The sequence below is a fragment of the Rosa chinensis genome, chromosome 1 (assembly GCF_002994745.2).
Source record: "Rosa chinensis cultivar Old Blush chromosome 1, RchiOBHm-V2, whole genome shotgun sequence".
NCBI classification, from domain to species: domain Eukaryota; kingdom Viridiplantae; phylum Streptophyta; class Magnoliopsida; order Rosales; family Rosaceae; genus Rosa; species Rosa chinensis.
In genome coordinates, this window is record NC_037088.1 from 2,554,291 (window position 1) to 2,840,439 (window position 286,149).

The window sequence follows — 286,149 nt, forward strand, 5'->3', positions numbered from 1 at the left end:
CAGGTGCAAATGCCAAGGAATCCTCCCATGCAAAATTATCAAGGGCCGGTTGAACAAAAGAAACCATCCCTTGAAGAAACCATGCAGCAACTTGCACAAAATCAGATGGAATTTCAAAAGGCTAATGCTCAAATGCTTCAAGCTATTCAAGAGACCAAGAAAGAGCAGCAAGTTCAATCTCAAGCTATTTCTAAGCTAGAAGTTCAAGTTGGTCAGATTGCCACTGCTTTGAATGAGAAAGAACAAGGGCGTTTACCTAGCCAAACTCTTGCTAATCCAAGGGGTCAATTTGAGAAACATGAGCCTATGAAAGCTGTGATCACATTGAGGAGTGGAAAAGAAGTTGATATAAAAGTTCGTAGTCCAAGAGATAAAGAAGAAGTCAAACGGGGAAACCCAGAAATTAATGAATCAGCAGAGAAGGAATCTGCAGAAGGATTGAGGCTGCAACAGCAATCCCGAAAACGAACTGATTCGAACCCAGCGACTTCTAGCACCCCAGAAACGACTTTAAGGTCTACTCCAGAGTCTCACTTTGTTCCTAAACCTCCCTAAACCCAAAGAAAGATAGGCACTTGACTGAGATTATGGAACTATTTCGCAAGGTGCAAATTAATATTCCTTTGCTTGATGCCATTAAACAAATCCCAGCTTATGCGAAGTTTTTGAAGGAGTTATGCACTAATAAGAGAAAATTTGAAGATCATGAGAAGGTGTTGTTGTCAGAAGAGGTCAGTGCCGTAATTCAAAGAAGACTCCCTCCAAAGTTGAAGGATCCAAGCAGCTTCACAATCCCTTGCACAATTGGTGATCATTATTTTGAGCGTGCTTTGATAGACTTGGGTGCAAGTGTGAACCTAATGCCGTACTCTCTATATTTGAAATTGAAGCTTGTTGACCTGCAACCAACATCAATCACCTTGCAATTTGCAGACCGATCAGTCAAGAGGCCAAAGGGAATTGTTGAAGATGTGTTAGTGAAGGTTGATAAGTTCATATTACCTGCAGATTTTTTCATTCTTGAAACTGAACCAGATGCTTATTCAAGCGAGGATGTACCAATCATTTTGGGTCGTGCATTCATGGCTACCGCTGACACCATAATTAAAGTAAAAGATGGACTTCTATCTATGACAGTTGGTGACATGTCCGTGGAGTACAAGATTTTTGAAGCTGGTCGACGTCCCTCTGAAGATGGTAAATGTTTTATGGTTGATTCAATTTCTCCTATTACTCATGAATCTTTTGTTTTGAATTCATCTCAAGATCCACTTGAAGTATGTTTGACACAATCTGGAATGGATTTTGATGCCAAGAAAGAGGTTGATGAGTTAGAGAAGCTTCTTAATGCTGCACCGGTTTTTGAATCAAGAAAGTGGAACCAATTTGAGTCTTTACCTCTGTCCACAAATAAAGTTGTGCCTTCCATTCAGCAAGCACCGAAGTTAGAGCTCAAGCCACTGCCACAACACTTGAAATATGTATTTTTGGGTGAATTTGAGACACTTCCAGTGATTATTGCTTCGGACCTTTGTGAAGAAGATGAAAAGAAGTTGCTGCAAGTTCTTCAAGCTCACAAAACAGCAATTGGATGGACAATTGCAGATATTAAAGGTATAAGTCCTACAATGTGTATGCACCGAATCCATCTTGAAGACAATATGAAGCCAACACGTGATGCACAAAGGCGTTTGAATCCACCAATGAAAGAAGTTGTGCGTGCTGAAATTTTGAAGCTCCTAGATGTTGGAGTTATATATCCAATTTCAGCTAGTCAATGGGTCCAGTTCAAGTGGTGCCTAAAAAGTCAGGAATAATTGTTGTGAAGAATGAAAAAGATGAATTAGTGCCTACAAGGATGACTACGGGTTGGAGGGTATGTATTGATTACCGAAAGCTCAACACTGCCACACGCAAAGACCACTTTCCATTACCTTTTATTGATCAGATGCTTGCGCGATTGGCGGGTCATAGTTATTATTGTTTCCTTGACGGATATTCAGGGTATAATCAAATTCCTATTGCACCGGAGGACCAAGAAAAGACTACATTTACTTGCCCTTTTGGTACTTTCGCATACTGGAGAATGCCTTTTGGATTGTGTAACGCACCGGCTACTTTTCAACGATGTATGATGAGTATTTTCTCCGACATGGTGGAGCGATTTATTGAGGTATTTATGGACGACTTTTCTGTTTTTGGTTCTTCTTTTGATGATTGTTTGCTTCATTTAGCTCTAGTGCTCAAAAGATGTCAAGAAACCAATCTTGTGCTAAATTGGGAGAAGTGCCATTTTATGGTCAAGCAAGGTATTGTGTTGGGACATATTGTTTCAAGCAAAGGCATTGAAGTTGACAAGGGAAAAGTGGATTTAATTACCAATCTTCCTCCACCAACAATAGTAAAGGGAGTGCGTTCTTTCCTTGGCCACGCCGGATTTTATCGGCGTTTCATGAAGGATTTTAGTAAGATTGCAGGACCATTGAGCAATTTATTAGCAAAAGATGCAGAATTTGTGTTTGATGAAGCATGTCTAGAGGCGTTTGACAAGCTTAAGGTCCTCCTAACTTCAGCTCCTATCATAAAGCCTCCGGATTGGAACTTGCCATTTGAATTAATGTGTGATGCGTCGGATTATGCGGTGGGTGCAGTTTTGGGGCAGCATATAGAAAGGCTTCCTCATGCTATTTATTATGCTTCAAAGACTCTAAATGATGCTCAGCTTAACTATTCTACCACCGAAAAAGAGTTGCTTGCGGTTGTATTTGTTCTAGACAAGTTCAGGTCTTATTTGATTGGTTCCAAAGTAATTGTCTACACTGATCATGCTGCCCTTAAATATTTACTTGCCAAGAAAGATGCCAAGCCTCGACTGATCCATTGGGTTCTCTTACTTCAAGAATTTGATTTGGAGATAAAAGATAAAAAAGGAAGTGAGAATGTGGTTGCAGACCACTTGAGTGGATTGGTGCATGAAGATGATGAAGTGGACTGCCTTCCTTTGAATGAAAATTTCCCTGATGAACAATTGTTTATGGTACGTGATTCTCCTCCTTGGTTTGCTCATATTGTGAACTTTATTGTTACTAAAAAAATTCCAGATCATTGGAGCAAGCAAGAGAGGGAGAAATTTCTTTCTAAAGTGAAGCATTATATTTGGGATGAACCATATTTATTCAAATATTGCCCAGATCAATTGGTTAGAAGATGTGTCCCAGAAAGTGAGTTTCAAAGCATTCTTCGTTTCTGCCATAGTTATGCTTGTGGTGGGCATTTTGGAGCCAAGAAAACAGCGGCTAAAGTTCTTCAAAGTGGTTTTTATTGGCCAACATTATTCAAGGATGCCTTTGAATTTTGTTCTTCATGTGATCGCTGCCAACGAATGGGTAATATCTCTAAACGTGACATGATGCCTTTGAGTAATATTTTGGTGGTTGAATTATTTGATGTTTGGGGAATAGACTTCATGGGACCTTTCCCTCAATCCTTTGGCAATCTCTACATATTGGTGGCAGTGGATTATGTATCAAAGTGGGTTGAAGCAATTGCTTGCAAAACTAATGATCACAAGGTGGTACTTTCTTTTCTCAAAGACAATATTTTTGCTCGTTTTGGCACTCCTAGAGCTATTATAAGAGATAGAGGACTACACTTTTGCAACAAGCCATTCGCATCACTTATGAAGAAATATTCCATCACTCACAAAGTGGCTACACCTTACCACCCTCAAACTAGTGGTCAAGTTGAGATTTCCAACCGGGAAATTAAAAATATTTTGGAGAAAACAGTTCGCCCGGATAGGAAAGATTGGTCTCAACGTTTGAATGATGCTCTCTGGGAGTATAGGACAGCCTATAAAACTCCAATCGGCATGTCACCATATCGCTTAGTTTTTGGGAAGGCTTGTCATCTTCCGGTAGAGTTGGAGCATCGAGCTTATTGGGTAATCAAGCACTACAATTTTGACATGAATGCAGCCGGTGAACATAGAGCATTGCAGCTGAATGAGATGGAGGAAATTCGTAATGAGTCTTATGAGAATGCAAAAATTTACAAGGAGCGCACCAAGAGGTTTCATGATAAAGTCATTCGTCAAAAGACATTCGAACCAAACCAAAAGGTGTTGCTATATAACTCTCGACTGAGACTCTTCCCAGGGAAGTTGAAATCTCGGTGGATGGGTCCTTTTCTGGTCACAAAGGTGTTTCCCCATGGAGCAATTGAGATCAAGAACTTGAGGAACAACTCAATCTTCAAAGTGAATGGTCAACGTCTCAAACCTTACTTGGAGACATCTTTTGACACCAATGAGCAGCATGTTTCCTTCACTGATCCTTTAACTGAATGAGCTTAAACTTGGTCTGGCTGAAGACATAAAACTTAGCGCTTGTTGGGAGGCAACCCAATGATTCTTGGAAGAAGAGGAGTGCGTGTTCAGCAAGAATGAGCCTTCATACCAGGGACGTTTCCTAACTCTTTTCTTCTATTTTCGTAGTTCTTTTTCATCCATTAGTTGTTTTGGTCGTGTTCTGTCCCCTTACTGTTATTGCTGCACTGCTGTTTTATATTCTGGGATTGCAGTATGCACTTCAATCCTGCGACTGATTTGTTCTTCACATTGCGGACAATGCTCAATTTAAGTTTGGGGGTGGGATTTCGTATTTTATTTTATTTTAGGTCTGTGTTCGGTGTTTTGTTTTATGTTAAAAAAAAATATATATATAATAATAAAAAAAAATTGTGTTTTTCATTGAGTTTTTAGTTTTGTTTGTTAGTCTAAGTCTTAGGGTTCTTCCAAACACTATGATGAGCATGAACTTCTTACGGATTGATATTATGGTCTCAAGATGATTGCAAGCATGTATTGATTCATGATTTTCAGTAATTGTTAATAGATTTTTATGACCATTGTGCTCAGCTTGTCTTGCATTGATGATTGGATTGGTGTTATGATTGAAATTTGATTAATGCATGCTAGGATGAGTTAAACTTGATTTTAACCCTTGTGAGAATTTGAGCCTATATATGTGCTTTTCTTTTCTGAGTGAATTAGAATAGATCATCCTATTTTCTTGACGTGGATTTTTCATGATCTCATCTTTTATTCATCTTGGTTGAGACTCGGATTCGACTTGCATATTTTATACAAGGACAAATGCTAGAACTTGCCCCAAAGCCTCTTGAAGCGTATGGTTGAATTGCATGATGGATGGGAAAGGATAAAGGCCCTAGGATTAACCACCATAGCCAAATTAAACCTGTGTCCCTTTAATGCACACAAGTTGTGCAACCCCCTAGATAAACCCCCTTGAGCCTACATTAAGCCTTTTCTTTTGTCAACCACAAATTCCTTACCTTTTAACCTAGTATAGCAATATCTTGACCCTATTCTAAGGAGTTAGTGGAGCAAAATTTTCAGAGATTCATTATTGTTCAAGGTATTTTTGTAAGCAAATATGGAGGAGTGTTATTGTAAATGTCGATCCAAGGAAGAAGAAAAAAATATTGATGGCTATCGAGAAAAAAAAACAAAAAGAATAGCCGAGAAAAAAAAATCAAATAATAGAAAAAAAAGTAGAAGAATTTCCTTGGATTCGATAAGTTGGTTTATTGTATTATGGTGATTAGAATGAAGCAAAGGCCCAAAAAGATGACATCCGACTTTAAGAAAAAGTTTCTTGCTTCATGTGTTTCGAATTTTATTGCCTTGAGGAAATTCATTGAAGTTCTTATCTCTCTACATTATCATCTTAGTGCTCTACTAAATTTCCTTAGAATTTTTGTGATTTCCCGATCCTTTCTTTCTTGAAACCTACACCCATAGCCCCATTACAACCCTAAATAAAGACCTCTTTGATCTTTGAAGTTGTGCATTCGATTTGTGGAGACTTGTGCAGAGGGGTGAGCATATGGTGTCACTGGCCTTTCATCCGAGTTTTGGCATTCCTTTCATGAGATCATAATTAAAAATATTGTCAGAAAAAGCTTTTCGTTCTTGTTTTCATATGTGAGCTATTTGTTGCCTTTATACATCATTCCTCTCACATATAACTTGAGTGAAAATGGAAGCTTATGCCATAGTCAGAAAATCATGAGTGGAAACAAATTGAGTGCATCCTTGTGAGAAATTGAGTTGACACTTGTTTGAAACATGAGGAAGTTGAGTTTCTTTTGTTGCATTGGTTTGATTGTCCTTGCACTAAATTTTGAGCATGATGGTCATCGAAATAGATTAGCTTTTAAGTGAAGTTGTGAATTTGATATTGTGCTTGCTTGAATCTTGACTGACCATACTTGTGGGCAATATAAGTTCTCTGAGTTGTTTGGAAGACATTAGGTCCGTGCCTTGAGTCATATTTATTTTTCTTTCCTTGTTTGCTCGAGGACTAGCAAAATCTAAGTTTGGGGGTATTTAATAACTAGTAATTTCATATATTTTTATACCCTTAAATATTGGATTCTAGGCTTAGTTCTTGTCATTTTTGAGTCTTTTACTTTGTGTTCGTGTTTTGTAGGTTAAATTGGAGAAAAGAAAGATTTGGAGCTTAGAGTCATGCAGGATTGAAAGGATGCTGGCCATCCTGGTTTTCCAGAATTGTCTCTGCTTTGTGTCAACTTCACAGATTAAACTGTACCTTCTCACAAGAAACTAGCAGGCAAGCCTTATACCATTGGAAAGATACAGATTTTAGCTTTCTGAGGAATTTTACGGAAGTGGATTCGCATTCTTGTGGAGCAAGTTATGATGATTTTAGCGAACCTAGTTCGGGAAGGCAGATTCTGACGGATTTTCAGAATCTGACTTGTGAGGCCCAAGTCCGTTGTTCTTAGCACTTGAATGGAACAAGGCTGAACGTGTTTGACATATTTGGAGTAATTTCTTGCATTGACTTTAATAACACTGCGTTCCTTTGGAGAGAAGAAAGCTCTTCCAATTTGGACTAGAAAACCTAAGAAGCCCAAGTCAAGTAGGATTGGAAGAGACATATTCGGCAAAAAAACCTAGCACGTTGAGACAGAGAATACACAGCATATTCGGCAGAGAACAAGGAGAAGAGAAGCTCTCACCATCGCTGGACCCGAATTCCTCAATTCTTCCATTGTTTGTTTCATGTTTTCTTTGATTCTAGTCATGTTTTTCATAGTTATGGATTGCTAAACTTCTAGGCTAGGGCTGAGATGAAGCCCCTAGTATGACTATTCTACTTATTTAGTTGGTTTGCTATTGAATTTCTGGATTTCTATGTTAAACTCTTAATCACCGTTTCAATAGAACTTTTATTCAAAATCTTTGCTCGGGATCAATAAGACTTAGGTTTTGTTTATGAGTTATTTGGTTGGAGAACATGATGCTTGATCAATGAGTAGATGTTTTCTAGGGTGCCAAAAGATAATTTAATCTTGTGATTTAAGAGTTGTGAATTAAGAATACAAGTGCTTGATCATAGTCGATATTCTTGTTTGCATGATTTTCTAGTTCTTTTGTGCTTAATGGAGTTGAACATGTTTGCTTGAACCTGATCATTAAGTGAAGTAAATTATAGTTTGGCTACTTGAGTTCTATACATGATCAATAGGTTGGAATTCATAGGTTAGAAGAACTTTGGCATATGTCTGGGATCAATAAAGCTTATGTACGGAAATCTTTAGCATGATATCTAGGGAATTCAATGGTTATCAACTAGAGAATCGGATAGAAGTATTAGGTGGTGGATTCAATGCTTTAGCATCTTCATAATCTGCTTTCTTTAGAGTTTAAATCTCATTGCTCATTCTTGTTTTTAATTTCAGTTTCCCTTTCTTTAATTAAACCTCAATCACATCATAAAAATCAGTTTGTTTCACTTAAGTAAAGCACACCTGTCATTGCAAATTTGTTTCAATCAGTCCTTGAGGGAATGACCTCGTGCTTGCACCTCTATTCTATAATTGATTCGTGCACTTGCGAGTACTAAATTAAAATTGACAACAATTCTCTTATTAATGGCGTTGAAAGTACTTCAACGGCCTATTGCGCGGCATGGGACTACTGCAACTGGCACTATAAATACCTGCACTCAGAGGGCATATGTAACCAAACAATCATGTCTTCTCCAAAGATGACCTCGCAAGCCCTGCTGCTATTTCTTCAGTTTCTAAAATCTTCCTTCCATGATTTCACCCTTAGCCACAAACTCATAGGCTTCATGGCTTAATCTCAAGACCTGGGTAGGCCTCATGGCCTAATCTCAGGTCCAGCGGCATGTCTTTGGTTTCTGAAAATCTGGATGAACTTGCCAGTCTCAGTTAAACCGAAGAACACGCCGCGCTCCTAACGCGGCAGAACCAGATTTTGAGGAGCCCGTCTCTTCAGACTGCCCGCGAGGAGTATGGGGAAGAAGGGCGGAAGGCCACGTTGAGGTCTACTATTCTTCTTCCGCGGTCTACCTCCGGGGCCCGGTTACGAGGTTTCTGTTTTTCACCAGGAGGTAGATGTGGTTGTGAGTCGCGCTCGCTCTGGACCCCAACTCCTGCCCGGAGGAAAGGCCCAAGGAGGGGGTATGATGGATTATTTCCTTCCCTCTTCCTCCGGTAACGATGACAGCAGTGGCGACTCAGATCGGAGGAGGATCTGAGTGAAGAGAGGAAGAATGCCAGTGGTAGCGCCCAGATCCTTCTCTCCGCAACCAGATCCAGTCACTCTTAAGCTTTATGTTGTTTCAAAGCCACATTTAGCCTCATCGCTGCAATTGTAACTGTATTAGTCTGTTTTGTTGTATGCTTCTGGCCGCAAAGCCACTTTATGAATGGAACTTTCGCTTTGAGCAAAAATTTGCCAAAAGGTTATTAACCTAAAAACGAAAAGCCTCTTGTATAGGCTCTTATACTTATTCTTAACACACTTTGTCAAAGATAAACAAATAGACTTAAGATGTGCAAATTGATAAACAAATAGACTTAAGATGTGCAAATTGATAAATAAATAGACTTAAGATGTGCAAATTTGACAAAAATTTTGGATTTAGTAACAAAAAGCCTCATGTATAGGCTATTACGTACATTTCTGGCCTCAAGTAAGGCTTGATAGATAGTGAGTTGCCCCCCAATGTTCATCGGGGAAGCAGAGACATGATTCACAGGCCACAAAGAAAAGGCCGAAAGAGAATAGAGAACTGATGCAAGCCGATGAACATTATGTTTGCCCCCCAGCCTGGGTAGGAGATTGATCAGGGGGATCTTCAAACTCCCAAACACTAGGGTAATATTACATCAAGAAACGACCGTTAATGGGGTTGCGATGGATATCGCCATCAATATCTCTGAGGTGAAAAGCCCCGCGCTCCAAGATCTGGTGGACAACAAAGGGTCCTTCCCATCGCGGCGTCCATTTACCGCGACCTGTTAACTTTTCGCCAAGGGGTATAATAGCCTTCCAAACGAGATCGCCTTCTTTGTAACTACGACCACGCGTCCTCTTATCATAGGCGCGGGTGATACGCTGTTTTTCCATTACCAAATTGTCCAAAGCAGCCAAGCGCTGCTCGCTTAAATCTTCGTGTTCCTGCCACATTGCCTGAATGTAATCTTCACCGATCAGATGGTGCTGCTCTTGCACGCGCAGGGAATGAACGTTAATTTCTAACGGTAAGACAGCGTCATGACCAAACATGAGTGCGTATGGCGTTGTCGCGGTGGGATTCCGTTTAGAAGTGCGATAGGCCCAAAGTGTCTCATACAAAGTATCGTGCCATTGTCGAGGGTTCTCTACCAACATCTTCTTCAGTAAGGTAATGATTGTCTTGTTGCTAGCCTCCGCTTGACCATTAGATTGAGCGTAATACGGAGTGCTGTGGATGAAGTGGATGCCAAAATCATTGAAAAGCTCCTCGACGGGGCCTCCCATGAACGCTGCCCCCCCCGGTCCGAAACCAGCACTTCGGGGATACCAAACCTGCAGAGAATGTTACGGAAAATAATGGTGGCACCGGAAGCCTCCTTCAAAGGCTCTGCTTCAACCCATTTGGTGAAGTAGTCAGTAGCAACGATGATGAACTTGTGTTGAAGAGAAGAATGGGGATGGATCATACCAATCAAGTCCAATGCCCAACCTCGCGCAGGCCAAGGCTTGATAATAGGCTGCATAGGGATGGTAGGAACATGCTGGACTGGACCGTGCGCTTGACAATCTTCACAGCCTTTGGAAAATGCGATACAATCCTTTAAAATGCTGGGCCAATAATAACCATGTCGTCGCAGAAGCCATCGCATCTTAGGCCCCGCTTGATGGGCCCCACATATCCCCCTGTGTACTTCACGCATTAATCGTTTGGCTTCGCGGCCATAGACACACCGAAAGTCTATGCCATCTTCCCCTCGTCACCGCAACTCATCACCTCTAAGGAAGTAATTTAGCGTGAGAAAACGAATCTTCCTATCAGCTGTTAGGTCTGGTTGTTTGAGGTACTCAATCAACGGGATTCGCCAATCCACATCGATAGGTTCTAGCACCGCCACTACGGATCATCTGGGGGATCAGGCCGTGCGAGCCACGAAGGTAATGTGCGACGCTCAACTTTCAAAATGCGTTCGCGCACTCGATACTTCAATGTGATGCCTGTGGCCAGCTAAGCGAGCTCATTAGCTGCAAAGTTACACTCGCGGGGGATGTGCTCCAGATCGACGTCGTCAAATTGGTCCAGAAGCTCGATGGCGCAATTCAGATACGGTACAAGCAACCAACTTGCACATCGATACTTTTCTTGGAGCTGGTTTATAACGAGCTGAGAATCGCCGCGAATCTGAACGTTCCGTACGCCCATTTCCAATAAGACTTCGAGTCCAATAATAAGAGCTTCATATTCGGCCTAATTATTTGTGCATTGGAACTCTAGTTGGAAGGAATAAGAGAAACGGTCACCGGCTGGGTTTTCCAAAACAATCCCTGCTCCGGCCAGAGTGTCGGTTCTTGAGCCATCGAAGAACAATACCCAGGGCTGCAAGTAGACTGTGGCTTGGTACCAAACTGCGTATTCTGGGATGCGCACCAAATCTGGTCAGGTCACAGTGGTGGATGCTATTTCTAATTCCTTCGAAGTGGGTATCTCTAACGTAGGATGATGTGCGAGAAAATCCGCGATGGCCTGCCCCTTGACAGCTTTCTGAGGTACATATTAGAGCGAAAACTCTGAGAAAGCTAGTACCCACTTGCCAATGCGGCCTCGCAAAATAGGCCGCGACAACATGTACTTGACCGAGTCAGTTTGAGCGATGATGCAGGTGGTAAAGGATAACATGTAGTGCCGCAACTTGCACGCCGAAAAATACATAGTTAGGCACGGCTTCTCCATAGGGGTGTACCTCGTCTCGCAATCCGTCAATGTCTGGTGGAACTAGGACTGGCGGGCTTGCCAAGTAGGCCTTGATTCTGTCGAAAGCCTCTTGATGTTTAGGCTCCTACACAAACTCATTCTGCCCTTGTAACCTCAGCAACGGCGACAAAGGTTGGATTTTACCTGCAGAGTTAGAGATGAAACGTCTTAGGAAATTAATCTTACCCAACAAACGCTTTAAGTCCTTCTTCGTTCGCGGGGGAGATGCGTTAATGACTGTGCTCGCCTTGTCTTCGGGGACCTCAATTCCTCGCTGATGAACTATGAACCCTAGGAAGTCTCCTGCCTGGACCCCAAACACGCATTTGGCCGGGTTCATCTTGAGTCTATGGCATCGCATGCGCTCAAATACTTTCCTGAGATCTACGATGTAGTCCCCCTTCTTCTGAGACTTGACCACCACGTCATCGATGTACACCTCTAAAACCTTTCCCAGTATGTCGTGGAAGATCAAGTTCGTGGCTCTCTGATACGTCGCACCAGCGTTCTTTTGGCCAAACGGCATGACCATATATTCAAAAACTCCCGCGAATCCAGGACAGCGGAAAGCGGTCTTATGTCTGTCTTCTTCAGCGACTGGAATCTGGTGATATCCTGCAGTGCCATCCATGAAGGATAACAACTCATGTCCTGCCACAGCATCTACCAACATATCCGCGACCGGCATGGGGTACACATCCTTAGGTGTAGCAAGATTCAAGTCTCTATAATCTATGCAGACTCTCATCTTGCCGTTCTTTTTCCGGACAGGCACTATATTAGATAGCCACTGATTATACTTGGCGACCCTGATAATGCCAGACTTATGCATCTTCTCTACCTCCTCCTTTATAAGAACCTGGGTCTCCGAATTCATTCGTCGAGGTTCTTGCTTGACGGGCCTCTTGTCAGGAAGAGTTGGTAATTGATGGCAAACCAAATCTGGTGACAGGCCAGGCATGTCTTCATACTTCTCCGCAAACCAATCCTTAAATTCTAATAACAATTCAGTGAGCCTCTGTTTCTCGCTAGACTCTAAGTAAGCGCTGATAGACACCTCCATAGGCTCACTCACTATTCCCAGATTAACCTTCTCAGTAGGGTCTCTGACTTTAGGAGGTGTATCGTCCAGCGCTGCCGGGGCAAGTTGAATGCTGACTTCATCTTCGCGCTCCAGATCAGAAAGTTCTTCATTAACGACCTCTAAGGTCACGATGGGATCATAAGCCTCTTTTTCCACCATATATGACGATAGCCGTTCATGTATCGAATGGAAGGCCTCTATCCCCTCCGTTGAGAGGTTGTAATCCATTAATCGGTTAAAGGTTCGGGCACAGCGTGGCCAGGCCTTTCCAAGCCTTCTTTTGCGAGCATAAGCCCCCACTGTGCCAGTTCAGAGGCCGTCACCCCTGTGGGGCGGCCCTTATCATCAATGCCACTAACCTGTAATGGAGTGATAGGCTCCAAATAGTATCTGGCATCTACATAGTTTGCGGAGACTGGAAATGGACGAGGATCTGCCCTGACCACCTCTGCCGTATTTGTTTCCCTATTCCACATAACCAGCTCTTGATGAAGTGTTGAGGGTACGCAGTAACTCCTGTGGATCCAGTCTCTGCCCAAGATGGCACTGTAGGTCCCATAGCAATCCGTCACGAAGAAGGCATAAACCCCCTCTGCTGGTCCTACCTTAATACGTAAGAACAATAATCCCAGGGTTTTTGTTACAGTACCCACGAAATTTTTGAGTGCGAGAGATGTGGATTGGATTTTCTCCCGCTTGATCCCAAGCAAGTGCATGGTCCTGGTAGTAACGACATTAACGGCAGCTCCGGTGTCAATCATGATTTTACTAACTTTGATACCGCCAATGTCTGCCGTGATGTATAGCGGTCGCATGTGTTGGACCATAGCTGGCGTTGGCTTGGAGAAGTTCATGAGTGACCCCTTGTTCGGAGCCTCTTCCTTTTCTTGAGGGACCGTGTCTTCTACAAGTTTCGCGGCTGCTGATGTGACCTACAATGGCTGTACACCTTCTTCTTCTGCCCCCACATAGTCCTGAGCAGCGACTGGTAATGCATATCTCTCGGGGAGCACGTAGACCATATTGCAAGAAACGTCAGTTGTCTCTGTTTCCTCCATGTCGTCTTCCAAGTTAAGCTTAGGCTCCGCGGCCGGGATATCGGTTTGGAATTGCTTAGCCAAACAATCCACCAGCGATCCTTCTGTGAGGCCTTTAATTCGCAATGTTCAAGCTCTTGTGTCACGGCAGCTGGCTTAGGGTCCTCCGGTTTCAGGTGCTCCTCTGAGGCAGACATGACCACACTTTGGACTTTCTTGGGCCGCCATTGTAGGGTGTCCGTAGCCCTATCCTTGCCCCCCAGTCTGTCAAAGACAGAAGTTTTGACCACTGGCTCCTCACGGAAAAGCCTGCGTTTAACATGTAGCCGCCGCGTTGGCGAGTTCTCCATTCTTGCAAGAGGAGGTGAGCGCTCCTCAGTAATCCTGCAAAATACACTGGGCTTTGGGGCCCTTGTTAGTGAATCTGTTTGTTTATTAAAGCTACGGGGAGGCCTCAACGGTTTAGCAGCCAACACCTCCATCTCTCTCTGGTATTGCTCGGGCAACTTGACCAGTTGTGAAGGCTTGATCAGGCCCTAATCTAGAGCCTCTAAAGCGCGCTTGGCTTCCTCAAACCTGCGTTATAGCTTCCTTTTTCTGGACGAGCTAATCTCCACCGCTTTGCCCTTTTCCCTGGTGTACCATTTGTTGATAGGGTTGACTGAAGCAGGTGGTATGTAGGGTTTGGTCAGACTATTCTTGCACTCGCTCCTGGCTCTCTCTTGTTTCGAACCGCCTGTGGCTGCTTTCAGTTTCATGAATAAGTTGGAGTCTTTGGGGGACGGTGGCGACGCCGTCTTCTCCCTTTCTCCGCCTGTGGCTGCTATATCATTATCCTCGTCCTCTTCATCATCCTGGACCACTTCTTCAGCGTTATGGTGGTAATAAGGGTCGTAGGTGGCCGGTTGGTAGCTCAGGGCTGCTACGGTACGATGCTTACCTGGCACGTACGTCCTTCTGGAGGCAATCTTCCTCGCGTCTGTTTCTCTGAGGAGATGCTCGAAACTGCCCACTTCTGTGATGAGCTCCCCCATCGACTGAATCATGCTGCCATGCTGCTTCTTTCGTTGACAGGGCTCCAAACCCTTGACCGCCAACTTGACTAACTCCCTCTTGGGCAGGATGACATTCAGTTTGGCTTTTTGGATTTGAAAACGCTGAAGATAGGCAACTGCTGATTCTGTAGGCTGCTGGGCCATCTGAGTGAGAGAGGCTAGGTCTACTTCAGGCTCTATAGTCCCAAAAGTCTCACGGAAGAGCAGTTCCATTGCCAGCCAATCCGCCACTGTTCCTGGTCGAAGCTTAGAAAACCATCTGAAGGCGGCGCCTGACAGAGAAGTGCCGAAAATCTTGCATTTGAGGACATCATCATTCTGGTATTGGCCACACTGTACCCTAAACCTGTCCAGATGCGTCGCCGCATCTTCAGTGTCCTCCCCTGAAAAAGTAGAAAATATGATATTCTTACAACCCCGGGGAAAAGGTGCGAGCATGATGTGTGGCGGGAAAGGTCCTTCATAGACCCCATCCGGCTGGGCCCTACGGTTGGCCAATCTGATCATCTCCTCTACTTCATCACGTCTTACATAATCTGGGCCCGGAGGAGGAGGAGGAGGTGTCACCGCAGTCTGGTGAGCAGCTTGCACAGGTACTGCCTGGTTCACCATTGCCGATCCATCCCCGACATGCACAACGCGAGTAGTAGCCTGTTGCTGAAGAGTTACCGTTGGCCTAATCTCTTCCTTTGACAGAGCTGTTATCTTGATAGGGGTGCCGGTCTGGTCGAGCCCATAATAACTTCCTGGCAATTCCTGATACACCATTTCTGTTCCGTCGCTGTCGTACTGAACGAACGCAGCAGGGCTGGACGAAGTCCCTGCACCTTTTGAGGCCTGATGCCTCTGTCTGGTGGCGTGTCCGCTTGATGAAGCAGTCTTCTCGCGCTGATTTGGCGGCACGTACTTGCCTGAACCGGATGGTTGGCCAAGAGAGCCAATGATAGCATTAGGATCCCCTTAAGCTTGGTTCAATACTTCTCTTGCTTGATTCAATTCTGCTCTCTGCATAGCTACCTCGGTTGCTAGGTTAGCCCCACCCTTGCGAAGACCTGTCAAGTCCGATGCTGTCTGCCTAGTGTGGTCCGCTATAGTGTCCAAAATTGCCTTTTGACGCTGATCCTGCTCGCTAGCGATACCTGCAGCGTGTGCCTTCACAGCACTTTCTGATTGTGCGATCTACTGTAGGTACTCTCTGTGTGTCGAGTCATACGCTGATCCAGTTCGCGGAGGAGCTTATCCGCCTTTGCGGTTTCCCTGGAAAAATCAGCATCCATCTTCTTGCGATGGTTCTCGATGTTCTCCATGATGATTGCGAACTTGACCTCAGAGGTCGCTCCTTCCGGAATAGGCTTCGGAACAAAAGCCTCTTCTTCTCCACTTTCCTCTGCAGTGTTGACAGTGGCGGGGATAACAGGCTCGCTGGCCTGATTAATATTGGCTCTCTGACCCTCAGTAGTGGTCGAGCGATTCTCATCTTGTGCAGTTGACATACCGGGAGATGGGGGCTGATGAGAGAATTGTTGCGTTACTTGTTCTTCAGAAAGACCACGACAGTCCGCGCGAGAATGCGGTCTGTAACTGGAGGTCTTATGTTTTGAGCAGTTAGCGTAGCCCTTTTGGTAAGGGTTATCGCTAGACTTCCCAATGGTTGCGTTCACAAAGAAACACTATTGTTGTCCCACCGGGCGTGCCAAAATGTTTGGCTCCAAAACCAGTTGGCTTGCAAACTGTCTCTTTTGAGTGAGTGATTGCGCAGGCGTGCCAGCACCGCGGGGTGCAGTCGTTGGGGTAGTCCCTTGACCTGACTTCTTCTTCAAGCGCTGTGGACGAGGAGAGCACCAACCTTTTCACAGGGTTCTTCTCTAGCCTTTCGGAAAAGGACTTTTGCCTTACGGATAAGGACTTTGGGTGTGATCTCTTTGGTCACCAAAATCGATACTCAACGTTGTAGGTTGAGCAGAGCAATCACTGGGAAGTTCTAAGAAAGCACGAGGTTTGCTAAAGCGTATCTTTAGCTTCGCTGGGTTGAGAGGGCGTTACCCTTGCTTCGCTGGTTGTATCGGTGGCGGTAGTACTGGCAGTCGGCTCGCGAGGAGATTAGGACTGGAAGCACGGTCGCCGGGTTGATCTGGTGATGCTGACAGTCGGCTAGCGAGGAGACTAGGACTGGCGGGCGGTCACCGGGTTTCAACGAGGTTGGAGGTTTGCTCCAGGGAGGCTTTGTAATCGCTGGGATTGATTGATTCGAGAGAGAGATGTCTTGATTTCGCCGCTTAACCCTGTACTTATACCCTAGGGTTTCGACTACTCCTTGCCTTAGAAGGATTCTTAATTGAAGTTTCCTGTTTAATCTCTACTACTCAATTTCAAGAAGGTTTCGTCTCCTTATGAGTCACGGAATGGGCGAAGCTTCAACCCAAACCCGAGTAGTTTTATTTTTGGGCCGCAAGTACCGGCCCCACCAAAGGATCTTGCCAAAAATACTTTTGGGCTCAAACAATATCATCAAATTATCTTCAAGTCTTTTGCATTACCATATATTACTAATAGAATAATAGGCAATCAACCACAAGTTCTGTAATGAAACACAGAAAAAACACTATATTACATTCAGATAAGTGCCAGTGTCTTGCTTGTGCAATCTTCACCCATATCATTATGTTCTGTATCATAAGTTTCTAAAACGTATTTTTTCTTTTCAGAATCTTTACATCTCTAAATCAAATAAACGATTTATAAATAGTAGTTCAGCTAAAACACCCTTGGATATTTTGTTTTAGATCTTTTCATTGGTATGACAACTCCATATTATCATGCGCAAGCGATTCAACCCTTCTAATCAAATTTGAAATGCAACGTACCACAAACAAGTGATGGGAGATGGATAGTCAACTGGTAGCTCAGAAAATCACCACACTTCAGATCTGACGTCTTCAAGCCAAGGCATGTGCACGACTTCCCAGATATCTAAATGATTGCACGTGCATGGCATGTGCCGGTAAAACAGATTTACTGCCCAACTGTATTGCACGTGCTGTTAATCCCCCAGTTGGATACCCACGTCGGGTGGTCAGCAGACATTCTGGAAGATGAAATCTAAATAAGCACAGAGAACGATATTAATGACAACATCCATAAAATGAGCAATATTACTCTATTTCAGCCAGGTCATTAAACAATATGAGATCAATATATGACAAGACATTATACCGGCAGTTTCATAATGCTGGACGGGCGAGGAGACACTGACCGAGGAGATGGATGCCTCAGACGATATTCTGCCAGCCTTCTTTCATTTCTTTCTTGACTTAGTTGGAAATGCAATGCAACCAACTCCTGTTCTAGTTCGGAAACTGTCACCTCCACTGCAGAAATAATGCTTAGGGGAGCCTGTACATAGGTTTTATGTAACAGAAGATTAAAAAATAAATTATTTATATCGAACATTAAGTGGACAATGTCACATTGCTCGCAAACTACATATTAGTCCGCATCAAGATTACTCAATACCTTCATAATTTGAATTCCTAGAAGAGAGAGTCCATGTCCTAAATTTAGTAAACTAGCCTGGAAATATCTTTATTAAATAACAATACACTTCACTTGCAAATGAATAGAATAAATTCATTCATTTCCAGAACATTTTAGCAATTCAAAAGCATTTGCTTGGAAGATGTGCACCGGTACTGACCTTTGACAACGAGTTATCTTTCACAACCTCTGACTGAAATTCAGAATCACATGAGACGCTAGAATGAGAATATTTACAGAGAGAATCGCTTCTGCAAAATGCAACCAAAGAACAAAGAACAAATCATTACAAAGGAAAAGCTCAGAGATCCCCTGCATATATAACTAAAACAAGAAGGAGTAACTACAAAGAACAAGAATGCAGCCTTACTGGCTCAGCTTAGTTTGCACAATCGGTGAGTCACACATTATCCTGCGATCATGGGGTTTGGCTTTAACCACATAAAGCAAATCCTCCAAATGCAGAAACAGCTTGGCTTCTGGTACTAGAAGACCAGAAGCTATACGCAGGTACAAACAAGCTTTCGCAAATCCTGCAAATCCATTACAAAGGTAAAACATCTGGCTCTTTTGCATATAAAAATTTAGAAACTTCAAGATGCTCTGTGTCTGACTATCTTAGTATAAGTTGGAGACACCCCTCATGGAATGCAAAACTAGAAAAAGGATCACAATGCACATAATGCAAACTAAACTTTACAAAAATATAGTGATATTCTTACGTTGGTATTAACGGATCTGGATTCGCAGTCTCAAAATCAGCAATCCTGCAAAATATTCATATTCAATCTACTTGAAGATGACTAACATTATATAAAGAGAATTACCTCATTTTTCTTACATGGCTAGAACAAACAAATTTGAAAGATATTCAATTCCAGTTCCTTTTACTCTAAAACTAGGTGACTTCAAAAGGTAATTGAAAAACTAACATACTCTTTGCAGCATCGGGAAGCAGGTTGGAGGCATTCAACAGATTTTAGTTCCTCCTGCCCAAGCGAAAAAGATTATTGAGCTTGTTAACTTTCCACAGAAGCTAAGTGGCGAAATCAAGAAAATTTCCAGTGAGATTATTATTGCATAATATTTCAAAATATCTGGTTTCCAATCTGAACATCATCATTCTAGTATTGGCCACACTGTACCCTAAACCTGGCCAGATGCGTCGCCGCATCTTCAGTGTCCTCCCCTGAAAAAGTAGAAAATATGATATTCTTATAACCCCGGGGAAAAGGTGCGAGCATGATGTGTGGCGGGAAAGGTCCTTCATAGACCCCATCCGGCTGGGCCCTAGGGTTGGCCAATCTGATCATCTCCTCTACTTCATCACGTCTTACATAATCTCGGCCCGGAGGAGGAGGAGGAGGTGTCGCCGTAGTCTGGTGAGTAGCTTGCACAAGTATTGCCTGGTTCACCATTGTCGATCCCTCCCCGACATGCACAACGCGAGTAGTAGCCTGTTGCTGAAGAGTTACCGTTGGCCTAATCTCTTCCTTTGATAGAGCTGTTATCTTGATCGGGGTGCCGGTCTGGTCGAGCCCATAATAAATTCCTGGCAATTCCTGATACACCATTTCTGTTCCGTCGCTGTCGTACTGAACGAACGCAACGGGGTTGGACGAAGTCCCCGCGCCTTTTGAGGCCTGATGCCTCTGTCTGGTGGCGTGTCTGCTTGATGAAGCAGTCATTTCCTTGCTGCCACGGATAACCGGTGCTTGTTCTTTATTCTTCAGCGGTGTAGCAGCACCAGTAGCTGAGGAAGAAACAGCATTGTTGTTAGTCTTCTCACGCTGATTTGGCGGCACGTACTTGCCTGAACCGGATGGTTGGCCAAGAGAGCCAAGGATATCATTAGGATCCCCTAAAGCTTGGTTCAATACTTTTCTTGCTTGATTCAATTCTGCTCTCTGCATAGCTACCTCAGTTGCTAGGTTAGCCCCATCCTTGCGAAGACTTGCCAAATCCGAAGCTGTCTGCTTAGTGTGGTCCGCTATAGCGTCCAAAATTGCGTTTTGACGCTGATCCTGCTCGCTAGCGATACCTGCAGCGTGTGCCTTCACAGCACTTTCTGATTGTGAGATCTGCTGTCGGGTACTCTCTGTGTGTCGAGTCACACGCTGATCCAGTTCACGGAGGAGCCTATCCGCCTTTGCGGTTTCCCTGGAAAAATCAGCATCCATCTTCTTGCGATGGTTCTCGATATTCTCCATGATGATCGCGAACTTGACCTCAGAGGTCGCTCCTTCCGGAATAGGCTTCGGAACAAAAGCCTCTTCTTCCCCACTTTCCACTGCAGTGTTGACAGTGGCGGGGATAACAGGCTCGCTGGCCTGATTAGCATTGGCACTCTGACCCTCAGTAGTGGTCGAGCGATTCTCATCTTGTGCAGTTGACATACCGGGAGATGGGGGTGATGAGAGAATTGTTGCGTTACTTGTTCTTCAGAAAGACCATGACAGTCCGCGCGAGAATGCGGTCTGTAACTGGAGGTCTTATGTTTTGAGCAGTTACGTAGCCCTTTTGGTAAGGGTTATCGCTAGACTTCCCAATGGTTGCGTTCACAAAGAAACACTATTGTAGTCCCACTGGGCGTGCCAAAATGTTTGGCTCCAAAACCAGTTGGCTTGCAAACTGTCTCTTTTAAGCGAGTGATTGCACAGGAGTGCCAGCACCGCGGGGTGCAGTCGTTGGGGTAGTCCCTTGACCTGACTTCTTCTTCAAGCGCTGTGGACGAGGAAAGCACCAACCTCATCACAGGGTTCTTCTCTAGCCTTTCGGTAAAGGACTTTTGCCTTACGGATAAGGACTTTAGGTGTGATCTCTTTGGTCACCAAAATCGATACTCAACGTTGTAGGTTGAGCAGAGCAATCACTGGGAAGTTCTGAGAAAGCACGAGGTTTGCTAAAGCGTATCTTTAGCTTCGCTGGGTTGCGAGGGCGTTACCCTTGCTTCGCTGGTTGTATCGGTGGCGGTAGTACTGGCAGTCGGCTCGCGATGAGACTAGGGCTGGAAGCACGGTCGCTGGGTTGATCTGGTGATGCTGACAGTCGGCTTGCGAGGGGACTAAGACTGGCGGGCGGTCACCGGGTTTCAACAAGGTTGAAGGTTTGCTCCGGGGAGGCTTTGTAATCGTTGGGATTGATTGATTCGAGAGAGAGGGGTCCTTGATTTCACCGCTTAACCCTATACTTATACCCTAGGGTTTCGACTGCTCCTTGTCTTAGAAGGATTCTTAATTGAAGTTTCCTGTTTAATCTCTACTACTCAATTTCAAGAAGGTTTCGTCTCCTTATGAGTCATGGAATGGGCGAAACTACAACCCAAGCCCGAGTAGTTTTATTTTTGGGCCACAGGTATCGGCCCACTGGCTTGAACCCACCAAATGATCTTGCCAAAAATACTTTTGGGCTCAAACAGTCTCATAGACATTTTATCTGTTTAGTTAGTGAGATATGAAAGCTGCTGATGTTTTCTGTGCACATTTGCTTATCCCCATGCAACTGTTATTCAGTGAGCACCAAGCCGAAGCGTTAACAGAGAAGGGTCAAGGACGTACAAGAGATATTGGTAGACATCCAACATAATCAATTATGTGACTACTGAGTAATCCCTGGTGTAAGTATACATGTATTATATACAACTTATGCAATCTTTCTTTTGCAGGAAAATGATCTTCATGGAGAAACAGATATGGGAAGCATGAAACTGCATCACTTGTGACAGGCGATCAGCTAGTGTGTCAATAGCACATTGAATTATTTATCATACTAATCATTGCGTTGAATTCACTTAAACTGTAGCCTAAGAAAGACAGCGTTTAGCATATGTACTGAAAAAGCCATTCAACATTTTGGACTACACAGCGATGGGTACCTGATCTCTAGAGTGCACAATTTGAGCCTAAAAATATTTTTCCAGCTTGCCCTGTTATTTCATCCTGCATGCATTGGTGGATACATAAACTCGGTGTACACCTTTGTGATTCATGGTGACATATTTGCATTCTTGCTGACTTTATTGAGCCAGTATTTATAGATTTCTTAAAGTCATAGATTGCATTTATTTTCAGGTGGAACTCTTTTGTAGCCAACTGCCCCAGTGCCCTGTATGGAAATTATGTATGTTGAGGACTTTGTTCTGGGTTATTCTTTTTCTCTTTTTTGGGTAGTTTGTAGAAGCAATCCACCTTGAGCACAGCGAAAAACAAATATCAATGGTGGACGAAAAATTAAAATCAATCAAAGATCTTCCCATTTCTACTTGCTTGACCCATCAAGACAATAGGGAAACAAGCAAGGATACAAAAATACCTCCAAGGCCATATGCATTTGAGGCCACGAAAAGGTTTGAGTCCAGGCAACACAATAGGGAGATTCTAGTTGGACCTCCAAATCTGCTATTTGGACCTCCATTTTTTTTCTGTTCTTTTTTGACTTTGACAACTCATATGAAAAGACAAATAAGGACAAAGAGATAGAGAGAGAGAAAAAAAAAATCTTACTTGTCGTGGAAATCTTTTCCGTTTTTCTTTTCACTTTGAATGTACAGTCTCCCTTCAATCTCTCATGCTTGGATTCCAGATGATACCTTTGTAGAAATTTTTCAAATTGTTATTCTTTCCGATTAAAGTCTCTTCCATGACACCATAGACGCATCTAACTTGTTGCCCATCTTCTTTAACGTTAAACCATGAAATAACATTCAAATTCAAAACCCTAAAATAACATTCTACGTTAAACCCTATGGAAGAAAGTGAAGATGCAGCAATGGAGAGTCAAATTATCATGACTGAGTCTCAGGATAAGGTATGGGCCAAGAATTTTTAGTTACTTCTTCCTTCTCCTATATAAATAACTGAGGGGAGATGAGTAGTATATGATTTATTGCCTTATTGGTATGCAGGATCAACATCAAGATGATAATGAATCTACTCGATATAGTGGGATTGAATTGGAAAGCAGGGAAGATTATACAAATCAACTCACGCCAAGCTGAGTAATAATTGTTTATTATATTTTCTTGTCTTGCAAATTGGAGACAGTACGTCTTCTTGGTATATATTTTTCTTTGGTTCATTGGTATCTTTCAATCTTTCAAATTGAGAGTTGTTCCCTTGTTTCTTTCTTATTCTTCTTCTTTTTTTTTTTTTTTTTTTGTTTTGATGCGCCTCCCCTTCTTTGAGAGTTGTTTCTGTTGGTTCTACACGTCTATTTTTTGTGAGCCAATTTATTGTACCCATCTACAAGCATTAGTACTGATATTGCTCAGTCAATATATAGTTTCTTTATTTGATCAGTTCCATAATGGTTTTGAAATTCTATCACCAACTGATGTAGAGGTGTGCATTTGTGAGAATATATATATATATATATATATATATATCAGATACTCAACGTTCTAATGATTTCCAAATTTGCTATGTTTCCTGGTTCATTCTTAAGCTAAGATCTAACAGGGGGATAAGATATGTATGAAGATGTCTAACTACAACGTACAACTTTGCACATGTCCATCTTTATATGTATAATGAATATGTATACTAGGGGATTCTCAGCCAACCTTTGCACTTGTCCATCTTTATATGTATAATGAATATGTATACTAGGGGATTCTCAGCCAACCTGGTTGAAAGCTGAAGCCTTCCCATTCATATAGTGTTTCATTCTCTTTTATTTGTATATATCCTACTCATAGGTGTATTAGTGTAGAGTAGCTTTAAGGCTTAGGTTTAAAAAAAAGGTATGCTCCAAAACCGTGAAGCTAAAGCCAGAAATCTGGGCCTTGAAGGGGAAATTTTGATATTAATCTGCCATTCAAACAGAAATGCATGCCATTGAATGGAAGCGACCCAGTTTAACAACTATCTTACAACTGTGTTTTGAGTTACCTTTATCCCTTTACCCTTTAGATAGGTCTTATTCAGGTTTTTTTACTTCCCAACACTTTTATAAAAGAACCGAAAAGAAAACAAAGTCAATAGTTAGGTAAGCAAATTCAGAACAACTTCATAACTTATTGCTCTACCTACATAAAAGTACAATTCCACATTCTGCAGCTTAAACACAAATATAATTGTTTCTGATCTTATTGTTTCTTGTGTAGCATGTAATCTCTTAAGTCTTACCTAATGGAAATCCAATATGTTCTTGATGATATATTTATCATTCCATTGATTCAGTGGTATGGTTTTTTTAGGTCTTCAAAAGTAAAGGTGCATTAATTGAGTTGGTCCGTGCTATTGGAAGGAAGAACAATATGGTGATTATCATTCGAAGGTCTGATTCCGGAAATATCGGGAATAAAAAAAAGAGACCAAAAATAAAGTTTGTTGCGAGCGTGGTGGTGACTACAAGCGTGTTTTAAAGTTTGATGCTCAAAAGTCTTATGAAAAGAGTCAGAAAAAAACTGATGGAGATAGTACTCAAAAGAAAAGGCGTCCTAAGGCTAGTGGTACGAAGAAATGCGAGTGTCCATTCGCATTGAGGGGGATTAACATTGCTGGGGATGAATGGACATTGGAGGTTATATGTGGTGTACATAACCATCCTCCTTCTCAATCCCTTCATGGTCACTCATATGCCGGATGCTTATCTAAGGAAGAACATGCAATGTTAGTGGATATGTCAACTAGTTTGATGAAACCCAAGGATATTCTTACTGCTCTCAAGAAACGGGATAAAGATAACGTAACAATTATGAAGACGATATATAATGCCAGAAGAGTACATCGGACGAAGGTTATGGCTGGGAGATCACAAATGCAATGTTTGCTACATAAGTTGAGGGAACACAATTATGTTGAGCATCACAGGAGTGAAGGTGATATTATCACTGATTTGTTTTGGTGTCATCCTTATTGTCTTCAGATTTTACGTACCTTTCCACATGTTCTTATCATGGATTGCACCTACAAGACAAATAGATATTGTTTTCCTCTTTTTGAGATTGTTGGGGTGACATCTACTGAGAAGACCTTCAATGTTGCATTTGTTTATATGTCAAGAGAGGTGGAAGACAATTACACATGGGCTTTGAGTAGATTGAAGACTCTTTTGCAGAGTTAGAGGACACTTCTATATGTACTCGGGTTGCACTTAGCTGAAATCCCAGATAAATTAAATTTGGGATTTCAAAATGAGATAACACCTCCAAGTATAAACCCACACCTCATAAAAGGGATTGAAGCACTTTTTTCCATGTCTCTTTGTCAATTTGCATGGGCATCAATCCTTCACTGTCTCAGGGGTTAACAGATTTTTGCATGGGCGTCATCGGAACTTACACTCGAGATACCTTCCGTTAGATATGTCAACTATATTATTTTAGGCTTTGGATCCAAAATTCTGAAAAATCTGTCATCATTATGATATCGATCGGCTCGGTCAAATGATTAAGGCTTATAACCCTATTTTTGTGCACTATAAGCTTCAAAGGGCAAGAGCATCATTGGATCGTACACTTGAGAAACTTTTTGTTAGATGTGCCGACTACAATATTTTAGGTTTCGGATCCAAAATTAGGAAAAATTCGTCATCATTATGATGTCGATTGGCTCGGTCAAATGATTAAGGCTCATTAACCCTATTTTTGTTCACTACAAGCTTCAAAGGGCAACATCATCATCGAATGGTACACTTGAGAAACTTTCCGTTAGATGTGCCAAGTACATTATTTTAGTTTGTGCGTCCAAAATTCGGAATAATCCATCATCTTTATGATGTCGATTGGTCGGTCAAATGATTAGGGTTTAATAACCCTATTTTTGTTCACTACAAGCTTCAAAGGGGAAGAGTGTCATCGGATCGTACACCTGAGACATCGATCATTACATATGCCAAGGACATTATTTTAGGCTTTGGATTCAAATTTCAAAAAACTCAGTCGTAGTTATGACTTTGATCAACTCGGTCAACCGATTAATGCTTAATAACCCCTATTTTTGTTCACCACACGCTTCAAAGGGTAATGGCGTCATTGGAGCGTACCCTTAAGAGACCGACCTTTAGATGTGACAAGTACATTAGTTTAGGCTTCGGTATCAAAATTCGGACAATTCCATCATAGTTATGATTTCGATCCACTCAGTCAACAAATTAATGCTTAATAACCCTAGTTTTGTTCACTACATGATTCAAAGGACAAGGGCATCATCGGAGCCTACACTTGAGAGACCGACCTTTAGATATGACAAGTACATTATTTTAGTCTTCCGGTTCAAAATTCAGAAAATTCCGTTATAGTTATGATGTCGATTCGCTTGGTCAACAGATTAAGGCTTAATAACCCTATTGATGATAGTTGAAAAAATGTTAAAATAGTTGAAGAATGAGTTTACCTCTTGAATGATAGTTGATGGGATTGACAAAAAGTTGACTATGGGTGACAAAAGTTGATGATGGTTAACGATAGTTGATGATAGTCGACGAAATGTTACGATAGTTGAAGAAATGTTATTGAATGATAGTTGATGATGGTTGATGAAATGTTAACGATGAGTGACAAAAGTTGACGATAATTGACAAAAGGTTACGATAGTTTAAGAATGAATTTACCTATTGAATGATAGTTAATAATGGTTTACGATAGTTGAAGAATGAGTAACTCTTGAATGATAGTTGACGGTGGTTGACAAAAAGTTGATGATGATTATGATAGTTAACGATATTTGATTATAGTTGACAAAATGTTAAAATAGTTGAACAATGAGTTTACCTCCTGAATGATAGTTGACGGTGATTGACGAAAAGTTGACGATGGGTGACAAAAGTTGATGATAGTTAACGATAGTTGACAAAATGTTAAAATAGTTGAAGAATGAGTTTACCTCTTGAATGATAGTTGACGGTGGTTGACGAAAGGTTGACGGTGGTTCACCAAAGTTGACGATAGTTGACGAAAGATTACAATAGTTGAAAAATGAGTTTTAACTCTTGAATAATAGTTGACGATGGTTGACGAAATGTTATATATGTTACTATGGTTGAGGGTATAAATGTTACTATGGTTGACTAAGTGGATCGAATTTGAAACTATTATGAAATTTGCTAAATTTTTATTCACATGTATAAACTATTCTTATAATCTCATCTAACAGTCGGTCTCCTCATTTTCAAATGATTTGATGGGGTTTCCCTTTAAGACATTGGATATAAATATATAGTTACAAAGAAAAATATGGTTGACCAAGCGGATCAAGGTCGAAACGAATACCTAATTGGCAGAATTTTTAACAACCACCATAAAACATCTTAATCTTGCCATCTAATGGTCAGTTTCTCCAAATTCATTGTTCACCTTATTGTTTTCATAACTTCAAATGCAATGTACAAGTTATACAACATTAGCAGGCACATTTGTCTTTCTTACTGTCCATGAAATAGAATTCAAAAAATTTAATTTTTGACCATTCACATGTATCCACCACGTATTTATAGATGTCGTGTGAAAAAATAGGCACGGTTCGCGGTGGTTATGTCATCGGTCAACTAAGATGATATAAATGCTACTATGGTTGACTAAGTGGATCGAACTTGAAACTATTACGAAATTTGCTAAATTTTTATTTACATGCATAAAATATTCTTATAATCTCATCTAACGGTCGATCTCCTCATTTTCAATAGATCCGATGGGGTTGCCCTTGAGGAATTGGATATATAAATATATAGTTATAAAGAAAATTATGGTTGACCGAGCGATACAAGTTTGTGGATATATGGAACGCGAAAATCAGAGTTCGTATGAGAAAGTTATGAGCGTTTGAAAATTTGGAAAGTTACTATAAGTAGGAGTTTCCATTTTCGGAAACTTACTATTTCCATTTTTCCATTTTCCTTTTCCAGAAACCAGAAACGTTACGTTCTCTCTCCTTACCCACGTCTGACCCGACCCAGCTTTTCCGGTGAGCTCCAGGGATCTCCGACGATGAAACTTTCCAAATCAGTTCGTCTCCTCCATCTGGTCGTCTATGTGGCATCCTCTAGTGGCGATATCCACGTGTGCAGCGCAGCAAGGCGGTGCAGTTTGGTGTTTTCTGATTCGGTCGGAAAACGTAGCTCCAGTGACTTCATGGCTTCATGCTTCCTTGTTTGGGTTCAGAGAATGCTCCCTGATCGATCTGTGGTGGTTGTTTGGATCGATTTATGTGGAAATCGGTTCAACTCAGATTGAGCAAGAATCCAAAGCTTGTGAGGTAGTTTTCGACACTTTATGCTTGTTTTCTGACTTCGAGCTAGCTATGAAAATTCACAAGCATGCTTAGATGATCAGCTTTGATGTTGAGAATTTTGTGAAATATTGAGTTTTGGCCGGCGGCGGTGCGCCACTGTCTGTGGCGGCGTTCTGGTGGCTTTCCAGCCATGTAAGGGACTGTTTCTAGTATTATATATCTTCTACTAGTCGATACGAGCATTTCGATATATAATATGCAGTTTTTGGAGTTTGTATGAATTTATTATGATTTTTACGGTTTCATACCGGTTGATTTATTTGATCAGTGAGGATCCGAGCGTCCGATCGACTTGTGGTTTTGTCACATTGATTGTGGAAGTATTCCAGAGACTTTGGGAGGTCTTGGATGTGGTTTTGCCTCAATTGGCGTTACTTATGGGGATTTAGTTCAAAACGAGGGTTTCGAACTTTAATCACTTTGTGATTCATGCACTGAATCAAGACCCTATATGTTCAGGTGCTTGTTGGACTTGTTGAACGGATTGCGGCGATTATGCTTGCTTTGGTTAACGTGTGAAGACGTAGTAGGATTCTGAGGTGAGTAAATCTCAAGATATTCGTTATGAGCATGATCGGTATTCGTTATGAGCAAGATTACCCTATTGTCTTGGAGTTATTAGGTTAATTATGACTATAGTTGGTATTAGTGGTATTCCTGAGTGAATGACTACGTATATATATATTTATGTGAAATATATATGTATTGATGAATCTTTTATGATGATTGCCATGTAAAGTTTGTGTAGGAATATCTGTGTAATGAATTGTTGAGATCAATGAGATAAATCTTTGTGATGATTGCTATCTGTGTGATGACTCTCTGGACAACGGCTATCTGCGTGATGACTGACGAAATCTGTGTGATGATCAGCTGGATGATGGCTATCTATGTGATGATCCTCGAAATCTATGTGATGATCAGTAGGATGATGACTATCTATGTGATGACGGGTGGAATCTGTGCGATGATCAGTGTGACGACTGCTCGGTAGCGGAGCTGAATTGTTATTAAGTTAACAATAATCGAGAAGAATGTTGTGATGGCTGGGCTACTTATGGACGTCAGAGTGTGGGGTTACGATGATTACTATGATTTGAATTGCTTGACTTAGTGTGACCTCATGAACTAAATTATCTGCAGGGGTTACCATGAATTGTTTTGCTTGTTTTGAAATGTGATTACCTTGTTTCTTCTTGATTTTATTGATCGATGGTTTGATTTATCTTAAGAGCCATAGTGGTGACGAATTATACTATGTGGTGAGGATAGGAAGTTGATTCATTGATTTTCACCTTCGATGTCATGTTGATGACAAAAGCTCCTAGTGGGGAGGGAATAAGTGTGATTTGGAATTTGCCGTAGTGCGTTAGAATGGCATCAAACATTGCTTGAGGAAGTCTTGTTTGATTTAATTTGTGTAATAGGACGCTAGTTGAGAATCTGAGCATGAGGCTTTAGTCACCAATTGACTTTTGTAGGCACAATATGGAACGTTATGGAATTGATGGCCGTAGGTGTAAGATATGTGCATATCGTGTTTAGGTTGAGGTGACTTAAGAATGTGTTTCTACTTTGTGATTTTGAGTTTACTCATACGCTTGCAAAAGCTTACCGGGTTTGTTGTGTGGCAATCCGGTGCACCATTCAAACGGTGTAGGGGTTAATCCTGCAGGTCAGGGTAATCGTGGCTGAAGCGGAGGCGTCATCCTTGCAGCTTTACGGTAGGAAGCCATGTTTGTGACTTTACTATTGATAAGGACTTCCGTTGTGTAGTTAACTCTGAGGAGCATTTACGTTTTATTTTGTTGTTGGCAATTTAATTCGTAAGCTTATGTAATATATGACTCTACGGAGCGGGTCAATATTGACATAGTGGGTTTAGGGCATCAATATGTATTTAGAAGGAAAAAGGTTTCTTGGTATTTGGTATTGCTGGTTGAACGATCATGCATATATAATTATGGGCTTGTATATCGATTTTTATTTGTGTTAAAAATTAGGGGCGTGACAGCAGCTTCCCTTCTCCATCTTCCAACCCAACACAGCTAAGAAATCTCAATCCCCAATCTCCAAATTTCCCTCAAAATTAAGCCAAAGCGGCGAAAGCCCAATTCATTTAAGGGATGAGGCTGAATTGGGGTGAGTCGATTTGGTGGAGTTGGGTGACTCAAAGCCTCAAACAATCAAACTCATCTCTCGATTCAAAACCCAGAAACTCACCTCAAATTCCCGAGGGTGGGTCGGTGATTGGAGGGTGGAGGGACAAGATTTGATCTTGTTTTTGGAGAGCTGGGTTTTGCGCGGACTGGTCAGTGCCGACGTAAGCACACTTTTTGACTCCCACAGCATCGAGAATGTTGAGCAAGTCGTCGACGAAGGCGTCCAGGTTGGTGTAGCAGTTGAAATCGAAGTAATCGGGGTTGACGCTTCCGGCGCAAACAAGGTCATATAGAACGATGCGATAGTAAGGTTTAAAGAAAGGAAGAATGCGACCCCAGGCGGACTGGTCAGTGCTAAAGCCATGGGCCAGGACCAGGTACTGCTCGCCCGACCCGGTTACCCAGACATTCAGAGCTTCCAAGATTCTGGTATTGCTGGGCATGTTTGTAGAGGGAGGTGAGGCTAATAGACTTAGTCTTTTGTGTATGTGGGAAATGGGAATTATGGTATGTGGTTGTGAGTTGTGAGAAAATTAAGAGCAAGTCCACCCATTGAGCTTGACCGATCGAGACTATTCACTGCTTTTTTGCCTTGTATTTCCACTATTGAGCTTGACCAGTCAGATACTATAGCCAAAATGTCACGACCAGTCAAGTTTTTAGTCAAGAACTCGACTAAAAACTTGACTAGTCATGACATTTTGTGAACAGTATTTGACTGGTCAAACTCAATAGTGGAAATACAAGGCAAAAAAACAGTGAATAGTCTTGATCGGTCAAGCTCAACGGGTGGACTTACTCTAATGGGGAATAGGTTATAGTAGGGGTCGTCATTGGGCTCGGGCCAGGCCAAAACATATTTTTTTTAATTTTTGGGCCGAGCAGGGTCGGGCTTCTCTTAAAAATCAAGGCCCAGGGCCGCCCATGGGCCTAGGGTTTTACGGGCTTTTTTGGGTGGGCAGGGCCGAGCCCATTATATTTATATGTCATATTATTTTGTTAAAAAAATATAAAAAGCTATAAAAAAATGATGATATGTTAATGATTGAACAAAATAAAATACAAAATTAAAAAAACAAATGGCCTAATGCAATAATTAGTTCAATATAACTACATAAAAAGATATTAATACAAGAATTGAATGGGCTTTCATGCGAGCTTATAAGGCCAGGCCAGGCGGGCTTTAATGGGCATATAACGGGCCAGGCCTGGGCTTTGAACCCTCCGCCCTACGCCTGCCTCGTGCTCAATGGGCAGGGCCGAGATGGGCTTTGATGCGGGCCCGGCCGGGCTTTTGTCCATTGGGCCGAGCAGGCGCCCATGGGCTTTTAGGCCCGCGGGCCAAATGATGACCCCTAGGTTATAGGTAGGCGAGTGATGAGTAGGTGTGTGCATTTAGTTTGGTTTCTGGTGCTTGGAGAGTTTGGTATTTATAAGTTTATATTGCCGAGGAAGTATCTGGGAAGAAGTAGATATTGCAAGACAAGATTTGATCTTGTTTTTGGGCGTGGTAGTGTTGTCGCCGCCGCCGTTGGAGGAGGAGGAGAGACTGGATGCTGAAGTGGGTGAGCTCAGGCTTCTCTCATATGAAGAACAGAGGTGGGTTTTGTGGAGCCGGAAGAAGGAAGAAGAAAGAGATAAAAAAGAAGGAAAAAAATTATTAAAAAAAAAAACTGAGGGCATAATAGACATTTTGGTGTCAAAAAATGCCACGTCAGCTACTTAACAGAGGTTTAAGACGCAGAGGACCTATTGGTCCGAAATTTTGAAGTACAAGGACTAAACGTGTGAAATTAGAAAGTCAGGGACTGAAGTGTTTTATGGTCAAAAGCTCAAGGACTAAACAGTATTTAGTCCATAATAATATCTTTTAATTTGTTTAGTAAGTTTTGTATTCTCATTGAAAAAAAAAAAAAAGATAAAAGGGGAAAAAAGTAAAGATAAGTTGCCTCTATTTGCATTAGCAGAATTGATATTATTTGAGTTAGAGATGTCTCATGATAGCCTAATGTACAAGTCAGGACTGAGGAGGTGGCAAGCACACTAGTGTACTTCTTTTCCAATTCTGCTGTTACTAGGCCTGGGATCGGTTTGGCTCGGCTTGGGAAAGGGCCCTTACCGAAACCAATACCGAATTTATAGTCGGCTCGGTTCGGTTCAGGATGCCGGAATCTCATCTTCAATACCGACTAGTCCCGAATCCAATCGGTTCGGTATCAATCGGTACTGAACAGTTCTGAATATCAAAATTTCCAGAAACCTGAAAGAATGCAGCATAATCAATAACTAAGACCATCTTATCATTATCAATTTCTTTTTTCAACTAGTACTTAACTACTTAGCATTATAATTTTCAACAACCAAGCAAACAAATGCATATTAGCATGCTAACCCACGCACTCTTTAATATTAGTACCTTAACAGCAGCTCTACCTACATAGGATTGCATATTTGCAGGGTTTGCTATAAACTACACAAACACCAACTGATCCTTATCTTGATTAAAATCTCTTTGCATATAAAGAACTAAAATTTCACTACAGAAACCTCACAGATCCAACCACTAATCAACCCCAAATTCAAATCAAGCTACACAATCAGTCAATCATGCTGCTACAAAGTATAAAGCATGAATGAAAATAGAAAAATCTGAGAAAGTGAGAGACTTACACTACAAGAATATTGTTTATTCATAGCACAAATTAATAGCCTTTTTCCCTTAAGTGCTATTATTTGTCACTTTTAAGATCAAAAAAAAAAAAAAAAACAATGTGGAAACGTTATAGTTTCACTGGAAAAGTTAACGCCAATAGAAAAGTGAAGGCGGGATTAAAAATTTTGGTTTCGCTGTTCGGCTTAGCTTATCAAATGAATAAAAAAACAACGGGAGTTTATTAGAGCGTTTTCACTATAGTTCTTCTCTATCCGCTGCCGTCATCGCCATTCTTTCTCCTCCTCCTCATCCTCTCACTCCTCTTCATCATCGCCGCTGCTGTCATCGCCATTCTCTTCAATTCTTGTGAGGTCACCAGAAAAGTGAGTTTATACTATTCCTTATGTTTTGCTCTTCTAAGCTTCGTGTTCTGGTGGTTTTGTTTTACAAGTGAGATTGGGTATTTAGGCTGAGTTTTAATCTATTTGGGTTTTTGTTTCCCTTGATTTCTTTGATGGGTTTTTCTGTCTCTTAAAGATTAGGTGCTTTGATTTCGTGTTTGTACTGGTTTGTGAAAGTTATTTGTTAATTGTTTTTACAGATCTGCTTGAGCAAGGCGATTTGAGGGGTCTCTATGCTCTTTCTCAAACCAGACAGCAGAGCTACTTGTTGATGCTTCTTAATTATCTGGACGACCAATATCTCCAACTCTCTTTGGAATTTTCTTCGAGGTTTGTTTCCTTTCGTTTCGTTTGGTCATGATCGATTTCTATTCCAACAACTTTCTCTTGCTTATTTTTGACTTTTACTTATTCTGTGTGTCGATATGTTCTCACTGATTTATTGCTTAATTTTAGTGGAACGTTCACTACTGTTTAAATCGTTTATAGGAGTAACATTGTGGTTGCTTGTTCAATGGTGTATTGATTCTGTTCTGTTTGATCATAGAGCTGATCCCTAGTACGAGAAAGGAGCATGGAATTTTATGAAAACGGTAGAGTGTGAACTCCAAATCAAAGAAAGGGTGCAAGTTATTGGATGTTAGTGGATTGGGACAAATAGTTGGTGAAGGACGTTGTTCCTCAAGTGATCCAAATAAGCTTGTTCATTTTGTTCCCTTGGGTCCTAATGCTATGAGAGTTTGGGTAGATACACTGAAAGTCCCAACTGCATCCCTTTGGAGGCCATCATCTGAACTAGAAATTATTGAAGATATTAGGGGAATTTGATTCTACACCCAAATTAACACCCCTCTTTTAGAATAAACCCATCCATAAGAGTGTTTTAATATACACCCAAACCAATTAATTAGATTTATGCAAAATAAAAAAACCTATTAAATAGACTAAATAATAAAACCCAATGTTGTTAAGAATTATTGAATCTGCCACTTTCAAATTCCCATTCACCTATTAAATAGGATTGATAATAAAATCCTGTAATGTTGCTGATGGAAGTTGATCATGAAACGGCTGCCCATAGACGTCGCCCAGAATTACTTAACCCTTGATTTCAGCAATTGATAATTCTCCTCTGGGTTGGAGGTTACGTAACTTCACATTGAAAAGTGTAATCTGCACATTCAAAGCTGGTGTCAATATCTCTACAAGCTTGTGATATAAATGGATTGCACAATCAGAGGTTGGTGGGTTGCCTGTGTTCGACAGCATATCCGATTGGTATGGTTGATGAGTATTGTGATTGCTATCTATTCAAAAGGTGTGTGTGCTCCTGACGAAGAGGTATTTGTTTTGGGGAAAAAAATGCAAACAGAACCTGACCTTTGGCCCATTAGTAACTTTAGTACCTGACAAAAAAAAATGTCACTTTAGTACCTGAAGTTTGGACCCCGACCCAACATTAGTACTTGAAACACTGTTCGTCGTTACAGCGCTAGCCACCTGGCAAACTTCGAGGGGTATTCTGGTCCCTTCAACTATTCCCGCCAATTCAGTCACAGTGAATCTATTTCTTGGCGCCAACTGACCAAAGTATATATCACTTTGGTACCTGATATTTGAAGCCCGACACAAGAAAATTACCTTGCCTATTGATAACCATAGCCTAAAACTAGCTACGGAGAGAAATCAGAGAACAAAATCATCATCATATTGACCAAATTTCAGTTTCTCTCTCTCTATGCGCTAATTATGGTTTATTTGGATTGAAAAACAAAGATGGTCTCCTCAGATATACAGAACAAATCCCCCGGCTCCTTCTGCGTCGCCCAAATCCAGTCCGACATTTCCGCCGCGCCGCCATACCTCTGACGAACCTCTATCACGACAACAGACGTCATCCTTGATCTTTAGCAGCAAACCTGAAGAACTCAATTCGTCCAGTCAAATTGAAATCAGATTGAGCAGGTTTTGATCCACCTCGTTTCAGCCTCAAATTGATGGAACCTCAATGGAGCCGGCGATAGACCGCTTCGTAATTCAAGCTTTGTGTTTGTTGTGGATGATAAGGGCAACAAGATAAAGATCTGGTCATCAATCCAATTTTCTCCTCATCCACGTACAATCGAGGCTACAAATAGAGATGTAAGGTACTCATCAATCCCAGCCAAAGATGATCAGGCTTTCTCCTCGCTGGCTAAACAGTTGAGGTCGTAATCGGACTTGGAGGCTAAGTTGTTGAGGTCGACAGTGACAGAAACTGAGCAGTTGAGGTGGAATGCAAATCGGAGATGCAGTTGATGGCGATGGCAGTTGAGGTCGAAAGTGGTGAGAGAGAAGGTTGGTGACGATGCCGTGGTGGGCAGCCCAACTTTGGTAGTAGCTGGAGTTGGCGTCGGGGCTTTGCAGGGTGGAGAGAGAGAGAGAGAGAGAGAGAGAGAGAGAGAGAGAGAGAGGGGAAATTAAAAAAAAAAAAAAACAAATTAGAGTTGAATTTACTTATATGCCCTTCAAGTATTGTCAGTTGACTAACGCCGTAACGGCGAACAGTGTTTCAGGTACTAATGTTGGGTCGGGGTCTGTACTTCAGGTACCAAAGTGACATTTTTTTTTTGTCAGGTACTAAAGTTACTAATGGGCCAAAGGTCAGGTACTGTTTGCATTTTTTTCCCTTTTTTTTGTGATGGTTCTAGGTTTTTGATATTGAGTAGGTATGATAGACTATACAAGTTCTTGATTGCAGGTTTTTGTTTCATCTTCTTGTTTCTCAATAGATACTACAAGTTAATTTTGATGGCTAAAGAGTACACCCACCTGGAATTTAGGTGCGACCTTCTCAAGTTTGGACGTGTTATGACCGACGAGTTAAGGGCTGAAATTACTGAAGTGCAGCTTGATCTGATTGCACCCTCCATCATCTACAATAACATGGACCCTATTATGGAAAATTAATGAACATGGAATATTGATTCTATACCTACGCCTATTGGAATGGGGAATCAAATTTCATTCAAAAAAAGGGAAAAAAAAAAACAATATGACATACCTTGATGAGAGGATGTTTAATCACTACATGATAGGAATACCTCCACAAAAGGATGTTTAATCAGATTGAGAAATCTACGAAATCTAATAGCAATATCTACACAACCACATCTACTTAAAAATAGCAAATATAAAGATCAAATCTGAAAGGAAGAGATATACAATAATTAAGACAATTAATCTTTTTAAATAAGGAATATCTACACAAACATATCTTCTAAAATATGGCATCAGTTACATACAATAATTAAGGCAATTGATCACGTTGACATATTTAATATTAGGATTATCTACACAAACATATCTACTAAAAAATGGCAAATATATAGGTCAAATAAAAAAGGAAGAGATATGCAATAATTAAGGCAAGTAATCGTTTTTAAATCACGAAAAATAAATTGATGGTATTAAATTCTAATTTGTGTTTATAATTGATGACATATTCAAATTTTAAAAAAAAAACACCTATATTTGAGGAATTTTTTCCTTTTTCGACGAGAAGGGTAAAATAGTCAAACTAAAAAAAAGAGAAAAAAAACTTAATTATAGACTTAAAACCTATACGGTAGGTTTAATTATGTGAATGGGTGTAGATTAAAAGAAAACATATGATTGGGTTTCCCTTAAAAGGAGCTTCATTTTTTGGGTTTTTTTTTCTAATTTTCTAAAGATATTATTGGTACTACAGTAGCATGGCCAGCAGACAAAGTGGTTATGTTTTAGAGCTCCGGTATGCATTTAAACTCCTATGATTATATTTCTTCCCAAATAATTTGTTAACATTGACAAAATTTCTCAAGCTACTTGGTTCTCAGTAAGTTGTTGTAGGAAACTAAGTTAATGAATAATGATTACTTGTTTGATTGCCTTTGCTTTTTATTTCTTATTTTGTGATAGTTCAAAGATGCTAAGAGAGCTATATATGAAGGTTAGAAGCTAGTAATGGACTGATGTGGTCATGAATGCTAGGAGCTACGCACAAGTACTTTTTGATTGAGACATTATAGTACCTGTTTATCTTTTCCTTAGATTAGTTATGCAAACTGATCAACTGCTAGTTTTGGAGACAATTTTATTGAATTGTATTTGAAATTCATATATGAAGTTTGAGTATTGATGAGACGATTGACATTTATTTTTGTATCTTCTTCATGCTTTATATGAAATTTTGTACCAGCTAGTGATAAAATTAATATCCAGACAATGACAAAGTTTCTTAAATGCTATGAATCAGGATATGTAAATGTGTTTTGAATTTTCATTCGATAGCACTAGATAAGTGCTACAGAAAACTGAACAATAGCGTTCACTATCACCAAAAGTGGTCAATTGATAGCACTTGAGAAATGCTGTGGAAACCAAGAAAATAGCATTTGTTAAACGCTATGATAGGCCAAACAACAATGCTTAGAAAATGCTATTATTAACTCGACTGTAGCATTTTTCAAACGCTACTAGAGGTCAAGCAATAGCGCTTCAAAAACGCTATCAATATCAAACGTATTATAGCGTTTCTGAAAACGCTATGACTGACCCTGTACCTATTATAGCTCGGGCAGACATAGCGTTTACTAAAATGCTATTGAATCCTACCATAGCGTTTTTCGAACGCTATAGATGAAAATCTATGGTGTAGTGTTGCTTGCAGTTTTCCCATCGATTAGGAGTGGGAGCCTGGAAGAATCGAGTTGGAGTCAAATCGAGGCTCTTAACTTGTTCACTCTTGAACTCTGATTTGGTCTCTATGAGAGGACTTAGAGGAGTGACTGAGTGAGAGCATTCGATTCTTCGATGGACAGGAGAGAGGAGTGAGAGCCTTCGATTCTTCGATGGAGGGCAGAGAGGAGTAATAGCCTTCGAATCTTCGATAGAGGGCAAAGAGGAGTGATAGTGTTCGTTCAATTCTTCAATGGAGGGTAGAGAGGAGTGTGAGAGCGTTCGATTCTTCGATGGAGGAGAGCAGAGAGGAGTGAGAGCCTTCGAATCTTCGATCAGTCGATGGAGGGCAGAGGCCCAGTTTAGGACTTTAGGGTTTGTGTGAGTTGAGAACGGCAGAACGCGAAGCAATTGGGAGTTTAGGGCTAACATTTACGACAAGTCGTGCTTTCTATGTAAAAGATTAGAAAATCGGGTCGGGTCGGCCAATACGGTATGTATTTGACCCATACCGATGCCGGCCTGTTTGCATACTTTTCGGTACGGTTCGGTTCGGGAATGCGTGGAAATGACTTTGCAGACCGACCCGATCGGTATCAGCTCGGATCGAATGGTTTCGGTCTCGATTTGCAATTCCCAGGCCTAGCTGGTACTACTCGAGCTTATAAGACCTTTGAGCAAAATCATGTTTGTTTTGTCGAATTTTTTAGGATTAATTTTAGTTATCCCTGAGGTTTGGGGGTTTCATCATTTCACCCCCTCTACTTTCAATTTTGACTTTTTACCCCCTAAACTTTCCAATTTCAATAAGCGGTGTCCTATTTCTCCTATTCCGTCCAAATTGGACGTTAACTTTGACTTTTGAGGGCTAAAATTGTCATTTCAAAAAAAAAAATTCCTTTATATTTTTTTTTTTTCTGTTTCTTCTTTTTTTTTTTATTTAATTTTTTTTTTTATAAAAATTTTGTCTTCAACCTATACACCACAAGTTATAATAAGTTTATAAAACAAAAAAATACTCTAGGTGGTTGAAAGCCGCTCGCTGGTCTACGATATTTGTGATATATCTCCGATAAAGTGAAGAATTTTAGGATATATCGCCAATAAAGTGAAGAAATATCTGTAAAAAATAATGTTACACTTTATCTGTAAATAAATATCTGTAAAAAATGATTTTACACAGATATTTCTTCACTTTATTGGGGATATACAGATATTTACAGATAAAGTGTAAAATCATTTTTTACAGATATTTCTTGACTTTATTGGGGATATATCCTAAAATTCTTCACTTTATTGGAGATATATCACAAATATCGTAGACCAAAAATGATTTTACACAGATATTTCTTCACTTTATTGGGGATATACAGATATTTATTTACAGATAAAGTGTAAAATTATTTTTTACATATATTTCTTCACTTTATTGGGGTTATATCCTAAAATTCTTCACTTTATTGGAGATATATCACAAATATCATACACCAGCGAGCGGCTTTCAAACACTTAGAATATTTTTTCTGTTTTTATAAACCTATTATAACTTGTGGTGTATAGGTTGAAGACAAAATAAAATAAAATAAAAAACGAAGAAACAGAAAAAAAAAAAAAAAAAAAAAAAAAAAAAAAAAAAAGGAATTTTTTAATTTTGTTGGTCTTGAAATGACCATTTTAGCCCTCAAAGGTCAGAGTTAACGTCCAATTTGGACGGAATAGGAGAAATTGGACACGGCTGATTGAAATTGGAAAGTTTAGGGGGGTAAAAAGTCAAAACTGAAAGTAGAAGGGGCGAAATGATGACACCCCCAAACCTCATGGGGGGTAAACTGAAATTAATCCAATTTTTAATTTGTGGAGAAAAGAGGAGACAAGAACGAGAAGTCACTAAAAGTCTAAAACGAGCCAAATCTAATTCATCAGATTAGAAGACAGGGCACTAGCACTTAGAGCAAATTCATCCATTGGGTTACTGGCTTAGATTTTGTTAACTGTTTTTTTTATGTTTGTTTCTACCCGTTAGATCTAGGTCACTTGGACAGTTTAGAACTGACTTGGGTCATTTTGAGTCACTTTTTGAGTCAGTTTGTAGTGACCCAAGTCAGTTTGGAAACTGACCTAGTGACCTAGACCTAACAGATGGAAACAAACATAAAAAAGCAGTGAACAAACCCAAAAATCAAGTGACCTGATCCAGTGACATAACGGGTGAACTCTAATGACTTCGACAAAAAAAATTTACTTTATGCTTAAAAAGTTGCCGAAGTTGTGTGGCAGCTTCATAGCCTCAAATAATCAAATTATTGGATTACCACTTCCACCCACCCCGCCTGATAGTTGACCTGGGAGTTGGCACATCAACGGGTCATGGACGCCAGACCGGGAAGGAAAAAAAAACAGAGAGAGAGAATTGAACTGACAACGTGAACATATTAGGCCTCATCAAAAAGCCCGCGGATCAAGTGGGCCGATGGAGGCCCGCCGGCCCGGAGGGCTTTTAGCCCGGCCCGGCCCGTCAAAAAACCTGCAAAAGCCCGCCTTGGTGGGCCGAGGGCCGGCCCGCCTAAAGCCGGCAAAAACCCGGCCCGGCCCGTAAAAGCCCGCTAGGCCCGGCCCGTAAAAGCCCGTAAAATATTATATATATATATATATATATATATATTTGTAGTTATGTGTGTGTGTGTTTATAAATATATATACACACACACACATAGATATATATATTTGTGTGTGTTTATATATATATATATATGTGTGTGTGTGTGTGTGTGTGTGTGTGTGTGTGTTTATATATATATGTATATATATTTATATATGTGTGTGTGTTTATATATATGTATATATATATATTTATATATGTGTGTGTGTTTATATATATATATATATATAGAGATATATATATGTGTGTGTGTGTGTGTGTGTTTATATATATGTATATATATATTTATATATGTGTGTGTGTTTATATATATGTATATATATATTTATATATGTGTGAGTGTTTATATATATAATATATATATATAGAGATATATATGTGTGTGTGTGTGTGTGTGTGTTTATATAGAGGATATATATATAGAGATATATATATATATATATATATGTGTGTGTGTTTGTTTATATATATAATATATATATAGAGATATATATATATGTGTGTGTGTGTGTGTGTTTATATATATGTATATATATTTATATATGTGTGTGTTTATATATATAATATAATAATATATATAGAGATATATATATATATGTGTGTGTGTGTGTGTGGAAGTTCTTATACTTCTATTATTCTATATAGAATATGTGCATATATATATATTCTACATATCGGTAATCGGTTGACCAATTAGATCGGGTTCAAAACTATGGTGAAATTGACTAAATTTTTAACCACACGCATAATTTATTGTAATAAACTCATCCAACGGTCGGTTTTTCCATTTTCTTTGAATTGATAGGAGTTGCTCTTTGGAGTGTATGATATATAAATATAGGTTTATAAGAGTAACTAAGTTTGACCTAGTTGATCGAATTCGAAACAATAACGAAATTGGCTAGATTTTCTACAATCACCATAAAACATTACAATCTCTCCATCGAGCGGTTGGTTTCTCCGAATTCATTTTCTACTTCATGGTTGCTTTAGAATGAACCTAAACAATTTAAATGCAATGTATAAGTCATACAACTAAAGGAATAAAATTGGTATACACCAATGTGTTTGTAATTAAATTTTATTATTTTTTTTTTATCTTATGTCCACGCACATCCATCGATGGAATATATACAAATGTGATGTGAAAAAATAAGCACGTTTCGCGGTTGCCACGCCATCGGTCAACCAATAAAATATATAAGTGACTACGGTTGACCAATCCGATCGGATTCGAAAATATGGTGAAATTGGCTAAATTTTTTACCACACTCATAATTTATTGTAATAAACTCATCCAACGGTCGGTTTTTTCATTTTCTTTGAATTGATAGGGGTTGCTCTTTGGAGTGTATGATATATAAATATAGGTTTATAAGAGTAACTACGTTTGACCTAGTTGATCGAATTCGAAATAATAACGAAATTGGCTAGATTTTCTACAATCACCATAAAACATTACAATCTCTCCATCGAGCGGTTGGTTTCTCCGAATTCATTTTCTACTTCATGGTTGCTTTAGAATGAACCTAAACAATTTAAATGCAATGTATAAGTCATACAACTAAAGGAATAAAATTGGTATACACCAATGTGTTTGTAATTAAAATTAATTTTTTTTATCTTATGTCCACGCACATCCATCGATGGAATATATACAAACGTGATGTGAAAAAATAAGCACGTTTCGCGGTTGCCACGCCATCGGTCAACCAATAAAACATATAAGTGACTACGGTTGACCAATCCGATCGGATTCGAAAATATAGTGAAATTGGCTAAATTTTTTACCACACTCATAATTTATTGTAATAAACTCGTCCAACGGTCGGTTTTTTCATTTTCTTTGAATTGATAGGGGTTGCTCTTTGGAGTGTATGATATATAAATATAGGTTTATAAGAGTAACTACGTTTGACCTAGTTGATCGAATTCGAAATAATAACGAAATTGGCTAGATTTTCTACAATCACCATAAAACATTACAATCTCTCCATCGAGCGGTTGGTTTCTCCGAATTCATTTTCTACTTCATGGTTGCTTTAGAATGAACCTAAACAATTTAAATGCAATGTATAAGTCATACAACTAAAGGAATAAAATTGGTATACACCAATGTGTTTGTAATTAAAATTAATTTTTTTTATCTTATGTCCACGCACATCCATCGATGGAATATATACAAACGTGATGTGAAAAAATAAGCACGTTTCGCGGTTGCCACGCCATCGGTCAACCAATAAAACATATAAGTGACTACGGTTGACCAATCCGATCGGATTCGAAAATATAGTGAAATTGGCTAAATTTTTTACCACACTCATAATTTATTGTAATAAACTCGTCCAACGGTCGGTTTTTTCATTTTCTTTGAATTGATAGGGGTTGCTCTTTGGAGTGTATGATATATAAATATAGGTTTATAAGAGTAACTACGTTTGACCTAGTTGATCGAATTCGAAACAATAACGAAATTGGCTAGATTTTCTACAATCACCATAAAACATTACAATCTCTCCATCGAGCGGTTGATTTCTCCGAATTCATTTTCTACTTCATGGTTGCTTTAGAATGAACCTAAACAATTTAAATGCAATGTATAAGTCATACAACTAAAGGAATAAAATTGGTATACACCAATGTGTTTGTAATTAAAATTAATTTTTTTTATCTTATGTCCATGCACATCCATCGATGGAATATATACAAACGTGATGTGAAAAAATAAGCACGTTTCGCGGTTGCCACGCCATCGGTCAAACAATAAAACATATAAGTGACTACGGTTGACCAATCCGATCGGATTCTAAAATATGGTGAAATTGGCTAAATTTTTTACCATACTCATAATTTATTGTAATAAACTCATCCAACGGTCGGTTTTTCCATTTTCTTTGAATTGATAGGGGTTGCTCTTTGGAGTGTATGATATATAAATATAGGTTTATAAAAAATTAGTGTCTTTAAAAATTTATTTATCAATAAATTAGTATCTATATATAAATATAGATTTTTTTTGGTACAATATAGTTATATAGATCTATTATCTTTGGTTGTATTTGATCATTATCCATTGAATTTCCAAAGCTTGATTAAAAAAAAAAACTTGTGTCTTTAAATATTTATTTATAAATAAAGCCCGCAAGGCCCGGCCCAAAAAAGCCCGCAAGGCTAAGTCTGGCCCGGCCCGAAAAAGCCCGCAAGGCCCGCTTTATATGGACGGGCTTGGATCCTTTGATTTTTAATAAAGCCCGGCCCGGCCCGGCCCGCAATTATTTAAAAATATGGCAAGGCCCGGCCCAGCCCGGCCCGGCCCGTTGACGACCCCTAGAACATATAGCTGAAGATAGAAGAAAGTAAAACCTTTGGATTGACTTCTGTCTTCATTAATCTTACATTTAATAGTTTTAGTTGTGTTGTTCCATTTCAATTCAGCAAAATCCGTTCACTCTAACAAACTATGGTGTTGGGAGAGGTCTTTCTCGAGGCATTCCTTCAACTGTTGCTTGACAGGTTGAGCCCTCGGGTCATCATCAACTTTGCAAGCCTACGTGGTGTTAATGTGGACAAGAAGCTCAAGAAATGGAGTTCAACGCTATCTGCAATCGGAGCTATGCTTTATGATGCAGAGGAGAAGCAACTTACGAGCGAGGCTGTCAAACTGTGGCTGGATGATCTCAAAGACTTGGCTTATGATGTTGAAGACATCTTAGACAAGTTTTCCATCAAGGTATTATGACGCAGAGTCAAGGAGCAACAAGGAGCTGCTACCATAAGTAAGGTACAGAGCCTAATTCCCCAAGCTAAATTCAACTTCCATATGAACTCTAAAATCAAGGAGATCACTAATAGACTCTTAGACATATCTGAACGAATAGAAGTGCTTCGTTTGAATGATATTGGGATGTCTAGTAATCATTATACGGCATGGAAAATGCCACCGAGTTCGTATCGACCAGATGGACCTGTGATCAGACGGGACTAGGATAAAAGCCAGATTGTTGGATTTTTGTCCGGAGCCGAGCCTAGTGTCATCAATTTTCATGTTGTGGCCATTCTTGGCATGGCAGGAGTCGGAAAGACAACACCTGTAGGACATGTATTCAACGACGATGATGTTGCCATGCAACAGTTTGACCTTAAGGTGTAGGTATATGTGTCTGATGACTTCAATATTGTGAGAGTGACAAAGGCAATTCTCGAATCAATTACATCGGAGCACTGTAACTTGAAGGAGTTCTGTAAAGTCCAGGATAATCTCAGTAAGGAGTTGACGGGCAAAAAGTTTCTCATTGTTTTAGATGATGTTTGGAACACATGTGACTACGATATGTGGACCAAATGGAAATCCCCCTTCCGTGTTGGAGCACTAGGAAGTAGGATACTAGTGACAACGCACCATGAATCAGTTACAAGAATGATTGGAGCCATACAAGTTTATAATTTGAAGTGTATATCAAGTGATGATTGTTGACAGGTATTTGAACAACATTCATTCTTGAACATTAGCAACAGCAGACCACAAAATTTCGAGTCGCTTTGGGACAAGATTATTGAGAAATGCAATGGATTGCCGTTGGCTGCAAGGACGCTTGGTGGACTTCTACAGTGCAAAGAAATTGGTAAATGGGAAGAAATATTGGACAACAAATTATGGAGTCTATCAGATAAGAGTGGTATTCTCCCAATATTGAAACTGAGCTATCACTCTCTCCCTTCGAACCTAAAAAGATGCTTTGCTTATTGCTCAATACTTCCAAATGACTATGAATTCAGTGAGAACCAGTTGATCCTTCTATGGATGGCAGAGGGTTTTATATAGCATTCAGAACAAAGTAGACAAATGAAACATTTGGGTGGCAAGTATTTTCAGGAGCTATTATATATCTAGGTCATATTTCAAAAATCAAACAAGGACAGTTCACAATTGTTATCAATGAAGGCTATGATTTTAGGGTTTCAGTGTTAGGGCTTTGTGCTGATGATAAAATGTTTTAAAAAAATTGAATTGGGAGAGAATAATATGTGTATTTCATTGATAATATGAGCCTCTTATATAGAGGATTACAACAAGAGAATATGAGTCTTACAAGGTAACTGTATCATACATTAACTACGATATCTCCGAGAATATCTTTAAGACTTAATTAGAGTTTGGGTCAGACACACAATTCTTATATACTTGAACACATACATATTTTATACATTTAATTGTCAAAAAACATTCTAAATTTGGATATAATTGTCAATTTACACCTCAAATTAGCAACTGTGAAAATTAACCTCTTAAATTTGGCAAAAATGACCAATTTACACCTGCTTTGTTAATTTAAACATTTTTCATCCAAATGGAAGAAATGTGCCCCTACACATAGAGGTCATATACAATAAAGATTTGTTTTACAAAATTTAAGTTAGAATTTTAGCTCACCCAAAAATATTGTTTTCTATCTCTGTCTCCGATGATTATCACACGATAAGTATACAAAAAGCAAAACACAAAATTATAATACATGATTTGAATTCCATTCATTTCTTACATCTTCTGCTTCGAGCCTACGGTTCTCATGCAGTAGTTAAAGGAACTAAGGAAGCATGTTTATAGTTCAACATGTATAGTATTTTACGATGTAGCAATTGCATGGAACTTTTTATATACCCAGCCATCTTATGTTGTATTGTTTATTACTTTATTATCCATGGATTCACTTATTATATGATGAATCTGTGCATATAAACTAAACTGGAGGAATATTTTGTAGGTCCAGGAGTGTCTGATAACATAAAAAATTTGATGTAAATAAATATATGAAATGTTATCTGAAATCATGTGACAGTTGAATGTATATTGATGATTAAAGTATTTATATTTCTAATTTAATTTTGAAAAATCAAAAGTAGAAGCAAAAGAGTTTTAGAGAAATTAGAAAATCAAAATAAAATTCAAAGAGGCAAATAGACCATTCTATCTTTGCTCCATCTTTCCCAATTGAATGCTTCTTCTTTTATCCCACGTATGACAGCACTTATAAAGGAGCACAAAGTATCGTCAAAAAAAAAAAAAAAAGGAGCATAAAGCTTTGCCCCGAGTTTCAGTTGCGTGTGGCAGCCATGACAGTTGTTACACGTGTCTCACAGAGAACCCATTCCGCAATTAGTCCCACCATCGTTTTGGCTCTGGCTTGCCCTGTCTTGGATTTTCTGGTAATTAATCAAGAGTAAAACCCACCACTAGGGTCAAAACTTTTCTTCACCGGACAAAATGATACCCAACTTTCAAAAGTGATCAAAATGATACCTAAATTTTTAAAAGTGATCAAAATGATACCTAAATTTTTAAAAACAAATCAACTTGATACCCAACTTTCAAAAGTGATCAAAATGATACCTAAAGTTTTAAAAACAAATCAATTTAATACCTCAGTTTATTTTTTAGGGCTAAATACTAGTTACTACTCTGTGGTTTAGGTCCAAAATCAATTCAGTCACTGGACTTCTAATTTCAATAAAAACACCCCTGTATTTTCAATTTTGATCTAATAGGTCCAATTCATTAATATTCTGTTATGAGTTCAAGTTATAGTTAGATTATTTGTTGAAAAACTATTTATTTAATAGATTTCTAATAGTAGGACTCACTCCAAAATTGACTATGCAGACCACCTCAACACCACATCATAAAACATAGGCCATATATGAGCCACGTCAACAAGTTAAATGACTCAATTGTCTGAAGACTAACAAATTGGACCTATTAGTTCAAAATTGAAAGTGCAGGGGTGTTCTTGATGAAATTAGAAGTTTAGAGATTGAATTGATTTTGGACCCAAACTACGTAGTAGTCAGTATTTAGCCCTTTTTTTTTAACTTCTTTGTTAAATCAAATGCAAAATCGAACACAAAAATTGAAGTGATTTGTGGTCAGAGGGCCATCAATCATCTATAACCCAATCTTCTTCTTCTATAGAATTAAAAAAATATATCTTCCATTCAATTTCAATTCTACCATCAATCATAGAAACAAATAAAGTTCGGATGTTTCCCAACTTCTAAAGAAACAAAGAAAAATGGGAAGAGAGAGAGAGGCAGAGATAGAAGAAGAAGAAGAGAATTAACAAAGTAAAATAAAAAATAATTGAAAAATAGTTTTTTGTGTAAAATATTATTATAACCCCATAAAATACTGCACCACACGTGATCAATTTTAACAAAAAGTTACAAAAAATTAAACTGAGGTATCAAATTGATTTGTTTTTAAAACTTTAGGTATCATTTTGATCACTTTTGAAAGTTGGGTATCAAGTTGATTTGTTTTTAAAAATTTAGGTATCATTTTGATCACTTTTAAAAATTTAGGTATCATTTTGATCACTTTTGAAAGTTAGGTATCATTTTGTCCGGTGAAGAAAAGTTTTGACCCTATTGGTGGGTTTTACTCATTAATCAATGGCTATGGCATGTTGATTTTGTAAAGGTTTGATCTTTTTTTGGTCTGAGTAAATAAAGGTTCAATCTTTACATGGCATTGATTTGTTGTTGATGATGATGTGAATAGGTGTTGGAGAAGCAGATGAGAGAAATAGAGGAGGAGCTTGTGGCAAGACTTCATCAGCTTGGAAAGGTCCCATTTGTTATTTCTGTATATAATATTGCAGCTGTTGTCTATTTTCTGTATCAGCAATCCTTAATGGCTCATTTAAAAAAAGTAATTTATTTCCAATCTGCAAGGCTGAATCCGATTTCTGAAAAGTACCAAGTATTGGATTTCAAATTGGTGAACATTTGGTTAGAAATATAGTCATCTATACAGACCAGTCAAAGGATTAATTTCCAGAGAGCTCTTCTAGTCTAACTAGAATTCAAGTTAATACTGAATTAACTCGTTACATTATATGTTGTTGTTATTGTTCTTGAATTTTGCTTGGTGTCTGAATCAATAGGTAATTGATGGTGATGGTTATCTTGAGAGGATATTCATGAGCCCAACAGCTGTGAGGGCTGGAAATCTTATCTGCGAATGGATGGAGGATGCTGGTTTGCGAACGTGAGCTTCAATCCTAGTTTGTTTGCATCCAAACAGGAGTGTTTGAGGAATTCTTGGCTCATGTTTGGTCTTGATTTCCAGGTGGGTTCATTGCTTGGGACTTGTACATGGTCGAGCTGAGGGCACAAATGCTAGTGATGAGGTTCTAATACTTGTTTCTCATTTGGTACTGTTCTTTTCCCCTAAATTTCCTAACTGAATGTGTACTCTGGTACTACAAACAACATGAGTAATGAACAGTTCCATCCCTTTATCTATTTGTTATAACAGGATATTGTTGTTGCTGCTGGGATATTTGATGGGTCTTTAGGCATCATTTCTATGGTATCTGCATTGAAGGTTTTGAGTATCGATGGAAAATTAGGAGAACTAAAGCGGGCCGGTTGAGGTCAGTGTAAAATTGAGGTTTTGTGGAAACATATCATTGGCTCATTGAAAAATGTCATTGACTACTTCACAAGAAACATTTCACTAAATCTCTTCCACTATACGCAGAAATTACTGTTTGGTGGCTCTGCTAGAATTCTAACTACTAATATCATGTTGCTTTTGCTTAACATCTGTAGATAATAGCATTTAGTGATGAAGAAGGAGTAAGGTTTCAGTCTACATTCATAGGAAGTGCTGCTATAGCTGGAATTTTACCAGTTTCAGCACTGCAAATAACTGATAAAAGGTTTCCTTGAATAAATCCTAATTTATCTCTATTTGTAACACTATTCTTTATCAATTAATTTATGATTATAGTCCTTGTTCAGTGCTGTGACAATTCAAGATGCTCTTAAGAAAAACTCCATTGAAGTTACAGAGGAGCACTTGCAGCAGCTCAGATATGACCCAAAGTCAGTTTGGGGTTATATTGAGGTATAATGCCCTACGTTGGTTATGTTCATAACCTGTACTAGAATATTCTCTGTGGAAACAGCAATAAAATGGATGCATGTTATAGGTTCTTCTAGTGCTCTGACTGCAAACTCTGCTGATTGTTTCAAGTTGTAGATTCACATTGAACAAGGGCCTGTACTGGAATGGGTTGGTTTTCCTCTAGGAGTTGTTAAAGGCATAGCTAGACAGACAAGACTAAAGGTATCAAAAGTGTTTCAGCTTTTCATAGGTGCATGCCGAAATTATGTTTCATTTAATCATACAAACAAGAAAAATTTCTGTAGTTGAGAATTGTACTACAAGATCATGACATGGTCATGATCGACATTTCACAACATGTATAGTATTTTACGATGTAGCAATTGCATGGAACTTTTTCTATACCCAGCCATCTTAAGTTGTATTGTTTATTACTTTATTATCCATGGATTCACTTATTATATGATGAATCTGTGCATATAAACTAAACTGGAGGAATATTTTGTAGGTCCAGGAGTGTCCGATAACATAAAAAATTTGATATAAATATATATATGAAATGTTATCTGAAATCATGTGACAGTTGAATGTATATTGATGATTAAAGTATTTATATTTCTAATTTAATTTTGAAAAATCAAAAGTAGAAGCAAAAGAGTTTTAAAGAAATTAGAAAATCAAAATAAAATTCGAAGAGGCAAATAGACCATTCTATCTTTGCTCCATCTTTCCCAATTGAATGCTTCTTCTTTTATCCCACGTATGACAGCACTGACTCCTGAATCATAGGTTCCTTCTTAGTTATTACCCAGCACTCGCATCTTGCATGGCTCCCCTCCACATATTACAATCAAGATTCTGCCACGTCACCCGATGCCCCACACATCTCCGAGTGGGCCCTTACATCAGAGCCACCTCCAGCCGTCACCAATCCCCATCACCACAAACAAGCACCGAGACCAAACCTTATGCCTTATAAAGGAGCACAAAGCTTTGCACCGAGTTTCAGTTGCGTGTGGCTTGCCTCTCTGAATTGGGTTTTAGGCAGCCATGACAGATGTTACACGTGTCTCCCAGAGAACCCATTTTGCCATTGCCCTTTCTTGCTTCTGGTCTCTTCATCCATCACTCCCTGTCTTGGATTTTCTGGTAATTAATCAATGGCTCTGGCATGTTGATTTTGTAAAGGTTTGATCTTTTTTTGGTCTGAGTAAATAAAGGTTCAATCTTTACATGGCATTGATTTGTTGTTGATGATGATGTGAATAGGTGTTAGAGAAGAAGATGAGAGAAACAGAGGAGGGGATTTGTATCAGGAAATATTGAGAGATGAAGCTGTGGCAAGACTTCATCAGCTTGGAAAGGTCCCATTTGTTATTTATGTATATAATATTGCAGCTGTTGTCTATTTTCTGTATCAACAATCCTGAGTAGCTCAAACTTTCATTGAAAAAAAAGTAATTTATTTCCAATCTGCAAGACTGAATCCGATTTCTGAAAAGTACCAAGTATTGGATTTCAAATTGGTGAACATTTGGTTAGAAATATAGTCATCTATAGAGACCAGTCAAAGGATTAATTTCCAGAGAGCTCTTCTAGTGTAACTAGAATTCAAGTTAATACTGAATTAACTCGTTACATTATATGTTATTGTTATTGTTCTTGAATTTTTCTTTGTGTCTGAATCAATAGGTAAGTGATGGTGATGGTTATCTTGAGAGGATATTCATGAGCCCAGCAGCTGTGAGGGCTGGAAATCTTATCCGCGAATGGATAGAGGATGCTGGTTTGAGAACGTGAGCTTCAATCCTAGTTTGTTTGCATCCAAACAGTAGTGTTTGAGGAATTCTTGGCTCATGTTTGGTCTTGATATCCAGGTGGGTTCATTTCTTGGGAAATGTACATGGTCGAGTTGAGGGCACAAATGCTAGTGCTGAGGTTCTAATACTTGGTTCTCATTTGGTACTGTTCTTTTCCCCTAAATTTCCTTACTGAATTTGTACTCTGGTACTACAAACAACAGGAGTAATAAACAGTTCCATCCCCTTTATCTATTTGTTATAACAGGATACTGTTGTTGATGAAGGGATATTTGATAGGTCTTTAGGCATCATTTCTGTGGTATCTGCATTGAAGATTTGAGTATCGATGGAAAATTGGGAGAACTAAAGCGGCCGGTTGAGGTCAGTGTAAAATTGAGGTTTTGCAGAAACATATTATTGGCTCATTGAAAAATATCATTGACTACTTCACAAGAAACATTTCACTAAATCTCTTCTACTGTATGCAGAAATTACTGTTTGGTGGCTCTGCTAGAATTCTAACTACTAATATCATGTTGCTTTTGCTCAACATCTGTAGGTAATAGCATTTAGTGATGAAGAACGAGTAAGGTTTCAGTCTACATTCATAGGAAGTGCTGCTATAGCTGGAATTTTACCAGTTTCAGCACTGCAAATAACTGATAAAAGGTTTCCTCGAATAAATCCTAATTTATATCTACTTGTAACACTATTCTTTATCAATTAATTTATGATTATAATCCTTGTTCAGTGGTGTGACAATTCAAGATGCTCTTAAGAAAAACTCCATTGAAGTTACAGAGGAGCACTTGCAGCAGCTCAGATATGACCTAAAGTCAGTTTGGGGTTATGTTGAGGTATAATGCCCTACGCTGGTTATGTTAATAACCTGTATTAGAATATTCTCTGTGGAAACAGCAATAAAATGGATGCATGTTATAGGTTCTTCTAGTGCTCTGACTGCAAACTCTGCTGATTGTTTCATGTTGCAGATTCACATTGAACAAGGGCCTGTACTGGAATGGGTTGGTTTTCCTCTAGGAGTTGTTAAAGGCATAGCTGGACAGACAAGACTAAAGGTATCAAAAGTGTTTCAGCTTTTCATAGGTGGATGTCTAAATTATGTTTCATTTAATCATACAAACAAGAAAAATTTCCGTAGTTGAGAATTGTACTATGCAACTACATATATATGTCTGAAACTCATGAGGATTAAAAAAGGGACTAATATTGATTTTTAGGTCCTAGAAAAAGTAGAACAATATCTTTATGAGAAACTACACTTCTCATAAGGGAAAATTTCTGTATAATTTCATGAGAGAACCAAGAAGTTGAATTCAAAAGCTCCTATTATAGATTGTATTTCATCATACAGATGTTGATGTATAAAGTAGTAAACTACAATGACATTATATTATACTTTATTTCAGCTGAGCCGTCCAATATACATAAACATTGTAGGTTACAATGAGAGGTTCCCAGGGGCATGCTGGAACAGTTCCAATGTCCATGCGTCATGACCCTATGACTGCTGCTGCGGAAGCCATTGTATTGTTAGAAAGCCTATGTAAGCATCCTCAAGATTTTCTGTCTTTTGATGGTCAATGCAAAAGTTACTCATTAGAATCACTTTCAACTTCACTCGTTTGTACTGTTGGTGAGATATCGACTTGGCCAAGTGCAAGTAATGTTATTCCAGGACAGGCAAGAAGTTTATCTCTTGACATTGCTAAATTTGATATTAAATGCTAAATCGGGTAATGAAAATGATCTTCTTGATTTCAGGTAACATTCATAGTAGATTTATGTGGAATTGATGACATGGGACGTGAAGCTGTTGTATGTGAATTATCTAACCGATTGTATCAAATATGTGATAGGCGTTCAGTTTCGTGCACAATTGATCGTAAGGTGTGGAACTTTCATGTCCTAGTCAATCATTTGCAGGTAGCTTAACAAGTAAGAGAGTAACCTTACTTGCTTTGAACCTTTTCAACATGATGCAAATGCAGTCATTTGCGATTCTGAGCTGACTTCGAAGCTGAAGTCAGCAGCTTATCTTGGGCTCAAGAGAATGACAGGTTCTGTTCAGGATGAAGTACCTGTATTAATGAGTGGAGCAGGACATGATGCAATGGCTCTATCTCATTTAACTAAGGTTTGTTATCTTTAATTTGCAAGATGAATCATGAACCATATGTTACTGTTTGTGTTATTTCCTGTGGTGTATAATTCTGGTCTCCAAAAATATGAACAGGTGGGTATGCTTTTTGTCCGCTGTCGAGGAGGCATAAGTCACTTCCCTGAAGAACATGTATTGGATGATGATGTTTGGGCATCTGGTTTGTGAAGCCCCTGCATAATGTTTCTCATTTTACTAGTACTGTGACATTTTCTATTCTTTATTTACTAGTACTGGAGGTCTAGCCATTGGAAGTGCGACCCCCGCTCCCCCCAATCCCCCCATTTTATTCATATGAAACAGAAAAATTTACAAACCAAGAGGGGGACATAGAACCTTACCTCTTCAAGGAAATTTCACAACTTTCTACCAAAAACAAAAGCCAAACTTGATAATACTCTGACCATACAAGTGAAAAAAGAAAAGCATAGCAGCTAAATCATTGCTGCTATTACCAAAATAACAACAGCAACATCTAATCAAACAACAAGGTTCATAAGGAAATGTACATCGTACATTACTGCCTAGATAGAATAGATAAAAATCAAAAAGCATATTATATAACTATTGCTTTCTTTTTGTTTTGTTTCCGATCACTGCCTTGCTTTCAAACGAGCTAATTTCAATGCAATTGCTAGTGCTACTTTCTCTTTGATGTGGTCAAAAAATTGAAAATAAGCATACCTCCATGACTTCTTCAATATCAATGTGCCACAAACACTCCAAAAGCCTATGATAAAGCCAAGCACTGCGCTGGTATATAAACCAAGCTTTTCATCATCAGCTTCATCTTCATGAGGTTCATGCATGTGGTCTCCATCCTCTGGGCATTTTGAGAGAGGAAATCCACAGAGTGAAGGATTGCCCTCATAAATAGATGAATCATCGAGCGTCTGAAGTTGGTTGCCCGAAGGAATTCTTCCGGTCAATTTGTTGCAAGACAAGTTCAAGTGAGATAAGAAGGTCAGAGAAGCGAGACTTTGTGGAATCTGTCCTGAAAGCTGGTTCTGGGAGAGGTCAAATGTTTCAAGCAAGCGCAAGTTTCCAATTCTTGAGGGGATATTTCCACTTAATTGATTAATGGACAAGTTTAATGTAGCTAATCCAACGAGACTGCTGATTTCTTCAGGAATTTCACCTTCTAAATCATTATGCGAAAAATCAATAATGGTTAGAAACCACACATTTTTCTCTAAGTATTCACTTACTCTTCCTTTTACAGTCACAGTTGTTACCTCAATATCAATGAAGCCGATCAAGTGCCAATAACTACTATGGATTAAAGAAGTCAATTTATTCAAACAGTTGGGAATGGTCCCTGAAAATCTATTGTGACTAAGGTCTAGGATGTGAAGGAAAGGAAGACTGCACAAATGATGAGGAATATGTCCACTTAAAGAGTTTGATTGCAATTGCAGCACTGTGATTGTGGATACTTTTGATCCTATCCAAGAAGGTATGCTTCCAGTAAATTTGTTGCCTCCAAGATAAAGTCTCTCCAAAAATGAGCAATTTTGCAAGGCAGAAGGAATTTCTCCGCTAAAATGATTGTTGTCTGTCTTTAGAATATAAAGAGAACTTGGAATGCCCATTGAGCTTGGAATATTACCAGACATATTGTTGTTTGAGACATCCACAATGGCTATGCGGCTCCACAAACTCCATTCTTTAGGGAATTCTCCGGATAACTGATTGTTATTCAGAACAAGTTCATATAGAGATTGAATGCTACAAATAGATGATGGAATAGTGCCATCAAATTGATTATGGCTCAGAATTATGGACCTTAGATTCTGAAAAGAGTTGAATCGGAACGGAAGCTTTCCGCTTATTTGATTGGAAGATAAATCCAACCATAGGATATGGGAAGATATCTTAAAGAGCCATTCCTCTGGTATTGCACCCGAGAGTCCAGCATTCTCAAGTGAGACCAACACGAGCTCAGTTTGAGATTGAAGCCATACAGGGAAGCCGGGGCCTACTCGGCAGTTGTGCATTACAATGCGGTGGAGCTTGAAAGGAGGAATCCATTCATAATCAATCAAATTGAAAATGATGGGCACATGTTGGGTTGTGCTAACTGCAAAAGACTCTAATTTTGTGAGATTTATGAAATGGGCTTCGGTTAAATTGCCTTCCCATGAATTATAAGATAGATCAAGTCTCAGAAGTTGAGAAAGTTTTCCCAAACTTTGAGGAATGGAACCGTTGAAAATATTATCATAGAGTTCAAGTGTCTTCAGGGATGATGATAAATTGCTGATAATAAATTCTGGAATGGATCCCCAAAAAGAGTTGTTGCTGAGTTGGAGATGCTGTAGGCTTCTCAGCATTCCCAAGGAACTAGGCAATTTGCCTACCAGCCCACAGCCATCCAAATCTAGTGACTCCATTCTATTAAATGAACAATTTGAGAAACCACTCAAAAACTCTTCAATCCCCCCATCAATTTGATTCGACGCAAGACTTAATGACTTGAGCCTGCACAAATTTCCACTAAATTTGGGAAATTGACCTTTGAGTCCTACACTCTGTAAGTCAAGGTGTTCTAGAGATTTGAGTCTTACAAATTCATCAAGAAAGGGGCCACTGAAAGAATTCCCACTCAGATCAACTTTTGTAAGGCTAGTAAGATTAAACATCCATTTAGGATATGAAAAATTAATACTATTCCCTGACATATCAAGGACCAAAAGTGATGTGAAGTTAATTGTAGACATGGAGAGTGGAAGCTGGTTTCCACCAATTTCGCAACTAGACAAATGCAACTCTAAGAGTGAAGGAAGCATGTTAACCTCATGTAGCCAACTAACTCCTGTGCTGCTAAGGTTCACACCTCTAAGATTGAGGTATTTTAGAGAAGAGAGATGAGAAAGCCAATTCAAGTTTTTGGAAGAAAGAGAATAATTATAAAGACTGAGGTCAAGATAGTTCAAGTTTGAGAGGTTACCAAGAGAAGAAGGAATCTCTCCCACAACTGAATTCAAAGACTGGGTACTTGAAAAATTGAGATATCTCAGACTTGTAAGCTCCCCAATAAACTTGGGAATGTGAATCCCTTGAAAATCATTCGAGCTCAAGTCTAAGTAACTCAAATGTTTCAAGCCAAGCAAAGAAGGATTAATTAACTTACCCCCCAAAAAAGATTGAAGATACTCCGTGGTGTTCCACTGATAATCACCAGTGGTGTATGGATATGTATTACGGAGGTCAACCATTGCAACATGACCAGTGCGGTTGTTGCATGAAATCCCTGTCCATTGGCAGCATTCGTGACCAGCCCAAGAAGAAAGCTTACCAGAAGGATCACTGAGATCTTGTTTAAAGCTGAGAAGTGCTCGCCTCTCTTCCTCCATGCATGATTCCACCACGACACTGCTATTGTTTAGGCACGAAGATGCCAAAAATAACAAGATCAAGAAGTCAAGAATGGGGCGAGAGATAGGGTTAAAGTAAACATAGATATCCATTATTTTCAGGCCTTTAACTTCGTGTAAGTTGCAGATGCATGGGATGCTGAGCACAAGTTGAATTTATAGCAAGTCTAAGGTTGAACCGCGTGGTTAGGTTTATTTGTCCAGAATATTCCAAGTCGTCATGCAACATCAACCCAATTTACAAGTTTAGGAAACTTTTAAGTGATGATGGATGAGTGAGTGATGGAGGTGCGTTTTAGATTAGAAATCCAATCAGTAAAGACTTTGAAGAGTCTCCCATCTCCGCTGTCCGCCTAGGTCGTTTCTGGGAGTATTCTCTAGTAGCAACGTGGAACATGATTGTACAAAATTAGTCATAGACATGGTTGTATCACTCCGCGTGACTGCTTCTATATTAACTAGATAGATAGCCCGCGCTTTGCGGCGGGTTTCTTTGTTATTGATACGTGTTTTCAGTCAATTAGTCTTTTGGTAGTTAAACTCAAAATTAAGCTAGCTAGCCCGTGCTTTCTTTCTAGATTTTCTGAACCCAGAGAGTAAAGAGTATGCTACACTCCAAAACCAGTGGCAACTGCAACTACGATCCCCAAAGGCTTGAACAGAGATACAAAAATCGGCCCTGTCATGTTAAGACACCATGTTGATACACCAACCTGGAAAGCTGAGCAAAAAACTCCCTGAAATAGTATCATTGTAAGTTAGTAAGTTTCAAAGTAAGCAACATATCATGGTTAAATTAGATTGTTTATTCACTTAGTACAGAACAGCTAACAACCTTTAGTTTAGGATTTAAGCGCCTAACCATCCGCACAAAACTGAAAAAGAATGAGAAACAACATTGCTTTTTCCCTGTGCTCTATTTTGGTCTTAAAGTCTACCAAAAACTTGAGGAAATAGTGAAAAATTGGTATTTAATACAAAAAAAGGGTTTGCAATAAGAAACTTGAAGGGATAATAACCATCGATAGATACAATAGCAATACTAATATATATTTTCAGTTGAAAGTGGCATCATATACCCACCCTTAAAGCAGTTTTGCGGAGAGGTGATAAGCGCATATAAACCTTCATGAGCTTCAATATTATTATGTCCAGAGGAAGTTTAACAGTGTTATGATGTTCAAGGCAGGGATGACCTGCAAGAGAAAGCAGTGAGTGACAGTTTCAGAAGTTAATCATGAGTTCATGACTAAGCATTTTGAGAGTGGATAAGGCACTCACTTCATGCTTGTGCAGTGGTAATTCTTTTCCGTGGGTCTTGATTCAATAGGCGCTTGACAAAATTACTTTTGCCTCTGTAGAGAATGTGGCCAAGGTGGTTCATTGAAACTTGGATCAACTTTTAGAACTGCCCGAAAAATGCCAAACTTCGTTCAAGGCCAAAATGGACAGCTGCCACACAATAGAATGTGTGCAATCACACCTACGCTCCAGACAACAGCCTCTGTACCATAAGCCATATGTAACACTTTGGGGGCTACACAGTATGTACCACCAACAATTTTGATAAACTTTTCATCTGCGAAGATTATTCACTCATAACAAAACACTGACCAAATAACTCTACTAAAAGATCAAGTAGCTGTGCGCATTATAAAAAGAAGAATTGACCAACCTGGTTTCACAAAATCTGACAGGCCAAAGTCTGTAGCCTTCAACTATGAATCTTCATCCAGCTATTAAGCACACTTGATGAGTACATGATGAAGCTGGGGGAAAAAATGCAACTATGATATATAGATGAACAGATAAGAGATAAAGTTGGTCAGACTTAGATGTACTAAGCTTAAAAAGTTGTTGATCCAGCAATGCATTCATTAGCTAATTATATAACAATTATGGATTCATTGACTTTCAAGTTGACTTGAATCAAAAGGAAACTTAGTATACATCATATCAAGATAGAATCATAAAGTGAACCCAAGTTGATGTCACTATGAGCAATCAAATGCCTATATGTCATCTTTTATCAAAACTCATCTCACTGTGAACAATATGGTTTACTTGTAATCTAAACCAACTTCAGAGATCATCAATTTCATGTTCAAAAGGGAGAGTGATAAACAACCAATATGAACACAGTGGGGAAGAATAACCTAGCTGCCAGAATTGAACTTAAATTTTCAATTGGAAATTTTCAAGTCAAAGAAAGTTGGATTGTAATGACTAACAGATATCCAAACCTAGACACCAAGCAGAACACAAATGACTAACAAATGACCTTATGTCAATTAATTGTCTCTTCAAACTATGTGGTTCCCAGTCCATGGCAAACAAAGCCAAATTATAGCGAGCTGCTTTTGAGAATTGGAGTATTGACTGTGGAACATTATATAGTTTTTTATTCTATTTAATTTCCTGTTTTTTCTGAACTGGTGGTGCTGAAAAATCTATAGAATTTATATGCAAAACTTAAAAGAGAAGGTGGAACAGAGGCTAAACTGATATCTGAAATAATTATAGCAATTCATTTCCTCTGAATGAGAAACTTCATCTGTTGAATATCAAAGTAGGAGACCAACCTTTGCAAGAGTATATGCAAGTAACTGTGAACTCTCACATTAACCAAATATATACCATGCTAAAGGAAGCTACTATGTACTACTTCCACCTTTAACAATACATGACCAATTTTGGTGTTATACCAGACTCATTATGTTACTGTCTCAGTTCCAGCAGTAATCTCGCGATCAATTTTGATTTCATTACATATAATCATGAACTCCCTCTCCTTCTCATTTACTATGATCTTCTGTAGTACAGTTCATGTTTCTAAGGTACCCATGTGCTCCATGAATTTCAAATATGGACGGTTCAAATAAAAACATATTAGTAAACAACTAAAAGTAAGCAGAAGCCACAGTTGATCAAATGAAACAGGTATAGCAGAAAATAAAGTAGCAAACAACTAAAAATAAGCAGAAACCACACTCGATCAAATGAAACAGATACACTACCGTCTTATACCAATCTCAATTGATGTCTTTCACTACATCCCTGATTGCAGCTGTATAACAGTATATCACTAAACAAAGTACACCCTCAAAAACTAAGAACAAATGTTACAAAATTACATGCAACCACAAAAAAAAAAGAAAAAATCTATCCCTCAAATTCACCAAATGCATAAATGGAACCCATTTTAGCTGTGAAGAAGCAACTGACTTTACTTGAAAACCAGAAATTGAGCAAAGACAGAATCAATTACCCTGATGAATATATATTTGCAACATTTGAAAACTTACTTGCTGTGGTGCTTTGGTTACCCTTGCTGGGTCTGGTACTCACTGAAGAAAATGACTTGAAGCAAGATAGTGGTTGGGAATAATCTGTATGCATGTCGAACAATATATTCAGGGGATCAGTAATCATTCCCTCAAGTACGTAAATATATATGGTTCCATATTTACAGAGATTAACAATCAAAATATCAGAGGGAAATTCTGATACCAAATACCCAAATAGGCCACTATAATAACAATCTTGAAAATCAGGAGCATGAAATCAAAATCACAAAGCAAATCCATGAAATTCACACAGAGCATTTACCTTTTAACCCGATAAACAAAGAACAGATGAAAATGCCCTCCCTATTAACAATCCTTTGATCAGCAACCAACAACAAAAGATCGAACGGACCCCTCTGTTTCTTTCATTCCTTCTTTCTATCCATTTCTGCAATAGATAAACAATTCGCAGTTGAATAACCACACAAAAAACTCAAAGGTCAGCAATAGCCGATACAACAAATGGCTTATGAACACTATGAATAGTAAACCAAACTTTCGTATATTTAGAACCAGACAAACTACCAACAGTGCCAGGATTTAAACATCATCAGTGGCAATATGGTTATGTAGACCACAGATCGATGACAAAACAATAGAAAAAAAATATATACCAATGATGAAGAAAAAAAAAACAGATAATGATCTTCCCATATACCAATGTTTCCCCAATGGCATCAACCACATAATATAAACCAAATTATCCGAACACAGGAATTTTCATTTTTAATCTGTAAAACTCAATCTATGAAAGCGAAGGGCTCTAATCAATATGAACACAATATATTTTACATAAATGGCAGGACAGACAACATGGTTTTACATAAATAAATATACTTGTTTTTGGTTTTAACTTTTTCACCAACTCCTAGTACTGTCTTATTTTTCCCAATGGATTATAACTAACTTCGAGTCTTTTTCATATGTACTATTCTGTTTCCCAAGGATTTTTGTTTTTGTTTTGGTAGGATGTAAAGATTGATGATCTTGAGACCAACCACTTTGTTCTTGTACATGGAGGCGGATTTGGTGCTTGGTGTTAGTATAAAACTTTTTATCTCCAAAACAACAATCAATTAAATTCCAATTAATAAATCTTAAAACTGCTTACCTAAATCCAGCTTCCTGACCAGCAAAACAAAACTGAATAATCCAGCACTTTCTGCATATCAATTCAATTGAACACCATAAACCAAAATTCATTCAGAGAAGTCAAATACTCAGAAACCCTCTCACTCTTTTTCAAACTATAACGAACTAATCATAAAATATCCAAATCCAAGTATTCAATTTTGAAGCATCCAATCATTGACCAATCAAATATACAACCCAGAAAAAATTTCAAATCAAATTCTCACAAAACCACAAATACCTTCCACTTGTGTTGTTTTAGTCAAGAATTTCAAACAATTTGAATCGGGTGGTTTCCTGCCCTTAGAGCATCTCCAACAGTGATAGCTATCTGGATAGCTAAAAGTAGCTAAAATTGAAATATAGCTAGTTGAATATTGAGTTATGCTCCAGCAAATACCTAAAACTCAAGTTAAATTTAACTTTTAGTTAAATTCTCTCTCCTCTCTAGCTAAATATAGCTAGGTCTTTTAGCTAAAGCTAAATTTAGCTTTTGTTTAGCTAGTCTGCTGGAGATCAAACTTAGCCTAAAACTAGTTAAATTTCAAAATTTTTTTGAAATAAGTATTCTGTTGGAGATGCTCTTAGAGATACAACGTCATTTTGGGTATAGATCAAGAATCTGGTAAAACAAATGATCGTAATCCTAGAAGGAATCCCTTTTGAACAGTGGTTGTGAATTCTGTAATCAAGACTTTTCCTGTGCTCTGAGGCTTCTCTTTCACATTGATTGATTTGGATAATCAAAAGTGAGTGGAAAACGAAGTGGCAGCATACCTGTGAACATCTTGCTCTAACTGAAACACATAAAAGACTCGAATTGATAAAACACATAAAACACCAAATCAGACACACACCCAACATGCAGAACGAACAGAAATAAGTGCTAAATCGAACAGAAACGATGGAATGACAACATGCAGAACCTATGACTCAGCAATTACACCATTTTTGATTACCTGCAAATTCTCAGCCAACGAAGTACGTCTTTGTTATGGTCTTCCTCCTTCACTCGAATCCCTGAATAGCCTTAGTTGAGGCCTTCTGCCTCCCAAAACGAACACTGCGAAAGCTTTCCCAACCTGAAATCTCCAAGGCTTTCTGCGTTCAGCCAATCTACGCAGGGAAGATCGAATCCGAATCGTACATGCTAACAAACGGTACCACCTCCTTCGATATCTCTCCCTCTTTCTCCACCTCTCTGTGGAGCGAAGTAGCGAAGACACAATACTCTAGAGTACCCCAGTCCCTCTGACTCACGTCACGAGGGTTTGGCTCTGCTAGGGTTTCTTTGGCGGCGTCTAGGGTTTTCTAGGGTTTCTTTACATAAATCTTTGGTTTAGAGTGATTTTATGCGTTGGATCTAGTTTCTGGTGGATTGTGCTATGCCCTGCAGGATGGAGGAAGTTGAGCGGCGATTTGCAGGTTCCTTGGTTCTATCGGAGAGGGAATCGAAGGGCTTGAGGATTGGGGGACTTGCAGCGAGGTCGGCTCTCAAGTATCAATTCGCGGTGGTCTGTAAAGTTCTGACGGAAGGTACTTTTCGACGTCAGAGTTTTATAGATCTGTTTTCTCGATTGTGGGGAGGAGATAAGGGAGTAACTATCAGTGATGTCGAAGGCGATCGTTTTCTGGCATGTTTCCAGAGTGATGGAGATATGCGAAGGGTGTTGAATCGCGAGCCCTGGGACTTTGATAAATCATTGATTGTCATGGCTCCTATGGGTGGTGCAAGAACTGTTACTGAGGTGAGCCTGTCTTCTGCAGTATTTTGGGTCCAGGCTCATGGAGTTCCATGGAAGTTTCGTACACCTGAAGTTGCTGAGGTTATTGGTGGCATTCTCGGAGAGTATAAGGAGGTTAAAGCTTATGAGAAGGGGCGTTGTGTGGGGCGATGTGTTTGTATTAGGGTTTGCCTGGATATTTCCTTGGCTCTACTGCGGCGTACTGTTGTAAACTTCCCGGAGTTTGGGGATCAACTAATTGAATTCCAGTACGAAAGATTACCGGAGTTTTGCCAAGAGTGTGGTTTAATAGGGCACCCAACAAGAATCTGTTTTGAGAAGTTGGGTATAAAGAATAAGCCTGAGTTGGAACGCCCTTTTCAATTAAGTTTGAGGGCAGATAAGGATGTGCATGGGAGAAGAATAGGCCTTAGGGTAGGGCGGAGCAGTATGGGGGCCGCGTTTAGTGATGGGGATGTCAGTGGTGATGGAAGTGGCTCTAGGTCAGGTTGGTCGACAGCATTGAGTAAGCGGTCGGTTAGTGGAGGATCTTCACATCTGTCGAAGCCGCTGCAGCTTGAGGGTCTTGATCAAGATACGGCTTCTTCTCCGGTGAAGTCACAGCCTTTACAGCCCAAGTCAAAAGGTGTGCTGATTGCAGAAAAATTTTCAGCCCAGCAACGTCAGTTAACTATTGGTAAGGTAATGATCAATGAAGATCCAATGGCGGAGGCTGCGGTGAGGAAAGGATCTGATATGCTGGAGGACGTTGGTAAGCCCCATACCATGCAGATGACTATTCAACCAACAATGAATTTGGTGGATTGTGATGCAGTTAGTCGGCTTGGGTCCGCTTTTAGACAAGCTTTTGGCTCCAGTACGAGGTTTGGTGAGAGTGGCCCTATTGTGTTATCTAATTTTAATAGAGCTGGCAAGAGTAGGATGACCTCATTAGAGTTCTCTCTGGGAGCAAAGAGGAAATCCCCAGTGGGCAAGAAGAACTTGAAAGGGCGGAAAATGGTGTCAGTGACGGCTAGAAGGAAGTTACAGTTGGAGAATGCTACTACCATATCTGCATCTGAGGCTGAAGGGGGGAAAAGGAAACTAGAGGAGAATTGTTTGACAGGTGATGTGCGACAGAATAAGAAGGTGATGCTCTTGTCGAGTATTCCTGAAGTGGTGGGAGCAGCGGCGCTGCCCCACCACGAGCAATGAGGATCTTAAGTTGGAACGTCCGAGGGATGAGGGGATCCCGGACGTTCAGAGATCTGAAAGACTTCATTCATGTTCATAAGCCTGATTTAGTTTTCCTGATTGAAACTAAAATGACGTCTTGTCAAATGGGGAGGTTGAAAAGGCGTTTGGGTATGGATGGAGTCCTTTCAGTACCTAGGGATGAGACTAATGGTGGTTATTTGGGTGGTTTATGTTTGCTTTGGAGGAGTAATATTTCCGTCTCTTTTATTTCGTCGAGTTTTTATTATATTGATACTATGGTTACTTGGGAGGATGGCTATATTTGTAGAGTGACTGGTTTTTACGGTGAATCGACTGCGAGTCAGAGACATCTTTCTTGGGATCTGTTGCGAAGGTTGGCGGGGGAAAGAGATGGGCCTTGGTTGTGCTGTGGGGATTTTAATGAGATTTTGTGTATTAGTGAGAAGACCGGTCCGGCTATTAGATCGCAGAGACAGTTAGATGAGTTTCGACATGCATTGGAGGATTGTGGTTTGTATGAATTTGCTTTTACGGGTTATGAATTTACTTGGGATAATAAACGTGAAGGTGATGCTAATGTGAAGGAAAGAATTGACAGAGGCTTTGGTAATTTTGAGCTAATTCAGCAGTGTTGGGGCTTTTTGGCTCATCATCTTGTCACAATGGCTTCTGATCACTTTCCTGTCCTCATTGAGTGTGAACCCCCAACGAGTACTGAAGATGGTAATCAACAACGTGGTAGAAGGTTTATGTTTGAGGAAATGTGGATTAAAGAAGAGGAGTGTGGGCACTTGATACAACAAACATGGTCTGAAGGAAGTATTGGAGGAGTTGTAGTTAAAATTAGAAGGGTGGCTGAACGTTTAAAATTATGGGAAAAAGAAAAATTTGGGAGTGTGTGGCGACAGGTGAATGAACTAAGAAAAATTTGGAAAGGCAATTTCCCTCTCCCGAAACTATGCAGCAAAGAAGGGAGGTGGAGCTCAACTTAGACAAAGTTTTGGAGAGAGAGGAGATTATGTGGTGCCAAAGATCTCGAGTTAATTGGTTACAACATGGGGATCGTAATACCAAATTTTTCCATAATTATGCAAGGCATAGAGGATGTACTAATAAGATTGTGGGTATCTTGGGGGAGGATAATAGATGGAGAACTAGTACAACGGATATTGGCAATGAGTTTGTATGTTATTTTAGGCAGTTGTTCTCTTCTAGTGGTGGGCAATTCACAGATGACATGTTCCAATCTGTAAGTACAAGAGTGTCTCAAGCTCATGTGAGTGCTCTATCTAAGCAATTTACAAGAGCTGAGATTGAAAGGGCGTTAAAAGGAATGGGAGCTACGAAGGCACCGGGTCCGGATGGAATGCCTCCTATTTTCTATCAAAAGTACTGGAATGTGGTGGGTTCGGATGTGGTTACGAGATGTTTGGAATTTCTTAATGGGCAGGGCTCTATTAAGGAGCTTAACCACACTTTGATTGCTCTGATTCCGAAAGTTGCAGGTCCAAAAACGGTGGCGGAGTTTAGACCGATCAGTCTATGTAATGTGATGTATAAGATGGTGTCGAAGACTTTGGCAAACCGTTTGAAGTTGGTGCTTCCGGATGTCATCTCGGAATACCAGAGTGCGTTTATACCCAATAGGTCTATTCATGACAATGTGATCACAGCTTTTGAGGTGATTCATAATTTGAAGAGACGTGGTAAAAAGAGTCGACAAAAGGTAGCGGTGAAGTTGGATATGGCCAAGGCCTATGATAGAGTGGAATGGAATTTCATTAAGAAGATGATGGAGGTATTGGGGTTTCCCAGTAGGTTTGTGGGTCTGATTATGGAGTGTATTGAGACTGTTACCTATTCTATTCTTCTCAAGGGTAGACCTTTTGGTAAAGTGACACCTAGGCGTGGACTTAGGCAAGGTGATCCAATCTCCCCGTACCTATTTATTATTGTGGCAGAGGGTTTCTCTTCCTTGATACGTAAAGCGGAGGTTGACAATCATCTTCATGGGGTTGCTATTGCTAGAGGGGCTCCTTCCATTTCGCATTTGTTCTTTGCAGATGATAGTTTATTGTTCTGTGATGCTTCAAAGGAGGATTGTATTAGGTTGAAGGAGATCTGTGGGAGGTATGAATTAGCCTCGGGGCAAAAGATTAACACAGACAAATCTGCTATTTCCTTTAGTTCGAGGACGTCGACTTAGGTGAAGGAGGAATGTAGTGGCGTGCTTGACATGAAGGTTGTCCCTTGCCATGAAAAATATTTGGGTCTGCCTACGATTACCGGTAGAGATAAGAAACGTACGTTCCGTGGCCTGCCAGATAGAGTTTGGAAACGAGTACAGGTTGGGAAGGTAAGATCCTGTCAAAGGGTGGTAAGGAAATACTCATTAAGGCTGTTGCTAAGGCGATTCCTACGTATACTATGAGTGTTTTTCAGCTACCAATTGGTACTTGTGAGGAAATTAATAAACACTTGGCCCGATTTTGGTGGAGTAAGCCGGGTGGTAAAGGAATGCATTGGCGAAGTTGGGATCGTATGTGTTTGAATAAGAATGAGGGGGGTCTGGGGTTCAGGGAGTTCCAACAGTTTAACAAAGCCCTTGTGGCAAAGCAAGGATGGAGGTTATTGCGTAGTAGGGATTCTCTAGTTGGCAGAATGCTCAAAGCCTGTTATTTTCCAAAAACCAGCTTTCTTGAGGCTGAGGTGGGTAAGAATCCTTCTTCTATATGGCGTGCCATTGTTTGGGGTGGTGAGTTACTGAAGCAAGGATTGAGATGGAGAGTAGGTAGTGGTGAAGACATTAGGGTTTTCCTTGATCCGTGGGTTCCTGATTTGGACGGCTTTAGTGTAAGTTACAAAAGTGGTTTGGATATGTCTATGAAGGTTTCAGAACTGATCTCGGATATAGGAGTGTGCGATATTTCAAAACTGGAGCAGATTGGTACGGCTTATGAAGTTGATGCAATTCTAAGTATTCCACTTGTGAGATTGGGAGACCGAGCTCAGCTTATCTGGAATCAAAATCGGCATGGTAAGTATTCAGTGAAGAGTGGGTACTGGTTGGCCCTTAAGGATGTACGAGAACGTAATGGGTATCAAAACCCGGCACCAGTGGCTTCTGATTATTGGCGCCATGCATCTCTGGAAGCTCAAACTCCCTCCGAAGATGCTGCATTTTATTTGGAGGTGCTCAACCGGAACTATACCATGTATGAGTGCTTTGTGTACGAGGCGTATTGTGAATACTCCTCTATGTACTAGATGCCAACAAGCAAATGAAACGCCTTTACACGCAACATATTGGTGTCCTTCAAGTGTTGCGGTGTTGGAAAAGGTGAGTTTTTTCTCTAAGTTGGGTCATGGTGCATGGGGAAGTTTTGTGGAATTTCTAGAAGATGCTAGAAGGAAGTTAACAGTGGATGAGGTATGTTTCTTAATTGTACTTCTTTGGCTTAATTGGAAAGAACGAAATGCTGTTCAACATGGTGAGCAAGTCAAACCCACTATTGTGATATATGAAATGGCCGGGTCTTTCCATATGGGAAAGTATAAAGCATGTTCGGGGTCACAACTTTGAGGGTCAGGTGGACGATTGCGTCATGGCTGGGAATGATGTACGTTGGGCTCCACCCCCATATGGATGTCTAAAGTTAAATTGTGACGCATCGGTGGCTGCAAATGGAGGACAGGTTGGGATCGGCAGTGTATGCCGCGATAGAGATGGGAATATGGTAGCAGCTATGGGAGAGAGGGTCGCTGGAAGATTAAAGCCATGTGCAGCTGAGTTGTTCTTTGTGATGAGGGGTGTTGAATAGGCTATGGAACGAGGCTGGACTGGACTCGTGGTTGAAACAGATTGCCTGGAAGCCGTGAGAATGGTAAATGGAAGTGATGAATGCCTTGCAAGTGAGGGTACTATGGTGGAGTGAATCAGAGAGATACTAGGGGCATTGGATATCCACAATATTCAGTATGTTCCCAGAGCGGCAAATATGGCAGATCATGCTATTGCTGGAGTTGTAGCCCGGGGTAATGGGCGAAGTAGTTGGTTAGGGGTTGGGCCTTCTTGGCTCATGGATGTCATTGGTAATGACGGACCCGTAACTGGTTCTTTTTATAGGGAGGAGAGTGGGGAGTTCTTGTCCACCACCGGTCATTCCCATGTTATGTAGTTTTGGTCAGATTGAATAAAATTTTTCCATTCTCAAAAAAAAAAAAAAAGTAGCGAAGAAACGATAGGACTGAGCAGGACTCCAGGTGTCGAGGCAAAAACAACACGCACTGAACAACACCCCAGGTGTCGAAGCAAGAAACAGAAGGCAGGGGAAAAACTGACTTTTCATCCATAACCGGCTCGGCTCTAGCAGGCACTGTTACTAAGAGCATCTCTAACAGAATTGCTAAATTTAATTTTTAGCTATATTTAATTATTTTTGAAACAAAATTCAACTCCAACAGATTAGCTATATTTAACTTTAGCTAAATTGGCTAGCTATATGCCTATATTTAACTAGAGAATCCTACATAACTAAAGCAAAAGTTATATTTCTCTCTCCTCTTTTGTCCACATGTCAGTTTACGATTCGATTAAACATAATATATCACTTACAAATAACTATCATTAATAGAGCAACATTGTTAAATCAATAGCTATATTTCACAAGTTTAGCTAAATTTAACTAAAAAATAAATTCTATTGTTGGAGATGCTTTAAGCCGATGAACAGTGCGTGGACAAATAGCATATAGTATGAAAATACAAGAACAGAACGTGTTTTCTGAAAATCGGGGATTGATAGACATGTTGCAATCCTTACTGGGCAAAAATCAAAAATTCACACAGAAAGCACAATTTTGGCTATGCAGTGAAAAGCTTAACTTTGAGATTAAAAACACTGCAGGCCTCTTACTCTTAAGAACCCAAATAAAGTCAATCCAATAATAGTGAAGGATATGTTCTTTACAAACACATATTCCAATAATAGTGAAGGATATGCAGTGAAGGATATGTTCTCTACGTGGCTATAATCTCTAGACTCACTAAAGAGGTGCTTGTTTTGAATCTTGACCTTCTTTTTCACTTGAACGATCTGCAAATATCGCTCCTCTTACAACACCAATCTTCTCTATTGATCTCGAGAGAATCAATGCATGTATATGAATAATGAATGAGACACTTTTACATGGAACAAGTGTTTCAAAGTACCTATGCGGATTTTTCTAAGCAAACAAGCAGAACATGAATTCTTGCATCTAAGTCCCCAAACATGAACGCTCTTTTCTTCTGAACATATTGAGGAGAAAACAAATCCTCAATTGTCAAGATTTACCCTAATTGGACTCCTAATAGGAAAGGTCTTTCAATAAAAAGATATCCAATTAAAATACCCAAATCCTAAAACGATTAGGACTTCAATAGCACGATTTTTACAGTAAAAAAAAAAATCTTCATAATATAACATCTAAAAACCAAAAGATACTTTCTAAAATCAGGCTCCCAAAAACGTAGGGTTGACTAGGACTGACTCGGGACATGTTGCAATCCCGTGCTTATATATGCATGAGAATATGAGATGCAATTACCTGAAATTCTCCGATACCAATTTTGATGAACTTTGTAGGCTTCTTTTTCCAGCTTCTAAGGATGAAATGGGATAAGGTATTTCACTTGCTTTTGTATGGGAATGCCAACACATAAAACGTACAAACTTTTGTACTTACATAGTAAATTTGTACCATTTTTTTTTTCACTACTTATCATTTTAGACTTTCATAATTATCTTCTCATTGTTAATTCAAGCTCGTCTTTTAGAGCATCTCTAGCTGACTCTATTCTTTGACTCTGTAGCTATTTTAGAGAACATGTTTAGTTTTCTATATATTTTAGTAACTACACCAGACGCCTAAGTGGCTTTCCAACATAACTTCTAACTATCTCCCTCCTTAATATAGAGACCAACATGAGACTCTCTATAATTTAAAACATTCAGTTTGAGTTATTTTATGTAATTTATTAATACATTTAAACTATTTAATCTTCATTTAAAATTCAAAAATAGCTAAAATAGAGAGCACTGATGCATGCGTATTTCTAAAATGGCTAGCTAAGAAGTCATTTGATCTATTTTGGCTAAAATTTAGCTCGCAAATAGCTAGCATTGCTAAAGATACTCTTACAGCCATAACACTAAAATCATTGTGGAATCAACCCATTTTACATGTTTACAGTTGAGTCCAAGTGTGAACTTATTACCTTAATAAGATTGGCATGTATATATACCGAGGAATCACTCCGTCTTTGTCTATCCAGGGTCCTCTTTTTAGAGTTCTTCTATTTGGAAGCAAAGTCTACTAGGCCATGTTGAATACTTTACGTACAGGGGTTGAATACTTCAGAAGGACGTCCTTGTAGAGGGAAAAATGCGGACGGAACAACATGTCAATCATTCGTTGGTTTACTTGCAAAACTGATATGCGGTCCTCCCACCCACTAATTAATCATCTTCGAAGAAACTCAGCCATTAGACATCAGACTTCTTCCATCCACAGAAATTGAACAATTGTCTATTAATATTGATGTAAAACTTTTCTCAAGATTTCGTTTCTTTTGAATTGAATCACAAATTCACAATCAAGGAAACCTAGAAGTCTCAGACCATTTGAGAATCTGGTATATCTTTTTCATCACTCTGACCATTTAAAAGAGGAAAAACAAATCACGCCATTTTGATTCTCAGAAGCCACCAATCGTGATCAATGGCACATCCGACTCTTCTCAAGCGCACTGAAGCCACATCGCCGCCACCTCACCTACACCCAACACTGGCACGCATTGATTCTATCACCTTGTCTAAACAGGTCGAAAAATTAACCTGGGTACCTGACCACTTTGTTATAATGGCTAATGGGATTATAAGTAGGTTAATATTCTAGCTTTGATTACAGTTTTTGTTAATTGAATGTTGTATGGTGTAAATTTTGGCTGGGACAACATTGAGGATTGGAGTATGCAACAACACAATTTTTGAAAAGATACCCATAAGATTTTATTGGGCATATGGTGTTTTCGCTGGCAACGATGATGATTAGAGAGGATGAGAGGGTCAAAGGGGATGGGATTGTGAGAATGGTGGAGGGAAGGAAAGAGTGGAGTTAGAGCGGAGATTGTGGCGCTGGCGGGTTTCTTTGGGGAATGGGAGATGAGCAACAACACTAAAAAGTGCTATGGTGGTGTATATTACTGAGGCCCTGCCCATTTCAAGATTTACACTCTCCATTCAATATGTTTCTGTTTCTGGATTTGGAGATTGGAGAGACAGAAAAGGATCGAGATTAGGAGCAAGATTCAGTCTTAGAAAACTACATTAGAGTTAGAGACAGAGGAGGAGATGTGGGTGGAACCCACATGGAAATGAACTTGATTGACTGGCTGACACGTGTTTGTCCACATTTTTCCTTCTTCACGGACGTCCTCTTCAAATCCTTGCTATATATATATATACACACCTTTAAAAAAAAAACAGAAACATGAATACTTTTTCATTGATCATTGAAGTAAATATTACAAAAAGCCAGCCACATACCTGAAACAAGGCCCCAAGTAATAATCTTACACTTCAAAGCATAGAGCTCAAGGAGATTTAATTTCATTTTTTACTGGATTTGAAATAAATCAAATAGAGTTACCATTGTTCATGTACACTGAAAATCTGCATATATCTCCACTACTATAAATAGAAGTTTTAGATTTGGTGTTAAAAGCTTCACCAAGACATTCTAGATAATGTCCAAGACAAAGATAAAATTTCATCTTTCTTTTTTTCTTTCAAAAGAAAAAGAAAAAGAAAAAGAGAACACAAAATCTCACACTAGTGAATACTTATTATTAACCTTTTTCAATCTTTTATGGTGGTACGTTTGTGTGAAAGAAATATTTTCATTTAGAAACTTCCAATTTAAACTAAAACCAAACCGCGGCTTCCAAGAGTCGAACGCACGACTAATTTGATTCAACAAGTCACGCTCGGTTCATCTTTAAGATTTGTTATCCTTACTTTGCAAGTTGAATATTGAAATCCATCTTATTGTTCGTCTTTTTTGTATAATTCAGGGTCTCCAAAAATTTGAACAGAGTCGAGGCAGCGGTTTGGAAATCCTAGCATTCATGGAGATTCAGCTCTAGATGACTAGAAAGGAACATCTTAGTAATTTAGGAAAAGAATTGAGGGGATCATATAGAAATGAGCTCACTCTTTCTGAAACAGAGAGAAAAGAGAACAATAAGGGTAAAATGTTGGCATCCTACACTCGATTTATTTATTGCTTGCAGGTACCTTATACATAACGATAATAATGAAATATCTATGTTTCATACATTACAAAATAGATTTTCCTCTTGAACGACATCAGGGAACTATAGATCTTCCTTGCCTGAAAAAGCTTTCCATTTATGCATGCCCCAAACTGGAGGGTGTGGTAGAGCTTGTGGTTCGTGAATGTGACCAACTGGTAGTTTCAATTGCCAACTATAAAGAACTTTCAGTATTATGCATCCTCTATTGCAAAGGGGTTGTATACAGAAGTGTGGTTGACTTTCAGTTATTTGATTTGAAGATAACTAGCTGTGAGGAGCTGACATGTTCATTGCCGAATGAGGATGGATTTCTGCAAAACCTTATGTCACTTCGTCATTTGAGTATTGAAGGTAACTCACATCTTGTTCAATTGCATCACCTCAGCTTACTACAAGAGCTTCACATTGATAAGTGGCCAAGCCTAGTTTCTTTTCCATTGGCTAGTTTGCCACCTTCTCTTAAAGATATAAAGATTCGAGGTTGCGATTCTCTTACTTATTTTGCAAGATATCAGATACCGCCAAGTCTAAGGAGAATAGAGATAAATAGATGCCAAAATTTGAAATCATTGGTGGAGGATGAGGAGGCGATAGGGGGCTCTTCATCTTCTTCTCCTTGTTTGATTCAGGATGAGGAGTCCTGTCTCGAGTATTTGAGCATATGGAACTGTCCATCTTTGATATCTCTATCATCCAGAGTCAAGCTACCCAGGGCGCTTAAACACTTTCAGATACATACTTGCAGACAACTGGAGTCAATAGCTGATGCATTACATGATAACATTTCTCTCGAGTACATTCACATCTGGTATTGCTCAAATCTCCAATATTTACCAGAAGGTCTATCTTCAGAAGTTGAGTATTTACGGTTGTAGAAGTCTTGTTTCCTTCCCGACAGGAGGGTTCCCAAGAAGTCCTTCCAACTTGAGACAATTTGAGATCACCAGTTGTGAGAAATTGGAGGCCTTACCCAAAGGCATGCACAACCTCAACTCTCTTGAGATATTAAGGATCCCCTATTGTGAAGGTTTTACTTCCTTCCTAGAAGAAGGGTTGCCTCCTACCTTCAGTCTCTTAAAGTTCTGAATCTCAAGAGTTGTAAACAACTCTTCGAATGCGGTTTGCACAGACTCACATCTCTTAGAGAATTGTGGATCAGTGGTGAAGATCCAGAACTAGTTTCCTTTCCACCCAAGAAAGAGATGGTGCTTCCCAAATCTCTCATTAAGCTCATCATCGAAGACTTTCCGAATCTCAAGTATCTACCCAGCAAAGGGTTTCAGTCCTTCACATCTCTTAAAAGACTCTATATCTGGAGTTGCCCCAAGCTACTGTCCATTCCAGATGAAGGCAGGCTTCTTTCATTGACACAACTTAGTATCCGTCACTGTCCACTGCTAGAAGTGAGATGTAAACCAGGTAAAGGTCAGTATTGGCGCTCCATAGCCCACATCCCTTACATGTGGTTGGGAGACAAGAGAATTCAAGCTCCGTGATTACAACTGATACAAGAGAAAACAGTTGGAATCTGAAATTGTAAAATTCCCTTCCAGCAGGTAATTCCAATTGTAGAGAAATCAAGATTATTCGACACAAGAAAGTTCCTTGCTATTATATATTACCTGATAGATACTATATCTTCTCCATTTTCAGACATGTTTTCAGAGCTTGGTGCACTTCATTGCCATTGTAGCTGCAGAAATCAATATTAATCAGGTACATTTGCTGAACTTCTTTGTATGTTGTGAATTGTGACAGCTGTTCCATCAGGGCAAATGCATTTACATTAGTAAAACTTTATACTAATTTATTTTTGATGAATGCAGTAAAACCTTTTTACCTTCATGAATTCTGCAAACTAGGGCAGTATTTTACAACGACAACAGCTTGGAGGTCAATATTTGATTTTTTTTCTACCTGATTGTGGGTTATAAAGGGTCAGGATTCAGGAGACTCAGCAGTCGATCAGGATTCAGACTCCCAAAAGACAAAAAACAGAAGATATGTAGGGCAAGTGAGGATAAGTTCTTTCCTATCTCTCATTGCTGTTTGCATTTTTGCTACAAAATTAGAACTTTCTCCTGCATCATCTGCTTAGATCCAGAGTACAGTGTTTCAACAGCATAAGACTTGATATTGTTGAAGTTAGTTTGAAAATGTTTTGATGTATTTAGCTTTTCATTGTAGACCCTTGAAGGAGTAAAGCAGCATGTATGTAAGAGAAATTGTCTTTCTAATGGAGCCTTCTGATGGCGAAACTGCCGTGGAATATATTGAGTTGCTCTTCAAGATGTCAATTCAGAAAATGCTGGCATCTCCTTGATTGTGCAGGAATTTCTGTGTACAACTTGAAAGCTATTTACTTGAGAAGTGGGCAATGTTGTCTTTAGAAAGCAGCCTGCATACTAGCGTTTGACATGGATTCTACCTTCACATGCTTATAGAGCTATGATGGAATTTTTGGGAAAGTACCAAAAATGCTGGTCCAACTGTTATCGGTCATAAGCTGCTAGTTCATCAAATACAATTTGTTTTTATGAACTCTTGAATTTCTTATTGTTATCTTGGCTTGGTAGTGCTGAAGGAAATAGTGGATCAATGATTGCAACTAAGATATATTGGATAGTCTTCTGCGGTTTCACAAAACCAGGGGTTGGAGAGACCGATGTATATATGGATGATAAACATAATGTTATATGATTTTCATTACTAAAGTAAGAAACACCATATGTTTTTTTACTGTCTTTTTTATTTTACTTTTCTGGACTTATCCAAAGTGATGCTTTTAACTGGAGAATCAAAACATTCCATCATTTATTATATAAAGACGGACGTACGCTTGAGTTCTTGGGTTATAATCGGTAGTTACTTGCATTTCGTTTTGTTCTTGCTCATGTATTGCCTTCTTTTGTGAAGGACACAACTTGATCTCAAATATGCTCTGCAATGTTCTCAAATATATTCAATCCACTTCTCAATTGTGTTTTGTGCATTCCTTTTGGACTACGTTTTGCGGTACACTGCCTAAACAGTTCTTACAAGAATTTAATAAGTCGGTCCAAATATGTGAGGCTTTTCCTAGTAAAGTAATCACCATAGCTTTGCCAGTTCCAAAGGCATCGGAGTCCCAAATTTGCTAGCAAAGTAAAGAAGAAACATTAAAATTGAAATGCCAAGTAGCCAAAAGCATCTAGACAATATGCAATGTCAATCTCCATATGATTTATAGATTCATAACAATCCTATCACAAGTGATGAAAACAATCTCATACAAAAATCAAGTCAACTTGTAAGCAAGCTGGAACAAAACTCCAGCAGACAAACCAGCAATACACAAGACAGACACCCCACGAACCCGAATGAAGAAAACATTTAAATTCTTCGCAACCTGAAGAGCAAGAGTCAGAATCTGCAGCCTACCTTGCTCCTCCATCTTCTTAAAGAAGTAGATTGGCTTCAGAGACTGCCTCAACATGAACGCCAAAGAGAAGGGAAACCCGAATGCCAAAAAGCTCTGAATTGATACTTCGGGTATTGAAGAAGACCGAGTCATGTATGAAATGTAAGCTCCAAGGCCGAGCTGAACCAAACCCAGAACAGCCACAGTCCTGCTCAGACTATACATGTTCTTGGCCATCACTTCAAGGACTGTTCGGGTCTCATTGCCCAAATCAGAGAGGTCTCGCTCCACAGTCGGTCCTTCGATTTCTTGGTGCTTGAAATTTGGGTTTTGACTTGGGTACTGACTTGGGTTTTGGGGTTTCTCAGGTTCTGATGAACCGGAGGTTGAAAGAAATCTGGGTCTATTACCCGACGGCCATTTAAATCTGGGAGTGTTCAATTGGGTAAAACCAGATTGAAATTGTTGGGTTTTGGATCAAGAATCGAAGAAGACAAAGATGGATCAAAGGCCAAGCCTTTAGTGGATTTTTCATCAAAGGGTTTTAGATTTGGTGCTGTTCCTTTGTAGTCTTTGAAAATGGAGTTGGGGTTTGAAGTAGATATGAAAGGGTTTGAGGGTGTTTGTGAAAAAGTGCAATTGGACGAGTGAGTGAAGGGTTTAGGAGCTTTTGGGTGATGAAGTAGGTGGAGGATATGGTGGAGAACGATGAAGAAGAGTGAGAGGGTCTTACGAGCTTTGAGCTGAATCTGCGAGAGATGAAGGCGGCAGCCATTGTTGAAGAACCAAAAATTGAGAGAGATGAGATGACAAGGTTATTTTGGTTTGATTGATACAGAGTATGTTGGAGAGTTGTCAATAACTGGTGAGACTTTATATGACCCACAAATGAAGAGGCCCGGCCCAAATCAATTCAATAACCCACATTGACCTCAATGTGATTCTGCAAGAGCAGAAGAGAAACACAAAGTTGAAACAAAAGAAGCTTGCAAGAAAGGTAACATCTGAAACAATAAGGTATGACAACCTCTTTCTCTTTCAATTCAAACATACTTCCTTTTCTTGATTCTTACATTCACGTTTCAAAAGTTCATCCTATTGTCATTTCTGGGTTTTCCTGTATTAGGTCATTTACAATCTTGTATCATTTTATGGATAGTGGTTTCAGTTTCACCCGTATCAAATAATATTTTCTTATAGTATATATTGTAGTAAATGGGAAGTTGGGATAGTACTTGTCTGCTAAATAAGGTCCCTCAAAATTAGTTCAATGATTTTCATTAACTGCAAAAAATAGTAGCTTTCAGTGTTAATTAAAGAGTAATAATGTTACGATTGGAAGATGCTACAGATACTCAGACAACCCCTTATTTTCTTTTGGCCGCAATCAAGAATAGAGCACTGCACCAATCAGCTTCTTGTTGCAGAGAAAAGGGGTGAATGCTGCTCCAATCTCCCACTCGCATTTCCATTGTTTTGGCACCGTTTTGTCATTGAAACTCTTAGTCTCTCACCAAATTCCTGAATCTATAAATAATATGCCAGTGTTGTGTTCAAGTCCAAGAAACTTGTAGCTGTGTGTTGTGAACAACTTGCCTTGAGGTATGCATTGTGTTCAGTTTTTCTATGGATGACGACTTCAAAACTATTAAGCCATGGTATTTGATTTTGTTACTTTCTTTCTGCCTTCCTCCAAAAGGTTAGTCCATTCCATGAGCCAAAACAAAATTGATACACTAGATTACTTCGTTGCTATAAGGAGAAATTGAACTGCTCTCCTTCACTCCTTGTAATACCCCAAAATTCTGTTTTCCGTCAATAAGTCTTATATTTGAGGAACTTAAGTTTGTGCCAAGTTTTATTTGCAAAATTTGTTACGATTTGCCATTTTAGTTTTTAATTTAAAGTATTTATTTTTCTTTACATTTGGGTTTTTCTTGAGTAATGATTTTCTCACGTTTAGAAATATTATCCAAATGATACTAACCCAGCCCACCGATCTTTTCACCTGATTTGGGAGATGATCGATTATTTAAGCCTCGTTTTTCAGTATTCTCTTACCATGTTCGTCAGCCAATTTGCATGCTCGAATACACCTAGATCTGAGCCTTAGATCAAAAAACGTTCTTCATCAAAGTTGTTCTTCATCATCGTGTCTATAACATATCCGAAAATCAGCTCAATCGGGTATGTATTGAGGTCTGTGCGTTAGTCTGAGTAGTGGTTGCTGAGAAATCAGCAATCAGCATATCTCGGGTTCAATTATTCATCTTCTTTTCCCATTCGAATCTGTTAAAGTGTTAAGAAATTGATAGTGTAAAGTCTTTGACAGCAAACGTGAAAGTTAGTCAAGGGGGAGATCAATTGGAGCAAGCTGCTGAGGCCCATGATACTGCAAAAACCACCTGGAAAAATTGTTTTTAAGCTATTTGGGTTATGATTCTCTTAAAGGAAATTCATTTGGTGATTTCGTTAAACTCCGTACTTTCATTGTTTGAATGCATTGATCACTGCATGTTTTTCCATGTTTCGATATTGAGTAAAAGGAAAAAAAAAAAAAAGGGTACATGTTGCGATTTATGCTTGCAGTGCCCAGTTTGCTTCTTTGTTAATCAGATGCAATTGCATGCTCTGTTTTCAGTCTACATTCATAGGAAGTGCTGCTATAGCTGGAATTTTACCAGTTTCAGCACTGCAAATAACTGATAAAAGGTTTCCTTGAATAAATCCTAATTTATATCTATTTGTAACACTATTCTTTTTCAATTAATTTATGATTATCGTCCTTGTTCAGTGGTGTGACAATTCAAGATGCTCTTAAGAAAACCTCCATTGAAGTTTCAGAGGAGCACTTGCAGCAGCTCAGATATGACCCAAAGTCAGTTTGGGGTTATGTTGAGGTATAATGCCCTACGCTGGTTATGTTGATAACCTGTATTAGAATATTCTCTGTGGAAATAGCAATAAAATGGATGCATGTTATAGGTTCTTCTAGTGCTCTGACTACAAACTCTGCTGATTGTTTCATGTTGTAGATTCACATTGAACAAGGGCCTGTACTGGAATGGGTTGGTTTTCCTCTAGGAGTTGTTAAAGGCATAGCTGGACAGACAAGACTAAAGGTATCAAAAGTGTTTCAGCTTTTCATAGGTGCATGTCTAAATTATGTTTCATTTAATCATACAAACAAGAAAATTTTCCGTAGTTGAGAATTGTACTATGCAACTACACATATATGTGTGGAACTCATGAGGATTCAAAAAGGGACTAATATTGATTTTTAGGTCCTGGAAAAAGTGGAACAACATCTTTATGAGAAACTACACGTCTCATAAGGGAAATTTTCTGTATAATTTCATGAGAGAACCAAGAAGTTGAATACAAAAGCTCCTATTATAGATTGTATTTCATCATACAGATGTTGATGTATAAAGTAGTAAACTACAATGGCATTATATTATACTTTTATTTCGGCTGAGCCGTCCAATATACATAAACATTGTAGGTTACAATGAGAGGTTCCCAGGGGCATGCTGGAACAGTTCCAATGTCCATGCGTCATGACCCTATGGCTACTGCTGCGGAAGCCATTGTATTGTTAGAAAGCCTATGTAAGCATCCTCAAGATTTTCTGTCTTTTGATGGTCAATGCAAAAGTTACTCATTAGAATCACTTTCAACTTACTCGTTTGTACCGTTGGTGAGATATCGACTTGGCCAAGTGCAAGTAATGTTATTCCAGGACAGGCAAGAAGTTTATCTCTTGACATTGCTAAATTTGATATTAAATGCTAAATCGGGTAATGAAAATGATCTTCTTGATTTCAGGTAACATTCACAGTAGATTTACGTGCAATTGATGACATGGGACGTGAAGCTGTTGTATGTGAATTATCTAACCGATTGTATCAAATATGTGATAGGCGTTCAGTTTCGTGCACAATTGACCGTAAGGTGTGGAACTTTTCATGTCCTAGTCAATCATGTGCAGGTAGCTTAATAAGTAAGACAGTAAGCTTACATACTTTGAACCTTTTCAGCATGATGCAAATGCAGTCATTTGCAATTCTGAGCTGACTTCGAAGCTGAAGTCAGCAGCTTATCTTGGGCTCAATAGAATGACAGGTTCTGTTCAGGATGAAGTACCTGTATTAATGTGTGGAGCAGGACATGATGCAATGGCTCTGTCTCATTTAACTAAGGTTTGTTATCTTTAATTTGCAAGATGAATCATGAACCATATGTTACTGTTTGTGTTATTTCCTGTGGTGTATAATTCTGGTCTCCAAAAATATGAACAGGTGGGTATGCTTTTTGTCCGTTGTCGAGGAGGCATAAGTCACTTCCCTGAAGAACATGTATTGGATGATGATGTTTGGGCATCTGGTTTGGCAATCCTGGCATTCCTAGAGACTCAGCTCTAGATTGGAACATTTTTTTCGACATTACTATATATATAGGAGAAATCTCAATAATCTAGTATGTGACAATTGTACATAATCATGATGGGTCTTGTATGTGACAATTCTTTTGTCAAGTACAAACCTAAAATTAAGGGATCATATTTACTCTGCAATGTGAAGCCCCTGCATTACTGATTTGCAGTCCCCATTTTGGCTAGCCATACGAGTCAATTTTTTTTTTTTGAAAAAATAAAAAACATAATGTTTCTCATTTTACTAGTACTGTGACATTTTCTGTTCTTTATTTACTAGTGCGACCCCCGCTCCCCCCAATCCCCCCATTTTATTCATATGAAACAGAAAAATTTACAAACCAAGAGGGGGACATTAGAACCTTACCTCTTCAAGGAAATTTCACAACTTTCTACCAAAAACAAAAGCCAAACTTGATAATACGGACACTCAGACTGACCAAAATAACATTGCTGCTATTACCAAAATAACAACAACAACATCTAATCAAACAACAAGGTTCATAAGGAAATGTACATCGTACATTATTGCATAGATAGAATACATAGAAATCAGAAAGCATATTATATAACTACTGCTTTCTTTTTGTTTTGTTTCCGATCACTGCCTTGCTTTCAAACGAGCTACTTTCAATGCAATTGCTAGTGCTACTTTCTCTTTGATGTGGTCAAAAAATTGAAAATAAGCATACCTCCATGACTTCTTCAATATCAATGTGCCATAAACACTCCAAAAGCCTATGATAAAGCCAAGCACCGCGCTGGTATATAAACCAAGCTTTTCATCATCAGCTTCATGAGTCTCATGCATGTTGCCTCCATCTTCTGTGCAGTTTGAAAGAGGAAATCCACAGAGTGAAGGATTGCCCTTATAAATAGATGAATCATCGAGCGTCTGAAGTTGGTTGCCCGAAGGAATTCTTCCGGTCAACTTGTTGCAAGACAAGTTCAAGTGAGATAAGAAGGTCAGAGAAGCGAGACTTTGTGGAATCTGTCCTGAAAGCTGGTTCTGGGAGAGGTCAAGTGTTTCAAGCAAGTGCAAGTTTCCAATTTTTGAGGGGATATTTCCACTTAATTGATTAATGGACAAGTTTAATGTAGCTAATTGAACGAGACTGCTGATTTCTTCAGGAATTTCACCTTCTAAATCATTATGCGAAAAATCAATAATGGTTAGAAGCCTCGCATTGTTCTCTAAGTATTCACTTGCTCTTCCTTTTACGGTCACAGTTATTACCTCAAAATCATCAGAGTAGTCCCAGCCCCCATAACTACTAGAGATTAAAGAAGTCAATTTATTCAAACAGTTGGGAATAGTCCCTGAAAATCTATTGTGACTAAGGTCTAGGATCTGAAGGGAAGGAAGAGTGCACAAATGACGAGGAATTTGTCCACTTAAAGAGTTTGATTGCAATTGCAGCACTGCGAATGTGTCCACTTTTGATCCTATCCAAGAAGGTATGCTTCCAGTAAATTTGTTGCCTCCAAGATAAAGTCTCTGCAAACCAGAGCAATTTTGCAAGGCAGAAGGAATTTCTCCGCTAAAATGATTGTTGTCTGTCTTTAGCATATAAAGAGAACTTGGAATGCCCATTGAGCTTGGAATATTACCAGACATATTGTTGTTTGAGACATCCACAGTGAGTATGCTGCTCCACAAACTCCATTCTTTAGGGAATTCTCCGGATAACTGATTGTTATTCAGAGCAAGTTCATATAGAGATTGAATGCTACAAATAGATGATGGAATAGTGCCATCAAATTGATTATGGCTCAGAACTATGGACTCCAGATTCGGAAAAGAGTTGAATCGGAACGGAAGCTTTCCGCTTATTTGATTGGAAGATAAATCCAACCATCGGATCTGGGAAGATATCTTAAAGACCCATTCCTCTGGTATTGCACCCGAGAGTCCAGTATTCTTAAGTGAGACCGACAAGAGCTCAGTTTGAGATTGAAGCCATACAGGGAAGCCGGGGCCTACTCAGCAGTTGTGCATTTCAATGTGGTGGAGCTTGAAAGGAGGAATCCATTCATAATCAATCAAATTGAAAATGATGGGCACAAGTTGGGCTGTGCTAACTGCAAAATACTCTAATTTTGTGAGATTTATGAAATGGGCTTCGGTTAAATTGCCTTCCCACGAATTATAAGATAGATCAAGGGTAACTAGCTCAGAAAGTTTTCCCAAATTTTGAGGAATGGAACCGTTGAAAATATTATCCCTGAGATCAAGTGTCTTCAGGGGTGATGATAAATTTCTGATAATAAATTCTGGAACGGATCCCCAAAAAGAGTTGGAGCTGAGATAGAGATGCTGTAGGCTTCTCAGCATTCCCAACGAACTAGGCAATTTGCCTACCAGCCCACAGCCATACAAATCTAGTGACTCCATTCTATTAAATGAACAATTTGAGAAACCACTCAAAAACTCTTCAATCCCCCCATCAATTTGATTCCCTGCAAGACTTAATGACTTGAGCCTGCACAAATTTCCACTAAATTTGGGAAATTGACCTTTGAGTCCTACACTCCGTAAGTCAAGGTGTTCTAGAGATTTGAGTCTTACAAATTCATCAAGAAAGGGGCCACTGAAAGAATTCTCACTCAGATCAACTTTTGTAAGGCTAGTAAGATTAAACATCCATTTAGGATATGAAAAATTAATACTATTCAATGACATGTCAAGGACCAAAAGTGATGTGAAGTTAATTGTAGGCATGGAGAGTGGAAGCTGGTTTCCACCAATTTCGCAACTAGAGAAATGCAACTCTAAGAGTGAAGGAAGCATGTTAACCTCATGTAGCCAACTAACTCCTGTGCTGCTAAGGTTCACACCTCCAAGATTGAGGTATTTTAGGGAAGAGAGATGAGAAAGCCAATTCAAGTTTTTGGAAGAAAGAGAATAATAACTAGATCTGAGGTCAAGATAGTTCAAGTTTGAGAGGTTACCAAGAGAAGAAGGAATCTCTCCCGCAACTGAACTCAAATACCAGATACTTGAAAAATTGAGATATCTCAGACTTGTAAGCTCCCCAATAAACTTGGGAATGTGAGTCCTTTGAAAATCATTCGAGCTTAAGTCTAAGTAACTCAAATGTATCAAGCCAAGCAAAGAAGGATTAATTAACTTACCCCCCAAACAAGATTGAAGATACTCCGTGGTGTTCCACTGTTCATCATTTGTGGTGTATGGATATGTATTACGGAGGTCAACCGTTGCAACATGACCAGTGCGGTTGTTGCATGAAATCCCTGTCCATTGGCAGCATTCGTGACCAGCCCAAGAAGAAAGCTTACCAGAAGGATCACTGAGATCTTGTTTAAAGCTGAGAAGTGCTCGCCTCTCTTCCTCCATGCATGATTCCACCACGACACTGCTATTGTTTAGGCACGAAGATGCCAAAAATAACAAGAGCAAGAAGTGAAGAATGAGGCGAGAGATCGGGTTAAAGTAAACATAGATATCCATTATTTTCTGGCCTTTAACTTCGTGTACGTTGCAGATGCATAGGATGCTGAGCACAAATTGAATTTATAGCAACTATAAGGTTGAACCGCGTGGTTAGGTTTATTTGTCCAGACTCCAGAATATTCCAAGTCGTCATGCAACATCAACCCAATTTACAAGTTTAGGAAACTTTTAAGTGATGATGGATGAGTGAGTGATGGAGGTGCGTTTTAGATTAGAAATTAATCCAATCAGTAAAGACTTTGAAGAGTCTCCCTTCTCCGCTGTGCTCCTAGGTCGTTTCTGGGAGTATTCTCTAGTAGCGACGTGGAACATTACAATCAAGTGATCATGACCGTTGAATTATGTAACCGGCTGACCCTTGGTTGGATCGGAGATGCCATGCGAAGGAAAAAGATCGAGTAGCCCTGGTTCTTCTTCCCCAATATAATTGGTTAGAGAAGGCTCTGGTTCAATCACCATACAAATGCGTTCAGTGCGAGAAGCCCTCTTGCTCTCTTAAGTGGATATGTTGTTGCGTTACGAGTTTGGATTTTATATATTTGGAGTCGTAGTTGATTATCCCTATTGCTAGCAAATTCTGAAGGTAGTTGCTTTTTCCATTAAGATACTAGTGTTAATGGGGCCTATTGCTATTCTGGTAAAAACCAATTTGTTTATGGATTGAAACTAATTAAGTTGCTTCATGGTTTTGATTTGTTACTGTCAAATCTCCGACTTATGATTTCTCGTTTCAAGATATAGATGATATGCTAGTAATTCACCGACATTTAGTATGCAACAACACTGTGTAGAATTTGATTTCATTAGCTTAATTATGTCAAACTGAAAAGGTAGGATTTCCATCTCTGTGAACTTTAAGACCATTACTGAGGAAGTGTTCTTATAGCTAAGACCGTATGTTGGCTTAGCAGTTAGTTTAAAGTTAAGGATGGAGTTGAGAGTTTAACCAAAGAGCGTAGGAGATTAGTCCTAATTACTTTTTATGGACTAATAAACTTGAAAGCTTCAGACCCTCTTCCATAGTAATCTTAGAGGTTATCCGGTGAATGATTCTCTTCAGTTTGTCTTGTTGGAAAATTTTGGCCTGCTATAGAGCTGAAGTTAACTTTGTTTTGCACCATAAACCCCACCCTTTTGCAGCAAACGACATGGAGAGTGAGCTCTCTGAATTATTGCTTCTTATTCTGGTTTAAATTTGGTGATATTGAATTATAAAAATGTAGGCCAAGTGCATGATTGTGTTCTGTTTCACTGTGGCTGGTATCTGTTCTCCAGTCAATGGGTGCACTCAACGTGTGTGTCAGGTTTTGATTGACTTCATTGATACCTCCAATTATGTTTAACCCGGATGGATATATTTTGTTGACCAATACATCAGAATGGTCTTTTTGTTCAATTTGATCTATGATTATTTACTGGAAGCCACCTTTTTTTTTTTTTCCCTAGTGGACTATCAAATTATAGGTTCCCAATCAGGGACTGAAATGAATGAGGAAAAGCCTATGTAGGCTACTTGTCAAAAGTGTACTTTCATACCTCTTAATCTTCCTTCTTAGATCTATAACCAGATTCCTGCTATTGGTAAGGTGGTAGCTTTCTTCTGCTGCATAAATTAATAGTAGTAATAGTAAACAAACCTATGTTCAGATTGGAAACAAGATATTTTGAAATATTATGCAATAATAATCTCACTGGAAATTTTCTTGATTTCGCCTCTTAGCTTCTGTGGAAAGTTAACAAGCTCATTAATCTTTTTCGCTTGGGCAGGAGGAACTAAAATCTGTTGAATGCCTCCAACCTGCTTCCCGATGCTGCACAGAGTATGTTAGTTTTTCAATTACCTTTTGAAGGCACCTAGTTTTAGAGTAAAAGGAACTGGAATTGAATATCTTTCAAATTTGTTTGTTCTAGCCATGTAAGAAAAATGAGGTGATTCTCTTTATATAATGTTAGTCATCTTCTAGTAGATTGAATATGAATATTTTGCAGGATTGCTGATTTTGTGACTGCGAATCCAGATCCGTTAATACCAACGTAAGAATATCACCAAATTTTTGTAAAGTTTAGTTTGCATTATGTGCATTGTGATCATTTCCTGTTGCTTTTGGAAATGGCTCTGGTACCATCTTCTCTTTACTTTTCATTTCTTGTTTACCATTTTCAAGAGAAATGCTGCTCTACTATTAAGATAAAATTGCTTCAAACAAAGAAATTGTTAGCACTATTGAACTGAGAACAACTTCCCAGCAAATGTAAAATATGTTGTGCTAAAAGTTCATGAAGCATTTGAATTCTTTCTATAGATAGAAATGTGGACTCAATCTTCATCCTTAGTCCTCAATTGTATTTCTGATAGTTATTTCAGTCTTGGGTCATTTGTTAAGGAAGTGTGATTTTGATGATGCCTAAAACTTACTGTTATTGATGGAAGTAGCAGTAAAGCTAGAAAACATTTTGTGCTTGGTTCCTAAAATAACAAGATTAACCAACATTTGATTAGCAGTATCGTTGGCCTCTTCTTTTCCCTCCTCTGTAATACAGTATCAATCAATCAGTATCGTTCCTAAACTTTCTAATGAAGCATTCATGAGGTTGCTTGTCTTTATGTGGCCTCACAAGTGTACATTCCTTTTTCTAGTTCTGCATTCCATGAGGGGTGTCTCCAATTTATACTAAGATAGTCAGACACAAAGCATCTTGAAGTTTCTAAATTTTTATATGCAAAAGAGCCAGATGTTTTACCTTTGAACTGGATTTGCAGGATTTGCGAAAGCTTGTTTGTACCTGCGTATAGCTTCTGGTCTTCTAGTACCAGAAGCCAAGCTGTTTCTGCATTTGGAGGATTTGCTTTATGTGGTTAAAGCCAAACCCCTTGATCGCAGGATGATGTGTGACTCACCGATTGTGCAAACTAAGTTGAGCCAGTAAGGCTGCATTCTTGTTCTTTGTAGTTACTCTTTCTTGTTTTAGTTATATATGCAGGGGATCTCTGAGCTTTTCCTTTGTAATGATTTCTTCTTTGTTCTTTGGTTGCATTTTGCAGAAGTGATTCTCTCTGTAAATATTCTCATTCTAGCATCTCATGTGATTCTGAATTTCAGTCAGAGGTTGTGAAAGATGACTCGTTGTCAAAGGTAAGTACCGGTGCACATCTTCCAGGCAAATGATTTCGAATTGCTAAAATGTTCTGTTGGGAACCACGTGAATTCAATTGATCTGGAAATGAATGAATTTGTTCTATTCATTTGCAAGTGAAGTTTACTGTTATTTAATAAAGATATTTCCAGGCTAGTTTAGTAAATTTAGGACATGGACTCTCTCTTCTAGGAATTTGCATTCCAAATCCACTCAGAATTCTACAAAATCTTTGGAATTTGAGGAAATCATGTGGGTCGTAGCACGTTCTAGCAAAATCTTTGTTGCTTATGGATTATGCGTAACTTGGTCCAAAATACTAACTACATATAACTTTATTCTCATTGTTTGTAGTATGTTTGGTTTTTCTTTAGTGGTCAAACTACAGTTCCTAAATTTGGTATTTTGTTTGATTTTTGGGTGAGTAATCTTGATGATGGTATTGAACGACTTGGATCCTGCAATAAAAGTTCATACCCGACAAGTTCCAGCTTGAATAGGATGTAAGCTTTTTCCCTGGAAGCAACAAGCAAATTCTGTGTCTCTTTTCTACTATTCTGTTTGCATTTGTAAGGGGTTCATGTGAAAGTTTAGGAATAATAGTACATGACAAAGGAATTTATTTTAAATTCAATAAGATGTGTTAGTTAGGAGGCAGTTGTGTAATTGCATCAACTAGAGGGATTCATATTCGATACGGTACTTATTGGTATGCTAGACTCATTTTCAGCAATCCTGTATTGTCTTTGAACTGTCGCAAAATTCCTCATATTCCACCTAATGAGCGTCTGATTGTTCAAATCTCCTCCAGTATCTTAGAGCTGTTGTATATTTAAGGACATCTTTGCCATAGTGTCACCAATGGATGTGCTTCTACTATAGGTACAAAGATTGGAACGGCAGCTGCTTGAAGAAATAGAGCTACGTGCTATTCTGGAAAATGCAATTGAGAAAAATGCTACTCAATTCTCCAGTCCAGCATGCCTTCCTTACAATGTATGTTTTCTAAACATTGTTTAATTTATCCTCTCTATTTCAGCATTTCCTAAATCATCAGCTCAACAAGCGAGTGAAAGTCCTAAAAGTCCTAAAATCGACATTTTGTAAATTTTAGGACTTTTGGATTCATAGCAGACTAATATGTAGTTTGCGAGCAATGTGACATTGTCCACTTAATGTTTGACATAAATAATTTATTTTTTAATCGTCTGTTACATAAAACCTATGTACAGGCTCAAGAGATCCTAAGCATTATTGCTGCAGTGGAGGTGACAGTTTCCGAACTAGAACAGGATCGGAGTTGGTTGCATTGCATTTCCAACCAAGTCAAGAAAGAAATAAAAGAAGGCTGGCAGAATATCGTCTGAGGCATCCATCTCCTCGGTCAATGTCTCCTCGCCCGTCCAGCATTATGAAACTGCCGGTATAATGTCTTGTCATATATTGATCTCATATTGTTTAATGACCTGGCTGAAATAGAGTAATATTGCTCATTTTATGGATGTTGTCATTAATATCGTTCTCTGTGCTTATTTAGATTTCATCTTCCAGAATGTCTGCTGACCACCCGAGGTGGGTATCCAACTGGGGGATTAACTGCACGTGCAATACAGTTGGGAAGTAAATCTGTTTTACTGGCACATGCCGTGCAGGTGCAATAGTTTAGAGATGTCTGGGAAGTCGTCCTTGGCTTGAAGACATCAGATCTGAAGTGTGGTGATTTTCTGAGCTACCAGTTGACGATCCATCTCCCATCACTTGTTTGTGGTACGTTGCATTTCAAATTTGATTAGAAGGGTTGAATCGCCTGCGCATGATACTATGGAGTTGTCATACCAATGAAAAGATCTAAAACAAAATATCCAAGGGTGTTTTAGCTGAACTACTAGTTATAAATCGTTTATTTGATTTAGAGATGTAAAGATTCTGAAAAGAAAAAATGCGTTTTAGAAACTTGTGATACAGAACATAATGATATGGGTGATGATTGTGCAAGCAAGACACTGGCACTTATCTGAATGTAATACAGTGTTTTTCGTGTTTCATTTACAGAACTTGTGGTTGATTGCCTATTACTCTATTAGTAATATATGGTAATGCAAAAGACTTGAAGATAATTTGATGATATGCGAAGGCACTTTCAATTGATGGATTACATTTTAACATTTGAAATAACATGTGCCATTTAAGAACAGGGAGGGAATGCGTTTGGAATGTTTACAAAGTTGGGAGTGCATGTTGAATAAGTATGCGGGTTGGGGTAATGATGATAATCAATTTCCTATAGCCTGATTAGAAACCTACAGGTGATGCTGTCAACTAAGGATAGGAAAGACAACAACAAATTGAAAATCAACTCAAAATCAAGGAAACCGGAAACCAGATGAAAGCATAAAGCATCCCGGTTTTCACAATTGTGTGCAAGTTTTTTTATAGTTCCTAGTTTGCTACTTTGTCTCATAGACATTTTATCTGTTTAGTTAGTGAGATATGAAAGCTGGTGATGTTTTCTGTGCACATTTGCTTATCCCCATGCAACTGTTATTCAGTGAGCACCAAGCAGAAGCGTTAACGGAGAAGGGTCAAGGACGTACAAGAGATGGTAGACATCCAACAGAATCAATTATGTGACTACTGAGTAATCCCTGGTGTAAGTATACATGTATTATATACAACTTATGCAATCTTTCTTTTGCAGGAAAATGATCTTCATGGAGAAACAGATATGGGAAGCATGAGAGTGCATCACTAGTGATAGGCGATCAGCTAGTGTATCAATAGCACATTGAATTATTTATCATACTAATCATTGCGTTGAATTCACTTAAACTGTAGCCTAAGAAAGACTGCGTTTAGCATATGTACTGAAAAAGCCATTCAGCATTTTGGACTGCACAGAGATGGGTACCTGATCTCTAGAGTGCACAATTTGAGCCTAAAAATATTTGTCCAGCCTGCCCTGTTATTTCATCTTGCATGCATTGGTGGCTACATAAACTCGGTGTACACCTTTGTGATTCATGGTGACATATTTGCATTCTTGCTGACTTTATTGAGCCGGTATTTATAGATTTCTTGAAGTCATAGATTGCATTTATTTTCAGGTGGAACTCTTTTGTAGGCAACTGCCCCAGTGCCCTGTATGGAAATTATGTATGTTGAGGACTTTGTTCTTTTTTTTTGGTCAAAGAGGACTTTGTTCTGGGTTATTCTTTTTCTCTTCTTTGGGTAGTTTGTAAGTTGGTCCATTAAGAATTTGCCATCTTTTAACTATAAATGACTAGAGACTTAGAGAGCCTAAGCAATAGTGTAGATGCAATCCACCTTGAGCCAGGGCCGGCCCTGGGTTTAGGCCCAGCAGGCCTGTGCCTATGGCCCTCAAATTTCATGGGCCCCTGAAATTAAACCAAGTTTTATATATACTAGTAATAGTTGTCCGCGCTTTGCTGCGGGAATTAAAAACTGAAACTTAACTGAAAATGAAAGAGTAGAAAAGAAAGTGTAAATACATGTTTGAAAGAAGTACAGTGTGAATGTAAGAGGTTGGCAAGCTACCACTTAATATTCATACAGATATAGACAACTAATAGCAAATTCAAATAATTGGAGGGGCTGGCTGAGCCACTGAGCATAAGCTTTGACCATGAAGGAATAATACTCTGCAATTCAGCAAAACACTGATGCGCACACAGCCTTCTGATAAGCTGAAGTCACATTTAACTGAATCTGTTCCAGTTTAAGATGAGGTTCTTTCAGAAACACTACCACCTCGTCAAACGCATACAAACAGCACTGCCAACTGAACTTTGCTTGAACTTCCTTGTAAACTTATTGAATTCCTTCCGGAATATCTGCTTCTGCCAAGAAGTTAGATTGAGTATCAGAATGAAATCAGCCGAATAAGCTTTCTGCTTTTCTTTTTGGAATTTTTGGTTTGCCTCTCGAATGTCTGTAAATTGATTAGTAAAAAGAATTAGTACTATATATGTAAACTGTTAAAAAGGAAAAGAAAAAAAAAGTTAAAATTTTTTTTTTGAAGCAAGTATTTAGTTCATGACCTGCAGTAGCATACAGTGAGTTGTAATGCGGTTTGTTGGAAAAGACGGGCTGAAGTTCTGGAAAAGAGGACAAAAGGGTTGTGATAAGGTTTTTTTGATGTCAGAAAGTTTTATTGCAAAATAACATAATCTTACCTTTTGTGACATTGTAAAGTTGAGTATGGTTGTTGATGGCATCCAGGTGCTTGAACAAAATTGAAGTCCATTATACTGGTAATGCATGGCTTACATTTTTCTGTATAAAAATAGCAAAAATGAAAGCCGGAAGGTAAAATCTTTCCTAGATCATAATATCTCACATGTTTCCTAAAAAAATAAAATAAAAAAAGTGTTGAAAACGTCAAACACAAAAGAGATCTGGATAATTTCAGTCATAGATGATAGAAAAATATATATCACATATTCATTTTCCATTGTTTATCTGCCATTCAATATTAATCATCAAGTTAAAACAATGTTCTCTTAACTGTGTATACAAAATGCTAACCTTTGAACTGAATCTTTAAATTCGCAAATCTCTACGTCTAACAGTTCATACTAAAAGATTAATTTTCTACAAATCAATTATTGTAAATAATTATTTACCTTTAAGTACGTATTGTTAGGCTCCACTTTTTCACTCTAAACAATAACAAAGATGAGTAAGATTAAAAGCAAAAACTATTTCTCTTCAACGTAATATTGTGCGGTTCATTTGGATCAGATGAATTTTAACTAACAATCCAAAGATGAATAACAATCAATATTGATCATTGTACTCACAAACTGGACTTGGATGATTGATATTAGGCAATTCTTCAATTAAGTATAAATAGAGCAAAGTGAGTAACTGAATTTGAAATTGTTAAATTGGAGAACAATCCTAGTTGAGAAAATATATGGATTCTTGTATAAGAGATATATAGAGAAATCTTTAAAGCAAGAACACAAAAAAGAGAACAATAGTTGGATATACCTCTTTGCAAATGCCTCCTCCAGGGGAACTGTAAAGTCAAGCTTGTTCTGCGGCAGAGGACCAATTGTATATTGAGCTTTCTCTTTATCATACACAAACTTGTTATCAGCAAGTTTAGAAGAATATGTTTGATAGAGCCTGTCAACAAGTTTTCTGCCAATTCCCTTGCCTTGAGCGGCCTTCTTGTTTTCAGAAGTAATATGAACCTGTGAGGAATAGTATGCCATTAAGAATTTTATACTGAACATAGTAAACTGCACAGCAAAAGAATGACATGAGGTAGACATACAGAATATTGGTAGAATACAGAATCTGGAGCTTTCACAGTGAGTTTGAAGTGGTTTGCAAGCAATTGTTTCCTACTCGTAATAGAATACTTGGGAGAAGTCAGGACTCCTGGCTTCACATTGGGTGGAATGGTTGGAGGATGTGGTGGGATCAAATTTGGATCCTTACTTGCGTTCCCCGCACCAGCAGCAGCCACATCCACCATCCTTTATGATCTGCAAGCCATTAATGAAAGAAAAAAATGAAGATACTTTGGCAGAGAAATCATACAGAATCATAAGGACTTTTGCATATACTAAGATTGTGAAATGATCATGATTCATGCAGTTTACGTGCCACATTTCCTATTAACTTATTCAGTGATTCATCAATCGACAAGAGTATAGATGTTGTAAGACCATGTCGATATGAGAGAAGTATTCTTGATTGATTAGAAAATTTTCTCGCTTTTCGTAAATGTATAAAGCTAACAATGCAAACTGATGTAAATCGTTTTTCTTAAATGGAGTATAATCTCATTTTAAACATGTGATATCCATCTTAAGCGTAAAATATGAACAGAAGCACAAAATCTACAAAATTTAAGCAGAGGAAACAGAATCTACCACAAATTTCCTAATAAATCATTAAGTGATTCACCAATAATAAGTTTTTATACCATTAGATTACAGATGTTGTAAGACCAGGTTGCTATCAGAGAAACACTCTTGATTGATGAGAAAATTTTCCAACTTCTTACAAATATATAAGACTAATCATGCAAAGCAATATAAATAGTCTTCTTAGATAGAGTAAAACCTGTGATTCAATAATCCTAGCACGAATTTTTGATAACAACCATGTTAGTACTATTTTAGTCACTGAGCAATCAAACTCAATACAACCATTTATCATTTGTGTGGTCCAAGTTCTATATAGAACTTCAACTCATCCTGTAAAAACATCTACATAATTATGTATGCAGTCTGACAAAAACATTTCATACCCAAGTTCAAAGCACTTTCAAATTCCGATTGCACACTGTTACTAATATCTGCAAACCAAAAAACAAAGAAACCATTTATTTCTACATATACCTATATTCAATCAGTGAAGACAATAGAACTGACTGAAGAGCAAAAGCCAAAAAAAAAAAACCAAAACCAGAAACCGAAAACCCACCAAAATAATCACCAGCATACCTAGACAATGACCAATCTCAATACAGACCAAGAAAAGCAGCAACTGAACAATACAAATAATCGTTTGCATAGAACCTGCACAACCAAAAAAAAAAACACATTATCACCAGTGGAACACAAAGAAACATCAATTGTTCTCAGTAGGATGATAATCATAGGAATTGTGATCAGAGCAATCACCAATAACTGTTTCTTGTTCTGTTGACCTTCTTATAAGACATTTTAATTGATATATATATGAGGCCTGGTTCTATTAACTATTCTCACATTTAATCAGTCATTTATATTTAAACAAATGCCACTGAATACTAAACAATGAAGGATGCAAACAAACATCTTTCCCATACAAAATGAACAGCCACTATTCACTATTCTATCATTTAAACACTCACTCACATTAAGTGATACACTTTGTTCCGCTACGGTAATTAATGCGATACACTTTGCATACAAAATGCAACTAAATATGCATACTATGCGTGAAGCAGGCATCCAACCAATAATAAAAAAAAAAAACAGAATTAGTATAAATTATAAAGAATTTTTTACCAAAATCAGTCATTTAGACCAACATCATAAAGGTGATAATAAATACTCACGTTGTCTCCACCTTCTTGATCTAATTTGTCGATCTTTCTCCATATCAGAAATAGGACCAGAAGCTTGGCCTTCTCCATTCTGATGACGTAAATGTCTCCTTATTTCTGTTTCTTCTGGTTTTGCTGCCATCACTGTATTAAAAAATTATGATATATCAATACACTTAAAACAAACACCAAGTCAAAACAAACAATCACCTAGCCATACCTGAATCCAATGCAGTTGGGAAATTGAATAACACACTGTTTCCAGAATCTGAATAATCAAACAGTAACAGTTAAAGAATTGAACATTACCACAACTATACACATTGTGAATTCAATACAAAAACATCTAACTAAGCTTTAGCTGATTCACCTGAATAAAAACAATAGACCACGATAGTACCACAATAGACCACAATACCACCAATACACCTCAGAAAACGATTAATCAACTACTTTAGGTTTATGTAAAGAACGGAAACATTTTATTAGCTCAATATGCATTATTGAAAAAAAGCACATAATAGTTAGCTTCATCAATGCACCAACCACAAACTGATTTGAAGTCATTGATTCAACATAGACGTGAGCAAATCAGTTGAATTCAAATCAGTCTACGCAAATCACAACATTATCAGTCATCAGTAGAAGAAAATATTCCACTCATGGAAACCAATAACAATTCACTAAATGATATCAAAGATGAGTCAGATTAAAAACCAAACCTGGTTTATTTCTTGTTAACCAAATCCTTTTCCTTCAGAATCTCCAAAAAAAAGAAAGACCTTGGAATCGTTGAAAGGTTAAAACCCAGGCTACAAAAACAAACCAAATCTCATACATTAATAATTCAATCAAATAAGCTTTAACTAACAAAAGAGACATTAACTGAGACCAATCAAGACCAACTAATCTGATAAAAAACCACAGAATAAATCCATGAAATCAAGCAAGTCAGAGGGGAATTCAATTGAGTTTACAGGGCCAAAATTTATCAGATCTGTCATTCAAGGAAAAAAAAAAAAAAACTCTATTCAACCAAGTTCCCCTGCAGATCCTAGATTCTAGAAACCCAGTTACTATGAGATGGATGTTTATTACGTGATTGCAGCAAAAAAAAACCCTCAATCAAAAACCAGATTCTCTAGTTTTTGTTAGATGGCAGATTATGCTAACCCAGTTACTATGGAGATCGATGTTGATTACGTGATTCCAGCAACAATCGATCTCTCTATCTCCTCGCACAAAGCAAACAAACACACAATGACGAAGAAAAAAGGAGGGCAAAGGCAACGTTACCTCGTTTTCGTCGTCAATCCTTCACGTCTCTCTTCCTGTATTTCTCTGTTTGTCTTTGTTTTCAGGTTGTTGTTCTTTTGAGGATTGGTGAGTAGAGAAGAAGATAAAATCGATACAGCAACAGCCGACTGTAGAAGAGAAGATAAGATCATCGATACACAGCCGAAAAAACATAAAAAAAATAATAATAATATCAAAGGAGGGCAAAACAGTTACTTCACTGTTCTATGAACAGTAACCTAGCGAACAGTTACGGAAAAAGGAGGCCAGAACCGTCACTTTACTGTTCATGAACAGTACCATCGTGAACAGTGAACTCATCTTTGGTATATAGTAAATTTATATGTGTAAAAAATTAAAAGTAATATATGCCTATATGTCTTGTCGTTTTATACTTCTTCTCTAGTTCTCCTAAAATTCAGGGAGTCGGCGTCTCTTGTTCTTACCACCTCCATAATCCCAAATTCTCAATTCTCAAATCTCAAAACCTAGCAGCTAATTCATCATCAGATCATTGATTCATCGTCGCCAATAATCATCATCATTTGCAATCATTCTTTTGTTTTCTTGTTCTTTGTAATGTTTTATTAATTTTTTTTAAATTTCTAGCAAATTTGGGAATTTGGAAGAAGGAAATAGCGGTTGATTTTAACCTTTTGATACTAATTAACACAGCAATTTCGTTGGGTAAGTCTTTAAGTATTCTTTGCAAATTCAAATATTTTTCAATGATTAAGATTTTAGGGTCTGTTTTCTTTATTTTTCTTCTTATTCGATTCGTCTGAACTAATAGTGATTATAACTAATTATGAATTAAGTGCATCTTTGTTATTTGTTAATGGAATCATGGTAGACTGGTACTAGTGCCGAAGTGGTATCAGTATTAGATGCAAGCTAGAGTTTTTTTTTTTTTTTTTTTTTTTATACATAAACCACAGAGCTATACTCTATTATGCAGAGATGCGAAAAGCATCCAAGTGCAGAAGATAGCAAGTTTTGTTGCCTTTGCTACCTTTTGCTCCTGAAATACTGACAATATAAATTCAGAAAGTAAAACAAAGACATGAAGAGTCGATCAAACTGACAAACTTTTATAAAAGTAGAGGAATCTGAGTGGTGGACTTGGTTTAATGGATTATGAAGGCAGAGTATATATTAGTGAGGACTTTAGTAGTTTAGTTGCAAGTGATTATACTACTAAATTGTATTCTTATAGAAACCTGTAAGCCTATTAAAAAGCTGTAAACTTAGTAAATTACTTACTTTTAAAGAGGAAAAAAAAATTGTGAATATATTCGAAAGTGGAGAGCCCCATTTTTTTTTCCGCCTAGAGCCCCTGAAAACTCAGGGCCGGCCCTGCCTTGAGCACAGCGAAAAACAAATATCAATGGTGGACGACAAATTAAAAATCAATCAAAGATGTTCCCATTTCTACTTGCTTGACCCATCAAGACAATAGGGAAACAAGCAAGGATACAAAAAAACCTCCAAGGCCATATGCATTTGAGGCCACGAAAAGGTTTGAGTCCAGGCAACACAATATTATAGCCTGCTTGAGAAGGATAAAAAAAACAAGGTATCTCGTCTGTAATATTCAGCTGAGAAATTGTAGAGTTAGATGACACTTCTAAATGTACTCGGGTTGCACTTAGCTGAAATCCCAGATAAATTAAATTTGGGATTTCAATATTAGGTAACACCTCCAAGTATAAACCCACACCTCACAAAAGGGACTGAAGCACTTTTTTTCATGTCTCTTTGTCAATTTGCATGGGCATCAATCCTTCACTGTCTCAGGGGTTAACAGATTTTTGCATGGGCATCATCGGAACTTACACTCGAGATACCTTCCGTTAGATATGCCAACTACATTATTTTAGGCTTCGGATCCAAAATTCTGAAAAATCCGTCATCATTATGATATCGATTGGCTCGGTCAATTGATTCAAGCTTAATAACCCTATTTTTGTGCACTACAAGCTTCAAAGGGCAAGAGCATCATCGGATCGTACACTTGAGAAACTTTTTGTTAGATGTGCCGACTACATTATTTTAGGTTTCGGATCCAAAATTAGGAAAAATCCGTCATCATTATGATGTCGATCGGCTCGGTCAAATAATTAAGGCTCATTAACCCTATTTTTGTTCACTACAAGCTTCAAAGGGCAACATCATAATCGAATGGTACACTTGAGAAACTTTCCGTTAGATGTGCCAAGTACATTATTTTAGTTTGCGCGTCCAAAATTCAGAATAATCCATCATCTTTATGATGTCGATTGGTCGGTCAAATGATTAGGGTTTAATAACCCTATTTTTGTTCACTACAAGCTTCAAAGGGGAAGAGCTTCATCGGATCTTAAATCTGAGACACCGATCATTAGATATGCCAAGGACATTATTTTAGGCTTCGGATTCAAATTTTGAAAAACTCAGTCGTAGTTATGACTTTGATCAACTCAGTCAACCGATTAATGCTTAATAACCCCTATATTTGTTCATCACACGCTTCAAAGGATAATGGCGTCATTGGAGCGTACCCTTGAGAGACCGACCTTTAGATGTGACAAGTACATTATTTTAGGCTTCGGTATCAAAATTCGAACAATTCCATCATAGTTATGATTTCGATCCACTCAGTCAACAAATTAAAGCTTAATAACCCTATTTTTTTACACATAGAGGTAATATACAATAAAGATTTGTTTTACAAAATTTAAGTTAGAATTTTAGCTCACCCAAAAATATTGTTTTCTATCTCTGTCTCTTATGATTATCACACGATGAGTATACAAAAAGCAAAACACAAAATTATAATACATGATTTGAATTCCATTCATTTCTTACATCTTCTGCTTCGAGCCTACGGTTCTCATGCAGTTTTTAAAGGAACCAAGGAAGCATGTTTATAGTTCAACATGTATAGTATTTTACGATGTAGCAATTGCATGGAACTTTTTCTATACCCAGCCATCTTATGTTGTATTGTTTATTACTTTATTATCCATGGATTCACTTATTATATGATGAATCTGTGCATATAAACTAAACTGGAGGAATATTTTGTAGGTCCAGGAGTGTCCGATAACATAAAAGTGTCCGATAACATAAAAAATTTGATGTAAATATATATATATATATATATATGAAATGTTATCTGAAATCATTTGACAGTTGAATGTATATTGATGATTAAAGTATTTATATTTCTAATTTAATTTTGAAAAATCAAAAGTAGAAGCAAAAGAGTTTCAGAGAAATTAGAAAATCAAAATAAAATTCGAAGAGGCAAATAGACCATTCTATCTTTGCTCCATCTTTCCCAATTGAATGCTTCTTCTTTTATCTCACGTATGACAGCACTGACTCCTGAATCATAGGTTCCTTCTAAGTTATTACCCAGCACTCGCATCTTGCATGGCTCCCCTCCACATATTACAACCAAGAGTCTGCCACGTCACCCGATGCCCCACACATCTCCGAGTGGGCCCTTACATCAGAGCCACCTCCAGCCGTTACCAATCCCCATAACCACAAACAATCACAGAGACCAAACCTTATAAAGGAGTACAAAGCTTAGCACTGAGTTTCAGTTGCGTGTGGCTTGCTTCTCTGAATTGGGTTTTAGGCAGCCATGACAGTGGTTACACGTGTCTCCCAGAGAACCCATTCCGCCATTAGTCCCACCTCCGTTTTGGCTCTGGCTTGCCCTTTCTTGCTTCTGGTCTCTTCACCCATCACTCCCTGTTTTGGATTTTCTGGTAATTAATCAATGGCTCTGGCATGTTGATTTTGTAAAGGTTTGATCTTTTTTTGGTCTGAGTAAATAAAGGTTCAATCTTTACATGGCATTGATTTGTTGTTGATGATGATGTGAATAGGTGTTGGACAAGAAGATGAGAGAAACAGAGGAGGGGATTTGTATCAGGAAATATTGAGAGATGAGGCTGTGGCAAGACTTCATCAGCTTGGAAAGGTCCCATTTGTTATTTCTGTATATAATATTGCAGCTGTTGTCTATTTTCTGTATCAACAATCCTGAGTAGCTCAAACTTTCATTGAAAAAAAGTAATTTATTTCCAATCTGCAAGACTGAATCCGATTTCTGAAAAGTACCAAGTATTGGATTTCAAATTGGTGAACATTTAGTTAGAAATATAGTCATCTATAGAGACCAGTCAAAGGATTAATTTCTAGAGAATTCTTCTAGTCCAACTTGAATTCAAGTTAATACTGAATTAACTTGTTACATTATATGTTGTTGTTATTGTTCTTGAATTTTGCTTGGTGTCTGAATCAATAGGTAAGTGATGGTGATGGTTATCTTGAGAGGATATTCATGACCCCAGCAGCTGTGAGGGCTGGAAGTCTTATCCTCGAATGGATGGAGGATGCTGGTTTGAGAACGTGAGCTTCAATCCTAATTTGTTTGCATCCAAACAGTAGTGTTTGAGGAATTCTTGGCTCATGTTTGGTCTTGATTTCCAGGTGGGTTGATTGCTTGGGAAATGTACATGGTCGAGTTGAGGGTACAAATGCTAGTGCTGAGGTTCTAATACTTGGTTCTCATTTGGTACTGTTCTTTTCCCATAAATTTCCTAACTGAATTTGTACTCTGGTACTACAAACAACAGGAGTAATTAACAGTTCCATCCCCTTTATCTATTTGTTATAACAGGATACTATTGTTGATGCCGGGATATTTGATGGGTCTTTAGGCATCATTTCTGTGGTATCTGTATTGAAGGTTTTGAGTATCGATGGAAAATTGGGAGAACTAAAGTGGGCGGTTGAGGTCAGTGTAAAATTGAGGTTTTATGGAAAGATATCATTGGCTCATTGAAAAATATCATTGACTACTTCACAAGAAACATTTCACTAAATCTCTTCCACTGTATGCAGAAATTACTGTTTGGTGGCTCTGCTAGAATTCTAACTACTAATATCATGTTTCTTTTGCTCAACATCTGTAGGTAATAGCATTTAGTGATGAAGAAGGAATAAGGTTTTAGTCTACATTCATAGGAAGTGCTGCTATAGCTAAAATTTTACCTGTTTCAGGACTGCAAATAACTGATAAAAGGTTTCCTCGAATAAATCCTAATTTATATCTATTTGTAACACTATTCTTTATCAATTAATTTATGATTATAGTCCTTGTTCAGTGGTGTGACAATCCAAGAAGCTCCTAAGAAAAACTCCATTGCAGTTACAGAGGAGCACTTGCAGCAGCTCAGATATGACCCAAAGTCAGTTTGGGGTTATGTTGAGGTATAATGCCCTACGCTGATTATGTTGATAACCTGTATTAGAATATTCTCTGTGGAAACAGCAATAAAATGGATGCATGTTATAGGTTCTTCTAGTGCTCAGACTGCAAACTCTGCTGATTGTTTCATGTTGTAGATTCACATTGAACAAGGGCCTGTACTGGAATGGGTTGGTTTTCCTCTAGGAGTTGTTAAAGGCATAGCTGGACAGACAAGACTAAAGGTATCAAAAGTGTTTCAGCTTTTCATAGGTGCATGTCTAAATTATGTTTCATTTAATCATACAAACAAGAAAAATTTCCGTAGTTGAGAATTGTACTATGCAACTACACATATATGTCTGGAACTCATGGGATTAAAAAAGGGACTAATATTGATTTTTAGGTCCTGGAAAAAGTGGAACAATATCTTTATGAGAAACTACACGTCTCATAAGGGAAAATTTATGTATAATTTCATGAGAGAACCAAGAAGTTGAATTCAAAAGCTCCAATTATAGATTGTATTTCATCATACAGATGTTGATGTATAAAGTAGTAAACTACAATGGCATTATATTATACTTTATTTCGGTTGAGCCGTCCAATATACATAAACATGGAACAGTTCCAATGTCCATGTGTCATGACCCTATGGCTACTGCTGCAGAAGCCATTGTATTGTTAGAAAGCCTATGTAAGCATCCTCAAGATTTTCTGTCTTTTGATGGTCAATGCAAAAGTTTCTCATTAGAATCACTTTCAACTTACTCGTTTGTACTGTTGGTGAGATATCGACTTGGCCAAGTGCAAGTAATGTTATTCCAGGACAGGCAAGAAGTTTATCTCTTGACATTGCTAAATTTGATATTAAATGCTAAATCGGGTAATGAAAATGATGTTCTTGATTTCAGGTAACATTCACAGTAGATTTACGTGCAATTGATGACATGGGACGTGAAGCTGTTGTATGTGAATTATTTAACCGATTGTATCAAATATGTGATAGGCGTTCAGTTTCGTGCACAATTGATCGTAAGGTGTGGAACTTTTCATGTCCTAGTCAATCATTTGTAGGTAGCTTAAAAAGTAAGATAGTAACCTTACATGCTTTGAACCTTTTCAGCATGATGCAAATGCAGTCATTTGCGATTTTGAGCTGACTTTGAAGCTGAAGTCAGCAGCTTATCTTGGGCTCAAGAGAATGACAGGTTCTGTTCAGGATGAAGTACATGTATTAATGAGTGGAGCAGGACATGATGCAATGGCTCTGTCTCATTTAACTAAGGTTTGTTATCTTTAATTTGCAAGATGAATCATGAACCATATGTTACTATTTTTGTTATTTCCTGTGGTGTATAATTCTGGTCTCCAAAAATATGAACTGGTGGGTATGCTTTTTGTCCGCTGTCGAGGAGGCATAAGTCACTTCCCTGAAGAACATGTATTAGATGATATGATGTTTGGGCATCTGGATTGGCAATCCTGGCATTCATAGAGACTCAGCTCTAGATTGGAACATTTTTTTTCGACATTACTGTATATATAGGAGAAATCTCAATAATCTAGTATGTGACGAATGATGGGTCTTGTATGTGACAATTCTTTTGTCAAGTACAAACCTAAAATTAAGGGATCATATTTACTCTGCAATGTGAAGCCCCTGCATAATGTTTCTCATTTTACTAGTACTGTGATATTTTCTATTCTTTATTTACTAGTACTGGAGGTCTAGCCAATGGAAGTGCGACCCCGGGCCAGCGCCCCCCAATCCCCCCATTTTATTCATATGAAACAGAAAAATTTACAAACCAAGAGGGGGACATAAAACCTTACCTCTTCAAGGAAATTTCACAACTTTCTATCAAAAACAAAAGCCAAACTTGATAATACGGACACTCACAACTTTCTATCAAAAATAAAAGCCAAACTTGATAATACGGACACTCAGACTGACCATACAAGTGAAAAAAGAAAAGCATAGCAGCTAAATCATTGCTGCTATTACCAAAATAATAACAGCAACATCTAATCAAACAACAAGGTTCATAAGGAAATGTACATACATTACTGCATAGATAGAATAGATAAAAATCAGAAAGTATATTATATAGCTACTGCTTTCTTTTTGTTTTGTTTCCGATCACTGCCTTGCGGCTTTCAAACGAGCTACTTTCAATGCAATTGCTAGTGCTACTTTCTCTTTGATGTGGTCAAAAAATTGAAAATAAGCATACCTCCATGACTTCTTCAATATCAATGTGCCACAAACACTCCAAAAGCCTATGATAAAGCCAAGCACCACGCTGGTATATAAACCAAGCTTTTCATCATCCGCTTCATGAGGCTCATGCATGTTGCCTCCATCTTCTGTGCAATTTGAAAGAGGAAATCCACAGAGTGAAGGATTGCCCTCATAAATAGATGAATCATCGAGCGTCTGAAGTTGGTTGCCCGAAGGAATTCTTCCGGTCAACTTGTTGCAAGACAAGTTCAAGTGAGATAAGAAGGTCAGAGAAGCGAGACTTTGTGGAATCTGTCCTGAAAGCTGGTTCTGGGAGAGGTCAAGTGTTTCAAGCAAGTGCAAGTTTCCAATTTTTGAGGGGATATTTCCTCTTAATTGATTAATGGACAAGTTTAATGTAGCTAATCGAACGAGACTGCTGATTTCTTCAGGAATTTCACCTTCTAAATCATTATGCGAAAAATCAATAATGGTTAGAAGCATCTCATTGTCAGAGAAGTATTCACTTGCTCTTCCTTTTACAGTCACAGTTATTACCTCAAAATCACTAGAGTAGATCCAGCGCCCATCCCTACTATAGATTAAAGAAGTCAATTTATTCAAACAGTTGGGAATAGTCCCTGAAAATCTATTGTGACTAAGGTCTAGGATCTGAAGGATAGGAAGACTGCACAAATGATGAGGAATATGTCCACTTAAAGAGTTTGATCGCAATTGCAGCACTGTGAATGTGGATACTTTTGATCCTATCCAAGAAGGTATGCTTCCAGTAAATTTGTTGCCTCCAAGATAAAGTCTGTCCAATAATGAGCAATTTTGCAAGGCAGAAGGAATTTCTCCGCTAAATTGATTGTTGTCTGTATTCAGTATATAAAGAGAACTTGGAATGCCCATTGAGCTTGGAATATTACCAGACATATTGTTGTTTGAGACATCCACAATTTGTATGTTGCTCCACAAACTCCATTCTTTAGGGAATTCTCCGGATAACTGATTGTTATTCAGAGCAAGTTCATATAGAGATTGAATGTTACAAATAGATGATGGAATAGTGCCATCAAATTGATTATGGCTCAAAACTATGGAACCCAGATTCGGAAAAGAGTTGAATCGGAATGGAAGCTTTCCACTTATTTGATTGGAAGATAAATCCAACCCATGGATCTGGGCAGATATCTTAAAGAGCCATTCCTCTGGTATTGCACCCGAGAGTCCAGCATTCACAAGTGAGACTGACTCGAGCTCAGTTTGAGATTGAAGCCATACAGGGAAGCCGGGGCCTACTCGGCAGTTGTGCATTTCAATGTGGTGGAGCTTGAAAGGAGGAATCCATTCATAATCAATCAAATTGAAAATGATGGGCACAGGTGGGGCTGTGCTAACTACAAAAGACTCTAATTTTGTGAGATTTATGAAATGGGCTTCGGTTAAATTTCCTTCCCATGAATTATAAGATAGATCAAGGCTCACTAGCTGAGAAAGTTTTCCCAAACTTTGAGGAATGGAACCGTTGAAAATATTACCACTAAGATCAAGTGTCTTCAGGGATGATGATAAATTGCTGATAATAAATTCTGGAATGGATCCCCAGAAAGAGTTGGAGCTGAGATCGAGATGCTGCAGGCTTCTCAGCATTCCCAATGAACTTGGCAATTTGCCTACCAGCCCACAGCCATACAAATCTAGTGACTCCATTCTATTAAATGAACAATTTGAGAAACCACTCAAAAACTCTTCAATCCCCCCATCAATTTGACTAGATGCAAGACTTAATGACTTGAGCCTACACAAATTTCCACTAAATTTGGGAAATTGACCTTTGAGTCCTACAGTCCGTAAGTCAAGGTGTTCTAGAGATTTGAGTCTTAAAAATTCATCAAGAAAGGGGCCACTGAAAGAATTCCCACTCAGATCAACTTTTGTAAGGCTAGTAAGATTAAACATCCATTTAGGATATGAAAAATTAATACTATTCAATGACATATCAAGGACCAAAAGTGATGTGAAGTTAATTGTAGTCATGGAGAGTGGAAGCTGGTTTCCACCAATTTCGCAACTAGACAAATGCAACTCTAAGAGTGAAGGAAGCATGTTAACCTCATGTAGCCAACTAACTCCTATGCTGCTAAGGTTCACACCTCTAAGATTGAGGTATTTTAGGGAAGAGAGATGAGAAAGCCAATTCAAGTTTTTGGAAGAAAGAGAATAACTAGAACCGAGGTCAAGATAGTTCAAGTTTGAGAGGTTACCAAGGGAAGAAGGAATCTCTCCCGCAACTGAACACAAAGACAGGAAACTTGAAAAATTGAGATATCTCAGACTTGTAAGCTCCCCAATAAACTTGGGAATGTGAGTCCCTTGAAAATCATTCGAGCTCAAGTCTAAGTAACTCAAATGTTTCAAGCCAAGCAAAGAAGGATTAATTAACTTACCCCCCAAAAAAGATTGAAGATACTCCGTGGTGTTCCACTGATCATCACCACGGGTGTATGGATATGTATTACGGAGGTCAACCGTTGCAACATGACCAGTGCGGTTGTTGCATGAAATCCCTGTCCATTGGCAGCATTCGTGACCAGCCCAAGAAGAAAGCTTACCAGATGGATCACTGAGATCTTGTTTAAAGCTGAGAAGTGCTCGCCTCTCTTCCTCCATGCATGATCCCACCACGACACTGCTATTGCTTAGGCACGAAGATGCCAAAAATAACAAGAGCAAGAAGTGAAGAATGAGGCGAGAGATCGGGTTAAAGTAAACATAGATATCCATTATTTTCAGGCCTTTAGTTGCAGATGCATAGGATGCTGAGCACAAGTTGAATTTATAGCAAGTCTAAGGTTGAGCCGCGTGGTTAGATTTATTTGTCCAGAATATTCCAAGTCGTCATGCAACATCAACCCAATTTACAAGTGTGGGTTAGATAGAAATCCAATGAGTAAAGACTTTGAAGAGTCTCCCTTCTCCGCTGTCCTCCTAGGTCGTTTCTGGGAGTATTCTCTAGTAGCAAAGTGGAACATGATTGTACAAAATTAGTCATACACATAGTTGTACCTTTTTTTTTTCCGAAAATTCTATCGTGCTGCGTGTGGCGAGAGCACTGTTGGTCACGTGGCGCGCATGAGATCGGTTAAAATAGCATCAGAGGGGTTAGATAGAGATATAAAGTGATCATGACCGTTGAATTATGTAACCGGCTGACCCTTTGGTTGGATCGGAATCCTCACCCGTGTGAGATGAATCTGGAGATGCCATGCGAAGGAAAAGAGTAGGTTCTTCTTCCCCAATATAATTGGTTAGAGAAGGCTCTGGTTCAATCAAGACAAATGCGTTCAGTGCGAGAAACCAATTTGTTGCATCATCTTAATAAGACACATGCCTAATGCTATTCTGGTAAAAACCAATTTGTTTATGGATTGAAACTAATTAAATTGCTTCATGGTTTTGATTTGTTACCGTCAAATCTCCTACTTATGATGCTAGTAATTCACCGACATTTAGTATGCAACAACACTATGTAGAATTTGTTATCTAATACTATCAGGATAATTATATTTGGAAGTAAAAGGCAAAATTTCACAATACAATTGTACGGCAGGTGAGGGTTCATTGATTACTCTAGATTCCAGAAGGTAGTACAGAATACCTTTTTGATTTCATTAGCTTAATTATGTCAAACTGAAAAGGTAGGACTTCCATCTCTGTGAACTGTAAGACCATTACTGAGGAAGTGTTCTTATAGCTAAGACCGTATGTTGGCTTAGCAGTTAGTTTAAAGTTAAGGATGGAGTTGAGAGTTTAACCAAAGAGCGTAGGAGATTAGTCCTAATTACTTTTTATGGACTAAAAAACTTGAAAGCTTCAGACCCTCTTCGATAGTAATCTTAGAGGTTCATCCGGTGAATGATTCTCTTCAGTTTGTCTTGTTGGAAATTTTTGGTCTGCTATAGAGCTAAGCTTAACTTTGTTTTGCACCATAAACCCCACCCTTTTGCGGCAAACAACATGGAGAGTGAGCTCTCTGAAATGTGGACTCAATCTTCATCTATAGTCCTCAATTGTATTTCTGATAGTTATTTCAGTCTTGGGTCATTTGTTAAGGAAGTCTGATTTTGATGATGCCTAAAACTTACTGTTATTGATGGAAGTAGCAGTAAAGCTAGAAAACATTTTGTGCTTGGTTCCTAAAATAACAAGATTAACCTTAACATTTGATTAGCAGTATCGTTGGCCTCTTCTTTTCCATCCTCTGTAATGCAGTATCAATCAAGTAGACATAATGCCTAAACTTTCTAATAAAGCATTCATGAGATTGCTTGTCGTTATGTGGCCTCACAAGTGTACATTCCTTTTTCTAGTTCTGCATTCCATGAGGGGTGTCTCCAATTTATACGTACTAAGATAGTCAGACACAAAGCATCTTGAAGTTTCTAAATTTTTATATGCAAAAGAGCCAGATGTTTTACCTTTGAAGTGGATTTGCAGGATTTACGAAAGCTTGTTTGTACCTGCGTATAGCTTCTGGTCTTCTAGTACCAGAAGCCAAGCTGTTTCGGCATTTGGAGGATTTGCTTTATGTGGTTAAAGCCAAACCCCATGATCGCAGGATGATGTGTGACTCACCGATTGTGCAAACCAAGTTGAGCCAGTAAGGCTGAATTCTTGTTCTTTGTAGTTACTCTTTCTTGTTTTAGTTATATATGCAGGGGATCTCTGAGCTTTTCCTTTGTAATGATTTCTTCTTTGTTCTTTGGTTGCATTTTGCAGAAGTAATTCTCTCTGTAAATGTTCTCATTCTAGCATCTCATGTGATTCTGAATTTCAGTCAGAGGTTGTGAAAGATGACTCGTTGTCAAAGGTAAGTAACGGTGCACATCTTCCAGGCAAATGCTTTCGAATTGCTAAAATGTTCTGTTGGGAACCACGTGAATTCGATTGATCTGGAAATGAATGAATTTGTGCTATTCATTTGCGAGTGAAGTCTACTGTTATTTAATAAAGATATTTCCAGGCTAGTTTAGTAAATTCAGGACATGGACTCTCTCTTCTAGGAATTTGCATTCCGAATCCGCTGAGAATTTCTAGAGCTGAAATCTTTGGAATTTGAGGAAATCATGTGTGTCGTAGCACGTTCTAGCAAAATCTTTGTTGCTTATGGATTATGCGTAACTTGGTCCAAAATACTAACTACATATAACTTTATTCATTGTCTGTAGTATGTTTGGTTTTTCTTTAGTGGTCAAACTACAGTTCCTAAATTTGGTATTTTGTTTGATTTTTGGGTGAGTAATCTTGATGAAGGTATTGAACGACTTGGATCCTGCAATAAAAGTTCATACCCGACGAGTTCCAGCTTGAATAGGATGTGAGCTTTTTCCCTGGAAGCAACAAGCAAATTATGCGTCTCTTTTCTACTATTCTGTTTGCATTTGTAAGGGGTTCATGTGAAAGTTTAGGAATAATAGTACATGACAAAGGAATTTATTTTAAATTCAATAAGATGTGTTAGTTAGGAGGCAGTTGTGTAATTGCATCAACTAGAGGGATTCAAATTCAATACGGTATTTATTGGTATGCTAGACCCATTTTTAGCAATCCTGTATTGTCTTTGAACTGTCGTGAAATTCCTCATATTCCACCTAATGAGCGTCTGATTGTTCGAATCTCCTCCAGTATCTTAGAGCTGTTATATATTTAAGGACATCTTTGCCATAGTGTCACCAATGGATGTGCTTCTACTATAGGTACAAAGATTGGAACAGCAGCTGCTTGAAGAAATAGAGCTACGTGCTATTCTGGAAAATGCAATTGAGAAAAATGCTACTAAATTCTCCAGTCCAGCATGCCTTCCTTACAATGTATGTTTTCTAAACATTGTTTAATTTATCCTCTCTATTTCAGCATTTCCTAAATCATCAGCTCAACAAGCGAGTGAAAGTCCTAAAATCGACATTTTGTAAATTTTAGGACTTTTGGATTCATAGTGGACTAATATGAAGTTTGCGATCGAGCAATGTGACATTGTCCACTTAATGTTTGATATAAATCATTTATTTTTTAATCTTCTGTTACATAAAACATATGTACAGGCTCAAGAGCTCCTATTCTCCTAAGCATTATTACTGCAGTGGAGGTGACAGTTTCCGAACTAGAACAGGAGTTGGTTGCATTGCATTTCCAACTAAGTCAAGAAAGAAATGAAAGAAGGCTGGCAGAATATCGTCTGAGGCATCCATCTCCTCGGTCAATGTCTCCTCGCCCGTCCAGCATTATGAAACTACCGGTATAATGTCTTGTCATATATTGATCTCATATTGTTTAATGACCTGGCTGAAATAGAGTAATATTGCTGATTTTATGGATGTTGTCATTAATATCGTTCTCTGTGCTTATTTAGATTTCATCTTCCAGAATGTCTGCTGACCACTTGAGGTGGGTATCCAACTGGGGGATTAACAGCACGTGCAATACAGTTGGGAAGTAAATCTGTTTTACTGGCACATGCCGTGCACGTGCAATCGTTTCGATATCTGGGAAGTCGTCCTTGGCTTGAAGACATCAGATCTGAAGTGTGTGTTAAAACCATATACATGCTCACAACATATGCACACAAACATAAAAGGGATTAAGGCTTACCTTCAGCAATCACTGGCATGGATTCCATCTTATGCAGCTGCAAACACGATCACTGAATATGGTCTTCTGTTACTTACCAACTTGCTTCTCAATGGACAGAACAATATGCAAAACGTCAGTAGTAATCAGGGACCAATTCATCTGTATATATATGAGACTTAACCCTCAAGAAGCTTCCCATTAAGGCTATCCATATCGGTTTAGGTTTCCTAGTTAGATTCCTAATGTAACACTTCATTGTAGTCTTTCTTGCAGACTAAGAATATGATTACTTACCTTAATGAATAGATACACTGCTTCATTAAGTTACAAGTATTGATTTACAGTTTGTATCCATGTTAAGCTAGGTTTGACATTTAGCAAATCATCAATTATTTTATGATGATATGTGTTAAGTCCATATTTGATCTAACAATCTCCCCCTTGGACTCACACATATCATACTCGATGAATTGCACCAGATAACATCAAAACCTACTTAACTTACTGAAGTGCGCGCCAGATGACAAACTCAAATCGAAAATCCATTCCAACATGGTCAGATCACAGTTACTTTTGCAGAGCAAGAAACAGTATACATTTTAACAAAAATGCAGAGTTTCAAAACCACAACCATAAGTTCCTGCAATCCACATATGTCAAACCAGAAGTGATACAATATATGTTAATGTGTATCAACAAGTAAACATATATTAGGTCCTACTTTACGTTTCTAAAACCAGAAACTCAAGCAATTTTTCTGAACACTGATGGCTTAAAACATTGCTTGAACCTTAGCATCATGCTGTACATGATTTAAGCCATCTGATAGCAAGTATGACATTCAAAACAAGATGATAATTTCCAAAATAAAACAATAAAGCTGCAGCAAAATCATATTTGGAAATACCTCGAAATTTTATTGATAATAATAAACTGCCATGACAAATAAGTTGTGATAAACAAAAGTCAAAAATATCACAACTGAAAATACAAGAACTCAAGAACCTTAAAATTTTAAATTGCTCCAACTGGACTAACTCTACTGAACCTAAGCATCTAAATTAGCTAAAACTCCAATGCTTGTTGTATGCTTCTGGAATGCTGCTACTGACAAGGCCTTGGTGAAAGGATCTGCTAACTGTGAATTTGTGTCAATACTCAAAACAACTATTTCACCATGCTTTACTCTTTCTCTAACACTGTAATACTTTAGATCAATGTGTTTAGAATTATTTGACCTTTTACTGTTCTTGCTAAAGAAAACTGCAGCCTCATTGTCACAATAAATCACAAGTGTTCCAGCCACAATGTGACTCAATACTTTGGTCTGCATGAGAAAATTCCTAATCCAAAGTCCTTCACACACAGTTTCATATACTGCAATACGAAAATGTTCACCTGGTCAGTTATTGACCAAGAAAATAATGCTCAACCACCCTTGGATTTACATCCAATGGCAGAGAAAATTATTATTAAGTTGAGGTGTTTTGTTTTCTACCCTTGGATGTAAATCTAAGGGTTGTTGAGCATAAATTCTTTGGTCAGCAACTGACCAGGTGAACACCACTGTACTGCAATAAATTCAGCTTGCATAGTAGAAGTTGAAACAAGTGTTTGTTTCATGGTTTTCCAAGCAATAGCACCTCCTGCAAGCATGAACACATATCCACAAGTCGACTTCTTGGAGTCTGGATAATTCCCTGCAAAATCCGAGTCTGAGAATCCAATAAGTTTCAGATCCTCCACTTGCCTATAAACTAGCATGTGGCTTTTAGTTCTCTGCAGGTATCTCAACACTTTCTTCCCAGCTACCCAATGTTCATGGCCTAGATTAGATTGAAATCTTGACAAAATCCCTACTGCAAAAGACAAGTCAGGCCTAGTGCAGACTTGTGCATACATGAGACTTCCTACAAGTCTGGCATAAGGCTTTGATTCCATATTTTCCTTTTCAACATCACTATTGGGACTTTGCTTCTTGGTTAGTTTATCTCCTTTGGACATGGGGACTTCTCCAGTTGCACACTTCTCCATACCAAATCTCTTTAGAATTTTGGTAACATAATTCTGTTGAGACAAACCAAGTAGTCTCTGTGCTCTATCTCTTTTAATTAATCTCAATACCTAGTACATAGGATGCTTCTCCTAAGTCTTTCATGTCAAAATTTTTTGACAGAAAACTCTTGGTATCTTTAAGCAGTTTAATGTTACTGCTAGCTAAAAGTATATCATCCACATAGAGTACCAGAAAAATAAAATTGTTCCCAACAGTCTTCAAATAAACACACTCATCAACAAGATTTTCTGTAAATCCAAAAGTAGAAATCACATAATCAAATTTCTTGTACCACTGTCTAGAAGCTTGTTTTAGGCCATAAATTGATTTTCTTAACTTACACACTAAATTTTCACTTCCAGCTTGTACAAACCCTTCTGGCTGCCTCATATAAATCACTTCATCTAGTTCACCATTCAAGAACGCTGTTTTAACATCCATCTGGTGCAGCTCCATATCAAAATGAGCCACTAAAGCCATGATTATCCTAAACGAGTCTTTTGTAGAAACTAGAGAAAAAGTCTCAGTAAAGCCAATGCCCTCTTTCTGTGTAAAACCCTTGGCAACTAACCTTGCTTTATGTCTCTCTACATTGCCATTTGCATCTCTTTTGGTTTTGAAAACCCATTTACAACCTATAGGCTTCTGGTTGGGGTCAGGTTCAACTAATTCCCAAACTGCATTTTGACTCATGGAATTAATTTCTGCTTCCATTGCTAGCTGCCATTGATGAGATTCACTACTTTCAATGGCCTGATTAAATGTAGTTGGATCATTGTCCTCTGCACAGTCCATTTCAATTTCTGCTTTTTGCAGATAAACAATGTAGTCACTCTCTTCCCCCCCATAAGTTGGTTTTCTTGCTCTCTGTGATCTTCTAGGCAGAGCCACTGGAGGATTTTGAGGTTCAGTTACATGGGCAGTGACTTGACCAGGTACAGTTACATGGTCAGTGACATGGGCAGTGACTTGACCAGGCACAGTTACTTGGTCAGTGACATGGGCAGTGACTTGGTCAGTGACATGGTCAGTGACTTGGTTAGTGACATGGTCAGTTACTCGACCAGGTACAGTTACTTGGTCAGTGACATGGTCAGTTACGTGACCAGTGACATGATCAGTTACATCTTGTTCTAAAGGCAATGCTACACTTATATTCTCATCTGACACAATTTCCTCAAAATCTGAGGTTAAATCCTCAAGGTTTGTATTGTGAACTTTTTCACTTAGAAACTTTACTTGATGTGTTTCAAAATTCTAGGTGAATGATGAGCAGAATATAATTTATAGCTTTAGATTTATCTGGATAACCTATAAAATAGCAACTAACAGTTTTGGGGTCAAGTTTATTCAAGCTTGGATTATAAATCCTAGCTTCTGCATGACATCCCCAAACATGATAGTGATGAAGACTAGGTTTCCTGCCACACCAAAGCTCAAAAGCAGTATTTTCTATGGCTTTGCTAGGTGTCCTGTTGCAAATATAATTTGCAGTTTTTAAAGCCTCACCCCACAGAAATTTAGGCAAACCAGTTGTACACATCATGCATCTAACCATGTTCAAAAGAGTCCTATTCTTTCTCTCTGCAACACCATTCTGTTGTGGATTATAGGGTGTTGTGTATTGAGCTTTAATTCCATTGTCTTGCAACAACAAGGCAAATGAACCCTTTTGTTAGCCGGATTCAGTGTACTTTCCATAGAATTCTCCCCCTTTATCTGACCTCACTATTTTGATTTTCTTTTCTAGTTGATTTTCTACCTCAGACTTAAAGATTTGAAAGGCTTTCAATGCTTGTGCCTTTTCTGAAAGTAGATAAATATAACTGTATCTAGAAAAGTCATCAATGAATGTGATAAAATACACATTCCCACAGATAGTTTGATGCCTAAATGGTCCACATATATCAGTGTGTATGAGTTCTAATAAATTTTGGCTTCTATATGCAGTTTTCTTTCTTGTGTTGGTTATTTTTCCCTTAAAACATTCTACACAATCTGTTAAATCAGAAAAATCAAGTTCATTTAGGATTTTGTTTTTCACCAATATTTTCAGTCTCTCTTTTGAAACATGGCCGAGTCTTCTATGCCATAAAAATGCAGACTTTTCATTTAGTTTGGTTCTTTTAACACCTGTTAAAGTGCTAGTACTGTTTGTGTTATCTTCAACAAGTAAAATTTCTTGTTGAGCCATTGAACAACTTAATTGTAAATAATCATTCGAGATAACACCAGAACCAATTTGAACAGAATTTTTAGAAATAAGAATTCCATTACTATCAATAACAACAAGTCTACAACTAGATTTTACTAAAAGAGAAACTGAAACCAAATTCCTTCTCATGGAAGGTACATAAAAAACATTGTCCAAAACTAACAATTTTCCTAATCCTAAATCGAGCTTTAAGGTTCCAATAGCCTTGACTGCCACTCTCATGCCATTGCCTACACACAGGTTCACTTCATCACTTTTTGGGATTCTGCTCCTTATGAATCCCTGCAAAGAATTAGTAATATGAATAGGTGAGCCTGAATCTATCCACCAAGACTGTGGTTCAACATTTATAAGATTAATTTCTAAAGAAAAAACTGTATTAGAAAAAATCTTACCCTTTTTGGCTAACCAGTTCTTATAGCCAGTGCAGTCCTTTTTCATGTGTCCTACTCTTTTGCAAAAGTAGCACTTGAACCTAAATGGCCTGTTTTCCTTGGCCACTGCAGCTGTTGAACTCTTAGTTATGGCTTTGGTAGGCTTGAGCTTGTTCTGGGGCTTTTTCTTCTTAGGCTTCTCTATGAGATTTATGGCTGTAGCAAGTTCTTTTTCTTCCTTGATCCTAGCTTCCTCATCAACACAGATGGATATAAGTTCATCTAAAGTCCAGTTTCCCTTTTGTGAATTGTAACTGGTTCTTAGATGACTAAAACTGTTAGGTAAGGAATGTAGTGCATAATGCACTACCTGCTCATCCCTAACCCCCATCAATAGCTCCCTGAGTCTGCCATTTATATTGATCATCTTCATAATATGTTCTCTAACTCCCCCTGAACCCATGTACTTCAAATCATGAAACTCCTTGGTTAGTCTAGCTGCTTCTGCCTTTTCACTCTCTTTAAACTTAGCACCTATGAGTTCCAGAAAATCTGATGCTAGCTCAGGCTCTTCTATACTTCCCCTGACAGTCTTGGACATAGAGGTACGAATGAGATTCTTAGCCATTCTATTGGATCTATGCCACTTCTTGTAAAGGTCAGTTTCTTTCTTGGTGCTCTTTTCATTCAATTATATAGGCTTATCCTCAGTAAAGCAATAGTCTATATTCTCATGCATTCCCATATAGTTCTCTACAGAATCTAGCCAAGCTCTATAGTTGGTTCCAGTTAACATCAAGACACTGTTCAAGTTCATGTAGGAGTTACCTAAGGAGCAAAACAAAAATTCATGTGAGTTCTTAATTTGTAAAGAAAATAACATTAAGTTTTCTGCGTTTTATTTAGCTTTAAGCAACCAAAACAAGAACATACAGAAAACCTAAACAATCCATACTTGCATTCATATCAGTCCATAACCAAAAAACAATGCTAAGCAACACTTTTGAGCAGAAGCATAACATTCTGGAGTTCTTTATCAATATGCCATGTTCAATGAAAACAAGTTATCCAAAGAAATTTATCCACATCTTTAGACAGAAGAAAAATTTCTAAGTATCCGAATTTATTTTCATCAAGCATGCATATTGCTGTTTTGTATTCTAAAACCATACTTGACCACTTCTTTGGAAGATAAAACTGAAGCATAGTTTTAAAATACAAAACACAATTTCAGTTTTGTCACTCGATCAGGTACTTGATTAGTTACCTGACCAGTTACATGGTCAGTGACCTGTCCAGTTACATGGTCAGTTACCTGATCATTGTTTTCTGCCAACATCAATGAAGAATGCTTTGTGCATCATAATCACTTATGCCAACAGAAAACCACAAAACCCATGAGCTTTTAACTTTATATTCTACCCAGATTCATCATTGTAAGAAAATTAAGCTCTCGTATCTGTCAATTTTAATAATGTGTAAACAAAATCTGGGAGATTTTTGTTCTTCATGCAATTTTACACAATCACAGATACTATACCATATCATCAATCAATTCAACATGCATATTCAAGCATAACCAAAATTGATTTGATTCCAAGAAACCACAGAACAATCAAGAAATTGTAAATTTCATCCGGTCACCATCTACTCTAACCTAACGCACGCCGGGAATGCAACTAGGGTTCTTGAGCACAATCAAAAACTCAATTATCATGCTATGAATCGAAATCAATTTCACAGAAAAACCTGTTTTTGCTTTTTCCCCAATTTGCTGCTAAAAATCACAGCGGAAGCATGAATTTGATATTTAACCAGATGCAGCAATCGACTTAAGTAACTTACCTTGATCAGTTACATGACCAGTTACATGGTCAGTTACCTGACCAGTTACTTGATCCGTAAAGCAAAAACCTTTTTTTTTTTTTTTTTTGTGTTTGTTTTGCAAAACCCTAAAACGATTTTGATACTTGTGAGCCTATGCTCTGATACCAATTGTTAAAACCATATACATGCTCACAACATATGCACACAAACATAAAAGGGATTAAGGCTTACCTTCAGCAATCACTGGCATGGATTCCATCTTATGCAGCTGCAAACACGATCACTGAATATGGTCTTCTGTTACTTACCAACTTGCTTCTCAATGGACAGAACAATATGCAAAACGTCAGTAGTAATCAGGGACCAATTCATCTGTATATATATGAGACTTAACCCTCAAGAAGCTTCCCATTAAAGCTATCCATATCGGTTTAGGTTTCCTAGTTAGATTCCTAATGTAACACTTCATTGTAGTCTTTCTTGCAGACTAAGAATATGATTACTTACCTTAATGAATAGATACACTGCTTCATTAAGTTACAAGTATTGATTTACAGTTTGTATCCATGTTAAGCTAGGTTTGACATTTAGCTAATCATCAATTACTTTATGATGATATGTGTTAAGTCCATATTTGATCTAACAGTGTGGTGATTTTCTGAGCTACCAGTTGACGATCCATCTCCCATCGCTTGTTTATCGTACGTTGCATTTCAAATTTGATTAGAAGGGTTGAATCGCCTGCGCATGATACTATGGAGTTGTCATACCAATGAAAAGATCTAAAACAAAATATCCAAGGGTGTTTTAGCTGAACTACTATTTATAAATCGTTTATTTGATTTAGAGATGTAAAGATTCTGAAAAGAAAAAATACGTTTTAGAAACTTGTGATACAGAACATAATGATATGGGTGAAGATTGCGCAAGCAAGACACTGGCACTTATCTGAATGCAATGTAGTGTTTTTTCTGTGTTTCATTTACAGAACTTGTGGTTGATTGCCTATTACTCTATTAGTAATATATGTAATGCAAAAGACTTGAAGATAATTTGATGATATGCGAAGGCACTTTCAATTGGTGGATTACATTTTAACATTTGAAATAACATGTGCCATTTAAGAACAGGGAGGGAATGCATTTGGAATGTTTACAAAGTTGGGAGTGCATGTTGAATAAGTATGCGGGGTGGGGTAGCAGGATAATGATGATAACCAATTTCCTATAGCCTGATTAGAAACCTACAGGTGATGCTGTCAACTAAGGTTAGGAAAGACAACAACAAATTGAAAATCAACTCAAAATCAAGGAAACCGGAAACCAGATGAAAGCATAAAGCATCCCGGTTTTCACAATTGTGTGCAAGTTTTTTTATAGTTCTTAGTTTGCTACTTTGTCTCATAGACATTTTATCTGTTTAGTTAGTGAGATATGAAAGCTGGTGATGTTTTCTGTGCACATGTGCTTATCCCCATGCAACTGTTATTCAGTGAGCACCAAGCCGAAGCGTTAACGAAGAAGGGTCAAGGAGGTACAAGAGATGGTAGACATCCAACTGAATCAATTATGTGACTACTGAGTAATCCCTGGTGTAAGTATACATGTATTATATACAACTTATGCAATCTTTCTTTTGCAGGAAAATGATCTTCATGGAGAAACAGATATGGGAAGCATGAAACTGCATCACTAGTGATAGGCGATCAGCTAGTGTATCAATAGCACATTGAATTATTTATCATACTAATCATTGCGTTGAATTCACTTAAATTGTAGCCTAAGAAAGACTGCGTTTAGCATATGTACTGAAAAAGCCATTCAGCATTTTGGACTGCACAGAGAATCAGAGATGGGTACCTGATCTCTAGAGTGCACAATTTGAGCCTAAAAATATTTGTCCAGATTGCCCTGTTATTTCATCTTGCATGCATTGGTGGATACATAAACTCGGTGTACACCTTTGTGATTCATGGTGACATATTTGCATTCTTGCTGACTTTATTGAGCCGGTATTTATAGAGTTCTTAAAGTCATAGATTGCATTTATTTTCGGGTGGAACTCTTTTGTGGGCAACTGCCCCAGTGCCCTGTATGGAAATTATGTATGTTGAGGACTTTGTTCTTTTTTTTGGTCAAAGAGGACTTTGTTCTGGGTTATTCTTTTTCTCTTCTTTGGGTAGTTTGTAAGTTGGCCCATTAAGAATTTGCCATCTTTTAACTATAAATGACTAGAGAGCCTAAGCAATAGTGTAGAAGCAATCCACCTTGAGCACAGCGAAAAACAAATATCAATGGTGGACGACAAATTAAAATCAATCAAAGATCTTCCCATTTCTACTTGCTTGACCCATCAAGACAATAGGGAAACAAGCAAGGATACAAAAAAACCTCCAAAAGGCCATATGCATTTGAGGCCACGAAAATGTTTGAGTCCAGGCAACACAATATTATAGCCTGCTTGAGAAGGATAAAAAAAAACAAGGTATCTCGTCTGTAATATTCAGCTGAGAAATTGCGGAGTTAGATGACACTTCTATATGTACTCGGGTTGCACTTAGCTGAAATCCCAAATAAATTAAATTTGGGATTTCAATATCAGGTAACACCTCCAAGTATAAACCCACACCTCATAAAAGGGACTGAAGCACTTTTTTCCATGTCTCTTTGTCAATTTGCATGGGCATCAATCCTTCACTGTCTCAGGGGTTAACAGATTTTTGCATGGGCATCATCGGAACTTACACTCGAGATACCTTCCGTTAGATATGCCAACTACATTATTTTAGGCTTCAGATCCAAAATTCTGAAAAATCCGTCATCATTATGATATCGATCTGCTCGGTCAAATGATTCAGGCTTAATAACCCTATTTTTGTGCACTACAAGCTTCAAAGGGCAAGAGCATCATCGGATCGTACACTTGAGAAACTTTTTGTTAGATGTGCCGACTACATTATTTTAGGTTTCGGATCCAAAATTAGGAAAAATCCGTCATCATTATGTGTCGATTGGCTCGGTCAAATAATTAAGGCTCATTAACCCTATTTTTGTTCACTACCAGCTTCAAAGGGCAACATCATCATCGAGTGGTACACTTGAGAAACTGTCCGTTAGATGTGCCAAGTACATTCTTTTAGTTTGCGCGTCCAAAATTCGGAATAATCCATCATCTTTATGATGTTGATTGGTCGGTCAAATGATTAGGGTTTAATAACCCTATTTTTGTTCACTACAAGCTTCAAAGGGGAAGAGCTTCATCGGATCGTACACCTGAGACACAGATCATTAGATATGCCAAGGACATTATTTTAAGCTTCGGATTCAAATTTTGAAAAACTCAGTCGTAGTTATGACTTTGATCAACTCGGTCAACCGATTAATGCTTAATAACCCCTATTTTTGTTCATCACACGCTTCAAAGGGTAATGGCGTCATTGGAGCGTACCCTTGAGAGACCGACCTTTAGATGTGACAAGTACATTATTTTAGGCTTCGGTATCAAAATTCGGATAATTCCATCATAGTTATGATTTCGATCCACTCGGTCAACAAATTAATGCTTAATAACCCTATTTTTGTACACATAGAGGTAATATACAATAAAGATTTGTTTTACAAAATTTAAGTTAGAATTTTAGCTCACTCAAAAATATTGTTTTCTATCTCTGTCTCCGATGATTATAACACGATGGGTATACAAAAAGCAAAACACAAAATTATAATACATGATTTGAATTCCATTCATTTTTTACATCTTCTGCTTCGAGCCTACGGTTCTCATGCAGTTGTTAAAGGAACCAAGGAAGCATGTTTATAGTTCAACATGTATAGTATTTTACGATGTAGCAATTGTATGGAACTTTTTCTATACCCAGCCATCTTATGTTGTATTGTTTATTACTTTATTATCCATGGATTCACTTATTATATGATGAATCTGTGCATATAAACTAAACTGGAGGAATATTTTGTAGGTCCAGGAGTGTCCGATAACATAAAAAATTTGATGTAAATATATATATATATGAAATGTTATCTGAAATCATGTGTAGTTGAATGTATATTGATGATTAAAGTATTTATATTTCTAATTTAATTTTGAAAAATCAAAAGTAGAAGCAAAAGAGTTTTAGAGAAAATAGAAAATCAAAATAAAATTCGAGGAGGCAAATAGACCATTCTATCTTTGCTCCATCTTTCCCAATTGAATGCTTCTTTTATCCCACGTATGAAGATAGGTTCCTTCTAATCATAGGTTCCTTTTGCACTGAGTTTCAGTTGCGTGTGGCTTGCCTCTCTGAGTTGGGTTTTAGGCAGCCATAACAGTTGTTACACGTGTCTCCCAGAGAACCCATTCCGCCATTAGTCCCACCTCCGTTTTGGCTCTGGCTTGCCCTTTCTTGCTTCTGGTCTCTTCATCCATCACTCCCTGTTTTGGATTTTCTGGTAATTAATCAATGGCTCTGGCATGTTAATTTTGTAAAGGTTTGATCTTTTTTTGGTCTGAGTAAATAAAGGTTCAATCTTTACATGGCATTGATTTGTTGTTGATGATGATGTGAATAGGTGTTGGAGAAAAAGATGAGAGAAACAGAGGAGGGGCTTGTGTCAGGAAAAATTGAGAAATGAAGCTGAGGCAAGACTTCATCAGCTTGGAAAGGTCCCATTTGTTATTTCTGTATATAATATTGCAACTGTTGTCTATTTTCTGTATCAACAATCCTGAGTAGCTCAAACTTTCATTGAAAAAAAGGTAATTTATATCTAATCTGCAAGTATTGGATTTCAAATTGGTGAACATTTGGTTAGAAATATAGTCATCTATAGAGACCAGTCAAAGGATTAATTTCTAGAGAACTCTTCTAGTCCAACTTGAATTCAGGTTAATACTGAATTAACTCGTTACATTATATGTTGTTGTTATTGTTCTTGAATTTTGCTTGGTGTCTGAATCAATAGGTAAGTGATGGTGATGGTTATCTTGAGAGGATATTCATGAGCCCAGCAGCTGTGAGGGCTGGAAATCTTATCCGCGAATGGATGGAGGATGCTGGTTTGTGAACGTGAGCTTCAATCCTAGTTTGTTTGCATCCAACCAGTAGTGTTTGAGGAATTCTTGGCTCATGTTTGGTCTTGATTTCCAGGTGGGTTGATTGCTTGGGAAATGTACATGGTCGAGTTGAGGGTACAAATGCTAGTGCTGAGGTTCTAATACTTGGTTCTCATTTGGTACTGTTTTTTTCCCCTAAATTTCCTAACTGAATTTGTACTCTGGTACTACAAGCAACAGGAGTAATGAACAGTTCCATCCCCTTTATCTATTTGTTATAACAGGATACTGTTGTTGATGCCAGGATATTGGATGGGTCTTTAGGCATCATTTCTGTGGTATCTGCATTGAAGGTTTTGAGTATCGATGGAAAATTGGGAGACCTAAAGCGGCTGGTTGAGGTCAGTGTAAAATTGAGGTTTTGTGGAAACATATCATTGGCTCATTGAAAAATATCATTGACTACTTCACAAGAAACATTTCACTAAATCTCTTCCACTGTATGCAGAAATTACTGTTTGGTGGCTCTGCTAGAATTCTAACTACTAATATCATGTTGCTTTTGCTCAACATCTGTAGGTAATAGCATTTAGTGATGAAGAAGGAGAAAGGTTTCAGTCTACATTCATAGGAAGTGCTGCTATAGCTGGAATTTTACCAGTTTCAGCACTGCAAATAACTGATAAAAGGTTTCCTCGAATAAATCCTAATTTATATCTACTTGTAACACTATTCTTTATCAATTAATTTATGATTATAGTCCTTGTTCAGTGGTGTGACAATTCAAGATGCTCTTAAGAAAAACTCCATTGAAGTTACAGAGGAGCACTTGCAGCAGCTCAGATATGACCCAAAGTCAGTTTGGGGTTATGTTGAGGTATAATGCCCTACGCTGGTTATGTTGATAACCTGTATTAGAATATTCTCTGTGGAAACAGCAATAAAATGGATGCATGTTATAGGTTCTTCTAGGGCTCTGACTGCAAACTCTGCTGATTGTTTCATGTTGTAGATTCACATTGAACAAGGGTCTGTACTGGAATGGGTTGGTTTTCCTCTTGGAGTTGTTAAAGGCATAGCTGGACAGACAAGACTAAAGGTATCAAAAGTGTTTCAGCTTTTCATAGGTGCATGTCTAAATTATGTTTCATTTAATCATACAAACAAGAAAAGTTTCCATAGTTGAGAATTGTACTATGCAACTACACATATATTCACCTAAAAAAAAAAATGCAACTACACATATATGTCTGGAACTCATGAGGATTCAAAAAGGGACTAATATTGATTTTTAGGTCCTGGAAAAAGTGGAACAATATCTTTATGAGAAACTACACATCTCATGAGGGAAAATTTCTGTATAATTTCATGAGAGAACCAAGAAGTTGAATACAAAAGCTCCTATTATAGATTGTATTTCATCATACAGATGTTGATGTATAAACTAGTAAACTACAATGGCATTATATTATACTTTATTTCGGCTGAGCCGTCCAATATACATCAACATTGTAGGTTACAATGAGAGGTTCCCAGGGGCATGCTGGAACAGTTCCAATGTCCATGCATCATGACCCTATGGCTGCTGCTGCGGAAGCCATTGTATTGTTAGAAAGCCTATGTAAGCATCCGCAAGATTTTCTGTCTTTTGATGGTCAATGCAAAAGTTACTCATTAGAATCACTTTCAACTTCACTCGTTTGTACCATTGGTGAGATATCGACTTGGCCAAGTGCAAGTAATGTTATTCCAGGACAGGCAAGCAGTTTATCTCTTGACATTGCTAAATTTGATATTAAATGCTAAATCGGGTAATGAAAATGATCGTCTTGATCTCAGGGAACATTCACAGTAGATTTACGTGCAATTGATGACATAGGACGTGAAGCTGTTGTATGTGAATTATCTAACCGATTGTATCAAATATGTGATAGGCGTACAGTTTTGTGCACAATTGATCGTAAGGTGTGGAACTTTTCATGTCCTAGTCAATCATTTGCAGGTAGCTTAACAAGTAAGACAATAACCTTACATGCTTTGAACCTTTTCAGCATGATGCAAATGCAGTCATTTGCGATTCTGAGCTGACTTGGAAGCTGAAGTCAGCAGCTTATCTTGGGCTCAAGAGAATGACAGGTTCTGTTCAGGATGAAGTACCTGTATTAATGAGTGGAGCAGGACATGATGCAATGGCTCTGTCTCATTTAAATAAGGTTTGTTATCTTTAATTTGCAAGATGAATCATGAACCATATGTTACTGTTTGTGTTATTTCTTGTGGTGTATAATTCTGGTCTCCAAAAATATGAACAGGTGGGTATGCTTTTTGTCCGCTGTCGAGGAGGCATAAGTCACTTCCCTGAAGAACATGTATTGGATGATGATGTTTAGGCATCTGGTTTGGCAATCCTGGCATTCATAGAGACTCAGCTCTAGATTGGAACATTTTTGTCGACATTATTGTTTCTCATTTTACTAGTACTGTGACATTTTCTATTCTTTATTTACTAGTACTGGAGGTCTAGCCATTGGAAGTGAGACCCCCGCTGCCCCCAATCCCCCCATTTTATTCATATGAAACAGAAAAATTTACAAACACAGAGGGGGGACATAGAACCTTACCTCTTCAAGGAAATTTCACAACTTTCTACCAAAAACAAAAGCCAAACTTGATCATACGGACACTTAGACTGACCATACAAGTGAAAAAAAGAAAAGCATAGCAGCTAAATCATTGCTGCTATTACCAAACTAACAACAGCAACATCAATTCAAACAACAAGGTTCATAAGGAAATGTACATCGTACATTACTGCATAGATAGAATGGATAAAAATCAGCAAGCATATTATATAACTACTGCTTTCTTTTTATTTTGTTTCTGATCACTGCCTTGCTTTTCAACGAGCTACTTTCAATGCAATTGCTAGTGCTACTTTCTCTTTGATGTGGTCAAAAACTTGAAAATAAGCATACCTCCATGACTTCTTCAATATCAATGTGCCACAAACACTCCAAAAGCCTATGATAAAGCCAAGCACTGCGCTGGTATATAAACCAAGCTTTTCATCATCAGCTTCATGAGTCTCATGCATGTTGCCTCCAACTTCTGTGCAATTTGAAAGAGGAAATCCACAGAGTGAAGGATTGCCCTCATAAATAGATGAATCATCAAGCGTCTGAAGTTGGTTGCCCGAAGGAATTCTTCCGGTCAAGTTGTTGCAAGACAAGTTCAGGTGAGATAAGAAGGTCAAAGAAGCGAGACTTTGTGGAATCTGTCCTGAAAGCTGGTTCTGGGAGAGGTCAAGTGTTTCAAGCAAGTGCAAGTTTCCAATTTTTGAGGGGATATTTCCACTTAATTGATTAACGGACAAGTTTAATGTAGCTAATCGAACGAGACTGCTAATTTCTTCAGGAATTTCACCTTCTAAATCATTATGCGAAAAATCAATAATGGTTAGAAGCATCTCATTGCCAGAGAAGTATTCACTTGCTCTTCCTTTTACAGTCACAGTTATTACCTCAAAATCACCAGAGACGATCCAACCCTCATCACTACTAGAGATTAAAGAAGTCAATTTATTCAAACAGTTGGGAATAGTCCCTGAAATTCTATTGTGACTAAGGTCTAGGATCTGAAGGAAAGGAAGACTGCACAAATGATGAGGAATATGTCCACTTAAAGAGTTTGATTGCAATTGCAGCACTGTGAATGTGGATACTTTTGATCCTATCCAAGAAGGTATGCTTCCAGTAAATTTGTTGGCTCCAAGATAAAGTCTCTGCAAACCAGAGCAATTTTGCAAGGCAGAAGGAATTTCTCCGCTAAAATGATTGTTGTCTGTCTTTAGTATTCCAAGAGAACTTGGAATGCCCATTGAGCTTGGAATATTACCAGACATATTGTTGTTTGAGACATCCACAGTGTCTATGCGGCTCCACAAACTCCATTCTTTAGGGAATTCTCCAGATAACTGATTGTTATTCAGAGCAAGGTCATATAGAGATTGAATGCTACAAATAGATGATGGAATAGTGCCATCAAATTGATTATGGCTCAAAACTATGGAACCCAGATTCGGAAAAGAGTTGAATCGGAACGGAAGCTTTCCACTTATTTGATTGTAAGATAAATCCAACCAGTGGATTTGGGGAGATATCTTAAAGAGCCATTCCTCTGGTATTGGACCCGAGAGTCCAGCCTTCTCAAGTGAGACCCACACGAGCTCAGTTTGAGATTGAAGCCATACAGGGAAGCCGGGGCCTACTCGGCAGTTGTGCATTTCAATGCGGTGGAGCTTGAAAGGAGGAATCCATTCATAATCAATCAAATTGAAAATGATGGGCACAGGTTGGGCTGTGCTAACTGCAAAAGACTCTAATTTTGTGAGATTTATGAAATGGGCTTTGGTTAAATTGCCTTCCCATGAATTATAAGATAGATAAAGGCTCACTAGCTGAGAAAGTTTTCCCAAACTTTGAGGAATGGAACCGTTGAAAATATTATTCCTGAGATCAAGTGTCTTCAGGGATGATGATAAATTGCTGATAATAAATTCTGGAATGGATCCCCAAAAAGAGTTGGAGCTGAGATAGAGATGCTGCAGGCTTCTCAGCATTCCCAATGAACTAGGCAATTTGCCTACCAGCCCACAGTCATGCAGATCTAGTGACTCCATTCTATTAAATGAACAATTTGAGAAACCCCTCAAAAACTCTTCAATTCCCCCATCAATTTGATTCCATGCCAGACTTAATGACTTGAGCCTGCACAAATTTTCACTAAATTTGGGAAATTGACCTTTGAGTCCTACATTTTGTAAGTCAAGGTGTTCTAGAGATTTGAGTCTTACAAATTCATCAAGAAAGGGGCCACTGAAAGAATTCCCACTTAGATCAACTTTTGTAAGGCTAGTAAGATTAAACATCCATTTAGGATATGAAAAATTAATAAAATTAAATGACATATCAAGGACCAAAAGTGATGTGAAGTTAATTGTAGGCATGGAGAGTGGAAGCTGGTTTCCACCAATGTAGCAACTAGACAAATGCAACTCTAAGAGTGAAGGAAGCATGTTAACCTCATGTAGCCAACTAACTCCTGTGCTGCTAAGGTTCACACCTCCAAGATTGAGGTATTTTAGGGAAGAGAGATGAGAAAGCCAATTCAAGTTTTTGGAAGAAAGATAATAACTAGAACCGAGGTCAAGATAGTTCAAGTTTGAGAGGTTACCAAGAGAAGAAGGAATCTCTCCCACAACTGAATTCAAAGGCCGGATACTTGAAAAATTGAGAAATTTCAGACTTGTAAGCTCCCCAATAAACTTGGGAATGTGAGTCCCTTGAAAATCATTCGAGCTCAAGTCTAAGTAACTCAAATTTTTCAAGTCAAGCAAAGAAGGATTAATCAACTTACCCCCCAAACAAGATTGAAGATACTCCGCGGTGTTCCACTGATCATCAACAGTGGTGTATGGCTATGTATTACGGAGGTCAACCGTTGCAACATGACCAGTGCGGTTGTTGCATGAAATCCCTGTCCATTGGCAGCATTCGTGACCAGCCCAAGAAGAAAGCTTACCAGAAGGATCACTGAGATCTTGTTTAAAGCTGAGAAGTGCTCGCCTCTCTTCCTCCATGCATGATTCCACCACGACACTGCTATTGTTTAGGCACGAAGATGCCAAAAATAACAAGACCAAGAAGTGAAGAATGAGGCGAGAGATAGGGTTAAAGTAAACATAGATATCCATTATTTTCTGGCCTTTAACTTCGTGTACGTTGCAGATGCATAGGATGCTGAGCACAAGTTGAATTTATTGCAACTCTAAGGTTGAACCGCGTGGTTAGGTTTGTTTGTCCAGAATATTCCAAGTCGTCGCGCAACATCAACCCAATTTACAAGTTTAGGAAACTTTTAAGTGATGATGGATGAGTGAGTGATGGAGGTGCGTTTTAGATTAGAAATCCAATCAGTAAAGACTTTGAAGAGTCTCCCTTCTCCGCTGTCCGCCTAGGTCGTTTCTGGGAGTATTCTCTAGTAGCAACGTGGAACATGATTGTACAAAATTAGTCATACACATAGTTGTATCACTCCGCGTGACTGCTTCTATATTAACTAGATAGATTTGCTGCGGGTCTCTTTGTTATTGATACGTGTTTTCAGTCGATTAGAGTACATAAACAACAATTATCTTTTTTGGTAGTTAAACTCAAAATTAAGCTAGATAGCCCGTGCTTTCTTTCTAGATTTTCTGAACCCAGAGAGTGAAGAGTATGCTACACCCCAAAACCAGTGGCAACTGCAACTACGATCCCCAAAGGCTTGAACATAGATACAAAAATCGGCCCTGTCATGTTAAGACACCATGTTGATACACCAACCTGGAAAGCTGAGCAAAAAACTCCCTGAAATAGTATCATTGAAAGTTTGAGTAAGTTTCAAAGTAAGCAACATATCATGGTTAAATTAGATTGTTTATTCACCGAGTACAGAACAGCAAATAACCTTTAGTTTAGGATTTAAGCGCCTAACCATCAGCACAAAACTGAAAAAGAATGAGAAACAACATTGCTTTTTCCCTGTGCTCTATTTTGGTCTGAAAGTCTACCAAAAACTTGAGGAAATAGTGAAAAATTGGTATTTAATACAAAAAAAAGGTTTGCAATAAGAAACTTGAAGGGATAATAACCATCGATAGATACAATAGCAATACTAATATATATTTTCAGTTGAAAGTGGCATCATATACCCACCCTTAAAGCAGTTTTGCGGAGCGGTGATAAGCGCATATAAACCTTCATGAGCTTGAATATTATTATGTCCAGAGGAAGTTTAACAGTTATGATGTTCACGGCAGGGATGACCTGCAAGAGAAAGCAGTGAGTGACAGTTTCAGAAGTTAATCATGAGTTCATGCTAAGCATTTTGAGAGTGGATAAGGCACTCACTTCACGTTTGTGCAGTGGTAATTCTTTTCCGTGGGTCTTGATTCAATAGGCGCTTGACAAAATTACTTTTGCCTCTGTAGAGAATGTGGCCAAGGTGGTTCATTGAAACTTGGATCAACTTTTAGAACTGCCCGAAAAATGCCAAACTTCGTTCAAGGCCAAAATCGACAGCTGCCACACAATAGAATGTGTGCAATCACACCTACGCTCCAGACATCAGCCTCTGTACCATAAGCCATATGTAACACTTTGGGGGCTACACAGTATGTACTACCAACAATTTTGATAAACTTTTCATCTGCGAAGATTATTCACTCATAAGAAAAGACTGACCAAATAACTCTACTAAAAGATCAAGTAGCTGTGCGCATTATAAAAAGAAGAATTGACCAACCTGGTTTCACAAAATCTGACAGGCCAAAGTCTGTAGCCTTCAACTATGAATCTTCATCCAGATATTAAGCACACTTGATGAGTACATGATGAAGCTGGGGGAAAAAAATGCAACTATGATATATAGATGAACAGATAAGAGATAAAGTTGGTCAGACTTAGATGTACTAAGCTTAAAAAGTTGTTGATCCAGCAATGCATTCATTAACTAATTATATAACGATTACGGATTCATTGACTTTCAAGTTGACTTGAATCAAAAGGAAACTTGGTATACATCATATCAAGATAGAATCATAAAGTTAACCCAAGTTGATGTCACTATGAGCAATCAAATGCCTATATGTCATCTTTTATCAAAACTCATCTCACTGAACAATATGGTTTACTTGTAATCTAAACCAACTTCAGAGATCATCAATTTCATGTTCAAAAGGGAGAGTGATAAACAACCAGTATGAACACAGTGGGGAAGAATAACCTAGCTGCTAGAATTGAACTTAAATTTTCAAGTCAAAGAAAGTAGGATTGTTTCCAGGGAGGAAACTCCTCCTGATGAACACAAAATGGTGGGATGTAAACTCTTTACTTAAATTGGATCAAAGTTGGAAGTTAGTCTCTGTTTCTTCCATTATTAATCATTCAATGTAAACGTGAGCTTGGATCCACAATCCAAAGCTAGACACCAAACAGGGCCATAAAGAACAAATGACTAACAGATATCCAAACTTAGACACCAAGCAGAGCACAAATGACTAACAAATGACCTTATGTCAATTAATTGTCTCTTCAAACTATGTGGTTCCCAGTCCATGGCAAACAAAGCCAAATTATAGTGAGCTGCTTTTGAGAATTGGAGTATTGACTGTGGAACATTATATAGTTTTCTATTCTATTTAATTTCCTGTTTTTTTTCTGAACTGGTGGAGCTGAAAAATCTATAGAATTTATATGCAAAGCTTAAAAGAGAAGGTGGAACAGAGGCTAAACTGAAATCTGAAATAATTAATAGCAATTCATTTCCTCTGAATGAGAAACTTCATCTGTTGAATATCAAAGTAGGAGACCAACCCTTTCCTTTGCAAGAGTATATGCAAGTAACTGTGAACTCTCACATTAACCAAATATATACCATGCTAAAGGAAGCTACTATGTACTACTTCCACCTTTAACAATACATGACCAATTTTGGTGTTATAGCAGACTCATTACCTTACTATCTCAGTTCCAGCAGTAATCTCGCGATCAATTTTGATTTCATTACATATAATCATGAATTCCCTCTCCTTCTCATTTACTATGATCTTCTGTAGTACAGTTCATGTTTCTAAGGTACCCATGTGCTCCATGAATTTCAAATATGGACGGTTCAAATAAAAACAAAGTAGTAAACAACTAAAAGTAAGCAGAAACCACAGTTGATCAAATGAAACAGGTATAGTAGAAAATAAAGTAGCAAACAACTAAAAATAAGCAGAAACCACACTCGATCAAATGAAACAGATACACTACCGTCTTATACCAATCTCAATTGATGTCTTTCACTACATCCCTGAATGCAGCTGTATAACAGTATATCACTAAACAAAGTACACCCTCAAAAACTAAGAACAAATGTTACAAAATTACATGCAACCACAAAAAAAAAAAAAAAAAAAATCTATCCCTCAAATTCACCAAATTGCATAAATGGAACCCATTTTAGCTGTGAAGAAGCAACTGACTTTACTTGAAAACCAGAAATTGAGCAAAGACAGAATCAATTACCCTGATGAATATATATCTGCAACATTTGAAAACTTACTTGCTGTGGTGCTTTGGTTACCCTTGCTGGGTCTGGTACTCACTGAAGAAAATGACTTGAAGCAAGATAGTGGTTGGGAATAATCTGTATGCATGTCGAACAATATATTCAGGGGATCAGTAATCATTCCCTCAAGTACGTAAATATATATGGTTCCATATTTACAGAGATTAACAATCAAAATATCAGAGGGAAATTCTGATACCAAATACCCAAATAGGCCACTATAATAACAATCTTGAAAAATCAGGAGCATGAAATCAAAATCACAAAGCAAATCCATGAAATTCACACAGAGCATTTACCTTTTAACCCGACAAACAAAGAACAGATGAAAATTCTCTCCCTATCAACAATCCTTTGATCAGCAACCAACAACAAAAGATCGAACGGACCTCTCCCTTTCTTTCATTCCTTCTTTCTATCCATTTCTGAAATAGATAAACAATTCGCAGTTGAATAACCACACAAAAAACTCAAAGGTCAGCAATAGCCGATACAACAAATGGCTTATGAACACTATGAATAGTAAACCAAACTTTCGTATATTTAGAACCAGACAAACTACCAACAGTGCCAGGATTTAAACATCATCAGTGGCCATATGGTTATGTAGACCACAGATCGATGACAAAACGATAGAAAAAAAAAATTACCAATGATGAAGAAAAAAAAAAACAGATAATGATCTTCCCATATACCAATGTTTCCCCAATGGCATCAACCACATAATATAAACCAAATTATCCGAACACAGGAATTTTCATTTTTAATCTGTAAAACTCAATCTATGAAAGCGAAGGGCTCTAATCAATATGAACACAAATATATTTTACATAAACGGCAGGACAGACAACATGGTTTTACATAAATAAATATACTTGTTTATGGTTTTAACTTTTTCACCAACTCCTAGTACTGTCTTATTTTTCCCAACGGATTATAACTAACTTCGAGTCTTTTTCATATGTACTATTCTGATTCCCAAGGATTTTTGTTTTTGTTTTGGTAGGATGTAAAGATTGATGATCTTGAGACCAACCACTTTGTTCTTGTACATGGAGGCGGATTTGGTGCTTGGTGTTGGTATAAAACTTATTATCTCCAAAACAATAATCAATTAAATTCCAATTAATAAATCTTAAAACTGCTTACCTAAATCCAGCTTCCTGACCAGAAAACAAAACTGAATAATCCAGCACTTTCTGCATATCAATTCAATTAAACACCGTAAACCAAAATTCATTCAGAGAAGTCAAATACGCAGAAACGCTCTCACTCTTTTTCAAACTATAACGAACTAATCATAAAATATCCAAATCCAAGTATTCAATTTTGAAGCATCCGATCATTGACCAATCAAATAGACAACCCAGAAAAAATTTCAAATCAAATTCTCACAAAACCACAAATACCTTCCACTTGTGTTGTTTTAGTCAAGAGTTTCCGGTCTGTCTCTTTTCCTTCTCTTCCTTCTTCCCCGTTCTCTTCTCCCTTTCTTTCGGCTCGCCTCTTCCTCTGTATTGGGCGAACACTAAAAAAAAAAAAAACAAACACAGTTTTTATCGAGAGCTAAAACCGATCATCTCAAAGAGTCAATACCCTGAAAATTCAATTGCTAACCTTGGTTCTGCAGCAAAGATGGTAGCTTTGTGCTCGTCTGGGTCGGCTCTGGTTTGGAAGCTATAGTCGCAAACACTGTTCTTGCTGCTCACAACAAACTGCAATGAAAAACGAATCAAAAACTTTGATTAAACAATTTGAATCGGGTGGTTTCCTGCCCTTAGAGATACAACGTCATTTTGGGTATAGATCAAGAATCTGGTAAAACAAATTATCGTAATTGTTTCAGGAAAATATCAGTGCTTATTATATTGGGCTAATTCTATTCTATCAGTGTAAAATCTTACCAAGCAATGAGTGATGGGTGCTGTTGATGTCGGCGAAGGAGAGAGACTGATGTTGATAGAGGCTTCTGGAAATGGAAAAGTAATGGAGATCTTATTTGTATACCAAAAAGTTCAGGGCAGAATCTTAATCCTAGAAGGAATCCCTTTTGAACAGTGGTTGTGAATTCTGTAATCAAGACTTTTCCTGTGCTTTGAGGCTTCTCTTTCACATTGATTGATTTGGATAATCAAAAGTGAGTGGAAAACGAAGTGCCAGCATACCTGTGAACATCTTGCTCTAGCCTGAACTCCGTCTTCTAGATTAGCTTGGACAGTTTTGAAATCAATACTAAACAAAGTTATATCCAACTGAAACACATAAAAGACTCGAATTGATAAAACACATAAAACACCAAATCAGACATGCAGAACCTATGACTCAGCACCCAACAATCTTTCACAAATAAGTGCTAAATCGAACAGGAAACGAATGGAATGACAACATGCAGAACCTATGACTCAGCAATTACACCATTTTTGATTACCCGCAAACGAAGTACGTCTTTGTTATGGTCTTCCTCCTTCTCTCGAATCCCTGAATAGCCTTAGTTGAGGCCTTCTGCCTCCCAAAACGAACACTGCGAAAGCTTTCCCAACCTGAAATCTCCAAGGCTTTCTGCGTTCAGCCAATCTACGCAGGGAAGATCGAATCCGAATCGTACATGCTAACAAACAGTACCACCTCCCTCTTTCTCCACCTCTCTGTGGAGCGAAGACACGATAGGACTGAGCAGGACTCCAGGTGTCGAGGCAAAAACAACACGCACTGAACAACACCCCAGGTGTCGAAGCAAGAAACAGAAGGCAGGGGCAAAATTGACTTTTCATCCATGACCGAACCGGCACTTTTATTAAGGCAATGAACAGTTCTTGGACAAATAGCAAATAGTATGACAATACAATAAGGGGGTATTTGTTACATGGAATTGGATGGGATTGGATATCATTATCAGCTTATGTTATACTAATCTCATGTTTAGCAAGAAGCAGGACTATTTTAAATGAGACTCTAGAGTCTCAAATTCTCCCTAACACCTTCTTCCATAGACACCCCAAAAACCATGGGATTGTGGAAGCCCGAAGCCCTCATTCTCTCTACTCTTTGCTTCAGTGATTGACGAACTCTCTCATCGTTTTCACCTCCTCAAACCATGCCCGATGAACTCTCTTGAAAGCTTCTACAAATTTCACCTCCTCAAACCATGTTCGACGAACTTCCTCAAATGCTTCTGCAAATTGAAAGTTGAGAAGAAACCAAACTGAATGATTGGGAATCAGATAATTGCAAAGGTAATGAATCAATGAAAGATCGTATTTTGAGAATTGGGTATTGGATGTTTTGTTGTTTGCTTAGATGGGTATTGATTGGAATTGCATAATTTTGGATTTGGGTGAAGGATTTCGATTCTGGTAGTAGAATTTGTTTGGAAAGAATTGCAGGCACCTTGGCTTGACTGGAAACCCATATCCCTTGACCAAGAACACGGGCACCTTGGCTTGACTGGAAGAGAAATTGGGTATGGCTTTGATCTGAGAAGTCTGAGAGAAATGTTGATGATGTTGATGGTGTTGCAGGTCTGTGGTGTTGATGGAGTCTGGGTCTTCATGTTTCTTGTAAACTAGAAGTCTGGAACTTCTAACAATTCGTTGGCATGCTTGTATAATTGAAAGCATGCAGATACTTGAGATGGTCATTTAACTTATCTGTTTATTGTGGTTGGGTGCTTGCGCGTTACTCCCATGTGCCCAGATTAGCTTTCTTCTGCAGAAGTAATCGTTAAGAACAACGAGCAGAGGTTGACTGGGGGCTGTAGTTATTAGTCCCTCAAACACCAAACATAAGTCAGGACATAGTAAACATAAGCCCAGCTTGAGGAGTCCGGGACAATTATAAAAATTAACGCGGGGTATGACAATCCTAGGAAACAAACATCACCTAACATAGCGTGTTTTCTGGAAATCAGAGTTTAGTAGACACGTTGCAATCTTTATTGGGCAGAAATCAAAAATTCACACAGAAAATACAATTTTGGCTATGCAGTGAAAACCTCAACTTTGAGATTAAAAACACTGCAGGCCTCTTACTCTTGGGAACCCAAATAAAATCAATCCAATAATAGTGAAGGATATGTTCTTTACAAACACATATAGCTCTCTACGCGGCTACAATCTCTAGACTCACTAAAAAGGTGCTTGCCTTAAATCTTGACATTCTTCTTCACTTGAACGATCTGCAAATATCCCTCCTCTTACAACATGTTAGAATTCCCGGGATCCAGCCAATGGTATGACATTGTGAAAGGAAACGGAGAGACATTCTAGAGAAAACTAAGAAAATAGAAATGCAGATTTTCATTCGTAGATCTGTTCTACAAGAAAGCTAGTAGATATAGAACTGTTTAGGACTGGGGTGTGTGTGTTTGGTGGGATGGTAAGGCTTTGGTCTCATATATAAGAGGTCAGGAGTTCGAGCCCCATCAAGGGTGGGAATGGGGTGGGGTTTAAAAAAAAAAAAAAAAAAAAAAACTGTTTAGGACACGTGTCGACCAACCAGTGATGACCCCTGCCTAACATACTCCCAGCACAAGGACTAAACGGTGCACACCAATTAAACAAAACGCTGCGTTTCAATTGTAAATAAAATGACTCATAACATTTCTTCCCCCTTAAACAAAAACTTGACATCAAGTTTCACTTTTAGAACCAACTTCTAACATGCTGCATCTTGTCCTCAGCTTTCGAGTCCTCTTTAACACCCTTAATCAAATGCCAAGTAACCAAAACAGTAAATCCAATCACCACAGATGCCACAACCTTCAAGTAATTGACGCTATGTCCTTGAAGAGCATTCTCCCAGTATGATATTGATTCCGTAACTTTACCTATCCTGTTATACAAATCTGCCAGACGGATGAAAACTGAACCAACAGATGGATGATTTTCTCCTTTAGTGGTCTTAAACACATTTAACGCCTTCTCATAAGCAAAAACAGCCTCATCATACCCGGACAAGGGTAAGTATGTGTCTCTACTTTTGCTGTCAACAGAGTTTACCTCCACTTCCTGGCCATTTGCCACCATAGCCCTGCTGGCTAAAACAAGATGCTCAAGAGCAGCTTCAAAGATTTGACTACATGAGCAGGACGTATCAATGTTTGCCACTATTCCCAAGAATCTGTCGCCAACTGTATATGTTATCCAAATCGTAATCAATTCAAGCAAAAGTAGTATCGCACCTTCTTTGAAACCTGGCAATGCCTTAATGATCCAGATAGAAAAGATAGCTATCTCATTATGTGGCATGCAAGGGAACTCCATTATGTGCTTCAAGAGACATATATAACTTTGGCTTTGGTCTCCACTATAGTACAATGATTGTTGAGCATAATGAATAAGCCAATTAGGAACCTCCTGCTTTGATTCCTTTATCAACTCCACTCCCATACCAGTACAACCAATCTTGTGAACATAATCATCTATGCTTTTTGAAAAGTCAAAATTGATGACATGTGCAACATCAAACATTACGGCAGTACCATGATATACTTATTTGACAGCCAACAAGGCAAACAACCCATTTGTTACATCACCAAGCTGAACAATTGCACTCTTCAGCTTCTCAAACCACCACCTGTAAAAGATTCCCCTTTGGATCCTCCCTTGCCATCCTTCCAACCATAACAGTAATGACCATAAGCCTTTGATTGAGCATACATTGCACCCAAAATAGCGTCCATCAGAGCAGTGCCATCAACACTCTTTGTCAAGAAATGCCTAACAACATCAACACCCGGAGCTTCTGTGGCAGATTTTTTCACACCTTGAACCTTCTTTTGGCTACCCAAGAACTGAATTTGCTTCTTTATGAAAACCTTTACCGTATCTGGATAACCAAACAACCACATCTGCAGTGCTGAGGAGTTGAGTGCAATTACATCACAAGAATCCCACAACTCAAGCTTGAAAGAACTTCTAAATTTAATCTTCATGGAGGTCAATCCAATCTCTTCCATATCATCTTCTTCATCCATGTTCCAGTAGAGAACAACTACGCACCCGTCAATTTTACTAATCACAAAACTATTACATTCAATGCCACTAGAGATACGCCCATGATCATTGTGGAAATCAAAGCATCCATTTCTAAGACTAATCATTGATGCCATTGTCCCTGCAAAGTACTCCATAAAAAGTTCATCTGTTAAGAGAGTACTACCTTTATCACGAACCTTCTTATCAAATCCAAAGAAGCATAGTTGCAGTACGTGGTAGCTAATCTTCTTTGAACCCTTAATGTAATGTGTAAGCCTTACACACAATGCATTAAAAACATTCACCACAGAACCTATACCAATATCCTTTTCATACCTACAACATTGATTCTCCAATTTGTTACCATCTAATACAGCAGCACTGCTTGTTGCTACTTTCAGAAGAGCTGCCAATGCAACAGAATCAAATAACTCTTTTACCTTGATTTTAGCTTCAAAGAATTCTAAATTTTGCTTCTTGGAGTTGACTGCCAAAACTACGATGTAGTCATCATCCTCCGAGGACGAATCAGAACCTGAGTGTTTGTCTACCAGGCCTCGCTTCTTCAGATCCTCATACCGGCAAGTGTATTCTTCATTGGTGTTCAAATTCGGAGTAATACTCTCTTTGGTTTCAGAGTCACTGTCTCCGTCGAAGTCGATTGACGGAGGCAAAGATGAGCCATCAGGGGCTTGTGTGGGAGTGTAGTGGGCCGCAGGGCTAAGTGATGACGAAGACTCCGTTGTAGCTGGAATTAATTTGGATGTTGATGACGGTGGAGAGCCAAGCTTCAGTGGAGTATCAACTAGGCTCGCCAGAGATTTCGACGAACCCCTTAACAACCGTAGCTCTTCCTTGAATTCAGATATGAAGGTATCCATCAAACTCTTCAAATATTTCTGCAACTCACAGAGCTTAGCATCTGTGTGTTCTTTGTGAACTTGTAATTCGCCGGAGCCTCGTGGTGGTGACGGTGGTTTACAGCCCCCTTAAGTTTGACCGTAGTCTCAGGTGTGAAAGGGGAGTAGTCTAAATCAACAATTGGGACCTCCAAATCACGAACCCGGTCGGGTTCCATTGGAATTGGACGAAGCTGAAGGTCAGTTTCCACCTGCTTTAGATCTGAAATAGGAGGTGGTTGCTCATGAGTGGAAGGTGAAGGAACAAACTGGTTCGTGGGGATGCAATAAGGCTGGGTAGGTGGGTAATGGTGATAGACCTCAGCTGGAGTTGGAGGATGTTGACATGGTGAATGGAAATTTCTCGGATGTTGCAGAGGCTGAGAAGTGGTGTAAAAGAGGTGATTAGGGGTTTGTGGTAGTGAATAAACAGAATGGGTCATATGAGAAAGGATTTGGGAAAAGGAGTGGGTGGAATCGACCATGCTACTAATTTGAGTGTGAAATTGAGGATTTTGGGTGAACGATTGTGATGGCGGTGATGGTGGGTAGTATTGCTGTGGTAGAATCTGTGGTGTATACGAATGCGAATAGAAAGAGAAACCAGTGTATGTACCAATAGTTTGAGCAGAACTGCCGTCCAACACCGCCGTTCTCGTCGGAGCAAAACCAGGTGAAACCCGATATTGCGCTGCCACAACAGACAGCTCCGATGGCCCTTGCCCATCGGCCCAATCGATGGGCTCTGATACCAATTGTTAGGATTCCCGGGATCCAACCAATGGTATGACATTGTGAAAGGAAACGGAGAGAAATTCTAGAGAAAACTAAGAAAATAGAAATGCAAATTTTCATTCATAGATCTGTTCTACAAGAAAGCCAGTAGATATAGAACTATTTAGGACACGTGTCGACCAACCAGTGATGACCCCTACCTAACATACTCCCAGCACAAGGACTAAATGGTGCACACCAATTAAACAAAACGCTGTGTTTCAATTGTAAATAAAATGACTCATAACACAACACCAATCTTCTTACCGATCTCGAGAGAATCATTGCATGTATATGAATAATGAATGAGACACTTTTAATGGAACAAGTGTTTCAAAGTACCTATGTGGATTTTTCTAAGCAAACAAGCAGAACATGAATTCTTGCGTCTAAGTCCCCAAACATGAACGCTCTTTTCTTCTGAATATATTGAGGAGAAAACAAATCCTCAATTGTCAAGATTTACCCTAATTGGACTCCTAATAGGAAAGGTTTTTCAATAAAAATATATCCAATTAAAATACCCAAATCCTAAAATGATTAGGACTTCAATAGCATGATTTTTACGGTCAGAAAAAATCTTTATAATATAACATCTAAAAACCAAAAGATACTTTCCAAAATCGGGCTCTCAAAAACATAGGGTTGACTATGACTGACTCAGGACATGTTGCAATGCCGTGCTTATGCATGAGAATATGAGATGCAATTACCCGAAATTCTCCGAGACCAGTTTTGATGAACTTTGTAGGATTCTTTTTCCAGCTTCTAAAGATGAAATGGGATAAGGTGCTTCACTTGCTTTTGTATGGGAATGCCAACACATAAAACGTACAAACTTTTGTACTTACATAGTAAATTTGTACCTTTTTTTTTTCACTTCTTATCATTTTAGACTTCCATAATTATATTCTCATTGTTTATTCAAGCTCGTCTTTTAGAGCATCTCTAGCTCACTCTCTTCTTTGACTCTTTAACTATTTAGAGAGCATGTTTAGTTTTCTATATATTTTAGTAACTACACCAGACTCCTAAGTGGCTCTCAAACATAACTTCTAGCTATCTCCCTTCTTAATATAGAGACCGACATGAGGCTCTCTATAATTTAAAACATTTTGTTTAAGTTATTTTATGTAATTTATTAATACATTTAAACTATTTAATCTTCATTTAAAATTCAAAATTAGCTAAAATAGAGAGCACTGATGCATGTGTATTTCTAAAATGGCTAGCTAAAAAGTCATTTTATCTATTTTGGCTAAAATTTAGCTCAAAAATAGCTAGTATTGCTAAAGATGCTCTTACAGCCATAAAACTACAATCATTGTACGTGGAATTAACCCATTTTACATGTTTACAGTTGAGTCCAAGTGTGTACTTATTACCTGAATAAGATTGGCGTGTATATATACAGAGGAATCACTCCGTCTTTGTCTATCTAGGGTCCTTTTTTTAGAGTACTTCTATATGGAAGCAAAGTCTACTAGGCCATGTTGAATACTTTACGTACAGGGTTTGAATACTTCAGAAGAACGTCCGTGAAGAGGGAAAAATGCGGACGGAACAACGTGTCAATCATTCGTTAGTTTACTTTCAAAACTGATATGCGGTTCCCCTACCCACTAAATAATTATCTTCGAAGAAACTCAGTCATTAGACATCAGACTTCTTCCATCCACAGAAATTGAACAATTGTCTATTAATATTGATGTAAAACTTTTATCAAGATTTCTTTTTTCTGTTGAATTAAATCACAAATTCACAATCAATTCAAGGAAACCTAGAAGTCTCAGACCATTTGAGAATCTAGTATATCTTTTTCATCACTTTGACCATTTGAAAGAGGAAAAACAAATCATGCCATTTTGATTCTCAGAAGCCACCAATCGTGATCAATGGCACATCCGACTCTTCTCAAGCGCACTGAAGCCACATCGCCGCCGCCTCACCTACACCCAACACTAGCGCGCGTTGATTCTATCACCTTGTCGAAACAGGTAGGAAAATTAACCTGGGTACCTGACCACTTTGTTATAATGGCTAATGGGATAATAAGTAGGTTAATATTCTAGCTTTGATTACTGTTTTTGTTAATTGAATGTTGAATGGTGTAAATTTTGACTGGGACAACGTCGAGGATTGGGGTATGCAGCAACACAATTTTTGAAAATATACCCATAAGATTTTGTTGGGCATGGTGTTTTCACTGGCAACGATGATGATTAGAGAGGATGAGAGGGTCAAAGGGGATGGGATTGTAAGAATGGTGGAGGGAAGGAAAGAGTGAAGTTAGAGTGGAGCTTGTGGCGGTGGCGGGTTTCTTTTGGGAATGGGAGATGAGCAGCAACATTAAAAAGTGCTATGGTGATGTATATTACTGAGGCCCTGCCCATTTCAAGATTTACACTTTCTATTCAATATGTTTCTGTTTCTGGATTTGGAGATTGGAGAGACAGAGAAGGATCGAGATTAGGAGCAAGATTCAGTCTTAGAAAACTATATTAGAGTTAGAGACACAGGAGGAGATGTGGGTGGAACCCACATGGAAATGAAGTTGATTGACTGGCTGACACGTGTTTGTCCGCATTTTTCCTTCTTCACGGACGTCCTCTTCAAATCCTTGCTATATATATATATATTTAAAAAAAAAAAAACAGAAACGTGAATACTTTTTCATTGATCATTGAAGTAAATATTACAAGAAGCCAGCCACAGACCTGAAACAAGCCCCCAAGTAATAATCTTACACTTCAGAGCATAGAACTCAAGGAGATTTAATTTTATTTTTGGGCTAAATACTGGTTACTACCTTGTGGTTTAGGTCCAAAATCAATTCAGTCCCTGGACTTCTAATTTCATCAAAAACACCCATGCACTTTCAATTTTGATCTAATAGGTCCAATTCGTTAATATTTTGTTATGGGTTCAAGTTATAGTTGGATTATTTGTTGAAAAACTACATATTTTTAACTGTAGGACTCACTCGTAAATTGACTAGAGGTGGCCTGCAGACACTACATCATAAAACATAGGTCATATATGAGCCACATTAACAAGTTAAATAACTCAATTGTCAGAAAACTAACAAATTGGACTTATTAGATCAAAATTTCAAGTGCAGGGGTGTTTTTGATGAAATTAGAAGTACATGGACTGAATTAATTTTGGACCCAAACCATAGGGTAGTAATATGTATTTAGCCCTTTATTTTTTTACTAGATTTGAAGTAAATCAAACAGAGTTACCATTGTTCATGTACATTGAAAATCTACATATATCTCCACTACTATAAATAGAGGTTTTAGATTTGGTGTTAAAAGCTTCACCAAGACATTCTAGATAATGTCAAAGACAATATCCATGACAAAGATAAAATTTCATATGTTTCTTTTTTTCTTTCAAAAGATAAAGAAAAAAAAAAACACAAAATCTCACACTAGTGAATACTTATTATTAACCTTTTTCAATCTGTTATGGTGGTACGTTTGTGTGAAAGAAATATTTTCATTATGCGGTTGAAACAGTGTTTTTTTTTCTTTTTATACATTGGAGAGCAAATTGTGTTTTTTTTTTAATAGAGCAAATTGTGGGAAAACATAGTTGAGTGTCTAGGCTAGTTTAGATAATTGGTGAAAGAGTGGCCCCACATTTGTCGGATTTTGAAATTCATCCAGTAAGTATTTTTGTCGATTAGAAACTTCCAATTTAAACTAAAACCAAATCGCGGCTTCCAAGAGTCGAACGCACGACCAATTTGATTCAGCAATTCACGCTCGGTTCATCTAATTAGGCGCGACCACCCACAAGGTTTCGAGTGTTTTCTAAGGAAAGGCCCAAATGAAATACTAGACAAACGAAACAGAGAAAAACCCAAATCTGCAGATTTAAGATTTGTTATCCTTACTTTGCAAGCTGAATATTGAAATCCATCTTATTTTTCGTCTTTTTTGTATAATTCAGGGTCTCCAAAAATTTGAACAGAGTCGAGGCGGCGGTTTGGAAATCCTAGCATTCATGGAGATTCAGCTCTAGATGACTAGATAGGAACATCTTAGTAATTTAGGAAAAGAATTGAGGGGATCATATAGAAATGAGCTCACTCTTTCTGAAACAGAGAGAAAAGAGAACAATAACAGTAAAATGTTGGCATCCTACACTCGATTTATTTATTGCTTGCAGGTACCTTATACGTAATGATAATAATGAAATATCTATGATTCATACATTACAAAATAGATTTTCCTCTTGAACGACATCAGGGAACTATAGATTTTCCTTGCCTGGAAAAGCTTTCCATTTATGCATGCCCCAAACTGGACGTGAATGTGACCAACTGGTGGTTTCAATTGCCAACTATAAAGAACTTTCCGTATTATGCATCCGCTATTGCAAAGGGGTTGTATATAGAAGTGTGGTTGACTTTCAGTTATTTGATTTGGAGATAACTGGCTGTGAGGAGCTGACATGTTCATTGCCGAATGAGGATGGATTTCTGCCAAACCTTATGTCACTTCGTCATTTGAGTATTGAAGGTAACTCACATCTTGTTCAATTGCATCACCTCAGCTTACTACAAGAGCTTCACATTGATAAGTGGCCAAGCCTAGTTTCTTTTCCATTGGCTAGTTTGCCACCTTCTCTTAAAGATATAAAGATTCGAGGTTGCGATTCTCTTACTTATTTTGCAAGATATCAGATACCGCCAAGTCTAAGGAGAATAAAGATAAATAGATGCCAAAATTTGAAATCATTGGTGGAGGATGAGGAGGCGATAGGGGGCTCTCTTCATCTTCTTCTCCTTGTTTGATTCAGGATGAGGAGTCCTGTCTCGAGTATTTGAGCATATGGAACTGTCCATCTTTGATATCTCTATCATCCAGAGTCAAGCTACCCAGGGTGCTTAAACACCTTCAGATACATACTTGCAGACAACTGGAGTCAATAGCTGATGCATTACATGATAACATTTCTCTCGAGTACATTCACATCTGGTATTGCTCAAATCTCCAATATTTACCAGAAGGTCTTTACCACCTCTCCAATCTTCAGAAGTTGAGTATTTACGGTTGTAGAAGTCTTGTTTCCTTCCCAACAGGAGGGTTCCCAAGAAGTCCTTCCAACTTGTGAGAGTTTGAGATCACCAGTTGTGAGAAATTGGAGGCCTTACCCAAAGGCATGCACAACAGCACAACCTCAACTCTCTTGAGATATTAAGGATCCCCATTTTCAGACATGTTTTCAGAGCTTGGTGCACTTCATTGCCGTTGTAGCTGCAGAAATCAATATTAATCAGGTACATTTGCTGAACTTCTTTGTATGTTGTGAATTGTGACAGCTGTTCCATCAGGGCAAATGCATTTACATTAATAAAACTTTATATTAATTTATTTTTGATGAATGCAGTAAAACCTTGTTACCTTCATGAGTTCTGCAAACTAGGACAGTATGTTACAACGACAACAGCTTGGAGGTCAATATTTGATTTGTTTCTACCTGATTGTGGGTTATAAAGGGTCAGGATTCAGGAGACTCAGCAGTCGATCAGGATTCAGACTCCCAAATGACAAAAAACAGAAGATATGTAGGGCAAGTGAGGATTAGTTCTTTCCTATCTCTCATTGCTGGTTGCATTTTTGCTACAAAATTTGAACTTTCTCCCGCATCATCTACTTAGATCCAGAGTACAGTGTTTCAACTGTTGGGAAAATTAATAGAATGGAAATAATAACTCCAACCACAATAGGATAATATGCAAAGAAAATAAAAGAGTAATGGAAAGAGAACACCAGATATAACGTGGTTCGGCAAGGTGCCTACGTCCACGGGGCAGCAACAACAAGAACTTCCACTATGATAAGATGGGTACAAGAGATACACAACTTCAAGAACACTACTTGAAGGAAACTCTCTCTCACACTTGTTTTGCTACCTAACAACTACAACACTCTCAACTTAGTGCGGACACTCTTCACTCTCTATTTGGATGAAGATGAGATTGGATTGGATGATTAGAATGAGCAAATGACCTCTCCTTATATAGGCTAAGGAGGAACCCTCTAGATGTCTTCATTAATGCTCCATTCAACTCTTCCAATGAATACTCCTTCATGAATCTTCCATATTCATGAATCCTTCAAGAAACTTGCATAGGAATGTGTAGAGACAATAACTATCTCTATGGGAGAACTCAAAAGTCACATGGTCTAGAATATTCAACAATCTCCCCCTCTAGACCATGGGTACCATGACTTCTCAATGGAAGTCCATCCCAGCAGCCTTAATGCAAAACTCCAGCTTCTGCTTGGGAACAACTTTAGTCAGCATATCTGAAATATTCTTGTTGGTGTGAATTTTCCTCAACTGGAAAAACTTCTTTGACACTGCATCTCGAATCCAATGATAACGATGATCAATGTGCTTAGTGCGAGGGTGATACACTGAATTTTTGCTCAAGTGAATAGCACTCTGACTATCACAATGCACCACATAATTTTCTTGCTTCACACCCAACTCTTGAACGAACCTTTGCAGCCATAACATTTCCTTGCCTGCTTCATTTGCTGCTATGTACTCAGATTCTGTGGTGAATAAGGCAACACACTTCTGTAACTTGGACTGCCATGACACAACTCCCCCAGAAAATGTAAATAAGTATCCAGAAGTGGACTTTCTATTATCAAGGTCTCCTGCCAAATCTGCATCTGTGAAACCTTCCAAGATCTGTCCTGATCCACCAAAACACAAACACAACTTTGAGGTGCCCCTCAAATATTTAAGTATCCACTTAACAGCTTCCCAATGCTCTCTGCCAGGGTTAGAAAGATATCTACTAACAACACCAACTGCATGTACAATATCTGGGCGAGTGCATACCATGGCATACATAAGACTACCAACAGCTGATGAATAAGGGGTACCTGTCATCTTGTCCTTCTCCACTTGTGTAGTTGGGCATAATAATCTGCTTAACTTGAAATGATTGCCTAGAGGTGATCTTACTGGCTTAGCTTCTTTCATGTTGAACCTTTCAAGCACCCGTTCAACATACCTCTCCTGTGACAGCCATAATTTCTTCGTTTGCCTGTCACGAGTAATCTCCATGCCCAAAATCTGCTTAGCTGGCCCTAAGTCTTTCATATCAAATGACGTTGATAAATCTGCTTTCATCTTGCGAATCATAGAAACATCTTGGCCCACTATCAACATATCATCAACATAGAGCAACAAAATTATGAAATTACCTCCAGTAAACCGCTGGATATACACATATGGATCTGCATCAGTTCTCTTGTACCCATGACCCACCATGAATAAGTCAATTTTCTTGTACCATTGCCTCGGCGCTTGCTTAAGCCCGTATAAACTTTTCTTCAACTTGCAAACCATGTGCTCCTTTCCCTCGACTTCAAAACCTTTCGGTTGCTCCATGTATATTTCTTCTTCCAAATCACCATGAAGAAATGCCGTTTTCACATCTAACTGTTCCACCTCAAGATCCATGCTAGCTGCCATGCCCAAAATAACTCTGATAGAAGTCATCTTGACAACTGGTGAGAAGATCTCATCAAAATCTACTCCTTCCTTCTGCTCAAAACCTTTCACAACCAAGCGAGCCTTGAACTTTGTCAACTGTTCATTCTCGTCTCTCTTCAACTTAAACACCCATTTATTTTTGAGTGCTTTTCTGCCTTTAGGAAGCTCCACCAACTCATAGGTGTCATTCTTCAATAAAGACTCCATTTCAGACTTCATTGCCAACATCCACTTATCACTGTCTGCATGAGTCTTTGCCTCCTCAAAGCATTCAGGCTCCCCATCATTGGTCAATAGAATGTATTTGGAATATGGATCATCTCCATCACTAGTGACCAAAATATACTGTGAAGAAGGATACTTGGTACTTGGCTTTGGCACTCTGTTGGATCTTCGAACCGGTACTTGGGCATTTTCTAACTGCTCCCCCTGAATAGGCTCCCCCTGATCATGATCCACCTGATCATTATCTTTAGGTTCTACTACTTCTGCTTCTACTTCTGTCATATCAGGAACATCTTCATTTACCATATCTTGAGTTTTGTCACTAGGTTCTTGTAGAAGCGGTGATGAATCGTAAATGAGGCGGTCTGCATTTTCTACTTCCTTTTTGTCAAAATCCGCAATGGTTTGACCTTCATGGAACACCACATCTCTGCTTCTGAATAATTTCTTGGTCTTTGGATTCCACAACCGGTAGCCCATCTCTTCATTGCCATACCCAAGAAAGATGCATGGCATGGCCTTGTCATCTAGCTTTGACCTTTGTTCCTTTGGCACATGTGCAAATGCTTTGCACCCAAACACCCTCAAGTGGGAATATGAAGCGCTTTTACCGGTCCACACGTCTTCGGGAGTCTCCAAACCCAACGGTACACATGGTGTTCGGTTGATAAGGTAACATGCGGTTGTCACTGCTTCACCCCAAAAATCCTTTGCTAGGCTGGCCGTCTTCAGCATGCTTCTCACTTTTTCTAGAATGGTGCGGTTCATCCTCTCTGCTACACCATTATGTTGTGGGGTGCCAGGAATTGTCTTCTTGTGTTTGATGCCATGCTTCGAACAATAATCTCTGAACTCGTTCGAAGTGTACTCTCCGCCATTGTCACTACGGATACTTTTAAGGGTTCTTCCTGTCTCCCTCTCCACCATGGCATGGAACTCCTTAAAAGTTTGGAACACCTGGTCTTTTGATTTCAACAAATAAATCCAAACCTTTCGTGAAGCATCATCAATATAAGTGACAAAATATTTATTATGACCTAGTGATTCAACTTCCATGGGGCCACATACATCTGAGTGTACTAGGTCTAATATATTTTCTTTCCTTGTAAATGTTCTTGTGAAACTAACTTTATGTTGCTTACCAAATAAACAATAATCACAAGGGTCAAGTGAGGTACCTTTGGCAAAGGGAATTAGAGACTTCTTTGCCAAAACTTGCAATCCCTTCTCACTTATGTGGCCTACCCGCTTGTGCCATAAACTTGGAGAAGAATCGTCTACAACATTCAACTCTCCTTTGCATATCTTGCCATATGTCTTGTAGAGAGTGCAACACATCTTCCCTCTAGCAACCACCAATGATCCCTTGGTAAGCCTCCATTTTTGATCACCTCCATGATGATGAAACCCTTCTCGATCAAGCACACCGGTTGACATCAAATTGAGACGTAGACCCGGAACATGTTTAACATCTTTTAACATAAGCTTGTTGCCCAAATCGGTCTCAAAATAAACATCTCCAATTCCTGAAATCTTGGAGTAGCCATCGTTGCCCATCTTCACAATCCCAAAGTCACCACCTTTGTATGTAGTGAAGTACTCCAAGTGTGGAGTAGCATGGAAAGAGGCTCCGGAATCAACGATCCATGCAACACCGGGACAATCATCAACATGTAGACATTCACCTTCAAGACAAAGGAACTCACACCCATCATGAGACACGGAAGCTGCAGTATTTTTCGTGTCGTCAGTCGGTTGATAAGTATTGCCATCTCGACCCTCCTTTGGATCCTTCTTCAACTTGTTGCAATTCTTCTTCATGTGGCCAAAAATACCACAATGATGGCATTTTCCATTGAATCTTGTCCTCGATCTGCTCACACTCCTTCCATGGCCTTTGGGACCTCTACTTTTGCTTCTTCCTCTATTCTCCGTCACAAAGACTTGGCTATTGTCTAAGCTTGAAGATTTTCTTCTGGTTTCTTCATTCAACATGTTACTTTTAACATTATCCATAGACAATACACCATTTGGAGCAGAATTACTTACAGTTACAACAAAGGTCTCCCAATTGTCTGGCAACGATCCCAATAGCAACAAGGCTTGCAACTCATCATCAATCTTCATGTCCATCGTGGTCAATTGATTGATTGTACTTTGGAAGTTGTTGAGGTGCTCGGTTACTCTAACACCATCTTTGTACTTCATGTTTACAAGCTCCTTGATTAGAAATGCTTTCTTGGCAGCGGTCTTCTTCTCAAACAAGGACTCCAGCTTCAACCACAATTCGTGTGCGTTGGTTTCATTTGAGACATGGTGGAATACACTATCATCCACCCATTCGCGGATATGACCGATGGCTTTGCGATTCATCTTCGTCCAATTTGCATCCGATGTCCCTTCTGGCTTGGCCTCCACTCCTTCAATTGGCTCATGCAAATCTTTGCAATAGAGAATATCCTCCATTCTCGGCTTCCATGTAATCCAATTTGAGTGGTTGAGTCGGATCATGGTACTCCTTGAGCCTTCCATTCTAATGCCCCCCACGAACCTGGGGCTCTGATACCACTGTTGGGAAAAGTAATAGAATGGAAATTGTTGAGAATATACACATCCCACATGGGAAAAATGGGACATTGCCTATGGGTTTATAAGGGTTTGAGCCACTCCATCCATTGCCAATTGGTTTTGGATGTGAACCCTAGATTACTTTATCATGGTATCAGAGCCAGGTTACCCACGTGTGCATGCTTCATGGCCACACGGGCTCCACGTCACCCAAAGTTGTCCACGTGTATGGCTTGAAAATTCGCCACACGTGCGGGGGCGTGTTGAGAATATACACATCCCACATGGGAAAAATGGGACCTTGCCTATGGGTTTATAAGGGTTTGGGCCACTCCATCCATTGCCAATTGATTTTGGATGTGAACCCCAGATTACTTTATCATGGTATCAGAGCCAGGTTACCCACGTGTGCATGCTTCATGGCCACACGGGCTCCACGTCACCCAAAGTTGTCCACGTGTATGGCTTGAAAATTCGCCACACGTGCGGGGGCGTGTTGAGAATATACACATCCCACATGGGAAAAATGGGACTTTGCCTATGGGTTTATAAGGGTTTGGGCCACTCCATCCATTGCCAATTGGTTTTGGATGTGAACCCCAGATTACTTTATCAGAAATAATAACTCCAACCACAATAGGATAATATGCAAAGAAAATAAAAGAGTAATGGAAAGAGAACACCAGATATAACGTGGTTCGGCAAGGTGCCTACGTCCACGGGGCAGCAACAACAAGAACTTCCACTATGATAAGATGGGTACAAGAGATACACAACTTCAAGAACACTACTTGAAGGAAACTCTCTCTCACACTTGTTTTGCTACCTAACAACTACAACACTCTCAACTTAGAGCGGACACTCTTCACTCTCTATTTGGATGAAGATGAGATTGGATTGGATGATTAGAATGAGCAAATGACCTCTCCTTATATAGGCTAAGGAGGAACCCTCTAGATGTCTTCATTAATGCTCCATTCAACTCTTCCAATGAATACTCCTTCATGAATCTTCCATATTCATGAATCCTTCAAGAAACTTGCATAGGAATGTGTAGAGACAATAACTATCTCTATGGGAGAACTCAAAAGTCACATGGTCTAGAATATTCAACATCAACAGCATATGACTTGATATCGTTGAAGTTAGTTTGAAAATGTTTTGATGTATTTAGCTTTTCATTGTAGACCCTTGGAGGAGTAAAGCAGCATGTATGTAAGAGAAATTGTCTTTCTAATGGAGCCTTCTGATGGCGAAACTGCCGTGGAATATATTGAGTTGCTCTTCAAGATGTCAATTCAGAAAATGCTGGCATCTCCTTGATTGTGCAGGAATTTCTGTGTACAACTTGAAAGCTATTTACTAGAGAAGTGGGCAATGTTGAGTCTTTAAGCAGCCTGCATACTAGCGTTTGACATGGATTCTACCTTCACATGCTTATAGAGCTATGATGGAATTTTTGGGGAAGTACCAAAAATGCTGGTCCAACCGTTATCGGTCATAAGCTGCTAGTTCATCAAATACAATTTGCTTTTATGAACTCTTGAATTTCTTATTGTTATCTAGGCTTGGTAGTGCTGAAGGAAATAGTGGATCAATGAATGCAACTAAGATATTTTGGATAGTCTTCTGCGGTTTCACAAAACCAGGGGGAGGAGAGACCGATGTATATATGGATGATAAACATGATGTTACATGCTTTTCATTACTAAAGAAACACCATATGTTTTTTTACTGTCTTTTTTATTTTACTTTTCTGGACTTATCCAAAGTGATGCTTTTGACTGGAGAATCAAAACATTCCATCATTTATTACATAAAGACGGACGTACGCTTGAGTTCTTGGGTTATAATCGGTATTGCCTTCTTTTGTGAAGGACACAACTTGATCTCAAATATGTTCCGGAACAGCTCTGCCAATGTTCTCAGATATATTCAATCCACTTCTCAACTGTGTTTTGTGCATTCCTTTTGGACTACGTTTTGCTGTACACTGCCTAAACAGTTCTTACAAGAATTTAATAAGACGATCCAAATATGTGAAGCTTTTCCTAGTAAAGTAATCACCAAAGCTTTGCCAGTTCCAAAGGCATCAGAGTCCCAAATTTGCTAGCAAAGTGAAGAAACATTAAAATTGAAATGCCAAGTAGCCAAAAGCATCTAGACAATATGCAATGTCAATCTCCATATGATTTATAGATTCATAACAATCCTATCACAAGTGATGAAAACAATCTCATACAAAAATCAAGTCAACTTGTAAGCAAGCTGGAACAAAACTCCAGCAGACAAACCAGCAATACACAAGACAGACACCCCACGAACCCGAATGAAGAAAACATTTAAATTCTTAGCAACCTGAAGAGCAAGAGTCAGAATCTGCAGCCTACCTTGCTCCTCCATCTTCTTAAAGAAGTAGATTGGCTTCAGAGACTGCCTCAACATGAACGCCAAAGAGAAGGGAAACCCGAATGCCAAAAAGCTCTGAATTGATACTTCGGGTATTGGCGAAGACCGAGTCATGTATGAAATGTAAGCTCCAAGGCCGAGCTGAACCAAACCCAGAACAGCCACAGTCCTGCTCAGACTATACATGTTCTTGGCCATCACTTCAAGGACTGTTCGGGTCTCATTGCCCAAATCAGAGAGGTCTCGCTCCACAGTCGGTCCTTCGATTTCTTGGTGCTTGAAATTCGGGTTTTGACTTGGGTACTGACTTGGGTTTTGGGGTTTCTCAGGTTCTGATGAACCGGAGGTTGAAAGAAATCTGGGTCTATTACCCGACGGCCATTTAATTCTGGGAGTGCTCAATTGGGTAAAACCAAGATTGAAATTGTTGGGTTCTGGATCGAAAACCCTTTGGTGCGTCGAAGAAGACAAAGATGGATCAAAGGCTAAGGCTTTAGTGGATTTTTCATTGAAGGGTTTTGGATTTGGTGCTGTTCTTTTGTAGTGTTTGAAAATGGAGTTGGGGTTTGAAGTAGATGTGAAAGGGTTTGAAGGTGTTTGTGAGAAAGTGGAATTGGACAAGTGAGTGAAGGGTTTAGGGGTAGGGTTTTGGAGATTTTGGGTGATGAAGTAGGTGGAGGATATGGAGGAGAGTGATGAACAAGAGTGAAAGGGTCTTACGAGCTTTGAGCTGAATCTGCGAGAGATCAAGGCGGCAGCCATTTTTGAAGAACCGAAAATTGAGAGAGATGAGTTGACAAGGTTATTTTGGTTTGATTGATACAGAGTATGTTGGAGAGTTGTTAATAACTGGTGAGACTTTATATGACCCACAAATGAAGAGGCCCGGCCCAAATCAAATCAATAACCCACATTGACCTCTATGTGATGCTGCAAGAGCAGAAGAGTAAAACAAAAGTTGAAACAGAAGCGGCTTGCAAGAAAGCTAACATCTGAAACAACAAGGTATGACTTTCAATTCATACATACTTCCTTTCCGTGATTCTTTCATTCACATTTCAAAAGTTCATCCTTTTGTCATTTCTGGGTTTTCCTTTATCAGGTCATTTACAATCTTGTAGCATTTTATAGATAGTTGTTTCAGTTTCACCCTGATCAAACAGTATTTTTTTTCTTTGTAGTATATATTGTTGTAAATGGGTAGTTGGGAACTTGGGATGGTACTTATCTGCTAAATGAGGTCCCTCAAAATTAGTTCAATGATTTTCATTAACTGCAAAAAATAGTAGAACACTTCCATCCTTTCAGTGTTAATTAAAGAGTAACATTGTTACGATTGGAAGATGCTACAGATACTCAGACAACCCCTTATTTTCTTTTGGCCGTAATCCGCTTCTTGTTGCAAAGACAAGGGGTGAATGCTGCTCCAATCTCCCACTCGCATTTCCATTGTTTTGGCACCGTTTTATCATTGAAAGTTTGAAACTCTTAGTCTCTCGCCAAATTCCTGAATCTATAAATAATATGCCAATGTTGTGTTCAAGTCCAAGAAACTTGCAGCTGTGTGTTGTGAACAACTTGCCTCGGGGTATGCATTGTGTTCAGTTTTTCTATGGATGACAACTTCAAAACTAATAAGCCATGATATTAGATTTTGTTGCTTTCTTTCTACCTTCCTCCAAAAGGTTAGTCCATTCCATGTGCTAAAATAAAATGGATACACTAGATTACTTCGTTGCTATAAGGAGAAATTGAACTGCTCTCCTTCACTCCTTATCTGAGGTTTAGCCTCTCTTTGCTCTTCTAGGGAGTCTTTCATTCTTTGCTTTTTATAATGATTTTTGTAATCTTTTCATCTTTTTTTCTCTTAGCCATCAAATTTATGATACATATAGTTTGATACTCATACAGATCTGTCCTCTCTCATGATGAACTAATGAGAAGAAATATACGTTCATTTGGGCAAAAAAGCATGTGCTATTAGAGTTGTTAGCTTAGCAAACTATATATATATATACAGAAGACAGTGTTGATGGCTTGCTTTAGCTTATAAAATTTTAGGTATTATCATAAATAGTACTTGAATTTATCCTCTATTTTATCGATGGTACCTGAACTTCAATTTTGATCACACAAGTACTTGAACTTTTCGATTTCATTTTAAATGATACCTATCCACTAACTTCCGTTAATCTTCCTTTAAAAACTGACATGTGCCTAGCATGTGACTCATTTTTCAAGGATAAATTTATAAAATTAATTTTTTTCTTTTTTTTGTAATATCACTTATTTTCACTTGTATTGAGGCTATAAAAAAGTGAGACTATTAAAAAGAAAAACTTTCAACTTCAATTAAAAATATGAATGACAGGAAAAAATGAAAGTTTTGATAAGTTTTTTAAATGTTTTATAGTTTGCCCAAAAAAATGTTTTATAGTTTTATTTGAAATGTTTTGTCTATATCTATAAAACAAATTAACTTTTGATGAGATCTTGTTTTTAAATTTTATTTTCATGAGAGGGTAGACATACATTTTAGTATAGTTTAATTTCTTTTTTTTAATTGAGCTTTAATTTTTATTAACATATTAATTGATCAAAATATTATTTAGGATTTTTTAGTAAACAAAATTATTTAGATGGGTATTTTCGTCAAACTACTCGTAAATACAGGTCATGTGCTATGCATATGTCATTTTTTAACGAAAGATTAATGAAAGTTAGTGATATGTACTATTTAAAATGAAATAAAAAAGTTTAGCTACTGGTTGTAATCAAAATTGAAGCTGCAGGTACCATCAATAAGATAGATGATCGATCATAAGTTCAGATATCATTTGTGATAATAACCCTTTAATTATAGATTTGTAATTTTTGATACTTCATTATTTAGATATATTTAGAGCATATTTTTTTATATTTAATTTATGATTTACTTTTTTTTTAGCTTTAATTCCATCTTAGTTTAAGTCTACTTATTGTTCAAGTTGTGTATTCCCCCATATGTAATGTTTATTGTAATTTTATATTGCATCATGAATTTGTTATTTTTTACGAGTTTGCTACTCATTATTTCTTGTACCTGTTAGAGTGATTGTTGAAGGCTTGCACTCGATATATTTTCTCCCTGAGTGTTTTTATTGGGACCTCCAAATCTGCTCAGTTGACCTCACTCTATTATGAATTATTAAATGACATATATAACCTCTTATAAAATGACTATTAAGGACAATAATTATACCCCAAAAAATATTATATTTAATTTCTCTAGACTTTCCAATTCAATAATATTATATTTCATTATTTATTATTTTCCTTATCTATTTTCATTTTTCAATTTCACTACATACTCATTAAAGTATTTATATTTATTTAATAAGAATTAAAACTATAATCAAGATCATGTGACATAAAAATTCCTATCATCATATATGTTGAATGCATATTGGTGAGGGATAACAAAAGAAATCATTTTATGACCTAAATCCTAATCTATTCATTATATTTACAAAAAAAAAAAAAAGAGCTTGTAGTAAAAAAAAATCTAAAAAAACTATTAAATAATTAATCATAAGGTACAGAAAATAGAGAAAATAATTAAACATTAAGAAAATTACTCTTCATGTTTTTTTGCACATCTACAAGAAAAAAAAAGTAAAAAAAAAAAAACAACAATTCTTTTTTATTAGAAATTAATTTTTAAAGCCCAATACCTTGTGCTTGAGTTTCTTTTTTATTAGATAAGAGATTTATGTAATATGGTTAAGGAATGAATATGTAATTAATAGTTTGTTTGCAAATTATATGAGTGAGGTTATTTCAGGAACTTAAGTGAGGTTTAGTGAGTAAATTTATTATTTGAAAATTTGATAGGAGGTGTAAAAAGCAAGGAGATCAAGTGAGTAAATTTGGAGGTTCTAATAGAAAAACTCTTTCTCCCTCAATGTCATCCATGTATGAATTCTCTTATATTCAAAAAGATGTGCAGAGTAAAACAAAGGCAAAAATATCACTTTGGTCATCGAACTATGGCACGCTCGACACTTTGGTCATCCAACTTTTAAAAAACTTCATTTTGCTCATCGACCTATATCATCGCATATCACTTTGGTCATTTCGTCTGCTTTCTCTGTTAACTCCAAGGGTATTTTGGAAATTTAAAGGTTTACTCATCATTTTTATAACTTAATCCAACTTTTCCCGCCTAAACATAAAACTTCATCCAATTTTGCCAACTTTTCCTTCCTTTTATAATTTCTCGATTTATTAAATCAATATTTTTCTTCCTCTTATGTTCCCTCACTTTGAATCATTATTTGACTCGATTATTTTTCTCTATTGTATGCTTTGATTACTGATGATGAATGCATGAATAAAAGAGGGAAAAGTTGGAAAAATTGGATGAAGTTTTATGTTTAGGTGGGGAAAATTGGATTAAGTTATAAAAATGGCAGGTAAAACATTTCATCTACCCCTGGAGTTTACAGAGAAAACTGACGGAATGACCAAAGTGATATACAGTGATATAGTTCGATGACCAAAATGAAGTTTTTAAAAGTTGGATAACCAAAATGTCGAGCGACCCATAATTCGATGACCAAAGTAATATTTCTCCCTAAAACAAAATATTCACAACTTCGGCCGTTTGCTCCACCTTCTTTGTATAACTAGCTGCTTGGTGAAACACGAGTGAAAAAGAGTACCACGTATCCTACCTGTTTGGCTCCAGTTTTGTTGCAGCTGATCAACAGTCTCTTTTCTTGCGCGGGCGTGCCAGTACCGTTCCGGTGCGGTCGTCGGGGGTATCCCTTGACCTGACTTCTTTCAAGCGATTGTGGACGAGGAGAGCACCAACCTCGTCGTGGGATTCTTTGTGCCTCGTGGCGTGAACTTTTTCTGAGCTTCTTCAAAATCACAATCGAAACTCGATGTTGTAGATCGAGCAGAGCGAGAACTACTAGGAAGTGAGGAGAACTTGCTAAAGCGTGATTTAGCTTGGCTGTAAGGTTTGGTGGCACTAACAGTCGGCTCTTGAGGAGACTAGGACTGGAGTGTGACTACCGGTAAGAGAAGGAGAGGGTTGCTCTAGAGAGGCTTGGATAATCTTAGAGATTGTTGTTGTGAATTGTGTGTTTAAGTTAGGGGTGGGCTCGCGAAATCGAAAACTGAAAAAAACCGCACCGATACTCGAACCACAGCCGAAAAAAACTGCACAGAACTGGAAAAAACAGCACCGCACCAAATCTGTTCGGTTCGGTTTTCGGTTTCAGCCGGGCCGAAACCGCACCGAACCGCAAAACCGCACCGCAAAACCGCACCGCAAAAACCGCACCGCAAACCTCAAAACGACGTCATTTTTTAATAGGGTTTTTAACTTACCCTAATGACCTAATCCACTCGGTCTCGCACTCTCAGTCTCTCACAGCGATCTCAGTCGAACCCACCCCTAGTCGCTCCTCAGCCTCCTCTAACTCTCTATTCTCTAAGCCTAAATCTCTCAGATCGCCTCCTCTAAGCCTCTAACTCTCTCAGATCGGCGACCTCTCTCTCAGACCAAGCTCTCTCTCGATCACCTTCCGGAAATCGAAGCTCTCCCGACTCGGCGACTAACGACCTCTCTCTCAGACCGACCTCTCTCCCGATCACGTTCCGGAAATCGAAGCTCTCATCGATCTCGCCGGTAAGCACTGTGTATCTCTCATCGATCTGATATTTAGGGCTAGTTTCTGAGTTTCTCTCATCTATCTGATTGAGTCTCTATCTCATCTCTCAGCCCCCAGTTTCTCTCCTCACCAAGTCACCAGCTCGCCTCCTCGAGTCCTCCACAGTAGTTCTGGGTTCGTTCTGTCTGGAGTTCTGGGCTCGTTCTCCTCCACAGCAGCAAGCGAGCAAGCCACCTCCACCTCAGTACACTCATCCTTATCTTTACGCCGACAAGGGTTGGATTGCATAATCTTGAATCGATGGGTGTGATTCATTTTTGCTCATTTGTGTATAGAATCGATGATTGGGAGTACTTATTAGGGTTTTGAGTACTAGGGGATTCCAAAATGTCTCTCTCTCAGTCAGGTTTTCTTAATGAGTTGCTACTGAACTCAAATGTATTATCTTTTATTACTATCTGTTTGCTTGTAGAGGTTGGGATATAGGTTTGGTATTAAAAACATTGTCAGGTTTTGTTAATGAGTTGCTAAAAGTTCTCTCTGAATTGCTAAAAGATCTTTTCTCTGATTTTCCCAGAAATTATTCAATGTTCATATTTCATAGTTTCATACTCTTATTCATGTTCTATAGTGATGTTCTGCAATTTTAGGTAGTACTTGATTTATTATGTATAATGTGGTATTAGTATAATATTGTGTAATGATGTTCTGATGTGATTTTGCAATTTTTATAATAGACTATATATTACTGTTTTTATATGCAGTAAGCTAATTGCAGTTTGCAACTCCTTGAATTTGAATAGGAGTGATCAGTAGCAAACATTATGAAGAGACAATCTAAATCTGCTGCTACTAGTTTCGATGCTAATCCGAAATCAACTTCTTCATCTCAGGTACTAGTTTTGTTTCTTTTAAGTGCTATGGGATTTGGATTTTTTGGAAATTGGATTTGAGATAATCACATTACACATGTTTATGCTGTTTGGTATATATATCAAGACTGTTTGCACTCTGTAGTTTGTTTTTCTGTTTTGTGCTGGCATTATTGCAGTTTCTGCCTTTTGTTTTCTGCTTTTTGTTTTCTGCTGATGTTAGTGCAGTTTCTATTTTGTGGTATTAGTATTAGTAGTTTATTACAATTTCTTATATATCAAAACTGCTTATGTTTGAGTTTTGCGCACTAAAACTGTATATATATCAAGACTGTTTGCACTCTGCAGTTTGTTTTTCTGTTTTGTGCTGGCATTATTGCAGTTTCTGCCTTTTGTTTTCTGCGTTTTGTTTTCTGCTGATGTTTGTGCAGTTTCTGTTTTGTGGTATTAGTATTATTAGTTTATTACAGTTTCTTATATATCAAAACTGCTTATGTTTGAGTTTTGCGCACTAAAATTGCAGTTTCTGTTCTTTGTCTCTTATTGCAGTTTTTGTATTTTGTTTATGTTTGCAGTTTCTGTTTTTTATTTCTTATTGCAGTTTATGTTCTGTTTTGCAGATCAACACTAGTGTTGGTGAATCTACAACACCAATAACTCCCCATGAAGGAACTTCTACTGCAACTCCGGAAGTTCAAGGAACTCAAGCAACCCAGCTTGAAGATGATGGAAGTGTGGAAAGCATCCTTGAGGCGTTGAAACGGAAAGAAAGGTCAGATATTTGGAATCATTTTGAGAGGGATATGGTGGATGGTAGAATTAAGGGTAAATGTAATTATTGTGGAAAAATTTACTATGCCGATCCTAGGAAGAATGGTACAACCTCCCTTAATAATCATATGGACAAGTGTCCAAAGTATCCCCCTAATATTGAGATGATGAAAGCTAAAAGGCAAAAGATTTTCTCTTTTAAAAAACCAACTACTGAGTTGTGTACTGTAGAATGCACTCAAGAAGAGCTATCTATGTTATGTGTGGAGTACATTATATTAGATGAGCTACCATTTTCTCACGTTGAGGGAGAGGGGTAGTTTAGGCGTTTTATGGGTAGAGCTCTTCCTTATTGGAGAATTCCTTCCCGTCAGACAATAGCAAAGGATGTCCTTAAGCTTTATTTGGGGGAAAAGGAAAAATTGATGGATCAATTGAGTAGATATAGGTTGTCTCTTACAACCGATACTTGGACTTCTATTCAAAACATTAATTATATGGTCCTCACTGCACATTTTATTGATGATAATTGGGTGTTGCATAAGAGAATTTTAAATTTTTGTGTGATTCCTAGTCATAAGGGAGATGCTATAGCTAAGCTATTGGAGGATTGTTTGTTGGAATGGGGTATAGAGAAGATTCTCACGGTCACCGTTGATAATGCTTCGTCAAATGATGTTGCATTGAAGGAGTTGAGTAGGAGGATAGGTGATTGGGGTGTCCCTAATGCAGTTTTGCATGAAGGGAAGAATTTGCAAATGAGGTGTGTAGCCCATATTCTGAACTTGATTGTCAATGATGGGTTGAGTGTGATGAAGATATTCATTGGTGCCATTCGGAATGCGGTGAGGTATGTTAGATCCTCCCCACAAAGGCTTGATTTTTTTAAGGAATGTGTTGAAAGGGTAAAACTAGAGTGCAAAGGGCTTGTGATTTTAGATGTCCCTACTAGGTGGAATTCCACATTCTTGATGTTGGAACGAGCTTTGAAATTCCAAAAAGCTTTTGATAGAATGGTGGAAGAAAATGCGTGTAATTTTTGTGCATGGCTTGAAGGTGCCAAGGGTGAAAAGCCAAAAGAAGGGCCACCGGCAAGTGTTGATTGGCAATATGGGGAGCAATTTATGGATTTCTTGAGACCATTTTATGAAATCACTTTGAATGTATGTTGTTCTAATTCTCCTACCGTTCATAGTACTTTTGGTGATATACTATCTATTTATGGTCTCTTGCAAGAACAAAAGAACCCATGTTTTGCATCACCTATGCAAGACAAGTTTCTCAAGTATTGGGGTAGCTTTGATAAGTTGAATCACTATCTATTCATTGCTATTGTTCTTGATCCACGTCATAAACTTGAGAAAATTTTTGACTATTTTGAGATTCTTGATGATGGGGATATGAATGAAAATGTGGAAGCTAACACAAAGACTGTGAAGGATCTCTTGTATGATCTTTACAAGGTGTATGAGGAAGAGGGAAGGGAAAGTGGTGTTGGTGAGGTTGTGGGTTCTCAAGTATCAAGTGAGGGGACATCTAGTTCAAGTAAGGGTCTAACGGAGTTAGAAAAGAGATTGAAAGAGAAGGAGCAAAGGAGAAGAGCAATGAAAGCCGGGATCGTAAACAATGATGTGGATAGATATCTTGGAGATCCTATTGAAGGAGATGGTGAAGGCTTTGATTTGTTGAATTGGTGGAGGGTGAATGGAGTTTGTAAATATCCTATATTGACCCGCATTGCAAGGGATGTTCTAGCTATTCCGGTGTCAACCATAGCTTTGGAATCTTCCTTTAGCACGAGTGGGAGGATTATTGATCCATACCGTAGCTCCCTAAGTCCTAGAATGGTGGAGGCTTTGATATGTACACAAAATTGGCTTAGAAGTGAAAATGTGTATCTACATCATATGCCTACTGTTGAGGAGATGGAGTTGTGTGAAGAAGCGGAAAGAGGTAATTTAGTTTCTATTTTCTTAGTTATAGTTTTTTGGTTAATGAATTTGTAATATTTATGTTATATATGATTGTATGTATTTATTTTCTAATGTTATTTTTATTATTCTCTTATACTAATGTAGAGATGCTTAAGATGCCATGTGGAGCTGCAGTGGGGAGTAGTCGGAGCGGAATGTTACCTACAAAGTCGAAGACTTCAAAGTCGAAGACTTCATCTTTCCGAGCTTGAGATTATGCTATTGCCCTCATTCATATGTTGATGTTGGTTCGTTCTTTTTTTTTTATGTTTAATCTTTTAGTGAACTTATAAATTTTTAATTTGTGAGGTTAGTGTTGATGTAATGATGGACTTTTATAAACTTTGGACTCTATATTTTTTGACAATTTCATATATTGATGCTAGAATTTGATGGACTATATGAATTGAATTATATGGACTATGGAGTATCGAATTAGATATTATTGTCTAGTGGAGTACAAAACATGCATTAGTAAACTTGTAAACTTCTTGTTATAGATTATAATTACAGATTTTTAGAAACAAAAACTTCTCGAGTTACAATACCAAAGGAGTATATTAGGTAAAAATTTGTTTTTCAAAAAAAAAAAAAAAAAAAAAAACCGAAACTGGGCCGAACCGACCCGAACCGTTCGGTTCGGTCCGGTTTTCGGTTTAGGCTTGGAACCGAACCGATCGGAACCGAACCCACCCCTAGTTTAAGTGTTTCATTGTAACCTCTATTTATAGGCTACCATGCCAAAGTAGTTGACATTAAATAAATGATAGTGGAGCATTAATTGGAGATAAGAAATGATGAATTTTGGAGATAAGGAAGCATAATTGGAGATAAAGAATGATGAATTTTGGAGATAAGGAGATAAGGAAGCATAATTGGAGATAAGGAATGATGAATTTTGGAGATAAGGAAGCACTTTCGGCTCCTTTTTTACTTCAATTATATCTCCATCAAGAATTCAGATTTTGACCATGACTTCTTCATAACAAATATTCTACTATGAGTGTAGATCATCCTGGTAAAATTTCAGAGCTTTTGGTATAGTAGTTGGGCCGGAAACGCTGCTGGACCTCTTACAGGTCCAGTTTTCCAGTTTTCCTTCTGCAGAAAATTGGACTGATCGTTTGAAGGCCTTTCACTCAAAAATAGCTCTGGCACTCTTCATAAGAAATGATCCTTGGGATTTCTAGATTTAATCTAGAAAGTTTTAGCTCATTTGAATTTCGTTTGGTTAGTCTGCCGCCCCTCCTTCCTTGTTTAGCTCGGTTTCTCCTAGCCGAAGTAGGAAAATGTGCTAAAGCTGACTTTTCATGCTTCCATGCTTCCATAGTAGGCTTTATTTAGCCTCTAAATATATATTTCGAACTTGTCGACAATATATAGCTTGAGCCACTGACATTGGCTCAATTTCTCCAAGACGTGCCTTATCAGGCCAAAATACTCATTTTGGATCCAAACACTACCTACCAAAGTTAGACTCTCTATAAAGGTTTTACTTCATTATGATAGCAAATATATTTAACAGAACAACTAGCCTTTCCTTACTATTGGAAGAAAATACAGTTCACGTTTCAATTTCATTGCTGCAATATAAATAACTAAATAAATGCACCATGCATGTCATTCACGCACAACAACAAAGTATTATGTGGGTTCCTTGCAACAATAATTAAATTGGTAGAGCTGCTGTATCTATAACCATAATTGGTTGTGGTTGGTATGCCATGCGATAGATCTAGAAGCAACAAAGTATGGCAGAGATTGTCGATATCTCATAATTTTATGCGACTCGTCCACATTTGCTGCTGATGATCGATCGAGACACACACATGACTGCGGCTATTCGGCATATATTTACCTCCATGAAACTGAAGCTATAAGTTAATTAAATACAGCGGCGCCACTCCTCATTTGATCAAAATTCAATCTTAATTAGTTTTCCTTATCTTGTATTAATCGACCAACATATATGATGCAATGATCACTCATCGGTATGATTTACGACACACACTCTACAGTTTGTAAACTAATTAATTAAATAGGCGGGTGCTTGCCTGCATGTATATTATGGGGAAATCATGAAAGTAAGGAAAGACGATGATGGATGATCAGCTAGATAGCCTCCATTAGTGGCGGAGGCAGGAATATATAAACGGGGGTAGAGAAAAAAAAATTCTTTCCTTTTCTGCCCTCTCCTCTACCCGTGAACTCAGAGAGATTTTATCCCTTCTTTTTCAATTTAGAATCCATTTCAGTCTTTCTTTTCCATCCATCTAATTCCTAATCTCGTCAAGTTCTGATTTGGATAAAATTCATCTATATCTGCATTTTGTAAACTCAATCTTAACCAAAAAAAAAAGTGTATCATCATCAGAATCTCCATTACACCACCCCAATACTAATTTCATAAGTTAAATCTCAATTTTTTTTTTGTCCTTGTTCATATCTAGCCGATGATGTCTAGATCTCACTGAAGATGAGCAAATCGGACAACATCACCTTTCATAGCCGATATCAACAACAGAGTCTCCGTCCTTCCTCTGCACTCTGTTTTACTTCCTATTAATTTTCTTTAAAAAAGAATGCAAAATTAAGAGGATACTCTATCTTAGAGAAACAAAAGATTATGAGAAAAGAACTTCTAAAGAAGTATGACGAAGCAATAGAACCGAAAGGATCATATGAGGGCAAAAATAGAAGAAAATGTATTGATAGCATTTCAGTCTTATTTAATGTTAGGAAAAGAGGAGAAACTGCCACTTGCAAGAGTTTGCACACACAGACACACTTGCTTCTGAGTCTAGCATGCCCATACTATTAAGATGGGGGAGAGGCTCTAACGAGTATTGATCTTTAAAATGAGAACTAGTTGAAGACTTTTTAATCAACAATTTGAGAGACCCACTTTTCAATTATATTTCGGTAAATCAACTGTTAAATGTTTAGGTATGCATGAGTAAATCATTTCTAAAAATTTCTTTCAAATTGTTAATCATTAAGGTATCGAATTAGATCAAATCAATGGAAGAACTAAATCTGTCAAATCTGAATCGTTTATGTGTATAAATGATAAATCACGATTATGAATACTTTAATGATTGTTAATTGAATTGAAAATCTGCAGTAATGATATACTCATGAATATCTAAGCATCTTAGGTTGATTTACCGAATGTAATTGAAAAATGAGTTTCACACAACCGTTGATTATAAAGTCTTCAACTAGTTCTCATTGTAATGGTTTTCATTAGAGCAAGTCCACCCGTTGAGGTTGGCAGGTCAATAATATTCACTGCTTTTTGCCTTTCATTTCCACCTTTTTTATTGACCAGTCAGATACTGTTCACAAAAAGTCACCGAATGTCAGTTGGCACGTTAAGAAATTGACCCAGAAAGTGACCCAGAGTGACTTTTTGTGAACAGTATCTGACTGGTCAATTAAAAAGGTGGAAATGAAAGACAAAAAAGAGTGAATAGTATTGACCTGCCAACCTTAACGGGTGGACTTTCTCTTAGAGTTCTACTCTTTTCTGCTATGGGGGCCAAAACTAGGGTTAGGCTCAGCTCGGGTCGGGCCCAAAATTTGGTAAAACCGAGACCGAGCCCGAAACAATTGGTTCAGGTTGGTTCGGGCTTTTCAAAAATGAAAACCGACAGAAACCGATCCCAAATAAGTCAGTTTGGTCCTCGGGCTTTTCGAGCCCAAAATTCAGTTTCCCAGCTTTGCCTGTAAATCCACAACCATTTTTCTTCTTCTTCATCTCTCCCCATTCTCTCCTCTCATAATCGCTTGGGGGAACACCAACCTAGAGACCATGGACCCATAGATCCATGACCTGATCGAGAAGGAGAAGTGTCGCCACTGCCGCGGCATCGAGCTCATCGCCTCCGAGAACTTCACCTCATTCGTCGTCATCGACCAAATCAAGAACCTCTGCCGCTCCTCAGCCAACTTCGTTGCCTACACTGCTGTGCTCCAGCCCCACGACCGCATCATGGGCCTCGCCTTCGGAAGGGGGGGGGAGAGAGAGAGAGAGAGAGAGAGAGAGAGAGAGAGAGAGAGAGAGGGACTGAGAGGGAGATTTGAGGGACTGAGGCTTTGAGCTGGGTTCGAGAGAGGGGATTCAGGGAGGCTGAGATCGGGTTTAAGGTTAGTGTCACTGGGTTTTAATCTGGGAAGCACATTAACTGGATTTTCAGAAATTGGGGAATAACACAAGTGTTTCTGAAACGGGGTTGAGAGGTTGAGATCGGGAAAATGGGTTGTGTTGAGCTCAAGTGTTTGTGCCTTTGTGGTGAGCTCAATAATTAGAGAAAAGGGTTGCATATATATTATAATAGTGGGAGACAAAGTGTAGTGCAGCATGTGCCAATAATATATTATAATATCACCACAGAGGGAGATAAAGTGAAGTGCTGCATGTGCATAATATCACCGGGACAAGTAGCAAATGATGGAAAATCAGGCCATTCGGGCTTTCGATCTTATAAAATGTGAAGCCCAAGACCGAACCGATATAATGCATTCGGGTCCGGCTTTGCACCGAATCGAGTAGTTTCATATCAAAACCGAACCGAATCAGGCTTTTTTGCTCGGTCCGGATCGGGCTTTCAGTCTTTCGGGTCCAGATGCCCAGACCTACCCAAAACTGAGGCAAGTAGCCCCTACTTATCCCTATGTGACTAAAGTTGATGTATGACAAGATTTCAGTCAATTTCAACAAAGAATCTCGAAAAGAAAGAAGCGTCTCTACATTAAGAAGAATGATTTGAATATTGGAAATTGGTATTCAAATAGACTTCTTAATGATGGAATTAATCATAAATTACTCTTTTGGATATATTGGGATTCTTGAGCGAAATCTTGGTTGGGATTCCAAATATATGTTTGCGTAATATTCTTTAATATCTAGGGTTTTATTTCCGATTTTTATTTAATTAGGTTTCCTAGTTTTAGTATATAATAAATTGTTCTTTTTGTTTTCTAGTTGTATTAGGTTTATTCTATGTGCCCGATATAAGGCAACTCTTCGATTGTAATTTAGATTCAAGTTATCAATAAAAAACCAAATCTTAGAGAAGTTTCTCTATTTTCCTTACGGTTGTGCCCGTAATTGCTAATAGATTCTATCTCATCTCATATGGCTTTCAACGCTTGACGGAGCCTCTTACTATTGTGTTCACGCTTCCCGCATCATTTGGTATCAGAGCGGGTATCGCCCGCTCCTTAGCAGACGACGATCCAAGGGAAAAGTTCACTACCACCAACCTCAACGACGCTGGTCGTAGAGTATCTATCAAAGAAACTTTTGTTAAAGAGGAACATGCCAAGGGATTCGCCCTAGGACAACCTCATCAATCCGAAAAAAAAAAAAAGAGAGAGAGGGAGAGAGAGAGAGAGAGAGAGAGAGAGAGAGAGAGAGAGAGAGAGAGAGAGAGAGAGAGAGAGAGAGAGAGAGAGAGAGAGAGAGAGAGAGAGAAGAAACATGGAACGTTGGATATTCACAATGCTGGATTACGACAACTTCCGAACTACATGTATCACCAAAGACAATGTATGCTCTGTAATAATTGACAGTGGTCTACGAGAGAACTTTGTAGCAAACAAAGTTATGGATTATTTTCAATTATCGACAGTGAAGCTGAGTGATGTATACTGGATTCCATTTGGAGAGGATGAATATGCACAAGTAATAGAGGTTTGTAAAGTTCCTGTCTCTATGGGAAAATTTTATAAAGAAGAGATTACTTGTCATGTGATTGACATGGATGACACTAATGTGCTTTTTGGAAGACCATGGCATGAAAGCGTCAAAGGTGGTTATTGCAAAGACAACACATATTTATTTAGGTGGGAGTCGCACAAAATTAAAATCAAGCCTGGAAGGAAGAACATCAAGAATGACCATCCTGAGGTCTGTGAAAAGGAACATGAAGAAGTTACTTTGAAGATTGAAGAGAAACTCATTAAAGACAAGGAAGCTGATTCATTCATCACATCGATACCCACGTCTTGCATGTCTAATTGTGTTCAAGATGAACCCAAGGAGAAGTATATGCCCATTCCTTTTCAAGTGGAGGAGTTCAAGTTTCAAGATACTTATTCTAAACTTGTCTACGGTATTGGATTCATGGTGATACCTTTTAATTTCAAGAATATTGAAGTTGATAGCTTATCATGTTTTATTCCTACTAATGATCGAGCTATATTCAAGAGGAACTTGAGGTCGAGTTCTTTTCAAGTGGAGGAGACTGATGTAGGACAAGATTTCAGTCAATTTTAACAAAGAATCTCGAAAAGAAAGAAGCGTCTCTACATTAAGAAGAATGATTTGAATATTGGAAATTGGTATTCAAATAGACTTCTTAATGATGGAATTAATCATAAATTACTCTTTTGGATATATTGGGATTCTCAAGCGAAATCTTGGTTGGGATTCCAAATATATGTTTGCGTAATATTCTTTAATATCTAGGGTTTTATTTCCGATTTTTATTTAATTAGGTTTCCTAGTTTTAGTATATAATAAATTGTTCTTTTTGTTTTCTAGTTGTATTAGGTTTATTCTATGTGCCCTATATAAGGCACCTCTTCGATTGTAATTTGCATTCAAGTTATCAATAAAACACCAAATCTTAGAGAAGTTTCTCTATTTTTCTTACGGCTGTGCCCGTAATTGCTAGTGGATTCTTGCTCATCTCATATGACTTTCAAAGCTTGACGGAGCCTCTTACTATCGTGTTCACGCTTCCCGCATCAAAAGTAGGCAAGGAAGGCTAGCTAGCTGGCTCCAACAAAGCTGCGCCGGCTTGCAGTCGACTCATTCATCCAACATTAATATGGATAGAGGCGAGGCTAGTGTTAGAGTTGACTCTCGCGTTTAGTCTGTAACTTCCTAATATTTTAATCAAGGATTTATGGTCTAGCTAAACTAGAATTGAAAACAGATCTGCGCGCACTGTACTGTTTAATGAAGCCGCTGTATGCCATTATATAAGATTAATACACTGTTGCAGCAACTCCATTCCACCAAAAACAGACAAGCAAGCTAGTTAGCTCTGTTTCGAAATCGATCGCCCGGACAACTGACCGGACGGGACTCTTTCGGTCTGCAAAGTAGGCCGTCGATTATTCTGTCTTGAGACTTGGAATTGAAGTTAGATTGAGAGTATCTGCAGGTAATTGACTAGAGCTTAGCTTCAATCAGTAAATTACATTAATATGGCCAAATTAACACTGGTCTTCGATCTCGTCGATCAGGTATGTCAAAAACAAGCAGCAGCTGCGCCTTGCAAGTCATAACATGCAAAGGTATGTCTGCAAGAACTCTGCGCCGCTCCCCCGTGTGTGTGTGTGTATCATAATTTACAGTACGTAATTAATGTACCGGCCGGACTGAGCTGGCCTCGAGTGCCAATTCATCAGATCTGATAATATGTATTTATACAGCGGCTGTATGTTGGGGAGTGGGAGAAGAGTGCAAGGTGGAAGAGATACAGGTAGAGCCACCACAGAAGTTTGAAGTTCGTGTCAAGATGCTCTATGCCAGTCTCTGTCACACTGACATCCTCATGACCAAAGGACGCCCATTTGTACGTACATATCCATTCCATCCATCCATCTTCATTAATCAATATCCTCCGTGCATCTTTTTAAATTAATTCTACTCTATCTGCAGCCTCTTTTCCCTCGCGTTCTTGGACATGAGGGCGTCGGGTAATAATTACTTTTTAATCAATCACTTGGTCATCATTTAATTTATTCTAATTAGATATCTGATGCACTAATATATGGGATTATATATGCAGTGTGGTAGAAAGCGTCGGAGAAGAAGTAAACGCTGAGGATTTCAAACAAGGAGACATCGTGATACCAACGTATCTTTCAGAATGCCAAGAATGCGAGAATTGCTTGTCAGGCAAGTCCAACCTGTGCCTGAAATATCCGTTTACCTGGAGCGGTCTAATGCTCGATGGAACTTCAAGAATGTCGACTGTCAAGGGACAAAAGATGCTGTACCACCTCTTTTCTTGCTCCACATGGTCCGAGTACATGGTCGTTAACGTCAATTTCCTTGTCAAGCTCCACAAATGGGGTGCTCATCGTACTACTACACCACCTCTGTCCCACGCTAGCTTCCTCTCATGTGGATTCTCTACCGGATATGGGGCTCCTTGGAAGGAAGCTAAGATTGAAAGAGGGTCAACTGTTGCTGTTATTGGTCTTGGTGCTGTTGGATTAGGGGTAAGTACTACTCTAGATGCATATATATGGTGCTAGCTGACCTAGCGTAGCAATAGTTTAAAACCATTAATGTTATGAATTGTACTGGCTGCAGGCAGTTGAGGGGGCTAGAATGCAAGGTGCATCTAGGATAATCGGTGTCGACAAAAATGAGATGAAAAGAGAAAAAGGAATAGCTTTTGGAATGACTGATTTTATAAACCCTGACAATCACCAATCTGAACATGATCAAGATCATGACAAATCAGTTTCTAAGCTCATCAAAGACTGTACAGATGGAATGGGTGTAGATTATTGCTTTGAGTGCACTGGCGTTGCATCCTTCATCAATGAAGCCCTTGAAGCCACAAAAATGGTATATCCACACACACGTATACACCACAAAATGTATACATATTATTCATGGTCGGAACATAACAAACAAAAAGGTGTTTCTCGTGTTTATTTTTTATTTTTTGATGAGGAAAAACAAAAAGATGTTTCTCGTGTTTATTGGGTTGAGATCGAGTCTTCATACACATAAAAAGTCTAGCCAACTTGGATTCAACTCTATCTTAATTCTTATTATTTTGTGTTGCAATCTGCAGGGTAAAGGAACAGCAGTTGTGCTAGGAGGCTCAGGTGTAACAACCGTTCAAATTGATTTTCTCTCCCTGATGAGCGGCAGAACCTTGAAAGGGTCCCTGTTTGGAGGTCTCAAAGCCAAAACCGACCTTCCCATTCTCATCAACAAATGCATGAATATGGTACGTCTTGAGTTACTACTTCTACTCCTAACTAGTCCTGTGAGTACTCAATCGGTTTCATTTTCATGCAATCCATAAGATTCATGCTGAATGTAGATCTTCATGAGGGAATTAATAAACACGCACACACACGTATGTGGGGGGGGGGCAGTAAAGTTTAGTGTTAATGTAGGTGATCGAGGGATTAACGTTAAATAAAGAGAGAGAGAGAGAGAGTAAGAGAAACACAAGATATATAGTGGTTCGTCTCTCGCCTTAGCGGGCAACTACGTCTACAACAAGCACTATATGGGTTTGGACCTTGCGGCCCAAAGGAATTACAAAGTGTGTTGTAATGGGATGTTGAGTAAGTGGGAAGGAGTCTCCTTTTATAAGGAAGGGAGGCTCCTTCCTTTACATGTTTTCCAATGTGGGATAAGAAAACCTCTATGCTAGTGTAGAAAGCTTATCATGAAGGCATCCTAGCAAGGTCGGGAAGGTGGCTTCCCGGTAAGCTCTTGGCGGCGTCCGACTACTACAGGGTAGCTTGCGTGTTGAGGCATGAGATGTATGTCTCGGTTGGGCCCCAGCATAGCTTGTGGGCCCCCTTTAAGAGGGTGTTACTTATACTTGGTGATGTAGCAAATCCTCCGTATTGTTGGAGTTATGTACATTTAATTAAATTCTTAGTTTCGCTACCTACAAGTTTTGGATCAATCATTTTTGTTTTTGAAGTTTGAAATGGGTTCGAAATATATAAGAAGTCTGAAAAGTAAGTGTACTCTACTTCACACAGGAAATGCAATTGGATGAACTCTTGACTCATGAAGTTCCTCTCGTAGATATTAACAAAGCACTTGAATTCTTAAAGCAGCCAGATTGTGTGAAGGTTCTGATCAAGATTTGATTCACACTGTTTATCCGTATTTTATTTGTTAGAATAAATGAGTTTCATTGTTTTCCATAATGATGCCGGTTGATGACGACATCTTGCGAACTATTTTATACTTAAAAGTAATTTGGAGTAAACTAGAATAACTTTATTTATCCGCTTCTGTTTGATCTGTACACCATACCTTATTCCAGAATGTAAAGCGGTTTAAATTTGAATTGTATATTTAAGAGTTCAGTGATTTATTTAAAAGAATAATAAGAATAAGAACCCTAAGTTGATGGAACTCAATAAAATATAAAATAAATAGTTATTATCATAAATGTTACTTGAACTTATCTTTCATTTTATTGATGGTACATGAACTTTAATTTTGATGATAACCAATATATGAACTTTTTGATTTCATTTTAAATGGTAGCTATCACTAACTTCCATTAATCTTCTATTAAAGTCTTGTTAGAACAGAGGATAATAAGCAATGGATCGCTCAAAAAATAATTGTAAACAGATACAAATAAAATTACAAAATAATATTGCAAACATTATTCAATCCTAATATACAAATGAATTGAAATTTACTTAAATAAAAGAATGAAGTAATGAAATGATTGACTTGATTTGAGATTGATAGAGTCTTGCTTGCAGCAATCTTCTAAATCAAAAATTTGTCCCCACTCTTGTGCTTATAGTTCCATGGATATATATATATCTTGCAGGATTGATCCAGGAGGATCAACATAATAATATATTGAAATTATTCAATATATTCTATTATTAAATATTATAAACCATTAGAACTTTGCGGTTTACAAATAACAGTTTGAAACCGTTTAAAGTTAAAGGTTTATATTGATTAAGAAATTTAAACCATTTATCATTTACGGTTTAAATTCAATTCTTATATTTAGTTTTCTATTTTAGGAAACCATTAATTGTATATAAACAGTAATCATTGTATGAATTAATGAGGCAGTTGAATACGATTCCAATTCTTTCCTCCATAATTCATTGTGTTCTTTTATATTTCTTGATTAAGAGTTCCACAAGAAACCTTTGATCAAGTGGTATCAGAGCAATAGATCCTGTTGTAGCCTGTGGTTTATGGTCTCAACTCGCAAACAAATCAAGGTTTCGGGTGAAGAACTTGTTGGACCATTAATCTCAGAAAAAGCTCTTCGACAAAAGAAGAAGAAAGCAATGGCAGAAGAAGAAGGAACCGATGCTAAGATTGCGTTGTTGGCGCAACAAATGGAGAAGATGACGCTGATGATGACAAAGTTGGTAGAGGATTCTGCACGTAAACCGCTAGATGAGATTCCAGAAGGTTCTAGAAGGAAGGCCTCGAGATTTACTAAAAAAGCCAAGAAAAAGGTGGATTTTAGTGAAGAGGATGATTCTGACGAGGAACCACTACACCAAAACTGGTCTTTTACGGCTCACCATGTGCGCCGTAAAAGCTTATTTACGGCGCACAAAAGCACGCTGTAAAAGCTCGCGCCGTAAAAGACATATCACATTTACGGCACGCGTTTGTGCGCCATAACAGTTCATCGAAGCACGCCATAAAAGTGTTCCAAGCGATTCTTTGATCTCAAATTTGACATATAGGTGCGCCGTAAATGCTCAACAAAGCGCGCCGTAAAAGACTTTCTGTAGAACTCATTTACGGCACACATGGTATGCCATAAAAGAATACCCATAGAGTTATTTACGATGCGTATGGCACGCCGTGAAAGACTCTGCACCCCATTGTTGAAATTTCTTGTTTGCAGGAAATTTTATATTGCTGCTTATTTGCCAAATATGGCAGTATATTCAATGTAGCTACTCAACTAACAATAATTCACTTCAAAACCATATGAAAGATAGAGATTGTCAGAGATCAAGCAAATATGAATTAACATATATGATATATCAAATATATATATTCCATAAATTGAAATAGGGTGTCTGTACAAACTTGGCTCCATGCCATATGCAACTAAACTACAAAACAATTGCATTTGCATGTCCCTACAAACTTGAGTTTAAAAGTAACATATTACAATTCAAAAATATATTACAGGGTAATTGCAAGCTTTCAAGCACTATTAGCCAACTGCAAAAATGCATGTCCCAATCAGTTCAGCCAAGTTACCTACAATAGCAACATAAGGCAATAATCCGCATACACCTCAAAATTTCGCAGTACCTGCTAGTGAAGCAATTAGGAGAATGTATGTTACACATTGGTTGCATGATTTTCTTCTTCTTTAAACTAGAGTTAAATAAGATACTAGCAAAGTACTAAACAAAATCTAAATCACTAAAAGCATAGTACAATACTGGAAATAAGAAATAAGATGAGTTCATGTAGTTCTCTAAATCTGTCCAACAATTGGTATTCAAAAGAAATTCCTATCTTCATGAACTACTTGATCATTAGTTTTTGAAAATATTTATAATTTGAACTTGGAACCAATGAAAGTGCTATTTAGTATTCACCCTACTATAATGGGATAGTCCTCATATAACAACCTTAATTCTACAACTATAACTAAATTATAAGCAAATCCAGATAGTTGCAATATAAGAACAAACCAGAATAGAGAATCTAGGTGGATGTTATTTAACCACCAAAAACAAATAACACTACTCAAAACAATAAGGAAGAGGTGATTAGTGTTAGAATATGTTACCTGAAAGTTTATAAACTAAACTTGCTTGATGTACTTGATAGGCCATGCAACTGTACTTCCTTGAGCCATACTCAGTGTTCCAAACTCCCTAGTTGGTCGATATAAAGCTATATCCTCAAAAACATCAAGCACCCAAACTTTCCAGCATTCATGACCAAGGGGCACATGATGGACTTTTACATTTGGATCTTTTGACTCTAGTTTTGCTATTGCAACAACTTGTTCTTCCATCTCAAACCAACTTAACAATTCGATTCTATTCTGATCATCCTTTGTAACTTTGGTCCTTTTACCTTCCTTGTCTTTGCTTTGCGACCCATCACCAGCAGAATGTTGAATACTTCCAGTTTTCTTTTGGTTGCTCTGCTTGCTTTGTGGCCTCCCACTTTCAGAACCTCGAACACTAGCAATATTGTGTTTGCTTTGTATTCCATCACTGCTATGATGTTGAACGCTTGGATTTTCATTTTGCGTTCGTAGTGAAAACTTAGTAGCAGAATGCTGAACACTGTTACTAACCTGCTATTATAACAGCAAAGAAATCAATAACTTGGTTGACTTATTGACCCAAAGTAAATAATTACAAATAAATAAAAAAGTTCATATATGTATTTTAAAGACTTACATGGTTATTCCTTTCTTTCTCTGATCTTGCTAAAAGAGTGGCAACCACTTCTTTCAATCGTTCAATCTCTTGTGATTGAGAAAGCATATTTTGTGCTTGATTGGACACTTGTTTCTCTAAGTTAGCAACTTTGCTTCCAACTTTGGTTTGATATTCTAACTTTGAAGGGACTGCTCCAAATCCTAAACCTCTTACCCGTCCTCGTGGATCAGGACCTAGAACTTGTGCTACAGCATCATCTTTCAAAGAAGGTGTTTGTGAGGGTTCTTGCTCTGCCCTTTTCTGCTTCACTTGTTTCTGTAGATACCATATGTCAACTAGATTGTCAAGTAGCTAGTTTTGTGGCATAGATATATATTTCTTATTGAAGTATTTGGTTAAAGAAATAAAAATATCTATGGCATTCCATTAAAAAAATAATCCAAACTAGCAAAGCAAGCAAATTGAAAACATACACAGAATGGAACCAAATTTACTTCTAGTCAGAGAATTAATGGAGATGAAGATATTATTCTTGCAAGAATGATAATTACAAGTCAATGCAGACTTACACCAACCCTTCTGGTAGCTCTTCACCAAAATCCAAACTAAATCCATAACTCATTATGAAAAAAAAGTACCAAAAGAGCAAGAGTATACTGACCACTATTTCTGGATCCTCAACTACTTCCTCTGAACCCTTCTTCTTCTTTGCTTCATAAGCATGTATCCATATATCAGACCTTGATATCGCATCGGGATTTTCACTTTGTTCCCTCTACAAATCAACAAGTAAAAATAATCTTGATGTTATCAAATGAACAAAATCATATGTCGTTAATAACCACATTATTCTTACCAATTCTTCTTCAAGCCGCGCGAAACTTTTTCTACTTGTTCTGTGTGGTAAAGTTCTTCTTGCCCGCATTCTCTTGAATTTTTCACACTTCTCCTATGATAAACATGTGGTCAAAACATTTTCTGAAATCTGATATATTGCAAGACAAATTTAGACTTGTATATATATTATAAAATATGTCTAAAACATACCTTAAATCCTGCACTAGTTCTGTTTTTAATAAAAGCTAACCACTCATCCATGGATTCTATGTTGTTAGGCTTGAGAAGGGCAGCAGCACGTTGTAAACCAACAACTTTGGCTTGCTCTTCCACTTGTTTTACCACTAACGATCTATGATCTCGCCAAAGCTTCATCATTTTTCGAAAAATATGCTTCTTGTAGAATTCATCAACAATGAAACTTGTCTACAAAAGCAAATAAGTGAATACAAAGGTGAACATAAAAAGCTCGCTGCAACATGTTCCTATATATGAGTTTAGAAAACTTACTGTGATGTGTATCCAAATCTGATCTTTGAAAGTAGCAGATAGATCTTTCCAAGTTGCAGCAGTCATTGGTATTAACTCTCTTGCTGAGGCTCCAATGAAAGAGGAGAAGAGAGCTGCATTTTGTCCAATAGGCTGGCCTCTTTCATTGAATTCAACTAGAATAGGACGTTTTCTTTTTTTTTTTGCCAATATCCAATAATTTGGCTTTACCCCGAGGTGGAATTTTTTTCTTTTCTGGGTTTGATGTAGCTTGGCCTTCTGGAATATCATCTTCTGCAGGGGTTGAATTTGAACTTCCATTAGAGATTCTCAAAGATTCATTCCTTTCTTCCCTGCCTGCAACAACAGCAGCTGCTCTTGCAGCTTTTTCCTGCTTTTTGGCTCTCTTTCCACCTTGTTTTGAAGTCTCTCCTCCATCCATACTTTATAGGATCAGCAGAATATGTTCTATGAAACACAAAAAACCCATGATAAATGTACTAACATGTAAAACAATCTTATCCAAAATCAGAAAACCAAACTAGATCTTACCCTTAGATTGCTGTGCTGATAGATTATATCAATGCTTCAGTGAAATTTGAGTTATTCAGTCACCGTCACTCTGTTCAGCCAACAAACAAGCAAATTAAAACTATAACTATAATTAATAGTACACACACACGTATATTATTGTATGCAATTCCTACAATTACCGAATTGATTTCCTCATTATTATATCTATCACATTCTTCATCCTCAACGTCAAGGTCTAGCTGTGATACATCTACTGGCATGTAAGCACTTTCATCAACACTATCATTCTCAAAAAAGCCTCTTGGCGGTGCTCTGAGTACAACATGCCAATTCGATGTGTCACTCTCTCTTGAATAAAAAACCTGTTTCGCTTGGGAAGCAAAAATAAATGGATCTCTATCAAACTGATGCTGCCCCTTGTGGAAGTTCACTAATGTAAAACCATCTTCCAATTTGATACTGGTCCCTATGTTAGCCCAATAACAATCAAATAAGGGGACCTGAAATTGACGATAGTCTAGCAGAACTATATCTCTTATAACACCATAGTAGGAGACTCTATCCATCTTTTGTAAATTATCCTTTGCACTTGCTCGACACATAGTGTCTGCTTCAACAAAAACACCACTATTTTGTGTACTTTTCTCACTGTCCTCAGTCTGAAATCGATTTCCATTGATAATGAAGCCTGTATGTGATACCACATCTGCTTTTGGCCGACAAGCAATCCATTTCACCGTTTCTGACATATCTCTAGAATCACCAAATTTAACCTTATCAGCTAACCATCCACTAAAAGTACTAAGATGTCTCTGTTCAAGAAGGTTTTCATCTTGTTCAAGACGTGTATCAGAACACTTTAGTTCTTCCCTGTGTAGTCTGATAGGAAATAAATGTATAAGAAAACTGGACAAGTACAATCTAAAGTAAACTAGAACAAATAAATTTAGTAATCAAACTTACTCTCTCCATGGATCAACTTCTGAACTATTTGTCCACACAAATCGATGAGCAATCTCTAGCATGGAAGAACTGAACACTTTTATCTTTCCCTCACCAAGTGGTCGCCCTTCTAGTATTGTTTCATGCTCAAAACCCTCATTGCGTCTAGTTTGAACACCTATTTCAGCTGCTCCTTTAATGTATCCACTACAAAAACGTGTCATCTCTTCAGCCAAATACTTTTCTGCAATGCATCCTTCATGGTTTGATCCATTTTTGACATATCCTTTTAGGTCCTTCATAAACCTAAAAGGAAAAAAAAATCTGCATTAGTATTGATACTTTACAGGAGAGATAACCAATTGTAGTTAATGAAATGCAATGTAAGCTCACCTTTCGAAGGGGTACATCCAACGATAATGTACAGGGCCACCAATTAGAGCTTCTTGTGCAAGGTGAATCGGTAGGTGAACCATAATGTCAAAGAAAGAGGGAGGAAAAAACCTTTCAAACATACACATAGTTTCTGCAATTTCTTCATCAAGAACACCTATAGTTTTCTTCTCAATCTCTCTCTGACACAACTGATGGAAAAAAGAACACATGCGAAAAATTGCAATTCTTGGTCCTTTAGGCAGAAGTCCTTTTAAAGCTACTGCAAGAATCTGTTGTATCAAAATGTGGCAATCGTGTGACTTCAAACCCATGATCTTGTTGTCTTGTAAAGAGACACGATTTGCAAGATTGGAACAATACCCATCTGGCAATCTTAACTTGGCTAACCTCTTACAAAATATCTTCTTCTCCTTCTTTGAAAGCACGTAAGGTGCTACATCACTTTTAGAGTTGCTGGAACCATTTTCTTTTGGGTGCAATTTCTTTTTAATACCCATCACTTTTAAATCTTTCCGACAATTCAAGTTATCCTTTGTCTTTCCCTTGATGTTGAGTAAAGTGCCAATGATGCTCTCACATATATTTTTTTCAATGTGCATCACATCTAAATTGTGTCGCAATAACAAAGTCTGCAACATAGAGAATGTATATATTAAATTACTGCAATCAATGTTACAAGGTTTCAGCAAACTCTAATGAAACTAAATAATAATAAATAAATAAAACGTACCTCCCAATATGGTAACTCAAAAAACATTGATTTCTTCTTCCATCTCTTCGAAGGCTTTAAAGGATCCTCACTGTCATCATCATCACCATCATCTGAATTATCGTAGGAATCATCCTCCATTTGATTGACTGAACTTTTTATACCTTCAGTTCTTCTCCTTTTTCTATTGTTACTGCTGCCAACCTTTTTTTTTCTTTTTTCTTGTGCAACACTTAGCCTCCTTACCCCAATTATTGTTAATATTCTTCACCACTTGAAATACCTCTGAACCAGTTAGCTTTCTAGGGCTCACTCTATGTTCCTCAGTTCCATTAAACCAAGTTTTGTTATGCCGATATGGATGATCATGTGCAAGAAATCTCCTATGGCACATATATGCATGCTTTCTTCCATTTGGCAGCCATTGAGAGGATGTTTGAACACCACATACTGGACACGCTTTCTTTCCCTTTGTGGAATATCTTGACAAATTCCCATAAGCAGGAAAATCGTTTATTGTCCACATCATTATAGCTTTCAAGTTGAAGGTAGACTTGGTGAATGCATCATATGCAGTAACCCCATTGACCCATAACTCTTTTAAATCTTCGATAAGGGGTTCCAAGTACACATCAATGTCATTTCCCGGTTGCTTAGGACCGGGGATTAGTAATGTCAACATTAAATGTTCCTTGGACATGCATAACGATGGAGGGAGGTTATATGCAACCAAGATCACAGGCCAACAACTATATCGGGAACTAAGATCACCAAACGGATTAAATCCGTCGGATGAAAGACCAAGTCTAAGATTACGAGGATCTTCTGCAAATGAAGGCCACTTGCTATCAATCTTCTTCCATGCAAGTGAGTCAACTGGATGACGCATCTTGCCATCTTGACTTTTATGAGTGTGGTGCCATGTAAGCTGTTCTGCCTTTTCAGAATCCTTAAACATTCTTCTAAATCTAGGGATTATAGGAAAATATCTCAAGACCTTTGCAGGGACTCCTTTCTCAATCTTTTGGGTGTGCTTATTTACTTTCCACCGAGAGACACCACATTTAGGACAAGTCTCTGTGTGCTCTAGACTCTTTCTAAATAAACAACAATCATTAACACAAGCATGAATCTTCTCATACCCTAGATCAAATGCTTTGAGTAATTTTTTTGTTGAATATAGAGAACTAGGAAGTATGTTATCTGGAGGTAGAAGACTACGAACCATCTCTAGAAGTTCATCGTAGCCACTATCAGATAAACTATTCCTTGCCTTAAACTTGTAAAACATTACTGTTGCTGACATATTTGAGGAAGGACAACCTGTGTATAAAGGAAGTTCTGCTTCGGAAACTAAATTTGCAACATTAGGCTCTATTGGTTCAGGGGCAGGTTCCATAAATTCATCATCTAAATATGCATCTCTGTACATTCTATATGTCTCTAAATTCTCCATGTTATTCACCATTTCTTGTTGTACAGAAGTGTTCGGCTCATCCCTATGAAAAGTACAGTTACTATAACTTTCATATAACCCATTTGAGACCAAGTGATCTAAAACTTCATTAGGTGGATGGGACCAAATATTTGTACAGCCACTACAAGGGCATTGGATCCTCTTCGGGTACCCCTTACTTGCATGAATACTAGTAACAAACTTTCGCGCTCCATCATAAAAGGCCCTAGGATTGCTAAGACAAAAAAATAATAAAATGTTTATCAGATGCAATTTCGGTTTATAACATTAGAATATAAGGGTTCCTGGTTTAGATATAACCTGTTTTTACAGTGTGCCCATTCTGTATCCATTTTGTTTCACCTTCGTTTTCCTTGGGCTACGTTCTAACTTGTATTTAGACAGCAAAAATTTTACAATTTAAACACTATAACTGTACTTATCCAGATACTACTAACCATTAAAAGTAATAAAAAACAGAAATAAAAACAAAATAACCAACTAAACACAGAGCTTCACATATGCATTTCTTTATATTTCATTGTTTCAATATGTGCTTGCCTTAGTTAAAGGAACTTTGAAATCAAATGACAAGGACGAGGGGGAGAGAGAGAGATCTTACTGCTAAATGCATTTCACGAAAAGCAGATCATTTAATACTTCATTGCATACAAAGCTGCTCTGCTACCAACTCTAGCTAGTACTGAACTGTCAATGTTGATATCTCCAAGGGTTGAAAAAATGTAGCTGGATAATATGAAAACTATATCAGAAATCATATAAAAATGCAGCAATTATGAAAAAAAAAGGCTTGATAGAAGTAATACAACAGAGACGTCCAGAAGGCAACATATAACAAATTTTCATAAAAATAATAACTCATCGGATCAAATTTGCAAGGTTTCAATTGTAAAAGTATACTAATAGCTACGTTTCAAGATTCAATTCCTTTTTCACCTAGTCCCATTATAGTTAAAAAGGAGAGAAATAAAAAAGACAGAGTGTAAGAAGTAGAAACTGAACATAACGCATAGCTGATTGAGATTCCAGATATAGCGCATCATTAGACTATCAATTTAATTTCTTATACACAATGAAAAGAAACCTACAATCATGGTGTTCTTGGTTAGAGTTTGACCTGCCCAAAATTACCAAGTGAATAGGAATGATCACTATGTTGATCATGAGAAGTATTCTTGAAAGACTATGAATATGCCAAATTGGGACCAAGCAACAGATGTTGACCACGTGCTAATGATTAGTTATCATAATTGAACCATATATATATATATATATGATGTACTTGTTTCCAGTTTGAACCATATACATCCATGATGACAATATTAGATTAAACGTAACAACCTTGACCAAATCATTATTTTGCTAAATGTTTAACAATGTAGCAATTAAAAAAAAAAAGTGGCTACAGAGAAGTAATACTGCACACTACAAGAAAAAGTATTAATCATAGCAGATCACTATAGCGTTTTTGCCTGAACTTGGATCTGGTCATAATGGTTCTAAGATTAATGCTTTTATTTAATTACCTGTTTTATTTGACAACAATCTGCAGATCTGTATGATGGTAATACATCTATCCTTAGATATGGTATGGCTTTTGTTCTTGAAGATGGTGTAGAGGTACTAATTCACCCACTTTAGCCTTTTCCTTTCGTTATATATAGTTGCCCATATTAATAATTGACCATTGCTTCTGCATATGACTCACACTGTGTTATAGCAATACTATTATGAAGCTTTTGAGCTGAAACTTTATTCCTAACAAGTTCATTTAGACTTGCATAACAAAGTAAGCTACCTGAATACGGATGCTGATCATGTCTTCCTTTGAACATGGAGTTGTTTTTGTTCTTGATAATGGTGGAGAGGTACTTTACCCTTTAACTTTTTTCTTAATTTTTTGTAATACACCTACTTGTCTTCATAGTTTACTCACGTTAATAATTCACTTCAACTGTGGCCTCTAAACTGTCCAGTGTCCAAACTAGTAGTAAGCAGTTAGGCACCCACAGATTACCTAAGGCAAAAGGGCAATAGGAAAAAGGCCAAAGGTTCTCTTTTACTCGTATAAACTTCTTTCAAGTTTCAATTATTAATGGCAAAAACAAATCCTCCTTTATAAATTTGATTATTGTTTCTTTTCTCTCAGAGAATCAAAACCCATTACATAAACATAGAGAATTACAAAAACTGTAGCAAACCCAAATCCAAGACACCCATAAAGCTCAGCTCTTCAAAGCACTTGAAGACTTGAGCTACTAGCCTCTGGTACCCTTCAATCCCTAGTCAATAAAGATGATGATTTTTGTTTGTTTTTAACTTATATTCTTTCCCATAATTGTGGCTGATATTCTCTGCCGTCTATGTTTGACTAGTGGGTTTTCTTCTCTCTAGAATAAGCAGAAGGAAATCTTGCTGCCCTTTGATTTGTTTGGTAAGGTAAAGCTGGTTTTTGAGGCTTATTGGTTCCATTGTTGTTAAAGTTCAAAGCTTTAGAGGCAAACATATATGAATGAAAGTTTATGGTGTAGTGGCATAGACGTCTAGAGGACAAACATATAACAAATTTTCAGGGAGAAATATCCAACCCGAGCTAACACCTACACTCCTATAACACTCAGCTGAATTAGATACAATTAGCCACTGCTTTTCAGTGAGATAAATCCAAATGAAAAAACTTCTACACTAAAATCCCAGAAGAGTTTCACCTCAAAACCAGCAACTTGTTGCTTGAAATCAAGCAAATATTGAAATTTGAAATCCAGTTGGAATCAGATCCCTAGACCACATATATGGAAGCAAAGAAACTCAATTCAATCTCAAATTGTTACCCAAAAGCAGAAATTTAAATTTAAATGCACACAGGCCACATCCCAAAGCACCTCAAAAACTACAGAAAGAGCTAACTAACTAGCAACAACCTGCAAGTGAAGCAATTAGCGCTGACCTTTTTAAAAAGTGGAGCAATAATCAACACCAGTCTCTGCCTCAACTCAAAACCCCTTGACCAAAACCCCTAAGTTGCTCAGCAACCATAGTCCTTTATACCCACATCTCAAAAACATCACAGAACACCAACCATCAACACACATCATAAGAAAGAAGAAAAGGCCCCAGAGTAAATTTGAAAAAGGTTCAAGGTTTCACAAGCATTGCCATCACTTAGCAGATAAAGCAATGTCCCTTTATACATTGCCTAACTTCTACGAATGAGAAAGCACTTTTTCACAAATGGGTCTTCCCCCATTTTCAAAATCCATAGGCCTCTCTCTCTCCCCATAATTTTTCAAAGCAAATCCAATTCCAACAACCAAATGAACTCAGAAACTAATTCAATACACTGATCAATCAAACCAAAAGTTTCAGATTTTACAAATCAATCAAACACCTATCTTAGATTACGAAATACCCAACTATAAATCCAACACTTTAGACACACCCAGTTCAATTTTGATATAAAAACCCAAGCAAATATACCAAAATCTATATGAATCCACAATATCACATGGCCATACCTGAATATATGATTAGAAATCACAATCTAAGACACCCATCTTTGTCCTCGACCAAACACACAACGGCGCGCAGGTCACGAAATCTAACTGGTTGCCCAAGAGCAGAACTCGGGGAAGAGTTCAGATTTTTGCAGCAGCTTGAGAACTGGGTGATTAGACGATGTTTGAGATTTTTGCCATTAGGTAAGTGATTAGAAGAGGTTTGAGGCTCTGCGAACTGGGTAAGGCTTTCTTAGAAGAGAAAACTGAGGAAAGAAAGAAAATTTTGGGAAAGTCGAGAAATGAGGAAAGAGAAAATTGAGAGGGAAGTCAGAATTTTTAGGGAAAATTTCGCGCCTTAAGAATCCTTTTTTACGGCATGCTTCTTGTGCGAGCCGTAAATGACTTTTTTGATAGCTATTTTTACGGCATGCACAATATGTGTGCCGTAAAAGCATGATACAATTATGGCGTGCGCCTTCCGCGGGCCATAAAAAACTAATTGATAAACACTTTAACGGCGCTCCTATAAAGCACGCCGTAAAAGACTAAACGAGAAAGGTTATTTACGGCACGCAAAATATGCACGCCGTAAAAGAGTAAAAATTATGGCGTGCAATAATGCACGCCATAAATTTTACGCCGTAAATGCCTGGAATTCTTGTAGTGAACAGGAGTCTGCAGAGGAGTCGGGTGCAGATCAAAGCCAAGAGGAGGAATCGGGTGCCGATAAAGCTGGTAATCCAAAACTTCAATGAATGGTCTTAAAATTGATGTTAAGATCGATATTCCGGCGTATGATGGTGCTATCAATGCCGAGAAGTTGGATAATTGGATTCACCAATTAGAAACTTATTATACTATTTATGAGTATAATAACCGTCAGAGGATCAACTTTAATGTTGTAGGCATTAGTTAGAAACTTTGATAGACACTATAATTGATCCGGGAAGCCAAAAGAATCTCATTTTGGAGGCATTAGTTCGGAAGTTGCAGTTAACAACGTCTCCCCATCCTAAACCATACCTGTTAGGATGGATACAAAAGACATTGAGTCACAAATTACTCGACAATGTACTTTCAAGTTTGCAATTACTAGAGAATACATTGACGAAGTAACTTGTGAGGTGGTGCCATTGGATGTATGCCAAGTAATTTTTGGTAGTCCATACTTATGGGATCGTGATGCAGTGTTCTATCGACGACTTCAAAAGTATCGATTTCTGAAGGATGGAGTAGAGTACTTCATTCATGCCAGCAAAGTTTCCTTTAATAATAGTTTGATCAGTGCTAATCAAGCTAAAAGGATGGTGAATGCTTGTGGGAAGTTCATTTTATTGGTGGTTCGACCACAAGAAAACAGCCCATCTACATATGTGTTATCTACTATGATGCTTACTCCTAGGCAACAATGCGATATGGAGGGGTTACAATCACAATTCTCAGACTTGTTTGAGGATGTTGAAGGCTTACCACCGCAACCCCTAGTAGAGCATGAGATACAACTCGTTGGAGGATCTCCATTGCCTAATTTGGGTATGTATCGTCATTCGGTGGAAGAAAGCGAAGAGATCAAGAGACAAGTCAATGAGCTACTAGAGCAAGGGGTATTGAAACCAAGTTGCTCACCTTGTGGATCCCCAGTGTTGTTGGTCCCAAAGAAAGATGGCAGCTGGCGTATGTGTATTGATTTCCGAGCACTCAACAAAATCACTATTAAAAATCGGTATCCATTACCAAGGATAGATGATTTAATGGATCAATTACAGTCAGCTCGATGGTTCACTAAACTAGATTTGAAGTCTGGTTATCATCAAGTCAGAATCAAAGAAGAAGATACATGGAAAACCGCATTCAAAACCAAACAGGGCCTCTTTGAGTGGCTCGTAATGCCGTTTGGTTTATGCAATGCTCCAGCGACATTTATGCGTCTTATGAATGAGGTACTTCGTTCATACATTGATGATTTTGTCATTGTTTACTTAGACGATATCTTGGTGTTCAGTCCTACTTGGGAAGAACATATGATTCATGTTGAAAAAGTGTTAGAGACATTGAGGCAATCTTAGTTGCGATTGAATTTGAAGAAATGCGAGTTTGGGAAGAGTTCTTTAGTGTATCTTGGTTTATAGTAGGTGAAGGAGAGTAGAAAGTTGATCCGTCCAAGGTGCAGGCTATCACAAATTGGCCAGGCCTCGTACAGTAACTGAGGTGCGTAGCTTTATGGGAGCTTGCCAGTATCTACGTAAGTTTATCTGCCACTTTTCTCAAATTTCAGGGCTATTATTTGAATTGACTAAGGCAGGGAGAAAATTTGAGTGGTTAGACAAACATGAGGATACATTTCGGTTGCTTAAAAAAAAGATCTCAGAAGCTCCAGTATTAGCTTTGCCAAATTTGCAAAGACCATTTGAGGTAGAAACATATGCGAGTAATTACGCCTTAGGTGGAATTTTGAAGCAAGATGGGAAGCAAGTTGAGTATTATTCTGAGATGTTCAATGCTGCAGTGCAGAATTACCCTACCTACGATAAGGAGTTGTTTGCTTTACATCAGTGTGTGAAACATTGGAGATGCTACTTATTAGGTAAAGAAGTTATAGTGCACTCAGACCATAAGCCTTTGCAGTACTTGCAGACACAGTCCAAGTTACAGCAAGCTCGACACATGAAGTGGATGTCTTACTTGCAACAATTCAACGTCATTATCAAGTACAAGAAAGGTGTTACAAACAAGTTGGCGGATATGTTGTCTAGACCTCCAGGACATTCCACTTTATTGGTGGCTATGCAACTCCAACCTGTGGTACTTTCTGAGTATGTAAAAAGTTATGACAATGATCCAGAATTCAAAGTGTTCTTTGATAATCTAAAACATGGGAAGAATGCCAATTTGAGATGAAGGATGGCTTAATGTTCAAGGGAAAACAACTATGCATCCCCAACACTGGAGACCGATTGCAGTGGATTAGGGAGGCTCATACTTCTAGATGTGCAGGACACTTCGGAGTTGACAAAACCCTACTCAATCTACAACGTTATGTTTATTGGCCTCGGATGCATGTGGATGTTTCTCGGTTTATTCGAGGTTGTGTGTTGTGCAACACATCAAAACCTTCGAGGAAGTTGGGGTTGTATACACCACTTCCTATACCAAATAGACCTTGGGAAAGTATCTCAATGGACTTCTTGAGTGGTTTGCCTACGACCACCACTGGGTTTGATTACTTGTTTGTTATGGTGGACAGATTCAGTAAAATAGTGATCTTAATTCCTTGTAAGAAGACAATCTCAGGAGAAGGTGCAGCGAAGTTGTTTTTCCACCAAGTCTAGAAACATTTCGGGTTTCGGATCGAGATAGCAGATTTCTTGGTCACTTTTGGAAGACTTTATGGGGATTGATGGACACAAAGCTGAAACATAGTACTGCTTTTCATCCTCAAACGGATGGACAAACAGAAGTGGTAAATCGGACCATGGTACATCTGTTGAGAGGATATAACTCTAAGCATCCTCGTACTTGGGATGCGAGTTTACCATATTGACAATTTGCCTTTAATAGGGCAATTCATAGTTCTACTTTGAAGTCACCTTTCGAAGTTTGTTTGGGCTACCTACCTTCAAGTCCATTTGATATGGCATTTTCATTTGAAGATAAGCAAAATGGAGAAGAAGAGGAAGATGGGTTAAAAGCAAAACGACTCTTGGAGCGCATTTCAAAGATTCACAAAGAAGTTGCGGAGCAACTACAAAAGTCACAACAACGATACAAAGCTCGACATGACAAACATAGGCTCCAACATGACTTCAATGTAGGTGATATGATTTGGTTAAAGCTTAGCAAGGAAAGATTGCATGGTGTCGGAAAAAAGTTAAAGCCAATTCGATATGGGCCATTCAAGATCTTGGAAAAGATTGGAGATAATGCATTTCGACTTGAGCTACCGCCTTACATGCAAATGTACTCAGTCATAAATGCTGAGTATTTAAAACCCTTTGAGCCATCATTATTGGATGATGATGAAGATGTTAAGGATTCTCAACTTCCCTCACTTGACGATTTGTGGTTTGAGAGGGAAGACCCATTGGCGGCAGACTGCATTCTCGAGAAGAAAGTCACTAGGACTCGACGTGGTCAGATAGAATCTTACCGCATTAGCCGAAAAGGACAATTGCCAAGCAAGTCAAAGTGGTTTCGCAAGGAAAAAGGAATTCAAGAATTCCCTCATTTACAGTTCTAGCTTTTGCAGGAGCTCCAGCTTCTTCAAAATGGGAAGCCATGATCTAGGAGGATCAACATAATAATATATTGAAATTATTCAATATATTCTATTATTAAATATTATAAACCATTAGAACTTTGCGGTTTACAAATAACAGTTTGAAACCGTTTAAAGTTAAAGGTTTATATTGATTAAGAAATTTAAACCATTTATCATTTACGGTTTAAATTCAATTCTTATATTTAGTTTTCTATTTTAGGAAACCATTAATTGTATATAAACAGTAATCATTGTATGAATTAATGAGGCAGTTGAATACGATTCCAATTCTTTCCTCCATAATTCATTGTGTTCTTTTATATTTCTTGATTAAGAGTTCCACAAGAAACCTTTGATCAAGGATACAACTATCAGATTCAAGTCGAAACACTTCGACTTGAATCCTGGAAAACTCTATTATGTGTTTCTCTTTAGAAATAAGGAGGGGGAGAGAGAGGAGAAGCGTACGTTATGTTTCTTCTCATGTTGCATATATAGACAACGAACGAACAGTTGCAACTATTCCTTTAAATTCAAACTCAATCAACAGTTGTAACTGTTGATAACTGATGATGTTTGATAATTATCCGAAAATCAAACAGGAAAAAGAAACATAATGCAAAAAAGAATTTTTTTCGTTTTGGCCCAAGGCCTATCTTTGATATAATATATATATATATATATATATATATATATATATGTCACGCCCCAATTTTCAAGCACAATTAATAAAAAAATAAATAAACACAAATACTTCTGGCGTGATGGTTCAGACATCAATACAAAATACCTGTAAAATTTTTCTTTAAAGAACAAGTAGACAAAGATGAAGCTCTGAACCCACAATGTTAATACCGTTTAAGGATAAGAGATTCAAGAGAAATTGATGAGAGAACTGTGTATATTCATTGATATAGGAGCCCTATATATAGGGATTATAATAATCTTGGAGTACAAGGATTCCTATCCAAACTCGGAGTAGGAAATCTTTCCTATTACAACTATGGAACTAATCCTAGTTTGACAAGGCTTACTAAATCTCAACATTCTTCAACACTCCTCCTTGTGCCGCTTCAAACTTGGTGATGATGCTTTTGATCGTTGTCTCGTTAAAAACCTTGCTCGAGTAATAAAAACCCTGTAGGATAAAAACAACCTCGAGGAGGAGAAAAAGAGTACAACACGTCCTTCATTCTTCAGTCGACATCTCCCCCTGATTACTACAATCATGAGAGTTCAGATAACTTTCTCAATTCCATGCTCTTCACATGTTTCTCGAAGGTGGTATTAGGTAACGACTTAGTGAATAAGTTCGTTACATTATCCTTTGATCGGATTTGATTCACTTTAATCTTTAGAAGTGATTGTACGTTGTTACTAATTATAAAAGAACTTAGGCGATATATGCTGGGTGTTGTTGCCCTTGATAAAACCTAAATTCATTTGTTCAATACAAGCTGCATTATCCTCATAAATGCATGTAGGTTGATATGTGGTAGACTTCAAACCACAAGTTCCTCGAATATGTTTAATTACAGACCTTAGCCATATGCATCCACGCACAGCTTCATGTAGAGTAATAATCTTTGCATGATTTGAGGAAGTAGCAATAAAGGTCTGTTTTGTAGACCTCCAATATATCACGGTGCTTTCCATGGTAAAGACATAACCAGTTTGGGAGCGACCTTTATGAGTGTCAGAGAGGTACCCTGCATCAGCAAAACCCATCAAAACATCATCGTCATCTAGCGGTAAAGTGATTGTCTGTCAAGGGTTCTAAGTAGCGGATAATAGTTGGAGTGTCATATCCAACATAAATGCCTAATCGTCTTTGTGGACCCATTTTGGTGTGCTACGGCTGCGCAATTGGCATATAAACTGCACATCCAAATATGCGTAAGTGTGAGACATCAGGCCCATACCCAGTTATCATCTGGGACACAGAAAATGGTTGAGTGGTAATGGGTCTCAGATGAATAAGTACAGCATCATGCAATATTGCATAGCCCCAAGTAGAAATAGGGAGATTGGTGCGTATTACCAATGCTCTAGCAACCATTTGTAGTCGTTTAATGGCAGCTTCTGCGAGACTATTTTGGGTGTGAACATGAGAAATTGGATGTTCAACATCAATCCCAGTGAACATGCAATAATCATCAAAAGTTTTTTTTATGTAAACTCCCCAGCTTTGTCAAGACGTATTGACTTAATAGGATGATCAAGGTGAATGGTGAGCCCTTAACTTAATGATTTGTGCTAGGAGTTTAGCAAATGCAACATTCCTTGTGGATAATGGGATGACATGTGACCAGCGTGTCAATGCATCAACCAACACCATAAAGGATCTAAATGGTCCGTAAGGTGATTGAATAGGTCCACAAATATCACCTTGGATTCTTTGCAAGAATAGAATATTTGCTTTAGTGTCATTTGCATAGGATGGTCTCGATCCTAAGTTTGCTAAAGAGCAGGCTTTGCAGAACTAATGATGGGCTTTAGAAACAACCAATGAGGATTTTGGTTGAGTCATGAAGTCACAATTGCCTTTAGAAGTAACAAGAGGAGGTGAATTAGGGTGTATGGCGTTAATGCCATATAGTGGCTGCAGGGGGTAGGCAACGCCGGCCATATTCGTGACCTGCATGGGCCACCAGTGGCCGGTTTTGCACAGTCATGGTGCCGTGAGGCGCAGATGCAACTCCTCGGACCAATTTTTGGTTTCTTTCTTCTCTTCATTCAGAAGAATGGATGTCCGTGTGAAGTCTTTAGTATACGGATCATCATATCACAACATAGGTATTCCAAACGGCTATGCCAAAGCCTATATGTGTCAGAATCTCATAAGTCATCTCTCATGACATGATTGGATTCAGGGATTCGAATAGTGGTTGCATACAACCTACTAGAACGACACATAAGTTTCTCTCAGACTCGTTTATGTTCGTAGTCATTAGAGGTGATGCAAAAGAACTTTTTTCCATTCTCACAATGTGTTATCACATGAAAACCATTGGCTCTTATATCTTTAAAGTAATAAAGTTCAAATGAAGATATGTCCAAGACATGAAATTAAATAATTGACACTTTATTAATGAAAGCCAATGATTACATCAAAGTTTCTTGACCAAAATCTAAACCAAAATAAAAATCAAACGTAGACAAATTGTAGTCACATAATCCGTTCGGTAACTCCAATTTGGTTGTGGCCAGGTAAGGTAAGGCGAGATTTTGGTGGAGCTATGCTCACTTGTAAAACCGTTCTCTCAGTTCAAACCTTTCCTAGACATCACAATTAATTTGGATGAGCCTAGTCAGAAAGAGTTAAGACAAAAGATCATTTTATTGATTAAAGGCATAATTTCCATTACATAATTCTTGAAAAAATAAAAGGACTATACTAATCAAAACCTGTGGCATCCTTGTGCACTTCTTTGTCAGATTTGAAGTCCGCTACGGTGAAATTGACGTCGTTGTCATCACCATCATCTCCTTCTTCAGCTAAATAGGTCTCTTGCACTCTCTTAGCTCCCTATATGCCTTGTATTGTGCAGCTAAGTTGTTGCTTGTGTTGCATTGTTGTGATTGCCACCTTTTAATTGAGGTGCACCTTGTGCACGTGGCCTGTTTTGGAGTCCTTGTTGGACAATGGCGCCACCCCTATGGCCGGTGGCGCTGTGCCCCTCTCTTCCACGTTGGCCGTTGTTGCCACGTGATCCTGCCCTATTTTGGTGGTTTCCTTCCTTTGTAGGGCGGTCATATGGACCCACACGTCCGTTTTGTCCTTTAACTTTAGGATTCCGGTCCTTGCGCCCTCCTTTGGGTGCAATATTATAATTCGTCTCGTGAATTCTCTTAGTTCCAATGGGTCTTGAATTATAATTCTTCATGAGGATGAGGATATTATCATGTTTCTCAGCTACAGACATAACATTTATTAGCTTATGAAACCTAGTGACCTATCCAGCGTTGTATTCACCTCTGTATTGCTTTGATACCAAAAGTGCTCAGACGGGGAAGTTGGAGAAAGTTTTCTCAATTAGCTCTTTATCTGTGATGACTTGTCCACATAACCCCAACAAGGATTTGAGGCGTTGAGCTTCTAAATTATATTCAAAGATAGACTTAAAGTCGGCGAAGCGCAGTTTGTTCCATTGAACCTTCAAGTCAGGGAGGAGGGAATCTTGAATGTTTTCAAAATGCTCTTCAAGCGCAACCCACAATTCCCTCTAGTCCTTGATCGACATATGCTCCATTTGGAGTGATTTTACCATGTGACATCGCATCAAGATGAGAGCTTGAGCACTCTTAATAGTGGTTTGCACAAATTGTGCATCAAAACCAGCTGCTTTAATTGTGGGCAGGATCCTTTTGGCAGTGAGATTGTTCTCAACATTGGTTACCCAACTATGGTAATCCGTGCCTTATGCATCCAATTGAGGAAAGTCGAGCTTGTGAGTATTGTAATTCGACATCCTGAAAAGGAAGAAGGAGAAATAGATTAGTTTCAGAGACAAAGCTACCACGACAACTAAATATTCCGAGTTATGCTACCAAGAAATCGATTTTCAAGAATATTTGGATTAGACAGAAATAATGATGTTTATATAGTCATAAATTGATGCTTATGGACGCTCTTAGTCCAAAGTTTTACGAACTCTCTTAGTTCGTATAGCGTGAATCCCCACGATTCCGCTTTTTAAAGGATCGAACCCACATTATAGAAAAGTAGGATGTAGAAGAAGGGAGGTTGCAAGTTTCTGAGGAAAAAGAAGAAGAAATTAAAGACAGAAAGCAGGAACTTTAATCTTAAATACTTATTTGGTTAATCAGAGCTTGAAACTTGATCTTTGACCTTTATTTTTTTATTAGTTGAAACTGGAGAAAGAGGCCGAAGGTTGCTCGAAGCTTTGGCCGAGTGTGGTTGAGATGGATGACTGAGGATGCTGGGCGTTGGCTAGCTTGTCAGAGGCGCATGGGAGTGCTGCAGAGGCAGCAAGGAAGGTGCCCAGGATGGCTGGTATGCTGGCCGAGAGGGCTGCAGGGGCAAGCGGGCTAGCAAGGAGCTAGGTGCTTGGCAAGGCGAACGGTGGGGAATTTTTTGGTTTTGAGTTTTTGGTTTCAGGGTTAGGGCTCGTGCTAATAACGTATTTAAGGATATGAGATTCAAGAGAGAAATTGTGTATATTCATTGATAATAGGAGTCCTATATATAGGGATTACAAAGTACATAATCTTGGAGTACAAGTATTCTTGTTCTAACTCGGAGTAGGAAATCTCTCCTATTACAATTATGGAACTAATCTTAATTTGACAGTGCATACTAAATGTCAACATTTTTCAACAAATACAGACTTGTTCTTTAGAGTCATATATTACATTACACCAAGTTTACAAATTAAACTGAAATAACAATTCAGTAGGTAAACAACCCTACCACACTCACTACACAGTGGAAGCCTAACAAGTGCGCACAACAAATAAGTTTCTAAAACTCATGACTGCAATGGTAAAGGACATAGCTCCATCACGTTCACCCTAACCTGCAGGATAGACCCCTATACCATTGAATAGTGCACCGAGTTGAAACAACAAATCCAGTCAGATTTTGAAAGCTCGTGTGAGTAAACTCAAAACGACAAAGAAGAAGGACATGCTTAAACCATCTCAACCTGACAAAATCGATATGCAATTATCACAACAAAAACATCAAGTTCATATTCTACAATATCATGCTCATGTAAGTTAACTCAAAACTAAAACCCACATGCTCTGACTCTTAACTCATACATCTAATTTCACAAAACTTCAACTAAACAATCAAACTCAAGTAACGTTTTAAAACATTTAAAACTCCAATAATCTAAAATCATCCTCCATTTATCTCAACCGAATAACTGTCAGCTCAATGACCTTTCAAAATCATTGAAATCTTAACAACCACTTCTCAAAAAAATATAAAGCACTCATAATTTAAACCAAGTAAAAAGTAATCCCTGCAAATGAATTTAGTTTAGGACATCACATCAAAAGCACACAACCAAATCATAGTAATCCCTTCATATAAAATTAGTTCAGAAGTCTACATTAAAATCAAATCAATAGAAGTCATAGTAATCCTTGCATTAGAAAATTAGTTTAGGAGATTACATTAAAACCAATCAATTCAGAAAACAGTAATCCTGGCATATAATTTAGTTCAGAAGATTACGAAAGAAAACAAGCAATTCAATAATAGAAATAAACAAAAAAGTAATACTCATTCATCTACTGATAACATGAATTACCACAACATCAATCACTCGACAATAATTCACATCTTGTGTACAACAATCATCATATAATTTATCACCACTTTGGTTTTACTGTATCGATTATCACCACCTTGGCACTATTGTATCGATTATCACCACTTTAGTGCTACTGTATCGATTATCACCACTTTGGTTATCATAACTTGATATAAAAATTCAGCAATCTCAAACAATATCGAAAATCTTTCAAAATATTATTTTCACACCTCAAACCATCACCCAAAATCGTACATACTCCATCCAAAACTCAAAGCCGACTTTTCTTCCCAAATTCATTTGTTTCCCTCAAAATCACATTATACAACAATAATCATCAAAAACACGCAAAACATAATGCTTTTCATTTCACCAAACAATTCCAAGTATATTTCCCAATCTACTCAATCAAAAATCATTTGTAATCAATCCTTGTTTTTACTCACCCATGAACCATTAACGATCAAGTTCATATTTTTCAAAACAAATATTACTTGCAACAAATATGATTTACAACTAACAATTAATTCTACTAAAACTATCACATTATTAATTTATCACCCAAAACAATGTGAAATTTACTCACCTCAAAATCCAGCTGCGTCTTCACACATAACCGAGATAAGCATAAAATCAACAAACATCGTCAATCACCTAATGACATCAAGGTCACACTTAATAAGACACAAAGTACATAAGCAATTAAGTTCGAAACACGTGAACTATAAATTGAACGACACGTCAATTGAGACGAAACCCCATCGGAGACCACCTAAGGCCTCCAAACACTTCTAGGATCAAACTAGGGGTGGCAAAAATCCCCATAGGGTAGGGTATCCATAGGTGATAGGAGCATAAATGTGACGAATAACGTGTGAAATCCCTTACACTTTTCTTAGCTATTTCCTTTAAAAAGTCAGTTTTAACTTTGTTTTCTTTTTAGGTAGTTCGTGGAGTGATTCAAGAGAAATAAGAGCTGAAAGGGAGAAATGGAGCCATGGATAATGAAGTACTGATGCAGAGGACCAATTTTGATCAACCATTTGGCCAGAAATTACAAGCGAAGTCCACGGAAATCTTTGTGCAAAACAGTTGCTGCAAAGCCGAAAACTGCAGTTTCAGAATCAGCTTTCTGGGAGCGGTATTGAGGAGCAATTCTTGCATCATTCCAGCTGCATCTATGCAGAAAGGGCCAGCGAACCTCGAATATATGATATCATACTTCAACTACAGCCAAATAACCGGTCAGAAGCATCAACAAGGCAGTAGGAAATCAAAGTCGAAGTATGCTTCCCGATAAGGCAGAAACTGTCAGCTTTTCACGAAGCTTTTTGGGAGATCTTTTCCGGCGATTTTCTTGGAGTTTTTCCAGAAGGTTATTGATCATTCTAGATGATATGATGTCATAGACCACGTGGGATTCAAGAACCATCCAGAAACTTGTCAAGACGAAGTCGTTCCTTGTCCAAGAAGGAAGCTTCAGAGTCAGAAATTGAATCCTAGTCAAAACAGGACGGTTTTGCAGAATTCTTCTTTGGACGGATTTCCAGGGCATTTTTGGAAGGTTATTGCTGCTGAAAATATGAAGGAGAGTCCTAGAATGATTCATCAAGATTTTTGGAAGATTATTGAGGCTTGAAAATTATTTAATTATGCACCAAGTAGGGTAATCCTCAAGCAACTAGGGGAGGCTTTCAAAGCAGAATTGGAAAAGGAAACTTAGGCTGTGCGTTCTACATATATAGAGGCTCTGAACACGTTGAAAAAACACCATCCTACAGCGCCATCTTCTGCTCCTAAACCCTAGCACACAAAGTCTCAAAAATTCCTAAGTATTCAAGAAGGAAAACCGTGCAATTCACCATCCACTTCCATCAAGCTCCTGCTGTGCCCTATCTTGAAGGATTGCCTGCATCTAAGGCTGCCTAAAAGTGAATTCGTGGCTCTCCTACTCTGCTCTTTACGGTTTTTATTCTTTTGTAATCGAATACTCATGTTTTTAATTGTTGAATTTAAGACGATGTGTGGCTAGTTACTTTTGTTAGGGGCGAGGTTTGAAGCCCCAATTATGTAGAACATATGTTTGTTTAAATTTAGTTTCTTGATCTGTGGTGTGGATTGGTTGTTTATCTCTGATTGATTGAAAATTTTTACATGTGTTTGTTTTATGGTGGCCAACATAGGATTTATGCATGTAATTGGAGCTAGGTTTAGAAAATAATTCACCTAATCGTCTTGTTTTCTAATCCACAAGTATGCAAGGCTTTGAACAAAAGTTGATGTTTTAAACAACTAGAAGAGCATGCTAGGTAGGCGTTCCACACTAGACTGCAACTCTATAATCAATCGTTTCCATGAGATCTTAATGCTTCAAATATGTTGACACTATATGTGTTGTTGATAGGATAGCGTTCTATACCTTGATTGCATGTTTGATAGGCTTAGCTATTGTGCGTTCACGTAGACTAAGTAATTAGGGAAACATTAATAAGGGACATGATCTGCTCCGACTTGTTTCTTGGTTGATTTCTATTCACACCTTAGTAATTGAAACTAGGTTAACTTAACATTGTTCGAAAGTAATTGGTGGTGGATTTCCAAGTCTCTAAGATGTTCTCCATCTTATTTTCTCAAAACCTAAAATAAAAATCGTTTTTCTTTTATATTATCTTTTATTTTCGTTAAAAACCAAAAAACCCCAAAATATTGTTCTTGTTTAGGATTGCAGACCACCTTTCTATCCCCTTCTTTTCCTGCCATCTTTTTCTCTTTTTCTACTATTTGACGTTTTCTTTAGTTTAATATTGTTATTTGTTTTGTACACTAGTTAGTTTAGTTTCGTTTTCTTTTTTGTGAATTATAAAGTTACCCTCAATCCCCGGCTTGGACGATCCCTGCTTACTCTATATTGCTAACGACTACATCTTGCAGGGTTAAGTTGAGCGCTTGTTTTTAGCGTATCAATAGGGTATTCGACCCTAATGGGGAGAAATTCGGGGGAAATCGGGTAACCGGAATGGGGATCCCCAGTATTCAAATTTTGAAATCGGGTACGAGGTAGGGATGAAACTTTGATCCCTATCCCCATACCCACCCACGAAGAATTATCTGAAATATATATTTTATATTTATTATATATATATTCGATATTATTTATAAATAAATATTTATGTAAACTTCATCTTTTTGTCAATATTTAAATTCTGTTAATAAATATGTTCAAAAAAATGAAGATTTTTTTAATAAAAGATCTTTATCAACATGTTAATTTTCCTCAATTGAAATAAGAAATTTATTTAATTTTGATGTTCGATTTTAACTTCATATTTTACAATCCATAATTATTTGTATAAATTTTTATATAATAAATTAGTTATATTGTTATCTGGGATTGGGGAGGGTATAGGGACCTAATCCCCAATATGGACGGGATCGTGGAATCCCCAGTATCTTATTACGGAGATTGGGGAGAGTAAGAGGATGGAGAATGAAGCCGGGTATGGGGATGGTAATTTAATCCCCTTACCCTACACTCCCCATTGCCATCCCTAGATCAAACTGCCCAAACAAGAGGACGATCCAACGGTCGGATCCTCACAGATAAAAAATCGAGATAATTAAAATTATGGAAAAACCCTAACAAAATCAAACGATCTCCAAAAGTTACAAACCATATATTAAAATGCTCGTATGGATAAGTAGATAATACTAGTGAAAGAAACTTCCCCAACCCTGGCCAGACTCACCACCACGCACGGCCATAGGCAGCAGCCGTGAGCCCCACGTGATGACGTTCCAAAAGCAACACCAGTCAATCCAACCGTCCAACTTGGAGAGCACAACATAAGGATCAACTTTGATACCTGAGACTTAAGCCAAATCGGCCTAGATCGCCGCCTTAAGCCAAAAACCATTGTTCATCAAGAGTTGAAGCTCCTCCGATACAAATCAATCAACTAAACCTCCAAGGATCAAAAGAAGACCTTACCAAGAGCAAAACGCGACCTGTTTCAAGCCAAACCGTCGCCGGAAATCTAAGAGCTGATGGGGTCCACCGCCGCCACCACTGCCGATATTCAATCCAACGTCTGCGGTGCTTTCCGAAGGAAGTCACTGCCAGAGGTAGGAAGAGGATGACTAGACGAGTTGGTCTGGACCAGGTCCGCCGTCATAACATGCCGAAAAAGTGAAATGGATCCTGGTCGGGTCGGGCTCTTTGCACACTAGTCAGGGTTGGCTGTGAGAGAGAGAGAGAGAGAGAGAGAGAGAGAGAGAGAGAAACTTCTGGAAAAATCCGGAAAGTTTCCAAAATGGGAAACTGAATTAAATTTCCTTATTATTTCTATTTATACCAAAATTTCTAAAAATAGGAATAACTTCCGCTAACCATAATTTCTTCATACAATCTCTGATTTTTGCGTGCCGCATGTCCACGAACTCGTATTGATGTGCTCTACAAATTTTGGGAAGGAAGTTTTTGGAGAAACCTAACTAATAAAAAGTCAACTCTTGACCCCTCTAAAATAAAACAATTCGAGTAATTATTCGTCCGAAATACTTTCATTACACCCAAGAAACAACTAATCGCACAACAACAAACAATATAAATTTCGGAAAATCACACAAATTAATAACTAATTTCTGCGGTATTACAATATGTTTACACTTTACACAATCGGACTTGTGTCCACCCATTGGGCCTTGCCTCTCTCTCTCTCTCTCTCTCTCTCTCTCTCTCTCTCTCTCTCTCTCTCTCTCTCTCTCTCTCTCTCTCTCTCTCTCTCTCTCTCCATTTAACAAGTGTTCCAAGGGAACACTTATAAGGACACTTGGAACACTTATAAGGACAAGGTCCTTAAACCTTATCTGAGATTGGGAGGGTCTTCCACATTCTCCAACAAGCCTAACGTGGGCTTAGCATGTGACTCATTTTTGAAGGATAAGTTTGTAAAATTACTTCTTCTTCTTTTTTTTTTTTTTTGGTTGTAATATCACTTATTTTCACTTAGGTAGTATCAACAAGTCCCCTAAGTCCCCGAATAAGAGGAGCTTCTTGGTTGGGGAGTTCAAATATGATGTCACCAAGTATGAGTGATTACCTCGTTGAATGCTATACCCATACTAGTCCCCCAACTCCGTAATCAAGAAGGGACTTATCGGGTCTTGTAAAGTGTTCCACGGCAGGTTGGTGCCAGGAGCACCCATCATCGAGCTAGTACCTGCAAAAAAGATGTGTACAAAGAGCATATTGATTGCATCGAGGTGCATGAATGGTTATATGAGATGCCTGTTATGCATTGTGTCTATGTCCGTATTATGTAATGTTGAAATGCGACGTATAAGTCTAAAATATATGTGGTTATGATAGTAAAACAAAGTGCATATGATGCACAAATGTGTGATGAACACAATGACACATACATAATGGCCATATATCAACACAATGAACACGAGTGTATCGCTAAAGCATGGCGAGTCCGTCATTGAAACATGGCAAGTACACCGCATTGAGATATGGTAAATGTAGGTCGTCTGAGAAGTGGGTAAGATGCTGTTGAAGCATGAAAAACATATCGTGAAGAATGTATATGACATCGCTGAAGTATGGACAGTGCACCGCTGAAGCATAGAAAATAGACCGCTAAAGTCTAGATAAGATACCATTAAAGAGTGGAGAACATATCAGTGAAGCATGAAGGATATATCGTTGATGCATAGATGAGCGCTGAAGCATAAATAATATACTGCAAAAAGATAGATAATTTACAGCTGAAACATAAGGGAGTTACCGCTGAAGCATAGGTGAGATAGTGTTGGAGCATAGATGACATACTATTGAAGCATAGAGAAGAGATTGCGAAGACGTGGATAATATGCTGATAAAGCATAGATAAGACATTACTGAAACGTGGTTGCCGAAGAATGTATAATATACCGCTGAAACATGGCGAGTAATTGTACCATTGAAACATGACGAATGCGTGCCACTGAGATATAGCGAGTACGCCGCTGAAGCATGGCAAGAATATGTCAGAGGCATTGCAGGTATGTGTCATTGAGGCATGACAATTACATCGCTAAAACATGGCGAAGGGAATTGCTAGGGCATGGCGAGTGTATCGATTAAGCATTAGGTGTGTCATCACAGCATGGCAAGTGTATCTTTGAAGCATTAAGAGTGTCATTACAACATGGCCAGTGTATTGTTGAAGAATTGGGAAGTATTGGGAGTGTCATTACAACATAAAGGGTACATCGCTAAAGAATGGAGAGTATAACATGGAGGCATAGATGAGATACAGTTGAAGCATAGAGAAGATACTACTAAAACATAGAGAAGATATAGCTGATGTGTAGATAATACACTGCTGAAGCATAGATGAGACACCACTTTCTATGATGCTAATGGTGTGTAGATAATGTACTGCTGATATATAGATAATATATTGCAGAAATATGGGTGATATATCATTGAAGTATGGATAATATACTGCTGAAGTGTATTGAATATAGGTCGCTAAAGCATAGATAATAGATTGCTAAAGCATAAGATGTTGCTGAAGCCTAGATAATACATTGTTGAATCATAGATAAGGCACTGCTAAAACATGGCGAGTATGTCAATGGACACTGTTAGAGCATGGCGAGTATACTCTATCGTAGCACGACGTCATTGGAGCATGGCGAGTAGGGTGTACAAGTCCCACTGTGTCGAGAACATTTACCATGGTGAGTGTATGACATTCAGGTATGGTGAGTATGGTGTACAAGTCGCCCCAGTATCGAAGACATTTTTCATGGCGAGTGTATGCCATTTAGGCATGGCGAGTATAGTGCACAAGTCCTCCCAATATAGAGGACATTTCCATAGTACGAGCAAGGACTGATCTTGCTGGTGAGATTCCATTTGGATATAAGCAATAGAGATGCTAAACATGTAGCAGTATATGGATATAAGATTAAAATGTGTAAATAAGAGTATTGAGTATAACTCAATGAAAACTTTTGTGGGCATGACACTGTTTAAACCATAGGGTCAGTGAGAACATGCAGTTGGGCTGTGACTGAGCGAGTTAGGTGTGAGTGAGCTAATAGGCGTTGAGCATATGGGCGTGTGGCTCAAGCGAGTGAAGCTATGCTCGATACCCAAGTGAGTCATAGTCCAAACAAGTTTATGATGATGATAATTTAAGAATGGCATTGGGAGATGAATCCCTTGCATGGGCAGGTCAGCCTCTTCAATCTCCAGAAAATTTTCATCACTATCTTCAGAATCATAATTATCAAAAAGTGGCGGCATATCCAAGTTCAATGAATCTGAAGAAGAACTTGATATACCAAAATCATTAAATGTGTTCATACCTTCATCCTTTATGTCTGAATCACACATCGAAGCACAGTGATGAAAATGGTCAATATAGCTCCTCGTCAAAACTCTCACTATTTTGGTATAGAATTTCGATGTGATTGACACATTGATGATAGGTGGTAACGTTTCTCTCCCTGCCGGAACTCTTACAACCCCGTCGCCGAGTTTCGATGCTATTGACACGTTGATGATAAGTGGTAACGTTTCTCTCCCCGTCGGAACATTCACAACCTCATCGTCAAGCTTTGATGCGATTGACACATATTACAAGTTGCTGAAGCATCCTTTTCATTTCAGCCGTGTTGTTGTTAATGCCACAACCCTCCATTTTGAAACCTCTGCTTCTTCGCCCTGACCTGAGACATGGTATCCACCAAGCTCCTGCCAAAGCTCTGATACCAAATTGATGGGGAAAAAGTATCGAACACAAGCCTCTAACAGTTACTCAACAGATATCATAAATAAGGAATAGTAAACTCGTAAAATATGGTAAATCGATGTCGCAAATAAACTGATTTTGTTCATAAACTATAATCTCCCTAACAACAATTACAATACCCATGTTTATAGGGTTAACAATACTTGTAGAATAAGGAGACTTGAGTTAAACTGGAAAGCTAATTAAATGTAAATCCTAAATTAAATGTAAAACGATATGATGAGACTAATATTGACTATGTTTTTAGTGCATTTCTCTCTACATTTTATTATCATTTCTAACCTATTTTGTGTTTTTAGGTAATTTTGAGTCTAGAAATGGAACGCAAGGAAGAAATGGCGCAAAAATGAGAAAAAATGAAGAAATGAAGTTTTCCCAGTTCGACCAGGAAAAGGAATCCGAGTTGAAGTAGGAATCCTAAATCAACTAGGAGTGAGCTCGAAAAAATGATGCTCGGAAATGAGAAATGACAGAGTCCCAATTGGACTAGAAAACCTGATCACAATAGGAGTCCTGATGCTACTTGGAGACCTGGTGAAGCTAAGAGATGCTGTGATTTGAAGATGACTTAAGATTGTTCAAGAATGTTCTCGAATGCACAAGAATTTTGAGATATGTCAAGATGGGCCTTTGAATGATCCAATTGAAGAAGTCTAGCCCGAAGATTGAAGCATGTGACTTGCACATGAGTAACTATATCCTTTTTGACATCTTGGAGGAGTCCTAATTCCAAAACAATTGCTTTTTGCGGTGAGAATTAAAAGGGAAATATATGGGAATTTCAGCAAATCCAATTTGGGATAGTTTTGGATTTCTATGGATTTTTGAAAAGAAAAATAAAGAGAATAAATATTGATTTAGATTTCCTTATTCCATACAAGTTGAATGAAGACCAAATTAAAGGAAGATACATGGAAGATTTCGGCAAAAAGAAAGGTGACTTGTTCTCCAATTCTCAAAGAATATTTTCATTGGTTGAATGATGTCATAAAGTAGATTTTGATCTTGATTCTCTACCCTAGCCATGTGCTATATAAGGAAGCTTTGTGAAGACATTCCACACACCTCAAAATTCAGAATCAAAAGCCACAAGCACGTCCCCTTCTCCTCCAAAGTTTCAGCAACTTCATCTTCTCCAAAGTTCAAGACCGTGAAGCATCTCCATCTCCATTCAAGCATCCTTGCCATGATCCTCATCCATTCCACCACCTTTTGAAGTTTCTTGCATTCTTGAAAATCAAAAAGTGTAACTATGAACACTCTTTTATGTTTTCGGTTTTTGAATGTAAAACAATTTCAATTTCTATGTGATTTGAGATTTTGTTTTCTGATTTTGGATTATGAATTGCGATTTCTTATGTGGATGAAGTATTGGTTTTGAATATGTAGTTTTCGAATACTATGAACCATGTTTTAGGTTTTAGGTTTTCAAAACATAAAATTGCGATTTCTTATATGTTAAGCATATATGATTGTTAATTTCGAGCTTCAATCCCATCTTTTATGTGTTAATTGATCTTTGGATGCATACTTTGATTGATGAACATGTAATTGAATCCATATTAAGGGGCTAGCATTCTAGGTCTTAATAATTAAAATGGAAAACCTATAATTCTTTAGGTAAATTAACAATGAGTCTTACATGCTTGATTAGAGTTCTAACTTGTGTTCTTGGCTTGAGTTGATTAAACTTCCTATGTGCTTAATGCGTTGATTATGTTTTTATTAGTGATTAGCTACCACTAGTGATTGCATGCTTAATAGGGTTAACTATGGTGGGTTTATCTACTTAATTTAATTAAGGGAAGTAAAAAGAACTTTGTATGCATTCATCTTTGTTCTTGATTGATTCTATACTATGACATATTTTGATTTCGTGATTTGATTTTTGAAACCTTGCCAACGTGTTAATGTAGTTAACTATGTCTAATTTCGTTCCATTCATATTCTATCTTGATTATGTGTTTTAATGTGTCACATGTATATAATTAGTTGTTAAATTAGAAATAAAAATCCTAAATTCCCTTACTTGTAATTTTCGTAAATAATGTATAGTTTTGTTTTGGTCTAACATTTTATTTTTCAGGAATTAGTAAGTCCTGGTTGGGAACGATATCTACTTATTTTTACTATATTGATATGGTTTTAAATTGAGCACTAACTTTTGTGTAGGTCACGATACCCTAAAATATCTAAGTAATGAAATATCAAAAATTACAAATCTATAATAAAATAACAAAATAATGCATTTGATGTTGCCCCATATGCACCCGCATCACCTACCACATCACACTATATCACAACCTTATCACCAAAACATCGTTTTACTCAGTTTTGCCCGAAAATCACCCTCAAGATCTAGGCTCGCCACATCACAATGTATTACTAAAACTCTTCAAATGTTTTTGGCTTTTTGCTGGCTGAAAAATTTACTATAGCTCATTCTCACCCATGCAATACGAAGTAATAAGGACAACATTCCCCATAAGTTAATTAATATTGGTAGTGTATGAGTCGAATTCTTCGATTTTAGTGTCTATTTCGAAATTTATCACTCTCTTTAAGTATTAGTGATGCATATGATGGTATCAATTTTTTTTTTAAGCGTTTATTAGTGGTTGCCATTTTATTCATGCTTTCGGTAAATAGCAGCTTTTTGTTTGTAGTATTTAGGATGCATGTAAATTGGTTGGGGCCGGGAGATTCCTCAGCAGTTGGGAGCTCATAGCATCCACTGATTGTAATATTTGATTACTAAGGTTTGTCGTCATTTACTTGAGAAAAGAATGAAATTAATACGGAAACCTTGTATACGACCCAGAACCAGACAGCTCTGTTATTGCATTAGTGTGTATATTACATATATTTGAAAGAAACCATGAAAACCAAGAGAAAGCGCTCTTAAAGAAAGTTGACAGAAAATAAAACTATCAACCCGGCCTCCCTCTAAAGTTGATCGATCAAGCTCTCTATCTTGGTCTCATGATTCTTTCTCTGATCATTTACTGCAAGTAGTAGGCAACAAAGGCACCAAACATGGAGCCCAAGATAGGTAGGCTTGCAGCGGCGGCACCACTGGTTGGTGCTTCTGCTCCTGCAGGTCCTGGTGCTGGGGCGGGGGCATGACCAGCCACCACGGCGCTGACTGAGGCAGCAGCAAAGAGGACGGCGCAGGCAATTTTCTTCATTTCCATGGTGGCGGTGTTGGTGATAATAAAGCTAGGCCGTAACCGGCAGATGAAGAAGCAAGGGGAGATTTATGCCGACTACTGCCTTAGTTTGAATTGCTGAGTTGAGGCCGAGAAATGCCGTGGGATGTAGGGAGGTATATATAGGAAAGGCCATGCTTTTTGAGGAACATGACAGTTTGGGTTTTTCCTTCTTTATTGGCTATTTCGTTCGCTTTGCTTGTTGAAAATCTCATCTCACAGTTATTACAGCAAATGTTGGGTGGAGCTGGTCATGGGGTTTCAATTTGTTGTCTATCTAAAGAAGGAATGAAATATCTAACAATTTATGGTTTTGGTAACTTTTGTATCGGTACAATCTTCAGAGAAATTACTGACCCAAAAGTTTTATAGAATTGAGAAAATTCCCAACTTTTGTTTCAAGTTTCTAATTGTTAATACATGCATGAATCTCCCAATGTACTATTTTGATTTCCATACCACTCTTTCAAATGACAAGTTAGCCTTCTACTGTGGAGCCAAAATTTCAATCGTACAAGTGTAAAATTTTGAACACATTTTTTAGTCATAGGCTTAGTTTGGGATTGTTGTACTATGAGATTAAGCATTTCTGAACTTGCTGTGAGAGAAAGCAATTGAAGTATTTGGTAAACTGTTTTTAAAAGTGCTGTGAGAGCGAAAAGCAATTTCTAGGTATTTGGTAAGTTGAAGGCAAAAGTGCTTTAGCTGGGTATAATTATCAAAATGGTCATATATTAGGCTACTAAAATACATAATTTTATTTTTTGATTATGTAACCATACCAAATAAAAAAATTTCTCATATATCTTCCATGTACCTTTGCTTGGACCGAATAAAAGATTTATTTTAAACCCTTCAATATGCATATTATATTTTAATATTACACAAAATAAATCAAAAATATTTGGATTAATTTCCCGACCATAGTTCAACGGGAACCATTACACAAAATATATTGAAGTCACTTGAAATTTGCAACTAAATGCTAATTAAATAGATGCATTCATTAGACTTTGTGCAATTATATATCTTAACACCTCCATTTCTTGTCCTCCCGAACCATCTCCTTCACGTTTATTATCCTCCCTGAACCATGTCTACATTGGAAAAGGAGCTTGCTAGGTAAATTGCCTCCCTGATTGCCAAGGCCTTAGCTGCCATTGGCGAAGGGGCGAAGGGGCTAACAATTTCACTGCTCTTCCAGCAATTAAGCTAGCAAGGAAGCAACTAAAAGTTTCTCCTCCTTACTATCAGATACCAAACAAAGCAAGGAACAAGCAATTCACAGCAAAATAAGTGAAAAGGAGAAATCTGTGGTATACAGAATGCAAGTAGAGACTTGGAAGCTAAAGAAAACTTGTTTTAAGTAAAAATGTGGTGAAATTCATATGATAATGAACTTAAACACAAAATTTGGCAATGCTGCCTTATAAATGACTCCCTTCTCCACCATATTCTGCCCTCTACAAAACTAATGCTTTGGAGCCTCTGGCTTACTGAAGTACTTCTTCAAAACATCCATATCGACTCAAAATCAGCCCTCACTAAATCCGGTGGGTTAGCAAACCTGCAGGCCAAATCCGGAATATCTTCAGCGCATACACAGCCCAGATAGATGCAAGATTCGATTCTCATAAGTTGCACAATTACTGGATTTCTTGTTCTTCATCTGGTTTCCAAATACATAAAGAAAATTAAAAAAAAACACAAATATTAGAATCCAAATTCTAATTGATGCAAGCAGAACCAAAACCCAACCAAATGTGTGCCCATCACTTCCTCACATTCCTTCCTTTCATCCATACCAGACTCCTCAAAATTATTATAAATGCATCTTTCTCCAGTCTATCTACCTATCTTTCTCTAATCATCATCAATCTGCTCCTCCAATTCAAACAGAGTGTGAGTCTGATCTCTAGCTAGCTAGCCACTCAGCATATATATGACAATAATTCATGCATGTTGTCTGACATGACACATTTTTTTCTTCTTCGAATTAAAAGGGAATACATATATATTCAAAGTGAATGAAAAGCTATATATTTATTACTGGGCAAAAGGAATTCCAGACATTAGATTATATATAACCATGCACAGTCGATTTGTGGGAGTGTGAAAGACAAAAAACAAAATTAGGTTTATATATATTGAACTCAAATTCAGAATTTGTATGAATTCAACCTAGATCTCTAAATTACCTACCTTTCTTAGCAAACAGGCACATGGAAAGTGATGTAGAATTAGGGGAAGACAATGAAGATAATAAACAAATTAATTCACTTGAACATTCAAATTCCCACAAATTTGGTGTATTTCAATGAGTAGAGAATGACTCACACCTGATGCTTTAAGAGAACCCACAGATTGTCTCTATATGGGATTCTAGGAACAAACCCAATTTCAATTGGCTCCATCCCATAATCGAGATAGCTGGAACAAACAGGAAAAGAAACACGAACTCAAACAACCAACCAAAACAAACTAATCTTGCAATACGAACTCTATGATGTTCAACCATATTTGTTGTGGAATCAAGTCATCAACCCAACCATTGTCACACAGAACACACGTTATTGTGCAGGGCTTTAAGTTTGACACTAATATACAAAGGTTGAAATATATACATATAAATGAACCAGTAGCAACCCTATTGGCTCATAATAGGATGAGGACATAATAGGTCATTTGGTAAATTTCATTAAACATACACTATTCACTCCGTGTTTTCCACAGAAGCAGAATCCAAAAGCTGGGCCTTGGTTGCTTCTCACTTTTAGATTCCGTGAGAAGCTATTTGGACCAAAAGCAACTTCTAGAGAATTTACCAAACACCATACCATAACCCTAAAAGCAGAAGCACCTCCAAAAGCAATCCCAAACTGAGCCATAATCTCAAATATTTATCTTTCTCATCTTGTAAAAAATGAATTAAAACATATTAATGTGTAAGTTGATCTATAAGAGCAAGTCCACCACTTGTCAAGAAATGTCAAGGTCGAAAAGTTAAGGGGTCGACCAGTCAAGAAACTGTTCACTGCCACTGGATATGGGTTTCCACCCGTTCTGTTTCTTGACCAGTCAGATTTACTGTTCATTAAAAAATATATATATATTGGAAAATTGAAATAGATTTGATGTAAATAGATGGTAATAATGGAGATTTATGGATAATTAATGTCAGAATTGTGATTGCTTTAGGTTTTTGGAAATGGAACGACACTAGGAAGAGAACTCGTCGCTTCGCCAAGACGTGTGTGTGTGTGGGGGGGTTTGGGCTATGTTTCTCCCTTGTTCGGCCATATTGGAAATAACAAAGTATGAGAGCTATAGGAAGAGGAGGAAGAACAAAATTGGGTTACTATAAAAGATAATTTTTTGGGTGTGAGATGTAAAATAATTGGTAGGTATTTAAAGAGAAATTTTTAGAATGGTTTTTTTTTGTTACCGTTTGTTAACGTTACAAATATATATACATATTAATTGCCTAGCCGCGTCAGATCTTCTCAAACTATTCAATCCAACGTCCCATATCATTTGACCATATCTGAGCTGATGTGGCAACTGGCCAAGCTAGATCAGGCTTTTAGTCATGGGCTTGCCCTTTTTCTTCGATTGATTCAAGAAAGTTCATACTTTGGCTGGTTAAGAAGCAACGACCGGTGGAAACTCCATTTTGCTTCTCCATGGTCACCACCTCACCAAATATAGATGGAGGCTGGTCAAGAAGCAACCAGTGAAAATGCTCTAAGACCTTAACAGTAATTGAGAAAGTTCAAATTTATGTTTTATATTTGTTAAGAGTTCATATATTTTGGTAATGTTCATGCTGAGGATTTGGTAAAGTTCGTATAGTTGTTAATTATATCAGCTAGCATTTAGCCTATTAATATTTATCTTGCTCATGGTATAAAAGATATTAAGCAACAAAGATTAATGTGTGAGTTGATGATGTATAAGCCTCAGGATGTAATAATAATTGAGAAAGTACGTAATACCTTGCTGTGGATTTTCAACTTTATGAAAATGAAAAATCTTAAAGAAGGTTTATGAGGCTGGTTACTACAATACTTTGACGGCTCCGTATTTAGGCTACATGCCAGTATATGCCGACTCTTTATTGATGAATATCTCATCTCACGGCTCAGTAAGCACATAGACAAGTCACAATCCCCTAAGTCCCTAACCGAACTCCTCAGCAGTAAGAAAGACTTGGCTAGCTTACCTTGCTATTTCAAATTATCTTAATGATATTTAGTTAGAGGATGCTTATATTATTATTTAGGATGTACTCTATAAGGGACTCATGTAACCGTAATCAAGGTCAAGGGGCTCCCAAGGTCACTACTACTAGAAATATGACTTGAGGGCACAGCAGCATTGGCTACAACAACCCGTCTGTGGCCTTTATTAGTTCAATAGGGACGGTTGCTATTCTTTAGCGGCAGATATGCTGTTGTTCACCAAAAATAGAGTTTAGCGCGCAGCACATACTGATTTCGTCCATCCCCCTTAATGCCTTATTATTTCACCCATTGGTTTCGTACTGCAACATATATAATAGTTTTTTAGTATCGGTCTTTCTCTCTCATCCCTCCCCTTTTCCTCTCCTCCCTCACTGCCATTGTCAGCCAGCCTCCGTCCTACGGTGAGTGACAATTCACCCACCAAAAGATGCGGTGCAGGAAGATGAACATAATCTCCACCACTAAATCGATCGTTGATCTGCACAGGCATATTATAATCTCCAACTCTTTTCATGTATAAGCTTTTGAAATTATCCATTAGTACACCTTTAGTTATCTTTTGTTTTAGAGTGAGGGACAATGATACCTTAATTTGTATGGAGCTAAATAGTGCAATCAAATTTGCATGTTAGAGGAGCCATATTATCAGTTGTTTCTCAATGATAACACCTTATTCAAACTGCTGTTTCTCAGGTCCTCGGGATTACAGATGATCTGCAACCCACATTGGAAGGACTTGCTTTTCCTAATCCTGTTGACACAAAAGCCTACATGGTAATGTTCTGCTACAAGAACGAGTCTCTGTTTTCGATTTTTTTGTCTAAACTACTTTCTTTTTGGATTTTCATATGTTATGCATTATAACAATGTTAGGTGGAAAGATAGGTTTCTACTACAAATCGCATACTGGATCCTACATCTTTGAGCTAGTGACCTAAATTCTTCTCACTCCTTGAATTGAAATTTTGAAGGCTTTCTCAACGTGCTAAACTTGGAACATCCTCTCAAGGAAAGGTGTGCCTAGACATCATAGCGACTTGAAAGTTCTAAGGCACATCAGAATGCATGGGTTCATACCCCTTCTGTAATATTCTTTTTACTTCTTTCACTGTGATATCAATTTAGATCAGCATAGATCTGAAGCCACTTGGTTTGTTTCTTTTGCAGGTTTGCTGGTGTCAAAGTTCTAGAGCTTTGGCTAATGTGGTAGTTGAATTTTGCAGCAATGGCTCCTGTGAGTTTGCAGCTTGAATCTTCTATTGCATATTGTAAGTATCATTTCAAATTCAATTTTTTTGCTTGATTATTGGGATTTTACGAGTATTTTAGGGTTCAAATAATCAATTGGGTGACTCTGAAGCTTTTGGGTTATGCCTTGTTGAATCTTGACTGATATTCAATTGGGTAATGGTGGTGGGTATAAGCACCGAAGCTTTGTTTTAATTGTAGTCGATTTGTTTTAGGGTGTGAGGATTTTGAGCAGATAATTGGCAGAGGTCTTTGATTGTAATCGATTTTCTTTCTATTCAATTGTTTCTTGGTTTGTTTGTTTGTTTAGGATGATATTGGCGCAAGGACAGAGATCGAGCAGATCCAATGAGATAGAGAAGAATTGGATCTCATTGAAGGTTGATAGAGCAGATCCAATGAGAAGTGTGAATATAGTTTGCTTGTGTTTTATAGCTTTTATAGTTTTGAATGTATATTACTAATGTACGGTGCATACTCTAATGAGAAATATATATGGTAATTATCCAAATACCAGAATTTCAGTAGATCCAATACCAGAATGGGACTAAGGCTATGTTTGGTATGGCTGTTCCTTGAGAAAAAGCTGGCTTCTGCTTATTTCTGAGAATAAGTGGCTGAAAAGCAAAGCTGCTGAGTGTTTGGTAAACTGGCTTTTTATAAGGGCTGTCAGTGGCAGAAGCAGTGGCAAAGTGTTTGGTAAATCAAACTGGCTTGTGCTTTTTATTTGTGGAATGACCGAATTGGACATGAGAGATTATTTTGCTTAATTAATTGTATATAAAACAATATTGTTCAAATGATCTTGTTATTCTTTTTAATCTTTGTTATGTCCGTATTAATTTTTGTTAACTTTGAATTTTTATAAAGCATGGTGACTATTTGATTAATATTGGACAATATGATTTTAAATCATGGTGACTATATTATTATAAATCATAGTTTCTAGTTCACATCAAATGTTCACGTTATTACGCGCATTCATCAAACTTTGAGTAATGCTATTTCTTATTGCTTCCATTTCTTGTGCACCGTGACCATGATATTCTTCTTGTACATCATCATCCATTTCTATCTCACCACTTGACCCATAACCTTCTCTTTCTTCACTGCGGACAAAATGTCTATCACCTTGTGCATGTATCCGTATATAATTATGAAGTGTCATGGTAGCAATGACAATCTTCACTTGCTTTTCAAATGAATAACCTTGCATGTCCCTTAAAATCTTCCACTTTTTTTTCCAAACTCCAAATGTGCGTTCTATAACGCCTCTAAGAGAAGAGTGTGCTTGGTTAAATACCTCTTTTTCATTTCTTGGTTCTTGCCTACGGTATTGTTGAAAATGTTGTCTCGGACCTTTATAAGGTCCCAAAAATCCATTCATTTGAGGGTATCCGGAATCTACAACATAATATTTTCCTGTAAAATAAAGAAATGTCAAATTTTAACAAAACTTCATTCAAAGCATCACAAAATGTCTATCACCACAATAGCATTCCCATAACTTCAATATGACTTGTTCTGTTTGAACCCAACACCCCAAATTGAACCCAACACCCCAAAATTGGATTCCTTTTTTCCACAGACTCTTAGGACTTCTTCTCTTGCCTTTTCTTGCCCGTCTGGGTGCATAGCCAAGACAATCATGGTCCATGTTAACAAGCTTGAGGTTGTTTCTTGGCCAGCAAGGTAGAACATCTTGCATTCCTCAACCACATCTTCAATTGTCATCATCTCCTTGCTTGTTGTGCTGCTACTTATATTTTCTGATAAATGTGTCTGTCTGCAACAGTAGGCCTAGCAAGTCATCAACACTTGATTCTCCGGCTCTTATGGCATTCATTTTGTTCCGGATAATATTTCGTAGCATCAATGTGATCTCATTGTGCAATTTCTTTCTCCTCTGATTCTTCTTTGTTGGAATAAATCTGCCCTCAACAGTTGTTCAGATATCAAGTAGTTCTCTCAAGAGTAAATATGAAAGCATGAAAGATGCTAAATTTTCTTTCAATATGGCAATGTACCTGAAACGCCAATTATAACAACAATTACCTGCTATTCTGGTTTGTAAAAGATATAACCAACAATTATAACAAGAACTACGACAATAACAACAATTAGAACAACAATTAGAATCTTTGCAGAACTGCGAATTTAACAACTACAAAAATAACAACAATTATAACAACAATTAGAACAACAATCTAAATCTTTGCAGAACTGCGAATTTAACAACTACGAAAATAACAACAATTATAACAACAATTACAACAACACTTAGAACGAAGCAGAACAACGAATTTAACAAGAACTGCGAATTTAACAACAATTATAACAACAATCTACGAATTTAACAAGAACTACGAAAATAACAATAATTATAACAACAATTAGAACGAAGCAGAGGGAGACTGACTTGCTTGATTCGAAAAGAGGCCGAGATGCGTTCTGTGAGAGGGAGATCGAACAGAGGGAGACTGGTTGGATGCGTTCTGTGATTGGATGGGTTCTGTGAGAGGGAGATCGAACAGAGGGAGACCGAGCAGAGGAGATAGACCGAGCAGAGACCGAGCAGAGATCGACCGGAGACCGAGCGGAGATCGGGCGGAGACCGAGCGGAGATCGGGCGGAGACCGAGCGGAGATCGGGCGGAGACCGAGCGGAGACGGGGCGGAAATCGGGCGGAGATCGGGCGGAGATCGAGCGGGGGAGATCGAGCGGAGGAGATCGACCGGAGATCGAGCAGAGGGAGATCGACTGGAGACCGAGCAGAGACCGAGCAGAGATCGACCGGATGGAGATGGGAGATCGACCGATGGAGATGGGAGATCGACCGGAGACCGAGCAAAGGGAGATCGACCGGATGGAGATGGGAGATCGACCGGATGGAGATGGGAGATCGACCGGAGACCGATGGGAGATCGAGCAGGGAGATCGAGCAGAGGGGAGAGGGGAGATGGGAGAGAGCAGAGGGAGATGAGAGATGGGATCGAGTGAGAGATGGGATCGAGAGACTGATGGAGGGTCGGTGGCATCGGCTGTAATTGTTTCAGCCAACGGAGGATACAAAACGGGATTTTGGAAAATTCATTAATGAACAGTGTTACCGCTACAGTAACACTCCGAGCTTCTGGCTTTTAAAAGCTGGGGGGAGCCGGCTTCTGCTTTTCGCCATAAGCTGGGGCAGCTTTTATTAAAGCCTGAAAATAAGCTGGCTTACCAAACGCCAGATGCTCTTGTGCTTATAAGCAGGGGAGCAAAAAAGCCCCCCCAAACATAGCCTAAGCCGAGCGCCCGAGCCATAAGCCGAGCTCCATGTACTAAACTAATATATATATATATATATATATATATATATATTTTGTGCAAAAAATAAAAATTTGCCACGGACAAGTGATAACAATGGAAAAGATGAAGCAATAAATTATAGTAAAATAGACAAGTTGACTGTAGATGTCAGAGAACACTCAGAGCAGCGCGCGCGTGAAAGTTTTTAAGGGGTGGTGCCAAGTTGGGCACGAACAGTTTTAGTGGTGGCCCAGAGTGAGAAATCTGAAATCCCAAATGAAGTCAGTACAAATAGAGGACAGGTTATTCATAGCTAAAACTCAATAGATACAGAAATCTGTCCCCAATGGGGTCAATAGGGACGAAATAGTGGGTATGGCCTTAGGCCTGTTTTCTAGTAGTGGTCCCCCTCGATGTATGATTTTAATTTCAATGCAATAAGTAGGGCTAGGCTCGGGTTGGGCCGGGCCAGAAATTTGGTAAAATCGAGACCGAGCCTGAAATAATCGATCCTGGCCGGTACGGGCTTTTTCACCATTGGAAACCGACAGAAACCGATCCCAAAAGGGTCGGTTTGGTTTTCGGGCTTTTCGGGCCTAAAATCACCTGCCTTCTGGCTTTTCGGGCCTAAAATCCAGTTTCCCAGCTTTGCCTGCAAGTCCAATAATATGCAAAACATGCACAAAATTGGGTAAGAGGCGAGGTTTGAACCCCCAACCTCTTACACGGAAGCCTTGCTCCCAACCATTGAAGCATGAGACTCTCTCAATATATTATGTGCAATGTTTATATTTATCTCATCCTGGGTCATCCCAGAAGGCCAAAACCCTCTTTTTACTTTCTAATCTCTCTTTCTTTTCTTCGACACTCTTCTTCTTCTTCTGTAATTCTACTTCATATCTTCTTCTTCTTCTGTAATTCTACTTCATATCTTCTTCTTCTTCTTCTTTTTTTCCTCCTCAATCCCCATTATGCAATTCTCTATTTACCAAATATTCATCAAATCAACATCATTAGATCATCCTCACTGAAGAGAATGATTGCCAGCGAAGCAGAGCAGAGAAAAGAATTGGAAGACGATGAAGAAGAATAAGAAGGGCCTGAATTCAAATGACTATGGTTGTGATGATAGTGATTGTGCAAAGAAGACAGAGTAGCAGAGTGGGATAATGAAGAAGGTATGGGTTCCTCATTCGATTTTAGATTTGGGTTTAGTCATGGTGAGTGATTTAGTCTTGGAATTCATCAAAGTGGGTAGTGGCAATGACGTGTTAGACAAACTGGGTTTCATATATTGGAATCAAAATCCAATCTTTTTGAGCCTTTCGGTCTTCTTCTCCAATCTGGGTGTATGAAATATTATTTGTGTCTGTGTTGGATCTGGAAATGACGTAGCTGTGGTTAATGGGCTACTGTTTCGGGTCGTCGGAGCATTTAGGTTTGCAAATAGAGGGGAAAGGTTTAGGAGGAAGAGGAGAAGCTGGCTTGAGAGGAGAGTGAGAGAGGTTGAGAAGCCTGAGATGGAGGAGAAATCGATCCGTCTCGGTCTTTCGGTCCCAGAAAATATCAAGCCCGAGCCCGACCCGATAAACTGTAATTCGGATCGGGCTTTGCAACGAACCAATATTTTTCAACACAAAACAGAACTAAATCAGGCTTTTTTGATCGGTTCAGGTCGGGTTCTCGGATCCAGACTCTCAAGCCTAGCAATAAGTCAAGTCTGGGGATGAGACTCCTGTTAGATAACAGTGGAAGCGCAAATATAAAAAAGGATTAATTTTAGTTTACCCCCCTGAGGTTTAGGGGTGTCATCATTTCACCCCCTGTACTTTCAATTTTGAATTTTTACCCCCTAAACTTTCCAATTTCAATCAGCCGTGTTCAATTTCTCCTATTCCGTCCAAATTGGTCATTTCAACATAAACAAATTAAACAAAAAAAAAAAAAATTCTGTTTTTTAGTTTTTTTTTTTATTTTTTTTCTTCTGTTTCTTCGTTTTATTTATTATTTTTTTAATATTATTTTGTCTTCAACCTATACACCACAAGTTATAATAGGTTTATAAAAACAAAAAAATACTCTAAGTAGTTGAAAGCCGCTCGCTGGTCTACGATATTTGTGACATATCTCCGATAAAGTGAAGAATTTAGGATATATCCCCAATACTGTAAAAAAATAATTTTACACTTTATCTGTATATAAATATCTGTAAAAAATGATTTTACACAAATATTTCTTCACTTTATTGGGGATATATAGATATTTACAGATAAAGTGTGAAATCATTTTTTACAGATATTTCTTCACTTTATTGGGGAAATATCATAAAATTCTTCAATTTATTGGAGATATATCACAAATATCTTAGACCAAAAATGATTTTACATAGATATTTATTCACTTTATTGGGGATATACAGATATTTATTTACAGATAAAGTGTAAAATTATTTTTTACAAATATTTCTTCACTTTATTGGGGATATATCCTAAAATTCTTCACTTTATCAGAGATATATCACAAATATCGTAGACCAGCGAGCGGCTTTCAACCACCTAGAGTATTTTTTTTGTTTTTATAAACCTATTATAACTTGTGGTGTATAGGTTGAAGACAAAATAAAAAATAAAAAAACGAAGAAACAGAAATTTTTTTTTTAAAAAAAAAATATATAAAAATAAAAAAAACTATAAAACAGAAAGAAATTTTTTTTAATTTTTTTTTATGTTGAAATGACCATTTTAACCCTCAAAAGTCAAACTTAACGTCCAATTTGGACGGAATAGTAGAAATTGGACACGGCTGATTGAAATTGGAAAGTTTAGGGGGTAAAAATTCAAAATTGAAAATAGAGGGAGTGAAATGATGACACCCCCAAACTTCAAGGGGGGTAAACTGAAATTAATCCTATAAAAAATAATTTGGGGTAGGGAGATATAATGCATAAATGACACACAATATGGGAGATGTATAATCCAAAAACATGTACAGAGCTCCTAAAGACAGATATGGAGGAGACTCTCAAAACACCTGATAAAAGAACTTACTTTTACGATACTTCTACAAAATACTCCTTTACACCTTACTCAACTGAACTAGACTACTTATATATGCCTACACTAGACATTACCATAAGTATGACAATTGCAACAGACATAGGTATTAGCCCTTTACAATAACCTTAAACCTTCCTAACTCCTATAGCCTATGAAGCCACTAACTCTCACCATTATTCTCATCATAATTCTCACCATTATTTTCACCAAAGCTCTCAACATAATTCTAAATTAATGTTATTTCCAACATCCTTCCTTAATTTTGAATTACTCTAACTCAAGTTCTTCAAAAGATTCTTGCTCCATTGCCTCTTTTTCTTCAACTTGCTTTTTTGATATTGCCTCACCATGGTCTTTAAGTCCATTGCCCATCTGCTCCCTCATTCAAGGCAAGCACCTTAATTCACTTGGCTGAATTTTACAGTGACACTTCTCTAGTCACTTTGGGTTTTGGGAGCTTTTCCTCCCTCAGTACTTAGAGAACTTTCTTCTCTTCTTTCCATGTGAGATCATTTCGTTCCTCACTAATAGTTTAAGGCCTTCACGCCTCTTGGAGCTTCCATGAACTCTAGATTGTCTTCGTCTTCATCGACTTTGGCCACCAAGGAGTACTTTTCTTTAGGACTTTCACTCAATCTTCATTGCACCATTGTACCTTTCAGAGAGTCTTGTCAACTTCTTTACACCATTGAGCCTTTAGGGAGCCGTGTCGACTTGACACCATTATGACGTCTTTATCTTCATCTTGCGACTTCTACCACTTCCAAAAATCATTTTCCTCTTGGCACCTTTGTGCCTCTTTTTCATAGCACCATTTGTGCCATGATTCATTCATAGACTTATACCCTTCATTCTTTCTTTCTTTCAGGGACGCTAGCCCTTTCACCTTCTTTCAAGGATTGTAACCCATCATCTTTCAGGGATTTTAACTCTTTACCTTCTTTCAAGGACTTTTACCCTTCCACCGAGGACCACATTTTCCTCTCTTTCTTCTTCTCCATCTATTTTTTTTTTCGTCCCTCATTTTCTTCTTTTGATCTTCTCCATTTTTTTTTTTGCTCCCTTATATTTTTCTTTCTTTACTCATCTCTCTTTCCCTTTTTTCTCCTATTCCTCCCCCTCTTTTTTTTCTCCCTCATTATGACTGCCTTTCTTTTCTTCTTCGCAACCTTCTCTTCTACAATTTTTCTTCCTTCTTTACTCATTTCTTGCGCCTTTGAATCCTCTTCCACTACTTCTTCCCTTGTCACCTCTTGCTTCATTGAAATTGTTATCATTAATTACTAAATCTTTCTCTACTGTTCAAAGTGAGTTTTGTTTCAGACCCAGAGAGTTGATCAACAGTGAATGTATCCAAATATCTTTGGATTCTTCAATTGCAACAATCACATGCTCAAATTTGGGTCTAGTGATCATAATTAAGATTTTCTCAATCACCCGGGTGTTGGTAATCTCTTCACCATCTCTTTTCATCAGGTTTATGATTGCTTGGACTCATGATATATAGTCAGAAATTGATTCTGACTCCTTTTGATGCAAACCTTCAAATTATCCTCTAACAGTTTGGAGTCGCACCTTTTTCACCTTGTCAACACCTCTATAGAAGTTCTAGAGGATCTCCCAAGCTTTAAGTGCCGACGCCACATTTGAGATTTTCTCAAATGTATTGTCATCCAAAGCTTGATGGAGGAGATTCAATGTTTTTTTTGTCTTTCTTCCTTGAATCCTTCAGTGCCTCCTTGTGGGCTTGTGTCAAAGCCGCTTTATTTTCGGGTTCACGAACCCTGTCTCAACAACTTCCCAGCATCAAAACAACCGATCAATGTCTTCATCCGAACACTCCAATTATTATAATTTTCTTTGGTGAGCAAAGGAACTTGGAAAGGGACATTGTTTGGATCATTGGCCATTAATCTGGTGGTCTCTCACTCTCACTCTCACAGGCTCTAATACCAGTTTGTTAGAACTGGATGGAGGATACACACACTCAATATTATGGAAAGGAGAATATTTCACTACAATGCACACATGGTAACATGCAACTCATGCAACTATAACTCTAAACTCTATAACATCCATAACCGACATTCAACTTATTGACTCATAACTTCCTATCATAATCACCCACTACACCATGAAGGACCACTAACTTACATAATGGAAATGTCCATTATTTCATGCATTACACCCACTAACTCATGCATGTAACTCACACATTAACCCTCTAATTAAACATCAAATACCAACTAATTAAGGACATGTTTGTTTTCCAAAACCTCCCAGCTTGGCAGTGTTCCAAATCCCTTCAAAAAAGGAAAAAAAAAAAAAAAAAGACTTGGCTATACTAGAGAACCAAACTTCAGAACCATCCCGATCAGATAGGTCCTGACCAAGCAGGTTATACCGATTCGGACCTCAACCAAGGGATTCAGTACCATGTGCTCTACTTTTCCATGACGATATGGCATTCATATTCCCTTTTTCATCTTTGTCTTCCTCCCATTCTTTGTCTTCTCCTTCTCTTCAACCCATCTCACCCCAATCCGCAAACCATTCTTCTCTCTCTTCCTTATTATAGCAAGCTTCACCCCTTCGATGTTGCTAAAAAAAATCCCCAAAATAGGATCTAGTTGGTGATTTGGACACTAGAACAATCCTGTCATTTTCAAGGACAAAGGAGTGGGCAGATCCCTAAAGATTCCACCTTAGTGTTGTAGGATCGAATCTCTGTAGCTTCATGGTAGCGAGCAATAGAGGAAAGATCGATGGTGGCGGATGATGATGATGGCGATATCTCTGCGTTATTAGTGTTCTCAAATTTGGGCTAGCCCTTGTTTATATATAAATATTTTTTTTCTTGTTGAATCTCATTGTCTGGGGCCATTGTTTTATGTAATTTATGGTACCCATTTGTGGGCCTGTTTGTATTAATCTGGACTAGTTGTTCGTGTTTAATAATTACAACATAACAATCCGTCTCTATGGGAGTGACAAAATGAATTGATATCAAAGCAATTTCATATTTCTAAAATGAAATGATTCATTATGGTTTCCTTCTCCTTCCTTTTCTTGGAAAGGTCTTATCAAAATAATTTTGACCCTGACCTCATTATGTATTGTTTGATAAAGTTCTACTTTTTCTTTGATTTGGGGGAGAAATTAAAAAAAAACAAAAAAAGAGGAACCTATCTTATTTGTTACCACACACTGATCAATCACATATGTCCCAACTGATTTGGGGGAGAAATTAAAGAAAGAAAGAAAAGGAACCTATCTTATTGTTACCACACACTGTTCAATCACATATGTCCCAACATCAAGTACTTGATAAAAGTGTTTTCTTCTATTAATATAATTCATGCAAATTAGTAGGTAAACAAAGTAGTTCATAGCCTAGCTAACCTCAATGTTGAATCTAATATTCAAATTGGTTCACTTTTGCTCTGAAATTTTTTTTTGGATGCCCTCTTGTATGACTTTAATCATATTTGTTGAATAAAGCTCTTGTTTTGGTCAACAATTAAAAATTAAAAATTAAAAATTAAAAATTAAAATAATAATAAATAATAAAAACCCTTAGGCATGTCCCATATTTTTGTTACTCAATTGAGTGCTTCAGTCTTCAGTACCATCAGAGCAAGTTCACCGGTTGAGGTCACTGGGTCAGATATTATTCACTGCTTTTTGCCTTTCATTTCTACCATATAGATCACTGGGTCAGATACTGTTAACTCTTGATCACTTTCTTGGTCAATTTCGTGACCTACAAACTGACATTAGAATGACAAAAGGTGAACAGTATATGACCCAGTAACCTAGATGGTGGAAATGAAAGACAAAAAACAGTGAATAATATCTGATCCAGTAACCTCAACCGGTAAACTTGCTCTCACTCACTTTTGTCAGTGCTGTTTGCTACAAAAAAGCTGAGAAGGGCCGTCCGTGCAGCTGGTACCCGCTGTCTTTTCTGTTCAATCATGTTTTTGAGAATAACTTCTTAGGAATGAACCTCAATCTCGATTAAAATAACAAACAAAAATTGGAGTTTGAGTAATAATTACTGTAATATTGGGAAGTGCTTTCCACATGGTCCCTTTAAAAATTTCATATTTCAAAATAAAACCTTTCAAAAAAGAATCTATTGAAAATGAAATAATGAATGTGTGGTGATCAATCACCAATGATTCTACTATAAACTTGGAGAAGCATTAGCTGATGAATATTAAACCTCTCTCTCTCTCTCTCTCTCTCTCTCTCTCTGTGGTTTCCTCCATGGCTCAACTCTCCAAACTCAATGTTATTGAGCAATGCCAAGTCTCTACCCCGCAAAACTCATCTACTCCACAAGCTTGTTATCATCTCCCTCTAACCTTCCTTGACATACCATGGCTCTTCTTCTCTCCAAGCCAACCTCTTTTCTTCTATGAATTCCCATATCCCACTTCTCATTTCACATCGATCACTCTACCAAATCTCAAGCACTCTCTCTCCCTTACTCTCCAACTCTTTTACCCTTTTGCCGGAGCCCTACTGGCCCGCCCCGAACCCGGAAAACCCGAGCTCGTCTACTCCCAAGGTGACTCGGTCTCATTCACCGTCGTCGAGTCAAATGCAGACTTCGGCTATCTTTCCGGGAATTACCAAAGATATGTTGAAGAGTTCAACACACTTGTACCTCAACTGGCTTCAACTGGTGCACCTAGTAGTAACTGTGCTGCCAAAATTTCACTGTTGAGCGTTCAAATTACATTGTTCCCAAATTGTGGCATTTGCATTGGACTTGCATATCATCATGTTGTTGCTGACAAGAGAACGTTCAACAATTTCATCAAGACTTGGGCCTCATTATCTAGACATTCATTTTTCCCCACCAAGTCTATCTTGCCCTCTTATGATCGTAAGGCCATTGTTGATCCGTATAAGTTGGAGGGTATCTTCTTGAAGGAATGGTGGAAGCGAATTTCTTCTCAAGGAGCAATTATAGGTAATACTAAAACTGCCATGTTAGATCCAACGAGCATGGTTCGGGCAACTTTTTTGATGGACTTGACTCGCATGGAGAGGATCAAAAATTGGATTGTTAATCTATGCAACAAGGGAAATGAGCCACTACCGGTACATTTATCTGCTTATGTCCTAACTTGTGCGTTTGTATGGATTTCTTTGATTAAAAGCCAAGAAAAATACTTCAATTACAAGTGTTGTGGTCAGAATCCGAATTATTTTGGGTTTATTGCGGGCGGGTTAACCCGTTTGAACCATCCGGTACCCTCAACGTATGTCGGTAATTGCGTAGGGTTTGGCCGGGCAGCGGCGATAAGGAGTGAGTTGTTGGGGGACAATGGAATTGTTGTTGCGGCAAGAGCAATTGGAAATACGGTTAAGAAGTTAGACAAGGTTATTTTTGGAGGGGCGGAGAAATGGATTTCGGATTGGAAGATTATGTTCGAGTCGGACCTCCATGTTATGGTATCAGGATCACCGAAAGTGGATCTTTATGAAACGGATTTTGGGTTGGGGAGACCCAAAAAGATAGAGGACGTTGGAGTTGATGGTACTAAAGCTATTGCACTGACTGAGAGTAGAGATGTATCAGGTGGCATTGAGGTTGGATTAGTGCTACCCAAGCCTCAAATGGATTATTTCTCAACTTATTTCATTGAGGGACTGAATGCTACTCCATGACTTTCTGCTGCTTTTGCTTTGAGATATTCTACGTTTATTGTCAACAGAACTGCTTCATTTATATGGTAATTTGATTGCAATAATTCTATAAGATATGATCAAATATTTCATTTTGAATGAAATGCCGCATTGGATTTTTATCAATTCCCACGAAAGTGTTCTGTATGTCTCAATAAGCTGAGGATTTTTTTTCTTTTTTCTTTTTTTTTCCCTGAAAAAGGGGAATATGGAAAATGAGCTCGATGTTATGGTATCTGGACTCCCGAGTAGAAATCCCATATTTTTTTTTTCCTCCTTCTTCTTCTTCAGATGAATTAACGTTAATAAGCTGAAATAAGAAGGAGAAGTAGTTAATACAATCAAGATAAGTATAAACAAACCAAAGAAGATTATTTGAGAGAAAATAGTCAAAATACAATCAAGATATATACTATATGTGGTTGTACGTGTCCAGTGCATCGTAGTTGAGGGACAATATCAACCATACTCAGTGCATCGTAGTTGAGGGACAATATCAACCCTACTATTTATATTACCTAACAATATCTGCCCTACCCACGTGGGGAATGAGTTAATACAATCAAGATAAGAAATGATGAGTTTTTTTATTTATTTATTTATTATTATTTTTTTTTTTTTATAAATAAAATGGCAGGTGTGGCTGCCCTCAAGCCCTGATTAATGAAACTGTTGAATACAAGGGGAGACACATTGAGCCTAAACCCCTAATCAGAATAAACAACTAGAGTATGTCCCGAAATAATATCAGGAATCTCTACAAAAAACTTGTATTCTAACAAGCACCAACTAGCAAAAAGTTATCATTTGAGAGACAATATGAAAATGCTAGGATAAACATTTTCTGGATATCGGGAATTGAAAGCAAGGTTGCTATCCTGACATGTACTGATAACAGAAATTTGCAATAAACACAACAGTTTGTTTACTCAGTAAAAACCTTAAATTGAGGTTAAAAATACTGCGGGGCTTTAACTCTTAAAAGCCCAAATGAAAAACAATCTACTAATAGTGAAAAACGAGTTTCTTTACAAACAAGAGTAGCTCTAAACACAGACCAAAAGTATTTATATAATAATTAACACACGGATTGTTTTGTCGACTTTTTCTCTGCTAGGGTTTTCTCCCTAGCCGAAAAAATGATCGAGTGTTCGGCAGCGATGGCGGCGGAAGATGGGACGGGGACTCTTGCCTTGTCTAATGCGGCCGTAGTGAGCCTGGTTTGGGGGCGGAGACTTAATCCACGACCCTTTCTTTTACCTCTATGGTCATTTGCTTAACAAGAAACCGGTGATCATTCAGTCGTTTTCGACGGCGATCTCCAGGATATGGCGGTTGAAGGAGAAGGTTCTGATCCGTGAGGAGGAGGGGGGAATCTTCGTGTTTCAATTCAAGGAACAGGAGGTGAAAGACCGGGTTCTACACGGCGGCCCTTGGTACTATAGTAACTCGATGCTGTTGTTGGTGAACTACGATGGGGCTAACGCTCTACCGGAGATTCCTCTGCACTGTTTAGAGGTTTGGGTGGCGGTGAAGGGTCTGAGAGTTGCCATACGCAATGATCAGGCTTTAACCCGGATTGGCAATTGTTAATGCTTGGATCCGTTGGGGATCAAATTAACGTAAAGAGAGAGATAGAGATATTGACACAAGATGTATAGGCAGGAAACTACGTCCACTTGAATGTGTACTAGTGTGTCGAGCCTTGCGGCCTAACAACATTACAAGAGATGTAATGGGATTGGATTGAAAATGGAATCGTGTTTAAGTGGGAGGAGGCATTCCTTTTATAGGTGAAGGAATGCTTCTCCTTTACATTTTCTTAGATGTGGGATGCAAAACTACTATTCTAGTCTAGAAAGCCTATTTGTGAGGGCATGTTGGCAAGGCCGGAAAGGTGGCTTCCCGGCGACGGATTTGCGACTTCCGGATACCGTAGCGTAGCTTGAACATAGGGCTACAAGATGCATGTCTCGGTTGGGCCTCACCATGGCTTGTGGGTGTCTCAAAGAGGGTGTTACTTATGCTTGGTGATGTAGTAAATACTCCATATTGTTGGAGGTATGTACAAGTCCCCGAAGTCCCCAAGTAAGAGGAGCTTCTTGGTTGGGGAGTTATAACCACGATGTCATCAAGCATAAGTAACCGGGCGGGACGGAGCCCCTACAAGTCCCCGAACTCCGTAAGCAAGAAGGGACTCGTGAACCTGCAAAACAAAGACAAAAAACAGGCATATGTAGGATTCTCGTTGCATTGGGCAACAAATGTGAGTTGCACTTATATGCGTTGGCATATACGAACGTACGTGGTGCATGATACATGTTGATGTATACATTCGAATGGCGCCGAGTACGATCGCTTATGACGTACAAACTCGAGAACGCGTATGGTCGTGTGAGCATATGGATTGCATACGATAAATGTAAGTTGTATGAATGTTGCGGAGGTAAGCGTTTGTAATTCGTGAGTGTTGAATGCTTGAACGCTTGTGTTTGTTTGGTTGTCGCTCGTATTAATGGAACGTGAAAAGAATTCGATTTGTCACAAGCGACAAATGGTAGAAGAATTCAATGTTCCATTAACGTGTGTCGAGTAGACATGAGTGTAAAGTTCGAGGATTGCCGGGCAGGCATGAGCGAAACACTCGGGGTTGCCGGGAAGGCATGAGCGGGAAGCTCGTGGGTTGCCGGGAATGCATGAGCCGAAGCTCGTGGGTTGCCGGGAAGGCATGAGCGGAAGCTCGGGGGTGCCGAGAAGGCATGAGCGGGAAGCTCGTGGGTTGCCGGGAAGGCATGAGCGGGAAGCTCGTGGTTTGCCGGGAAGGCATGAGCGGAAGCTCGGGGTGCCGGGAAGGCATGAGAGGGAAGCTCGTGAGCGGAAGCTCGTGGGTGCCGGGAAGGCATGAGCGGAAAGCTCGTGAGCGGAAGCTCAAAGGTTGCCGGGAAGGCATGAGCGGAAGCTCGGGGTGCCGGGAAGGCATGAGCGGAAGCCCGTGGGTGCCGGGAAGGCATGAGCGGAAGCTCGTGGTTTGCCAGGAAGGCATGAGCGGAAGCTCGGGGTGCCGAGAAGGCATGAGCGGGAAGCTCGTGAGCGGAAGCTCGTGGGTTGCCGGGAAGGCATGAGCGGGAAGCTCGTGGTTTGCCGGGAAGGCATTAACGGGTAGCTCGAAGGTGATGCCCTGAGGCATGAGCGTGGCCGTTGCTAATTATGCTGGGCTGTATGTACAAGTCCCCGAAGTCCCCAGTCAAGGAGGGTGTTCTCGCGGGTTGATACCAAAGCGTAGCTTCGTGCCGTATATCGAGCATAATTAGTGCGAGTGCGTCGTCCATCTAGAATTGGTTGGAGCGAACGCTTTTGCCCTTTCGGGTGGGCCCCTGCTAGGCCCTGCGAGGAGTCCCCCACTCCTGGCTATAGACCTCCGGATGGTCGGAAAATTGTTTGATGAGGGGAGCTGCGCGGAGCAGAGGGTGTTGGGTAGCGAGCCCAATCTTAGATACCCAAGCGTCGGGGTTAACTGCCGGATCAATGGCTGCCGTGGGCTGTGTTAACTAGTCCCTAGCTGTTTTCTCGAAGGAGAAACTTGACTGCAATGCCGCGTAGCGGTCATTGTCATTATGAGGCGTTGCCTTACCGCCTGGCGGTTTGGTTAAAAAAATGATAAACACATAGAGCAAGTAATAAAATTTTGTTTGAGTGTCCCATACTTATTTAATTTTGCAATTAAAATAGAAGCATGTCATGTGCAGGCAGTAGTTGTAGTGTGGATGCTAATAACATTATGTATTATTGTAAACTTGCTTAGAGATCGTTTGAGATCGGTATGTGAAGCATGGCATATCTAGTATGTGAGATCTAGAAACTCAAAAGCATACCAAGTGTGATATATTGTAGGTATGCTTAAGGGTTGTAGAGACATGTATAGTCATGGCATCGGCGGTAGCTCAAATTGTAAGCGTAAAAGATAAGGAAGATATAGTTACTTATCTTATGCCGATTTGGATGCTAGCGGAGATGTCCGAGCATGACGCTCCATGTGATCGCTCGATGACCGCAAATGGCTCGCTTTGGCCTTACTCTCATGAGAGGTTGTCCGGTTGAATGAATGTTCATGCGTTTCCCAAACAAAATAAATGATTAGCATTTGGTTTACATAGTTTAATTTGACCAAGAAAGATTGGCTTGTTAAGAAAGAGTGCACACAATATAAGCATGTTGATTATGTATGTGTCTAATCTTGAAATTTCAAACTTGTCGATGAAATGTGTAAAGAAGCATGTGCAACCAGCCATTATGTATGTAGTAGCCGCTGGAGCCTACACAGTTATGTACATATAATAAACCAAGGATCGTTGCCATTGTGGAGTCAAAATATGCATTTCTAGTGGAAGTACATGCATAATTGAGGCTATAGATATATCAATTCGTTGATGCTTGATAAGTTAGAGAAGTCAAGGTATATATAGTGAGCCCCCCAAAACATGCATATGTGTACATGATCAAGTGAAGGCAAAGCATGCGTCCAATAGGCTTGCATCAACTGTGATATACCTTAAGAGCTAGCATGCAAATCCAACATCTAGCATAGATAGTATATTATTGTTTTTGATAAGTATATAATAGCACTTGACTAAATAAGAAGGCATATGATACCGCCAGTATTCCTAACCAAGTGTTTGTACTTGGCTAGTCCACTTGTGTGGGGGCACGTCTGTACCAAAAGTAGAGAGAGAAAAGGACTTATGTTGATGGTTGGCCTTGCCTTAATTATGGCAATAGTTTATTATGCTCCCAAAAAGTCATCAATTGCTAGTTGTCACGTGCACAGATGCAATATGCAATAGAATGAAGCTAACTGAGGTGTCTAGCAATAGAATCACATATGCATGTGCCAAACCACTTGTGCGGTGGACACGGAATCTGGGGATGCACAACAGGTCGAGGTGCATATATATATATATATATATATATATATATATATAAATGGCAGTGATTTCGAAAGAAACAAACTGCATAGAGAGTCAGAAAGGGACTTAGCTTTCCATAGCTTTGCTTAGAAATGGGCGTTAGAGCGCGCAGAGAGCGGTGATGCTCGGAAGCTGGAGTTTGCTTTGCCGCTGGTGGTGCTTAGTGGAGAAGATGGTTCTTGGCGGAGAAGATAGGTCTCAGCGGAAGTTGCTCAGCGGTGATCGACCGGCAGAGACGCTGTCTAGAGGTCGGCTAGCGGAGCTTGTGCGCGGAGCTTCTGGTCAACGGAGCTTGGTGCTCAGCGGAAACACGTAGCTCGGTGGAGATTTGGAGTTAAGTGGAGGCTCTGAGCTCTGCGGATCCTTGGAGTTTCTCAGCAGAGCCTTGCTGGCGGAGGGCTGTGCAGCGGAGGAAGCTCGGTGGAGCCTTGGCCAGCGGTGAAGCTCGGCGGATAGGCGAAGCGGGGTTTTGGGCCAGCGGAGAATCTCGGCGGAGCGGAGCTGTGCTAGAGGTGATGGTTTGGCGGAGGAAGAAGTCCGGCGGTGGTCTCCTGTGGTGTTTGGAACTCAGCGGAGGTTTGGAGTTCAGTGGAGGTTTGGAGCTCAGCGGAGACCCGGTTCAATGGTTGGCCGCCATGATTGGAGCTCGGAAGCCGCTTGATGGAAGGTCGGCGGTGCAAGGTCGGCGGTGATCTACCGCCGGAGACGCTGAGGCGGGTCTGGAGATCGGCGGATGATCCAAGTGCGGCGGAGACGCCGAGTAAAGCGGAGCACTTGGCCAGCGAGGGTGTTCACCGGTGACGGAGGTTGGGCGGTGGTTCCCCAGCGGAGCGGAGAGGAGATCTCGTTCAGCGGGTAATTTGCAGCTATGATGCAGTGGCGGTAAGTGACCGCTGATTGGTGCACTGATCACCTTCAGGATACTCAACTAAAACCGCTGGCGGTGCTTCTTGACGTTGATAGCCAGCGGTGGCTCTTGGTCAGCGGCGTGTGTGGTCAGCGAGTATGCGTGCAGCGGTGACTAACTTTGCACCCAGTGGAGCATGCTCAGCGGGTATGGCAGAGCGGGGGAGTTAGGCGGAGTGTCAGCCGCTGATGATGATTGAAGTTTGGTACTTGGGTGCCCAGAGAAGTTTTCTGGGTGTCCAGAGTAGTGAGCGGCAAATTTTTTTTTTTTTTTTTTTTTGAGATGGTCGTTGACCATTGTTGGGCGTTGACCAGATGTTGATCAGCCCTGTTCGGCGTTGACTTTTGTGAGTTGGGCGTTGACCGACTCCGCCGGGCGCTGACCGACTATGTTGGGCGTTGACCGACTCCAATTTGATGTTGAATGAGCGTCGACTCGACATTTTCGGGTCAAAGTTCGTGGTAGGTGACGAAGCCTTTGTGTTGGCTTCCCACAGACGGCGCCAATGTTAATGCTTGGATCCGTTGGGGATCAAATTAACGTAAAGAGAGAGATAGAGATATTGACACAAGATGTATAGTGGTTCGCTTCCCGCCTTAGCGGGAAACTACGTCCACTTGAATGTGTACTAGTGTGTCGAGCCTTGCGGCCTAACAACATTACAAGAGATGTAATGGGATTGGATTGAAAATGGAATCGTGTTTAAGTGGGAGGAGGCATTCCTTTTATAGGTGAAGGAATGCTTCTCCTTTACATTTTCTTAGATGTGGGATGCAAAACTACTATTCTAGTCTAGAAAGCCTATTTGTGAGGGCATGTTGGCAAGGCCGGAAAGGTGGCTTCCCGGCGACGGATTTGCGACTTCCGGATACCGTAGCGTAGCTTGAACATAGGGCTACAAGATGCATGTCTCGGTTGGGCCTCACCATGGCTTGTGGGTGTCTCAAAGAGGGTGTTACTTATGCTTGATGCTGTAGTAAATACTCCATATTGTTGGAGGTATGTACAGCAATGTTTTGGGAACTTTTGTTAGGGCTGACCAACTTGCGTTGCAGAGGAAGGAGGCTGTCCAACGAATCCGGCTGATCCATGACGTTCGTCGGCGGGTCTGGGCTAAGAGTGAGTTTGTTTCTCGTCGGATTTTACGGTGGTGCTTGAGTTCCAGTATGAAAAGTGCCATGGCATCTGTAAAGGATGCGGTTTCTTTACTCATGCCAGAAAAGACTGCGACAAAGGCTTGCTGCTGTGGGAGGCCGAGATCGATGCAGAGTTGTCACCGGATGTTGCTACTACTCCATCGACGGTACCTGCGTTGAAGGAGGTCGTGGTTTCTGGGTCTGTGGTGCCGGAGGTTGGAGGTGGACTGGTTGCAGGCATGGCTGTGCAGGCGGAGGCGGAACTGGGTCTGAGGTTTTCGGCGGGAAATCCTGACTATGAATTAGGGTTGACTGTTGAGTCTGGGTTGACCAAGGAAATGGCCAGTGGGCTATCTGAGGGTTGTGGTCTGTTTTCATTTGGACACCCATCTAAAGTGTTGGGTGTGCGACGACTTCGTGAGGAGGATTGGGTCGAGGACAGAAAACGCATGAAGCTTGCTGATGGCTTAGTTGAGGTTTCTGTTACTGATGGGAAGATTCCGAAGAAGAAGGGTAGGCCCCGTGGTCATCGGAACAAACCTAAGCCTGCTCCTGCTTCAGCTGTAGTAGGCTCGGTTGAGGAGGTAATGGAGAAGACCACCCCACCCCACGAGGGTTAGGGTTGTAGTCCAACATTGTCCTTGGTGAAGCTGTTGCTGGGATGGATGCGGAGATGGACACCAATTGAGGTCTTAGGCGTCAATGCTCCATTCTAGCTGCTTGCTTGGGATTGTGTAGGTCTGCGTTTTCTTTTGTTTTTTTTCTTTGAATAATTTTCTCACCTTTGTTTGCCCTCCTATTAGGGTTGGACAGGTGTAGACGCTTTATTTTGTTTCGTGTTTTAGCTAGTTTGGTTTTTGTTTGCTTTCTCTAGGACTATCTGCTTTTTCGCAGTTTGCTTTGTGCTTTGATTGTATTAGGAGGGGTTTTTTTTGAATCCCTCTAGCTTGACGGAGAGTCGTCGTTTGATTAATATATTCGGAACCTGATTCCGTTTCCCTTAAAAAAAAAAAAGAGTAGCTCTAAACACGACTACAATCACTAGACTTTCTAGATGATGCGCTTGACTCGAACCTCTTCTATCTTCTTCACTTGAGAGCTTTTCACTTGAATGGAAGGTACTGACTACGACCTTCAATCTTCTTGCACCACGAACTTCTCCAGTGACTTTAGAGAATTATGCAAGTGTATGAGCAATGAATCACTTAACAAGGACGAAGTGATTCTAATGATGCAAACCAAAAACTCTCTCGCTAAGCAAGGACACGTTTTGCACTAATATGAGATCCCATATTTTCAGAATTATATGGAGGAAAAAGATACACCACAATCAATGTTTCCAACCTAATTGACTCGTATTAGGAAATAGCCTTTTAAGAAAGGATTGTCAATTAGTTTAAAACAATCCTAAATCAATTAGGACTGGTTCTCTTAAACAGTATGAATTAACTAGCTGGAAACTATTTTTCTAATCAATATTTAAATAAAAGAAAGATACATTTCAAAGAAGGACGACCTAAAACCACAGACAGACTCGGGGATTGCAATCCCAGTGCATATGCAAACACATGAAATGCATTTACCTTAGATATCTCTGAGATAAGTTTTGAGGCAACTTTTCAGCTTCTTCAGTGATGAAACAACATGATATACACTTCACTTGATTTGTATGGGAATGTCAACATAAACATGTACAAAACTCGTACTTACACAATACAATCAAGATACATAGTAGTAGTGTCGGTGTTCCAAGCATCGTAAGAACCTAAAAATTCGACCTTAAAAATTAACTTTTCTAAATAAATTTCTTTCTATTTTTAAAAAAATTAATTTTGTGTGACCACCCTAACCCTTATACATAAACTCATCTTTGCTCATGCAGTTCCAGTTGCATCACATGTAACTTTGCATTTCTAATTTAATCAATCATACCTATCCATATTTTTTTGTTAATTGTTGACCAGCTCTTATGAGCCCCACTTTTTTATGACGTAGCTAGGTTACCAGTTTATGAAAAAGTTAACAGACAACAGAGCAGTTGGCTATGATTATGGTGTGAAGGGGACATGTACTGAAATTGATTGTTACAATAATGTTGGTGTAATGTGACAAGCATATGACTTGTAATCTGAGGCCTACAAGGCCCAAAGGAAGCCCAGAAGCTATTCTAGTCCCACCACTTCAGACCAACCCAATTCATTTAGGGGGGCGGGGGGGGGATTGTTTTTCGTATACTAGCTTCAAATTCATTCTAAGGAAAAGATGATGATGCAATAAAGACTTAAATGGATTCTTTAAATAAAATTTTTTCGTATACTAGCTTCAAATTCATTCTAAGGAAAAGATGATGATGCAATAAAGACTTAAATGGATTCTTTAAATAAAATACAATGTCTTATGTACTTACTAAAAATTAAAGAGTTCCAAAAAAATTACAAAAAAAAAAAAAAAAAAACCTTAAAACTCGATTTCCTAATCCTTCTCAATTTCCTAATCCTTTATACTGGAATAATTCTTTTCCTAACTGGCTTGATCATATTTGTTGTTTTTCTCTGAAGAGATTATCATAGTGTTTTTCTTAGCTTGGTCCATTTGGAATACCAGAAATAGATTAGTTTTTTAGCAACTAGTTCCCTCCCTATAAAAACCTTTTTTGGGCTACCGTTCGGGAAACTAGTATTTAATATCAAGCTAATCCTAAATTTTCTCTCCTAAAATTTCTAAATACTTTCATATTAAATGGCAACCCCTAAGAGCAAGTTCACCGGTTGGGTCACCAGGTCACCCACTATTCACTGCTTTTTAGTGTTAATTTCACCCTCTGGGTCACGAGCACAGTGTATTTCGTGCCCTGGGTCACCCTGTACAGTGTTCTGGGTCACCATGGTGACCTGCAGAGTGTATTTCTTGCCCTGGGTCACGGGCACAGTGTATTTCGTGACCCAGAGAATAAAAATATACACTAAAAAGCAATGAATAGTAGGTGACCCAATGGGTGAACTTGCTCTAAATCATGATTTTGTTGGGAGGAAATTAATTGTCCCTGAATCCCCTGTCCCAATTCTGTCCCTCCAATAATAGATTGCCACCTATCTGCTAACTTAACACACTCTAACTCTGTTAACCCATATTAAAGAAAGAAAGAAAAAAATAGAGAGTTTCTATTGGGACCTCCAAATCTGCTCACTTGACCTCACTCTATTATGAATTATTAAATGACATATATAACCTACTATAAAATGACTATTAAGGACAATAATTATACCAAAAAAATATTATATTTATTTTATGTAGACTTTCCAATTCAATAATATTAGATGGATTAAATACTCGTTACTCCTCATACTTTTCCCTGAAAAACAGTTTGGTCCCTCACCTTTTAAATTAAACTGAATAGTCCTTATTCTATCTAATTCTCATATAACAGGTCCAAAATAATCCGAAATAACTATTATGCCCCGCATTTTCTATTTTTATTATTATTTTAATTTTTTCTCTATTTTTTTAATTTTTCTCCTTTTTTTTTACTCTCTCTCTCTCTCTCTCTCTCTCTCTCTCTCTCTCTTTCTCTCTCTCTCTCTCTCTCCCTCCCCCTCTCTCTCCTGGCCGCACGGTCTCTCTCTCTCCCTCGACCTCTCTTCTTCTTCTCTTCCTCTGCCATCACCGAAGACCACCACTTCCGGCCACCATCTCACCAAAAACCTAAACTCTCCCTTTCTCTCTTCTCAGCCACTCGTCCTTCTCTCTCTCCCCTGACCTCTCGCTCCCTCTCTCTTCTTCTTCCCTCTGCAACCACCGGAGAACACCATCTCCGGCTACTATTTCATCACGCCGCCAGCTCTAATCGATCCAGCACCCAAATCCGACCCAAGCCCAAGCCTCACCATCGACATGCACCGCCTCTCTCACTCTCTCACTCTTAACTCCGGTAATCAGAACGAAACTCCTCGCCAGCTGTGCCCTCCTCCGTCTCTCTCTATCAGCCTCGTCCGGCGCAAACTCGGCAATCACATCATCCACAATGCTATCACAAGACAATCCTTTGGCCTTGTCACCATCCCTACTTTTATTAAACACCGACGACGTGAACATCGATGAAAGCCTCTGCTTCCCCATCATCGCCGCCACCGCCGTAAGCGACGAATTGGGCTTTTTGGGCCGCGGCTCCTTCTCCTTCTCCTTCTTCTCCACCTTCTTCCTCCTCCTGGGCCTCATATCGCCGTCCGATTCATCCGACGACGTCGGAAGCCCGCTTGGCGATGATAGCATCGTACTCGTCCTCGTCGACCATGTCGTAGATCGACTTCTCCATCTTGATCTGGAACCTGTCATAGGGGTTTGCAGAGTGGCGGCCGCCTTGCCGGAGAGCTCGAAGGCGCTCCAGGGCGCTGGACCGCGCCGACGCCTCTGCTCCGGCGCCTCCCGGTCACGATCGGTTGCTGGTCGTCTGCCATAGCTCTTCTCTCTCTCTCTCTCTCTCTCTCTCTCTCTCTCTCTCTTCTGGATCTGAGTGTTTGCGTCGTCGCTTTGTTTCTCTCTCTAAGTTTTCAGAGGCTTCGTTTTGATAAAAATGGTCTGGATTCGACTGGTGATGGTGGCCGGAAGTGGTGGTCTCCGGTGATGGCAGAGGAAGAGAAGAAGAAGAGATGTCGTGGGGGAGAGAGAGACCGTGCGGCCAGGAGAGAGAGAGAGAGAGAGAGAGTATAAAAAAAAAGGATAAATTTTTTTTAAAAATGAGAAAAATAATAATAATAATAAAAATAGAAAATGAGGGGCATAATAGTCATTTCGGATCATTTTGGACTTGTTATATGAGAATTAGAGAGAATAAGGACTATACAGTTTAATTCAAAAGGCGAGGGACCAAACTGTTTTTCAAGGAAAAGTATGAGGAGTAACGAGTATTTAATCCATATTAGATTGTATTCCTTATTATTTTCCTTATCTATTTTCATTTCCCAATTTCACTTTTCAATTTCAATCAGCCGTGTCCAATTTCTACTATTCCGTCCAAATTGGACGTTAAGTTTGACTTTTGAGGGCTAAAATGGTCATTTCAACATAAAAAAAATTTTAAAAAATAAAAAAAAATTCTGTTTTTTAGTTTTTTTTTTCGGTTTCTTTGTTTTATTTATTTATTTATTATTTTTTTATTTTATTTTGTCTTCAACCTATACACCACAAGTTATAATAGGTTTATGAAAACAAAAAAATACTCTAGGTAGTTGAAAGTCGTTCGCTGGTCTACGATATTTGTGACATATCTCCGATAAAGTGAAGAATTTAGGATATATCCCCAATAAAATGAAGAAATATCTGTAAAAAATAATTTTACACTTTATCTGTAAATAAATATCTGTAAAAAATGATTTTACACAGATATTTCTTCACTTTATTGGGGATATACAGATATTTATAGATAAAGTGTAAAATCATTTTTTACAGATATTTCTTCACTTTATTGGGGATATATCATAAAATTCTTTACTTTATTGGAGATATATCACAAATATCGTAGACCAAAAATGATTTTACACAGATATTTCTTTACTTTATTGAGGATATACAGATATTTATTTACAGATAAAGTGTAAAATTATTTTTTACAAATATTTCTTCACTTTATTGGGGATATATCCTAAAATTCTTCACTTTATCAGAGATATATCACAAATATCATAGACCAGCGAGTGACTTTCAACCACGTAGAGTATTTTTTTTGTTTTTATAAACCTATTATAACTTGTGGTGTATAGGTTGAAGACAAAATAATAAAAAAAAAAATTAAAAATGAAGAAACAGAAAAAAAAAAATAATAATAAATAAATAAATAAATTATTTTTTAAATTTTTAATTTTTTATGTTGAAATGACCATTTTAGCCCTCAAAAGTCAAACTTAACGTCCAATTTGGACGGAATAGTATAAATTGGACACGGTTGATTGAAATTGGAAAGTTTAGGGAGTAAAAATTCAAAATTGAAAGTACAGGAGGTGAAATGATGACACCCCCAAACTTCAGGGGTGTAAACTGAAATTAATCCTATATTTAATAAGAATTAAAAATATGATTAAGATCATGTGACATAAAAATGTATGATATATATGTAGAACACATATCGGTGAGGGAAAACAAAATAAATCCTCTTATGATTTATGACCTAAATCTAAGTCAATCCATTATATTTGCAAAATATATATATATATATATATATTTAAATAATTAATCATGTGGTACAAAAAATACAAAAAAAAATAATTTTAACGAATGATTTTTTTTTTTGAGAATAAAAACAAATGATTTCTTCATTTTTTTTCCACAGCTAAAATATAAAATAAATAAAATAAAATAAAAATAATAGTTCATGGCATTTTCTTATTGATTAGACATTAATTTTTGAAACTCAAGTTTGATTAAGAAATGTATATTTAGTTAAGATTTATAGAGTGATTAAATCATTTAAATGACTAAATTTTTTATTTTAAAGATAATAATTTGTTTGCAAATTATATGAGTGAGGTTATTTGAGGAAATTTAGCGAGGTTTAGTGAGTAAATTTAGTATTTGAAAATTTGATAGGAGGTGTAAAAAGCATAGAAATCAAGTGAGTAAATTTGGAGGTTCCAATTGAAAAACTCAAAAAAATATTCCAGGTTTCTGTTGAAACATATCAAATCTTAGACCAAAACATTGTTGTATCAATCATCAGATCATAAAAAACAAGATCAGAATAAACCCACAGAGTTGAGAAAAGTTTGAGCAAAATCTTCCCTTCAATGACAAAGCTGCAAGTATTCAAACCATGATTGTATAGCAGTTTACAAGAAGATAAACAAAATCTCTCTCTATCCCATCAAACTCATTACAGATCTGGAAATCTACAGCCCTCACCTTACTACCCATCTTCCAGACTTGCACCATGAATTAAATTCTCCATATTTTTCAGTTTACCTACTAACGATAAGAGAAACCAAATGAACCAAAATATTGATGATATTTCAGTCATCTGGAAAATAAAGAAACACAAACAAATCTCAATTCTTCTCACCATATCTAGCACACCTATCATCCGAAATATACGAATCGTGAGGCTTGATATGGGTGGGGCCGGTGCAACACTAGTCTGGGCTTCTAGCACCGTCGAATTCAGATTCGGCTTCGCCAAATTGGAGTTTCTATAAGAATATGAACCCGTTGGATTACAGGCAGTGGCGGACGCAGGAATATATATCACTGGGGGCAAGCTGGAAATCATGAGGATAAAGCTCAGCAAGGCGCATCAAACTTTGCTTATCATAGGTTGCAAATGAATAATTAGGACTTAGAGATGCCAAACAAAGGAGAAGCTCAGTAGTAGTGAGAAGTAAACTAGAAGATGAAGAACTGACCTTCAAGATCGTCAATTCAAGACTGAACTGCAGAAAGGCAGAGATTGCATTAAGAATCAAAGAGTCGAAGTCGGACTCAGTAAGACTGGAAGTCTGCTGGAACTATTGAGTATTTGAGTTTGGTTGTTCACTTGTTTGCGGAATGGGGATTCTCAGTGGAACAAAAAGAATGGCCGAATGGGAAATGGGTTGTCTGGGTCTCTGAGTACGGCATGCTTCATGGCTTCATGGCTTCAGACTATACATATATTTAATTATATATGAATGATAGTGCTTTGGTGCAGCACCAGCACCATACGTCCATGTCCATACATATCAATAATAAATTATCTATTATATATTATATAGATATATAATATATATGTGAAACGTTGAAACTTGAAACTGACATTAGAAAAACAAAAACAAAAATACTCAATGGCCAAATGTCAAAATCTGACTGGGGGTAGCTGCCCCCACTCGTCCCTATGTGCGTTCGCCCCTGATTACAGGTATCTAACAATGAACCTGATTGATTAATCGTGACGAAGTCCAGAGTAGCTTTGACGGTCACAGTCGTGGAGAGAGCCGGAGCCGAAGCCTAAGCTTGAGCCAGAGGAGCTGGAGGTGGCGGCGACAGGGTTGGCAGAGGCGAAGAAGAAGCTGGGGGAGGAGGAGACGGCCAAATTGGGGGCAATCTGATCCCAGAGTTCTTGGTTGTTTTATGTTGGAGCCTACAACTGACCCTTGCATCATGGAAAACACAAGTCTGAAGAGAATAAATGGGTTCTGAACAAAAGATCAACGGGTAAATTCCTCCTATGGTACCTGAGGTATTGCTACTTGGACAGTTTGATACCTGATGTATTAAAGGGGACAGTTTGGTACTTGAAGTTAGACTCCGTTTGACACTTTGGTACTTTTGTTAATTTTTCTGTTAAATGTAAGGATAAAATTGACATTTAGAATATATGTATAAAAACATAATAAAAAAATATGAGTTTGTGGGTTGATTTTCTTCATAATTTTATAGGTATAAATTAATGCTTATGGGTTATGTTGAAGGTGAAATATTCAAATTTTATGTTCAAGAAATATAGTAATCATATAGTGAACACCCATGAGACTACTCCATTGAAACTAGTCTCGTACAACTAAATTTTTTTAAACATAAAATTCAATTATGTCAACTTTAACATAACCCAAAAATATTAATTCATTTTTATTTTCTCCTAAATGACCCACAAAATGATGAAGACCTAAAATAATACCAAATAATATCATCGCATTGTGTTTATGAAGAGGAGGAAAAATCCATTTTTTGGAGCGAATAATATCAAATAATATCATTTCCTAAAATAATCGGTTTCCTAAAATAATACCAAATAATATCAATTTTAAAATTCTTATAAAAGAGGAGGCCTCCGAATTTCTTGGAGCGACCTCGGTTTATGAAACCTAGGTTTCGTGTTGCTGGCGGCGGTGAAGCTTCGCTCCCCAGACCAGCTGTGGCGCGCTCTCGGGTGCGACGACGGTGTGGCAGAGGTGCCGCGTTTTGGTCTGGATCGTGTCTGGTTCGACAGCGGCGCCTGCTTGGTTCCTGGCTTGCTCCAATCGGGTCTCTGGGTTGGTGTAGGTCCGGATCTGAGCAGTCGATCATGGTGGTTTCCGGTACAAGGCTCGCCGGATTCTGGGCATAGCACAGAGGCGGAGCTTTGTCTTTGCTGGCTCTGTTGGATCGAGTAGCGGTGTTGCTTGGACTGGTTCGTGTCCGGCAAGAACAGTGGTTTGATGTTGATTCTCGTCGGTGGATCTGGATCGTGAGCCGATCGTTCTGCAAGTCGGGCAGTCTTAGTTTTCCGGCTTGGGTTTGAAGCTTGAGGTCACCATGACTAGGCTCCGTCGCGGTCGACCGCGGGAGGGTTGGACGGCGGCAGGGGTGGCTTGACTACTGGGGCTAGGGCTGCTGCCTTGGCTGCTCGGGTTTGGGCTTGGGCCTTTGGGCCTGGGCTCAAATTTGGGTTGCTGGGCTGTACCTAGGCCCACATTATGGCATTAGGGTTTTTTAAAATGCCAGTCCTAATTCAGATCATGGTTCTTCGGAATTGGTAATTATCTTGAGTTTGGACTGGAGGAAGCGACTTATGGATGGGGAACTGACTTCTATTTGTTTGTTGGGAAGTGGCTCTCTGTTGGTACCACAATTGCGCGCCTGGCTAATGGGGATGCTAGTCAATGATTTTGCCCTAGAAGACACGGAGTTGTTCTTTGTTTATGGGTCTGCTTCCAAAGTGGGCTCAAAATCGACTTGTAATGAGTTTACATTACTTAGATAGGAGCGTGGTAGTTACCCCGCCATTTTTCTGTCTTTAAGTGTATGTTAGACTCTGGCTTTTTGGCTGGTCATCTAATGCAATGAACCTTTGTTTCAAACAAAAAAAAAAAAAAAAAAGAGGAGGAAAAATCCAAATTTTGGAGGAAAAATCAGTGGATTCATAGAGAATAGTACAAAAAAAAAATCTGATTATTATATTTCTTAAACGTAAAATTCGAACATTTCACTTTCAACATAACTCATAAGCATTAATTCATACCTATAAAATTATGAAGAACGGCAATCAACCCACAAACTCATGTTTTTTTATTATGTTTTTATACAGATATTCTAAATGTCAATTTTATCCTTACATTTAACAGAAAAATTAATAGAAGTACCAAAGTGTCAAACAGAGTCTAATTTCAGGTACCAAACTGTCCCCTTTAATACATCAGGTATCAAACTGTCCAAGTAGCATACCTCAGGTACCATAGGAGGAATTTCCCAGAAAGAGAAAGAAGAAGGTCAATTTTTTTTTTCCTGAAAATAATATAACTTAACGGTGTTAAAGTGGTGTGAGGAAATGGCCAGATGTCGAAATTTTAGCCAAGTGACAGGGGATTTAGGGACAGGTGATTTCAACCCGATTTTGTTAAGCTGAACTTTGATGGTTTTTCACTTTTTTGAGATATAGTGTTGCTTCCAATGGGTATGTGATCAAGAATAGTGATGGTTCTGCTGCCTCTAAGAATATTGGTTCTACAAGTGTTATTGTGGTTGAGACTACTGCTTTGCATGATGGTATAAAAGTTGCTCTTCATTATAATTGTTTGGCTCTAAAAACCAGTATGGGTGCAAACTGTCTCTTTTAAGCATGTGCGTAGGCGTGCCAGCACCGTGGGGTGCAGTCGTCGGAGAATCTCTTGACCTGACTTCTTAATCAAACGATGTGGACGAGGAGAGCACCAACCTCGTCACAAGGTTATTTTCTTTGCCTTCCGGAAAAGGACTTCTTGCCTTACGAGTAAGGGATTTGGTTGTGATCTCTTCCCGTCACCAAATCGATACTCAACTTTGTAGGTTGAGCAGAGCAATCACTGGGAAGTTTGGAGAAAGCACGGGTTTGCTAAAGCGTATCTTTAGCTTGGCTGGGTTGCAAGGGCGTTACCCTTGCTTCGCTGGGTTGCAACTAGGTTGCTGGTAGGTTTGCTCCGGAGAGGCTTTGATAATCTGTATGATTACTTGATTGAAGAGTTGTGTTTTGTTGTTCGTCTTTATCCTCTATATATAGGCTGCTCTCTATATTCTCCTTCCTAATAGGAATGAAATACTATATTTTAGGCTACAACTATTGACCTTTGAATCAAATCAAAACACTTAATAGTTTTGATATTATATCGTAGGCAATAAGAGATTAACTCTGTCATAGAAATCTTCTAGACAAGGTTAATTACCTTTTGGAAAACAACTTCTAGGCATGCACGTCTTCCATATATATTAATATATCTTCGCGAGGATTTCAAACTGCTCACGTCCATGAACCCTTAATTGCATGGGCAACTATGATTGTTTGCTTATTATTGGCAGCGAAGGATGTCCACCATGCAAAGGAGTACGTGAGTACGTCCTTCCTTAATTGGCCCACTACTGAGCAATCATATATATATATATATATATATATATATATATATATATATATATATATATATATATATATTCCTTGTTAAATTGTAATCAAGGATGATTACCTTATTATCTCCCCTACGTCCATTGTGGCTTAATTGCAATATATACGGGACCCCCCTGATTCCTTGCATGCATGGTTCTTGGCCATGATCCCTTCTTTAATTGTCTCACCACTCTTTAATTGGGAAGTATATATATATATGGCCAACTTGATATTCGCGAGCAAACCAACTCGTCCGTGCTCGAGTCCTTGATTATATATCTTCGCGAGGACTCATACGCACGTATCTTTAACTGCATGTATATATACATCCCTTTTATTCCTTAATCAATAAGAGCCCCTGCTTTCACAGCCACATCCTTGCCTCCTGCTCCATCTTGGTAAGCAAACCAACTATCCTTAATTATCAAATATTTGATAATTAATAGTAGATCAAGGAATATTCATATTTGCTTCAAGATTGTTTGGTCTCTAAGTAAGCTTTATTTAGCCTCTAAACAATATATTTCGAACTTGTCGGAAATATACTGCTTGGGCCACGGATATTGGCCCGGTTTTCTTCGAGTCCCCCTTGTCGGGAAAAAATGTTAATTTTGGGTTCAAACAATAATGACTCTAACTTGCAGGTTGAAGGGGATTCTAAGATCCTTATTGATTGCATCAGCCTCTTGTAGCAAATATTAAAAGCATGGTGGTGCAATTTTCTACAATCCTTTTCAAACAAATCTATCGGGAAGAAAACTTTGTTGCGGATCACAATATTTCTTATTTAGGTCCATGTTGCTAGTAGTACTTTTGTTTGGTTTTATTGTCTCCCGCTATCTGTGTCCACAGCACTCCATTTGGATCTACTGGGAGGGGGCTGTGCTAGGTATTTTGTTTTGTAGTTTTTCTTTTCTTTATAAAAAAAAAATAATATATATATATATATACACACACACACCAAAAACGTACTATCAAATGATGTGGCATCCTATGTGGCATATGTCAAATCATCACCTTCAATCGAATAATTTCCGGCATATTTAATCATTCTCATTTTCAAATTAACCTAAAAATGTAAAAAACTAAAATAACTTCATTATTTGAAAAGAAGACGTCATCACAAATAAAGCAATCTATCACTCTACAAATTTAGCACAAAGATATAGAGAAAGATAGACATGGAGGATTATAGATACCCAACTTTGAAAAATTAAGAGTTAATTACTGTTTACTCCCTATACTTATAGGCCCTGTTTGGTTGGTGGAAAGGAAAGGAATCATTTTCCTTTCCATTGGGAGAGTGAATCCTGAGGGGGGAGGGGGGAGAGGAACCAATTTCCTCCACTTTTTCCTTTCCTTTGGGAACCAATTTCCCTTCCTTGGCTGTCCCAAACGCAAGAAAGGAAACACTTTCCTTTCCCAATGCCTAGATTCTGGGAAACAAACATGGCCATAGGGTTTCATCGTTTCAGTCCCTGACCTTCGAATTTCACCTAAAAAGTCTCTGAACTCTCAATTTCCTCCCAATTGGTCCCTGCAGTCAAGCTCCGTCCAAATTGATTGTTAAATTACTAACATGGCATCCATTTTATGCTGAAATGTCTATTTTACCCTCAATTACTTTTTTTCTTTTAATTTGTTTTTTTTTATCTTTCACTTTTTTTCTTTTTCCTTTTGACCTCTCCTTCTTCCATGGATCTGCAAGACCCAATGCCCCTGAAAACCCACTTCGTCTCCTCCACCAATTCTCTCGAGTTCACTAACCTAACCACGTCCTTGACTCACTCCGCCATCATTGCCCTCGACGTCGAGTGGAATCCCCTCCGCTCCCACCACCCCACTTACCCAACCGTCCCTCTCCTCCAACTTGTCTGCCAACTCGGCCGCGAACTCGCCGGCGACTCGGTTGTCGTCGTCTTCCTGCTCGACTGGACCGTCCAGATCAACTCGCACCTCCAATTCCTTCGACGGGTCCTTCTCAGACGATCACGACCGGATCTTCGAAGTCTTGAATGCCCAAGACTTTGAGAAGATCTTCGGAGGCTCGACCAGGTTCTCCATCAATTTTGAAGCTTTGAACTTGGATTCCATGTACGATGGTGGTGGGCCCATTGATTCCTCCTCCAAGGTCGCCGATTCTAGCCCGGCGTTGTGTGGCTGAAGAGCTCCGCGGCAAACCATATTTTCTCCTCGACAGTGACGTCGCCACCGCTGCGGGCAAGTGGTAGTAGTGGGTTTGATGACCTTCTCGGTGGGTTTGGCAAGGCTAAGCCGGCGTCGTCGAAAAGCTCTAGCAGGGGTGTGCCGGCGGGTTTCGATGATTTGTCAACTGGGTCTGGAGCTAGTAGCAGCCCCCAATATGAAAGGTATTGTTGCTATATTTGTTGGTTGAATTGGATTCCTTTACATGATGAATTTTTGGTTTTGGGCAGTGCTAGTGTGGAGGTTGAATTGATGGTTAGTTATGTGAATGTTGCACTGTATATTGTGCCTCAATTTTCATGGGCTATGTGTTGATGAATATTATAGGAACATGAGTTTGAACATCTTTGTTTTTTGCCTGATACTGTTTTGCTGTGATAATCTTGTTATTCATTGCTAGAGATTCTCAATTCTTCCTCAATTTAATGCTGAAGCAGATTATGTATCTGGATCGAAACGACTGGGCTAATGTCGCCACCACTCTCACCGCCCAATTCCCCCTCGTCTCGCCATCCAAGACCGCTGGGGAGAAAAAGATAGAGAGAGAGAGAGCTAGGTTTATATTTGGAAGAAGATGATGGAGATGAACAGAGGAGAGAGAACCTAGAAGAAGAAGAAGAGGTAAAAAGAAAAAACAGAAAGAAAAAAAAATTAATTTAAAAAAAAAAAGAGTAAGTGAAAGGGTATAATAGAATTTTTAGGGGGGAAACCACCGCCACGTCAGCAAGATAACGGAATCTTTGACGGATGCTTGACAGTAGGGACCAATTTGGAGGAAATTGGGAGTTCATGGGCTTTTTAGGTGAAATTCGAAGGTCAGTGACTGAAACGACGATACCCTATAAGTATAGGGAGTAAGCAGTATTTAATTCAAAAATTAAACTAAATTGAAACAAGTCATGCAATCTAATTGACAAGATGACAAAAAACTCGTTGAGGTGAAAACCATTATGAATTTATTTTTGAGATGAACTATTTGGTTTGAAAAGCATACAAGTGTCTGTACTTTATTTTTTTACAACAAATGAATTTTGGAATCTTATAGAATTTTAAAGATGTGAACTTTGTCACGCATTAAAGTGTCTGTACTTTATGAACATATGAATTTACCTCTTTTGATATTGTACATCAAAAAGAAGATATCAAAATAAAAACTTCTATTTTAATTGGTGATTTTTATTTAAAATGAAAATGAATAAAATAGAAAGACATACTGAAAATTATTAGGAATAATATAATGATGTGGCATTTGGTATAGATTTTTTATGTAACATTTTGGGGTTTCAAGCATATTCCAAAATTAAATTAGATGTCAAAGTCATCTCCAACTGAAATTTTGTTAACAGATTTATTATGGCCTTGGGCAGAAAAAAACTGTAAGATCTCGAGATCAAAGAAATCCTCGTCGGAAGAATGTTCTGAGGACAATCATGCCAATTATCTTGCTCTTCTTCTTCTTCAATCATTCTCTTGTTTCATCGAGAACGGCTTCGCGTCAATTCCAAAGTGATCAAACTTCGGTCGTATCAGGCTAAGACAGCTTTGAAAATTACAGGAAAATACGACTTTGAGATAGGTTTGTATTCCTGAAATACCTTCTTTTAACAGATTAAGAACGGGTTCTGTGGAATAACACGGCATGCCCCCATTACTTTACGGATTTATAGGCGCGCGGGCTTGTCCTTGTCCAGCACAAAATAATAGAAGTGAGGGGTTCTTGTGGGTTCAAAACGATCGGAGTTCTGTCAAGTCCTTACCGATTAAAATTGAATGCGAAGGGAAACAAATAGTTTTTGGTGTCATGATATGCATATAATTTGTAATTGGAGCCCATATTTCTGAACAGAGAAGCCCAAAAGCTATTCTAGTCCTACCTCAGACCAGTCCACCTCCACCGACCTTCCCCACCAAACAATGGTCTTACTTGTCGTCGACGCAGCTCAACCAACAGCTAGATGCTTCACTTTCTCCACCTCCCAAACAAAGTAAAGCAAATGTAGCCGTTAACTTTTTCGTTGTCTTTACAGAAAATATAGCCGTTGCTTCTCCAGCTTTTTGTGTTCCCACACCACAACGTGGCCACCCCATAAATCCAGCTGCCCTCCATGTTCTCTCTGGAGTCTGGACCCACACTCCCTCCCCTTCTCACTATATATTGCTCATTTCCCATGCTAGTCTTCCCCAAGCTTCAACCTATCTTCTTCACCTCGATTCTCAGGGTCTAATATTCTCTGAGCTCGATCATCCTTTGTTCACTCAGCAACTACATTTCTTACAATGGCTGGTCATTTGAGTGTTGCTGCTGTCAAGGCCTTGGTCTTTGCTTTCTTTGTGGTGGCTCTCTTCGCGGCTTCGTCTACTGCTCAAGATTTCGATGCTGCTGCAGCACCAGCTCCAGCGCCTGCTCTCGACCATGGAGCCGCCGCTCATTCTGCGATGGCCTCTGGAGCTATGATCATCTGCCTCCCACTGTTCTTGTCTGTGCTCGCTCTCTTCAAGCACTAGGCTTTCTCTCATCCATCCATCCATTTCTTACTTACTATTAATTTTTTCTTCTGATCAGGGATTTATATGTATGTATTTTTCTTCTTTATTCTTTATTCATGTGATACGAATACAGAGTGTATTGAATTTTATTGGGTAAACCATTACATGGATTGAAATTTTATTTGATTATTCTTTGCCAGAAATATAAATATAAATTTCATTCATACAGAGTTACAGACTAACAACAGCAGTTCCAAACCCAGACGGAAAATTTCGAAGATACAACACAAAATAAGTCTTTACAAATTTCTTCAAATTTCTGCTGCAACAGTACTTGCCACTTTCTTAAATACCATTGTTAGGAATTGATAAGTAATCCGCCCCACTCTGTGATTCAGTTCTTGCTAATTGTTCAATGGCAGAATTTTTTTTTAATATTTTTAAAATAGGTATCACCCAGTGGCAGATCTAGGATACAAAAGTCGTCTAGGCTAATTAGAAGTACACTATTGCAGACTTAAAAAATAAAAGTGCAGAGTAAAGGAAACTTGACATCAACAGCATGACTTGAAAGTTGGAACCATCCTAAGCTAAGCTAGACACGTACGTTAATAGTAGTACTCTGCAGAATAATACTCTGCAAACTTGTTTTACTCTCATTTTAGCAACTAGAGGTTTATATTTCCTATATAACGAGGGCAAAGTGTCATATTTGAACAAACAAACAGCGGGTATCGGAAAAGAGAAGGAGAAATCATAGACAGATTGATAGGATATGGATCTTAACGGTGCAGTTAATCCTCAGAATCAACCGGAGTAAGTAGCTCGGTGTTTTGGTCTTTGCCGTTTATCTTCTTTCTCGCTAGTTTCTGCTTGTTTAGCAGAAGGTCAAGGTAGTCATCGGGGAGTCCATAGATCAAAGATGACCAGATCATCGAGCTCGTCTCCAACTGGTGCTGCACTGCAGTCAAGGAGACGAGGACCCGAGGACACGAGGGCTCGAGTTAGTCGAGTAGCTGCATATAATTTTTTTTTTTAGGGGCTAGTATGGATTGAAGGAAAATATACATATACTTCAGAGTTTTTGGACAAAAATTCTGTCTAGGCTGCAGCCCAGACAGCCTTCCATGTAGTTCCGCCACTGGTATCATCTATAACTCGCTTTAAAAGACAGACAAATTAACATAAATTGCCATATACTTAAGTTATTTAGTCAATGAAGAGGGACCAAAATAAACAGTCAGTTATATGAATTCTAGGTTGAATCAAATCGTATGCTTTACTTGTCAAAAAAATATAGGAATTCTCTAAATTTCTCTCTGAAACCCTAGGCCGGCGGCAAGTTCCCAACTGACGGATCGCCCTCGTCCGGTGGTGGCTCTGGGATAGGCTCTCGCCTACGCTACGGTCTTCTGTCGGATGAGGATTGATACTAGCATTCTGGGGCATCTGGAAGGTGTTGCTCGGAGTTCTTGCAGGCTAGTTTGGCTTCAGATTTCGAGTGGAAATCTCCGAGATGAGATGCCATGCATGCAAGATCGAGGATCCTTGTTTGCTGCTCCTGGGTCGACAGCGATGCGGGGGGACAAGGATCGGAAGTGCTAGTTCGGTGCTGGGGCGATGCGGGTTGTGGCGGCTTTGTTCATGGGTGTTGGTCATGGCGTCTTGGTGCGTGGAGGCAAAGATCATGGTGGAGCAGCCATGGCGGCGTGGGTCGGCAGCATTGCACTGCAACTATAGCGTTGGTTCATCATCTGGTGGAGGTGGAAGCTGGGTCTAGGTCAAGCCAGACCTAATGGGCTTGGGCCTTCTCTTGGAGTTGCTCTAGACTGAAATATTTTTGGGCTAGGTTTTTGACTTAGGCCCAATTTCTATGTTTTTTAGTTTTGTCTAAATTATAATAATTCCTTGTATTGGGAAACTAGGCATTTTGTGCGTCATTGAGTCTAGTTTACTCGGCCTATTTACTTTGTAGTAGTTAATAGTCTATAGGTTTCCTTTCGGAATATGGAACCGTCAAATGATTAGACCTAATCTATGTATCACTGTGCTACTACCACAAACTCTTTATCTACCCCTTGATGGTAGAGGGAGGATATGTAATGGCCATTTCTGGCTTTCAATGAATGATTGTCACCTTATTTGGGTTTGTTCAAAAAAAATAATAATAACATAAATTGCCACAAAGTGGGTTATAAGAACAACTCCAACAGGTTCCCCATATCTTGATTTTTCTTCATTTTGGGGAAAATTTTGACTGTTTTGCTCTAACAGATTCCTTATAATTATCCCTAAAATAGAGATAGTGATGAAGGAGAAAACAAAATTCCCTATATTTACAGCAATCTGTAAAATTTTAGGGAAGAATTATGGAATCTATAAAATAGACAATCTGTTAGAGTTGGAGCAGAAACTTTTTTGAAGATTTTAATTTTTGTTTCCCTATAATAGAGAAATTATAGAGAACCTATTGGAGATGCTCTATGTGACTTATTTAACATTATTCAATGGTCCGTAGATACAACACAAATCTTTACATTTTCATTTTGGTATATCACTTAGAACTTAACTAGTGTGGCATAAGCACTATAAAAAACAGACAATCAGAAAGTGCCACACAGATTTGTCATAACACAAATCAAGTGCCATTCAATTATTCAATAGATAGATATAGATATATATATATATATATATATATATATATATTCAATAGATATAACACAAATCATTAAATTTCCATGTTAATGTATCACTTAGAGCTGACTATGTATTAACTGATGTGACATAATTACTATAAAAACAAACAGACAAAAAAGTGCCACATAGAGCAAGTTATAAGTGATTCATCGACTGTCTATGAATTGTTCAATATAATACAAATTCTTAAATTTCATATTAGTGTCACTCAAAACTCACTCTGATGTATCGACCAATGTGACATAATCACTACAAAAGAGACGTTCAGAAACTTTTTATAAATGATGCTAGGGACGATCATCAATTAAAAAATGATCGAGAGTGAGGAAAACATGTTTTCATTTTTTATTTTTTATTTTTTCTTTTTTATATGAAAAAATAATAAAAAGACAACAGTGGCTTAAGAGAAGAATGGGCACAAAGACCGCGGCTTCGAGATTTGTTAGTACAATTTGATTTTCTTCTACATCAATAGGAAGCACTCAATTCCTTGAAAATTTAAAAAGAAAAAAATTGTTGAAGACAAAGTGACACCTCTGCAGAGAGTGATATAAGAGAAAAAGTTTTAGCTATCCCATAGGAAAATTCCAATCAACATACAATTCTAGACAGCCAAAATTAACCATCATGCTTATATCTTGCGTCGCAAACTCACAATCTCATAGTTTTGCTCACTCGTTTAGTTCTAAATATCTAAAGATAGATGCCAGGATTATTACAAGAGGACCAACTACAACACGAGCATCCTCAATATAAGAGCATGGTTTCATTTTCAAAAATAACCGTCAACGAAGATGAAAAATCGTCAAAGCCGGTATGCCTTTATATACAGTTCTCAACAAGTATGGTATTCTCATGCTATCCATATCCCATCCTTTATTCAAAATCATTGTCTATACCCAACCTGTAGAATATTGAAGCCACACATGCATGTATATAATTGTCAAATCCTCAACATAACTCATCCTTTCCATAATTACTATTTTTTTTTTTAATCTGGATTTCCATTATTACTATTATTCTTTGAATTATGTTGTCAAATATCAACCAAGCACGTCATGTCTTCTCCCGCAAACCCGGTCTCATTCTCCAGCAAGATATTCTGTGTCAAGCAACAATATGTCTTTAAATAAACAAATATATGTTATAATTGTTATAATGAAAAAAAAACACAGACAGCTTGCCACAAGAAGTACAGTTAAAAGGCCAAAATATTGGTCCCTTTAACTTTTTCTAAATTTACAACTGAATGACAAATTGTAAAAAGATTCTATCCAGTGACCTCAACTAGATAACGGATGAAAGCTGTATCCTATCCTAATCAGGCCAAAAGGTTATCATTGTAAGTACTTAAACAATAAGAACCTAACAAGAGCTGTTCATGTACTTAGCAGGCCATTCCATGTAAAAACCAAAAGGAGGAACCAATGACGTGTGAGTTAATGTGGACAAAAACAAAAGAAATTGGATAATTAAGGGAAAAGACAACATTGCAGACATTTAGTATATGAAAAAAGAATCCTATGTTGGAACCACACCTTATAGATATCTGGTGTACTCCACTAGCAGCAATTGAAAACCAGCATCAAAGCTGCACATATCTTCTTGCTACACACAACACTCCTGCATTCATAGGCAGAATTATTCCATTTTGCAACATAATTCATTACAGCAGAAGCCTTCAGAATAAATTTGCCAATATTTCTGTTATTCGACAATAAAAACCTTCAGACTAGAGGTCTGCCCTATATGCACTGTTACATTCGAGAACCATAAATCAAACCAGTTAGAAACTTACATTCGAATATCAGACGACTTTATTCACCTAATGCGCAAATCACTAAGAAAGTCTGACAGCCTGAAATTGCAAAAATTTAGTACGAAAAAGAAGGTACATAATGAAAAAAAATATGATTTAAGGGTACAGAGTAAAACCTAATATTTGCAGCTATCACCGTCTGACCATCTTCATTTCCCAGGTGACGCAGCACAACTTCCTCTAGACGTCCATCCCGGTATGCATGCTGCAATCAGATAACATTCACATTCAATACGCAATTATAGCAACAAGTTTGTGTGTTAACAACCAGCACAGAAGTACTGCACAACGAGACACAAGGATAACAATTTTTCATGTATAATAGAAGCACCAGTCAAACAGAGCTCAATAAATAAAACACCCAAATCAAACTCTGAGACGGAGATACCTCAAAACAGTTGGAATACATAACTATACAAGAAAAGAATGTCATAAATTCAACATCTACGGAAACCTGATACAAAGGCCAAACAAGAAATACAAGAAAAGATGGATGTGCAACATAGGACTTTCTCTCCTTTTGTTAAGGCTATGTACATTTGACAATCCATTTTCATAGACACGACAACATGGTGATTGGAAATCATACAACAGTTCTTTTCTCCATTTAATTTTGATTACATAGGATGTGGATTCAAGTTTTACATATGAACTTTTCAAGCTCTCTGCAATAAGGATTCAACCAAAAAACAAATGTTCTCCAGGATACTTAACATAAAAATTCCATCACAATACTGGAGATTTAGATAACACAACCCCAAAGCCCAGCAGAAATCTACATTTTATTCACAAATAGGAGTTGCAAAGATACAAACTACAATCAGAAAATCGCAACAACTCCAAAAGCCCAAAAGGAATTAAAGAAGATACAACTCGCGGGTTCTAGTAGAGAAGGGCTAATAATTCAGTTCATCATCACTCGAATCGCTTGGATAAAGACCGAGCTGCATCAATAATAACTGCACTTCCAAAGGGATATCCAAATCACCAGGAGTATAATCCTCCAATTCTTCCAAGTGCTCGAACATCTCATAAAGGGCATCCATTCGCACTGTATCAGATCGGCGCGGAGGTGGCCTTCTTGGAGGTGGCCTGTGAAATTTCCATACATAGGAGCCCGGCTTGACCGTATGCTGGAACACAACAAATATCCATTAAAGGTGTCCTCTCCGAGATGAAAGTAAAACGATAAACAAAAGGTACATGATTCTATGGCCAGCATTCAGAAGCTAGTCTGATGTGCTCCTATAATATAACCAAATGAAACTCAGAAGGCACTGCAGACTATAGTTCCAATGATCAACCAACTCAGGAACAGGTAGAGAGAGAGAGAGTCGACTTCCCCAACGTAGCATTATAAAAAAAAAGGAATTATTTTCACCATCTCAAATAAATATCCAACTAACATTCACTTCGGTATATCGCAGGCCTTAGCTTCCTCAATTATAACTAGCTACAGGCCAGAATGGTGACTATTCTATTCTACAGACCTTACCATGTTGGCTATCTTAAGGATTAAACACCTCTTCCTTAAAATAAAAATGTAAAGCCAGTACGTAAACTAGACCTTTTGAAAAAGGAAGTCAAACAACCAACAGAATTGAGACAACAAAATCATTTGCAGTCAAAAGAGAAATAAGATAGTTGTAAATTAAAAGTTCCAAACCCTCCAAGTTCTGATGTGACCATATTCACAAGAGAGACATGTTGAACCCAGCTCCAGAGAGATGGAAATTATCCAACTTAAGACCGGGCAAGTATCAAGACACAGCCCAAAAAGAAAGTTAACTAAAATAATGACGAACCTGTCGCCAGGGTCCTTTAAATGATTAAAGAGTCGGCACAAAAGAATAATGTGTTGTACTAGGGTAGACTATCTGACACTCTTTGTTATAATGGCAGGCAGCACTACAGGTCCGTGTGAGGCTTAAGGATACATTTCAAAAATGTATTCAACCACAACTTATACATAGATTTTTTATGTTTCCTACAGTACCAACAAGAAAGAAAGAGCAAGAGACGAAACCTTTAAGGTCTACAGAGACATGCTGGAAAAGACCAATCCAATCAGTCTATGTAGTAAATAGTAAATAAATATAGTTTTTCCTGCTCCAACTTGAGTATAAATAGAACAGAGCACATAACCCTAGACAACCATAGCATTCAGCATAAATGTAAAATAGGTATGTTCTATAATCAAAATGAATTTATGAAAGACTAAACAAATCTGATCAGTTGTGTACTAATTAACTGTAGACTACAAACAAAGTATATGTAGGTTTTCCTGATCCGAATAGAGCATAAGTAAACAGAGCCAAAACATTCAGCGTAAACATAAAACAAAGTATGTTATATACTTGTGATCAATGCCAAAACATTCAGCAAAAAAATAATTAATGCCACCCGACCCAACCACAAACAAGGCAATCCACTTGTGATCAATCAAACCATTGATTGAGGAGATAAAAGTAGAAACAAGTTTTGAAATATAAGAAACTCAATGAAGCCCTATATGCAAGCCAACAATTTGAAAGCCAAAAAAAATACAAAAACAAAAAGATTTTTAGCCAGCAAACATTATATGAAATAAAAAAAATAAAGTAAATGCATAGCTAATGGAAAAGATTAACCACATCAGCAAGTGTACAGACCATCACATACTTGTCAATCTCATCATGAGTCATGACACAGAAACTGGCTCTCAATGCAACAGAAAACAAACAAATATGAATGACAATGGCAGTAGCATATTTCCAGAAGCAACAAAAAATTACCTTATAAAAACAGCTTGTCCCAAATGGGCAGTTCCCATTTCCAAAATCAAAGTGCTTGCAATCAATCGAACTGCAAGATTAAAGAATTGCAGAACCATCAAGTGACCTGTAAGATTAGAATTGCAGAACCAGATGGAAATAAACAAATAAAAGTGACAGCTAGATAGAGAGAATAAGACACCAAAAATTTTCCACTCTCAACGCTTTTCCAATTTCATATTAAATTAATTTAAAACACGGCCGATTCCTATCCTAAAAGCTCAGTAATATTTTTTTATTAGAAGAATAAACTATAATACTTCTCTTCTAAACAAAATAGTGAACTGTATCAAAGATAAAAGTTGGTCACCGCTATCCAAATCCCAGTTTCAGGAAAAATAGCATAAAGACAACTAGATAGAAAATTTTACCTGAGGCGAGCCTTGTAGCTGTCAACAATTTCCTCTTTCTCTTCTTTTGTGTTATACCATATGACACTTGGAATCACAAAGTATGACAGCTTCCGACATATTGGGCAAGCTCTCAACGCACTATTCACATCCATACCAGAAGTTGGGGAGCTACTGCGCCAGTTTCGAATACAAGATATGCAAAAAGGGTGATCACATTCTGAGAGTATCCCAAACTTTCGTTCAGCAACTGTAGGCTTTGAAAGAACACGTTCCAGGCAAACACTGCATTCTATTTCTTGACTACGCTTTAATGCCTCAAGTTGCTTGTGCTTTTCCTCGCACGTCCTCATATGCTCCTCTCTTTCCACAGGTCTGTAAGGATGCAAACAATGTTTTCCACAACTGGGGCAAATATCTCCATGAATATGAGGACAATTTTCTCCACGAGGACAATTTCCAGCTGCAGCAAACGAACAGATAGCACGATCGGCTGGTCTAGCACTTCTAGTCTCCCCCACATCATCATCCTCATTGTGATCAAAATCACCATCATCCAGAGAATCACTCCATGCAGGTTTAGGGGGAGGTAAGAAAGGACTACTAAATGCAGAGAGCTCAGAAAGAGTGCCCGGGACTAAAGCAACTCCACTTGATGCAGTTCTTGAGGGATGAGCAAGAGCAGAATCAAAAGCCAGAGATTGATGAGAATTTGCTGATGAAGACGAACCAGATGACTGAGCCCGAGAACCTTTAACATGTTCATATCTGCATCGACTACCAAAGGCACAAGCTCCTTTCTGATAAAAGGTACATATCTGTTGTAATAAAAAGGAAGAAAATGTATAAGATACCAAAAAAACTGTCAAATCCTTATTTTATGGACATTTGGGAAGAAAAAAATAGTCCAATAAGTTGTTTACATTATTTGATGGATCCTTCCAATCATGTGAAAACTCGCAGTGCTCCCCTTTTAAACAGGCTCCATGGGCAAAGAACTTGCAAAGAACCCTGTAGATATCAGAAATTACATGCAAAAGTGTTAAAACAGCCTTCAGCAAAGAGCCAAAGACCAACCAAACTGAACAGAGGAAGCCGTTTGTAATACGCTTACTGTCAGTAAAGGAACTTCAGTGCCCATTAACAAAGGACTAGCCAATAATTCATAGTGGTTCAAATAGTCCGCCTTTTCGACAGATAAAAATATCACAAAATGCAATCCAAATACAAATGATAGCCGCATAGGTCGAAAATGAACCAACGGAATTTTGCAATCTCTCATTATCTTTCCTCTATCTAAAATTCAAAATCAAATTAACTCTCAACTCTCGGTTGTTTTGCACATAATGGATTTATGCAACCATTTCAAAGATGAAAAACTGCCCACAACAAATTCAAAAAACCAGTAAATATAGAAACACAAATCTTGCGGGGAAATTTAGACGATATTGATGCAGAAATTAATCAAATTTAAGGTCCCTAATAACATTTCAATTCTAATTTGCTGTCCATCATTCTCCTCCATTTTACAGGGGGAATCAATCTAAACAAACAAAAAAATCGAGCTTCCACATTCAAAATCGGACATCAAAGCGTTAGAAATTCAAATCCTTATACGATCAAAGATGAATTGCGAGAGAAAAATTTACCTTTTGGCCATGGCGATCAAGAAACCGAGAGATATAGCACCGCTATTTCGGAGAAAACAAGAGAAAAAAAAAACAAAAAAAAAAAAAAAAATTGGGAACCCCTAAGCTGTCTTGGCTCAGGGGAATGAGAAAGGAAGAGACGGAGCGAGGAATAAAGAGGCCTCAGGGGGCGCGTGAAACCCTAATAACTCATTGAATCCGAAGAAAACCGAAAAGGAAAAGCCAAGGGGAATGAAAAGTCTCGAAATTGGGAGTATCTAGGGTTTTTTTGGCGGTCGCTGTAGGAGACGAAACCGCCATCCGTTTTGGTTAGAATCACGGAAATGCCCCTATGGACAGAAGATGAAACGAGACGCGGACAAAACGGTGGGTTGTAAGGTGTATGTTGAGATTGTGGCGGAGTGCGGCTCTACATTAGTGGGATGCACCCACATTCTACAGCTTTAATTATATTATGGGCAAAATGCTGTTTAGTCTCTGTAATTATAGGACAAAATGCTGTTTATTCTACAGCTTCAAATCCTTGACGTTTCAATTTCACCTAAAAACTCTCTAAACTCTTAAATTTCACCCAATTGGTCCTTGCCGTCAACTTTCAATCAAAAACTCTGTCATTTTACTGACGTGACACTCCTTCTACAGTAAAATGATTATTTTACCCTCACTGACCAAAAAACAATTCTCTTTTTTTTTTGTTCTTTTTTTTTTACTCTCTTTTCTCTTTTTTTTTTTTTTAACTCTCTTTTCTCTATTTTTTTTAATTTGTTCTCTTTTCTTTCTTTTTTTTAACTCTTTTTTCTCAATTTTTTAATTTGTTCTTTTTTTTTACTCTCTTTTTTTTTTTATTGCCTACTCTCTTTTTTTTAACTCTCCTCTCTCTCTCTCTCTCTCTCTCTCTCTCTCTCTCTCTTAACTCTCTTTTCACTTTTTTTTTACCTCTCTTTTTTCTTTTTCTTTTTTTTTTTTTAACTCTTTTTTTTTTTTTACCTACTCTCTTTTCTTTTAACCTCTTCTTCTTCCCCTCTCTCGTCTCCATCCTCGTCTTCACTGCAAACCCAAGCTAAGAGTGCAGACTATTGTGATCTTCCCGCCACCATCTCGCAAGCCAAAACCTTGTCGGCCCACCACCGTTGGCATGCCCGCCGCTCCGAGCAAGTGCTGGCCATTCCACCATCCATCCATCATCTCCGTCATGCCAGCAAGCACCACCACCCTCCCAATCACCCTTTTTTGCAGTTGTTTTAATATTTTATTAATATCTTATGAGGTATGATGATATAAATTTAATATTACTATAAAATTTTTAAAACATTTGAAATTAATAAACGGGTCGGATTAGCGGATCAGGTATCCGTTAATCCGGAGGATACGGATTTAGATCGAGCTATCAATGATCCACCGGGTTAACCAAGCGGGTTTGGATCGAATTTTTTTAAAAAGTAAAATGATTTGGATTTGGGTCGATCCGATCCAAATCCGGTCCATTGACAGGTCTACCGAAGAGGAGAGAGGTGGAAGAGGAAGAAGAGGTAAAAAGGAAAAGAGAAAGAAATATAATATAAAAAAAAAAACAAATTAAAAAATTGAGAAAAATGAGTTAAAAAAAAATAAAAAAAGAGTTTAAAAAAAGAGAGAACAAATTTAAAAATATAGAGAAAAGAGAGTTTAAAAAAAAAAAAAGAGAAAAGAGAGTAAAAAGAAAAGAAAAGAGAGTAAAAAAAGAACCAAAAAAAAAATGGTCAGTGAGGGTAAAATAGTCATTTTATTGTAGAAGGAGTGTCACGTCAGCAAGATGACGGAGTTTTTGACAGAAAGTTGACGGCAATGACCAATTGGGTGAAATTTAAGAGTTTAGGGAGTTTTTAGGTGAAATTAAAACGTCAGGGATTGAAACGTTGAGACCCTATAACTATAGGGACTAAACAGTATTTTGCCCATTATTTTTCTTTTGGTCCAAGACAGCTTTTATTATTCATTTCAAAAACAAAAAAAAAACAGCTTTAATTATCTGTGTCATCAAATCTTATGCTTAGTTGTATTTTTTTTTTTTACAACAAGTTCTTTTTTTGTTTAAAGAGGAGGTGTCAAATTAAAAAATGAAAGTATGCAATAATATACCATGACTAGAGGTGGCAAACGGGCCGCTAAGCACGAGCACGGCACGGGCCCGGCACGGCCCAAGCCCGTTAGTGGCCCGACACGACCCGAGCACGTTAGAATAACGGGTCGGGCTGGGCCTAAGAATATTGGCCCATTGGCCCGCCCCGGCCCGAGCCCGTAATGGGCCCGGCACGGCCCGAGCACGACATATTGTGGGCCGGCCCGTTACAAACACAAAATTTCATTTTTAAAAAAAAAATTATTAAAAAACTACAATGATGAGATTTGAATATGAGACATTTTTATTTAAAATCTCATGACAATTCCACCAATGTTTTCTTTTATATTGTCAAAATAATGAAACAAAACATTATATCATTGTTTTGACATAAGTATTTTTCCTAAATATTAAATATATGTTTATTAATAAAGACTAATCTCATAATAATACAACTATAGAATGAAGGAAAGAATAATAGATACTAAATCTTCATTATATTAATAAAGATTAATCTCACAATAATATACTAAAAACAATATATTTTGAGTTTTTTTTTTCCTTTCTTTCTTATAGTGGAATATAAAAAATTATTAGAAATCTAATTTTAAAAAGCTAAGATTAAGAAAAACGTTGTAGAACTTAATTTATTTTAATTTTCTAAATAGTTAAATAAAATTAATTTTTATTTGTTCAAATTAAGATTTTAAAATCGTGTTTTATAGTGGGTAGGCACGAGCACGGCCCGTTATTGACCCGGCACGAACATGGCCCGACATGATATGGGCTCGGGCCATGGGCCGGGCCGGGCTTAATGTTTAAGTAAATGGGCCGGCACGAGCCCGGCACGATAATAAATGGGCCGGCCCAAGCACGGCACGAAGCACGACTAGGCCTGCTTAAAATGGGGCCCGGCCCGGCCCGTTTGCCACCTCTAACCATCACTCAATCCGTGAGGGTTACGTCTATAACGAGTCATGTTAGGCCATCCTAAAGCAACTTAAGGTTTAAAAGTTAAAACTAAAGTGTGTCATAACTTATTCATGGAAACCCATGACCGCCCTACGCAAAAGAGACTTCCCAGATTAATGCTATTATAAACTATTGTCGTATCATCTACAACTTTCGCATCAACCATTTTCATAACGGATTTTGCCTCATCGATTAAGGTAAACCTTCTCTCCCTTGCATTCTTAGGACCCACCATTGTTGACGTAAACTCCAACTTTCGAGGATTAATAACCTCCATCTTCGGCTTGTTCCAAGCCCCAAGGTCGTCTCACCTTCCTTTTCTTTGGCGAAGACACAATCAACATCCCAACCTGTTGAGGGAGCTCCAGTGCTTATTCAAAGTCCACAAAAATGAAAACTATCTTAGGCGGAGCGAGGCACCACAGACTTGGAACTCTTGTTATAGGTTACCAGAGCCATTGAGGTAGAACGCTTCGCCCTTGATACCGCCATAGTCTCCACAACAACATGATGAGTAGGAGGAAACACAACCTTAGGCATTGCTGGAACCCTAAAACGATTCAATTGAGCAACCAAATCTTGTGCAGAAATGTTAGGGAACGAGAACATAAAACATGAAGGTGTAGCCAGAAAATGATTCAAACTCCAAACCTAAGAAGCCAATTGTTGCAACTTGGCCGAAACCGACATCGAAGCTTGGTATTTGAAACTTTCAAAACAAGAGTCATGAGAGTTGATGTATTTACTGTGGGGTATCTGGAAGGAGAGGAACAACAAGGAATGGGAGCATAAAAGTACTCTAGCTTGTGATGTTTTATTCAGGTCAGTTTCTAGACTTTATGATTATTGTTTTCACAACTGTAAATTGATTACTCCTGCACCTCAGGGTATAAGGGAGGAGAAGTGGATACACGCTCTGATTGGTATTCTTAAAGTCAATGTTTATGGCTCATTTGATCACAACACGAAGAGGTGTGGAATAAATTTTGTAATACAAGACTCAAACGGTATTATGATTGCAGGAGGAGGCACCCCTTTAAGCGATCTACTATCTCCATAACATACGGAGACTCTTGCTTGCAAGGCAGCTCTCACGTACGTGCTGGAACATGCTTGACAATTTGTTATTATGGAGACAGACTCCATCTTAGTGCAGCACCAATTGACAAGACCTGTATGATCAAATGTCTCATTGTTGGGGCGTATTTACGATGATTTAGTTGAGATGCTAGCTACACGATCAGCTATAGAAATAGTTCATACTAGGAGAAATGCCAATAAGGTTGCTCATGTGTTAGCAATTCAGGCTAGGTCTTTCATTAAGACTGCTTCTACTTTTCACCACTTCATTTTTTGTTAGCTACAATTGCAGCTGAACTTGTACTATGTAATCCTTCTAAATTTCAATAAAGGCAAACCATTTTATCAATACAAAGTTTTAATTTGATTTACAATGTTAGGTGAGATGTGACTACTATTATAATTTTAATCATTGACGCAATAAAAAAAAATATATAAATATATATAATATATCACCAATTAACTTCCACATCAGATAAGGAAAATCTTAAATTAGGATAAACAAAGAAAAGAACGAGCCACACCTCTGCATCCAATCCCACAATCCCCACAATGGCTACCATGTTCTCCATCACCAACACCAACACCCCAAACACCACCATCCCATCTCCCAAACCACCTCAAACTCCACCACTGTCCAGAACCCACCTCCCCATTCCACCCTCCAAGCCACTCCTAACTACCTTAACCACCACCGCTGCAACTGCCGCCATCCTAACTACCACTCCACCCTAATTAGCAGACTCCCCAACTTACCAAATTTACTACGGCACCACCGCCAGCGCTGCTAACTATGGCGGATACAGTGGCAACTCCCACAAGAAGACTTCGGCCGAGTATGTCTATGACGTCTCAGACAGTTGGAAAGAGCGTTTAGTATCAAAAGTCGAAAAAGGCAAGTAGACTGACTATGTTATGTTATCAATATGTAAATATAAACGAAGTGTAACATTGAAACAGGTACAAATGGAACTGACAGTGAATTCTACAATCCGAAGAAGAAGACGGAGAAAGAGTACCTGTCTTACCTCGGTGGGTTTTGGCAGCTAGCTACGAAGGACGTGGTGCTGAACAATCTAGCTCTGTCAGACATGAACTTGCAGGACTTGATAGCTAGTGTTGATGTCGTTACGTTGGAGGAGAAGAAAGACGAGAAGGGACAGGTTTACTATGTGTATGAGATCAATGAGGTTGCAGCACATAGTTTGATTTCAATGACTTGTGCTAACAACAAGCTTTATGCTCATTTTGTCAATGCGCCTACCCCCGAGTGGAACCTCGACAATGATATGTTGAAGCATGTTCATTAGTCTTTCAAAACTATTGGATCCTTTTGATTAGTTTTGCCTATATTATGTGATACTCCAGAAATTTGTTATTATTTTCCGAGGATTGTTAGGAATTAATTCAGTAGTTGTTGGTACGAGTACGTGGTTCGAGAATGAAGTGGAATTATTTTCGGACGAATAATTATTCAGGAAGTGTCATTTTAAGGGGCGCGAAGGTTGACTTTATTATCCATTGATTTTCTCCTAAAACTTCCTTCACGAAAGTCATAGAGCGCGTCGATACGAATTCGTGGACATGTGGAACGCGTAAATCGGAGTTCGTACGAGAAAGTTATGGTCAGCGGAAGTTATTTCCATTTTCAGAAATTTAGGGTATAAATAGGAAGTTTCCGGAAATATCTTCACAATTTTCGAAAGTTTCCTTTTTGGTCAGATTTCCAGGAAATTCTAGAAACCCATTCTCTCTCTCTTTTCCTGCTGATGTGACCCGTATCCGGAAACCTGACTCTACTTTTCCGGTGACAACGCTTGCCCAAATTGATTCAGACTAGCCTTGCCTTCTTCCCTGTGGTGGCAGCTTGCTCTAATTCTCGTCCACGACGGCATATAGAAGCGGCGAAGCTAGGATAAATCGGAACCAACCGGAAATCCCAACTCCAGCGATGGCAGGGCTTCAAACTAGTCATGTTCTTCTCGTAGGAGCTTCCTCCATCGACCCTTGGTGGTGGTTTTGGACGATTCACACTGGAGCAAAGTCAACTCACGGTGAACAGTGTGTTTAAGCTTGTGGCGGCGATGTAGGCCGAGTTGGCTTGAACCCCAGGTATTAAAATTGCTCTACTTGGTATTCTTGACATTTTGGACGGTTGGATTGTTGTGGTGTTGAGTTTGGCCGATGGCGGTGTGCCAACGCCTGTGGTAACATTTGGCTGCGATTTTCGGCCATGTCAAGGACATATTTTTGTTTTATTTATCATCTACTCGTCGATATGAGCATTTTGATATATAATACGTAATTTTTTGAGATCGTATGATTTTGTTAGAGTTTTTACCTTTTTTTATCCGTGAGGATCCGACTGTGCAATCAACTTATAGATTTGACGTATCGATCGTAGAAGTATTTTGGAGACTTTGGGTGGTCTCGGATGAAGTTCCGCCTCGATTGGCGTTACTTTCAGGGTTTTAGTTCAATCAGGGTTTTTGAACTTTAATCGCTTATGATTCGTGTACTAAGTGGAGACCGTATGTGATTAGGTACTTGACAGAGTTGTGTTGAGCGGATTGGGACAATTGTGCCTATCTTGGTTAGCATGTGAAGACGCAGTGGAATTCAGAGGTGAGTAAATCTCATAATATTCGTTATGAGCATAGTTACCATTGTCTTGAAGTTATTAGTTAACTGTGATTATAGTTGGTGTTAGTGACATTCCTGAGTGGATGATTACGTAAATATATATATATATATATATATTTACGTGAAATATATATGTATTGGTGGTTTCGTTGTGATGCAAACAATATTTTGAAAGGGGTTCATTATTGTTTGAGAATGGTGAAATTGTGTATTGAGTAGTGATTGTAAAATTTCATTTGTTGAGATACCATGGGTCTAATGTGACAATCTTAATTTGGTGATTTACGATATGGTAAAGCTTGTGTGAGAATATCTGTGTAATGAGAGGTGAAATCAGTTTGATGATTGTCATGTAAAGCTTGTGTATGAATATCTGTGTAATGAATCGATGACATCAGTGTAATGATCTTTGTAATGATTGTTGTGTAAAGCATGTGAGAATATCTATGTGATGACTAGTGAAATCTATGTGATGATCAGTAGGATGATTGCTATCTGTGTGATGACCAGTGAAATATGTATGATGACTGCTCTATAGAGGAGTTGAATTGTTATTAAGTTAACAATGATCGAGAGGATTGCTAGCTGTGATGGTCGGAGCTACCTACAGATGTCAGAGCATAGGGTTGTGATGATTACTATGACTTGAATTTTTTGTTTTAATGTAACCTCCTGAACAAAAACTATAGCATGGGTTACTATGAATTGTTTTACTTTTGTTTGATTTGTGATTACCTTGCTTTCTTCTTGGTTTTACTGTTGTGGTTTTAAGTGTTTTGAAGGGCTATAGTGGTGAGGATTATTCCCTGTGAGGAGGATAGGAAGGCGGTTTCATTGATTTTCACATTTGATGTCACGTTGATGACAAAGGCTTCCAGTGGGAAAGAAAGGAGTGTGATTTTGTGATTTGCCGTTGTGTGTTTAAATGATTGTCAAACATTTCTCGATGAGGTTTTGTTTGACTGAAATTTGTGTAATTGGATGCTAGGTTGAGAATCTGAGCATTTAATTTTAGTCATGAGTTGATTTACGTAAGCATGATATGGAACGGATGGTTGTGGTTGTGAGTTATGCTTATCGTTGATTAGGTTGAGGTGACTTAAGAATGTGTTTCTACTTTGTGGTTTTGAGTTTACTCATACAAGCTTCATAAGCTTACCAGGTTTGTTGTGTGGCAACCCGGTGCACTATTCGATGGAGTATGAGTTAATCCTACAGGTCAGGGAAATTGTGGCTGAAGCTGAGACCTTGTAGCAGCTGATTGGGTAGGAAGCTAATTTTGTGGCATTACTGTTGTTAAGACTTCCGCTATGTAGTAAGCTCTAAGGAGTAGTTACTTATTATTTTGTTGACGCAATTTAATTTGTAATTTTGTAAACTTTGTGTGATGTAATATGTGACTCTAAAGAACGAGTCTGTATTTACATTGAGGGTTCAGAACATCGTTGGTTGCCCTTGTTTAAAAAAAAAAAAACTGTCTTAGCTGTTTAGTTTGATGTCTGAACCATCAAGCCTGGAGTTTATGGGTTGATTGAAATTGTATTATTATTTGTGTTTGAAATTAGAGGCGTGACATATTATGATATCATCATGTGTTTTGATATGGAGGGATTATTGATACTTGAATAACAATTGGGTTCCATTGTGTGCATTTGAAATATATAATATATAGATATAAAGTATGCATTTTTGTTGCTCATTCTTTCAATTTCATTTCCCAGAGCTTTCATGAATTTAGAAGCCAGAGTTCTAGCTCTAGTAGAATTAGGGAAAAGAAGTTTGAAGAGCACGTTTCAGGCTTTATGTTAGTAGTAGGTGGATGAGTGATCACTGGTGAATCATCAGGGATTCAGGGATATATACCTCTGTTTGTACAAAATTTTAGTTAGTCAATGATGAGTTTTAGTAATAGGTGGATGAGTGGTTAATCTCTGGTGAATCATCAGGGATTCAGGGAAATATATATCAGGTGGACCTCTATTTGTACGAAGTTTTAGTTAGTCAATGATGAGTTTTGAATAGAAGCCCGAGCCTTAGGCCTGTACGAAAAACATTCAACCAAGCACCTTTAAATACTCATGCGCTAGTCCAGTAACATGTTCGAAAAGTTTATCTTTTGGACATGGAAAGGATTAAGTAAATTTGTAGTTTTCAGATCTGCAAATGGCGTTTAGTTCGTAGCTCGATGTGCAGTTTAAGGATACCGAGTTTTTACGAAATAAAGGGTGAATAGAGGGGAGCTACTGCATTAGCTCCTTGTCGAAAAATCCCAACTTCTTTTGAATTTGCAGGAAAAGTTGTGTTGAAACAGAACAGGCAGACCCAAAATAACTTGGCATAAAAAGCTCTCAATTTGTCATTTACAATGTGGAATACATTCAAAGTTCATACAGTCTTAGGTATAGCTGGTATTAGAGCGGGGTGACTCCGATTGTCGAAATTTGAAAGGATATACTATATATTTATATATATATATATATATATATATATATATATATAATCTTACACGACAAAGGCACCATGGACATACTCTATATCATATTGCTCAGTGAAAAGGGTGGATGATGTCATTAATTTAAGGCCACTGCTAGATTGCTAATATAGAGTGAAGCCATCATCATAGGAAACATGCCATCCTCTTTGACAGGGTGTGGCATCCTGATCATACTCTTGACAACAGCTCCATCTTTTCTTCCAATTCCCACTTCCAGTGTTTGGTCTCTTGTTCTTCTCATTCCATCTATACACAATTACTCCAGACCTGTCACTCCACTCTCCATCAATTCCTTGGTGTGGTGGAGCCAATGCAAATAGTCCCTTCTCTCCTACATAAACAAATCAATCCAAGGAAGCACATTTATCCATTCATTCACTTGGAACAATCTAATCTCGTCTAATCTCTATCTCGATTTTAAGGAAGAAAAAAAATTGAGCCTAGCAAAAAGCCAAAAACATTTCTAACATGATCTGAACTCGTGGGAAAAGAGGAATTGTTGTGATATGTAATATACCAGTACTGTGGCCATGGAAGGAGCAAGCAGTAGGGGAGTTATCCTCGTCTGTGTAGAGGTTGTTGCACCTCAAGCATCGCTTCTCCGTTCCGATTTGGGATGTGTAAGTTTTGCTATCACTACTAATGTTGGAGCACGATTTGACGATCTTTGAACCGTTTGATGGCCTGCAACCAAAGGTTGGAGAAATAGCCAAAGCCATAGCCATAGCCGTCAGCCCGTCATACGAGCCGCTCGATCCTCGAGATTGCCGCTGCTGCTGTGTGGTAGGGAGAGAGATATTTTGGGGTGGTTTGCAAAGGTGGGGTCGTGGGGAGTTCATTAAAGAAGGTCAAGACCATTTAGATTTTTTTTTTTTCCCAAATCAAATTTTTTTTTTATAAGGAAAGAAAATTACAGCGAAGAATCTCTAAAACAATCTAAACCATGAAAGTCAAAAGAGTTTTTCTATTGGAACCTCCAAATTTACTCACTTGACCTCTATACTTTTTATAACAAATTACTAATAGCTACAATCTCATCCCATTTATTACCAATAGCAGGCCTGTTTTTTGCCAATTCCCTTGCGGTACTGTAGCTGAACCTTGGGCAAGGTCCAAGCCCATGCGGCCATTTTCATGCCATTTTTTTAATTGTTCTGTTAATGAGAAAATTACCAAAGTAACCTCAACTGACTTCTAAATAGATAGAAGGCTTCAGACCACAAGGTTATCGTGATTTTCAAAACTGGTTCAACCTCTGTGTCATTGAAGCCGCAAGAGCACATCGGAGCTTTGATTCTAGTGGAGGTCTGACCCTCAGTAGCATACTGACCCCTAGTAGTATACTGACCCCCAGTAGGCTTGTGAACTAAACGGAAAAAAAAAATGAATAACTGATGTCATTGCAGATTAAAAGAGAAAATCCAATTACATGCATTGCTCTCTAATTGCATAAACCAAAGCTAAGCATAAACCGAATCATATATTCCACAGATATCAAATAACACCAAAACAATCGAAATTAACAACAAACTCAATGGGCACATCCTAGGCTAAACAATCGCATTCGAAATACATTCAACTAATTCAACCACAAAATCACTTCAAATACTCACCACTTCCTGCTCTCAAACCACAAATACCAAATACTCACCAAGCCTTAAAATTGAAGCAAAGGTCTTCTTCGCCTCATCAACAAAAGAACAGCAGCATCAAAAAAGGAATAATCGTTTGTAAAAACCCAGAACTCGTCCAACTGATTCAGGAGGAGGAGATGTAGAGGTGGGAAGTGTCCGTGTGTGGAAGAGAGAGATGGAGAAGAAGGCTGTGGTGCTCTGATTATGTTAAGACGAAAAAATACCTTTGATTTGTACTGGCCCCAATAGTCTTGTCCTCGGAGTCGGCGGAGCAAGCGACGGCCTCAAGTTCTTCCTCGTCCTCTTCGTCTTCGATCGGCTCCTCCTCCTCGGAATTGGATAGGGCCTCGTTGGAAGAGACCTGGGGTTTCGTTTTGGTGGTCAGTATATTACTAAGCCTCAGCAGTTCCTCTTCGTAGCTAGCTTCGCCGCCTGGATTCTCCAGAAGATTTTGATTTTGGGACGGTTTCAATTTTGGATCTGATTGATTTTGGGAGAAATGGTTTGTTAGAGTCTGAGTGGCATGTTTCCTAATTTTATCAATCTTGGAGTGTTTTTCTTTACTATGGGCTAACAAGCTGCTACAGTTGTTGGTCGCACGGGCCATTAATTTTGGAGTCTGCTATTGGTAAATAATAGTGTCATTTTGTAGTTATTGGTAAAAAGCTCTACTTTTTACACCTCCTATCAAATTTTTAAATACTAAATTTACTCATTAAACCTCACTAAAGTTCCTCAAATAACCTCACTCATATAATTTACAAACAAACTAAGATCTTTATAATAAAAAAACCTAGTCATTTCAATGATTTAATTACTCTATAAATCTTAATTACATCTCCATTGCTTAATCAGACAACATAAATCTCTTATCCAATAAAAAAAAATCAAACACAAGGTATTGAGTTTTAAAAATTAATAAAAATAAAATAACATGAACTATTATGTGATTTTTTTTATTTACTTTTTCTTTTTTAGCTGTGCAAAAAAAAAAACAGATTAATCATTTTTACTTAATGTTTCTCTATTTTCTGTACCTCATGATTAATTATTTAAATATTTTATTTATTTATTTATTTTTATTTGCTAGCTCTATTTTTTTTCTTCTTTTTGAAAATATAATGGATAGATTTAGATCGGGAGGTTCTATTCATACCTCCAAAATTTGTATTTGGACCTCTTCATTTTTTTCAAGTGATAGTTGACTTTGTCAACTCATGTTAAATTACCAATAAAGACACAAAAGAGGAGAAAGAAAGAAAAAAATTCTTCTTACCTCTACAAACAACAGTAGTCTTCAACTTAAAGAAATTATGTGGTTTTTGTTTCGTTTGTTAACATTTCTTGATTTTGGGGAGAAAATCAACTTTCCCCTCGTCTTCTTCTTGCTTTGATTTTTGTTTTTTTTTGTAACGTCAATAAAAGAATGAAAATCTAGAAATGATCCCACATAGGAAAGCTGACTGAGAATATAATTTTGATGAATATTGGGTTTCAAAGAGTTCCATAACCCTCCTACCAACTAATTTAAATGGCAAAACCCCATAAACCTTTTTTTGTTGCAAATAGCTTTGAGCTATCAAATCTCATGGGTTTGTTTTTGTTTCTCGGAAATCTATGATCCAAATGATCCTGCTAACTATGGAGTCATTCAGGAACAACTGAAGCCCTCATTTGATCTTCTAGAAGATGCTGGAATTGAAAAAGAAAAAAAAAATCATCCGAGTTGTTGATGATGATGATGATCAAGAAGAATTCAATGACATGAAGGAAAAAGATGATAAGCTGTTAGAAAAGCCAAATGCTATTGACAAGAAACTTGAAGAAAAGCTAGCAGAGTTGGATCATACTTTTGGAAAGAAAGGAAAGGTTCTAGAGAAAGAGATCAGAGATCTAGCAGAGGAAAGAAATGATTTGACGGAGAAGAAGAGAAACCCTCTCTATAGAAAAGTATGTAAATGTATCAAGACGCTCTGACTACAGAAAATTATATATACCGCATGTCCTTGAATTCATGGATCACATGCATGTTGTGGATGACTTTGATTCATGGTCATGGACTCCGAGATTATTCTCTTTCAAAAAAAAAGAAGAGGCTTTTATGGATTTTATTATACAATGGGCATTGTGGGAAAATTAGGGAGGTGCAAATAGCATATTTGCTATTTGTAAAAGTAAGTTGGAGGTGTATTAAGTAAGGAGGTCCAAATGCCAATTTTGGAGGTATGAATATAACTTCCCATTTAGATTTAGGTCATAATACAATTTATTTTGTTCTCCCTGACCAATATGAGTTCAATATGCATATCATACATTTTTATCTTAATCATAGTTTTATTTCTTATTAAATATATATGAATGCTTTAATGAGTATGTAGTGAAATTGGAAAATGAAAATAGATAGGGAAAATAATAAAGAATGCAATATAATATTATTGAATTGGAAAATCTAGAGAAAATAAATATCACAATTTTTTTGGTATAATTATTGTCCATAATAGTCATTTTATAGTAGGTTATATATGTCATTTAATAATTCAATAGAGTGAGGTCAAGTGAGCAGATTTGTAGGTCCCAATAGAAACTCTCAAGTCAAAATTAAAAGCATGAAAGATAGAAAGAGGAAGGCCATGATGCCAGCAGGCTATGTCTGTGTCGTGACCCAAATCCGCAAAAGCATCTGCAACAAAGTTCGCCTCACACCAAGCGTACTTGAATTCAATGTCCGAGAAATGAGAAGCCAACATTTTGATTTCAAAAACTAGCATATGAATAATCTTCCAAGGAACTGTGATCTTGTTGTTAACACAATCGATCAAGGTCTTTGAATTGCCTTCAACTTTAATTTTTGACATACCATGAAGAACAGCAGCTTGTAGACCTGCTCTGAGAGCCATAGCTTCAGCTACAAGGACATTAGAGTGACCTAGTCTCTTAGAAGAGGCTAGGATAGGAATACCCTGATCATTCCAGATAATAAAACCTGCAGCACCTTGTTTGTTATGTCGCACAGAACCATCAAAGTTGAGTTTAACAAAATTAGAGGGAGGAGGAAGCCACTTAATAATATTAGTATTGGGATAATGAGCTTTTTGAGATTGAGCTTGAACAACATAAGAATTTCTTGAATAAGCCAGGAACATATTAGCAAAAGCAACTTGAATAGCCTCTTTATGAACGTTTCTGAAAATAAGATTATTTATGGTAGTCCAAATATGGTAACAAATAAATAAAGATTTAGAGAATATCGTAGCATCCTGAGAGGACTTGTTTGTAGCAATATAATTCAACCAATTAAAGAAAGAGTAATGCCAATCAGAAGGAGTAAAATGTATATGAGAGAAATTCCATCTCTCTCTAGAAAAAACACAATTAAAGAAAAGATGATTAATCGATTCCATGTCAGAAGAACAGAAAGGACAGATCGGTTAATGTTAATGCTCAAAGTCCGGCGGTAGCCGATCTTTCGTTTAACGCTGGTCCGGTGGGCGGACCGCTACTCTGAGGATTTGATGGCCTCCGCTGGCTGTCACACGAGAGACAGGGCGTCAGAGGGAGACCGCGCTGGGCGGTCTTCACTTCTCCAATGCCTAAGTCAGTTAATGCATATAGGCAGCATAACAATAAATGAGTAGTAAATGCGTAATTAATGAGGAGAGAAGAGAGAACCTTTTATAGGTGAGGAGAAGGTTGATCTTCTTCTTATTTTCGATGTGGGACTGATGTGCTTCAATTCCCAGTGTCTGGAGCTTCTGATGCTGCCTTGGCGCGGCGCATGGCGGCGCGTCAGCAGTGATCTGGGGGTTATCCCGGGCTCGGGCGGTAGCCCTCCTGGCCGTGCCTCCGCAAGTCACCCCCTTGGTAAGAGTTGGTACCTCTGGCGATACAATGAGCGTGGCTCATTATAGCTAATTATGCTTGCAAACGTACATGTAGGTACAAGTCCCCAGTTAAGGAAGGCAATCTTGGTTGGGGAGTTGATCGGTGGTGTGAAGCGTTATCTCCGCTTAGACTTGCAAAAGCATAATTAGCGTCAGTGCGTTGTCAACCATGGATTTACTGAGCGAACGCTTTATACCCTTTCTGGTGGGCCCCTGCTAGGCCCGCCAGGGAGTCCCCCACTCCCTAGCCAAGACGGACCTCCGAATGGTCGGCAAGTTGTTTGTTGAGGGGGAGCTGCACGGAGCAGAGGGTGTTGGGTAGCGAGCCCAATCTTAGTACCCAAGTGACGGGGGTCAACGTACCTGATCAAGGCCGTCGTAGACTGTTGACAAGTCCCCGTGTCCCGTAGGGATGATCTGACCGTAACGCCGCGTGGCGCTCGTTGTCAGAGTGAGGCGTAGCCTAGGGATTCGCCGCTGGCGGATACCCCCCGCTTGTTGTAGCAGGAAATAGCGTCGCGTAGACGTGTTTTGGCGGTATTTTATTGAGCGGTGTTGTCCTCAGCAGAGCACGGGGTTTGCAAAATGGAGGGAGCTCTGCTGGCAGTGTTGCGTGTAGCAGAGGCTGCCTGTTGCAAGTTGATGAGTGGAAGTTCCGCTAACGGGGATTCGCTCAGCGGAGACTGCGACACTTGGAAGGTGCTAAGTGAGAAGTTCCGCTGGTGGGGTTTCGCTCAGCAGACTTCGACACTTGGAAGGTGCTAAGCGAGAAGTTCCGCTGGCGGGGTTTCGCTCAGCGGACTTCGACACTTGGAAGGTGCTAAGCGAGAAGTTCCGCTGGCGGGGTTTCGCTCAGCGGACTTCGACACTTGGCTCAGCGGACTTTGACACTTGGAAGGTGCTAAGCGAGAAGTTCCGCTGGCGGGGTTTCGCTCAGCGGACTTTGACACTTGGAAGGTGACAAGTGAGAAGTTCCGCTAGCGGGGTTTCGCTCAGCGGACTTCGACACTAGGAAGGTGACAAGTGAGAAGTTCCGCAAGCGGGGTTTCGCTCAACGGATACTGCTGACGATTGGCGCTTTCTTCCCAAAAGTGGTGGCTTCCATTAGACGCTTCGTTTGATGGTGGTCGACACGTGGCGAACCCCTAGAGGGTTAGCGCGCGGAGGCGTGTCTCCTCCGCCTAGCCGTCTCCCTGCCATTAATGCTAACTAATGATGGATCTCGTAAATGAGGCGATGCCTCGGTTAATCCGGAGAGTAATTGGAATCGTGGGACACATGTACGGGTGGTACGTGATGTCATTTTTCAGTGGACGGTGTAGAACTGTTTGACGTTGACATAAAAGGGGGGGGGAAGTTAGCGAGATGTGACACTTTGCTAAAGCTTCAAACTGCATTCTTCGTCTTCGAGCTCTGTTTGTCTGAGATTCGAGAGGAAAAACCGCGGCGATCTGGTGGAGTTATCATACCCGGAGGGACGACGACCTCCTGCCTCGAGGATAAAGCGCTCACGATCTCACCAGAGATTTCATCACCAAGGTTAGCACTGTATCCCTGTTTCATTGGATGTCTGGCACGGCCAGTTTCTGGGTTTTGGGTTATCTTGTTGATATGTTCTTCGTTGACGTGTTGTGAGGGTGTGAGAGTGGGTTTAGGGATGGGTTACTTTGTTTGACAGAGTTGGGGCTTTTAGGGATTTGCTAGATGGTCGCATCTGGGTTGAGTGTGTTTGTTCTTGTTTTGGCTTTTTCTGGGTGACTGTTCTTGATGTTCTTGGGCACTAACTAATATAGGAATAGGTTAGATCTTGTGTGAGCTAACTGATTTGGGTTTTAGGGTTTTGGGATGGCCGACGTCATAGAGATTCCAAGCAGTGAGGATTCCGGATCTGAAGTGTCTTTCGGCGCGGCGGATAGAATTTTTATTGACTCGTTGTGTTAGTCTGCCCATGCAGGAACGTCACTGCCAGAACCGCTAGAGGTTGAACCGCTACAAACCATACCGTGGGAAGTAGTTATGGGTCATGCCTCGCGTCCAGAGAGTTCTAGGGCAGGGGAGGCTGCCGCTGCCCACAATATGCATGAAGAGCGGTTAACAAGCAATAGTGCCTCCAGTGGTTCTGCGGACGGGGGAGATGTAGCGGGAGAGGATGCTGAGTCGGCGTGGGTCCTCCAGGACGGCACCCCCGTCGATAAGGCGGGAGGTAGGATGACTGTTGTTGCCGTCAACCGGCTGAAGCAGATGTTCCGGTTACCCGGCGTGGTGAGGTTACTCCCGCCAACGGTGGAGGAGAAGGCCTCGATCCTGCCAGCGGGCTTTGCCGCCGTGCACGAGGCGATATTCCGCCAGGGAGTGACCTTCCCGCTGGTGCCCAACCTTCAAATTTTGGTGTGCGAGTTTGGCGTTGCCTTTAGGCAGATCTGCCCCAACATGTGGAGATTGATGCTGGCGCTGAACTCGCTATGGCGGTTGTCGGGTTGCGAGGGACCGACTGTAGTGGAAGTGCTGCACTTCTACGAACTGGTGTATGTGAAGCGCCAAGGTTGCAGAGGGCAGGTAAACCTGAGTCGCCGCCAGGGAGCTCCAAAGCTGATCGAGAACCTGAGAGATTCAATGTCGTATTGGCGGGGGACTTTCTGTGTTGCCACAACGGGGTGGGAATACCAAGCGGGGTCCAATGAGGGGGAGCCGACGTTTAGGATTAAGTCGGAGTTTCAGCCTATCCGAGGTTGTTTGTCGGTCTCCGCCGAACATGCCTGGCGGGGTTTTTTTTTTTTTTTTATACAGCCTTGTACTCTATACTGACAATGACCTTTTTTGTGCAGCGGGGTTGCGGTATAACCTGACTCGCGAAGAAGAGTGCCGCGTGGCACGTATCAGAGGTTGCTGGCGGAATCGCAACTTGCTGGATTTTCGTCTCCTTACAGGCTGAGAGTTGTTGGTCGATCAACAATTGGCTCGTGCCGTTGGTAAGCACTCTCCGCCATACTGCACCTTTAAAGAGATTGTTCCCTGCTGACTGGTTTGTTGCTTTTTGTAGAAACTCCGCCGGGGAACAAAGCGAGCCGTGACGCCTTTGCGAAAGCCATGGACCGCGCTAAGATAGAAAACTTCTTGGAGACCATGTACGCTTCAGGGCTGGCGGCTCAGAAGACGGTGGTGAACCTAGAGACACTGGCGCTGAGCCCGTCCGAGGTTCCCGTGGTGCTATCAATGCCGCACCACTCCCATCTTGGCGGTGACAGGCTGCTTGCAGTTCAGGCTGGGACTGGCGCGGTAAGAGAGGCGGTGCCGCAGAAAGAGAGAGCGCCAGCCACCCAGCTCGGGGTGCAGAAGAAAACTGTGCGCCCAGCGGAAGGTGTCACTATAGCGGGGCTGGAGCCGCCGACGAGGGGTTCGAGGCCTGCCCTCGCTGGAAGCACTCGGGTGCTTCAGCGAAAACGCCGTCAACCTGACTCCGGCGGGGAAGAGGAGGATGCCGTGGAGATTACTGGGGCCCGCGAGCAGAAAAAGGCAAGGCAGGCTCCGCCCGAGGCTCCTGCGAACGTGGCTAAAACGGCGGCCACGAGCGACCTGGACTCATTTGTCGTGTACACCGAGTTCCTAAATGACGGTGAGTGGGAGTTCCTTTATAACCTCTACGAGCGGCTGGGGTTCGCGGCTTGGAGGGGATTGTACGGTCGACCGCAGTTAACCAATCATCCTTCAGCACGGCATTTGGGCACATCTCCGTTGGGCTGCATGAGATGTTCTTGGCGGCGTCGAAACAGCCCTTTGTTGAGCGGGAGCTCAGGGAGGAGGTGGCGGGCCTGCAGAGGGACTTGGGGGAGGCCCAGGACAGGTTAGCTGATGTGGAGCGACGCTTGACAAAGGCTGACTGTGATGCAGCAGATGCCCGTGGCAAGTTGGCTGTTGCCATTGAGCGGGACCTGGAACGGAACGAACAATTCACCAAATTGGGGCAAGATATGTCCCTGCTGCAAGATCGGGTGGCCGCCAAAGATAAAAAGGTTGAGATCCTTCAGCGGGAGTCTGCCGCTAGGCTGGCCGAGGTTAAACGGCTGGAGGGTGAAGTCGCTTGGCTGGGAGCTGAGGGGAGCAGCGCTGCGGCCGCCGCTGTGGAGTCATACAAGCAGTCGGCGGAATATAAGAAGGCGCTGACCGAAGCGGCAAAGGCCGGTGCCCTAGCCAATGTGGAAATGCTGTAGCAGAAGGGCGCCATTGACTGGACGAAGGCGTCGATGCCGGTCCTGCCGCCAGCTAAGGAAGCTCCACCGACAACAAGTACTGCCCCTGCTACCGCCCCTGGTCAGGTTGAAGGTGCTTGCTCGGGTAGTGGGGAGAGTGGCGGACTCCCGGAGGGCGACTCTCAGCGGACTCCTACCCAGTCTGAGGTGTCTCGTGCTGGGTTCTTAGCGGCCCACACCCGGGCGGATGGTACAATAGAGACCCCCAGTCCTACAGCCCGAGGGTCCGACCAAACAGGCTGTTCACATCCGCCGCAGGCCGCAGGTGGAGATGCTGAAGGTAGCAGAGCCAACCCCGCCAATCCCTGAAATGGAAGTTGGAAAAAAAAAATTTGTAGCCACTGAGGCGTAACTTTTTGATGTAATTAACTCTCTTTGGGTGGGGGAGCCCAGCCCTAAATATATGAAGTTTCGGAATTTAGGCTTTTTTTTTTGTGATGATGTCTGTACCGCTAGAGTTTTTGACAGTTTTGCTTTTGCCAATGAATGAAACATTAAAAGAATTAAAATTGGTCCAAGTGCACAATGTAGCGGACGTGGTCCGCTGACTGGCATTGCCAGTTGCCCGTAGTGCTAGACTTGGTAACAATGGTTTGAATAATTCCTCGTTTCATTGATAGCTACCTGAACAGCGTTTACAAAAGCGGGGTCGTACCCGTTAGGTAGCTTCCCTTAGCTAAATATTGAACAAAAATTTAGCTAAGTCAAGATACTCTTGGGTAGCGGCATGACTATTTGTAGTAATACCGAAGGTGTTCGGTATTCCAAGGGTGTGTCGTTGTGACGCCATCCTTGTCCATTAAGTAGAAAGTGCCCGGGCTAACGACTTCTACAATTTTGTATGGACCTTCCCAAGTTGGGCGGAGTTTCGTTGGCGGTGGTATGACTTCCTTCATTACCCAGTCACCCAGTTGAAGGTTGCGGGCTTTGACCCTGGCGTTGTAGAAATGCGATACCCGTTGCTTGTTCTGGAGGTTGTGCAGATGGGCTTTATGTCATTTTTCCTCTAGGAGATCCCTGTCAAGGTTGACGCCGTCGCTGTTGGTCTCGGGGCATTAGCCTTCGACCCTAGCGGTTGGTTGAGTTACCTCGATGGGTAGGACGACCTCAGTTCCGAACATCATACAAAAGGGGGTTTCACCAGTGGCGGAAGTTGGTGTCGTTCTGATGGTCCATAGAACTTCCGGGAGTTTCTCCGCCCACAAACCCTTGGCCTCGTCAAGTTTCTTCTGTACCATCTTCTTGATTATCTTATTTGCCGCTTCGACCTGGCCGTTGGTTTGGGGGTGAGCGACAGATGCAAAACGCATCTTGGTACCCAGGTTGGCGGCGAAAGATATGAGTTCCTTGTTATTGAACTGTGTGCCGTTGTCTGTGATGATTGTATGCGGGACACCGTAGCGACAGTAGATGTTCTTCCAGAGGAAGTGAATTACTTTGGCGGTAGTTATTGCAGTCAGGGGCTTCGCTTCTATCCATTTGCTGTTGTAGTCGATAACAACAATGATGTATTTGAACTGGCCCTTTGCGGTTTGGAATTTGCCCATCAGGTCAAGGCCCCACATAGAGTGAATCCATGGACCGATGATGATCGATAGTGGTTCCGCCGGGGCATATGGAAGATCAGCATATTGTTGGCATTTGTGACAAGATTTCGATATTTGCCTGGCGTTGTCACCGAGTATAGGCCAGAAGTAGCCCTGTCGCATTGTACGATTGGCCAAGGATCTGGCGCCCTAGTGGTTTCCACATTCTCCGCCTTGTATTGTTGCCAGCACGACCTTGCCTTCCTCTGGGGTTAGACAGCGGAGGTTGGGGTGAGTGAATCCCTGGCGGTAAAGTTTGCCGTTTTGGATGTTGTAGCGGGTTGCTCTCCGCTTGAGTTGTCGTGCGTCGACTTTGTCCTCTGGCAATGTCCCGTTGCGCTTGTATTTGATAATCTCATCCATCCAGCTAGGATTGACCTCAATGTTGAAGATCTCCGCCAGGGTTTTCGTGATACTCGGCTTGTCGAGACACTCTACTCTTGTGTCCACTGGACTTTGGTGTGGCTGGGCGGTTGCCAGTCTTGCTAGTGAATCAGCCTTGGCGTTCTTTTCCTTGGGGATTTGTGTGATGGTGTGAAATTTGAATTTTTTAAGCAGTGTCCTGACGTACCCTAAGTATGTTGCCAACTGTTGGTCCTTGGCCTGAAAGCTGTCGTTGACCTGGTTAACGACTAACTGAGAGTCGCTGAATATATTGACACTGTCGGCCCCTGAATCGATGGCCAGGAGTAGGCCGGCAATGAGTGCTTCGTACTCCGCCATGTTGTTGGAAGCCTTGAAGTTGAATTTCAACTCGTACTCCGCTTTTAGCCCCCCAGGACCGGTCAAGATGACCCCGGCGCCGCTAGCCTTGGTGCTAGCGGAGCCGTCCACATGCAGGTTCCAGTATGACTCCTGGGGAGCTGGATTTTCAGTGGTCATCATTTCCGTTGCGGGTTGTGCATCAGTTTTGGATTGACACTCGGTAAGCTCAGCAATGAAGTCTGCCACCGCCTGGCCCTTCATGGCAGTTCTTGGTTTGTAATTGATGTCAAACTCGTTGAGCTCAATGGCCCACTTGCTGAGGCGCCCCGAATGTTCAGGGTTCTGCATTACTTGTTTCAGTGGTTGATTGGTTAGCACATGGATTGTGTGGGCTTGGAAGTACTGGTGGAGGCGTCTGGCGGCAACGATGAGTGCGAAAGCAAGTCGCTCCAAAGGAGGATACCGTGTTTCCGCTCCGTTCATGCCTCGGCCGGCATAGAATACTGGGAGTTCGTCCTGGTTCTCCTGCCGGACGATGGCGCAACTTACCATCGATTGCGATACCGCTAGGTATATGTATAATGTCTCTCCTTGCACAGGAATGGAAAGTAGTGGAACTGCCGCCAGGTACTCCTTCAGGCCCTGGAACGCTGCCTGGCACTCTGGGTTCCAATCGATGACTTTCTTGTTGGTTGTTTTAAGGACTTTGAAAAATGGGGCGCACCTGTCGGTCAGTCTGGAGATGAATCGAGACAGGGCGGTTAGCTTACCCTGGAGGCATTGGATGTGCACTTTCCATTCTGGGTCCTTCAAGTCGAGGATGGCTTGCACCTTGTCAGGGTTGGCCTCGATGCCCCATTCACTGACAATATACCCCAAAAATATGCTGGCGGTGACGCCAAAGAAACATTTTTCTGGGTTGAGGCGCATACCGTAGGCCAAGAGGATGGTTATTATGATTTTTAGGTTTGCCACATGTCCGCTGGCCTTTATACTCTTGACCAACATGTCGTCTACGTAGACCTCGATTATCTTGCCAAGATGTTCCGCGAACATGGCGTTCATCAGTCGCTGATAAGTTGCTCCTGCGTTCTTCAGACCGAAAGGCATAACATTATAACAATACAGGCCTTTGTCAGTGGTGAAGGTGGTGCATTCCGGTCGTCGGGATGCATCTGGATCTGATTATAGCCGGAGAAAGCATCCATCATGCTGAGGAGCTCGTGTCCAGCGGTTGCATCAACTAGTTGATCAATGCGGGGTAGTGGGAACTATCTTTGGGGCATGCCTTGTTAAGATTTTTGAAGTCGACACACATCCGCCACCTGCCGCTAGCCTTTTTGACCATAACCAGGTTGGAAATCCACTGGGGATAGATGACTTGGCGGATGAATCCAATGCTTCGCAGCTTGGCAACCTCTTCTATAGCACGATATTTCGCAGCTTGGCAACCTCTTCTCCTATAGCACGATATTTCTCTTCATCGAAGGCTCTGTGCTTCTGCTTGATAGGGTAGAAGGATGGTTTGATGCTCAAATTGTGCGTGATGATTTCAGGGGAGATACCTGGCATGTCTGCAAATGACCAGGCAAAGACCGTAGCGTTGTCACGTAGGAACTGAGTTAGTTCCGCCGCCAGCTCTGGGTCTAATTGAGCGCCTATGCGGACTGTCCGCTCAGGTGCTCGTCAGAGATGCTGACAACCCTCAATGATGTTTCTGGGTTGACCGGCTCCTTCTTTACGTACTTCTTTTAGTCATCCCTGGGGTCCTCAAAGATATTTGGTGGTGGTACCAGACTCCCTACCGCTAGGATCTCATGGCAGCGGGTCGATCGTGCTATATTAGTCGAATAACATTTGGGTGCCAGCTGCTGACTTCCCCTGACGCAGCCTGTACCGTTGGGTGTGGGGAACTTCATGAGTAGCATGTATCCGGTGATGATGCACTTGAGTTTGTTGAGTGCTGGCCGACCAATGATGGTGTTATATGAGCTGAAATAATCGACAATTATGCACTCCGTATGTATCTCCGCCATACATGGATTAGTACTGATAACTAGCCGCATATAGTCAGAACCCAGCGGTTGTGTGACGTCACCAGAGAAACTGAGCAGTGGTTCATGGTCTTGGAGTAATTTTCTGTTTCGCTTAAGGTCGTTGTAACAACCGCTGAATATGACATTGACAGCAGATCCGCTATCTACCAGAATCCTTCCGACTGACATTTTGCCGAGAATGGCGTCAATCAAGAATGGGTCGTCATGTGGCAGATGCACTCCGCGTTCCTCCTCCTCTGAGAAGGTAATGGGCTCCCAACCAGACTTTGGGAGTTTTGCGGATCTTTCGTAGCGGATGTTGCAGACTTCCTTTGGGTGATTAGCTCGCGCATAAAGCTTTCTTGCCCTGTGAGACATGTTGGTGATTGGAGCATCCCCGTCGATGGTGTTGATGCGGCCTAAGGGTTCAATGTCGGCGAACACAGGTGGTGGTTGGCACACCTTGAATTGCTCCATTTTGCCATCATGGTACAAGGTCTCAATGGCCGTTTTGAGAGCATTGCAGCTGTTGGTGTTGTGACCGCTGTCCTAGTGGTATTTGCACCACCTGCCTGTGTTCCTTGGTTTGCCCGCCTTTGGGTATCTTCCCGGGGGCGGCGGTGGGATCTGATCTTTGCATTGATTGTATATTTCCTCATACGAGGCTGTGAGGACTGTAAATACTGCATACCGCTGAGAAGACTCCGTATGTTTGTTGCGGTTGTCCCCATGGGATGGGCGGTTTCCCTTGTAGTGTTGGTCCTTCTGTCGCTTGTTCTGGTACTGGCCCTGCTGCCACTCCCTCTTTTTGTCAGTTGGCGGTGTGTTGGAGGTTTTGTTAACGGTCCCCTGTTGACTGGAGGAGGGTTGTGTCGACTTTGCTAGTGTTGCTGGTGGCGGTGGGGTTTCTCCATATGTGATGAATTCTGCTTGGGCATTGTTGATGTCTAAAAGTCCAGCGGTAGATGGACCCTAGCTAACGTTGATCCGGTGGACGGATCGGTACTTGTGTTGTTCTCAAAGCTACCGTTATCTGTCAAATGAAATACAATGGGCGTCAGAGGGAGACCGCGCCGGGTGGTCTTCTGCTCTCCGATGCCTAAGTTAGTCAATGTATTTATGTTGACAAAGTAACAGTAGATAAGTATTGAATGCGTAATTAATGAGGAGAGAGGAGAGAACCTTTTATAGGTGAGGAAGAGGTTGATCTTCTCTTTGTTTTCGATGTGGGACTGATATGCTTCAGTTCCCAGTTTCAGAAGCCTCTGATGCCATCTTGGCGTGGCGCGTGGCGGCGCGTCGACGGTGATCTAGAGATGGTCCGACGCTGAGGCTGTAGCCTGCCTGGCGGTGTGTCTGAGTGTCATTCCTTTAGTTGGAATTAGTACCTTCGGCGGTACAATGAGCGTGGCCTATTATAGCTAATTATGCTTGCAAATGTACATGCATGTACAAGTCCCCCAATTCCCCAGTCAAGGAGGGCAATCTTGGTTGGGGAGTTGCTCGGTGGTTTGAAGCGTTTTCTTCCGCTAGACTTGCCAGAGCATAATTAGCGTCAGTGCATCGTCAACCGTTGGTTTTACTGAGCAAACGCTTTATACCCTTTCGGGCGGGCCCCTGCTGGGCCCCCAAGGGAGTCCCCCACTCCCCGGCGAAGATAGACCTCCGGATGGTCGGCAAATTGTTTGTTGAGGGGGAGCTGCACGGAGCAGAGGGTGTTGGGTAGCGAGCCCAATGTGACACCCAAATGACGGGGGTCAACGTGCCTGATCAGGGCCATCGTAGACGTTGACTAGTCCCTGTGTCCCGTAGGGACTGTCTGACGGTAACGCCGCGTGGCGGTCGTTGTCAGAGTGAGGCGTGGCCTCGGGATTCGCAGTTTGGCGGATATCCCCCCGCTAAATGTAGCAGGAAGCAGCGTCCGGTAGACGCAGCTGTCGGTATTTTGTTGAACGATATTGCGTTGAACAAAGTACGCAGTTTGCAAGATGAAAGGGGGTTCCGCCGGAGATGTATAGCGGAAGACACCCCGCTTGCAGGATGGCTATGGAGAAGTTCCGCTGTCGGGGTTCCACTCAGCGGAGACTTCCTCACATGGAATAGGACAAGGGAGAAGTTCTGCTGGCGGGGTTTCGCTCAGCGGAGACTTCATCACTTGGAAGAGGACAAGGGAGAAGTTCCGCTGGCGGGGTTTCGCTCAGCAGAGACTTCATCACTTGGAGGATGACAAGGGAGAAGTTCCGCTAGCGGGGTTTCGCCCAGCGGAGACTTCATCACTTGGAGGATGACAAGGGAGAAGTTCCGCTGGCGGGGTTTCGCTCAGCGGAGACTTCGTCACTTGGAAGAGGCCAAGGGAGAAGTTCCGCTGGCGGGGTTTCGCCCAACGGAGACTTCATCACTTGGAGGATGACAAGGGAGAAGTTCCGCTGGCGGGGTTTCGCTCAGCGGAGTCTCGGACGGTTGGTGAAGTTATCGCAGTGGTTACTTCCACCAGACGCTTCGTCTGGTGGTAGTAGACACGTGTCCAACCCGTAGGGGGTTAGCGTGCGGAGGCCTGTCCCCTAAGCCTGGCCGTCTGCTTACCATAAATGATAGTAATTACGGGTTTCGAAAAACGAAGCGACGCCTCGGTTAATCCGGGTAGTAAGTGGAGGTCTGTGACACGTGTACGGCTGTCGTGTGATGTCGTTTTGCAGCGGACGGCGGAGGATGCGCTGATGTTGACATAAAAGGGGGGGAAAGCCAGCGAGATTTGACACTTTGGTAAAAGCTTCAAACCCACAGTCGTGTTCTTATCGCTCTACTTGTCCGAGACTGAAGAAAGAGGTTGCCGGAGCTTGGAGATATCGTTCCCGGAGAAACGGCGATAGCGGCCCCCCAGGATTACCGTGCATCATCGTATCGTAGGCTTCACCACCGAGGTTGGTATCCGGATTTATTTTTCCTATTTCATTGGGTCTGCTACTTTCTGGGTTTTGTTGTTTGTCTTTCTGGGGTGACTGCTGGTTTTGCTGGGCGTGTTCTGAGGTGTAAAATGAGATTTTGGGGGGGGGGGGGGGGGGGTTGAATTGCGGTTGGCAAAGCGTTAGTGGTTAGGGATTTAGATGGTCGAATCTGGGTTGGGTGCGTTTGTTCGTGTTTTGGCATTTTCTGGGTTTTTTTTTTTTTGTTCTTGATGTCCTCGGCTATAACTGATGTGAGAATAGGCTAGATCTGTGTTTGTGCTAACTGATGTGGGTTTTAGGGTTTTAGGATGGCTAACGTCATAGAGATTTCGAGCAGTGAGGATTCCGGGTCTGACGTGTCGTTCAGCGCGGCGGATAGGATTTTTATTGACTCGTTGCGTCCGTCTGCCCATGCAGGAACCTCACTGCCAGAACCGCTAGAAGTTGAGCCGCTACAGACCATCCCCTGGGAAGTAGCTATGGGTCGTGGTTCGCGTCCAGAGAGCTCTAGGGCGGGTGAAGCCGCTGCTGCCAACGCTAGGCGCGATGAGCGTTTGGCGAGCAATAGTGCTGCTAGCGGCTCCGCTGGAGAAGAAGAAGTAGCGGGGCAGAATGTTGAGTCGGCGTGGTTTCTATCTGATGGCACCGCCGTCGACGAGGCAGAAGGGCGGATGGACGCCGCTGCCGTTAACCGAATGAAGCAGACGTTCCGGTTGCCGGGCTCTGTGAAGCTGCGCCCGCCGACAGCGGATGAGAAGGCCTCGATTCTCCCAGCGGGATTTGCTGCCGTTCATGAGGCGATATTCCGCCAAGGAGTGACATTCCCGCTGGTGCCAAATCTCCAAATCCTGGTGTGCCAATTTGGCCTTGCCTTTGGTCAGATTTGCCCCAACATGTGGCGGTTGATGCTGGCCATGAACTCACTCTGGCGGTTGTCCGGGTGCGAGGGGCCTACTGTGGCGGAAGTGCTTCACTTCTACGAGCTGGTGTACGTGAAGCGCCGGGGTTGCAAAGGGCAAGTGAACTTGAGCCACCGGCAGGGAGCCCCCAAGCTGATCGAAAATCTAAGGGACTCAATGTCCTACTGGCGGGGGACCTTCTGCGTCGCCACAGAGGGTTGGGAGTATCACGCCAGGTCGAACGAGGAAGGGCCGACATTTAGGATTAAGTCGGAATTCCAACCCATTCGAGGTTGGTAACCGGTTTCCGCTGAACGTAGTTGGCGGGTTTACGTATTTGCACTTGTATTGTCACTAATGATTACCGTTTTTGTGCAGTGGGACTGCGGTACACGCTAACGCGTGAAGAAGAGTGCCGCGTAGCGAGGATCAGAGGTTGCTGGCGGAACCGCAACTTGCTAGATTTCCGACTTCTGACCGGTTGGGAGTTGCTGGTCGACCAGCGGCTAACGCGTTCCATTGGTGAGAAATCTCCGCCATACCGTTTTCTCTTCTTTTTTTGTATGTGTGATCTGGACTGACTGGTACCCATTTTTTTTTTTTTTTAGAAACTCCGCCGGGCAATAAATCAAGTCGCGACGCTTTCGAAAAGGCCATGGACCGCGCGGAGATAGACGACTTTCTGGAGGCCATGTACTCCGAGGGGCTGGCGGCTCAGCAGACGCTGGTGAACCCCGAGACACTGGCACTGAGTCAGTCTGAGGTTCCCGTGGTGCTGCCTATGCCGCACCACTCCCACCTTGGTGAGGATGGTCTGCCGGTAGTGCAGACGGGGACCCAAGCGGCTGGCGGGGAGAGGGGAGGCGTTGCGGCTGGGCAACAGAAGGAGCGGATGCCTGCTCAGAGGCGTGGCCCTCAAAAGGGGAAAGTGGTGCAACCGGCGGAGCCGCTAGTGAGGGTGACGAGGACCGCCACCGGGAACCAAAGGGCGCTGGAGAGAAAACGCCGGCAGGTTGATTCTCCTGACGAGGAAGAGGAAGAGGAGGTTAAGGTAATCGGGGCCCGCCGACAGAAGAAGGCTCGCCAAGCTCCTCCGAAAACTGTTGCAGTGGAGGGAGAGACGCCCGCCGGCAGTGGTGAGCGGGAGTTCCTCTTCCATCTATGCGAACGGCTAGGGTTCGGCGGCCTAGCGGGTATCTCGCGCCCCATGGCAATTGACCAATCGCCCTTCAGCTCAGCGTTTGGTCAAATATCGGCGGGACTGCACGACATGTTCGTGGCGGCGTCGAAGCGGCCCCTGATTGAGGGGGAGCTCAGGGATGAAATCCAAGGTCTCCAGAGGGAGTTGGCGGAGGCGAAGGAGAAGCTGGCGGAGGCGGAGCGGGGGTTTGCCAAGGCGGAATGTGACTATGCCGACGTCCGCGGTAAGTTCAACGTAGCCATTGAGCGGGACTTGGAGAGGAATGAATATGTCTCCAAGTTGGAGCAAGATATCGTCCTGCTGCAGGAGCGGATAGCCGCCAAGGATAAAAAACTCATTATTGTGCAGCGGGAGTCCGTCGAGAGAATGGCTGAAGTGAAGCGGCTGGGGGGTGAGGTTACCCAGCTGAGGGCTGAAGGGAGTACCGCTGCGGCCACCGCCGTTGAGGCGTTCAAGCAGTCGGTGGAGTTTAAGAAGGCAATGACAGAGTCGGCGAAGGCTGGGGCCCGAGCAAATATAGACATGCTGAAGCGGAAGGGCGCCATTGACTTCGCCAAAGCGTCACAGCCTGACGCGCCGCCAGCTGAGAGTATCCCGCCGGAGACAGACGTGCCTGCCCCAGCCGGAGGTGCCTGCTCGGGCAGCGGAGAAAGTGGCGCTCATCCGGCGGAAGGGTCCCAGCAGACTCCCCACCCGACCCCGTCGGAGGTGTCACGTGCCGGATTCCTGGAGGCACACACCCGGGCGGATGGTACCATGGAGACCCCCAGTCCGACGGCGCGAGGGTCCGACCAAGCGAGTAGATCGATCGTGCCGCCGCCCGCCGAAGCAGAACATGTCGAAGGCAACCCCTGAAGCCGGCCGAGGCCGCTGGAGACCTTGCTACTTGTTTTTTTTTTTTTTTTTTTTTTTTTTTTTTTTGTGGCCGCTGAGTCACGACAGCTTGTAAAGAATTTTGAAAGTGAAATAAATTTCTGAATTGGTTTGGCATGATGTGTTTGCAAGTGCTAGTGTTTTGAGTTATATATATTTCTTCTGTCGATCAATGAAACATTAAAGGAATTAAGATTGGTCCAAGTGCACCACGTAGCGGACGAAGTCCGTCGACGATTGCTGGCGTTGCCAGTTGCCCTCAGTGCTAGACTTGGTAACAATGGTTTGAATAATTCCTCGTTTCATTGATAACTGACGGATCAGTGTACAAAAGTGGGGTAGTACCCGTTGGGTAGCTTCCCTTAGCTAAATATTTGAACAAAAAATTTAGCTAAGTCAAGATGCTCTTGGGTAGCGGTTTGACTATTTGTAGTAATACCGAAGGTGTTCAGTATTCCAAGAGTGGGTCGATGTGACACCGTCCTTGTCCATTAAGTAGAAGGTGCCTGGGCTAACGACTTCCACAATTTTGTATGGGCCTTCCCATGTTGGGCGGAGTTTTGTTGGTGGCGGGATGACTTCCTTCATGACCGAGTCCCCCAATTGGAGGCTCCGGGCCTTGACCCTGGCGTTGTAGAATCGCTATACCCGTTGTTTGTTTTGTAAATTGTGTAAATGGGCCTTGTGTCTTTTTTCCTCTAGGAGGTCCCTGTCCAAGTTGACGCCGTTGCTGTTGGTCTCTAGGCAGTAGCCGTTGACCCTAGCGGTAGGCTGAGTTACCTCAATAGGAAGGACAGCTTCTGTGCCGAACATCATACAAAAAGGGGTTTCACCGGTGGCGGTAGTTGGAGTTGTCCGGATGGCCCATAGGACCTCTGGAAGTTTTTCTGCCCACAAACCCTTGGCGTCGTCGAGCTTCTTTTTTAGCAGCTTCTTGATTATCTTGTTTGCTGCTTCGACCTGGCCGTTGGTTTGGGGATGGGCGACAGATGCAAAACTTAACTTGGTGCCCAGGTTGGCGGCAAATGAGATGAGTTCCTTATTGTTGAACTGTGTGCCGTTGTCTGTAATGATTGTATGTGGGACGCCATAGCGGCAGTAGATATTCTTCCAAAGGAAGCGGATTACCTTTGCGGTAGTTATTGCCGTCAGTGGCTCCGCTTCTACCCACTTACTGTTGTAGTCGATGGCGACAATGTTGTACTTGAACTGGCCCTTGGCGGTTTGGAACTTTCCCATCAAATCAAGGCCCCACGTGGAATGAATCCATGGGCCGATGATGACCGACAGTGGTTTCGCCGGCGCGTGTGGGAGATCTGCAAACTGTTGGCATTTGTGGCAAGACCTCGAAATCCGCCGGGCGTCATCACCAAGCGTGGGCCAGAAGTAACCTTGTCGCATTGTGCGGTTAGCCAAGGATCTGGCGCCCGAGTGGTTTCCGCATTCCCCGCCATGGATTTCTGCTAGGACGACCTTTCCCTCCTCTGGGGTTAGACAGCGGAGGTTGGGATGGGTGAATCCCTGGCGGTAAAGCTTGCCGTCCTGGATGTTGTAGCGGGTTGCCCGGCGCTTGAGCTGTCTTGCGTGGACTTTATCTTCTGGCAATGTGCCGCTGCGCTTGTATGCAATGATTTCGTCCATCCAGCTGGGATTGACCTGAATGTTGAAAATCTCCGCCAGGGTCTTTGTGATACTTGGCTTGTCAAGGTATTCCACCCTTGTGTCCGCTGGACTCTGATGTGGTTGGGCGGTTGCCAGTCTCGCCAGTGAATCAGCCTTAGCGTTCTTTTCCCTGGGGATTTGTGTGATGGAGTGAAATTTGAACTTTTTTAGCAAGGTTTTGACGTACCCCAAATATGCCGCTAACTGCTGGTCCTTGGCCTGGAAGCTGTCGTTGACCTGGTTAACGACTAGTTGCGAGTCGCTGAATATGTTGACGCTGTCAGCTCCTGAGTCAATGGCGAGGAGTAGACCGGCGACAAGTGCCTCGTATTCCGCCATATTGTTTGAAGCTTTGAAGTTGAATTTCAATGCGTACTCCGCGTTCAGTCCCCCGGGTCTTGTTAAGATGACTCCAGCGCCGCTGGCCTTGGCGCAAGCGGAGCAGTCCACGTGCAGGTTCCAATCTGACCGTAGGGGAGTTGCCTCCTCACCGTTTACTATTTCTGTTTCGAGCTCTGCTTGAGTACCGGGTTCCGCCTGACGCTCAGTAAGTTCAGCGATGAAGTCCGCCACTGCCTGGCCCTTCATGGCGGTTCTTGGCTTGTACTCTATGTCGAATTCGCTGAGCTCAATGGCCCACTTACTGAGGCGCCCCGAGTGTTCAGGGTTCTGCATCACTTGCCTCAGTGGTTGATTGGTTAACACATGGATCGTGTGAGCCTGGAAGTACTGCCGGAGGCGTCTGGCGGCAACGATAAGTGCGAGGGCCAGTTGCTCCAACGGTGAATATCTTGTTTCTGCTCCGTTCATGCCTCTGCCGGCGTAGAACACTGGGAGCTCATCCTGGCTCTCCCGCCGGACAATGGAGCAACTTATCGCCGTTGCCGAGACCGCTAGATAGATGAACAGCGTTTCTCCTTGCACAAGGACAGAAAGGAGAGGGATTGCCGCCAGGTATTCCTTTAGGCCCTGGAACGCCGCCTGACACTCTGGGTTCCAGTCAATGACCTTCTTGTGAGTTGTTTTGAGGAGTTTGAAGAATGGGGCACACCTATCAGTTAGTCGAGAGATGAATCGAGAAAGGGTGGTTAACTTGCCCTGGAGGCACTGGACGTCCACCTTATACTCGGGGTTCGACAGGTTAAGGATGGCCTGTACCTTATCCGGGTTAGCCTCGATACCTCGCTCGCTGACGATGTAACCGAGAAATTTGCTAGCGGTGACTGCAAAGAAACATTTTTCTGGGTTGAGGCGCATATTATAGGCCAGGAGGATGGTTACTATGATCCTGAGGTTTTCCACATGTCCACTGGCCTTTATGCTCTTAACTAGCATGTCGTCCACGTAGACCTCGATGATTTTTCCCAGATGCTCAGCGAACATGGCGTTCATCAACCGCTGATAAGTTGCGCTGGCGTTCTTCAGACCGAAAGGCATGACATTGTAACAGTAGAGGCCTTTATCGGTGGTGAAGGTAGTGCATTCCTGGTCGCTGGGGTGCATCTTGATCTGATT

At 39.2% G+C, this 286,149-nt stretch overlaps 19 protein-coding genes, 10 long non-coding RNA genes and 2 pseudogenes across 60 annotated transcripts in view; 18 read left to right on the top strand and 13 right to left on the bottom strand.

The window, feature by feature from the left end:
- LOC112198308 overlaps nucleotides 1–4,348 on the top strand; it is a 5,182-nt gene extending 834 nt beyond the window's left edge. The window contains 4 exon segments of the mRNA XM_024339409.1: nucleotides 1–515; nucleotides 572–1,779; nucleotides 1,782–1,868; nucleotides 2,343–4,348. The exon segment at nucleotides 1–515 is cut by the window's left edge and continues 834 nt beyond it. Of these exon segments, the coding sequence (XP_024195177.1) occupies nucleotides 1–515; nucleotides 572–1,779; nucleotides 1,782–1,868; nucleotides 2,343–4,348 (3,816 nt within the window).
- An 18,453-nt stretch (nucleotides 4,349–22,801) lies between these two features.
- On the top strand, nucleotides 22,802–25,123 carry LOC121052734. Its single transcript, XM_040518445.1, has 4 exons — nucleotides 22,802–22,864; nucleotides 24,255–24,317; nucleotides 24,452–24,745; nucleotides 24,926–25,123. Exons 1-4 carry the CDS (start codon nucleotides 22,802–22,804, stop codon nucleotides 25,121–25,123), a joined length of 618 nt encoding a protein of 205 aa, XP_040374379.1.
- Nucleotides 25,124–30,511: 5,388 nt separating this feature from the next.
- On the bottom strand, nucleotides 30,512–30,892 carry LOC112198325 (strigolactone esterase D14-like). The gene has a single exon (XM_024339426.1). The coding sequence runs from the start codon at nucleotides 30,890–30,892 to the stop codon at nucleotides 30,512–30,514; it is 381 nt and encodes a 126-aa protein (XP_024195194.1).
- A 13,428-nt stretch (nucleotides 30,893–44,320) lies between these two features.
- On the top strand, nucleotides 44,321–45,682 carry LOC121052735 (annotated as a pseudogene).
- A 1,289-nt stretch (nucleotides 45,683–46,971) lies between these two features.
- On the top strand, nucleotides 46,972–50,077 carry LOC121052736 (annotated as a pseudogene).
- Nucleotides 50,078–50,736: 659 nt separating this feature from the next.
- On the top strand, nucleotides 50,737–51,919 carry LOC121052737 (allantoate deiminase 2-like). Its single transcript, XM_040518450.1, has 4 exons — nucleotides 50,737–50,917; nucleotides 51,038–51,132; nucleotides 51,461–51,730; nucleotides 51,836–51,919. Exons 1-3 carry the CDS (start codon nucleotides 50,737–50,739, stop codon nucleotides 51,566–51,568), a joined length of 384 nt encoding a protein of 127 aa, XP_040374384.1. The 3' UTR covers nucleotides 51,569–51,730; nucleotides 51,836–51,919.
- On the top strand, nucleotides 51,625–53,920 carry LOC112198335 (allantoate deiminase 2-like). Its single transcript, XM_040518453.1, has 9 exons — nucleotides 51,625–51,645; nucleotides 51,868–51,951; nucleotides 52,130–52,239; nucleotides 52,322–52,427; nucleotides 52,563–52,649; nucleotides 53,032–53,274; nucleotides 53,356–53,481; nucleotides 53,567–53,728; nucleotides 53,828–53,920. Exons 1-9 carry the CDS (start codon nucleotides 51,625–51,627, stop codon nucleotides 53,918–53,920), a joined length of 1,032 nt encoding a protein of 343 aa, XP_040374387.1.
- A 425-nt stretch (nucleotides 53,921–54,345) lies between these two features.
- Nucleotides 54,346–57,108, bottom strand: LOC112198342 (receptor-like protein EIX2). Its single transcript, XM_024339449.2, has one exon. The coding sequence runs from the start codon at nucleotides 57,106–57,108 to the stop codon at nucleotides 54,346–54,348; it is 2,763 nt and encodes a 920-aa protein (XP_024195217.2).
- A 399-nt stretch (nucleotides 57,109–57,507) lies between these two features.
- On the bottom strand, nucleotides 57,508–62,409 carry LOC121050986. Of its 2 annotated transcripts, none has more exons than XR_005804650.1 (8): nucleotides 62,385–62,409; nucleotides 61,588–61,638; nucleotides 60,739–60,864; nucleotides 60,435–60,518; nucleotides 58,805–58,898; nucleotides 58,411–58,708; nucleotides 58,213–58,325; nucleotides 57,508–57,866 (listed from the first exon to the last, which is right to left on the bottom strand). It is a non-coding gene; the product is annotated as an uncharacterized LOC121050986 (long non-coding RNA). The 2 variants fall into 2 exon arrangements; XR_005804649.1 differs by lacking the exon at nucleotides 62,385–62,409 and adding an exon at nucleotides 61,849–61,944.
- A 12,191-nt stretch (nucleotides 62,410–74,600) lies between these two features.
- On the top strand, nucleotides 74,601–75,266 carry LOC121050989. Its single transcript, XR_005804655.1, has 3 exons — nucleotides 74,601–74,623; nucleotides 74,844–74,921; nucleotides 75,095–75,266. It is a non-coding gene; the product is annotated as an uncharacterized LOC121050989 (long non-coding RNA).
- Nucleotides 75,267–76,098: 832 nt separating this feature from the next.
- Nucleotides 76,099–76,778, bottom strand: LOC121052738 (the record flags this gene model as incomplete). Its single annotated transcript, XM_040518474.1, has 1 exon — nucleotides 76,099–76,778. A coding segment is annotated over one exon (594 nt), but the record flags the coding sequence as incomplete, so codon positions are not given.
- A 1,578-nt stretch (nucleotides 76,779–78,356) lies between these two features.
- Nucleotides 78,357–78,699, top strand: LOC121050987. Its single transcript, XR_005804653.1, has 2 exons — nucleotides 78,357–78,506; nucleotides 78,640–78,699. It is a non-coding gene; the product is annotated as an uncharacterized LOC121050987 (long non-coding RNA).
- Nucleotides 78,700–78,918: 219 nt separating this feature from the next.
- LOC112198359 (allantoate deiminase 2-like) lies at nucleotides 78,919–80,869 on the top strand. The gene is made up of 7 exons (XM_040512666.1): nucleotides 78,919–79,019; nucleotides 79,102–79,207; nucleotides 79,343–79,429; nucleotides 79,813–80,034; nucleotides 80,136–80,261; nucleotides 80,348–80,509; nucleotides 80,609–80,869. Exons 1-7 carry the CDS (start codon nucleotides 78,934–78,936, stop codon nucleotides 80,729–80,731), a joined length of 912 nt encoding a protein of 303 aa, XP_040368600.1. The 5' UTR covers nucleotides 78,919–78,933; the 3' UTR covers nucleotides 80,732–80,869.
- A 474-nt stretch (nucleotides 80,870–81,343) lies between these two features.
- On the bottom strand, nucleotides 81,344–84,100 carry LOC112198366 (receptor-like protein EIX2). Its single transcript, XM_024339478.2, has 2 exons — nucleotides 82,879–84,100; nucleotides 81,344–82,722 (listed from the first exon to the last, which is right to left on the bottom strand). The coding sequence occupies exons 1-2, from the start codon at nucleotides 84,098–84,100 to the stop codon at nucleotides 81,344–81,346; spliced, it is 2,601 nt and encodes an 866-aa protein (XP_024195246.2).
- A 349-nt stretch (nucleotides 84,101–84,449) lies between these two features.
- On the top strand, nucleotides 84,450–90,544 carry LOC112178192. Of its 4 annotated transcripts, none has more exons than XR_005804652.1 (10): nucleotides 84,450–84,800; nucleotides 85,985–86,041; nucleotides 86,207–86,251; nucleotides 86,979–87,141; nucleotides 87,261–87,855; nucleotides 88,235–88,348; nucleotides 88,585–88,775; nucleotides 88,890–89,119; nucleotides 89,902–89,954; nucleotides 90,051–90,544. It is a non-coding gene; the product is annotated as an uncharacterized LOC112178192 (long non-coding RNA). The 4 variants fall into 4 exon arrangements; XR_002927411.2 differs by having other exon boundaries at nucleotides 85,985–86,037; nucleotides 90,051–90,543; XR_002927415.2 differs by having other exon boundaries at nucleotides 84,454–84,800; nucleotides 85,985–86,037; nucleotides 87,261–87,351; nucleotides 90,051–90,540.
- Nucleotides 90,545–90,815: 271 nt separating this feature from the next.
- LOC112178100 lies at nucleotides 90,816–95,874 on the bottom strand. Of its 6 annotated transcripts, XR_005804633.1 has the most exons (12): nucleotides 95,718–95,874; nucleotides 95,144–95,233; nucleotides 94,642–94,689; nucleotides 94,434–94,565; nucleotides 93,835–93,909; nucleotides 93,639–93,686; nucleotides 92,655–92,868; nucleotides 92,366–92,571; nucleotides 91,996–92,031; nucleotides 91,546–91,645; nucleotides 91,411–91,467; nucleotides 90,816–91,301 (listed from the first exon to the last, which is right to left on the bottom strand). It is a non-coding gene; the product is annotated as an uncharacterized LOC112178100 (long non-coding RNA). The 6 variants fall into 6 exon arrangements; XR_002927387.2 differs by lacking the exon at nucleotides 91,996–92,031; XR_005804636.1 differs by lacking the exon at nucleotides 91,411–91,467.
- A 3,212-nt stretch (nucleotides 95,875–99,086) lies between these two features.
- On the top strand, nucleotides 99,087–123,902 carry LOC112177994 (allantoate deiminase 2-like). Of its 4 annotated transcripts, XM_040512665.1 has the most exons (11): nucleotides 99,087–99,478; nucleotides 99,599–99,693; nucleotides 100,021–100,124; nucleotides 100,206–100,290; nucleotides 100,396–100,512; nucleotides 100,872–100,988; nucleotides 101,124–101,210; nucleotides 122,865–123,107; nucleotides 123,189–123,314; nucleotides 123,401–123,562; nucleotides 123,662–123,902. In XM_040512665.1, exons 1-11 carry the CDS (start codon nucleotides 99,352–99,354, stop codon nucleotides 123,737–123,739), a joined length of 1,341 nt encoding a protein of 446 aa, XP_040368599.1. In that variant the 5' UTR covers nucleotides 99,087–99,351; the 3' UTR covers nucleotides 123,740–123,902. The 4 variants fall into 4 exon arrangements, 1 of the variants encoding a protein (XP_040368599.1); XR_005804630.1 differs by lacking the exons at nucleotides 99,087–99,478; nucleotides 99,599–99,693; nucleotides 100,021–100,124; ... (5 more) ...; nucleotides 123,401–123,562; nucleotides 123,662–123,902 and adding exons at nucleotides 120,507–120,745; nucleotides 120,866–121,052; nucleotides 121,259–121,362; ... (3 more) ...; nucleotides 122,121–122,226; nucleotides 122,362–122,448 and having other exon boundaries at nucleotides 122,865–123,001; XR_005804629.1 differs by lacking the exons at nucleotides 99,087–99,478; nucleotides 99,599–99,693; nucleotides 100,021–100,124; ... (5 more) ...; nucleotides 123,401–123,562; nucleotides 123,662–123,902 and adding exons at nucleotides 120,509–120,745; nucleotides 120,866–120,959; nucleotides 121,259–121,362; ... (3 more) ...; nucleotides 122,121–122,226; nucleotides 122,362–122,448 and having other exon boundaries at nucleotides 122,865–123,001.
- A 346-nt stretch (nucleotides 123,903–124,248) lies between these two features.
- Nucleotides 124,249–126,027, bottom strand: LOC112198374 (receptor-like protein EIX2). The gene has a single exon (XM_024339490.1). It carries the CDS (start codon nucleotides 126,025–126,027, stop codon nucleotides 124,249–124,251), a length of 1,779 nt encoding a protein of 592 aa, XP_024195258.1.
- Nucleotides 126,028–127,274: 1,247 nt separating this feature from the next.
- LOC112178129 lies at nucleotides 127,275–133,247 on the bottom strand. 13 transcript variants are annotated; one of them, XR_005804643.1, is made up of 12 exons: nucleotides 132,931–133,238; nucleotides 132,668–132,754; nucleotides 132,407–132,572; nucleotides 132,120–132,217; nucleotides 131,912–132,030; nucleotides 131,652–131,701; nucleotides 130,802–130,927; nucleotides 130,497–130,580; nucleotides 128,694–128,787; nucleotides 128,300–128,597; nucleotides 128,105–128,215; nucleotides 127,277–127,756 (listed from the first exon to the last, which is right to left on the bottom strand). It is a non-coding gene; the product is annotated as an uncharacterized LOC112178129 (long non-coding RNA). The 13 variants fall into 13 exon arrangements; XR_005804644.1 differs by having other exon boundaries at nucleotides 127,278–127,756; nucleotides 132,668–132,734; XR_005804645.1 differs by having other exon boundaries at nucleotides 127,279–127,756; nucleotides 132,407–132,471; nucleotides 132,668–132,734; nucleotides 132,931–133,235.
- Nucleotides 133,248–133,673: 426 nt separating this feature from the next.
- LOC121051026 lies at nucleotides 133,674–134,232 on the top strand. The gene is made up of 2 exons (XR_005804856.1): nucleotides 133,674–133,735; nucleotides 133,843–134,232. It is a non-coding gene; the product is annotated as an uncharacterized LOC121051026 (long non-coding RNA).
- A 9,028-nt stretch (nucleotides 134,233–143,260) lies between these two features.
- Nucleotides 143,261–149,984, top strand: LOC121049256. The gene is made up of 3 exons (XR_005799519.1): nucleotides 143,261–143,443; nucleotides 143,663–143,740; nucleotides 149,664–149,984. It is a non-coding gene; the product is annotated as an uncharacterized LOC121049256 (long non-coding RNA).
- Nucleotides 149,985–150,637: 653 nt separating this feature from the next.
- On the bottom strand, nucleotides 150,638–151,730 carry LOC112202150. The gene has a single exon (XM_040505927.1). It carries the CDS (start codon nucleotides 151,645–151,647, stop codon nucleotides 150,724–150,726), a length of 924 nt encoding a protein of 307 aa, XP_040361861.1. The 5' UTR covers nucleotides 151,648–151,730; the 3' UTR covers nucleotides 150,638–150,723.
- Nucleotides 151,731–160,365: 8,635 nt separating this feature from the next.
- LOC112189266 lies at nucleotides 160,366–160,604 on the top strand. The gene is made up of 2 exons (XR_002931805.2): nucleotides 160,366–160,402; nucleotides 160,474–160,604. It is a non-coding gene; the product is annotated as an uncharacterized LOC112189266 (long non-coding RNA).
- A 6,540-nt stretch (nucleotides 160,605–167,144) lies between these two features.
- LOC112181511 (CYP enzymes assisting alcohol dehydrogenase) lies at nucleotides 167,145–170,248 on the top strand. Its single transcript, XM_024319870.2, has 8 exons — nucleotides 167,145–167,342; nucleotides 167,425–167,475; nucleotides 167,614–167,756; nucleotides 167,843–167,880; nucleotides 167,973–168,408; nucleotides 168,503–168,763; nucleotides 168,996–169,154; nucleotides 169,930–170,248. The coding sequence occupies exons 2-8, from the start codon at nucleotides 167,427–167,429 to the stop codon at nucleotides 170,038–170,040; spliced, it is 1,197 nt and encodes a 398-aa protein (XP_024175638.1). The 5' UTR covers nucleotides 167,145–167,342; nucleotides 167,425–167,426; the 3' UTR covers nucleotides 170,041–170,248.
- Nucleotides 170,249–171,973: 1,725 nt separating this feature from the next.
- LOC112198394 lies at nucleotides 171,974–182,852 on the bottom strand. Of its 7 annotated transcripts, none has more exons than XM_040513444.1 (12): nucleotides 182,213–182,852; nucleotides 181,645–181,737; nucleotides 180,224–180,390; nucleotides 179,299–179,423; nucleotides 175,192–175,261; nucleotides 174,661–175,107; nucleotides 174,361–174,576; nucleotides 174,170–174,262; nucleotides 173,975–174,088; nucleotides 173,332–173,628; nucleotides 172,707–173,228; nucleotides 171,974–172,219 (listed from the first exon to the last, which is right to left on the bottom strand). In XM_040513444.1, the coding sequence occupies exons 6-11, from the start codon at nucleotides 174,958–174,960 to the stop codon at nucleotides 172,722–172,724; spliced, it is 1,527 nt and encodes a 508-aa protein (XP_040369378.1). In that variant the 5' UTR covers nucleotides 174,961–175,107; nucleotides 175,192–175,261; nucleotides 179,299–179,423; nucleotides 180,224–180,390; nucleotides 181,645–181,737; nucleotides 182,213–182,852; the 3' UTR covers nucleotides 171,974–172,219; nucleotides 172,707–172,721. The 7 variants fall into 7 exon arrangements, 6 of the variants coding, with proteins under 6 accessions (XP_040369378.1, XP_040369376.1, XP_040369374.1 ...); XM_040513442.1 differs by having other exon boundaries at nucleotides 181,645–181,751; XM_040513440.1 differs by lacking the exon at nucleotides 181,645–181,737.
- Nucleotides 182,853–203,358: 20,506 nt separating this feature from the next.
- Nucleotides 203,359–203,863, bottom strand: LOC112188063 (arabinogalactan protein 23). Its single transcript, XM_024327086.2, has one exon. It carries the CDS (start codon nucleotides 203,739–203,741, stop codon nucleotides 203,550–203,552), a length of 192 nt encoding a protein of 63 aa, XP_024182854.1. The 5' UTR covers nucleotides 203,742–203,863; the 3' UTR covers nucleotides 203,359–203,549.
- A 5,362-nt stretch (nucleotides 203,864–209,225) lies between these two features.
- LOC112198423 (uncharacterized protein DR_0269-like) lies at nucleotides 209,226–212,231 on the top strand. The gene is made up of 2 exons (XM_024339549.1): nucleotides 209,226–209,234; nucleotides 211,770–212,231. The coding sequence occupies exons 1-2, from the start codon at nucleotides 209,226–209,228 to the stop codon at nucleotides 212,229–212,231; spliced, it is 471 nt and encodes a 156-aa protein (XP_024195317.1).
- Nucleotides 212,232–219,829: 7,598 nt separating this feature from the next.
- LOC112180789 (anthocyanin 5-aromatic acyltransferase) lies at nucleotides 219,830–221,443 on the top strand. Its single transcript, XM_024319354.2, has one exon. It carries the CDS (start codon nucleotides 219,868–219,870, stop codon nucleotides 221,278–221,280), a length of 1,413 nt encoding a protein of 470 aa, XP_024175122.1. The 5' UTR covers nucleotides 219,830–219,867; the 3' UTR covers nucleotides 221,281–221,443.
- A 26,351-nt stretch (nucleotides 221,444–247,794) lies between these two features.
- LOC112192903 (putative RING-type E3 ubiquitin transferase C3H69) lies at nucleotides 247,795–254,019 on the bottom strand. 2 transcript variants are annotated; one of them, XM_024332830.2, is made up of 8 exons: nucleotides 253,679–254,019; nucleotides 252,953–253,040; nucleotides 252,051–252,847; nucleotides 251,641–251,710; nucleotides 248,983–249,071; nucleotides 248,846–248,905; nucleotides 248,586–248,670; nucleotides 247,795–248,149 (listed from the first exon to the last, which is right to left on the bottom strand). In XM_024332830.2, exons 1-6 carry the CDS (start codon nucleotides 253,687–253,689, stop codon nucleotides 248,869–248,871), a joined length of 1,092 nt encoding a protein of 363 aa, XP_024188598.1. In that variant the 5' UTR covers nucleotides 253,690–254,019; the 3' UTR covers nucleotides 247,795–248,149; nucleotides 248,586–248,670; nucleotides 248,846–248,868. The 2 variants fall into 2 exon arrangements, with proteins under 2 accessions (XP_024188598.1, XP_024188591.1); XM_024332823.2 differs by lacking the exons at nucleotides 247,795–248,149; nucleotides 248,586–248,670; nucleotides 248,846–248,905; nucleotides 248,983–249,071 and adding an exon at nucleotides 249,437–249,999.
- A 5,787-nt stretch (nucleotides 254,020–259,806) lies between these two features.
- On the top strand, nucleotides 259,807–261,998 carry LOC121050982. Its single transcript, XR_005804627.1, has 3 exons — nucleotides 259,807–259,940; nucleotides 260,372–260,453; nucleotides 261,634–261,998. It is a non-coding gene; the product is annotated as an uncharacterized LOC121050982 (long non-coding RNA).
- Nucleotides 261,999–262,791: 793 nt separating this feature from the next.
- Nucleotides 262,792–263,789, bottom strand: LOC112181682. The gene is made up of 2 exons (XM_024320068.2): nucleotides 263,483–263,789; nucleotides 262,792–263,296 (listed from the first exon to the last, which is right to left on the bottom strand). The coding sequence occupies exons 1-2, from the start codon at nucleotides 263,688–263,690 to the stop codon at nucleotides 263,067–263,069; spliced, it is 438 nt and encodes a 145-aa protein (XP_024175836.1). The 5' UTR covers nucleotides 263,691–263,789; the 3' UTR covers nucleotides 262,792–263,066.
- Nucleotides 263,790–286,149: the final 22,360 nt, after the last annotated feature.

Bases quoted from the DNA above. Each gene is read 5' to 3' on its own strand.
- LOC112198366 (XM_024339478.2), bottom strand. From the start codon at position 84,100: ATGGAGGAAGAGAGGCGAGCACTTCTCAGCTTTAAACAAGATCTCAGT. The intron at 82,723-82,878 runs GCAATTTAACCG...ACTGCTGAGTAG, and splicing joins ATCTTATAATTCGTGGGAAG to GCCCCGGCTTCCCTGTATGG.
- LOC112198359 (XM_040512666.1), top strand. From the start codon at position 78,934: ATGCTCTGTTTTCAGTCTACATTCATAGGAAGTGCTGCTATAGCTGGA. The intron at 79,430-79,812 runs GTATCAAAAGTG...TAAACATTGTAG, and splicing joins CTGGACAGACAAGACTAAAG to GTTACAATGAGAGGTTCCCA. The intron at 80,035-80,135 runs GTAATGTTATTC...TCTTGATTTCAG, and splicing joins ATCGACTTGGCCAAGTGCAA to GTAACATTCACAGTAGATTT.
- LOC112198325 (XM_024339426.1), bottom strand. From the start codon at position 30,892: ATGCCCAGCAATACCAGAATCTTGGAAGCTCTGAATGTCTGGGTAACC.
- LOC112198394 (XM_040513439.1), bottom strand. From the start codon at position 174,960: ATGGAAGTTCAAATTCAACCCCTGCAGAAGATGATATTCCAGAAGGCC. The intron at 174,577-174,660 runs GTAAGTTTTCTA...TTGCTTTTGTAG, and splicing joins AGATTTGGATACACATCACA to ACAAGTTTCATTGTTGATGA. The intron at 174,263-174,360 runs GTATGTTTTAGA...TGTTTATCATAG, and splicing joins GAACTAGTGCAGGATTTAAG to GAGAAGTGTGAAAAATTCAA.
- LOC112181511 (XM_024319870.2), top strand. From the start codon at position 167,427: ATGTCAAAAACAAGCAGCAGCTGCGCCTTGCAAGTCATAACATGCAAA. The intron at 167,881-167,972 runs GTAATAATTACT...TTATATATGCAG, and splicing joins CTTGGACATGAGGGCGTCGG to TGTGGTAGAAAGCGTCGGAG. The intron at 169,155-169,929 runs GTACGTCTTGAG...TACTTCACACAG, and splicing joins TCAACAAATGCATGAATATG to GAAATGCAATTGGATGAACT.
- LOC121052737 (XM_040518450.1), top strand. From the start codon at position 50,737: ATGCCTTATAAAGGAGCACAAAGCTTTGCACCGAGTTTCAGTTGCGTG. The intron at 50,918-51,037 runs GTAATTAATCAA...TGATGTGAATAG, and splicing joins TCCCTGTCTTGGATTTTCTG to GTGTTAGAGAAGAAGATGAG. The intron at 51,133-51,460 runs GTCCCATTTGTT...CTGAATCAATAG, and splicing joins GACTTCATCAGCTTGGAAAG to GTAAGTGATGGTGATGGTTA.
- LOC112188063 (XM_024327086.2), bottom strand. From the start codon at position 203,741: ATGGAAATGAAGAAAATTGCCTGCGCCGTCCTCTTTGCTGCTGCCTCA.
- LOC112202150 (XM_040505927.1), bottom strand. From the start codon at position 151,647: ATGGCTGCCGCCTTGATCTCTCGCAGATTCAGCTCAAAGCTCGTAAGA.
- LOC121052734 (XM_040518445.1), top strand. From the start codon at position 22,802: ATGGAAGAAAGTGAAGATGCAGCAATGGAGAGTCAAATTATCATGACT. The intron at 24,318-24,451 runs GTGATTATCATT...TCTTATGAAAAG, and splicing joins TTGGAAGGAAGAACAATATG to AGTCAGAAAAAAACTGATGG. The intron at 24,746-24,925 runs GTAACAATTATG...TATTGTCTTCAG, and splicing joins AGAAACGGGATAAAGATAAC to ATTTTACGTACCTTTCCACA.
- LOC112198342 (XM_024339449.2), bottom strand. From the start codon at position 57,108: ATGGAGGAAGAGAGGCGAGCACTTCTCAGCTTTAAACAAGATCTCAGT.
- LOC112192903 (XM_024332823.2), bottom strand. The intron at 252,848-252,952 runs GTAAACAACTTA...TTATTACAACAG, and splicing joins GGAAGGATCCATCAAATAAT to ATATGTACCTTTTATCAGAA. The intron at 250,000-251,640 runs GTAATTTTTTGT...GTTGTGTTCCAG, and splicing joins GGACAAGCTGTTTTTATAAG to CATACGGTCAAGCCGGGCTC.
- LOC112198374 (XM_024339490.1), bottom strand. From the start codon at position 126,027: ATGGAGTCACTAGATCTGCATGACTGTGGGCTGGTAGGCAAATTGCCT.
- LOC112177994 (XM_040512665.1), top strand. From the start codon at position 99,352: ATGACAGTGGTTACACGTGTCTCCCAGAGAACCCATTCCGCCATTAGT. The intron at 99,694-100,020 runs GTCCCATTTGTT...CTGAATCAATAG, and splicing joins GACTTCATCAGCTTGGAAAG to GTAAGTGATGGTGATGGTTA. The intron at 123,108-123,188 runs GCAAGCAGTTTA...TCTTGATCTCAG, and splicing joins GTAATGTTATTCCAGGACAG to GGAACATTCACAGTAGATTT.
- LOC112198335 (XM_040518453.1), top strand. From the start codon at position 51,625: ATGTTTGGTCTTGATATCCAG. The intron at 52,650-53,031 runs GTATCAAAAGTG...TAAACATTGTAG, and splicing joins CTGGACAGACAAGACTAAAG to GTTACAATGAGAGGTTCCCA. The intron at 53,275-53,355 runs GCAAGAAGTTTA...TCTTGATTTCAG, and splicing joins GTAATGTTATTCCAGGACAG to GTAACATTCATAGTAGATTT.
- LOC112181682 (XM_024320068.2), bottom strand. From the start codon at position 263,690: ATGGCTATGGCTTTGGCTATTTCTCCAACCTTTGGTTGCAGGCCATCA. The intron at 263,297-263,482 runs GTATATTACATA...TTGTTTATGTAG, and splicing joins CTTCCATGGCCACAGTACTG to GAGAGAAGGGACTATTTGCA.
- LOC112180789 (XM_024319354.2), top strand. From the start codon at position 219,868: ATGGCTCAACTCTCCAAACTCAATGTTATTGAGCAATGCCAAGTCTCT.